General features: G+C 33.9%; 28 protein-coding genes across 28 annotated transcripts; 12 read left to right on the top strand and 16 right to left on the bottom strand.

Annotated features, from left to right (window-relative positions):
- Positions 1 to 6,607: 6,607 nt before the first annotated feature.
- Positions 6,608 to 7,677, top strand: TRIADDRAFT_59242 (uncharacterized protein; the record flags this gene model as incomplete). The annotated part of the gene is made up of 2 exons (XM_002115341.1): positions 6,608 to 7,024; positions 7,591 to 7,677. 2 exons carry the CDS (start codon positions 6,608 to 6,610, stop codon positions 7,675 to 7,677), a joined length of 504 nt encoding a protein of 167 aa, XP_002115377.1.
- An 8,120-nt stretch (positions 7,678 to 15,797) lies between these two features.
- On the bottom strand, positions 15,798 to 18,015 carry TRIADDRAFT_50676 (uncharacterized protein; the record flags this gene model as incomplete). The annotated part of the gene is made up of 5 exons (XM_002115215.1): positions 15,798 to 15,946; positions 16,226 to 16,491; positions 16,703 to 16,857; positions 17,287 to 17,455; positions 17,942 to 18,015. The coding sequence occupies 5 exons, from the start codon at positions 18,013 to 18,015 to the stop codon at positions 15,798 to 15,800; spliced, it is 813 nt and encodes a 270-aa protein (XP_002115251.1).
- Positions 18,016 to 18,656: 641 nt separating this feature from the next.
- On the top strand, positions 18,657 to 20,461 carry TRIADDRAFT_29056 (uncharacterized protein; the record flags this gene model as incomplete). Its single annotated transcript, XM_002115340.1, has 3 exons — positions 18,657 to 18,785; positions 19,968 to 20,083; positions 20,287 to 20,461. 3 exons carry the CDS (start codon positions 18,657 to 18,659, stop codon positions 20,459 to 20,461), a joined length of 420 nt encoding a protein of 139 aa, XP_002115376.1.
- Positions 20,462 to 22,347: 1,886 nt separating this feature from the next.
- Positions 22,348 to 24,251, bottom strand: TRIADDRAFT_50675 (uncharacterized protein; the record flags this gene model as incomplete). The annotated part of the gene is made up of 2 exons (XM_002115214.1): positions 22,348 to 23,285; positions 24,170 to 24,251. The coding sequence occupies 2 exons, from the start codon at positions 24,249 to 24,251 to the stop codon at positions 22,348 to 22,350; spliced, it is 1,020 nt and encodes a 339-aa protein (XP_002115250.1).
- Positions 24,252 to 25,921: 1,670 nt separating this feature from the next.
- On the top strand, positions 25,922 to 27,680 carry TRIADDRAFT_59237 (uncharacterized protein; the record flags this gene model as incomplete). Its single annotated transcript, XM_002115339.1, has 5 exons — positions 25,922 to 25,930; positions 26,054 to 26,145; positions 26,661 to 26,769; positions 26,953 to 27,006; positions 27,630 to 27,680. The coding sequence occupies 5 exons, from the start codon at positions 25,922 to 25,924 to the stop codon at positions 27,678 to 27,680; spliced, it is 315 nt and encodes a 104-aa protein (XP_002115375.1).
- A 388-nt stretch (positions 27,681 to 28,068) lies between these two features.
- Positions 28,069 to 30,541, bottom strand: TRIADDRAFT_59236 (uncharacterized protein; the record flags this gene model as incomplete). The annotated part of the gene is made up of 6 exons (XM_002115213.1): positions 28,069 to 28,804; positions 29,024 to 29,121; positions 29,353 to 29,487; positions 29,625 to 29,692; positions 30,069 to 30,144; positions 30,485 to 30,541. 6 exons carry the CDS (start codon positions 30,539 to 30,541, stop codon positions 28,069 to 28,071), a joined length of 1,170 nt encoding a protein of 389 aa, XP_002115249.1.
- Positions 30,542 to 32,156: 1,615 nt separating this feature from the next.
- TRIADDRAFT_59235 (uncharacterized protein) lies at positions 32,157 to 39,785 on the top strand (the record flags this gene model as incomplete). Its single annotated transcript, XM_002115338.1, has 32 exons — positions 32,157 to 32,166; positions 33,008 to 33,160; positions 33,828 to 33,950; positions 34,200 to 34,282; positions 34,393 to 34,465; positions 34,593 to 34,681; positions 34,833 to 34,936; positions 35,058 to 35,113; positions 35,284 to 35,384; positions 35,483 to 35,524; positions 35,629 to 35,714; positions 35,804 to 35,856; positions 35,959 to 36,027; positions 36,135 to 36,268; positions 36,702 to 36,764; positions 36,864 to 36,932; positions 37,020 to 37,097; positions 37,200 to 37,272; positions 37,348 to 37,412; positions 37,523 to 37,566; positions 37,636 to 37,722; positions 37,853 to 37,886; positions 37,932 to 38,003; positions 38,075 to 38,127; positions 38,313 to 38,358; positions 38,467 to 38,523; positions 38,594 to 38,644; positions 38,764 to 38,862; positions 38,950 to 39,042; positions 39,118 to 39,194; positions 39,361 to 39,535; positions 39,675 to 39,785. The coding sequence occupies 32 exons, from the start codon at positions 32,157 to 32,159 to the stop codon at positions 39,783 to 39,785; spliced, it is 2,523 nt and encodes an 840-aa protein (XP_002115374.1).
- A 16,654-nt stretch (positions 39,786 to 56,439) lies between these two features.
- Positions 56,440 to 56,913, bottom strand: TRIADDRAFT_29433 (uncharacterized protein; the record flags this gene model as incomplete). Its single annotated transcript, XM_002115212.1, has 1 exon — positions 56,440 to 56,913. A coding segment is annotated over one exon (474 nt), but the record flags the coding sequence as incomplete, so codon positions are not given.
- Positions 56,914 to 77,743: 20,830 nt separating this feature from the next.
- Positions 77,744 to 85,821, bottom strand: TRIADDRAFT_59233 (uncharacterized protein; the record flags this gene model as incomplete). The annotated part of the gene is made up of 23 exons (XM_002115211.1): positions 77,744 to 77,791; positions 77,931 to 78,029; positions 78,185 to 78,287; positions 78,444 to 78,541; positions 78,652 to 78,773; positions 79,876 to 79,973; positions 80,109 to 80,236; positions 80,489 to 80,661; positions 80,760 to 80,852; positions 81,246 to 81,343; positions 81,424 to 81,510; positions 81,653 to 81,737; positions 81,842 to 81,930; positions 82,025 to 82,128; positions 82,202 to 82,293; positions 82,397 to 82,500; positions 82,652 to 82,911; positions 83,014 to 83,084; positions 83,296 to 83,347; positions 83,760 to 83,873; positions 84,022 to 84,146; positions 84,481 to 84,622; positions 85,657 to 85,821. The coding sequence occupies 23 exons, from the start codon at positions 85,819 to 85,821 to the stop codon at positions 77,744 to 77,746; spliced, it is 2,550 nt and encodes an 849-aa protein (XP_002115247.1).
- A 520-nt stretch (positions 85,822 to 86,341) lies between these two features.
- TRIADDRAFT_59232 (uncharacterized protein) lies at positions 86,342 to 86,947 on the top strand (the record flags this gene model as incomplete). Its single annotated transcript, XM_002115337.1, has 2 exons — positions 86,342 to 86,681; positions 86,856 to 86,947. 2 exons carry the CDS (start codon positions 86,342 to 86,344, stop codon positions 86,945 to 86,947), a joined length of 432 nt encoding a protein of 143 aa, XP_002115373.1.
- Positions 86,948 to 89,470: 2,523 nt separating this feature from the next.
- Positions 89,471 to 92,354, top strand: TRIADDRAFT_50673 (uncharacterized protein; the record flags this gene model as incomplete). Its single annotated transcript, XM_002115336.1, has 15 exons — positions 89,471 to 89,505; positions 89,580 to 89,679; positions 89,756 to 89,869; positions 90,071 to 90,177; positions 90,253 to 90,360; positions 90,435 to 90,469; positions 90,584 to 90,678; positions 90,872 to 90,955; positions 91,061 to 91,165; positions 91,272 to 91,364; positions 91,499 to 91,547; positions 91,624 to 91,741; positions 91,812 to 91,911; positions 92,015 to 92,101; positions 92,289 to 92,354. 15 exons carry the CDS (start codon positions 89,471 to 89,473, stop codon positions 92,352 to 92,354), a joined length of 1,296 nt encoding a protein of 431 aa, XP_002115372.1.
- Positions 92,355 to 93,250: 896 nt separating this feature from the next.
- TRIADDRAFT_59230 (uncharacterized protein) lies at positions 93,251 to 93,917 on the bottom strand (the record flags this gene model as incomplete). The annotated part of the gene is made up of 2 exons (XM_002115210.1): positions 93,251 to 93,548; positions 93,811 to 93,917. 2 exons carry the CDS (start codon positions 93,915 to 93,917, stop codon positions 93,251 to 93,253), a joined length of 405 nt encoding a protein of 134 aa, XP_002115246.1.
- Positions 93,918 to 96,601: 2,684 nt separating this feature from the next.
- On the top strand, positions 96,602 to 98,231 carry TRIADDRAFT_59229 (uncharacterized protein; the record flags this gene model as incomplete). Its single annotated transcript, XM_002115335.1, has 2 exons — positions 96,602 to 96,708; positions 97,949 to 98,231. 2 exons carry the CDS (start codon positions 96,602 to 96,604, stop codon positions 98,229 to 98,231), a joined length of 390 nt encoding a protein of 129 aa, XP_002115371.1.
- A 1,702-nt stretch (positions 98,232 to 99,933) lies between these two features.
- Positions 99,934 to 103,359, bottom strand: TRIADDRAFT_38096 (uncharacterized protein; the record flags this gene model as incomplete). Its single annotated transcript, XM_002115209.1, has 8 exons — positions 99,934 to 100,021; positions 100,143 to 100,303; positions 100,388 to 100,443; positions 100,554 to 100,716; positions 100,781 to 101,006; positions 101,485 to 101,762; positions 102,462 to 102,526; positions 103,095 to 103,359. 8 exons carry the CDS (start codon positions 103,357 to 103,359, stop codon positions 99,934 to 99,936), a joined length of 1,302 nt encoding a protein of 433 aa, XP_002115245.1.
- Positions 103,360 to 108,092: 4,733 nt separating this feature from the next.
- Positions 108,093 to 114,356, top strand: TRIADDRAFT_64174 (expressed hypothetical protein; the record flags this gene model as incomplete). The annotated part of the gene is made up of 14 exons (XM_002115334.1): positions 108,093 to 108,313; positions 109,061 to 109,326; positions 110,098 to 110,382; positions 110,524 to 110,784; positions 110,888 to 111,108; positions 111,231 to 111,359; positions 111,478 to 111,746; positions 111,908 to 111,978; positions 112,098 to 112,147; positions 112,228 to 112,590; positions 112,686 to 112,826; positions 112,938 to 113,067; positions 113,680 to 113,956; positions 114,061 to 114,356. The coding sequence occupies 14 exons, from the start codon at positions 108,093 to 108,095 to the stop codon at positions 114,128 to 114,130; spliced, it is 2,754 nt and encodes a 917-aa protein (XP_002115370.1). The 3' UTR covers positions 114,131 to 114,356.
- Positions 114,357 to 114,416: 60 nt separating this feature from the next.
- On the bottom strand, positions 114,417 to 127,508 carry TRIADDRAFT_59226 (uncharacterized protein; the record flags this gene model as incomplete). Its single annotated transcript, XM_002115208.1, has 40 exons — positions 114,417 to 114,469; positions 114,662 to 115,303; positions 115,385 to 115,421; positions 115,544 to 115,663; positions 115,728 to 115,837; positions 115,923 to 115,986; positions 116,135 to 116,212; positions 116,307 to 116,379; positions 116,454 to 116,507; positions 116,603 to 116,739; positions 116,955 to 117,002; positions 117,082 to 117,207; positions 117,277 to 117,321; positions 117,392 to 117,530; positions 117,608 to 117,667; positions 117,882 to 118,012; positions 118,954 to 119,079; positions 119,166 to 119,249; positions 119,313 to 119,390; positions 119,462 to 119,572; positions 119,870 to 120,010; positions 120,098 to 120,212; positions 120,358 to 120,554; positions 120,634 to 120,748; positions 120,834 to 120,888; positions 120,963 to 121,165; positions 121,241 to 121,533; positions 121,634 to 121,705; positions 121,964 to 123,358; positions 123,454 to 123,552; positions 123,853 to 123,935; positions 124,012 to 124,128; positions 124,338 to 124,500; positions 124,583 to 124,732; positions 124,838 to 124,914; positions 125,023 to 125,185; positions 125,265 to 125,405; positions 125,473 to 125,699; positions 125,828 to 126,427; positions 127,286 to 127,508. The coding sequence occupies 40 exons, from the start codon at positions 127,506 to 127,508 to the stop codon at positions 114,417 to 114,419; spliced, it is 6,945 nt and encodes a 2,314-aa protein (XP_002115244.1).
- Positions 127,509 to 128,779: 1,271 nt separating this feature from the next.
- Positions 128,780 to 132,390, top strand: TRIADDRAFT_59225 (uncharacterized protein; the record flags this gene model as incomplete). Its single annotated transcript, XM_002115333.1, has 14 exons — positions 128,780 to 128,944; positions 129,380 to 129,506; positions 129,745 to 129,860; positions 130,076 to 130,299; positions 130,502 to 130,647; positions 130,764 to 130,861; positions 130,960 to 131,071; positions 131,149 to 131,209; positions 131,319 to 131,393; positions 131,522 to 131,595; positions 131,675 to 131,758; positions 131,858 to 131,994; positions 132,077 to 132,190; positions 132,265 to 132,390. The coding sequence occupies 14 exons, from the start codon at positions 128,780 to 128,782 to the stop codon at positions 132,388 to 132,390; spliced, it is 1,659 nt and encodes a 552-aa protein (XP_002115369.1).
- A 440-nt stretch (positions 132,391 to 132,830) lies between these two features.
- On the bottom strand, positions 132,831 to 134,688 carry TRIADDRAFT_59224 (uncharacterized protein; the record flags this gene model as incomplete). The annotated part of the gene is made up of 4 exons (XM_002115207.1): positions 132,831 to 132,857; positions 133,050 to 133,079; positions 133,255 to 133,348; positions 134,498 to 134,688. 4 exons carry the CDS (start codon positions 134,686 to 134,688, stop codon positions 132,831 to 132,833), a joined length of 342 nt encoding a protein of 113 aa, XP_002115243.1.
- Positions 134,689 to 136,136: 1,448 nt separating this feature from the next.
- TRIADDRAFT_59223 (uncharacterized protein) lies at positions 136,137 to 139,954 on the bottom strand (the record flags this gene model as incomplete). Its single annotated transcript, XM_002115206.1, has 7 exons — positions 136,137 to 136,166; positions 137,282 to 137,364; positions 137,504 to 137,544; positions 137,709 to 137,854; positions 138,261 to 138,516; positions 139,144 to 139,198; positions 139,681 to 139,954. 7 exons carry the CDS (start codon positions 139,952 to 139,954, stop codon positions 136,137 to 136,139), a joined length of 885 nt encoding a protein of 294 aa, XP_002115242.1.
- A 2,944-nt stretch (positions 139,955 to 142,898) lies between these two features.
- TRIADDRAFT_29316 (uncharacterized protein) lies at positions 142,899 to 146,456 on the bottom strand (the record flags this gene model as incomplete). The annotated part of the gene is made up of 9 exons (XM_002115205.1): positions 142,899 to 143,085; positions 143,185 to 143,277; positions 143,369 to 143,560; positions 143,647 to 143,735; positions 143,837 to 143,957; positions 144,067 to 144,118; positions 144,323 to 144,436; positions 144,818 to 144,956; positions 146,391 to 146,456. The coding sequence occupies 9 exons, from the start codon at positions 146,454 to 146,456 to the stop codon at positions 142,899 to 142,901; spliced, it is 1,053 nt and encodes a 350-aa protein (XP_002115241.1).
- A 1,845-nt stretch (positions 146,457 to 148,301) lies between these two features.
- TRIADDRAFT_59221 (uncharacterized protein) lies at positions 148,302 to 151,757 on the bottom strand (the record flags this gene model as incomplete). Its single annotated transcript, XM_002115204.1, has 2 exons — positions 148,302 to 149,515; positions 151,661 to 151,757. The coding sequence occupies 2 exons, from the start codon at positions 151,755 to 151,757 to the stop codon at positions 148,302 to 148,304; spliced, it is 1,311 nt and encodes a 436-aa protein (XP_002115240.1).
- A 2,728-nt stretch (positions 151,758 to 154,485) lies between these two features.
- TRIADDRAFT_50671 (uncharacterized protein) lies at positions 154,486 to 158,366 on the bottom strand (the record flags this gene model as incomplete). The annotated part of the gene is made up of 19 exons (XM_002115203.1): positions 154,486 to 154,590; positions 154,669 to 154,755; positions 154,827 to 154,934; positions 155,016 to 155,126; positions 155,237 to 155,299; positions 155,376 to 155,440; positions 155,526 to 155,596; positions 155,668 to 155,746; positions 155,813 to 155,882; positions 155,946 to 156,082; positions 156,174 to 156,261; positions 156,325 to 156,429; positions 156,532 to 156,600; positions 156,702 to 156,804; positions 156,881 to 156,983; positions 157,306 to 157,397; positions 157,511 to 157,619; positions 157,779 to 157,813; positions 158,296 to 158,366. The coding sequence occupies 19 exons, from the start codon at positions 158,364 to 158,366 to the stop codon at positions 154,486 to 154,488; spliced, it is 1,671 nt and encodes a 556-aa protein (XP_002115239.1).
- A 1,928-nt stretch (positions 158,367 to 160,294) lies between these two features.
- TRIADDRAFT_64173 (uncharacterized protein) lies at positions 160,295 to 164,395 on the top strand (the record flags this gene model as incomplete). Its single annotated transcript, XM_002115332.1, has 13 exons — positions 160,295 to 160,903; positions 161,049 to 161,214; positions 161,425 to 161,550; positions 161,823 to 161,892; positions 162,000 to 162,133; positions 162,474 to 162,560; positions 162,651 to 162,724; positions 162,825 to 162,891; positions 163,017 to 163,132; positions 163,301 to 163,446; positions 163,533 to 163,830; positions 163,980 to 164,100; positions 164,267 to 164,395. 13 exons carry the CDS (start codon positions 160,295 to 160,297, stop codon positions 164,314 to 164,316), a joined length of 2,064 nt encoding a protein of 687 aa, XP_002115368.1. The 3' UTR covers positions 164,317 to 164,395.
- Positions 164,396 to 165,396: 1,001 nt separating this feature from the next.
- On the bottom strand, positions 165,397 to 166,552 carry TRIADDRAFT_17368 (expressed hypothetical protein; the record flags this gene model as incomplete). Its single annotated transcript, XM_002115202.1, has 2 exons — positions 165,397 to 165,646; positions 166,479 to 166,552. Coding segments are annotated over 2 exons (324 nt in total), but the record flags the coding sequence as incomplete, so codon positions are not given.
- Positions 166,553 to 177,457: 10,905 nt separating this feature from the next.
- Positions 177,458 to 181,999, top strand: TRIADDRAFT_59216 (uncharacterized protein; the record flags this gene model as incomplete). The annotated part of the gene is made up of 9 exons (XM_002115331.1): positions 177,458 to 177,949; positions 179,208 to 179,306; positions 180,116 to 180,183; positions 180,671 to 180,743; positions 180,900 to 181,025; positions 181,201 to 181,391; positions 181,493 to 181,550; positions 181,629 to 181,738; positions 181,822 to 181,999. 9 exons carry the CDS (start codon positions 177,458 to 177,460, stop codon positions 181,997 to 181,999), a joined length of 1,395 nt encoding a protein of 464 aa, XP_002115367.1.
- Positions 182,000 to 182,632: 633 nt separating this feature from the next.
- TRIADDRAFT_59215 (uncharacterized protein) lies at positions 182,633 to 185,803 on the bottom strand (the record flags this gene model as incomplete). Its single annotated transcript, XM_002115201.1, has 7 exons — positions 182,633 to 183,321; positions 183,406 to 183,609; positions 183,897 to 183,957; positions 184,142 to 184,409; positions 184,615 to 184,817; positions 185,256 to 185,313; positions 185,757 to 185,803. The coding sequence occupies 7 exons, from the start codon at positions 185,801 to 185,803 to the stop codon at positions 182,633 to 182,635; spliced, it is 1,530 nt and encodes a 509-aa protein (XP_002115237.1).
- A 2,584-nt stretch (positions 185,804 to 188,387) lies between these two features.
- TRIADDRAFT_59214 (uncharacterized protein) lies at positions 188,388 to 194,302 on the top strand (the record flags this gene model as incomplete). The annotated part of the gene is made up of 10 exons (XM_002115330.1): positions 188,388 to 188,407; positions 189,010 to 189,040; positions 190,400 to 190,548; positions 192,238 to 192,329; positions 192,613 to 192,668; positions 192,829 to 192,903; positions 192,994 to 193,071; positions 193,153 to 193,248; positions 193,327 to 193,449; positions 194,180 to 194,302. 10 exons carry the CDS (start codon positions 188,388 to 188,390, stop codon positions 194,300 to 194,302), a joined length of 843 nt encoding a protein of 280 aa, XP_002115366.1.
- An 8,378-nt stretch (positions 194,303 to 202,680) lies between these two features.
- Positions 202,681 to 206,004, bottom strand: TRIADDRAFT_28979 (uncharacterized protein; the record flags this gene model as incomplete). Its single annotated transcript, XM_002115200.1, has 7 exons — positions 202,681 to 202,844; positions 203,080 to 203,161; positions 203,237 to 203,318; positions 203,476 to 203,589; positions 203,773 to 203,812; positions 204,214 to 204,348; positions 205,965 to 206,004. The coding sequence occupies 7 exons, from the start codon at positions 206,002 to 206,004 to the stop codon at positions 202,681 to 202,683; spliced, it is 657 nt and encodes a 218-aa protein (XP_002115236.1).
- Positions 206,005 to 212,491: the final 6,487 nt, after the last annotated feature.

Raw genomic sequence — 212,491 nt, 5'->3', positions numbered from 1 at the left:
TCGATCACGAACTGGTGTAGTATTCAATCAAGCAAGATAGGAAAAGTAAACGCTTGCAATCTTGCCAACCAACAACTTGGATTCAATGATAATTGAAGAGAACGATTGGATTTGCGTGAGGAAAATTGCTGCCTTTCTACTATACGGCGTTGTCGACTTTTAGCCCTAGTGGAAGACAACTCGATACGATCAAATTGCTTTTCCACGTCGTCTTCACCTTGATCGACCTTCTAACTTGGATGCAATACAGTAAGATAGAGGAAAAAACCAACACTACATCTACTCCACTAGCATGCCAATGGCCAACAACTACAGCACAGTTTGAGGATATAGCAGACGTCGCCAAGGGAAAAAAAAACACTGAATTGGCTGCCAACTTTTTATTTTCTGCAGCACCTTGATGGGGGCCAGCTTACAGTATGGCCGTTGACCAAGAATCTGTAGGCCAGTGGTTAGACTGGTTCGTCCACTTTGTAGCCAACCAGACCAATCTCCGCGTCCCTCTATGGTATTGTATGGAGAGCGGAGACCAGTATGCGCCACTGACAGTTCAGTCATTGTCTGAAGCGGTAACAAGACAGTCCAAACTCCACAGTCATACACTGTGGTTTACAGTGTAAAGTACTGTAGTCCACGGCAAAGGCTTTTTGCTTACCGCTCTTCTCCCGTACGGTTGTCAGTCCGTCCTCTATCGGAAAGAATGCAGTAGCTAGCAAAACGACAACGAAGGATGGCGTTTTAAAGCCAAATTGGACTCCAATCGGGCTCATTTTTAGGCTATCAGTGAGATGGCGTAGAGGAGATAAGTTCGAGTATACGCTGCAGAGTTTGATAGTAGAGAAACTGACCTCTACAAAAGATACAAGACCAATGATGATAGTAGACGGCCTATTTCCTAGTGATGGTCGCAAGACTGTTACTCTCTCGTCTCATCTTGCGGTATACGATATACGGTACACGTGTACGGCATGTCCAAGATATTTTAGCCGATAAATTTGAACATCCAAAAAAACAATCAATTTTGCAAAGTGGACAAATAATACATCAATCGATAGAGAAAGAGTTCAATCGTAAGATTCTGTAATTAAAATTGACATAAGACGTCTAACTTCTTCATCATTTATCTTCAATGACAAAACGTGATTCCTCAACTGGACGTCGACAACAGTACTTTTGATACTAACTTACTCTACTGATTAAATCATTGCAAAGCAAGAAGCATTCTTAAGCCGATTGATCAAATCACATTAACTCTACGCGGACAAGCTAAATCAAGGCAGGATACCATCCATTAGGACAGTCATCCAATCACTGCCTAATTTAATTCATGTCAGGCCATAGGTGCAAGCTATACTCGAGACTACAAGTCATCATTGGATGATCCCATTCATTTGGTAGAAATTGCTGAAACAGCATCGGCATCATCCATCACTTAATACTTGTATACGAGTATATTTCAAAAGTGGAGATTAATTCTATCGCAGGAGCAGTTTCCATAAAATAGTAAGCTAGTCGACCTGTAGCCAGCTCATTGGCACGATTAGCAAAAGTCAGTAATATTTTACCAGTTACAGACTGTCGTTGAAGGGGGACTTTTTGTTACTAGTCTAAACATCTAGTATACGAATCAATCTCCACTTCAACTACAGATCACTTTCCTAGTCGTGGGACGTTAACTTGAACTGCTATATAGTGTTTTACAGGCTAGATAGAATAGCTTGCTAAAGCCAATTCTAGGGAAAAATTTACGGCTAATTCAAAATTTTTTAAACTACCATCCTAGCAATGTCGTGTTGTCGTAAACAAATAGTATTGACTCGTGGTATTAGTATGAATGGTATCCAGAACTGGACTACAAGTTGTAAGATCAATATTATTCATATTAACTAAAGCCAAAGTTAAACAATTATAGCGACAATAAATCAACAATCGACTCTTGATTGTAGATATTGCACATTATTCCCCTTGATTGGTATGATGGACGTTGTTTATAATGCAAACAAATATAGCACTCTCGATACACAGATGTTGTTGTAAGATGAACAAGGTTGGAGCTGTCAATACGTTTCGTAAACTGTGCTAGTTTATATCCAGGAAGAAATCAAGTTGTACCAACATTCTTGATCATTCTATTGCAGATAGTCTATCCCATCCAGTTTACGGCAAAACCGGCCAAAAGTAGGGTTACTATATATGCTCGTAATAGCATATCTATATATGCTCGTAATAGCATATGAGTAACATGTCTACTGTCTAGCAATTATTACCGTGCAATATCAATAGCTCATGCATTACGAATACGCCATGCTTTGTAATATAGACCTGAGAAAGGTTAGTATAAGCAAAATATCTACTCAGAAGTCTTCATCTGGAAGCATTTCTATAATTAATCTATACATTGTGTATATATTATAGATATATTAGACTATTAAGTCAACCTTGACTCTTCTTCTCTCTTCATAAACTAGTCTAATATTATAAGCTACACTCGTGTGTCGTGTCATTAATTGAGTAAGCGAGAATATTACACTTTCCACGTTGATATACTGTACAAAAGATACAGCTTTATACAGTACAAAAAAGTGATGCGGTAATCATCAAAGTAACCGCTACAAGCTACCCGAACTATGCAAAAGTCTCCTGATAGATGATACTTTAAGCGAAGTTTGTCTGAGCTAAACAGTGTAGAGTAGAGACCCTAGTGTGCAATATCTAGTGCTGCTAATAACACTGAATTTAGTAATCCTAGCCGGGACGACTCCAAAACAATTCTTGTCTTCCTTGGCAAACTTTTGGAAAGCTCATAGAAAAATTGTATTTGGAGTCGTCGCTGATCATTGTAACATTTCACCTACTCTCATCGAAAGTGCCTTTGAACGAAGGGTTTTTCCAATTGTAGAGAATTTTTCAGATCAGATTTGATGTCAGAAATTAGCATGCCACAGAATGCACCAATATACACATTGCCTGCTTGAGACACCTTCATGTGTAAGCTGTTCTACATGCCGCTAAACTCAATACGAGCGTATGTATTCTTAATTAAGTAATTTTATCATTGCAGTATATGCTCAAGCAGAATACAACGTAGGCAATAACGAGAACTATGGATCTCACAGCAGAGCCAATCAATTAGCCATTGGCATCGATGTACTGATACGCGTAGAACATGGTATATCTTTCTTTCCCAATTGAATCCTATCTTGATCATTCTCTGGCAAGCGTAGTGTACAGTAGTTGAGGAATTTTTGTTACTATGCAGCACATAGTAGACTTAGTATTGTACAAATCGCACAACTTGATTTTACAAAGTTGCTAGAATTGAATAATTAAAGTCTCTTTAGAATGCACATGCTGACATGAATGTGGGGATAACATGCGACATTAATCCGATGGATAATTCATTCATTTCATTTTATTGTTGGTATGTGCGTACAATGTCGGTTCAATAACTACCTTCCTTCTTAATGTAACCATATGTAGAATAGATCATTATTCGACCGAAGGGAGTTGATAATTCAGATTAGGTCAGCGTTTACACTTACCAGCTTACCGCATACCTGAGTGGATCACAGTCATAGTATAAGCCGGATCATTTAGAGGGTTGCGGCAAATGCAATGCCACACAAGTACTTTATATACAGTTTGGGTGTGCTATTAACTGAACGGAGTTGAAGACTGCAAGTGCGTGCTTGCATACCTCTGAATTGAGAAACAACGATTATCCAACTACTGTAGTTTTAGAATATTCGTCACTTATGACGGTATGATTTAATAATAATATACGGTCTGTACACTGTACAGTAAATGTCCAACTAGTTAGGTAAATTTCGTGTCGTATATAATGGTTATCGTTGCTCAAACACTTGATCAATGATCGGCCTTTGGTCGATTACTGCTTACTATCTTACTTTATTCTTGTTATACACGTATGCGTGCAATGCCGGCCGAAACACTACTCTCCATATTATAAGCGTAGAATTGATTTGGAGATGCGTATTGCACGTGTGGAAAAGTAATCGATCGTAGAAAATTATTCTCAAATCCAGTAGTCCAGCTTAAAGTCTGTCAAAAGGAAAATAATTCATCCCCTCCCTGTATCGCGTCGGTAAGGCTGTTGAACGTATCTACAGTAATCCACTACTCCAGTATGATGTCTACGAAAGGAAAATAACCAATTACCCTATAGCGAACCTATGGTTGATTGGGCTGGGCTGTCAGTTGATATATCTCATTGTAGAATGTAGCACTGCAGAAGCAATCAAATGGTTCATTTTGCAAGCCGACATGAGTGCAATCGCTATTCCAATACAGTATCACGACAGAAATTTTGAAAGGCGAATCACTCGCTCAAGTCGTGTTTCGGCTTGACTTTTAAAGGGCACTGATACGAATTTCTGTGAACGAAAATAACCCATTATCCTATAGACTACTCTTACAGAGGCGCAGCGAGCCCTGGAAAATGCTTGAAAGATGTTCAGCTAGAGCGTTGCCTTAAATGATGTCTTTCAATTTTGAAAAGGTGAACTTTGGATTGGGCTCCAATTGCATGCAGATAGATTAGTACGACCTCGAGCCATTGACTCTTGCTATTTTAATTGCCTTATATCGCAGTATTGAATCGTTGTATTTCTTTCAAGTTTCGACTACAAACTATCAGTCGCTGCAACCCTTTTACAAGTCACGTCGTCATACCGGGCTGGGCTGTTAACGCACCTAATCCAGTACAGCATGTTTACCTTTCGTTTTAGAATTGCGATGTAAAAAATCGACTTGCTTTATTGCAATTCAAATGGCTTCATATGGTATGTGCTGGTAGATGAAGATTAAGTAAATATTAGTATGGCCATAATTGATATGAATAAACGACCTAACAGAACCAAAATTGATTTAAAGTACTCTAGTAGCACCAACTTTGTGAAACGAAAAGAACCGATTACCCCGGGCTGGGCTGTAGACGCTCCTAATCCCCTAGTTGCACCAAGTCTGTGAAACGAAAATAACCCATTACCGCTGGCGGAGCTGTTGACGCACCTAATCCAGCACTCGACAGTACTGTACTTACACCAAGTACTGTACACTGTACACTCAGTGTACAGTACAGTATGTGAAACGAAAAGAACCGATTATGCAGTTGACGCACCTAACCAGTACTCTACTGCAGTTGCACCAAGTCTGTGAAATGAAAATAACCGACTACCCTGGGCGCACCTAACCAGTACTCTACTGCACTTGCACCAAGTCTGTGAAATGAAAATAACCGACTACCCTGCAATTGGCGCACCTAACCTGTGCTCTACTGCAGTTGCACCTAGTCTGTGAAATGAAAATAACCGACTACCCTGGGCTGGGCAGTTGGCGCACCTAACCAGTACTCTACTGCAGTTGCACCAAGTCTGCTGTGAAATGAAAATAACCGAATACCCCGGGCTGGGCTGTTGACGCACCTAATTCAGTACTCTAGTAGGACCAAGTCTGTAAAACGAAAATAACCCTTAACCCCGGGCTGGGATGTTGATGTACCTAATCTGTGAAAGGAAAATACAGTAAGCGATTACCCCGGGCTGGGCTGTTAACCCACCTAATCCAGTACTCTACAGTGTACACTGTAGTTACACCAAATCTGTCAAGGAAAATAGGCCATTACCCCGGGCTGAGCTATTAACTATTAACCCATCTAATCCAGTACTCTAGTAGCACCAAGTCTGTAAAACGAAAATAAACAATTACCCTCAACCTGGATGTACGGTCGATAGGGGGGCTGTCGACATATCCACTACAATCGATTACTCCAGTATGAAGTCTGAGAAATCAATGGAACCCACCCCCTAGGGTAAGTACCGATGTACCGTCGATAGCGCTGCTGACGTCGTGGAGACACGACGTTAGCACTATTGTGACTGAAGCCAATCAGCAGTGGAGCACCTATTGAAGGGAAAACCTCTATTGTTGCACTCTCTCTCTCTCTCTCTCCGTCTGTCACGAATAGACGGCAAGACCACTGCAAGTGATGGTCCATCAACTCTATAGGCTTTCAACGACTACATCATACAGTATACAGTAAGCGCTAGAGCAGACGAGCATCCCCCCCCCCCCACCGGCTTTTTGCATTCATTTCTATGCCGTGGACTAGCTTCCCATTAATAGCTTAAAAGCATTCCTTTTTCTCGGAGAATCATGCTTTACATTAAATCAAGTTGGAAGGCGTTGCAAACTGTGTAAAATTCCGTTTTATCAGCATCAGCAATAACACCCACTACAGCAATCCTGAGTCAAGAGGAATGATGAAGAGCATAGCATCCATGGTAGGGTAGAAATAATACCATGTTATGGTGTGCAAGCTTTGATAGTAATCGTATGGATCGGTGTAGCATCACGCCTGGCGGCACCACCCCAATAGCCGCGCCTTGCGGGCCCGACTACAGTACTGTACTGTACACAAATGTTATTTATCCTGTACAGTACAGTACTGTAGAACCGGTACCACATGATCCCATCCCACCGCATTGATCAACTTAATTAACCTTAATGAACCGAGTCAATTAATTAAAGCAAGGAAACATCACTCGTTGTTGTTACTTTTGCATGACAAGAAGTTGTTGTAGACGAAATGGATACAGCTGAGAATTCATCGCAGGTGGATTTATTCCAAATTGCAATGAGTGATGATGATGGCAGCCAGCAGAAGAATGAGAAGAATGGCAGCCAACAGGAGAATGAGAATGATGGCAGCCAGCAGGAGAATGATAATAATGGCAGCCAACAGGAGAATGATGATATTACAAAATTATCAAGCCAAACCAATCTTGAACATCTCAAGATGGAAGAAAAAGAGGAGAAAACAGCCAACAATCAAACACTACAAAACGCCAATCAACAGGATCAATCGATCCATCCACCGACTGGTGACGATCATCACCATGATGCAAAAGAGTCTGCAGCCAAGCCTGAAAGTAATCATAACGAGGATAGTTCGCAAGCTAATATCAATCAAAACGGAAACGAGGAAAACTATATCAACGACACGGTATACATGATGATGACACATTGTCAGCATAAATAGTCATAGCACATCCTAGAAGATACCTTACCAGGAGAGTGTTGTTATTTCAACCCAACACTAATTCAGAGCGCCCTTTTTTAGCCTTCTTGCAATGGGCGAGAAAGATACTGTAGACGATCCCAACTACCGCCATTGACCGTCACTAGTAATATCGATATCATTTATCGTCATACAGCAAGGATAACTGACCAATCGATCCATTGAAATCGATCATTTATCTCTCTTTCTCCTTGCAAATGATAGAAATGATGTACCCTTAACAGTGGGGAAGAAATTTTTGTTACACTCTCTTTCCTACTGTATCCGCTCACTTTGGATCATCAGTTCAAGTAAAATACAAATTCGCAATCGACTACATTAGTCTTTACATGTAGCAATATCGTACGATAACGATTGATGTACAGTTAAATAAAACTTTTACTCCATTCATTCGTTATAAAAATAAATATCATCTTCTACTGACGATAAATTGATGGAATATTGACTTTAAAAATAACTTGACCGTGTCATCGTTTCTATCGTTCTTAAAGGATCTCTTATACGCTGCAATCATGGTCGAAGATGCTCGCCGTGGCAGAAAAGGCGCTGTAATGAAAAAGATGCAAGCTCTCAAGTAATAGCGACAACATAAAGGATGAGAATTCAATTTTTTTCCCCCTCTTATTATTATCATTATTATTATAACCTCCATATGCAGCAGTAGTAGTCTATAGAAAAAGTTATATTTCCATTTTTTCTGCCACATCAACGCTATGCCAAAGTGTCCACGTATTCTTACTTTCTACACCAAGTTTACAATAATCCTCCGACAAAAATTTCCCCCTTCTCCTACATCACTACCCTATTGACACCCATAATGATTTTGTAGCATTATTCTCTTACTGGCGATACCTACATGAGGACAATTTTAGTGAAGATTAATGTTAATCCTTATAGTTCCTTGGAAATTTAATGTCAATGCCACGGTGCCCAATTTCATTCTTACTAAACTACGGCGCATTTGTTACATCATTAATATGATTTCATTCCGCACATCACAACTACGAGGATCGTAGCTTTCGCCATCCTCACCTCCTTGCCCAGTGTGCAATATGTTCACTTTAGTTAAGAACATCAGGTGCTTAACGCCTTGACGCTAGTGACGGAGGAAGAGAATTTCTGAAATACATTTCAACTTTATTTAAGAACATCCTATACTGAACGCCTTGACACTAGTGATGGAGGAAGAGAATTTCTGAAATACAGTACATTTTAACTTTAATTAAGAACATCAAATACTGAATGCCTTAACACTAGCGATGGAGGAAGAGAATTTCTGAAATACATTTTAACTTTAGTTAAGAACATCAAATACTGAACGCCTTGACACTAGTGATGGAGGAAGAGAATTGCTGAAATACATTTTAACTTTATTTAAGAATATTAAATACTGAACGCCTTGACGCTAGTGATGGAGCAAAGAGAATTTCTGTTCCACAGTCATTGATCCATTTCTACATGTTACCACGCTACGGTGATCACCCTTGATCTAAAGTAGAATTCCTTTTAGTTGGTAGGAACTATTAATTGAAAACCCACGAATCCGATATTAAAGTGATCACTGCAGTCCGCCCATTTTCTATGATGGATATGGAACTTTGGCTAACTTAACTAAACTAAAGCGTAGATGTCGAACCGATTAACATAATCACACGGTCGATCGAGTTAGTTTTACACCTTCAAACTTTAATAGTCAACTTGATGATTGTTTACGAACATTATATAGAGCGGTCCAGTGGAAAACTGGATCATTACATAACCAGGTGCTACTCGTTATGTTTCCACTCTTAGTCGTTAACGTTAGCACGAGGAACTTTGATACACTCCTCCTAGTAAGCTTACTGAAAGTCTCTTTTATTTAGGATTTACTGCATTTAACACGTTAAGGTGCTGTACAACAGATTACTGTATTCTTGCATACATAACACTACTTTTAACTATCTTACCAGAAACGACGTTGGTTACTTTACTGCTGATAATGAGGTACTCAAATATCAATCCATTTAATCCTTGCTGTCTAAAGGATTGGAAGCTTATCCATAAATATTACTTTCATTTAGAATTCATGAATGCAGTATAATCGATTATTCCTCTATTCTTAAAATACAGTAGGCCATTTAACTATCGAGTCTTGATCACTAGAGAAATTAGGAACATTTTCATTATTCTACAATCCCTTATGTTTACTAGGATTCTTCGCTTGGATGCAATATATAATTTTAAAACGGTCAATCATCTAGACTTTTTCTATCCATCTCGATACTATCACTACAACCTATGACTACTGTACATGAAAATGACAGAATAGCCATATACTGTCATCTTTTCCTAGCTTTTACAACTGTTTAAGCGGTTTCATGTATCGGCCATCGGTTACCATAAAATACTCCACTTCAAAGAGAACTACAATTCATTCGATGCAATCAGCGGTATCAGCCGACATCTTTGGTTTTATAAACAAATTCATATTATTGTTCTACACTTTACACTAACATCATTGTCATGAATGAAATAGGATAGTGGGCTCTATTCTTACATCTTTTTTAGCCGTAACCGCAAACATTTTCATCTTTCTAGGCAATATCAATTGTATTTTCATCCACTTATGAGATTTTTGCTATATCTTACCATTACACTCAACTTTGCATTGGCACTGTTTGAAAGACCCGCCGTACCTGGTCTTGAGCTTCCTGTCTGGGTAAGATTAAATTATAACAAGTCATTTATAATGATAACTCTTACTGCCATTATTATGATAGCTAATGGATGTATTGCTTAAAATGAAATTCGCAACTAAATCTATTACTAATTAGGACGATACTGCTACGTATTATAGATCGTTTATTACGTAAGGGTTATCGTGCCTGATGATATTAAGAATAGTAATTACTTGATTATGCCAGTGTACAGGCTATCGTTACTTCAAAGTTATATGATTGTAAAGTAAACAGTTTAGCGAATGATTTGTTTAATCGATTATTTTACGCTTATTATATTTTACGATACGATATGTCGCATTTCTGATGGACTTGTACAGTATTTGGATACGAGTACTAAAAAATTTCAGTCAAAAAATACCGTATACGTAAATTAATTTGCATACAACATTGATGAATGCTAGATAGTTATTTTGTCAGAATTTTAAATGGCAAAGTTTTTCGTTAAATACAGGACACTGATCGATACTATATAATACTAAAAGTTTTTAAAGAATCTTGCTAATTGGGCAAGCTGTATCATGTTGCCACAATCAGTTATGCTACAGGATATCATCATCTCTTATTATGAGATTGCATTATTAGGTGCTATTCCTAGTAGTAGGGTAATTATCATGTAAATTAAGTGATAGCATATCGATTAAGGTGTTTTATTTTACCACAGGCGACAATGGTGATGGAACTATATTGCTTGGTATTCTTCTTGTTAAGACTATTGCATAATCGTCAATTCGTGCCTAGCGCAGAAAAATTTTGGAAGGATTCCAAGAGTATACTCATTATAGCCACTCTCTTGGTAATGATACGATTTACTTGATCAACAGAATACATTGCCATTAAGACAGTTTTGCACTAATTGAAAGTATAACCTACCCTAACTATTGTAGTTGAAGCCTAATTATAAAGTTAGTCTTTCCAAGAATTCATAAATCACTCTTCATTCACCCTTCTTTCATATAACTATGCCTATAAGGTTACTGTAATCGACATGATTGTCTATATTGCCATGACTGCCAGTGGAAATCAGCAACATGCGCTACGAGTATCGCGAATCCTTCGTCCAATGTTTATCGTTAATTTCGCAGAAAACCGTCAGGTTTGTTCTTGATCTTTCAGCTATGCCATGTTATAACAACTCTACTATAATTATTAATCGCTCTACAATTATAAGCAAGAATTGTTATCATTTTTAGATTCGTCGCGGCTTACGCAATATCCGACGCACTATACCAAAATCAGCTAGCGTTATTTTATTATTATTACTTTGTATTGCAATGTTTGCCTTGCTAGCCCTAAAATTATTCCAATCAAGGTTTGTTGACTTTGAATATACTATGATCATATCAGTCACGGTCTAATTCTTCAAACTTGCATATCAACAGAAATCTTTACAATCCAAATGGCACTCCTTACTTTACCAGGCTTGATGATAGCTTCTGGCGATTATATGTCCTATTAACAACAGCAAATGATCCAGATGTCATGTAATTACATTATCATAGTGTATCTGACAGGCGTTCAGAAATACAATTTGGAGATGACATAATCGTTACTATCGATCAAGAAAAGTATTCCTATTTTCTAATATATGTTACTTATGTTTAGGATGCCCGCGTACGATCTTGACAACTGGTTCGCTTTATTTTTCATCAGTTTCATGATTGTATGTTATTTCATACTAAATAACATCTTACTAGCGGTAGTTTATCAGAATTATCGATCTCAGCTACGGGTAAGTTTCTTAATAACTTTCTTTACATTCAATATTCTTACATAGATGATACCTAAAATGCACTATCTAATACCTTTAACTTAAAACGTATAACATGATAAATTCACACTTTTCCTCTTCAATTAAAAGACCTTTTTCTACTAAATTTACCTACTACCGTAGGAAGATATCGCCAAATCGGTATTTATTAGACGTAAATTGTTGAAAAATGCTTACAATGTACTCGGAGCATGGACTAATCATCACGATGTGTACGTAACACGCGAAGCATGGTGTCAGCTACTTCTCCGAATGAATAGCCTACATGGGTCTAAATTTCGTGGCGATACTCAAATTCATTTGCTGTGGGAAATATTAGACAAGGATGATAAAGGCTATATTGGTACCTAAATAATTAAGAATACTATTACAGTTAAATACTCTTTACTATCATTGCATAATTTTCAAATAAAAAGCTATGGAAATAAATCTTGCATAACATATGTAAACTATAATCTGTGCCATTTTAGGTTAATTAACCTCAGTTGCATAATACCTTGTTAAAGAACTGTAAATTATAAATACTTCTTATAATTATTACATAGGTTTAGACCACTTTTTACAAGTCGCCGAACTACTGAATGTAGAAATCTTGGAAGTTAAAGATCAAGTTCACTATCTACAACGACATTTTCCTCGATTTTACGGTTCCAAATATAGTGTTATACTTAGAAAGATTGTTCTCCACAAGTAAGTAGTGTTACCTTACCCTCGAAACTCTGATTAAAAATCAGTAAATCTTTATCAATTGGAAATGGCGGTTAACACCTTTCATATTTTTGATCCATTAGATTTTTTCGATATTTTTTCGATTTTTCTATTCTTGTTAATGCCGTTATGATCGGAATTGGTATCGATGCTGCCGAGATTTTCTTCCTAACCTTGTTTAACATCGAAATTATTCTAAAATTATACACACTTGGAGTTAAAGAATTTGCAAGAATATTTTGGAATTCGTATGTATCATAAATTGAATTTGTTAATATAAACCTTGAATCTTAACAAATGATAAATGTTCCTTACGAATGAACGTATATGCATATGCATAACCGTTTAACCAACTCTACATGATATATTTTATTCTGATGACGTTTAGATTCGATTTCTTGGTTATCGTGAGTGCAACTATAATGACTATTATCGAGTCAAGTCAAAATGGATGTAAGCTAGCTTTTGAAAGATTTATAGATTTAAGATTGCCTTATTTGACCTCTTATAAGCTAGAATTGACTACCAAATAAAACATTTGCTATATTTTGAGCGTCATGTTGACTATTACCAATCCGTATAGGGGCGCATACGAGGGCGTTGCTTGATTTTGTAATGGTGTTGCGAGTATTGCGAATAATTAAGCTAATCGGCGACATTAACAGGTAACTTCGGAATCATTTTTGATTCCTTAATCGTATAATATTTCAGTCGGCTGTATCCATAGAAAAATCACAAAAAAAAGTTACAAACTATTTCATTATATTCAATCAACACTATACAGATTTCAAGTAATTGTACGGACTGTATCGCAAATTTTACCGACCTTTGCAACCTATGGTGGAATATTATTAGTAAGGAACCTGTATCAATAACATCTTTAATTACTACGTTATAAACCTCTTCGCTACCTAATGCTATAGCAAACAACTTTACTGTTCCATAGCCTTATCTAGCAATTTACTGGTATTACTGTATCACTTGATAAAGTTGTATTGTACAGTACTGTACTAATTTATGGATGTATAAGTTTTTTGTACTGTGAAATGTGTACCATGAAAGTTTAGAATTTCTCAGTTTATTTCATTCAATCAACGTAGATATTTTACTACGTATACGCAATCCTTGGAATGGAGCTATTTTCTGGCTTAATACGTTATTATGGCTACCCAAATGGCAGCCAACCTTTCAACCAGACTCTATTATTTTGTGGTAACATCAAGTTGAAAGGTTCAGGGTTCTATGCCGATCGCTATTGCGGCAATAATTTCAACAATCTCCTCAAATCTTTTGTACTGCTGATTGAGTTAACAATTGTCAATCAATGGCATGATATCCTTTCTAAACATAAATAGACTTCATTTCCTATTACTCAGGCTCAATAATTTTAATATATAAACTTTAGCTAGAAATTAGTTTAATTCCTTAATTAATCATAATTCTGACATCCGGCTTTGTGCTTGTAACTAGCAAAGCTGCCAGATTATTCTTTATTTCGTTTCACATGATCATTATCTTAATCATTGTCAAGTAAGAACTGTGCTATAATAATAATTCATGTTTATACTGCAGACTAGGTTATAGTCAACTAGTTTAGCTCTATATTTGTCGCGGTTATAATATTCTTAATTAATAACATCATCATTTTATTCCTCCATTTGTAGTATCTTTGTGGCATTTGTGATTGACGCATTTATGATCGAGTTTAATCTAAACCGAGGAAAGTTTGAAAATGTGCTAGAAAATAAGATCGAAAATCTAGGATTAGGCGTTTTAAGGTAAAGTATGCAAAGCATTACATTATAATATAATTATCGATTTTAGTAGAACTATTGTTTGTGTCAAAAGATTGTATTCCAATTACTGATTAAAAATCTTTACTTTCGCGTATCGATGCTTTTACTATCATTAGTAATCCATTAAAAGAAGAAATTAGGCAGAAAAATGACGATGCCGCTGATAGCCCTGATCAACTTATTAATGAAACTGATGCAGAATTAAATAATACCAACACCAATGACGCAATAGTTAAAGAAGCCGCTGATAAAGCAAAGATTCGTCTACGAATTAAATTAAACAAAAGAAAAAACGTTGAAATAACACTGCAAAAAATGTTTGAAGGAGAATTGGAAGTGAACAGTAATGATTCTGTCTTCTCGCACAATTTGCAAGATGTTCAACCTGATGTAACATTTCGTAACATATAATTTACCAATCATGAATATAATATAATTGGTTTAGCTTCTACTTAATCTTATACCATTTCATTTCGAAATGGTCGATAATCTTCAAAATCAGATGAAATCCTGTCAATATGACAGTTACACGTTTACATATGTAAAATAATTGCAAAGGTTTTTATAGCATGTTACCATTTTATGCAAAATATTGTTAAAGTCATCTGATGAATATTTAGCACTTTTTTTATCAGTTTTACTACTTCTGCGTGTGTACTTAGTATACAGCGTTGTTTTCTTAATAGGTCTGGTATTCAGTGAGCTACTTTTTAGTATACTGTAGAATCTAAATTTTAATCGATACTATCTATAACGAAAATTACTCAAATTTATTCTCCTTGACTTCGTTTACGGTCAGTTTCACTTTGCATAATCATTGCAAACTTGGTAGTACCGATCTACTATCCTGTCTGTTACGGATTAAGGCTGAAAGACATTTTATGCTGCTCATTTTACGATATATTCTAACCATATAATTATAGATGTGCATTACAAAGTATAGAATTATTTTAGTATAAGCTACGGCAGCAAGGTCTTTGTTCTAAAATTTCTTATAAGTAAACCATACAAATAAATCATTCATTTTGATAAAAAAAACTCGCCTTAAAAATTCTGTACAGATATCTAGAAATGTTTCGTTATTTATTTCAGTGTTACATCTTACTCTTGTAAGGTTTCGTAATTATAGGATTTCAAGCAGACTCGTATGCCGAATCTAAATAATTAATTAAAATCATCTAACTCCTAAACAGAACGTCGTACAGTCTAAGTTCTAGACAATTTGACCCATCGTATAAAACTTTAATCGCTACTGTAGTTTCGCGATATAGTACGACAAAAAAAGTAAATATTAACATTATAATAATTTAAAATGCCTTCGCAACACTGATACGACGAAAGAAGTAAAATTAATATTTTAAAGTATTAAATTAAATTTAAAGTCGTACGTACATATTGCTACAAAAACCATTGACAGTGTTAAAACCAAATGTAATAATATATTGCTATATCATACGAAATCTTACTAGTAATTGATCAAAGCATCAAAGACGGATTGTAAAGCTCGGATCTGTTTAGTTTGTGATGTAACTTTTTTAATAGTTTCTGTATATCGATCTGTACCTTCCAATACAACAGATCGCCGTCTCGTATGATAGAAGATCACAACTTTAGTTGTCATGTAATAAATGATACAATATAGTCCAATAACCCCAGCAACATAGGGGTGACTTATTTTCCTACGCGGCAATCGCTATTAAGAAAGTTTACCGTCTCATTTGTTTTCTAAATTTTTCAAAGTGATAGTCATCAGTTGCAGTATTCTTCCAGTTGTGACGCCTTTTTTGAGTAGTCGCGCGATCATTAGTAGCAGTTTTCCGACTGATTACTTCTTCTTCTACATCAATATCTACATCTTGCGGTCTAACAACAGGCAAAAGTGCACCTTTGTCTGCCTTCCCGTCTGGTGCTTTCTTATTAGCAGATTTATCATCTTCCGTCTCATGTAAATCTATGCAAGCATAACATAAACTTTACTCACCAGCTCATAGCGGTTTCAATCGTGAAAAATATTCACGATTACTGTACAGTACAAGCTTTCATTATTATGCACTCAATGGCCAACGTTTTGTGTTAGATAATGAAAGTTAATTTTATTGCAATCATTAAAGTGAACTTAGTAACATCAACTTACAACGTGTATGCTGAACATAATTTACGGCTATGTTAATTGGTACCATGCTTGATATCTCATTTTTCTTTCTTCTTCGTTTCATCAACATTTCCAATTTAGCATTTTCTGTGGCCTCAATATTTCTTAACTTTGCATCTATGCCCAAATCAATTTCTGGTATTCCAGATAGCATCTGATTGGATAACATTTCTTCCGATTTCTTAGCCGAAGTTATACGTAAGTTTTCAGGTAATTCATACAAGCTATCCTCAAGAACTTTACCACTTCTAGTATTAGTAAAGCCGTTAATTGTGCAAACATGTACTATATATCATGATCTTCAAGTAAAACCTTTTTACTTAACATACGCGTATTGTTGAGCTACTATTAGGCTAAAAATAATTTAACATACATGCAATGAGATAGATAGGTAATATAAACCTGAACGGACAAGTATGTACGTATAGTAGAGCCTAGAATATGATACGATTTATTTACCTAGAATCCTCATCATCTTGAGATACAACTCCCTTCTTTTTCGCCAGCTCAACTTCAATATACTTCATCATGGCAGCATCTTCGTCGAAGGTATTCGTTTCAGCAGAGAAATTCTTACCAAGAGAAATTTTATCGCCCATTTCATCGACGCCACCCTAATATAATTAATTTATCACATCAAGATGTTAAGCACTAAGATTAGGAATAAAGGGAACCTTCAATAATTGCTATGATGTAGACTGTCTAATTCTATATCAGTTAAAAAGTTATTTGCTACGCTATCCTTTACATGGATACATTTACCATCTCATTAACTCTTATCAGTACTTTAAGCTGATACTGATAAATTACATATTAGTGTAAGCACGGTGATACTCAGTGATAACCATGCCTAGCTTAATACTGTATAAAATTATACGTATTATTGTATCCAAGATGTAGAAAGGTGTATACTGTAGCTGTAGTTATAAGAAATGTACCACTAATTATTCCATATATAATGATATATTATCTATTCATATAACCCTGTAGTAAGGTATCAGCCAGAGTGCCTAAAGTGATTATATTGTCGAATAACGTTATACCTTCTTCGCGTGATCCATATCAATTAATCCGCCAGTCTTGAGCTTAAATGGATCCTCATCTTCAGGTACTTCAACATCTGGAACGTTCCCTTTATCTAATTCGCTACTATCAATACCACGCGGTTTCGCGCGGAACTTTTGCAGTTCTTTGGCCCTCTTAATGACATCACTGAACAAGCGTCGAACAAATAAGCACATTTAGACATGACCTTCCATAAATGACTAGGCAATAGTTTATAGACTTGAGTGCTTGACACTAAGGTTACAATATAAGCCAGGAATAATTCGTAAAATCTGCCTGTAGGGTTACCTTAGTATTGCTATGTATAAGCTATGCATCAAGATAATTTTATCAACAGGTATTATAAATGTTAATGTGTACGCGTTCTATTGGATTTTGTCGGATAAAAATAAAGCATAAACTGATTCTATCATGTTATGGTTTACACGTTCACGTATTGTACCATACTGGTCATCAACTACGAGATCCAATGATATTACTACACGTACTCGCTCTACACCATGACAGTAGACTAATATAGTAAAACTAGGTGATGCACTAACATTACTTATAATTTAAAAGTAACTCAAGCGTGGCAAATATATATTTGCTGTCGTTTTGCATGACGTTTTACAACATTCCAATCTGCTTTACCTTATCGATTCATCGCCCACTTTCTCATCATCATCACTTGAATCTCTTCTCTTCCTATAGTTTCGCTTGGTCATGACTCTCTTCTTCAACTTGTTCAAACTAAGAAAATGAATAATTTTTCAAGCCGAAAATCAACCCCGATGAACAATGCAACAAACAAGCATGATTCCCGAAATCCTGCATCAGGAATTCAGGACTATGTTGCTGATTATAACAACGACTGTATTACTCTTGTAGCAACAGTACAGTATCAATACTTGCCGAATAAAAGACGATACTCTTAGCTACCACTGTATAGGCTTAAAATGATTTCATTACTCTAATGATTATTCATATTTCCTTTATTTTTATACACCTTTTACCTCGATCACGATAATTCAGAAGAATTCCTCGAAAGAAGTTGGACAGAATTGCATGCACAGCAAGCTTGAGGTTCTGCTTTAGTTCACAGTCCTGTCCGTACAGTCTATATGTACTGGCAGTACTGTAGAGATGTTGAGGCTACGGTACCGTTCAACACTATTCAAGTAGTCAAACCCAAGGTTTTTTCTTTGATCTCCGTGGTGTATAGAGTACAGAAGTACAGTACTTCCACACCGGGGTACGGTACACTGTAAACTGTACACTGTATCTTGGACATTGCTGTCTGTCTGTACCAGACAGATTCCAGGACTTGCATTGGCAAAACATGATGAAGATTATGGCGTCGAGATTTATGTTGCGGAAAGTTATACAAATAAAACCTGAAATTTTTCGCCAGATTAAACCTCTTTGTAGGCACTTAACCATCCAGGCGGACCCTAAAAATACTGAGGCTATCACTTTAAGTGATGGCTGCGTCAAAGTAAGTTAGTTAGGCAGTGTACTTCTTTAATTGCTGTAATGTTACTGGTGCTTTTGCAATTGACAAAAATAATTTTTGTAGGGCTAGATTGGTAATTAAACTGCTGCAATTGACAGTGTGTGGAGTAAAACCGCTGTTAGTATTGACGTTGAACGAAATTTGAATTGATACGAGTTATCTTGATCAATGATCTGTTACATAATGTTAAGAGATATTGAATAGATTGGATTATTTACCGTCTTATGCTAGCAGAGTTGCAGTCACGTCCGACTTTCGTGAATAAGTTATGTAGGTTAGGACATAGCCGCCGAACTTGCATATGCTCATGTAGTTTTACTTCGATATAAAATAAGTAAGCTTTCATAAATATATTCAGTAATTTACAATATTACTGCAATGAAACATATTCTAGATTCTATTGCCTATGGTAAAAGACCCAAGTCGGAACCCATCAGATAATCACTGTAAAAGAGTGCAGTAACCTGTTTATACACTTCCGTACAATGACTCATTTTTATAGAATAATGTGTAATAAAACTGTAAATAAAATTATCGAAGCCAAGTGTCTGCACAGCATTATAAATGAATTCTATCCATAGACTACTTGAGGTAGTATACGTATACACTTAAAACACCATACGCGTTATCGCCTGTATATAAACAGCTCTTTATATATGCTAACACTACGATATACAGCATAGCATTTTACGTGGCACTCATGTAGTAGAACTGTCAGAATCTTTGCTGTAGACGCGTACTTAGATTTGTATCCATTTCACAAGTTAATACCTAGAAATCTTTTACTTCAAGTACAATAATCACCAATATATATACGATAGAATGGGTGGCTTTAGATTGTAATTTAGGATGTCATATTACATCCGTATGATTATGGATAAAATATGTATCTACTTTATCCTTCGCATACTATAATACGAAATTCTAGCAACATTGACGGGTTTGAAATACTGTACAATTTTATGCTATTAGCCAATGGAACTTCCCCCTCTTTACATTTCTGATAGCCATAATCGACTTTTAAATCATTAAGAATTAACTATGCCTCTCCACGATAATTTTTCTCCTATTTACATTGTAAAAAAAAGTAAGCCTAAAGCTATCTAATATGTTGTACCGCTTAAATTAAAATTCTTAAATTGTCTGCAATTTTCCTAATTACAGCGACTTAAAGAAATCAGAGAAGAAAATGGACGCCTACGTGTAGTTGTTACAAATGGTGGATGTTCGGGATTTCAATACTTGTTCAATTTAGACAAGAACGTTAATGAAGACGACAGGTTAGAATATAATTCGGATAAACTACCTTTATTCCGCTTGTATTTAACTACCAAGACCATAGCACAGTATATAAATATGCAGTATTTGGGTATTATTAGCTGAACAATCCAGTATCTATTCATGCACCGGCTTAACCTTTACGAAAAGAACCTGAAATTTTTTCGAACGATTTCTTCTCATAATATTGATTTTTCAATCGTAGAATTTTTGAAAAAGATGGAGCTCAAGTAATTGTCGATCAAATGTCTTTAGATTTAATTAAAGGATCTATCATCGATTTCCGAGAAGAAATGATCAGATCGTCTTTCCACGTTGTTGGTAATCCAAGAGCCGAGATGGGGTGTTCTTGTGGAGTCTCTTTCTCAATTAAAGAATAAAGTTATGCATATTTGTTCCTTCAATGATTCAATCGCTGTCATATCGTACAAGATTCTCTACTGCTTGTAAGAGGATACGTCTTGAATTACTATAGTTACATACAATGCGCTAATACGTTATTTATCGTTAGTTTCAAAATTTCAAATATACTAATCTAATTTAGTTAAGTCTGCATAATAATTTAAAATAGTAACTAAAGTCTCGAATATTGTTAAACCGCCCATGAATGGAGTTGCCAAACTGTACAAATTGATTTCTCTGCACTTTATAATGTATTCACGTAACTATAGATTTATAAAGCAATCTTATGAAGCAATAGATTGTATCTATTGCAAGCCTAAATGGCTAAAAAATATTAATATGGGATTAATTTTGTTTCTATTGGTAACTTGCATATACAGTATGTGGTATAAATCAACGATAACCTGTTAAACCCAGCCGTGTTCGCTATTTTTCATAATGAGCTTTACGTATGTATTTTCGCATTGGTAGAGTTGCATGGGAAATTTTCACAGTATTTATTCATTAAAGATACAAATAAAATTGTATATAAATCTACGAATCTAGATGCTGATTGCAATGGATCTGATCTCTTGTATGTGTGATATCATATGAGTAAATATCAATTTAACTTTCTTGGCAACATTTACTCAAATCGGTACTGTCCTTAGTATGCGTGCATTATGCGATCTAATTTTAAGCCCTGCAAGTGGTAAACGCTCGTAATGCGAAACGGCAGCTAGCCCACTCCAAATATTAAGATTCAAGAAGGGTCTATTTACCCAACTTGAGTAACAATATAACTTTCAAATAATTTACTATTCCTCATTTTCTTAAAACTCTAAAAAATTTACGTTTTCGCCTAGAAATATGCGCCCAAGATATAACTTAGTTAATAATTCTTCCCTTCTTCAGGTAACACTTTATTAAATCTTGCATTATATAACTTTAGCAACAGATCTTAGATAAAATCACTGCCTTATACAATTTAATAAGCACACAAAGATGACACTTTCGGTACTCCCATACTGTACATTGATGGGAGGATTTGCCACCATAGATTTTTCATATTTGCTTCTGACCTTGCGAAGCATAGTAAACTACAAAGGTCAAAGCGTAGTTAAAAATCGTCCAAAAAAATTAACTGACGGCAAGCAAGTTAAAAATTTTCCACAACACCGCTAAAGAACACAGGCGTTGTACGCATATAGTTACATTTCACCGCATTTTAGATATTAGTAGTTTGTCAGAAGCAGCGAATTATCTAGTTGATTTCTAATTAGAGTTATCAAAAAAATACACTGTACACTATCACAAGATAAATATATGATACGCAATACGAAATTTGCTGAACACAACAACTTAAGCGTCGCGCTATAATAATTATAATTAATTAAACTTTGTCCCTTATCCGATAGTCCAATGTAATGTTGGAAGTAAGACTTTGTAACAATATCGAATAACTAACTAATCGATTTCTACTGAATACGACAGAGGGTAGTACAACTATAACAGTAATTAAGAACTAGCTAGGTCAATCTCAATTTTGAATAAAGTACTATTTATTTCAAAATAAATCAAGATAAAGCATGCTGATATATTTAGAATAAATAATTTTAATAACGCTTAGAAACCGTCTACAATATAGCTACAGTGCAATGCGATAGGTTACAATCTGACTTCTGACATTTGCCAACGGCGTTTAAAGCTGAATAATCTGAACAACCCTCATAGGATACTGAAACTAAAATAGAACTAGCATGTCAATTTCTACACTATGGAATATCTAAAAATGATCACTTGACCAATTTAGAACCCGGAGTAACTACTGTATGACTAATCATTCATTACTTCAATCAATATACTGTAAAGATATTTTAAAAAGTTAATTTCGCTTTTTCACGTCAGCGCTGTCGACTTGCTTGGATGCTGTTAATTTCTGTAATTTTTTGTCCCTGTTTTCCCTCTTAATACGTGCGTAAGGCCCAATAGTGGGATCCATAATGAAATCATAGATAACTTTAACCCACGAATTGTGATGTGGTAGATCATCATAAAATTCGGGAGCCATTTTACGCACTTCCGGCAATCGACTACCAGGAATATTGGGAAAGTCATGATGTTCGTTGTGATATCCAACATTCCAAGCTAGCATGTTCAAACTACCATAGTAAGAATACGTTTCATATCCAACATTAAACATGTAGTGTTCAGAGATAAAATGACCAGCCAATGGATGCATACCCAAGGCTAAAAGAGTCCCAATCACTAAGTAGGATATTGCTTTGGCACCAATAAAGTAATAAATAGCAAAATCGAAACTAGCTTGAACTATCAAATTGATGACTTCAAGTGGCTCAACCGATTTAGGACGCACAAGCACAGGACGGAAGGCATAAAATAATGGCTGTAGGAAAACCCAAATAACCTTCAAGCCAGTATTATAGAACATACGACCTTCTAAATCTGTCGGAATATCAGTATCAATCAACTCATCACCTTGAAATTTATGATGTTCTAAATGATACTTCTTAAAAGTGATGGATGCAGGTAAACCAATTGGAAGATTTACAATCATACCCAAGATACGATTCCATAGTGGTTTGGAATGGCCGAATGCTAAATTATGCGAAATTTCATGCATAGCCAGCGATAACGAATGGTTGATCGTTCCACCCCATACATAAGCAGCTAAGATCAGAGTAGGCCAAGAGCAAGTTTGTACGTAATAACACGATGCAATTTGTATGAGTACCATCATGACACTAATGAAGGCTATCCTGGTGTCATATCCCATCAGCCTTTTTATTTCAGGATGTTTGACTATTAGCAACAGAATCAATCAACAATAATTTTATGAGACTAAAAAAGTGAAAGTTAAAAACGAGTATACAGGCAATATTGAAAATAATGAGCGATTGTCAACAACAATCAGCTCAAGATACAATACGAGACTGTTGTACAGCAGATCTAAATGACTATTTTTAGGCTGCATGAGAATCATGCAAAGCGATCACCGAACGTTGAGTAGTATGGTAATAATGAACAGTGTAGTATAAGAAAAGTAGGCATAGTTTTTCAAGGTTTTTAGAGAGGATAGTCAATACTGGTTACCACTGTAGTCGAGCCTAATAAGAATGACTACCAAGATGATGATGATGATGATGATTATGTATTGATAGTGAAAACAGTAGCACGTTAATGCCATGTTTTACGGTTGCTTGGCTGAATAGCCGAATTAGGCAAGCATTGACGATGGCCCATTGACAATACTAGTGATTGACAATAACTCAGTCTTGCATGTTACACCAGGCAAATACGGTAAGTTATTATCAAAGATGGTAGACTACCTATGGTAATGTTAGAAATTATGCCTTTAGAAGCTATACTATCTGACGATTGTCATCATTATAATGAACATTTCGGTTCCATTTGACAAACTGCTATGCTGTGCAACCAGTTATGATTGTCACTGGATCACCGTTGGTCTTGACGATACACTGTCGAGGTCATCGTAATATTTGGCCAAAGTTATTCAACTATATACACAGTCAACAATCTAGCATGAATTTAACATCTACACAGTGCTGTCAAATGATGAAGAAGATTTCATGAAAAGTAGTAGACGTCTAGTACCAACGCCATTTTGACTGGAAGCTATACAACATCATCCAATCCAAGGTTGAATTACACTATGCAAAACTCACGCAAAATTTCTTTTCGTCTTATGGCATGCGGTTCTTCTTGATTAGACCACTCAAACTCTGTACGTGAACAAAAAGCTCCCATCGTTTTAATATCAATTGATTCAGTTTCAAGGTGATTAATTGAAGGAAGAAATGGAGAGTTGATGGAGTAATCACTGGATGGCTGCTAATGCCTTCTTGCAATGCCAGACAGCGTGTGATAGACTGAGTTGAAATGGTCGCCACTATACACGAACAGTACTGCAGTCTAGGCGATTTGCTATGACTACTGTCTACACTAGTCGCCACTAGAGTTTGTCAGGTCTCCCATCGACACCCTTCCATTCTGCAAAACAGGTGATCTTCAACGTCGATCACATGACGCGCTGGTGGATTGCTTATTGGCTAATCTGGTGACCTTTACAACGTGTGACACGATGCGCTTGTCCACTGAGTGTACAGTACAAGCGCAGTGTCATACTGTACTGTACTAGAGACCAGTATACTACAGTACAGTGTACAGTGCACAGTACAGTACAGTGTCATACTATATGGACTGTAGAGACCCTGAATAGAGAGTGTGACGCCATTGCCGTATCATGTCATGCGTCATCTGTCCACTGTTGGTGTAACGTCGATTATCTCCATGGTAACAGATTTGGGATACACCCATCCAGCTCCACTGGTACAGGAGAGTACTGTACTGTACTGTAGTCTCCCTGTCGGCTGTAATATACTGTACAGTACACAGTACACTGTACTGTATCACAGTGCACAGTACTGTATGTTTACAATTTTGGGCAAATTTTGCATCTTTACTACAATTTATTTGCCTAATAGCACTCTAAAAAGAACTGGCTCACATCGCACATTGTACAGTTCCTGCTCAATGTATACTCTCTTTGCTCAGTTGCTCACTCACTACCGACTACTGTGCGGTGTACAGTAGCTGTTCCCATGACTCGGTCCAGTTGACTCACTCATTCCTTGAAGTCGATGGGTGTTGGAGTGTGCGTACGAACATGTTAAACTGTACAGTACAGTACTGTACTGTACTGCTGTGCTTGAAGTTCATGTGACGTCAAGTTTCAAAATCTAACGTCACACGTTCCAGTGTACAGTACAGTACTATACACTGTACACTGTACTGTACTGTACGGTGCATAGTACTGTACTGTACTGTACTGTACTGTACTGTATGGGTGGAAAATCAAGGACAACCTAACTACAGTGCAAAGTATTCTGCACCACTGTACTGTACACTGTACTGTCAGGGACTTCTGAAAAGACTACGTAAATATAACTGTACAACTGTATTAGCATAGAAGCCCCTGGTACAGTACTGTACAGTATACTGTGTATAGTAGAAATATGTACGATACCGTGTACAGTATAGCCAACTGCATCAATTGCTGTAAACTCAACTGAGTCAACTCCAACTGTTGGTGTAGGAACTAGCCTACAGCCCCTTTGAAGCATAACCATTCAAAAACAAATCTTCTCCATTTTCGCCAGGCTCAAGCCTGCACGCCATTCTCCAATCACTAATTTACTGGCTATAGGTAGCATAAATTCCAACCATTACCTAGAAAAATGCTTACTCTCACAAATTCACACATCTTCCCAATAACTCACTGTATGGTATTCGTAATATGCTTATGGTTATGTCATCATTCCATGATGCAGACCAATCTCATCACAAAGCATGAATATTCATTGATGATATTTATACTTACTTTTTCCATCATAACTTCAATTGTCAATGGTGCAATGATGCGAAGCGTAAGTTCTTACCAGTATATTGACCATTCTGAAAGAGCAATGATATTGGGCAAATGTTCTTCCAATTGGATAAAATGATGTGCTTATCCACTTTTAATATATTTCGCTGCTTCATAATTGTAGATCAAATCTGTGGTGGGAGGTCTCGTGATCACTGCTTTTGCTATTCCACTCATGTATGCTGTGATTGTGCTATTTGGTGCTCAATTAACCGAGTTAGTAATCACAATTTTACAAATCCAATATTACCTAATCTATCTCTGTAGCTTAAAATATAGACCATTCAGCCCTATGCAATACCTTGTTGCATCAGTACTATACTTGAGCACTGCCGTAGTACCTACTGTACTAGTGCTACCTCCAGCACAAATTTTGACATTAGATGCATTGTGCTCTTCTAATGTTAATCGCTTTACTGTACTGTAGTATTCTACAATTTCTATTCGTAACTAATCATATCTACTATAGACTGGTGTTTGCACAGCAATGTCGTTATTCTACTATAATCACCTTATTTTGCTGGCATATTTCCACAGGGAAATCTATCAAACTTTCTGTTTAGCCTCTTTATTGTCCTCGTTATGCGTTTTAAATACTGCCTCCGTTCTTGGTACATCCTCAGATCTGTGGATACGAGTACTGATTCTGCATAGGTTCATAATTTTATCTCCATACCATTTTGTTCTACTTAATTGATGTTTTAATCCACCTTTTCAATTTTTTACCTTAGGCCATTATCAACAATTGAAGCAATGGTTATGTTCACAAGCTATGGTGGTATCCTTGGTGCATGGTTAGGAGCATTTACAATTCCTTTAGATTGGGATAGGCCATGGCAGGTGATTAAGTTAACAATAACTCTCATTCCACTGCTATAGCTAACTACAATATGAAAGTGCTGCATAGTAGTACAAATCAAATTTTATAAACTACATGTATCATTTGCTAGGACTGCTATAAGGATGCATATCTAATGCATATTATTTTCGTGTTTTTTTAAAACAAAATGATATCCAATCAAGGTATGGCCAATCCCTTGCAGTATCGGAACGATGATGGGATACGGTGCAGGCCTGGTTATATCTTTGCTGGAAAAGTTACTTGTAAATAGGTCGCACTCTTACGATAAAGACCACAAATTTGCATGATACGTTCTGACCGTCATTAGTATCCCAAAAACTTATGCCATCTTACTTTGACATATACAGATGTTGTATTGAATATAATTGAAATATTCAAAGTTAGAATAATGTACTATACTATACAGTATGTAAAGTGAGTATTTGCCTTAATTCATGGATTAATGCCTAGTATACCTTCATAGTCCATCATTAATGAATTCTATTAACATTCCAATCTTTTTGTCAACTTTGAAAAACTTGACATCTGACTACTTACGTATGTATAAACAATAATAGTTCAATACTGTAAATAATGTCTAAGCCCAAATCGACATATTACAAATCCACAACAATTATTACTATAATCAAATAAATTTTATTTTGATAAAATTACATGAGTAAATTTCTTATTTATCAAGCCATAATCTGGCGAAATATGGCCATGAAGATAAAATACCGTAAAACGGAGCAACTCAAGTCGATAGGAATCTTTTATAATTGCACTCTAATTGAATATAAACTATCAGGAAGCAATAAATACCGTATATCCAATTCAATTATTTTTATAAGTAATACAGTATATTATTGCAGCAAAAACTCAAGAAGCTCAAATTATGATTCGAACGTAACAATTAAACGTATCTCAGCAAGACAGATAAAAAAATTTCAAATTAGGTTTATATAAAATAAAGCATTCAGATCCTAGAGCAGCGACTAATATGATACACAAAATTTTCTTATTCTTCCCATATATTATAAGTGTAGATATCATTTGCAGAAAATCTGTACTGATCAGAATATAAATAAAGCTTACGTTAGCATATGATACGGTTATCCCATCGAAAGTATGAAATCGAACAACTTAAGCAATTCAAAAGCTTTGATCCACTTTTCAGCATAAAGCCCGTAGAACCATACATAGATATAAGAAATATTGCATTAGCTGATCATATACCAATATACGTATAATTGAAATGTAAGTCAGCTAACGAATCATCGCAATCTTAGCACCCGATATTATTTTCTGGACGATTCTTCAGAATCAAGCTCTACGTTAGATGATACATCAGTTACACTTGCTCGTTGCCTACGACGTAATACCAAATTATCGTTATCCTCTAGCACCGATTCTGACACTTGACTCTCAATGATATTATCATCACCATCTAGATCCCTTATCTGTCTTTCAGTGTCTTGTAGGTTATTATCATCATCATCATCATTCCTTTCCGTTGGAGTACTTTCATCTTGCTGAGTACTACTGCCAACAGTAGGCATACTTTGTATACGAGTGGGATCAGATTTTTCCTCATTATCAGCATCGGTTACTAAAGAATTATCATCTATATTATTCGTAGAGCTGATGCTTTCAATATCATTCTCTTCAAAGCGACGACTTGATCTTTGATGATCACCTGATCTAAGTACACTACGAACCTCGTTTGCAGATAAACTCACAAATCTAACTGCAGGAATTAAGCCAGTATTGCTAATATTAACTATAGCATTTGCGATATTCGTATGTAAGTCTGAGTTACTATCACAAAATACTGGTAAATACGATCGATCCAAATCAGTTAGCATTCGTTCTACGTTCGAAAGATTATTTTCGGAGATTGGAACGAAAATACGATCGCGTTGTACCACCTCGAAAATAGAATCCCAAAGTAAGAGAAGTAGTATGGAAATCATGATAAAGTTGCCCAATACTCCCAGTATACCAGCGGTTAGAGGCCAATTATACATAAAATACCTACATAGTTAAAAATTTAATGGTAATAAGTGCACGTCTACTACACCACGTAGCTATATGATACTACTAGCAAGACAGTTTACATGCAACCTTAATATCGACATTATCTCTACCGTATTTACTACATCATAATTATATTCATCTAAGCATAAAAAATACATCAATTTATCACAATATCTAATGTAGAAGTTAATTTTAAAATAGAGACATATCAAAAACCTTAAGCCGGAAAAGCGGGCATTAATAATCAATGAAGCCGAATATATCTCGATATTTAAAGCTTGCAATTCGACCTGAGCATAAGCTGCTGGACGGAGCTGTAAAGTATAGCAATGATGAATTCTTAGCGATAAAATAGCGTGCAAAATACGTCATTTAACTTTCGTATACACGCCACAACATACAAGAGAAATGCCTATATGTGCTGTACAGTATGAGTGGATACAGATTTGTAATGTTGTACCTCAATATTTACGTGATCAATACATAGAGGTTTATAGTTCAACACTAAGAGACAGCTTGATGTACTTTAATCATAACGAGCTTACCGTATCTTCTAAAAAGTTTTCAAATAGATCTACTTTTATAGTTTGCTTTTCTTCGGAGAATCCAGTAAGTAGAGGCATTGCAAAAAAGGTAGTCGAGAAAAAATGTAAAAGCCACGACTTATGGCGAAGTATAGCCTAAATTAATAACATAAGTTAATGAATTAAAGTGCTTTTAATGATATGCAAATTGGTATAGAACGATCTTTGTAATATCGTGAATGTTATCATACTGTATACTCCTTATTCGATATGACTATTATAATAGTAGTTACCGGACGCGAAGAGGTAGTAACTCTATAGTTTTCCTTGGAGGCAAACGTAAGTTTTACCATAAACACTCCTATCGCAAACAAACGCAAATGCTTAGTGAACATTTTGATATACGCACTTTAAAATTACTCAAGACTGAGCATACGCGTAAATTAGTTCAAACATGCTATCACATATTTAAATCTGACTATATCTTTATGTGTTGTCTATAGGAAAATATACTATGGAGTTGCTATTGTATTTCATTCAACCAGCAACTATATCTTGACTGTAATGACCACATAACATGATACTTTTGGATAGCCATTCATTTACGATTTTCATATTGCAATAGCAAAATTAAATGACAAAGATTACCCAAGTATGATAACTAAGCTAATGTGTAGCTATCGCCAATACTAACAGTAGTAATACAGTGAGTTAGTACATGTTAGAGAACAAAATACCTAAATCTTTATTGACAGGTGATTCTGGCATTTCCAAGATTAAACTAACTCGATATACCTGGCCACTCATAAGTTGCTAAATTTTAATAGAGACAGAATGCAGGTCAGTAATTACGATTGTTTAAGCGAAAAGTTTCCATTTCCATGCAATTAGTAAAGAATTTGGTCTCTTTATTCTACAGTAATAAACATGTTCATCATTAGCATATCGTTGTCCAAGCCTAACACTTCATTTCTATCGATTAACCTCTAATAATAATAATACTGAATACAGCGATGTTTTCAAGAACAACATCTAGGCGAGGAGCCACTCACTATAACACTTGTATCATTTACTGAACTTGGTTGGGAAAATTTCAAGTCAACAAATGTATTTGCTAGCATGACTTTTATGCGTTCAAGTGAGAAGCATTTACCTTTGGAAAGGTACGCAAAGAAACATTGGCAGTGGGGAATGAACAGGATGTATCCATATTTGTACAATCACGCCTACAGTATTCAAGAAAAGTTGATGACATGAACTTTGATCCAATTATCACATTGGCAATATCGATCATTTCTTTTTCTAGTGACAGTAGTTTTACGTGTCTTCATTTTAAAAAAACTGACCGAAATTGGAAATGAACAGGCCTAGTAAGGACCGCATCAGGTAGATAAAGGTATAGAAATGATATGTAAATCAGAATCGATAGCCATAAAATAGAGCTAGCAATAACCGACACTAGCAGTGATCGTTTCACTACAGTGAACAAAGTCTGTGATATTGAACTGGACGAGTCGTTGAGTGGCGAACGACTTTGCTCTGTTAACTGGGTTGCTGCTTCATTCATCCTTCATTAATGGCTATTCAATATCGTTTTTAAGTTATTCTGAAATGGTCTTTCTACGTGATAATAATAGTAAAGGAAAAGACAGCAGTTGGATTAGTTCCAAGCATAGAAGAATTGCTTCCACTGAAGAGATTGAGCCAATTTTACAGTTTGAAAGCACTGAAAAATGATTGCAACTTCCCTTTCACTGAAGGGACTAAATGGAGGTTGCAAGAGTGTGTTGGCTAGCAGCGATTGCTCTTCCTTTAGTACTGTACACTCAGTATGGTGTGTCCACTGTCCAGTCGTGGTTTTGGGTCTGTAACGTCTGTAATAATAGACTAGCGTAGTCATCAAGGCTTCAACTAGCTTCAACTGCATGTGTGTGACGTCTTCGGTCGCTGACCGTCCTCACTGTACTCACAACTCAGTAGTCACCACAGCTGTTATAGTGTATGCCTTAAGGTCTCTACTGTACACTCAGCATAGTGTATCCACTGTCCAGTCGTTGGTTTTGGGTCTGTTGATAGACAAGCATAGTCATCAAGGCTTCAACTGGCTTCAACTGCATGTGTGTGACGTCTTCGGTCGCTGACCGTCCTCACTGTACTCACAACTCAGTGGTCACCACAGCTGTTATAGTGTATGCCTTAAGGTCTCTACTGTACACTCAGTATAGAGTGTCTACTGTCCAGTCGTTGGTTTTGGGTCTGTAACGTCTGTAATGATAGACTAGCGTAGTCATCAAGGCTTCAACTAGCTTCAACTGCATGTGTGTGACGTCTTCGGTCGCTGACCGTCCTCACTGTACTCACAACTCAGTAGTCACCACAGCTGTTGTAGTGTATGCCTTAAGGTCAATAAAAACGTACACTCAGTATAGTGTGTCCACTGTCCAGCCATTCGTTTTGGGTCTGTTGATAGACTAGCGTAGTCATCAAGGCTTCAACTAGCTTCAACTGCATATGTGTGACGTCTTCGGTCGCTGACCGTCCTCACTCGCTCACTGTACTCACAACTCAGTAGTCACCAAAGCTGTTGTACTGTAGTGTATGCCGTACAGTAGAGACCCTTAACTACCGGACAGACTACGGTACAGGACCAGTTTTAAAAATTGGCGCTAAATACTAGACTGTATATGTCATACACCGGCGCGTGCAGCCTACATACAACTGACACCTCCAACGCATCAACTTGAGCGGACGTGTTTGGCACCTTTACCCTGACTGGATGAGCTAAGAATAAAAATGGAGGACGCAACTTTTGTGAAAAAAGAGCCATGAAAAAAGGTTAGTAGCATTAGCATTACTAATCCTTCCCTAGTATACTTAGCAATATAGTTGCTGCTATGACTGCTGAATAAGATTGGAAATTACATACTGTACAATATATATTGGACAACATCACTGTATTCGTCGATAGTCGCTTTCAACAACATTTTCAAGTCGGAAAATTCACTGGCAAAATTCACTGACGAAAACTTGATAACTCAGTGTTCTCGACTACATTTTAGTCATTGGAATCTTGCAATTGAACTGAAGTAAATTAATACTGCCGTTGCCAATGAGGAACATCCGTTCTTTAAAATTTCTATCCATAAATGATAGAATGGATCTCTTTCATCTTACTATCGATTGTAATAGATGATTCTAAATCTGTAAACAAATTGAAAATTTCTCTTGTCTTAGCGTTTAGTGTCACCTAGCTCTTGACAATATTGTTAATAGACTGCATAGAATGGTGCTACAATACCGAAATGAAACTTATTATTAAAATAGAGAGTACAAGGTTGTTGGTAAAATGGTCACTAGCAATTGGGGCTGCAATGCAATACTGTCTTGTTTTTATTAGCATGTAAAAGTTCAATTTCACCGATTCATTGTATTGCCCATAGAAAAATTTTAGGGTACATTGTACGCTTTAAGAATAACTTGGACTCGTTGAGTAAACAGCTTCTATCATAAGGTATGTATGCAATCTACATTAGGTTATTACTTTACTTCGTATTCCAGTCTTTGGCGTATTCTCTAATTGAGAGAATGAAAAGTAATCTTCAATGGTATTCAGATAAATTCAACAAGTAGATAACGAACAACCTTCTCCATACATGTATCTCACTGAAACTGACAGGAAATGTTGATTCACTGCTAGATCCTCTACCTCTCGTTTTGCCCATCATGAGCCAACAACCTGGAAAACGGAACGACAAAAGTAACACCAATAATAAAACTACTGCATATTGGAAAAAGAAACATTTCTATGACAAATTCAAAAACAACAAAGGTAACATCTTAATTTCACGTTTCATGATGTGTTACCGTCAGCCTGGATATTAGACATTGTTGATTACTAATCACCAATAGTAGTCGGTTAATAACTAAGTAAGGTTCAACGACTACACGAATTGATGTACTCTAATTATGAAAATGTCCAACATATTACATATTTAGACATTGATACTGTAGACGGGTAGGGTATCTCAAACTGATAGATGTGTACGGTAAATAGATAATCTATTGGAAGAGAAGTGTTCTCTATTTGACAACTCAACTCTGATTGTTTGGCTGCTTTATTGCCGTAAATAGATTACCTGTAGAGTAAATTTGTTGGAGAGCTACAGATAGGATCTTGGACTTCACCTCACTTCGAGCTCATTCTACTTGACTTTAGATTGTTGTTACTATTCAATTATGGCTCTACTATTCTAAAACCTTGTAATAAAAGTCTTTTTTTTTAATTCTATCTCTACTAAGACTATGAATTGTAAGAATTAGATTTGAAGACTACTGTAGACAGAATAGTTAGGATACTTTTATAACGAAATTTTTTATAAGCATTACCAAAGAATCAACAATTATTATATAATTAAGATTCCTATAAGATTGATCTTTAAATAAAGCAGCAAAAATAAAATGTATCTTATTGTTAAAATTATCAACTTCATCTTTAGCTGCAGGACATAAAAAAATTATCGATAAAAAGAAAAAAAATCCTGGTCATACACCACGTCTAACCCAGACCACACTAACGCCTAGCCCTTACGAGGGATGGAAGCTATATTTCGATGAGGAACGTAAGTACTATATTCTACCTGCACTCAACTCAATTTTGGACTCTCACTCAACAATACGTATTATAGCTACTCTTTAAAATTAATTTCGTAGTAAATACTGTAAGCTAAGAAATTATGGCTACAAATGTCGATAATTAGAATTTTCATAAATCTTACATACTGTGTACGCTAGAAGCCTAAATTAAGACTAACAGGTACTTGAGTATACCAGTTTCGACAAGTAAATTCATTATATCTTATATCTTCCAGTTTACTCACCCAGTTCTGACGCTGCGTATAAAGTTAAAGCCTTTATGAAATTTTTTACCAATTATTTATATGATGAAGATAAGGTTAGTAGGTAGTATAACCTTTAACCAATATAATGTTAACAGTAAATACGATTTTCTATACCTCAATCAAACATGGTAACATCTATTTCTTTTACATTGTACTCTGTTAGACACAACAACTCGATCTGATATTTAGTACTAAGAGCCTAGTAATCGACTTCGGCTACTTAAAAGAAAATGAAGGTATCTCGTACTTTATATTCTGTTAATATACTGTAGAGATTGCACGTTTGTGCCCATGTTACGTATATTTCATGTATTTGAAATAGCAAAATCACCTTAAGCGATTTCCATACTACCGATTTATTAGAGTTGCTGAGTGAGTGCCCATCCATAGCAGATGAAATTACGGAACAGCCCCATAAAATTATAAATTGTATGGGATTAGCTGCTTACGAAGTACGTAAATCCACCCTCAGATTTGTCTAGTTCTCTTGACTACATTATACTTTATTTTCTATATTGTTTTAAATGAATTAAGCCTTGTGCTGTTTACCATTTGACTTTGTCTTAACGTGACGCCTATATGAAATTGGCAATATACCCGTAGGTCTTGACTAGTATGGCTCGATATGGTACCGTGAACGATCATGACGTTGAAGAAGAAGATCTTTATCCATTTCGAAAGGAGTCGTTACCAAAAATATCTGTTAGGTACTGGTTTAGTGCGATAGCGTGGAATTTTATCAGCAACATGCTATTGCTTCAAACCTATCACAAGAATTTATATCTGTTGTATTATACTGAAAAATGGCTAATATCCTTACATGTTTAGAATCTCTAACTACGAACCGGTTATCCCGCTAAAGAGCTTGAAGGCTAATTACTATGGTAATTGTCTCCCGAGCATTCTCTTGAAGTTTAGTGCGCAGTTCCTGTTATCTTCATAGTTATTCCCCGTTTGCAATTTTATGATACTGCACTGTATAATATGCTATAAAGATAATATAAGAATATTCATGAAATCCTTACTCAGTAATACACTGTCTACGCAATTTAAGGTAAACTGGTTGCAGTCCATGGAACTGTTGTTCGTGTCAGCAACATTAAGCCCCTCGCAGTCCAAATGGCGTTTACATGTAATACTTGCGGTGACATGCAGGTTCAGAATTAATATCTTGCCTTTTATTTACACGTATTACTGGAACACGTAGTGTCAGTAAGTAAAATATATTGCATGTAAATTTTGTCATTAATTAGGTTATGAGATTCTTGGATGGCAACTACAAAGTTCCCAATAAGGTATCATCTTTCTTCTTTTATGTCTATTTAGTTGCCTAGATAATCCTTACAATCAATTGCAACCTATATCTTTTTTTAAATTCTCACTTTTTCTAATATTTCAGTGTGTATCATCTGAATGTAAAGGAAGATCCTTTAGTCCAGACGTTAGCTCCAAGCATACAGCAACGGTAGACTGGCAAACAATCAGGTAAAATTAAACGGGTAAAAAAGTAAAATTATAGCATAATAAAAGAAGTTTCGTTTCAGAGTTCAAGAAATAATATCTGATGACCGCAGAGAAAGTGGTCGTGTTCCAAGAACCGTAGAATGTGAACTTATCGGCAATATCGGTTTGTAAGATTACTAGTCCATTGTTGGCGATTATAGTAGCAGCTAAACTAATTTTTACATAATATTTATGTCAATTTACGAATTATTCATTCTATTACTAGTTAGTAGCTGCGTTCCAGGAGACCTAGTAAATGTTGTTGGAATAGTTAAAATCATAAGCAGCGATGAAGGTTTCGAAATTTACCCTAAATTTAATTTATCTTGCTATCCTATTTCTTAATCGACTATATACCATACTAAAGCAAAGCAAACATTTATTTTGCCTTCCTTCATCAAGGTCGCAACAAGAACAAAGATAAATGCATGTATCTCTTATATATCAATGTGAATCACCTAGAAAACTTTAGTAGTAAGAAAAAATCACTTCGCTCGCTTAACCCGATTAATGATAACGCTGCATTTTCAATGAAGGTAATTTATTAAGTAGTTGTGATCAGTATGAAGCCGACTATTATTAGAACATGCTACTTAAAAAGATGACTTATTATTTTGTCAACATAATTTATTAACCTTTATGTATTCTAGGAACTATTTGGTATAAGCGAAATTCATGGCGCTGAAAATCCTTTTCGATTAATAGTTGGGTAATGTACGAAATATTTTACATAGCTTACAGTAAGAATACGCACGTATAATAAGAAATTGGTAAAATGCGCGACTGACTAAAATTTAAATACGAATAGATCCATTTGTCCTTCAATATACGGCCATGAAGTAGGTTTTGGCGATTTTACGATTCTTGTTACAACGCTCAGTTCATGCATGAACCTGCTAGATTGAAAACTTACTTATCGACATATACGGTATCGCATTGGATTACGATTAATTCAAATCTCTACTTTAGATGGTTAAGGCTGGTCTTGCTTTGGCATTATTTGGAGGCAGACATAAATACCTGAGTGATTCAGTACGTTTACGTAATTATAAAGCAATTCTACGTCATAATGTATGATGATTATCTAGGCTAAATAGGGAATATAATAACTTAATATGTAATTAATTACAGAACAACATTCCAGTTCGTGGAGACCCACATATGCTAGTAATCGGTGATCCCGGCCTTGGCAAAAGCCAAGTTAGTACGATAAGCCTTGAAAACAAAGAAATTACAAGTTAAGAATACTTGAATTACAGTACACTCTTATTATATTTGCCATCTCAGATGCTGCAGGCTGTAGCAAATATAGCCCCGAGAGGCGTATACGTATGTGGAAACACTACCACGAAATCTGGTCTGACGGTAAGACCTCTAGCAATGATCGTCATCACTTGCATTAGCGTATACTGTATATTATTGCATTTTACAGTACGAAATTATAAAACGCATTAAATCTCTCTTTAGGTCACTCTTACGAAAGACGGCTCTACGGGCAACTACTCATTGGAAGCTGGGGCATTAGTTCTGGCTGATCAAGGTATTAGCAGGTTTTAACGAAATTTTTTGGTAACTTTTGCTATAAATTCTACTTGCTTTTAAACTTACCACTTAGGATGCTGCTGTATTGACGAATTTGATAAGATGTCCAATCAGCATCAAGCACTTTTAGAAGCAATGGTATGTATGGATTAATTAATATATTATTTTTATTCTTACAATGACAACTTTACGCAGTCTGCTGGTATTAAATATCTACTAAAACCTTTACACTGATTCTACTCCTACAGGAACAGCAAAGTATTAGTATAGCGAAGGCCGGAGTGACTTGCAGGTATATCGACTTTACTATATAATGCATTTCATGTAGCGCCATAAATCTATTTGAAATTTCCAACGCTAGTTTACCAGCAAGAACATCAGTTATCGCAGCAGCAAATCCTGTTGGAGGGCACTATGATTTATCTAAAACAGTTTCAGAAAATTTGAAGTATGTCCATACCACAATTTTTGCGTTAAATATTACAGATGCATTTATCCCTTATGATACTGTCGATTTTGTAGCTTTATTTGAAATGAAAGAAACCATATCTTAAGCATATATTCTCTATTTTATTTAGGTTAGGCAGCGCGCTGCTGTCTAGATTCGACCTGGTAAAAGTATACGTACTATTATCAGATGAAAAATACTTGCTCTAGATCATATTGTTAAAATTACAATTTTTATTCTCTAATGAGCAGGTTTTTATACTTCTCGATAAGCCCGATGCGGTAGGTTATTAATAACTTGAAGCTTGTAAAATACAGTAATTATCAATTTACTATCCCTTCAATATACTTAGGACATGGACAGCATGATATCTGAACATGTAATGTCTCTCCATTCTGGAATTGAGTAAGTTACCAGTCAAGCTATAATTTGTACAATTGATTTCATGACACAATGCCATTCCGTAGTTGTACGCATAATTTTCAGAACCTACAATCGCTTCTATCGCCATATAAGAAATGTGATAATCCCTCCGTTGTACTGTATTAAGTTCCTATCATATATCTAAACAAGGATATAACTTATTTCAGTTCCCATGGAAATGTATTGCAAGCTACTGTTCGACGTCTATCTCAGGTTTGGTCAATACTTGCAGTACTATGTCATTTGAAACCCCTTAGTGCTGTACCTTGCAATAGTGCTAGCTAACTACTTCATATCATACGGATTTGACGCAAATCATAGCGCGGTGACTCACAATCAGAACTGGAAGCAGAAGAATCACTAGTGCAAACGTTAAAGGTATGGTATATTATTATTACATTTGATTCCTGTCCTCAGCTAACTTCTCGATCCTACTATGTATTATTAGATAAGACGAGGCGAAAGTTTTGCAGCTATCCCTGCAACGCTACTTCGAAAGGTAAATACCTTTGAACTACGTCGTGCCAACCCCAAAACATTTTAAATCACGAAAAATTATCGTATACTATAGCTGAAGTCTGTAAATTAAGCTTTGCAGACCAATATCGTGCTAACTAGAATGCTTCGGTATGTATTATTTATTATCAAAAGTATGTTTCCTATACGCGACTGTATGTCCATCCCAAGCTATCGAAAGAAGCTGCAGATATCTTACAGGTATAAAATATCGAATACTGTACAAGCGCACTTGATAGAGCTATTGTAAAATTGTGCTGAAGTTACTCCACTGTGAATCATTTATAGGAATTTTATTTAAATCTTCGTCAACAAAGATATGGTTCAAACATCACACCAATCACAACTCGTCAATTAGAATCTCTTATTCGTCTGACCGAGGTAGATCATATTTCTGATAATTGCTATTAAAAGCATCATCTGTAACAGACATTAATAGCTTATTCTCCGCTGTAGGCTCGTGCTAGATTGGAGATGAGAGTTGAGGCTACTAAACAAGACGCACTTGATGTCATCGAAATTATGAAGAACAGGTAAGTATTAGCCAATCACACTGCCAAAATATTATTAAGTATAAACATAGGTGTAGAATCTTTCGTATTAAATGCTGATGTAACAATATTAGATGATGTGCGTAAACGATTTCTAAGGAAACAGGTGTCGCATAATTTTAAATATCTACACCAATTATTACCTTAGCATGCTTGACATATTCTCGGATGAATATGGTAGATTAGATTTTCAGCGTTCCCAAAATGGTTCGGGGATGAGTAGCAGATCTAGGGGCAAACGATTTATTGGAATACTTAATAATTTTGCCGGCCGTGAAGGCAAATCAATATTTTCCGTACAAGAAATGTCGAAAATAGCCAGGGTAAAATAAAAATTTAGATGAATGTAATTTTATATCAGTATTTATTATAAGCTGAGTAATTTCGAAATAACTTTGCTATTTTTAAATTGCCTTTGATATATCTTGTTAATATAATTTTTGCCTTCTTTATCTTTATTAGGATGCGTCTTTCGATACGGCAAACTTTGACGATTTAATCTATTCGTTAAACAATCAAGGTTATCTATTAAAAAAAGGCTATCGCGTTTACCAACTGCAAACTCTTAATTAGCTCTGCTTCATATCCGTATGAGCACTAGCAGTTCTATGTGCAAACCTAGTCGATAAATCTGAAACATGCAAATTTTTGTAAGCTAAACCCATCATAACTTTTGTAATTAATAAAGTACGTATTTATTCTGAAAGCCATGGGATTCTGAAACTGATTTAAGGCTCTACAGATGATTGCAATTCGCAAATAAACTATTATTTTGTATGCTAAAACTAGGACTTCTTCTATACTGATTTGCAGCGCAAGCAAGTTGCAATTTGCGGGTAATTTTAATCTTGTTCGATTCAAGCAGAGCAAAACTTCGGTTTCAGATCTGTCGATAAGATTCTGCCAGAAGACACTTTATTGTACTGATTATCTTTCGAAGCTCTTAAGGAAGATTTGCCTCACAGTTTTTTATGGCTTTAATATTATTAGCCATTGGTTTTTATATCTTTCCACTGTAATTAGAAAATCCATTTCCTATCCTATAATCCCAAAGAATCAACATATGGTACGCTTTAGTAAGATAGCTCCTTTCTACCTTTAGTATCTACAACTGTAGATTTTGATATTGTTTGGTGGTGCTTTTACAAATGCAAGTACTCAGCGGCTTAAAAGATTTTTAGCAAAATCATACACAATGATGTGGTAAAAGTCACAATTTTTAGTCAAACAATGATATCTCCATATACACCATACTTATACTGTAAGGAACAGGAAGCAACCATTTATTATCCTTAATAACTTTTTAACTACAGCTCAGCAAATTCCACGAAAGTTCTATCAATTATTGCAAAGGTTTGTCATGAAAATAAGGAATCCTAAGGATAATTAATTCATTTATAAATGAGTTATCGACACGAAATGCATGCGTTTGAATATCATCAGCATTCCCATGGGGGTTATTAGTGAACAATAGACTCATATATGTTCTATTCACAAACCTTCCATAGGCAAAATTAACCCGAAATTGCCCTTAAATTATCGACCTATCACCCATATATAATGTCGAAGCTATTATGTGAGATAAACCATTCCCAGGTAATCACAATGTTCTTTATTGACAAATTTATTCTCACGCATTGCAATTAAATACTTTATTTAGATATTAGCCATAACATTTTTTTAATTTTAGTATCGGCCGGTACCTGATATTAATTCGCACAAAACGATTATTGAGTATTACGACCGTATGAAAATAATCGCATAAATCTTAGTGCTAACGTACTCCAGGCACACGAGTACAGAAGGTGTATATATATATCAACTTGTATTATGAATAATCGAACTGACGTGATCTAGAGCCAAACCAAATTAACTAAATTCAATATTTACTCAATAATATGACATTCTGTGGATCATCAGCTGATTTTACCCATTTATAATCATTACTATATAATGTATGATAACTAAATGAAACAAGACTATTTATGACTATTTTCTACAGCTAAACAGTAAGTTTTCCTGTTAGTTGCTGACTTATCGCATGGTTGATTTTTATTATTTATTGCTAATTGTTTATATGAAAATGAGCGATCAAGAAATAATTATGAAGCTGTTTACAGAAGAGAAGCAGGTGGGCATCTTTTTAAACACCGCTATTGCGTACAGGAAGTATCAAAAAAGACATCGTTATATAAGCCGTTATAATTGAAGCACAATGATACTTTAAATAAATTTATTACCTAGTATCTGCTAGACCGATTTCCCAACTGTCTTGGTGGGTTGTTACAATTGTTATTATAGTAATGATACATGGATCAAGTTTGATGTTAACAGCAATTATATAAAAGTTTAATGAAAAGTTCATTGAATTAGCTGCAGAAGCATTTTGCAGCATCAATTTTGAATATTATGTAATGCAAACTGTAATTAATTGCTTCTTCAATTTGTCGGCTCATTCGTTTTTTATTTTCTTTATCGTGAAAGATATCGGTATACGCTAGAATACCACAAACGTTTCAAATTTATAATGATAAGGCGTAAAATTTGATTCTTTTTTTATTAGCTAGAATAATTTCATTGTTTGTATTCCCATACAACTTTAAAATGAAACACCAATTATATCGAAAGCACCTGCGCCACCGGGTATACGCACTAGAAACCAGAACAAACATTACCACTTATCTAGCAACATACCAATTGTTTCAATATCTAAATAGGATGTTCTTACAAGTTTAACTCCTCAAACGGAAGCTGGGGTAGTTCCGATACACAACAATGATAAATATTGAACAAGACAGACATTTTCAAATTTTTATATTCTATCTTTCGTAATTCTGGTAATCAAATATTCATTGTTTTATTTTAACTTTTAAATGAATACCGTTGTGATTTAGTGATTTACCTAAACACCTATTTATTTTGATTTCACCACATTAAATGATTCCTTCTATTCATGACAGTAACAGTGGAAATCAAAATTTAAACGAAGAATTTTTATGCGTTAAATTAAGCGCAATGATAGCAATGAAAGAGTTAAATAAATTTAACTTCCTACGTTATAAAACAGTAAAATGTGATACAAGATCCATCTACCGCAATCGTATCAGTAATTTGTAGCACAATTCAATGATGATAATCAAATAAGTTATGATAACAACATTTCAGAAATGTTACTATTTTTATTGTTTCACTTAACGAAACAGGTGCTTTGGTAGAATAAAGCAGAGGATGTATTGGCGGTATTATGAAATGAAAACATTATAAATGAGACTTAAAATAGATAAAACCATGTTTCTCATGAAAATAATGCGTGTGGTAAAAATAAGAAGATCAGATTATATCTATTGCAACAGCCGAGACAACTATTATTCCAAAAGTGGAAGGATGGAAAAATATTGCTAATCAAGTCCAATTATTCTTATTACTCTTTGATCCATTCATTCAATTGATCAATAAACTTTCATATCCTAACTGTAGCCTGTAGATCTATAAATAAATAAGCTACATCGTTGTCAAATTTATTTTTTGATCTATACCAATAAACCAGCTGTACTGTGACAGTAGAAATGTTGCATTCAGTAAAATTTAAGTGCTAAAAAAAATTTCTGATGGAACCATTAAATCAATTTAACATAGTGAGAAATATCCTATTAATTAATGCACTGTCTATTACACCGTAATACTCTTATTACAATAAAAATAATCACATTATTACATTGAGTGTACATATGACCTAAGATAGCATAAATTAGAAACAACTGCTCTAGTACATGACTACAAATGTTGCTATAGCCATGGTAGAGCAAAGTGTTTATCGAAAGATTTCTTAATGTACTAAACAATTATTAGCATCAAAGCTGACGATCAATTCCAAAAATTACTGAAATAAACTCTAATCATATTCTTTTGCATTTTCACGTAAAGAAGTTTACGAAGAAAAGTTGAATACTGCGAATGCCGTATGCGCTGATTGTAATATACATACTTAAGTGAGATACGAGTACTCGAATTTCTATCATTCTTCTTTGGCTAAAATTAATTATTTTTAATTTTATATTGAGATTGGTATTTTAATATTATAGCAGGCCTTTTCGCTTATTTAATAAAGGATTTATCATAATATGCAAATAAAACAGTCTTACATTCATTGAAATCCTTACCGGGTACTAAAGCATAGCTAGCCCATTCAAAAAAGATAACAGCATAATAAAAACAATTCATAATTAAGATAACAATGTGTATAATTATTATTCTAATTTACTTGCTATTAATGAAACTACCGCAAGATTTCGTAATCAATATCATATTCTTGCATAAGAATTTTTAATAACATTCCAAGAACATCATTAATTTAATTTCACCGGTAGTATTTTAATATCGAAAATTCAATTAACGAAAAGATTGTTGTATTATGATAAAGACCATTTCAAATTTAATTTTAACCTTCAACTATATTTATCATGTTCTAACTTTATTAATTCGTATTTATAAGGATATAATTAATGCAATCATTTAATTTGGGATATCACGTAGGGCTAGTCGTTAATTACCACATTGAACTCAATACAGTTTATTTATAATGCCCAGTTCTTACTTTATTCGTCGTGTACAATTATTTTAAAGTCTTGTTGAATTCATTCCTCTCGCGTGTAAATGATTAATAGATATTTAATAAATCTTCTTTCCTATTTCATCATAAGCTATGTAATAGCATAAAGAGTTTCACATTAACTTACTTTACAGTTGCTAACATTAACTATAAATCAAAGTTAAATCTCAAATTTAGAAGAATGCGATTCTGGAATTAAGTAATACAATATCTGAGTAATGGCATAACGTGCATTTAAACTAAAATTTATCCGATTATCATTCCCTGAATAATTAATTATCTTGATATATCACACATTATTATGCAAAATTAAAAATTTATTTGCTTTTTAAATCATTCAACTATCAATAAAGAAAGTTAGCTTTATTTAGCATATTTATACAATCTACTGTATGATCATGACATTAGTATATTATAACAAATCACATTAATCTGTGCTGCACACATAAACAAAAGATCAAATTCTAGTATGATACGATAACATATTTCTTTTTTAAACCAAATTTACTCATGCTATTAGATTTGATATCTTAATATCTTCATATTATCCCATGAATGATAATCAATATACCGATGCTATGTCATATAGCATGAAGGTATAATACAGACGGAATAAAATTATGCCTTAGAACTGGTAGTCTGACACTGTATCGAGCACATTATTCGTATCTAGTCGGAAAATATAATACTTCGTTGACTTACCTATGGATACTTAAACAGACATAGTCATCTTTCCATTAATTAAAATCTTATACTCCAATATTATCATGCAACATTCATCAAGCGATATTTGTTTCTTTTGACCGATGAGAAATGAATAAAATCCATTTTTTATAACATAATAAAGTTATTATGCGTTGCTTATGGAAGTAATGATAAAGGGAGAAAATACACTTTCCTTTCTATTTAATATTACTGTGAAATATTCTATTCAATTCTAAATTAAAACTAGAATTGTCATAATAATTTAATTTACAGACAGCTCAATGTAACTAATTATGGGATTTGATCTTTCTAGTAAATTTTAACATTATTGACACTACTAATATTCTGCACTAAAATTGACAGTTTCTATTGCAAATTATGTTTCTAACAACAAACAGTAATCATCGGACTTGGTCTGTCTAATGAATAATTGAGCCACTTCTGCATTCAATTTAAAACATAGATAATATCATGAAAAGAACGCAATTGTATAAGATTTCAATCTCCTGAAGATATGTAAATTTATTGCAAATAATTTACAACAATGATAAGATGAAAATATAAGAACAGTGCCGGTCATGGCTCTACCGGTTTACACTTTCGCTAGTACAAATTTATGAACAAAAAAGCATCCTCCTTGGTAAAGTATACCGAAATAGCAAGACATTATACATTACGAGTATTTAAAGAGTTAAGAGATATCACATATGACTACTTTCTATTCGAAGAGAAAGGAATCAATTATAAGTGTTGATGGATGGATATAGTTATAAAGTTAATTATTGATTGTCTAAACGCTTTCTATACGATTTTGATTTATACAAGGCGTATAAAAGCCCTAATATTTTATTTTAATAGGTAATCGATTTATAACCATCAAATAAATTGTACATTTCTAACGCTTGAATCGCCCTTATTTGTTATAAAAATAATTCCTGCTATATGGTTTACAAGAGTCATTTTCGCCTATCAATCAAGAATGTTAATCTCGAAATGAAAAATTTTGCTAATAAACAGATCTTCAAGGGTTAAATTACTTACGTATTTTTAATCAACTTTAATAGTTTTTTAACTCCAAATCCATTTTATCCAAGTCCCGTTATCTTATTTTACTTAAGCAATATAGCAAGCACTCTAATAGCTATAGATGAGGACTAGTAAAGTCACTACAGTACAATTTCGTATTTATCTCAGTAATAGTACAGCTAACAATTTTATTTTTAAAGCACACCCCAAGCTAAATTATTCATCACTCCTAGATTAAGAAAAATCAATCCACTATATATCAAGCAGAAACATGCAATATTTCAGTTTTGCTATCTCGTTTTATTCTCTATTAATTCCAAGAAATGAAGGAGGAGAATAATGATGTTAGAAATTCATTAAAAAAGTTTTGGAATGATTGTCTGATGGCACTATGCTACTTCAATTCCTTTAAAGTTACTGTAAGTGTCGTTCTGTTGCAACATGATCATTACATTTACGGTTAACACACCTTGGCCTCATTAATGCAGGTGGAGCTACATAAAATAAAGCATTAACGTTAAATAGATAAGGACATTTTTATCTGAAAATACAGTAGTCAATGTAATAGTATTCTTTTGAAATCATTATATCTATAACATGACAGGCAAAAAATAGACTGATACCAATTATAAGCCCTATAATTACGACCATAATCGTGATATTGAAATTGGTATACCGTTATGGGAATCGATATCATCAATCATGCATAACTGTTTGTGCATATGATGGCTATCATCTATAATTTATAAACATCTGCCCTCGAAGAATGCCATGGCTGGAATAATGCAACAAAATGAAACAATTATTGTCATAACCTGCTTACTCTCTTCGTTTCACGTCACTGGCCCGCTACCTCTAGCTCCAATAAATCGTAAATAATATTGATAAACAGGAGATAATTATCAAATAAACATCAACTCTGCTATAACAACCTCATTAAAAAAATGCAGAAATTGATAAAATATCGTATAGCAAACTTCATAGAAAAAAATGTTGATTTACGAAGTGATGATAAATTTATATAATTGATACAAATAATTCAGATGATGTAATTGATGCAGGATATTTATGAAATCTTCCATCATAATCCTCTTTACTTGATCGAATAGTTCTGTCGCGGAATGAAGTAGAAATAAAACGATACATTGTCTACAACGACTACATTAACAAAAAATTGAAATACACAATACAGGCATTCAATACGTTAGTTTAATTAAACTTTGCTGATTTTAAAGTTGTTTTGATTAAAATCCAATATGATAAATTGGCCGGATATCGCATTCAATCTTTTATTTTATTGAATTTATGAAATTAAAGCGAATGTCTTTTTACTTTGATTTAATTTTGTAACATTGATATTCAGTCGCTAAAATAATCTATAACAATAATTGTTAAATTTCTGCTCAAAACAATGCTGTCTATATTGAATCCGATAACAATTGGTTCTTCTTTTTCTACTCTGATGTATGATCAACGAAGTAAAAAGGGAAGAAATCACGGTTATGTTACTTTTTTGTTTAAAGTAAAAGTACGACCATCAAAGGAAGGAAAGGAGAAATCACTTTCAAAATAAAGGCATATATTCCTTCAAAATATATTTCTTGCTCTATTGCCGTATGGATACGGTACCGAAATGGATATTCTCAATCTTCACTCAGATAATACACATAGTTTGTATGCAAGCTTACTTTAATAAATTGTCCGCCTAAACAAATCCCTACAAGCAGAACAGAATTTCACGAAAGCTACTTCCGTAAAATATATCGATGATTTACAAACAATGCGCAGATTTTATGAAGTATTGAAGACAATATAAATGGATTTCTGTTTTGCTGATTGACAAATTGATAAATTGTCTATTTTCTTGTTCTAACATTTAAATTGATCCGTTAGTATCAACGATGCCTCTCAAAATGCAAATTATTCTTTAACTACAATATTATACGATTAGGTGGTGCTGGATGTTTTAAGATCAAAATTTTAGTTGCATTTTAATAATGTTTAAGCGCCAGAATAGCATCCTTTATAGTACAATGAGCATTTTAATATTGATAGTTAAGCCATGCAAAACACTGTGACCGACGTCATAAAAGAAATATTCAAATTTTATATAAGCTGAGTGACAGGCTTATCATAATGATCGCTGGCATTAAACATAGCAATAAACCAGCGTGAGAATTTTGCAATCTGATTTCTATCGTAGTTATCTAAATTTTAGAAGATCCTTAACCAGGTCTATATCAGTTAAAGCCTAAAAATTAAAAATTATCGTACTTTCGTGATCAGTAGCAGCAGGTAATTCCATATACTTACAGCCCTATTTTGTTAATCGACTAATACGAAATTTGTGTTGCAACGCTTCTTATTTTATCCATAAGTAACAATCTGTAATCACTTAATTAAAGCACTAGTAAATCATTTCTATTTTTCTCAACTAGCCAGGTGTACATGTATATTTCTCTGATTGACTAGAAATGCAAAAAATGTTATTTTATATTACTCAATTAACTAACAACTTTAGCCATAGCACTTCGGGAATCTACCATTATAAGGAATACCTACGTCTGATCTAGTTCCGCACTAGAACACATGCATACAGAATTAGATATTAAATTACCAGCCACGAGTGCATCCAGTTAATATATAGCTAATATGCAAGATACTTAGTATCTGCAATGAAATACTACAATGATTTCTAAGAACACTAAGATTTCATGATTGCATAAGTTAGAAACCATGCAAAGAGAATTTTTAATTTTATTTATGCATACAACTCGGTATATGTGAATAAGGGAAAGGCTATTCATTGGAAGCTTGTGTGGTAAATGATCTCAGTAAAGTAAGCATTGTACTTACGATGATAGATACTTTCGTCCATCAGTAAATAGTATTTATAGATGCTAGTAATGCTAGTAATAATAATTTACTTTAGTGTCGTTCAGAATTGTTTAAAATCCAACATAATGGACTAATTCCAAGATGTTGCAAAGGTAATTAGTGCAACCACGATCAATCAATAAATCAAAATGAAAAGCTTTGAAGCAGGTGTAGACAGAACCGATTAAAAATAAATAGACTTGGAATGACATAATTTCTATTGATACACGTATCTTTAAAACAAAAGATATAGGTATACCATTGCAAAACAAAGATAACCTTATAACATTTCTTTATTTTTTCAATACAAACTAATATTGAAATGGTTTAGTGTTGAGTGTAAATCTTGTTATTTTTACTAGATATGATGTTACCGTTAACTAAACGGTTGCTTTTACGTGGAGGGAAATATTGCTAGCTTTGTTAACAATATTTAGGATCTCGGTTAAAGCTTGGAAGACTAGGTTAATCCAATATTCTTGATATCCAACAACTATCATTACTGTGCTAAAAATATTATTTACTCTCTTTTAAATCTGTTAGCTCACGGTTAAAAGACGAAAAAAGTTGGATTTACTTGACTACCATACAAATTGAATAATGGAAATCGATGAAAAGGGAAGATAATTGCTACATTTAAGGTAAATTGACGATATAATCTGATTTGATTTATTGGGCTGTTATACAGATTGAATGATGGAAATTCATCAAGAGAAAAGATAATTGTTGAATTAAAAGTAAATTGACAATATAATCTAATTACAACAATAAAATCTTGTCAGTTAAAAGAAAACAATTTTTATTGACAGAGTAAAATAGTCTACATTTGAGAATTTTTACGGGAAAGATCAATTTTGAATGTTACGCCCACTTTAACCCTATCGAAAACCTTTTCTTACTTCATCAATCTCTTACAAATTGTATAGATTTGCTGTTGTTTTATTGGTTAAGATTTCGTCATTAATATGAAACATTAAGATTAGAAATGAAGATGATCTTGGATAAAAACATTAAAATAGCACGGTAATGCTTTATTAGCTTATATTTAGCTAGATTTGTTACAAATATTCAAAGATTCTTTTATGTAAACGTGCTTCAATTTTATTGTCCTGGTAAATGGTAATTCACTCTTAATATTTTATTTAACGACTTGAAAATCCGCAAAATATCCCAAGATAGAGAAGAGCATTCAATAATAATTTTCCATACTTGATATTGTTTGGCATCAATTATAATGATAGGCAATCAGTGGAATTATTCTAACAAAATATAGTCTAGTGTAAAGTGTAAAAATAAATTTAAATTACAGCATTGGCAGTATAAAGAATGATCAGAGATCAAAAAAGATTTATTAGTTTGGTATTTAGGCCATTCACTATCCAATGTAAAATAGTTTCTTCTCTGTCAGAGACTTATTCTAATGCATACGAAGAAGGGATATTTAGCATCAAAATAGCAACCGACATTGATACATTTACAAAAAGTATTGTAGTGTAGCCAATAGATCACGTTTGCAGGTTAGGCCATAGCATGATACAAGCATGCATTTGTACTACAGAGGTAGAGACGTCGATAGTCCTTGCAGAAGAAGTGATATTGCAATAAGGTGAAAGTTCAAGAAAAAATCAAGGTCCTATTATTTTCTTTTTCAGATATGTTATGACACAGAATGCGTAGTTTATCCTCTACTGAATAGATATTGCAATCGTTTTATTGATTATAGATATACTATAAGAAATAAAATGATATCACTATTACTAATACCGATATTCGTGCATGTCGTCTATGAATCCAAAGCAAGTTGTTTTCCATTGCTTCTGTCCAGGTGCATCCAATTTATAAATAAAAAAAGTAAAAAATAAGTCAATCTGTCACAGAAATATTATAAATGTTCTATTTTTATTATCATCTTGTCAAAGAGACAAGTCATGCACTTTGAACTGCTGCTAGAATATCCAATTCATTTTTTAAATATATAATAGCAAAATGTTCAGAAAAAATGATACCTATCAACTATAATAAAATGACGTGTCTAAATTGACATGGCCAACCCTAAATTCCCTGATGATCGTGCATTCAAGTGTACCGGACTAAGATAATTATCCCTATAACCATTCTAATACTATCTTGGATAGTCAATAACCTCCAACTTTCAACAAGCATCTTGCCCTTCATGATCTCAATGATGGATAATCTTCTGATCATCCATCATGAATGCCATGGCAACGCTATCTTCCCTCCATGGAGGCTACACGTGTGTTTGACTGCCCGTAGCTGTCACCACGCGTCTGATATGCCATCTCAACATTATTGACGCACGTCTCTCATCGATCGTGCGTTGATAGTATGAAGTTCATATCGGATTGTCACAGCGGATCTCAAACGCTCAATGATCATTGTTGATCAAGATACTGTCATTCAAGGATAGCGATAAAAATAATATTAAGATGCATACGTCCAATCATAAGCTTAATTTCGACGCGTCATACACTACTCCAATGAGTCCAATAGGGTCAGCCTTGGATAGCGATAAAAATAATCTTAAGATACATACGTCCAATCATAGGCTTAATTTCGACGCTTCATACACTGCTCCAATGAGTCCAATAGAGTCAACCTTGGATAGTGATAAAAATAATTTTAAGATGCATACGTCCAATCATAGGCTTAATTTCGACGCGTCATACACTGCTCCAATGAGTCCAATAGGGTCAACCTTGGACGTCACTCATCTCAGATTTGTAACCTACAAATGAGTTCGTTCAAAAAACATCTCGAACAATCTACAGCCTACAGGATTACTAACATTGACTAGATTGATGTTGAAATAAAGAAGTGTCATTCACCGATAGAGGACTTGAAGTGAAATATGAAAGCCTATTACAGCAATAGCAGTTCCATTGAAGCTCCAGTAGACGACAGCCGTTGATATCTGCAATTTACTGTGAATTTTTCTTCAAGAAAATATTATTACGAATTGAGCAATGAAAAATGAAATAACCTGAATAAAAATGAGATGTAATAATAATAATGATATAGAATATAGTTCTAAATTTCTTTATTCTAACTTTCACTTATTTCCTACCCAGTAAAATTCATTTTCCAGCAACAACAGTAAAGTGAATTGCTAATGCAAATTGCCACAATGTTGCCGATAGTATCATATTGATCCAAGATTGAGATAAGCAATATTCTACTTCTTGCATTGCTAGCATCTAAGCTGGAACTACATTTTATAGCAAAAGCAATGCTTTTAGCATTGAAATAGACTACGAGTATGTTATCCTTGAGAAACGACTTTTTGAAACGTGTAACACGTTGATATTGTAAACACCAGTGAAAAGATACACAAAAGTTGCGATATACACTGCTACATTGCCTGATTTGGCATGTCCAATAAAATATCGGGTAAGAGAAAAACAGTAAAGCGGAATGGCTAATGGGCCATTAAATCTGATGTATTTAAAGAATCGAATTTTAACAACGATCAAAATGTTCAATCAGAACATGGTAGCATAAAAGAAATGGACAGAACAAAATATAAAAAATTTAAAAAATAATTTACTCCTGGTCGTGCACATGAAAAGGCTTTGTGACTGTCTGATTGATACCTAATCAAAGTGATTTTTACTTTCATCAATCTTGGCCAGTGATGATTGTTGCCATAGTATAATACAAACATTAAGAAAGTGAAAATGAATAACTCTCGTAGCTAGTAAACTGCATCTGTCGATTCACAACTACAAATGTACTCGTATAATTCATTATTTCATGCATGATAAATACTGCCAAGCAGTTTTAATCATGAGCCCAATGAATATGCCAAGCATATCAATTTTCTATCAAAATCATATTATCAGTATTTAACTCTAAGTCAAGTCAGATCGAACAACTTGAACAGTTATGTTAGAAATTTCTGAAACACTGATCATATTATTCATTATCCATCTAACTCAATATTACTCTACAATAACATGGTTAATGGACATCTTTAAAGTGACTACCAATTACTTCTTTTACAGATATCAGTGACGATTTGTAAATAAAATATAGTTAAAATTCAATTGCAATGAGTCATTCTACAAGAATGGATAAAAGTAAAATCCAAACTCTTTAAAATTATAGAGTATAGGACTTTAACAAAATCTTACACAAAGCTATAATCATTGTCGGCTCTAATAGCAGTTACACATTCAATTAGGATAATTATCTATTATTTATAAAATATAATAGGTAAATAAAATAAATAAATGATCACAATCAATACTAGAAGTTATATTTTATTCATATTTCAATCTTCTGGCATACTAACAATTTATACTATTGATGTCATCATACGTTAATAAATCGCAGATAAGTCATTCTAGGCCAAATTAATTAGTAAAGCCGTTTAATTTGAATTTAAAATTGTGAATATTCAAATATATATGTATTAGAAGATACATAAATTACCAGTATAATTTCCCTTATTTACATGTATGCGATACTAGTTGATACTGAATATCCATCTAGGCGTATACATAGCATAAAGAATAGTATATGACATTACCATTAGCAAATAATTGAAGGATTAGAATAAAGCATTGAATTTTAGGCAATTGATTAACATGTGAAACTACCGCTATTGCCTTTTGTATTTACTTTGCCTTTCTTCAAGGATTTTATTTGCCTCCTTTTTTTCTCTAATTTAGTAAAGTCATATTTTGACATTTGCAATAATTAAAAAAAATTAAGGAAAACTAAGCTGAGCTTTTTTTATCATTATATTTCTTGATTGTTCCATTTTTCTGCCCTAGTACTCTTTATGAAGAATAACAGTAAATTAATAAAATTGCGGTAACGAATTTTTCGTAACAATCGTCATTACCGAATAAATAATAAATGTACAAGTAATAACCTATGTATGCTAAACGTGATTGTTTTCCTAGAAAAGTTGATCTAAATCGCATAAGAAATAGTTTTCATCTTAATGCTCAAAATTAATTTCCAAGAAATTTGACATTAAACCATTACCTTTGGATACGTCTATATATTAAAGTCTCGTAAATAATCAATTCTATTCTTAGATATCAAAAATCTCACAGAAAGTCGATGCTAGACATAATGTACATTAATCGCATATTTATCCGTACCGCATTAATAAATGCAAGTTTACACCATTGGGAAGTATAATCATAACTAATGAGCGTTACGAATAAAATATCGGATGATTAGCGTATATTAGTGACTTATTTGTTACTGATACGGATAGTATCTATAGTCTGTGGGATACGAAGATGATAACTGGATACTCTTTAATTTATTTTAACAAACTAAGGTAAACCTTGGAAGAATTATTGTTTGCTAGATGATACATTAGGCGAATGCAGAAGTTGCTTACTCGTACGTCGCTACCTAGCGCACAATAATTAAGTATAATAACAGCCGTAGGCGTCAGTAAATATTTAATTTATCTATCTAAATTTGTTTATTCAACTCTTGCACCCTTTCCCTTACCTATTTCACGCTCTAAGCAAATTAAATTAGACCGAGTCAAACCTATAACGTACGGCAAACCAACTATAAATTCACTCTAAACAACTACCGATTCAAAATTTAAGATTGAATTATCATCTTTTATTGTCTGCAATTTCCTTTAATACTATACAGAAAATTCAGAATTAGACATTGTGTTATATATATATATATATATATATGACAGATATTGATGTGATATGGATAGAGATGAAATAGAATTAAGTTGAGAATCTTCAAAGATTGAAAAGAGCTGTATAGTCAGCAAAATGAAGATTTCGTTCTATTACGGCCGGAATAGATTAAAAATTGACCTACGGCAGCTATAGTAAAAGTGTCTATTTCATAGGTATTTATAACTAGGCGTAATCGTAAATCAGTAGCGGGCATGAAGTAAAATATTTGAGATAGAAGCAGACATGATATAAGTGCATCTTGTTAATACAGATATTGTTAACAAGAAAAAATAATCATAACTTAGCGATTATAAAGAGGATATAATTCAGTAGATATCGATGTCAATTAAAAAGCAAACGATGTATAAATTAATCACATCGAGTGCTATGTAAAAACTTGCCTAAGATTTGAGGATATCCTATCTTGTGATATATTCAATATATTATTATTGCAAGTAATTATTACTGACTATAATGATATTTTACAGATCCTCTGTATTAATATAAAATCGTTGTAAAACAGAGGAACATTCATGAAATAAATCATGAGATATAATGAGAATAAGCATCAAAGTCATTTAAGGCCAATACTGGAAAATTTAGCCTCTCTGATATTAATCCAATATATCATCAACCAACACTAAAATTAAAACTACCACAATGATTGATTATTATGTCATACATCAAGCAATTAGCGTACTTGCATAATAAAAAAGAAGCAAAGTTCCAGATTTGAACAAGATAATATTTTAATATCAACATCTGCATATTCTCTTTAGTCAAATTACAGAATTACTTAGTTAAAGCCAATACAATTAGCTTGTAATTAATTTAATGCTGTTTGTGAAGTATCTAAGAAAACTTCAAATGATTAATCGAATTATAAGTGTACGAGAGGGATAAAAACTAGCACTAAATTATATCGGTCAGTATTACTCTAACCGAATTCTCTTGATAATAATAGTGAACACTACGAAGAAATGTAACTTCTATAATCAATACAGCTTTTTGAATAGTTTCATTCTGCGTCAAAACAGAGTTCTACAACGATTATAAAATTCATTCTTGGTAGAATCTAAAGCAATAGCGATGTAGCATATATTTCAAATGAAAACGATATTGGTATATGCATACGAAGTAGATCACATCAAAATGAATCATTTGAAAACTGAATTTGTATCTAATAAATCTGCCGTTACTTTTCCTATTATGTAGACTATAATATCTCACATTATAGGAGTAAATTTAATTTTAATTCCTTGTCTAGGATCATCTTTACAATTATTCAGTAAATTGAATTGCTTTAAATCTATGCCAGTATTGAATAATGACCATTGAGTAATGCTGGAATCAGTCGAAGTTCATTGAGATTTAAAGTAGTTTGGTAAAGTTAAACGTGTTATAAGTTTCTTACTTAAGAGCAATTATGACGACTGGACATTACTAGACAATAGGAATTCATGGTTGTCGATAGCCATCGGTTCAGGATTATTAAACACGACAGCTATTAAGCAGAATAAAATATAGGATTCTACTGTATTTTATTAACTCTTTACTGCACAAGTTAGAATAAAATGGGTTCTACGATTAGCTTAAAGTATGATATAACTAATGTCAATTTTTAATGCCTACCCATCTGAATGGGTTCAATACCTATACAAAATCAACAGGAAGCGCCTTAGTTATACCAGTTTTCGCTTCTTATGACATTTTCTTATTGTAGCATGTAGCTACGATCACTAAAACGATGATCATTTGTAGCAGCTAATATATCTTTCATAGGTAAGGACGATGGGTATGGATAAACTGGTGGAATTTGCAGGCTATATTTTGGCGGTGTGCCTGCCATTAATGATGGGCTTGCGCTTTGATTGTAAGCTAAACTGGAAGGTTTAACTACGGCAGACGAGCCAACAGAAATTAATCTGTCAACTGGTAACTCGTTATTTGATTTAGTTAAGTTGGGAGTTGCCATAACAGATGAATTAATCATGGGATGAGAGTAGTGAGAATAAACCGCTGGTGATTGGATTGACGGAACTGATGAAGGTGCCAGCAGAGCAGCTGCTGCAACACGATGATGATGTGCCGGATTAGGTGGATAGCCTGGGTATGGAGATGATGTAAGGTGTTGGTTAGGATGATGAGATGTTGGCGTATGTGTAGGATAAACTGCCGGACTACAAATACGTGATGAATAAGCGGAATGTAAACCAGGCCAATACGGAGATCGGGATAGAGTAGAAAGACCAGCAGCACCGTATTGCAAATAGTCAGCCATTGCAGATACTGGTGAATGAGCGAATGTTCTCATACGGCGACTAGATGATCGGCGTCGTAGTTTACCTGATGTACCACCGATATACATATCTTCACTTGAAGGATCTAACATCCAGTAGTTTCCTTTGCCAGGGTCATCGTAACTTCGTGGTACCTTAATGAAACATTTATTTAAGCTAAGGTTATGCCGAATGGAATTTTGCCAACCTTGCTTATTCTCACGATAGAAAGGAAAATTTTTCATGATGAATTCGTATATACCATTAAGGGTTAAACGTTTCTCGCTTGAATTGCGAATTGCCATCATAATTAAGGCATTATAGGAATAAGGCGGTTTCTCACCAAATTCGTTGCGGATAATTCCTTTAGTATTTTTGTTATTACTATTACTGTCGTTGTTTTGACTTGTACTACTAGCCGCATCATCTATTAATTTATCATCGGGATCGACATTGCTATCGTTTTCGGCGCTAACTTTGGTTTTATTGCCAACTTGTCGCTGGTGATTTTCCATCATTCTAATTCGGCTATCATGATTTGATATCTTATCACAAAGCGGATGCTCATCTTCAATAGTTTCATCATCATCTTCTTCAATTTCAATATTAAATCTTTTCTTTTTTACAAGTTGTGTCACCGGATCTGTTTGCTGTTGTTGCTGACGTCGTTGATCATTATGACGATTAGATAAAGTATTGATTGATGGGTTAGGATTATTTTCAACTACAATAACCATACTGGAAAATTTTTTTCACTCTTGCGTCTAGTGAAAAGCTACATAGATCAAGATATAAAGATAGAGAACGGTCCTTATTAATAAAAGTCGAAGATTGCGAAAGTGCAGTAAATACTGTAGTAAATAAGCTATCAGATATCATACATCTGTCACAATACACATGTCTATATTCAATGGGTCCAAGCCGATTAGCTTGTTCATAAAATATCCTATCGATACAGCAAAAGGTGAACACGAACAAGACAAAAGAAGATACGGTAAAAGAAATTTAAAAATAATAAAATGTGATAGTAATCCTATATAGTAAACAATGTACCATAACTTTAAATTGATTGAAAGTGAAAATTTTGCTATAGTATTTTTCTATACATGTGAAAGAGTTTGAATAACAAAATTTAAACCTAAAATTTCAATTAAATGTAAAGTGCAGTAGTCCTAGTACGGGTTTATGTTAGAGTCTATATTCCTCATACTTTTCACCTATCGATAACTAGTTCTTGATTGGAAATAATATGTAGCGCTTATTCTCATTAACATAATTAACATTGAATACGTAAACTAACAACAGACCGAAAGTATCACTTGCTATTAAATGGATCTTCCTTCTCCTTCACTACTGTATTGTTCAAATGATCAATCAATACAAATAGTATCGACTTTGTTATCTATAGTTAAATAGGATGAGCTAATAAGATAATAAATCAATGGAGTTTGAGCTAACGTTAAGCCGATATTCTTCAATTTTAATTGCTTCTCATCGTACTTTTAAAATTATGAAGTGGCAAGTAACAAGAATACAAGTATAGACCGTAATGCGATGGAATTTACGATTTCAATCCTATCATGAACTACAATACTATTTGCCAATGATATTTTGGGCCAACACTACTACAATGACTACACTACTTCATGACCGAACCTAAAATTAGGTTAAAATTAGTTATTATTCAACCCGCTAATATCAATATTAACGCAATATCAATAAAAAACAAGTCGATCGTGTTAAAATACTCATTATTATCATTGGCGCAATTACATCAATGATTTATTATAGAATTAAAAAATAGATAAATTAATTTTGATAGATAAAAGGAAAAAACTACCATAACGGCATAAATATAGATACGATAAGATAAACAATTTACGATATTCAAGTCACGCGTAAATGAAGTCATTTTTTACCTTGTGTTAATTTGAATACTTCGATGGGTTTGCGAGAAAGCAATCAATTTTTTATTTTTTTCCAAATCTTTTTCGTTTCTGTATATTATCGCCTCCAAAGCAGAAAGAGGTATTAAAGCGTCTAGTGGATAGTTACCGATCGGTAAATTTTACAGCACAACGATAAAGGTAATTTTCGTATTTAAAACAGTATGTGTAATGATCTAATTGATCGAAATAGAATGTTGTTAAATGTTTAATTACAGTTGACAAAATCGATATGTAGTACGATAGATAGCGAACCAATGCCAATAGGATCGTTAAAAAAAATTTTCAAATGAACAGAAATTAGGCAAAATTATGTATAATTAAAGTCAAAGAAGAAGTCAAGCTATGGCTAATATTGTTGTTGCAACGCTAGAAGAACTGTCCATAGAGAGCGAGCCCAAGAGTTGAAAGATTTAGAAATGATTCTGATCACAAGAAGTGATTGAGTAAATGAAAGAATTTGAACTGTACGTTGGAATTATATAACCATCTATCAAATTGACGTACAACATGTGCGTATTGATGCCAACAAAAAATAGAATTGGCTATTCAATTAACTTGCTTATATTTTTAAAAGTTGCATTATTCTATCTCCTGCCGATAACTACCACCCACACCTCCTGCTAACTGATTTCTATTCTTTCATTCTCTCACACGTATTTCAATAGAATTTAGAACCTGTCTTTTATACCTTTTCTTTTATTATCCTTTCATAGCTAAACTAAAAATTACGCTAAAGAGATAAGGACTAAGGGTTCAAAAAGCTAGGTGGGCATTAGAGAATTCTTTCAACTAATTTGATTCTACACTGTATTGTTTGCTTACTCTATCATTGATAATACTATAAACCACACTGTAGGCCAGGTGATTCACTTTGGTGTACCCTTCTTTTATTCTATTTAATTGTATTTGTCATTCTTTCTTAATTCGATTATTTTATTTTATCTCTATCTACGTTATATCATCGTGACAGGGATAATAAATCAAAGATAGAGTAGTGTACCACCAAAGAAAGACAAGGAGAAAACCTGTCGAGATTTTGGACGATTGTCTTAGAAATCAGACTACATTGAATTAAATTAGCAACAAGCAAATAGCACGACATAATATCTACCTAAATGGAATCAATTTCCATCTATTTCTAGATAGAAAACGACAATATAGTTAAAATCAACGTAAATAGTGTAGTACAACATTAGGCTATCAAAATAAAGATATTAACTTTATCAAATTAAGTTAGTCAAAGCAACGGTAAAGACAGAGAAGGAAGAAAAATATTGATTCAATTAATCGATTTTCAACAGCACATTTTATTCAATCCAATAAGTAAAGTTGTGTAACTCTCGAGTCAATAGCTAATAATAACAAATTATGATAGAGGACAATACGAGAATAGGGGATAAAAAAATAGATATTTGTTTATATGTATGCATATGCGTACATATAGACACATAGAATAAAAAGTATAGAGGAAATCAAAAATTATAAAGGAAATATGGCTGTCGTATTAGATGCATATCTTTACAAATAGATCAGCATAAAATCAGATACTTCTAATTTTATTTTTCTATCTGTTACTGTACACTCTTCATGGCTTTTCATTTTTTTCTCCTTTTTATGCTTAATAAACCGGTAGTATTTGTTGGAACTAACTTGATATACGAAAACAATCATCATGATGAGTCCAACAGAGAATAAAATAATCCTCATATAAGTACCTGAATTGCTATTATGCATGATGTCGTGTTGCCAATCAACCACCAACGGTGTTTTAATCTAAACAGCTGGATGTTGAGCCCTTGCTGCGATTATATTCTATACTTTATCAAACTACTACTTGGACTATTATTGTTACGGAAGAACATTTGTCTTTGATCATGACCTAATCATCTTAACTGATTTTAATGGACTATTGTTGGAGTTTATTAACGTAGTTATTTCCCAACTTCAATGACGTGTATGTAAAGACAAGACAAGATTTGATTTTAAAATATCATGCAGGGGTGATCGAATTGTATCAACAAGGCGATTGGCGATCGATAAAATTTCAATATGGACATCATTAATCTACTCATTATAACTGCGTCGGTTATCAATTTACTTCCCTCTTGGATTGTCATCAAAACATACAACAGTACTCATCTTGTTTATTCTCCCTATGATATGTAATGAAATCAAATCATTTAAAACTAATTTTAGAATTAGTCGGGTTGAAAATACAAAATTGTAAAATAGAAAGATGTCATAGGGATCTAATCGCTGACATTATTAATGGATGTTAATTTTAAGTGAAATCGACATTTTCTTACTCTATTGGAAGATTTATGGGATAAAGTTTATCTTATGCAATTAGATGACAAAATTAATACCTAAATTAAAAAAAAGAAGATAATGATATATTTAGAGAACTATAATTCAATGAAACAATCTCTGTTCGCGTCTTAATGTTTTATTTCTTAGTCATGCATCACGAACGGGTAACTACTTATGGATAAAGTAGATATTGATATAAGTTTATCTTATGATTTCCTTTATTTCTTGCACTCTGTACAGAATGACTAAGTGACTTTTACTCATTCATTTTCATGCCATCCTTTTTTTTCATTAAGGACAACCTCTATTCATTTGCACACTAACTGTATTTCTAATCTCGTATAAAGAATTTGATGGTAATAACACGAATATCATTGAAACGTTTTAAAATAAGAGAAGAAAATCAATACTTGTTTTCTTATGTTGCATATTTTTAGACACTTACCTCCTTGTCTTAGCTTCTCAATCAATGATAATAAAGTCTTTTTGTGTTTTTGTTGTTGTTGTTATTATTTATACCCTTCTTGACAATATACTAACACAGATGGAATTGATATGATGCACTGATCAGGTTGATTAATAAGTTAATGGTAATTATATAACAAAATTGATATAAAAACATACATTGATTCAAAAATCATGTTTCTTAAACTCTGACATCTATCAATACTAGTTAAATAACTTCATAAACGATCGCTATTTGAAGATATCAATGCTTTAATAAGTTCTCAAGATATTAAATAAATGTAGAGATGACCGAGAAGTAAATCACTCGCTTCTTAGCAATCAATAATTGCGATGATTATTAGCCTAATGGTCGAAAAGAATCTTACCACCAAAATCGTTGATATTTTTCTATTTAAAATATTTATGAATATATACCCCCAAATCAATGATAATAGTTTAGATGGATAATTAAGTTTTTATTGAAATAGCGTCTAGATAATGGAAATGATTAGTTATAAGGTAATCAAGATGATATTAAATATATTTTTATTTTTTAATGGGCGATTGATTGATTAATTGATTGATTGATAGATGTAGAAAATTTGAAATTTTATATCAGTTTGGTAAGACAAGCTAACAAATGATAGTATTACATGCCAAGGATGTCTATTAAAATGAAGAATGATGTTTTAAAATTGAGGATATTGTGACACGTAGTTCCCCTTTGAAGAAGGTTCTAAAAGGAATCAAGATTAGCCATCATACCTGTATCTTTTGATTAACTACGGATATTATAGTTTAATAAGTCATCACCATGGATATTTGATTGGATATCGAAGTATCTTGCATTTTTCTTAATTGCATACCGTAACAAGAAAGAGAATAAAGTGTTATTCAATCGCTATAGATAATTTAATATCTTCTCATTTTCTCTCATTCTTCTGCTGCTTTAATGTCTTTATTACTATATAAAACTGTTTAAGGTGTTCAAAAAGCTCTTTAGAAATCATCATGACGAAAGCTATCACCCTTTTAAATCCGCCGTTACCAATATTCTATTAATACTATTGCAAGATAAAATACTAACCTTAAGTAACTACTTGGTCGGCCCCCATCAACATGATATAGTGCTTTACAGTATATTAAATGATTTCATATTCAATTCAATTAAATAACTAGAGGCTATGTAGATTTTTGACTATCATTCAGACGTGATTGTTATTTTCTGTTTTTTATCTTACATCTCAATGATAATAAATAGGTTCAATTAAAACTCAGTTAAATCTATTTGAATTGAATTAATGATGATCAATGTCATCTTCAAACTAATCTCAGCTGAAGTATTCTTTAATCAATATCCTCTTCCTTCCTGTTCAACCTAAAATTAACTCATCACAAATACCTTCTATCGAGTTATAATAATCTTTCAATAATCAATTGTATTAACTACTTTTTTATCAATCGAAGATAAATTTAAAATGTAACTTTATCCTTCTTATTATCGTTATTGTTTGTTTAACTTTTCATTAATATCACATTAAGTTTCTTTAAATGAAGAAAGCATAAAAGAGTACAGCACGTAAAAAATTTGAGACAGAGAATAAAACGTTTACGTAGACGCTAATAAACGTAAAAGAAAATAGCACGTCTAGTTTACATTCTAAAGTACACAATTTTCTTTAATATTAAAATTTGTCATTATTTGATCAACCTGATCTTGATTTAGAATCAATACGAAAAACAATCCGTTAATTAATGGCAGAGGTATTATCTAAATGAACAGCATAGCAAAAAAAATGGTAATAAACTTTGTTTGATTTATATCCACAAACAATGACTATAATACTCGTCATCTGTTACATTTTGTTGACAGATAGATCAAGATGATGAAATTATAGGCTAATGAAGTCAAATTGGCTGTACATTGATCGCAGCCATTTGTTTCATATCAATTTTATGGAATCAACTTTCTTATTGAGGCTTGTATTCCTAGTAACAGCCCCATTATAATAGTTATATTAGAGGCATAACAAGGGTATATATTGACTTCTTGTTTGAAAATTAAGGAAGAAACATCTGTTTAGATAGATTACTTTCTGAATTCGACTAAACTGTTATTGTTACGGCAGTAATGAATAAGAAACTTCGACAAGTAGATTAACTTCATAATTGCTCTATACGATTTGAACAAATTATTCAAAATTGATCGGCTAAAATGTTAGTCATAATTAAAATTATTGCTCCTCCTCTATAATCTATCAAACTTTGAATACTAATATTGCATCAAATAAGAATCATTTACGGTAAGATTTAGACTAATAGAGTATATCTATATTTATACGATAGATGTTGAGGACAGCAAGTAGCCTCCAAAAAATTGAACGAATGATTCACTCGATGTTTAAAGTAGTACCTCCTCTAACTTCTCGTCATCATATTTTTTACATCACAAGCACGTATATAACTATACGTAAAATGATAACCAAAACAAATGTCATTAAAATTATTAGAAATACCCCTATGAGAGATAAAATGATAATTCAATAAGGAATGAAATAAATTGAGTTAATATATTGGCGAAAACATAACAGGAAGAGATCAAGTTAAAGAAAATTATTGGAAACGGATTATTATCCAAATGACAGTAACGAGTGACAACAATAGTGAACGATTGATCTGCATTAAGTTAATCAAGCCTTTAAATTAGCATAAGGTGATAATGCTATAATTCAAATCAGCGTAATCGTATTATATTGGATGAGTATACTTCAGTAATTTATTTCTGAGTCGGTTATAAAATTGAATAAGATTTTTTCTGTGTTTTTTTACTGCAATTGAATGTTGATGAATAGTTTGAAATAGTAAAAACAAGTGAATATATTTTTGACAGGTTATATCAGGGGTCCCCTGTAGTTTATTTTAACAAATGGTGTCAATTGAGCCCAATAGTGATGAAATCAATAGCTACACTATTAATTTGGATGATGTCATCTATTTCTTCATCTTATTTGTAATATTATTCTATATGCAATTTGGTCGTATTAATGGTAGAAGTTATTGTTTGATGTTGTAAAATACGCTTGACATTATTTTTATTAGATCAATGTAATTCATAAAATTTAGAGACAATGTCTGATTTCAATCTGCGAAGATGATGATATTGTCGACATTTGATATGGTACCTCTAGTCATTTATCCTTTACGACCTTGGGTAATGTTATATCAATCAATTAATTATCCAAGTCGATAATGTACTTGAAAAAGAAGAAAAATTAACTTCTAATAAGTCAACAATAGTCAAACACGTAAGGTGTAAATTTATATGGTCAACATTACCCAGAATGAGTTGAAATTTGGGGGAAATAACATTGAATTTAATCAGAATCGAGTCAATTCTCACTGAAGTAATTGTGTAACTAAAATATAAAAATGGAGAGACAACACGTTACTTTTAGTGGTTATTGGAGATCATAGATCAATGCACATTTTTTAGAAAATAACTTCTGTGATCTGCCAATGAATACAGTTCTTCATCGTCTAGTTAAATAAATTAGAAGAATCGTTCACAGCTAAACAATTATTGTAAGTAATTTCTCACAATCAAGTAGCTATTCTTACTTGCTATGCAGCAATATTCCTCAAATTCAATAGCAATAGAAAGAATGTTTTTATTTAAACACGTTCTACATTCAAGGCAACCAGCCGAGTTTTTGTCATTTATCATTGAGGAGATTTATAATTATGGGTAGTCTTATGTAGAGACAAAGATGGCTGAAAGAAAGATACAGAATCCCCCAAAAATAGAAATTGTGTCAAGTACAGCAGATGAAAATTTTCCAGTTGGTCAAATAATACATATTAATAAAATAATAACGTGACGTGATTGAATCTACCGGGCATTCATGCTATCGATGGGGGTGATTATCTAAATAACTTTATTCAGCATAACTTAAATTATCGATAGACAATTAAGGTAAAATATAAATCGCTATGATTAATTATTAGTAAATAACCTAGAAAAAATGATTGTGATGGCACTAACGTAAAACAATAACTGTTTAACTTCAAATTATTAAGATTTATTCGATGCGCCGATTTGACTCCATTTAACTCGATAAAAGGAAAATTTTTATATCATCTTTTGTTTAACTACACCATTACTTCTAATTTATCGATAAGATTATTTCTATTTGATTAATCCTAACCACCATTCTAAGATAAGATTATCATATATTGTTAATTCTGATCATATACAGTAGCAAAAGTGGTGGATGATTATTGAATTTTCTTTTTGGATCACTACGCATTCATTGTATCTGTATTACTGTAGCGGAATAAGTAACGATATAGTAGATCATTTCAATTGTTAATCCTATTATTATTATTTTAACTATAGGGTTATTCTAACCCTTGTTCTATCATAATGACCATCGGACACTATCAAAAAGTAATATAAACAGCTTAACATAGTACACAGCTCAAAATTGATCCTTTATATATTGTAAACTACGAGCTCGTATACTATATTATAGCGTTCTCTTATCTTCTTTAATCATGAATCAGACAAAAAGCTGTTTGCTTTACTTTTTATAGTAGAGATTGGTTAGATATACCATGCCTAGTAGTGCTTCTACTGTATTTCGAACAGTATTTTTGATATTTGTCAATTAATCTATGTATTTTTGCTATTTTAGCTTATAAAATCTCCGTTATTCTTTCATACGATACCTACATTAATTAATTAATTCTACGTAGTTTAATTTGTGTTATTACTGTAACCCGAAGGTTAAATTTGTAATTACTACTGCAGTATAAAACTTCAACGTATAATAGGCTATAAACGTAGATTGATAATTTTCCACGTAGGCGCTCTATTACTGTAAATCGATCACCGGTACGGTACGTACTACGTTATTGCAATTGCTTGTTATTTTTCCTAATTAAATAATAACATAACTTTTCTCTAATATTCTAAAAATTGCCAATAGTAAAAACCGTAATTCAAGTATATCTGAAAGCTACTTTTCATTTTTTTCTTAAAATATGTTAGTCTAAATAACAAGGAAGGAGTTTAATTTATGAGAGATCGATATAACCTACGCTTTGGTTCGAGTAAACATAGTGTTCAGTTAGGTGTAATTGTTAGGATTTTTGGTCATTAATTTGTTAGTGATAATTTATCTATCCGTTAACAAATATCAATCATATCACCGTCATCCCACTATCAAATTGTTCCTGTAATCTAATTAATTTACCTTAAGGTCGTAAACAGATAGAAGTCATGGTGAGCATATTGACAGGCTAAACCCATCCATTTAAGTCAATCATGGACGAGTTATTACTGTTATGAAATAGATTTCATCCATTTTATATCTTATTATCAACATCAAACATCGATTATTTTCTTTTGAAAGTATTTTTAGAATTTTTACCTCAGGGTAACATTCCTCTTTCCTATTGGGAATTATTACTTCCCTGTTGAGAGTGATTACGCGAGTGCAACTACAGCATTAAACAATCTAGTTGTGCCACATATTAGTCTTTGTGAATGAAGATCATTTCGGTTGTTCATAGAAACATGAATAGTAAAATAACATTAAGAAATAATTATACTTAGGAATTCTTATAGAGTTGAATCTAAAAATAAGTATAAAGAGATAGTGTTCCCCTTGTTACTTCGATTGTTATCTACTTGTTGCAATGCTATTAAAATCTATGTTCTCTACCTCGTTACACTATTTAACTAATCAATACATTTTAACTACTGTATTGGTCAGATGGATTCTTTTAGCCACTATAGCCGAGTGTAGTTTGACTTAAATCCATATAGCATGCACCACAAACTTTTAACCAACATCAGCTTGTATCGAAATTAACCAAAAGATGATCGTTGCATGATCGATGTAGCTATCTCGGTTGGTCATACAAATATAGAAGTCGTCATATTGATTTAGTCTGCTATAATATTTTCTTGTAGCTTTGTTTATTTGTGATTGTAGTTTCGGCAATAATTCTGCGTTCATGCATCCAATTCCTTTAATTTATGGGTTAAACTGCTGCACTGATGTTGTACTATAGCTAAAATATTTGATAGAATATAATTTGCTGATATATTGTACACGAGCTGTGAAATAGACTTTAATATTGCTACTAAAACGTATTATTAATATGCAGCCTGGCATCGATATGATATTGTCGAGTATTTGGAGAAAATTGATAAGATTAATTTCATAGTTTAAAAACTATAAGCTCACATATTTAGCCAACTTTTATATTAATTATCGCAACTCCTTTGAAAAGTAGCATGAATAACATCTAATCATTTTAATAGTTTAACAATAACAAATCAATCCCTAAATGGTTTACTACTTTTAGTAAACATAGGGTATGTTCTTTTGACGAGTATGAAATCGATAAGACTAATTAACTTATTGACCAAACTTTGACTAGCTATAGCAATCAATTAATTTATACCATTCAAATGACGAAATTATTTACCGTTGTAGTAGATAGGTGCCTCATTTATGGTTAATATTGATTGTTGTCGACATTATTTTCTAGCTAAACTAAATTATTTCACTGGCGGAATTTAATTGACTGTAGTCGTTGAAATTTTATGCAAATTATTAACGTAGTTTTAGAATTTCGTAACAGTTGTAGTACTATCCTGATTAAAAGTAAATTAGTTCACTGATACGATTATAACTACTCAGCGACACTAACAAAGATAAATTCTTGGTAATCATCGTCGTTAAAACTATGTTTATTAGCAGCTATTCTTTGTACTTTACAATCCGTTACATTATTTATCCTCTATTGGAATATTGTATGCGGAAAGGCAAGGAAATGTGCTTCCAGGTAGCTTCTCCGTGTACTTACTAGCTTTCATAAAATGTAGACAGCCTGAAAGTAAATTACAAAGCATTTGTCAGGGAGCTGTGATAATAAATTTAAAAGAAATACCTTTCACTTATTTCAAGTGCCTTCTGCATGTATTTCCAATCATGACCGATATTTTTTGGCTACTATTTGTTGCATAAATAACGGCGATATCAATCTCCTTCTCGTTATTTCATGAGGAATGATATCAATCATAATTCCTCATCCTTCCTATTCTTATGAGTCGAATTACCGCCAATCTACCATGTCTACGATGGTGTCATAGTTTAATATGGATATGGTAGCTGTAGTCACAATAATCAATTTCTACTGTAGCTGATGTTACTCTAGCCTGTGATGAGAATAAAATTCAATGAATTGCTCAGAGTCTTGAAATAGAATCGATCTGATAATAACCTACTAGACCTGATTGTATTTACTAGCGATCATCATTAGAATTAGAAATCAATCTTGTCGCATGTTGTTGAATATATCCAGATAATGCTGCTAGCAGCTATAAATAAATTTTTTTCTTTGTTGCAAGATGCATAGCTGCTATCACTTGAGTCGTCAAGAAAACATTTCACTGATGATGGTATAATAAATTCTATTTCTGATGACTTTGAACAAGTAGAATCATGCCACTATGTGCTATAATAGCTAGTAGTAGCTCAAAAGTAATACAAGAAGAATTTTTAATTTCCTGTTTATTTTACTTTAAGACATGAATTTACTCTTGTACCCTAAACTATCTGCGTCTATCTGTGCAGTGGCAATCTTCTACCATTAAAAATGGTGACAATGTTTGAACTGAACTTGCAAGCAAGATTAAGTGTGGGGTTCTACTCCGCATACATTGGAATAGAATGGATGGCAGATTAGCGTCCATTATGAAACGGTTTCTTGACCCTCTTTGTCTGTCGATATTGTGAATGGAATATTCTTCCTATTCTGTTAACAAAGCAGAAATAGGACCGATTTCAAATCTACCTATAGACTAAAGGAATCCCCCCTGTAAAATGCGTCCAAGTTTAGCAATTGAACATGAAATTATTTTGGACATTTTGATATTTTTTCCCCCTATCTTCCTCAACTGCGTTCGACATCTTTCGCTTGACGCTAGAATCGATTCAGTCATCAATAGCATCGATAGGGGTGAAACAACGAACAGGTCAATCGTATAGTGTATTGTTTGCAGGCCTCCTGGTGTCCCCGTTCACGTCAGTAGGTTGAAGGTTGGATCGTATTGTCATCTTGAAGGCATCCAAGAGTGTCCCGGCATGACGCATCAACTTCTAAAGCTCGACCGAAGCGATTGTTCGACTGACAGCAGTTTGGTACGACGTCCAGGATGATTGATCGCTCTTTTGACTCCCGCAAGCATTGCCCAGATGACCTTAATACAAAATGGCTGCAAGGGCCTGTTGATAAAATACGTTGTAACTTTACTCAGCAACATGGTTGTTCCTAAGGAATAATATTGTTGTGATTTCTTGAACCTTGACTGCATATTGACGACACTATTTGAAAATCATTATGGCAGATTGTAGTAGTGGTATTGAAATTTAGCAATCATCTCCAGATGACCTTAATACAAAATGGCAGCAAGGGCCTGTTGATAAAATATGTTGTAATACAAAATGGCTGAAAGGGCCTGTTGATAAAATACGTTGGAACTTTACTAAGCAACATGTTTGTTCCTAAGGAATAATATTGTTGTGATTTCTTGAACCTTGACTACATATTGACGACACTATTCTAGGATCATTTTGGGACATTGTAGTAGTTGTATTTAAATTTAGCAATCATCTAGTATGGATTAAGGATAAAAGGGAAGGGAAACCGCTAGAGGAAAAATGTACGACTCTCTATTACCATGCTAAAGAAGATGTCCAGTTCGATCTACAAACAGAATACGGCCATATAAATATAACCGAAAGCAAGGACTAGCTAAAAGAATTGTATTGTCCTATTGACTGAGTAGTCCTTAGTGCAAATAAAAATGGATGGATGCGAGCGATTTGGATCAATCTAGAACAGGATAGGTTATGTGGTGTTCATGGTGCAACAAAAGGTTATCTTACTATCACTACGGACAGATACTTTCAAGTTCAATAAAGTTTATTTCTAAAATAAATCAGTTACCAAGGGAAATCTGTAGTAGGCATAAGGGTCTAATCGGTTACGTAAATATATTTCTATCTCAACCAAATTACCAGTAATGGCTCCCTACGGGATACCGTTGACCGTAGTAAGGTTTTACTATACAACCTTTACTTCAATGCAATTTGAAATCATCACTATCTGTAAATATTAATTAAAAACCAATCTTTTTTTCAAAATAATCTACCGTTAGTTAATACGACAGCTTCATTTTATGCACCTTTTCTAAATGTCTTGATGGCATACGACTAACAATGACCATGACATCAGTGAAAAGAGCACAGAAACATACAATCCAATCCTAATATGATACTGTTCCTCCACAACTGAACTTAACTAGATGACTTGTTTTAGCCTAGCTTGAAAACAATTTGGATCGTCTGATTTGGACCATAATGCTAATTAATTTTTTTTTTCTTGTCTCATTTAATTTACTTCATATTGTTTAAGCTAATTAGAAATTAAAAGTTGGATACAACATTGGAAAATAGCACATCATGATGACTCATATCATGATGGTGCTTGCATACCAGTAACAGCAATTGCAAAATGGGAGTGATGATGATGCAAGAAATTACAACTTACGAGTATGTACAGTTTTACTGCAATTAACTTTGATACCGTGTCATCGAACAATAAACGACGACTGCTTTGCATCACTTTTTTTTTTCAATATTGACTAGTAAGAAAGAGAAATATGAACTTGGGCATATCCATTAAGTTAAGCCACCATTAATAGTTGAAGCATTATAATGATTATGTCCTAAATGTGATTTCACATTTTATTAGAGGTATTAGAATAACGACGTTGAATATTCTTTAATCTATCTCATAGGTTACCATAAAAACGATAATGGCGATTTTTTTAAGATCTTCGCATATAAAGTACAGTGCTATCGATCTCCTTATCGATTCTAGTTTTTTATTGTCGTAGAAGGGTGAAAAATTTCTCCACGATTTCTCCTATCTCTACGCAATACAAGCGTATATCATGCTGTAAGCAATAAAAAATATAAACAAAAATTGAACCTTTAACACCGGGCTATGAAATTTCTATTTAGTTTACTAAGACAACTCCGTAGGAGATGCTTGACCGGATAAACAACTTTTACTGATTCGAAGATAAATATCGTTCTACTCGTAAAAGGTTTTCTACTTCCGGGTACAGTAGCCTGTAGTGCAACTTTCAGAAGCTGTTTTGTAAGAGAATCTAGTCCGTAAATAGACTCCTTTAATCATTGTACGCCAAAGAAAGCGAAGAAGAGATTATTATAGTACTTTCGTAAAGGAAAAGATTTCAATACACATTGAATGTTTAAAAAACTACAATGTATTATTCAATTATACACCTACACATGTAATAGTCATTAAAATTATACGGTAGCTCACAGGTTTGAATAAAAATATAAATAAGTTGCTGCTAGTGTGAATATTCGTATCGAATGGATCATAATCCATTCGAAAGGATGCCAATCCTACAGTATATAACATCACGTTAATAACGTCTATAAATGAAAACGAATTGTTATAGTTTTAAAATGTGAATCAAATTGAAGAAATGTTCTAATAAATGAGTTGCATATGATATAGGCTATCAAGATCATATAAACTGACTAAAATTAGTAACAGAAAATGATTAATCTGATTAGAATATCAGTAATAACTCTAGCGAAAACAACCTGTAGCAAGATAAATAGCCTCTGTTGTGGCGAAGCAAGGCTAACTTTGTTTATAAAAAGAATTAAAATCGAATCATTAAATTACATTCAAAAATTATAATGATGCTCTTCTACTTAGAATTAATGGTAATTTCAGTGGGTAAGGTTGAAGAATGGTAGTGCAATTGGGTAATCCTTTTCTGCTTGCCTACATAATTTCTAAATTATTTGAAACGTTTTAAACGATTTGAAATATGTCGCTGGTACAATCGATCATTCTATAACTGTAAGAGGGTAGAAAAATCTTGAAGAATATTCTTAATTGCTACACTTAGCATTTTCCGTCTCGGCAACGACAATTACCATGCCTGTAAATTTACCTATGCTAACGCAAGGGCAATCTAGTAACGAGTCCGTCTTTAATTTTGTTATTTTCCGAACCTCATCAAGATACAATAGCTGACAAATTTGATCTTTGATAATAATCTGATATTAAAACAATAACTTTGTCTCTAATTTCATTACTTAACCTTATCATTAACAATATTGGTGAAATTATATAGTAAGGAGATTTTGGCTAATGCTTCAATGTGAACTTTGCGAGGTATGATGCTAACAACCACATTCTCGGCAAATTATCATCGGATCAATCATTTGCCTGATTTTAGCCCTTTCTGATTAATACCGGCAATAATGAACCGTAATTTTATCCATACGAGAAAAATGTCGTATAAAAAATAAGCATATTAATATTGCTAGACTGATATTTAAAATATCTTTTACTCAAGTGCCAACTATCCGGGAATACAATTGATGAACCCTTTTGGGGGGGGGGGTACACAATATATTAAACGCTTTTATTATTAAAATTCCGGCTTGCAAAGGATGACATTAAGGGTAAACAGTGGAGGTGCATCATTTTGGCTAAAGCTGCTAAAGTATAGAAGTACTGTAAAGCTTCCTCTTTTTCTTTGCTATATATTGAAGATAAATTGAGGTAAATCTTCGATCAAGCAAACGATTACACAATTTTCAAATTACGGCTAATTTATTTGACGACACTGCGTCGTATAGTTTCTCGTACAGCAATTGAACAATTTAAGCATCTCCGGCGAATTATGAATTATTAATATAGATTTTCTTTAACCTACTTTATCGACCTTAATCCTTTATAATATGTCTACGATATCATATATAGGACACGCATTATAATATAGTACACTGTTAAGATGCTAGTTAGTCAGTGCCGTACGGTGTACAACGCAGATGATCGAGGGTAAAAATTTTTAATTTCTCCTCTCCAACCAAGGTCTTACTTCAAAGAGCGGATTCAAAGTTCAAAACCAGGGTTTGCGTTTATCATAATACAAGCTAACGACAAACTGTCATAATAAAATACATCATCTTTATATCTTTCAATCTCAATAGGCTGAATGTTGCGATATGTCTAAATCAATTGATTTCATGCTACAGAAATCTGCCGAATGAAAGTTATTAATTGACAGTAAGGCTAAAACAAGATAAAATCCGCTTATTGATATGGAGATAACTTTGATAACAAACACCTCTATTGCAATATCTTTTTATTTCAATTGAAATGACTATGAGTAAGAAGCAATAATAAAAGTAATAATTTTAATAGTAAATATTGTACTGCAATTACGGTTGAATAGACAAGAGTAGATCATTATGGCTCTCCATGGCATACTTGCAGGTTATGATGGAATCAGACTAAAATTTTTTTATTATTATTAGATGACAACCATTGAGGGTAATTTAATTTTCTTCTTTCGTGTTTTGTTAATAACCGTGGCTATCATTTATACATAATTCAATTTCATTTAAGGCATTTAAACTATCAAGATACAGCAATATAGTATTGGTGATAAAATTATTCATGTTTTTATTTCAAATCTTCGATATCATTAAAATAACTATTTCGGCTAAAATATGAAACAAATGCATTCACTTGTCTATCTTCCCAGATATTAAAAAAACAATTTCGTGAGCTTAGGTTATTCTCAGAATACTTAGACAGGACTGTTATCGATAATATTTCAATTAACGTTAATAACGGAAATTTATCAGGTGTTTCATTACTTCTCTGAAACAGAAAATTATTATAGCTATTGTTGTATTGGATTAATTATTCTTTTTCATTTCCGTCGGTGTCTTGTTGATCTCTATGATATTGCAAATGATACCCTTCATTTGCATCAACAATTAACCTTTGATCTTTTCTTAATTCGCTCGACTAACTTTAAAGCTAAATTCCTGTAAATTTTACCTGATCACTAAGCAAATGAGAAGTATATATATATATATATATACTTTGAAGGAAATATCTTGTATTATGTGTGATAGGTAAAAGTAAACAAGTAGTGACTATTGGTTTTATTTTTCATTTTTGGTCAAAAATGAACGTGCAATTAGTATAATAAATTATTCTCATTTAAAATGATATGAAAACTATTTGCTACTGACTAATATAGAAGAGCCCAAAGTATTTCATATATGGATAGCTGTTATAAATTTTAAGGTATCTAATATCCATTAATTAATCTTTAATAGTCCAAATTAGATCTGATATGAAGTGCCTTTCATCTTTGCGTATCTTATATTCACAAAAAGAATAACATTAATATAAACGCTAAAAGTCGGTCAATTATCTGCGTCAAAGACATTATGCAATTCATTTATTCCCAATCTGTCTGTTTCGAAGTACCATAACTATGCTAGCGCAACTAACATAGTAGATAATAGGTTATAGTAATATTACGTGGGGACTTCATAATCTAGCATGTTTACTAATGAAAATTGACAATATTATGCTACAATATTGAATTATAATTAAATTACTTACCTAAATGATCATGACAGTTAACTAATCTCTGCAATCCCTATATTAAAATAAATACGTGGCATTAAGGTCATACCTATTAAATCTTTTTCCTTTAACTTACAAAATTCTGTAAAAGCTCAAATTTTCACAGTACTATTGCCCAATTAATTAAATAGTTCAAAGAGCACAATAATGAAATTGAAAAAGTTAACAGTATTAATAGTTGATAGTTAAATAAAAGATCCATTGATTTTTGTAATAAGGGTGCTTGTAGCATTTAAACATTCTAATATTAATCATTGTTAATTAATATTTAAATACAATGTAAATTCTGTCATAAATTTATTCGGTATAAAAAATTTCAAACGACAGTTTATGTAGTTTCATTTAATGAGTTATTAATTAAATAAATTTCCTTTTAAAAATCGTAGAAAAGACATAGTTATTGTCTAACGGTATATTTGACATTAGTAATTATTGGTGCGTTTCAATTAAATGAACAGATGCCAATTATGATCATGATGGTTTCTGTCTTTACATTTATAAGAAGCATACATCTATCAACTCATAGATAATATAAATCGATTACACTAATCATCTATTATTTTATTTCCTAGAAATATTAGTAATACAATTATTTTGTTATCATCAATCAAAGCAAAATATTCCTTTTGATATTTCTCAGTAATGATGATTGAGATGACATATGTTGTCTGTAAAATTGACAATTTATTTCTGTTTATCACTGCAATCATTTTCGTCCTAATTTATATTCCATTATATTTATCCTATATCCTAATGCTTTTTCATTTCAACATTATGGCCTGATATTGATAAATAAATTACACTGTTATCGATATGCATACCGTTAAAAATCCTGATAGTGATAATGTTTTCATAATGCAGTTAAGATTATGATTATATCTTTAATATAATTTACTCATTATGATCTAGCACTAATTTTTTCCCCTATTTACTCTAAAATTAAATGTGATGGGTTCAAATTTTGATTATATATCACCTACCAGTGTTATATAAATTATGTTCGTTGTAGTATGTAGTAATAAACAAGAATCATACTTTAATGAGTATTTGCCCGATAAAAAACTAACTTTAGAAACCTTTGCTCTTTAATCGACAAATTATTAGCTACAGTTGCCTTTATTTTAATCTCCTTTAATTTACGATTGCTATTGCTATTCAATGTAATATATCATACCACTGAAAAATATTATTTATTTTGGGATGACTAGATTTCATTTCTTTAACAATAATTTTTAATCTCAGATTCATATTGACGTCATTGTTGAATTTTACTGTTTTTATCTAGTTTAATGTGCTATTTCAATTCGAAAAATATCTATATATTTTCCATCATTGGACATATGGCCCTAAACAATTCCAATAAATGCATTGTACGTGCTTTGAGGTCACTTAAAATTGTCTTCATACTTCTTTTAATAACTTTTAATGATTAATTAAGACTTTTAAGATAACATTGTTTATATTCCAAGTGATATCTTTCGCTTAACTGTAGGTATAGCCAGTAAAATAAGTAATATCGAGATATGCAAGTTCATTAAATATATACGAATTGGATATGTATCGAAACATAAGCAATATATCTATCATATTCTTACCTTTTCTAGACGATAACTAAGCTGCATATCGATAGATTGAAATTATTTATCGATTTCTCCTAATAATAGATAGATTATCAATAGAAATTAAGACTGACTTCGTGACATTAATATGCGTATTATGTACGTAAATTTCCTTTCCTTTCGTTACTCCTGTAAAGTAGAGTAGAGTTTTTCAGATGCTTATGATAAAACGACAATATCAACAGACAAGGTACAAAAATAAGGAATGTAAAACAGAATACGATACTTGCTGTACTGTTGTATACGAGCACTAACGTCTAAAGTTATCTATAGTCAATCAATAATATTTGACCAAGGTATTCTAAGCTACGGGACTGTAACTCGATTTATTCGAATAAATACGCGTAAATAGCTATATTGTTTCAATCTCTAAAAAATAATTAATTTTGTGAAGCAGCAGTTGTATGCAACTATTTTAAAGTACGACATTGTGTCACTGGAGCTTATAGTTTACCAAGACAGTTTAAGTTTACTGGATCATCCATGGTATTACAGCATCCTAGCTACACACATAAATTCTATTGACTTTGATATACTATATTCAAGCTTCTTTTGATTTAATTAATATTTATCTCTTTTCATCTAAAATCTGCCAATATTTAAGAAGAAATTTAAAATCGAGGTTTACGATAGCTATGTAAATATCTTTATATCGTATATATTTATTATCATCATGAATATGCACTTAAATATCTATTTGATGCTTTCGATAAGAAATCACAATTTTATATTAAATCTCTATACCTGTAAAGAATAGTAGCAGCATTGTTAAGACAGCAGATAACAAAAATGGAGTTACTTACACTGATGAAGTAAATTTCTACAATTAAAGTCGCAATAACAAAGTACTTCAGAAGTAAAATAAGTGTCAATTTCAGTTTATTGATCCTGAACGAGTTTCTAAGTTTAAGAAATTGACGTTTGTAGCACTTTCATTGCATAAAATATAATTTGTACACCATTCTATCTGATATTGAGAACAACATTTGGTTCATAGCTGGTATAACTGTCCAGCAACTCGACAAAAGCAGTCAAAAAGTCAATTTTAATAACTAGAGTGATTGTATTTCTTACAAATATAGCGACTATAAAAGAATCTGTCCAGAATCGAGTATTTATTGCCGATAATAGGCTTCTATATAAATAGGTGCTTCAATTTCAATATCAGATAAGTTAAAAATTCTGTGATGTAGGTTGACTAGATGAAAATTTCACATAAAAGAATAGATCAAAGTTAATGCTAGTTATTGAAAATAAAAACTAATATGTAAAATTATTCATGGCATAAATTTCACGTAAGAGAAATTATTACGGTAAAATACTGAGGTAATGCAGTGAAAATTACTCATAAGACGCGTATTTATTAAAGAAAATCGAAATCGTCGGTATTTTGTTACATTTACATGCACATTTATATTTAAAAAATGCCAATATTACGGAATATAGAAGCGCAGTTGTCCATCCAGCGATGCAGTCACAAGCTAGTAAATGTAATGTTATACGAGATTAACGATCACTTCAGGTGAAATCTTAAGAGATCTGACTTATAGTGAGATTATCAACGAATTAGAGTTGACAATAAAGCTATTGCATAAACTATTTTTGGTTACTTAAATTTACCTGAGGTTGCCTAGGATTAAATGCTACATCAAATACCACATCGCGATGACCTGTTAAGCGGTCGGAATAAGTATTCGATCTTACGTCATATAAGTAGGCCTTGACATAAATAAAGAGTTTAAATGATATCAATAGATATGTATAGTATTGTAGAATGATTTATGATATAGTTAGATATACTACTCGTTGAGATTGCCGTAAGTAAAGCTAAAAATTATTGATATTATGACCGTTCAAATATGAGCATAACATACCGTCTTATCTTCTGAACCCGTGGCAATATACCTCATGCAAGGACTCATACAAACTCCTACTGGATGTGACCGATTAACATGACCATCGTAACGTCTGACACATCTACCGTATAAATTAACAGTGTCGATTAGGCAAAGTAAGATTTTTAGTTTGAATGTTAATACGAGTATGAATTCTATGCTTAAGTATAAACCTCCTAAAATACGACAATTGTTACTATCTCTGCTTAATAACGTAAAGTATTAGAAATTAACTCACTTAGAAGTTCTTAGGTCCCATAGCTTAATTCCATCTGTTACAGCTGATGTTAATACAAGATTATAAGCGCGACTAGGGTGGGCTACATAGGTAGATCCCTATAGTAATATAGTCCGTTGTACCAAAAAGAGAAAACTAACTTTATAATTGATACAACGTATGCAAATCTAACATCGCGGCATTGTACGACATTTTATCCATTATCAACCTTATTAATGGAAATTGTATGCATAGATCTTGCGTGGGCTTCAGGAATAACTTGAATACATTTAGAGACATTCATATCAAAAATTTCTAGACCTTTGCTTGAAGAACCACAAACGACAATATCTGTAAATAATAAAAATGCATCTTACCAATAGAAAAGGAAGCAAATTACTGAATATCTTTCTAATTTGCAGTTGTAATGCTACAGTTATATTTAATACTGTGATGAAGGTTAATTTTTTTAGAATTCTCCTTCAAGTTCTTGTATTTTAAATAGGTATTGCAGCATTAAAAGTAACTTAATTTGGTTTCATTACAGCAGATTTTATTCAGTATTTAGTATCTAGTAAACCGGACTACTTCATTCGGGTTAGAATTTAACAACATTCGGCAATATAATTTTGTTAAGAATTATGCAGTGTAAGACTGCAAGTTAAGCAATATATTTAGTTAGTATAGAATGCATGTTGCTATTCTGGTAAAACTATTGGCTAAATTTGATTGCAAAATACAGTAGAAGTTATGTTACATTATGATAGAAAACAGTGTGAAGTCGAACGTTTTAATCTGGGTGTTAATTTAAGATTGTTGGTCTGTCTTAGTAGACTTTTATAGTTATGTTCTGTATACCGTAAAAAGAAACAGTTTATAGTTGAATTACGATTATTAATTTAGTAATATTCGGGAATCTAGGGTAAAAATTGATCCTGTCATGTGTTTAATTGCCAGTTTTATTTAGAATACGTTAGAGTCTTATGTTAGTAGTCTGTTGCGATGAACTACTCTGCGTAGCATATATAAGTTGGTGATGTAATTCAGTAGTTTAATGAGATCAAGATAGTGAAGTGACAGATAAAGATTAGGATTTTCCTCAAATCGTAAGCAAATTTATTAAGTTGATAGTAAGGTTGATCAAGGGAGTAATTCTACCCTTTGTTAATCCTTTAAGTAATTTGATAAATCTGCTGTTACGAATTATAATAAATTGGAGTTTCCTCTAGATCTATTTCATGTTGAACTAAAAGAGTTGATAGTTTTTAATAATATTTTTCGTTCATTATTACTATACACTTATCGTACTTTATACTTTATAGCTGAACGTATGATATATAATTTGTAGCAAGTTTAGTATCTATAGTGAATTCAAATACTAAAAAATAAATATTATGCATGCGTGTATATATACAGTGATATCAATTTCTTACTAGGATATATTTAAACTTACAGGAATAAAATTCGTTCGCACAATCGAAAGTTGTAATAGATTGGGAAGAATCAATTTGTAGTTTGGTAACCAATTTGTAACGATTATTATTTTGATATCTTTGGTAAAATTACAAAAAAGATAGGTTATACAGATTATCTAAATGTTGCAGTAGCAAATGCTTCAAACAACGTGACATATTGCTTCAAGTTTGTTTGTATCCACACTATCCTTATACTGAATAACTGGCTAACCTTTTAACGTCGTCCAGTTTATCTATATCCAAGTGGTATTTATATAAATACAATGAGTTACCAGACGCCAACATAAAAAATTTATCCATATAGTAAAATGCCGCATGGGCGATATCCTTGGTGAATGGCTAATAAATCAAAAACATGTTAAGTTAAATATCGAACTATTCTTTCATTCTTCAATCGCATTTCGCATTGCTTAGAACGTAGAGTATTTCATATTGTGGCCCTGCAGTATGAACAGTATTGTAGCGGTTGAAACATCTAGGTATCCAGTGGATCGCGTCGGCTAACATAACAATCATGGTATATCGTTCTGTATGTATCCCAATTTCATTCATATACACTTATGATATAGATACAATATGATATGAATTTACCTTATTTTCGTGATTGCTAGCTTCCGCTTTAAAATTATGTGAGTCTTTGGAAATAATTAATACAGGCTCTTTTAACTCGTTATACCAAATTCTGGCTGTTTTATCCATAGAAGTCGAGAGCAAAAACTGCCCTGTTCGATTCCAATTTACGGAAGCAATAGGACGATCATGGCCTATGCATTGTAATATTAAAATGTCATGTAAGGAATTAGCCATATTCACTATATAATAAAAAGAATCCGCATCTGCGATGACAGAAATAACTATCTACCTGTAAAGGTAATATTTGACTTGTCTGGATGGTTACTTTTTAAAAGCTGTATAGATTTATCAGCTGATACACAAGCTAACTGTGAGCCATCACCTTTCCAAAAGGAATGATTACAATTGAAAGAAGGATATACAAAACTGTAGTGGAAGTGACATAACATCCTCATTGAAGCATTTTTACCAGCTATCGTAAAGTTGATTATCTAAAAACATCAGCAGTTACTGAATCTCTATATAGCTGCAGCTATTAATTGAATAATGTACTGCTTAAAATAACGCTATATTAAATTATAATATCAATTACTACTCCTATGAACATAATCGCATCCTCTATGCTTTAATTAATACTATCTTAAATGAATCCTCGATTAGCTACTTAGTATTTCAATATTTAATTGTACTTCCGTCTAATTCTACAAAAGCATGAACTAAACAAAGCGCTCTAGAAATTACTTCATAACAACTTTAAAGCGTATTACTTGCTAACCGGAAAATTTTAAACTGTTGATACCAGTTCCAGGTTGAGATAAATATAGTTTATGCTTTAAGGACGTAGTTGCCGGACAGTCGATCGGATAATCCTCCCTATATGATCCAAAAGCTGATTAAATTTACATCTAATACGTGCTAATGAATTTTATCAGGTAATAATTTTCTGTCACTACCTAACTATGGGACCATTTGCTTCCACCTTGTTCCTAGCTACTATAGTTTTCTTATGCATATCTGTCCGTGGCTGAAACATTTTATTGCTATAATAAAATCAATGGACAATTGAATAGCGCCATTTTACTGTTGTAGTAAAATATCATGTACATTAATACAGTCTTATTACTAATATACAAGACCACAGCACTATCGATGATATTAATTGCGCGGTAATGGTCAACCTACACTGAAGATGTCGCATATCCCGAGGATTTAATCTTAGCTTTAAAGGTGAGCGGCTTATCAACTAATCCTTTCCGTGTATTGCGACCTAATGTATAAGATAATACACACATGTAACCGTTAACATACTGTATCCAATCGTAACATGGTTCTAGCAGTTTTCAAAGTAGTGTACAGTTTTATTTCACTTACTGGGGGTAGGATTCGGTTTCTTCTTATTCGGTGGTTTTGGCTTTAATGTAAGTTCAGCTTTAAGTGGAGAATTTTTATCTAAAGGAGAACTTTTTATTTATCGTGTGATATTAGTTTTACCTTCATAATTCCTTTTTAGGAATTTTTATGTTACATGAGTTTAACAGATGAGATAACATTTACTTTGATATTATGCTGACTGTTCCGTCACTATCAGGAGATTCGCTTCTTTCCAGTTGTATTACGTGAACAACATTTTGAAGCAAACCACATAACAGACATCGGATCTACGATAAATTAAGGTAAGACTTTGTCTGATAATTCTACAATATTCTTAGCTATAATCTGTCGTAGCATTACCTGATTATCGTTTGGTATTGCTGAAAAAGTACAAGATCCAATAAGGCGTAAATCAGGAGGTATCTTTTCTCTTGATTCTTCAACTTGAGGGTCTAGGTATCATAAACAGTTTTCGATTTGTATCATCGTTTCAGGATTTTCATAAAATCAAGACACAGCAACTGATCCAAAGCAACATTAGAGTTATAACAGTACCAGCTAAATCAAAAACATTTCTAATGCATAGGGTACAGCCATCAATTACTACAATGGCTCCAGTAGTTGCTGCATATATAACTTCGGAATCTCTTATAACATGCCTAGTTGCAATATTATTATTAAACGAATGAGTTACAAAGAAATACGACATGTAAACTATTTAATTAATCGCGTACTCCATTTTTTTATTTAATATCGTTCGAAAATTTTAACTTAACATAAAAGGTCGAGCGTTATTATCTTCAAACTTACTCGATCACGGATGTATAAGATATTACAGACTTTGCGGCATTATCGTGTCTTTCACGTAATAGAGTTACCACGTTCTGCGAATTAATTACAGCTAACGCAATAACTCCCACTCCAGGGTCACCATATTCAGGCGAAGTATCAGCATTTTCTAAATTTTCAACGTCAGTTAGCTCTTTCCTTTTACGAAGTCGTTGCTCGAGATCTAGTACTTGTAAACAACGGCAGCTCCGATACGTAGAAGCAACATCATAAGCTCTTATCTAATACATCAATATGTGGTGAACATAAAATCATTAGCGCGATTGATAAATACCTCGTATTGAGGGTTGGCGATTCTATAAGCGCATATTAACTGATCCTACCTTTCCATCAGCATCACCAATAATAATTTGGTCTTTTAGCGGGTTTAAAGCCAGGGAAAGTAAAGGACATGCTATAATAATGTTCATTTTTCATGAACAAATTTATCAAGTGTATTAGCTCCATCAGTTGGTATTATTTGATGCATAATTTATATAAATAAGGAAATTGCAATGTTAGGGCTTCACAGCAATAATTTTACTAACATAATACATTTCATAATACGGTAGATATTCTTATAATGAAATACTCTTTATGAATAAACCTTTTATGAAATAACATACTTGATAATACACCCGAGTCATACAGCAAGGTTCTTTCATAAATATCCCATACCTAACATAAAAATGAGGATAAATAAAAGGTAATCACTTGTATGAGCTTGAATATATTTTAAAGATATCAGCAATGAACAGCGTTTATTGAAGTCTAATGATGTAATTCATGTATACTAATTATGGTGTATCTAATTGCGATCTCTCTCTCTCTCTATAACTAATTAAGACATTAACACTATCACCATATTAAGATAAAACACTGTAGACTATCACGTTACTATACTGTAGAGTAATATATGCTTGCTCATAACGTGCGTACTCAATGCTCAGCTTGAGAGTTGGATAGTACTCAGAAGCCAATTAAGTGCTTTACTGTTAGGTAAAGTAAATTTATTACCAAGTTGCGAGTTGGATCATCTTTCTTGCATGCACTGATAGACAATGATAGCGAAGAAAAATACCATACGTACTTTAAATGTTCTATCTTCCGATGATGACACCAATAAAAATTCACTGCAATAAGAGAAATCTGTAGCTGTAATCCTACCAGTGTGTCCTACTAGGATATCAATAGCATGATCTTCCTGTACCATGTGATATAAGTCAAAAATTGATACCTCTTTTGAATTGCGTTAAACAGGTAAGGATAGGATACATTGGTAACTACGTGTAATTTGTCAAATTACTTGTATTTAGGATTTTAAGGTAAAAGGAACACTCTTGTTAGCATACCTTTAAATTAATAAGGATAATATCATTAGAAATTCCTACGGCGACAATATCATTCTTTGAACTAATACACAGACATGACGGTTCATTAAAATCTGAATAAATAATGGTGCCTTGGCTTGTTGATTCTAAGTTATCAGCGTGAATAAAATAAATTAAAATTTAATATACACGTTATCATTTACAAAAGGTATACAATAGCAGATAAAACTAGAAATGATTTAATTGCAGTGTATATCAACATCTACATAGAAACTTAAAGAGAAAAAATAGCAATAGCAACTATAGTGAACATATTTAATTTTATATAACAAGGATATTAAAATGAATTATTTCATTCAGCAAATGTAATCATTTTTGATGCTACTACCCTATTTCATTATTCCTACTGCATCGTAGAATAAAATTACGGTAAGTAAGTAAATCATTGACGATAAAGTGACTAATTCACTATTTATTTACCAACATCCGCATCTGCAATAACTTGATTCATATCCCAAAGAATAATGTATCTGCTACATGCCGAACAAAGTAGCACTTCCACTGGATCGCGATTGAAGGCCAGTAATAAAATCGAGGAACTATGACCAGTTAACTCCTGTGGCTAAAATATATTTTGTGGGAATATGGGTATGAGAAGCGTCTAAGTGATGATATTGTTGTTTAAAATGACCGAGTTCATTAGGTAATTTACTGATAACTCCTAGCGAGTATAAAGATAATGCAGTGCAAAAGAGAAATAATCACGGATGAAACTGCAAATTGGGTTAAGTTAGGAATATAATAATACAGTACTGATACTATTTTGGAAGACACTGTTTGCCAATATGCACGATCACAATATTGATGATCCGTAAAGCATTAGCTAGGGTAAGTTATACGCGTATATGTACTAACGACAACATGAATGAGCGATCACATCTACATTGATTGATGATGCATCGACTAAGAAATAGTCGCAATGATGTTTTAATGTTGATTGCAGCGTTTTAGACCTTCATAGCTGATAGCTGCTGTTACGGAGTCATCTCACCGTAGATAAATTAGTGATGTGTTAATATTGCCGGTATTAATTCGATCTATAAATATCAATCCTCTGCCTGATTTATAGGCCTACTGAGATATCTGGATGAGCATCAATCGACGACTCTTGTATATCATGAATATATGCATATATACATAGATGTCTAAAATTGACTGTATCAATATTAATATACACGACTCTCCTAGATTACATGTCTAAATTAGCAATCTACTGTACTGTATTTTACACAAGTAATGTAGAGGAGTCGCATCTTGATGTTGATCTGCCTAGTCTCATGGCGGTACAGTGTCCATGAACATGATGCAGTAATAAGTTTGAACAGCAAGTACTACGACTACAGCGGCGAAATCATTTTTGAATCTACCGCCAATGCAATGACAAGATACAAGTCTGTTTATCTAGGCAAATGATACAAGCATCCAGTACTTCAACATCGATCATAATGATAGACTGTATGGACAACGATTGAAAAAAAGCTTCTTTGCAGCCTGACATGATGGAGTCATAGTGTATCAATAAATAAACAGTCTATTCCAGGTAGAAATGGTCTAAAGGGTAAATGGTTATGCAGACAAAGTCAGTCAGTCACTCACAACGGTATTACTTAAATCTTGGCTATCAACATTATCCAATTTCCAAATTCCAATCGTTTTTCGTGTCCAAGGTAAAGCAATAAAGCGTTGACTACAAGCTAAAGGAACATGGCGGCCAAGTTGACTGGCTGCCACTAAAGACGTTGTATATGAATGGAACGCCATGATTTGAGAAGGCTGCAACCGTTATCGCTATGGTTTCCAACAGAATCGTGTTACATCAGTGAGTGAGTGACAGGCGTCCGTCCAGTCAGTCCTTGAACTGGTTGGTAGTACTGTCGTGTAGTATAGTACAGTATGGCACGGCACGCTGGTCATATACTGTACACTGTGTACAGTATGGAAACCATGGACTGAAGTGATGTTGACTGACACTACCAGAGTGGATGTCGATGGGTGACGTTGGTGAGTGTTGCAGTTCTTCAACGAACGTGTCGAAATCATTGGGCTACCGTACTGTACTATTCTACGCCGGACCGTACCGTTCCGCACCATTCGAGACCGTTCTATGCCGGTCTATACCGCTCTATACCGTTCCATACCGGTCTGTCCCAAATACCACCAATGTTATGATGCTTTCGCTGCCAATCACAGCAGAAATACTCCTCAAACCATATCGAGCCCATCGATGAGTTGAAGACTGCCAGCTTGGCTATCGTAGTTCATGCATACGTTGAGGGGGAAAATGGCGACAAAATCCAAAGACCGTCCGACTTTAAAAGGCAAAAACATTTCTGCATTCAGTATTTATGCTAATAGAGATGATGATGGAAGTGGTGATGATGGCCATCGTTCCAATGGTAGTTCGTCATCGTTAAGCATCGGCGGTCAGAGACAGCAGAGGAAAAAAAAAATAATTTATGTGGATAACAGACAAACATGTGATGAACACCGTTACAGCGATAATTTTATCATTCCGCTGTTGAGCAAGTCAATCGAGCATGATAACATCAAGTCCAAGGGAAAGCATGCCAGTAAGAAAGGGACTTTGAAACACGATGGTAACACCAACAAGCGAATTGCAGGTAACCAACCAAGAGGATGTAGACTTGTGTGTTGTTCTCCACTTTGTTATTAATTCATTCATAAATAACTTTCAACCATACCGTACTTGCTTTCTTCTTTCTGCACTGCATTCTCCATGCCTCGGTACGGTCAACTTTTTCAACTTGGATGATAATAACTATCCTTTCCTTCAGCAATCCTTGGTGTTGCAGTCAATAACCTTTCTAGATCTGCCATTTTCCCTATCTGCTTTCGTATTGCAGCATTACACAATGTTCCTTATTGACTACATGCTAACCTCGATGCATAGGATACCAACTACAAATTAAAGCATAAAATATTTACCAGTACAATTTGATATACCACATTCTTTCTTGCAAGACGAGCCTGCAAAATCTCCTACTACCAGTGACTACAATGTTATAGTGTAGCATACATTTTCGTCCATGACAGATTGAGCTTTTCGTATCTATTATTGAAAAATACGCTTCTGTGGGCAGTTGTTAGATGAACATTGGCGTGCATGACTAAATTACTGCTGCTAACTTAGTTAGAAGCGATCCCCATACAGTTGCCCTTACGTGTATACAACTAACTACCATGGACTATTCCTTGTACAGTAAATGCCTTGCTCTGTGCAATGCTCAAGAAATGCACGTTGCAACATTGCAACCTTCTGCTTGGCCACATGTAACTCGTTGATCCGTAGATTAGCAACGTGCGAGCTGTACAGTATGTAAATTCCTACTACAACACCCAGAAGTCTCTCTATTATAGTGGTCTGTATGATGCCTATATGATATGGGATTGAGGTACGCCATGAATTCAATTAAATTAGATTAGTAATACTGCTGTTAAAATCGATTTCTTGTTTGTCATACTTATACTATCATGCTTGACTGGATAGTTGCCTTAATGGGATCACGCCTATTTAGATATCTTTGCAATGGCAGTACTGTATTAGTATTGTGCTCCACAGGAAGTTGACCATTTTAAACTAAAATTTGAGCAGAATTGGCTGTAAAACTTATTACTACCTTGTATTAGATAATTAGCATCACTACCGGTGCTGCACGTTTCTATTTTCTGACACCGTAACCTAAACAATTTGTATAACAATAATTCATATCTCAACATTTATATTTTCAGGTTTGATAACTTAATATGTTCTGGTTAATCTCCGAAATTAGACGATCCTAGGATTGACTAATACGCTAGTCAATTTTAGGATTGTCTGATGACTTAGGGATTGATTTTGCCTATGTGCCACATTTAGCTAGTTGTCGTTGCATTTCTTATTAACTGTAAACAATTTCTTAACATAATTACAATACAGTACAACAGTAATGGTACATACATATATAGATATATTATTACATGGCTACGTTGCAACGGTGTTGATCTTCAAGAAATTCGTTGCTCCTATGTTGTAATAAGATATTTTATGAATTCGATGTTAAGTAGAGCAAATACCAACTAATAAATACTGTACTAAAGTCTAAAGTGTTTCACGAGTTATCATGGTAAGGTAAAGTACGAGCTTGACTGCATCGCACAGTATCTATGGTACTTCTATACACTATACAAGTACAACTACTCTTATTCGAGGTCCAATCTTCAAACTGCGTATATAATATAATATTCCCAACAAACTGTATATCACTATTTTGATACATGTAGTTGCTGCAAATTAAACAGTCTCTTTCACAACAATCTTCATTCATATATTAATCGATTTCTTCAAGTTTTTAACTATCCCCATATGCAATATATATAGATAAGTGTCATAATCCAGACCATTTCTCCATCTGTAAAGACATACATTTGACAGGGGACATTAACGTTAAAGGCTTGTCAGTTTGTTTTACACTGTTGCAGCATCAAGTCTATTTTGTATCTGTACTGGATGAAGAGATGTTATATTAGGATTATGGTATTCCATATGTGTACAAAATCGACAGAATGATTCCGTTAGTATATTATCTGTCGTAGTTGCTATTTCATTGTACTATTCTTTACGCAGTTGCGCCCTCTGTCTTTTCTTGACATGCTTTACTACCGGCGTAAATATCAAAAGAGGTGAACTGGTTGTTAAAAATAAATTCTACTGCTTACTTAGATATCAACCTAACTTAATTATTCTGTTACAGCACAGTGTCTGTGATACATTGTTAAGGTTTACAACTAAGGGCTGTTACGTTGAAATCACGCTGATACTTACTTTGCTTACTGTAGAGTAATACTGATAGTAAAAATTTAAATTGCAGAAAATTCAGAGAATGAAAGTAATGAAGATTTAGTAAGTAATCTCGATGATGCCATGACATCTGCAGCTAGTAAGGCATCATGTAATGAAGAAAACTCGTATATCGTAAGCGACACCAGCGTAAAGGAAACGCATCTATCTCCACATTCGACCAGCTCAACTAACAGAAGCTATACTAAAAAAGTAAGTTGCAATCAAAACTGCAGTGATAGCGAGTATCGATTCATCACCATTTATTGAAATCTATAAGGTTAATTGCTTATAGCAATCATCAAATTAATCTATTTTTAATTACAGAGACAAACAGCCAAGCGTTCTACTAAAAATCTCAGAAAGAGAAAGTTAAAAATCCTTGCTAATGATAAGGCAAAACTAGAGAACGATTTGGATAAGACGGTAAAAATATCGGATAATGGTGAAAGTCAAATTAAGCTAAAGCGTCGAAAATTTGAAAAATTGGAAGAAGATTCTTTGATTAAACTTTTGAATGATGATCGAAAAATCGATGATAGTTTTGAAGTTGCCAAACAACTCTTTCAATGGATGATATTACCGATTCCTCTTGATACATTTTTCAAGTTAGGTTTTATTGATTTCTTCTCGGTAACTTACGTAAATCTATCTTTCTTATTGTTACTATATGATGTTACAGTTTATCTTGGGAGAGAAAACCAATCCTAGCTCAGCGACGGTCCTCAAGTTATAATAATGGTCTCTTCAGCAGTCATGATTTGGATAGAATAGTGAGAGAGGTTAGTGTAATTTCGCAAATGTTTTTAAATAATTTGCATTTAGATTAGTAATTTTTAGTGTATCGCATTTGAATAGAATTACATTGAATACTCTGTGAACTTGGATGTTACAACATATGAAAATGGGGTAAGAGAAACACATAATGCTGAAGGAAGAGTACTAGCTTCTGTAATGTGGGACTATTATCAGGTTTGTGAAATCATCTCAACTGTACTATACAACTTGTGTTTCATCTAATTGTCATATAGCTACAATAAATATAGTATATGGCTATACACATATATCCATTTAATATACGTAAGCGTATGTGTACATTTGCATCCATACATGTTATGCAATATTTGAATTCGTGCTTACTTAAGATACTTTTTCTGCCCATTTACATTTCAGAATGGATGTTCAATTCGAATGCTTAATCCGCAAACTTATTCAGAGTCATTATGGAAATTTTGTTCGTTACTACAGGAATATTTCGGAAGCTTTGTTGGCTGTAATATGTACGCCGGACCTGATGACTCTTTCAAACACGATAATTCATACATGTCTACTATTAATTCGTAATTTTATGCTAGGTACCTGACTCCACCTGGCACACAAGGGTTTGCACCCCATTTTGATGATATCGAAGCGTTCGTTTTGCAGTTAGAAGGAAAAAAAAAGTGGCGATTTTATAATCCAAGGTGACCAGTTGCTTAGCTTTCATTTCCTTATTTAATATAGCTTGTAACAATTATATGTGTATTCGTTCGATCAGAGATGACTCCGAGATTCTTCCTGAGTATTCTAGTGGTATGTTTGAGTTGATGTTATTAACAAATGAAGCAATCCTTGTCTTAAGCAAAATTACTGTATAAGCGTATCTCGGTAACGTCTCATTCTTTCGTGCTTTTATAATGATTTAAGGAAATTTCAATCAGAACGAGATTGGTAAACCATCATTTGAATTTGTGTTGGAACAAGGAGATTTTGCTTATTTTCCGCGGGGAACCATTCATCAAGTCAGTTTTTTTTATTTTTCCTTGATTAAATATTGTTCTTCATTCATGACTTATTCATCCTGCATTGAACTTTGGGGCAATATTCATGTGCCTAACATTAGCTATGGCCTGTATTAGTTACTTATCAAACCGTTATAAGTTACTCTACATTTAGATTTTTTTCTATGTTCTACATGTGCTATCGACTCTGCAGGCACAATCATTACCGGATTGCCACTCATTGCACATAACTGTATCAACGTGCCAGCTTCATTCGTTCGGAAAGTACTTCGAAAAGGTTCACTACAATTAGTACTATCGCTCTTTAAGGATACTAGATGCGCACTATATTATCTCTTTTTAGGCGATACTAATATATTTGGATTTGACTTTACTGGTCTAGCTTTTACCTATGGCAATACGTTCTGCGTTCAAGAATAACTTGGGGCTAAGGAAATCCTTACCTCCTGATTTCTTTGCTAACATCGGTGGAATTCATGCGGACTCCGTAAGTAAAGTGTAGGCTCCTAACTGGCTTTTGATAAATGTAAATATCAATAAAATTATTATTCTTATATGCGCTCCAATAAACCGTGCTCATAAAAAATTCATAGAAAAATGCCCGACGAAAACAGTTAACCACCGAAGTAAAGCAGTTTCTGAAAGATATCATCGATGACGCTCCTATTGATGAAGCGGCGGATCTAGTAAGTACTGCAAGAGTTACTAATTATAAATTAGAATGATTATTGATTGGAATGTCTTCTTAGTACAAGCCTAACATTATAATTATTGTGGCATCCTGTAAGAAACTATGATTCATCTGTTTATTCGACAATAGTTTGCTGCGGGCGTTATTCATGATTATCTACCACCATGTCACACTCAAGGTATTGTACGGTATCTTAGATATGCAAAAATGTAACACACGATTATTCACTTTACAAATGTGTTAATTTATTGCAGAAGAGAGAAATTGTATGATCTTCACAACCGGAGGTCGTTGGAATGGATCAGGTGTTGTGAGCTGTGTGACATTAAATGAAGATAACAGAATCAAATTAGTTCGCCGCGAAGTCGCTAGGTCAGTAGAATGGTTTATGTAAGGATTAAAATGAAAGTGATATGTGGTCTAATTGTTATGATTATACTAGACTTGTTAAAGGCGATTCTAATTATCAGCTGCATTTTTCTACGGAGAATTCTAAAGTATACCATGGATATCAACCACAATTTATTGAATTGCCTTGTGAAGTACGCAAGACTTTATTTTAATAATTACATTATCATTATCTATTGATATCAAGATAAAGCTCAACTTTTGAGTTTATCACTGAATTCATTATGTCGTATCTAGATGATCGATGCCGTGAAATATCTTTTTAACTCCTATCCGGATTACAAGAGAGTTGGAGATCTACCTGGTAGTGATAAGGATATCAAAGTAAGATTGTAGTGATAAATATTCAGAGTACGTAATTTTAATACGCTGTGAAGTATCCTGATTTTGAAACTGATCCCATTTCTGTTCATAATCTATGAAGTATACCATTAGCTGTAATGGTTAGCCTTATGAAGTTAAAAGTGCTGCATTTACTAATTAATGTCAAATATTTTTCAATTATTTTTAGGTAGATCTTGCGAATGTATTATATGAAAAGGGTATTATTATGACCCAATTTCCTATATCGCGCTAATCTTAACAGTTTACGCCAGTCAGTATATCATTAAAAATTCCGGCTTTATTTTGGCGTAATATACTTACATAAAAATTATAATTGGTCCGTAAATTAATAGTGATAGCTGTCGATATTGATGTCGCTGTTTTAACACGGTACCTTATCTGAATCTGTATCATGATCTTATGTGATAAAAGCTATTGTCAGAATGATGCTTAGGAGCTTAAACTAAAAGGAGGGCTCCGTAATAAAACTTTGTTGGAAAATAACTATAGTATAGTCAGATCTTTCATTGTTGAGCTTGATCAAGCAATCTAAATCTGTGTAGCAGCTATCTGCCGTAAATGATATTATAACACCTTTAGACTAAATTTCAGTATCGTGACGATCCCAGTTACAATTATTAGAATGAGTTCCATAGGGTAATATTCTTAGATCGATTACTAAAGTCGGTAATTCATCTTATCGTCTTTTCAGATTTATTATCGTACAGTACAGCAATGAATTGTAATTCTGCATGTTCATCAACGTAAAATATGTTGATTGCTATTGACAATTTGTAACTCCGATGACTTTTATGGAATATTGCTGAGGCATACGAGTATGCTTAATTATATTAAAGTGTTAATACTATACCGTATACAACTATCAGATAGCATGATCGACCAAAAACAGCACAGAGTCGGAAAAATAAGAATAGTTTATTCTCTCTACAGTCATAAGATTAGATCAATGAATAGTTATATACTGTAGATATATGTACAGTATATATTTAAACTAGAATTTCACTGAAGCGGTCACTACTTTGAGTGTCCTTTCAATTATCTGTAATGGGTAACAAAGATGTAATTAATTAAATATCGCCTTTACGACCAAGTCAGGATTGTCGTTGCATGAAGCTTATCCTGATTGTCCTAATTAGAAGATTGCTTGCCTTGAGAACGAAGAAATTCCGTGTAATCTAGATAACCATCACCATCTAAATCGTCTTCTTTTAAGACTTCGTCTACGGTATTGACAACATCACTATCATCGATTGCCTTATCGTTAGCTTTATTGTGATGAGATAAAGCTGCCATAATTTCCAATCCATCCAATTTGGAGTTATCATCATAATCGTGCAACTTAAAAAAGTGAAAGTTCATTTTTTCGGAGTCCATTTTCTCGTTGGTATCTATATCAATCTGATCCCGTAGATGTTCTTCGAGATGACTTTAGCATAAAGGATAATATAGTAAGTCTATTTAAGCTTCAAGATTATCAATTTGCTACTCAAGTTAATTAACAGGGAATGAATGAGAGTAGTTTTTATAACTATTGTTAAATTGATGAGATTCTCTAAGTAAAGAATATTACCACTCAGGGATGCTAGATAGACAATTTATTTTGAAATATGCATGACTGCTACAGTATAGAAATTGACTAGATATAGAAGTAGAGCATCTTGGTAATGCTGGCTTTTAATCTAACTTACTCGCGATCTTGAATGTTTGCTTTATCGTGAAAGGCATTATTATTTTGTTGTGCATCTACTGTTACAGTTAGCGCATAAAGCGTAAAAGCTACCAACAAAAACTTCATTATTTCATACAATTCAAAGAATTAGAACCAAGGACCTATTAGATAAACGTTAGTTTAATAAGACATTATTTATTAGACTGTTTGATATTATTTGAATAATTGATGAAGTAGGTATTGAACTGTACACAGTACACTGTAGAGTAAATCTACATTTATAAGTACAATATCCTCAATGTATGCAATATCATTTAGAGCCGTGAGACTGGAACGCCATCTACTGTATTATAGATTAACTTTCTAATCATTAATTTATAATCGTATTCCATGAGCTACAGTTACACATTGCAAGGAAATTGAAATTATACGCTGATATGGAAAATTAGTAATATTGCATATGAGTCAATAATGGATGGACCCTATTCGATACTATTTATACTATACAGTAACAAGATGAGTAGAACTGCTTGTACTGTTGATTACTGACTATGAATGAGTCCAAAAGATAATGGAATTACGAATAAAAATGGCTTATTTAATTCCGTGACTCAATATACAGTACTCGTCTAGTTCAATTGGTTCTAACTGTAACTTTAAACATTAAGATTGATATCCTCAAGGTATTCATTGTACTGTACGTTAATTTAATTAGAATTTCACAAGAATACTAACTCCAATATTGTTAAAGTGATTGACTTAACCAAGTTGAGTAGTTTACAGTAAATTAGACCCGACAGCGTTATTTCCTTGCGTTCATTGCCACGACCTTAGTACTGTATTCTGTATTCTGTGTTTTGTCACCAATGCGACAGGTGTTCAAAGTAGTAGCTACGCGTACAGTACCGCATAGTATTTCGACTCAAGTTTAATTCAATTTAAAATTCTATCGCATCCAACTGTAACAGTTGTATAAGATTGGTTCATTGGATTCAATCAGGTTCAATTAAAAATGAACTAAAGTTGAACTTTTTCAACCTTGGTTACTTTATGGTACTGTATAATAAATACGTACAGCATCGTACACGGCTCTATCTTGGATTATGATCTGTATATATACAGTATATAATATATATATATTAATTAATTAATTATTAGTGTATGGCAAACACATTGCATCTGCTGTTATTTATTTACATGTACGCGTTTACCCTATTGATGAGTATTATCAACCAATACGATGTAGTCTGTACAAGAGCAATTTTGGAGAGGATAATCTTGGATCAAATTGTGCTGCAACCAAGCAATCCAATGCCAGCCACTCTGATTGCCGTCCTGAAGGAGTTAAAGTGGATTAAGAAAGTTTTCTAATGCTTGCTGACAGGCAGAGCGATGCAGGCTAGTACAGTATTGTACAGTAGTACTGTATAGTACAGTACAGTACAGTACAGTACTGTAGTGTAGTTTATACTGTACTGTACACTACTGTAGCACACCAGTAATTTACAGTACTGTACTGTAGTTCATCTTCTATCATCAGCCAGCAAAGTCGAGTATGGCGTTGCATGACGTCACATTGACGTGGCATCCAATCATTGGCAACACCAGGAGGATTGGCTACAGTACAGTACTAAACTGTAGTGTACACTGTACTGTAAAACTACAGTATTGTACTGTACAGTACAGTACAGTACAGTAAATCTTACCCCTAAGATTTACTTTACTGTACTGTGTACTGGAGTAGTGTACAGGAGTTGCGTGTACTGGAGTCGCACTTTAGCACAAATAGTCTATCATGTCTGATATGGCGTTAAGTGGAGATGACTAGCAAAATGATTGACCCCCTTATTTTGACTAGACTGAACGGCCGTTCTCCGTCCCTCACTTTTGACAGTAGTAGCCCCTGACTGTACCAAGGACTATTATGGCCAAATTTGTCCCATTCCAATACAGGACTCTTGATGACAGTATGTACTGTACTGTTGCACTGTCATGGGCTACTCAATTGACCGGCGAATTTGGAATTCATAGAAATACAGTACAGTACTGTACAGTACTGTATGATTTGTCTTTGTTTCTACAGTACAGTACAGTACAGTACAATACTGTACTGTACTGTAGAAGTTACTTTTGCCTTTTACTATACTGCACTGTACAATCTTTACAATTGAAATGTCACCCCAATTTTCCATCTATTGGTACTGTAGCGGCCCACTCAGTACTGTACTCCAGTGCAAACCGGACTGGGGTGACACTTTCAATTGAACAGACTGTACATTAAGCCCAGCTGTAATAACCCCGACTACTCAAATACTCAGCGTAAATAGCTTCAACGATGATACATTACTCTAGGAGTCTGTACATGTACACTACAGTATTTACGGTACATTAGGCCCAGCCATAATAACCCCGATTACTCAGATACTCAGCGTAAATAGCTTCAACGACGATATATTATTATTCTAGGAGTCTGTACACTACAGTATTTATGGTCTTTGTCTCCAGACCGTACAGTGTAAAGCACTGTCTTATACAGTACAGTACTGTACTGGATAGTACTGTAGACGGGTACTACCGACAAAGGCAACATCATTCAAATTCAATACCAGACCGTACTGTCATTCAATCGCAACAATATAAAATCCTTTGACGCGTAGTTTGTCCATTTTTACTTTCACTCTTGAAAATTTGAACTTCGAATAGTTTACTAGTCATTTTAAATAGGACTAAAGTAGTAAGATAAGCTCATAGCTATCTTTTTTTTTTGGCCGGACTAAGGACTTGTGCTGGATTGACCACCAAGCGAAAGAATGAAGCTTTTCATCGTATCACTATTCCTGCTATTGTTATTGTCTTTCGTCACTTGCGCTGAAAGAATTAGCCCTTTGCGGGATACCAAACATATCAAAGATCGAAAGTAGGCTTGCTGACTGTCAATGTTACTTCATATTGATTTCCATCTTAATATGACTACTACAATAAAATGGACCGTGTAGCACTCTAATTTTTAAACTATTTTTAAAAGTATGCAGTAGACTAAGTGGACATAATGTTATCGTTATTTCTCTACCTTTCGTAAACAAAAGCGCTTTTTGTCCATAATTTACTCCTAACGGCTTTCATGATGTACTTATATACACCAAATTAAATACAAAACCCTTTCATAGGTACACGATTACACATTTCCTAAGACTCCTCATACTCGTATCATTGTATACAATGAAAGTCAAAGTCAGAGTTTCAATATCGAAAAGCGATCTAAATCATCAATTTTGTGATTATTTTATTTGTAGACAAGATAATGCATGTACGTGTGTAAATGAACCATACCAATCTCTCGCTTAAAATACTTGAGTCAATTGTCTCATAACATAACAATCTGAAATAACCATAACTGTTTTAATATGCTCCCTATTATTTCAATATACTATCGTACATGGCTACTTACTAGTTACTGTAATGTTGTTAAAGGTTTTAAAAGACGATAGGTTGTTCAAAAATAGTGACGATATTGCTACATAAACTGATTGTGGAAATGTTGCACAAAGACACGGACTAGATATTGTACATATAGCTATCTCCAAAGGTACCATAACTTGCCAATTAAAAATATAATACTGTACACGTACAGTCTATAGAGTATATACAACAGTACATATCAAAATTGAACGCACATAAGGCCTTGTGAATAAGAGTACTTAACAATGAACTTGATGGAATAGGTAATGTTGTTCAAGATTGAAGAAGACGAAACGCGCTTGAGACATATTAAGATCTTGCTTTGTTGACTAAGTACTGTACTCAGCACACTATAGGAGATACTGATATCTAGAATAGCTTTTTATCCACAATTTAACAACTGTACGGTACAGCCATATCGTCAGGCTCGACGATTAACTTACGGAATCCAACGTTACTGTACACGTACTGACTTTATGAAAATCCTGCAACCTTATTTATTTCGCCACCTTACACTACGAGCACAGTAGTAGTACAGTATGGTCATAGAACATCAAAATTGATAACATCGAAGCTGTCGTACTGTACACTACATGCTGACATTGTAGCTAATTTCTGTTAGATTCAATTAAACCTTTAGCCTGTAATGGCTAGTGTTATACGCGTGCTTATTATACTCTCTTTCATTAAATCGGTAGACATATCGAAGAACACTTAAAAGAACAAGTCAACGTTAAAGAAGAGAAGCTCGATGACGAAAATATGGTTATGCATTATTTCAAGTTACATGATACTGATAACAATGGTAAACTTGATGGCTTAGAAATTTTTAAAGCTATGTCGGATTACACAAATCATAACGATGAAAAATTTGACGACGCAAAATTTGCAGAATGGATAGATCGAGCCCTAGAAGATGATGATAGAAATGGAGATGGTTATATTGATTATGCGGAGTATATGTTGGCCTATAATTCATAAAGTAGCATATAATTAATTCCGTCGGCCTGATATTTTGCACATCATAATGGCTGTGCACAACATACAGGTGCTTCATATTGTTGAAGCAAAAACATGAGTATATTAACCTGCTACATCTAACTAGTTATATTGATTATACGCGTATTATAATAATTTATTATAGTACAGTACATCAGTTTTGCTGTAATGATATAAATAGACATCTGTAATAGTTTTTATTTATTTATATCCTTATTTGTTTTCACTCTGATTTCTTACTCTCGCAAGTGCAACAACCACTGTGCATTACTCACATGGTTGGATATTAAATATTATCTTATATGCCCGTACGAGTAAGATCTAGCTAAAAGATCTGAGATATAGATAACACGGTCATGTACTAGACTATACAATGTTACTATAAATATTCTCTTTAATATCGATCCTCTGATATTAAGATAATATAGGATGTATCTGATTATATAGACATGAATATAAGGATGAAAAATGGTAGTAAAATAAAATTTTCAATGTCTAGTCCTCTATATTCTGATGAAAATATATTCCAAAATTGCGAATAATCATGCTCATTTTGTTCACTTTAATCGAATGAAGCAAGCTATAATCAATAATTCAGTATACTGCGTTCCATTTTTGCTTAGAATAATAAAGTATTATTTATCGTTAGAAACGGAACTGTAGATTATATAGCTTAAAAATGAAACCCATGGTGGTATTTCGACTTGAAGTTGCTACTAATATAACTGCTCCTGTAAAATATTACAGTGCAAAGCGTTTGTGGGACTACTCGTAACAGATCCATCGAAATAGAACAGTATACTCGTATCTATATATAAATTGTTATTACAAATGATATTTCGTATGTATTTTCTTGCTACAACATTATAGAGCGATTATAGTATATACTGTAGAAGATAAGAATGATAGGATAGTAAACTGGTATACTGTAATAGATATTAGATATTTATAGGCCAATTCCGACAATGGCCACTTTGGCATAACATCGTTGCAGACCACAAGTTACGCGAATTTCAGTATAAACAGTGTACAGTATATTCGATACACAAAAATTTTGATGATATTTACTGTATTTTCCGTGGTTAGAAAATGGACAACTTGTTTTAGTACATGAATCACTACACTTGTAGTGACATTGGCATCCGTCTAAGACAAGCAATTACGAGTACTATAATTAATTGCCTTTCCAATAGATAAATTCTTCGTGGACATCTAGGAGCTCATGGCACTTTAGCTTTAATATGATTCGAGTAAATACCTCAAATTACCAACACTGTATATATAGACCGGAATTTATGAATAAAATAAAATAATATTCATATTTATTTTTTGTTAACATTTGATGCCAGATAGTATACAATAAAAGTAAATCCAATCAAAAATGATTGATATTCAAGCTATAATATTTCGTAATAGTGAGCAATAGTATCTTAAAAGTGTAATAACTTGAGGATTTTTCATAATAATCATTACAATACACAACACTTCTTAATTCTGATCCTCGAAAGGTAACAGCTTCTATTTTAAATTGGGTACATGGATCAATCTGCAGGACAATAATCTTTATAAAGGTATAGTACGAAGCTATATCTTAAGCAATAGATTTAAGTCTAGCAGCAAACATTTAATACGCTTAATTAGCTTGGAATACGTTACAACGTGAATAAAAGTTTCAAAGTAAGTGCTACCTGTGATAAACTATATTTCCTCCTTTAATAACGTATTTGATTAAAGACTCTTGATTTCCCATTTGATAAATCAGGTGCTCCCAACTATTAAATTTAAAGTAAAATTTATTGTTACTACATGTCGATTTCTTATACCGCACAACAACATAGGCGTAGTTCTGAAAAGGATTTCAATGTTGGCATATTATTGTGATAGCATATTTACCTCGCCGCATCAATTATCAGCATATCACCAAGTTTTCCGATTTCAAGCGATCCTTGTCGTTTCGATTTTCCTAGCGAAGCTGCGGCATTAATCGTTGCTGCAGCAAGCGCTTCTTCCATAGTCATCTTTAAAATGATACATGCCAGATGCATGACCAACGGCTAAAGATATGAGTATGTCAACAAATTTAACAACACCACATTATATATTGATAGTCAAAAATGGACTAATCAAAAATGACTTACCATGGACAAGCAATATGCATTTGGATTAAAATCGGACCCAAGTGCAACAGCAACACCTGAACATAATATAAGTACTACCTTACTACGGTACATGATATACTAACATAACTGACTACACTAATAATTAATTATATCAAATATACGCATAAAGTAGTTCGTGTGATACCGTTATCGATCATTTTTCGTGCAGGTGGCGGAGATAATTTTAAAATGTAGGCAGTCGTTGGAAGTAGTACTGCAACTGTCCCACTGCTAGCCATAGCTTTAATTCCTTCATCACTAACCATTTCTAAGTGGCTAATTGCCCTCGCACCTAGCTTAGCTCCCATCTGTAATAGTAAAGAACTAGGTTTAGGACTTAAGAACAAGTGTATTCTCAATATGCAATATTACCTCAGCAGATTGCAAAGGATGCAATTCTTCTCCATGAAAATTTAATGCTAGCCCTGTCTCTTTTCCAGCCTTTAATATTTTAGAGGTGCTTGGTACGTCGAATACTCCCTTTTCGCAGAACACATCGATATTATCAACTTGCAAGCTACCTTGATCTATAAGCTCTTTAATAGCAGGAATTTGATTATTTATGATATCATCAGTAGCTTCCTCCATCGTCAAATTCCTTTATTAAGGGTATTTACAAAAGGCAAATTTTTTAGTGAACTGTAATCAAATCATATGACAGAAACTTGAATTATACATTCATAACTACAATATACGTATAACAATTAATTCGTGATCACATTACATTTATTTGAAATCAAATAACTTTATATAATTGTAAACGCGTATTCTATGTTAGTATAGATATCAATTGTTTTGCTGCGTTTAACCTTTACTAAATAGCCCTAAGAGTTGAGATTACTGGAAAGAGCTTGGTAAAACGTATTTATTTATAAGTTACTAGACTGATATGACGATCGTTTCAATATCGGCTAATTCGTAAATCTAGAATAGGCCAATCGATAAACTACGTCATTCTTCAAATCCCGTAGTGATACTGTAATGTCACTTGTCAAGTATTAAGATATTGTACGCATTATAGAATGTGAGTAAAATTTAGGGCATAAGAAGTCTTAATGGGAAATATAACCGCTTACTCTGGCACTGAATGGGCTCCACAGTAAGTAGCTGAAATATCGATGGGAAAGTTATCAATCCCTCGTTTAATAACACGCAACATCTTTATTTCCGTGTCAACATCCAAGCCATATCCACTTTTAGCTTCGAATAATGTAGTTCCATTTTTCATCATATTAGAAGCCCGCTTTTGAAAAGAGTTGTACAGATCATCCTCTGAAGCTTGGCGTGTATGTCGAACAGTAAAATTGATTCCACCTCCACTAGCATGAACTTCCATGTAGCTAGCTCCTCTTAACTGTGAATGAACATGCAAGGAGATACCCCTTAAATTAGTATCATTTAGACATCAAAAGAGGACTTGATGCTATTCAATATAATAGTAGGTAAATTAATTCTTGTGATTGTAGCTCTAGATCATGAGTAGAACTAATTGTAGCACAAATTGATGACAATCTGGTGCGTAGCGATCATTATCTAGTACTGAATTCAATATAGCCGTGAAATACTTGATCGCTTATGTTAGACAATAGGACATGCAAGCTTATATCATATACACTTGAGTGAGTGAAATACTTTACATATTATTAACGTATATAAAATGATAAATAAAAAAATATAGTAGTTTTTGTACAAGTATCGAAATACGTATAGTACGCTAATGCACACGTGAGTACAGTATCTTGAACAGTAGTTCAAGCCCTATCATGAAGGAATAAATTATAAACGAATGTTACACTTCAAGGATGCATTAGTTGTTATGCTCTACTGCATTATGGCATACTGCAATTAATCTGATTGTTGGTAGTGATAAAGTGTAAATTCTGACATGTTGCTGTTTGATAGTTTCTGAGATCCAATTCTGTCCATTCAGTTTAATGCAGACACTCGTATTTACATATAAATCTTCGAAGATACGTATACATATCCGCATATTACATATGGATGATTTTTATCCAATAAGTGCATGGTCATATTACAATTTTAGTACACAGACCTTCATCTTAAATTCGTGGACACGATCACCAGCCCAGACTGGATGCGTATGGCCGTCTACCAAACCTACAAATACAAAAGTATCGGAAATAAAATACAGCTATTGCTGTTGTGATGAGTAATGAATTATTCTCTACATCATAAATGATTCAGGGACTACTTTATCCAAACTGCAGTACGAATATGTCTACTGCGAATAAAGATTATAGTATTCACGAATAGCGCTCTGTGTGTAAGTTAATTAAATACCAGTAGATCGGTAGCAAACATCATTATTCAACCTGCAAATGTACATTAATCACTACAGCACAACAGCTACTATTTTAAACTGTAGTGTACACACGGTATCATGATTGTGACAGGAGAATAAAGTAGTATGGACCTGTGACTCAATCATCAGTCTTGATCATTTATCATCATCGTATTAGATGTTGAGCTAGGACGCTGTAAACGTGGCGATTATATCTAAGCTTTCGTGTGTAGTCGATACAAGTTGTAGTAAACTACAGCAGATGATTACAGTACGTAGACAGTTGTACACTTCTCCTTGTGTTCTGTAGTTTGAAACCTTGGCAAAAGTATCACGAATAAAATATGTATCAATGTGCAACAGCAAGAGCGTCTACTTACAGACCTGGCAAGACGCACATATCCGTCGCATCAATAATGTTTGTAAAGTCTTTTGGCGAGAATTCTTTGTCAATTTCTTCATCAGGTCCAATAGCATCAATCGTTCCACAATTATCAACAACTATGGAATAGCCAGTTGAAGAAGATTGATCGCTCTTGGTTAATACAGCTAGTTGGTTCATTGCAGCACCTGGCAATGCTAGCTGTCCCTTATTGCATACCATAACAACTTGTTTAGCATGTCGAACAAGAAGGCGAAGTGTTGCCATTGTCAATGACACTTGTATGCTCGTATCATTCAAATCGTACTGCAGCTTCTACCAAATGCAAGATCTTCGAAGAAAAACGAAAATCCGAGCGATGTTTGATTGATACAAGGTTGCTGTTAATCTCGCAGTAGGCTACACTTGATTTTGCATCTCAGTTTGTTTTGAGTGGCTAACTTCAGTTTGCAGTAGCGTACTGTAGTTTCCTCCTAGTCGCTTACTGTAAAATACTATCCAGTAGAGTACCATAGACTAAGGTTTTGCATCCGTCACATGACAGTACAAAGTTACCTTGAGATGTTGGGAATCCATGACCACATGCTGGTTGTTATACTGTATAAACAGAGTATAGTATAGTATGTTATAACATACTATACATCTCAAAAACATGTTATCACCCTGTTACTGTTAATACTGTAATACTGTTATAGACAGATATCGGCTTGTATCTGAATAAAAATTGTCCATGAAGACTAGAGTTGGATCGCGGCTACAGCTTATACTGCGCTCTAAAAAAGGGATAAGATTAGTCAGGGGACTTGATCAGATATCGGCTTGTATCTGAATAAAAATTGTCCATGAAGACTAGAGTCGGATCGCGGCTACAGCTTATACAGTACTGTGCTCTAAAAAAGCGATAAGGGATAAGATTAGTCAGGGGACTTGATCAGATAGCGGCTTGTATCTGAACCAAAAGTTGTCCATGAAGACTAGAGTTGGATCGCGGCTACAGCTTATACCGTACTGTGCTCTAAAAAAGCGATAAGGGATAAGATTAGTCAGTGGACTTGATCAGATATCGACTTGTATCTGAATGAAAGCTGTCCATGAAGAATAGATTTGGATCACGGCTACAACTTGTACAGTGCACTCTAAAAGTGATAAGGGATAAGATTCGTCAGGGGACTTGATCAGATATCGGCTTGTATCTGAATGAAAATTGTCCATGAAGACTAGAGTTGGATCGCGGCTACAGCTTGTACAGTGCACTCTAAAAGTGATAAGGGATAAGATTCGTCAGGGGACTTGATCAGATATCGGCTTGTACTGTATCTGATTGAAAGCTGTCCATGAAGAATAGATTTGGATCACGGCTACAACTTGTACAGTGCACTCTAAAAGTGATAAGGGATAAGATTAGTCAGGGGACTTGATCAGATATCGGCTTGTATCTGAATGAAAATTGTCCATGAAGACTAGAGTTGGATCGCGGCTACAGCTTATACTGCGCTCTAAAAAAGGGATAAGATTAGTCAAGGGATTTGATCAGATGTCGGCTTGTATCTGAATGAAAGCTGTCCATGAAGAATAGATTTGGATCACGGCTACAGCTTGTACAGTGCACTCAAAAAGTGATCATGGATAAGATGAATAACGATACGATTCTCTTAATGTACACCGTCTGATTCATTTCAATTAGGGTAGAAAAAATAAAATTGTGTAAGTTAAATCAAGCCTAAATTAGGTCAATTCTGTAGTAGTGTAGCCTAATCACTCAGGAATGCCGATGTAGTTGTCATTTCTCTAGATAGTGTATACTTTTTACATAAAATTCGTTGAATGAGTTTTTACTATCTACAGTACAGTAATGACAATTTGACATACAGTACATTAGTAGAGTACACTACTGCATGCACAATAAAACGATTCTGACTGTGTACAGTAGACTATTTCCCCTTGGCCTACGGTACTGTACTGTACTCTACATGTTGAACTTCCTTTTCGAATTTCGATGTAAAAAATCCACTTCCTTCATTGCAATTAAAATGGCTTAAATATTATATGTGCTGGTAGATGAATACATGCTGGTATAAAATCGATACAGTTTTGATATTGATCATAGCATTTAAATAGAATTCTTATATTCTAAAGCCAATGTAAACATGCTGTACTGTATGCTGAACTTCGTTTGAATTCGAGTCAGGCTTCCTCAAGGTTCGCTGAATAGACAAAAGATGCAAGATTCAAGAACAATAGCAAACCACAGTCGGTAACGGAAATTGAAAAGAAATGCTTCCTTTTTTATACAGTATCCTTTTCTCCTGATATGTAGTAATATATATGATCTATCCTTCCATATTTATTTATTTATTTATTTATGATGTTGTACGGTATGTTAGTACAGTACCGTGTACAGTATAGTATCAAAACTCGTCTACTGTAGGTTATTGGGAGGCTGATACAAGAATATCTCCAAATATCCAATCGTACTGTACAGCTACACTTTATGTCAACACGCTACGGTGCATTGTACTGTGTATTGTAAATAGCACACACTTGTGTACTGTACAGTACAGTAAACTTGATGTCAACACTCTACGGTGCATTGTACTGTGTACTGTAAACAGTACACACTTGTGCAAGTCAATTTTGTTGAGTCATCCACCAAGATCGAGCTGAAAAGTAGCTTCAGTTGCAACGTCAACCTCATCCAGTGACAAACGTTATCTTGCTCGATATCGCTATCGTCAGCCAATCACTAACAGTGGATTACTGAGCTGTCGAGCTTTTCCATACTGTACTCCTATAGCGCTGGGGAAGAGAAACTGCAAACTGCAAACCTTGTATTAACGACGCTTTGAAGAAAGAAATTTGACCGCCATGGCAAAGAGGTACCTCAAACTAGCTTGTCGAGTATGGATAGATTTGATCATTGCATGAATCAATCGGTTAACCTTGAATCCACTGTTCATGGTATAATTCTGTACAATCATTTATTACTCTGCTATCACTTGCAATTATGATTCAATGTTGGATGTTGCTCTTATAACAGTTGTTTACGCCTAGAAATGACGCTACAGTCTTGAATGAGCTGATGATAGCCTGTTGAATCTTGTTGAAATGATCATCCAATGGAAGTCATTGCAGCATGCTGTTTTACCTTAATGGTGTATAAAGTCAAGAAATTACTTGACATTACTGTAACATAGGCATATGGACTGCAAGCGTTCAAATGAATTCTTGCAAATGTCTTAATCGACAGGATGATACAACATGTTTAGCAATCGAAGTACAAAGAGCCATTGCGTTACCCTTACTGAAATAATAGTCATTGACCAAGGCAGAAATGGAGACACAGACGCCTATACTGTTCGCGTCCATGACACAGCAATTTTGGAGTTGGTAATATTAGAACAACGTAATCCGTCAGCATAGCGATGCAAAGCCAAGTCAACTTTGAAGTATTATTGTAAAATAATATTCTAGAAGTATAATATTAGAAGAACATAATCCGTCAGCAAAGCGACGAGCGTTTGCAATATTACAACAACTTAATCAGTCAGTACTGTATAGCGACGGGAGTTTGTACTAGTATGTACAACAACTCAAGGCAAAATTAAATTCTCACTTTAAACATACAGTAGTGCATAATTGCAAAGTTTGATAGACAGGATTAGACTACAATCAAACCCATAAAATGAGGCTTTGAAGTCAACACGACCCCATTTAGATCGCCAGCTGGAAAACACTAAATACTGCATTAATGCAATGACCTGTATCAACAGAATCATGTATCATGCTGAAATAATATTTCCACTTTACAAACGTACAAAGAAATATACTCCAAACATGATTGTTCATGAGCTGATTTGAAATACAACTTGTTTTATACTCTCTCATCTACCATACGATTATTCTAAGGCTGTTCAATAGAACCGTTATACTGTAATACCCTTTTTACTACGTTGATTGACAAACCAAGTAAATACGCAGTGGTAGTAGCATACGCGTACACTGTACTCGTCGATCCACTCAGTTACTGACCCAGCTACTTGCATCATACCAAAATATCGTTGTCTATGTCGCCAGTGTATCGATCGCTTTTGCCAACGACTGCTAGTACTCGGTTAGTTGCAAGACAAACTTTCTTCACAGCTCGTACCCACTGATAGAATGAATGATGCTTTTCATTACCTTAAAATGATAATGATATTACCAAAACTAGCACGCAATCACGGACTACTGTACTAAATAGGATCTGCTTCCATGACAACAAATTACCATCTGGCAGGACTTGCTCTAGGAAATGTAGCTACGATCCTGCACACCACCTTTCTGAAACTATGAAATGTTGCATCAGTTTCAAACATGATGTAAATTTAGTCAAGGCATAGGTGATAAAATAAAGTATATACGCGAGTAGATGATAGGAGGCCAACTTTTAGTGCCATTTTTAGTAATTTCTCATTTATTGAATTGTCAAGCATAGGCGGAAATTCATCTCATCAATTGAGCTTCTGCAGTATTTTCGTTACCTTCACAGAATACTAACTAATTACTAGACAAAATAAATCAAGCGCCAAGTGCATCGATTTATTATTAATAAGATATTGCATGACGAGGACTGCTAATTGGACAACGATATTAATGGCCCTAATTGACGCCTGTTCACCGTTCGGTTGCGGCTCCAATTGATTTAGGGTTTCATATGTGAATCATCATAAAAAATAAAAACTTCTTTTCGCAAGTTCGTAAACTATCTGAGTTAACGCATGCATAGTCTGATACAGCATATAAATATTCAATCTTTCCAACAAATTCTGTACTACAGCTTTATAAGTAAACTTGTAAAATTTAGCAAAAGCAACGTGATGAACAATTTAACTAAGTAGTATCAATACTAAAATTTTTAGCGTTTACCCCTACTGCACGTATAAGGATCAACAACACCAGCAATTGTTATTTTATTAATACAGCACTTACTTGCATAAGATAGTGTAATTTGTCCATTAAGAATGACCCATTTCTTTCTTATTACACACATTTTGACTGACTTGCATATCAATTCTTATAGAGAGAAAATTCAGAAAGTACATATCTTGGAATCTGAAAATGCAGAGACTAAGAGGCTACATGAGGATGAAGCCAGAACTGCAAATTGGAAGCGATGGGGACCATACTTATCTGAGCGCCAATGGGCTACCGTGAGAGAAGATTACTCTGATGATGGCAATTGGTGAGACAGTAATACACCTATCTTTGATTAATTATATAGTACTGAAAACATCTTAGCGTATGCTGTATTTACTCTCATACACTACTTGTGTCTAATATATCTTACATCAGTTGGTTTCATTATTTACAATACAACTAAACTGTTATAACTTCCATGAAGTTATTGATAATGTGATACTATACTCTACAATGATTGTACAGTTATAACAAACCACTTGGCTGTGTTTATCTAACAGCTTAACTTGGATAATAATGTTTCGCCCACCAAGGTGCAACTCTTATTTCAATAATAACTACCATGAAGTTATTGAAATATCAATGTGATACTATACTGCACGATGATTGTACACTTATAACAAACCACTTGGTTGTGTTTATCTAACAGCTTAACTTTATAATAATGTTTCGCCCACCAAGGTGCAACTCTTATTCAATATTGATACTGTATGCCATGCGTTACAGCACGTATTATATCGCGACACTAGGTCACGCTAGACAAGGTTACACACATCAAAGCAGCCTTAAACGCACAATTCACTTTATTCTGGGTTGCCTTTCCATAAGTAAAGTCATACGCGTAACAAGTCGTGATCATACACATAACACTATGCTGCGCATAATTTGATAAGTGCAACCAACTGCGTAACACAGTAACTGCCATAGTCGACAACAACATTGACATTCATTCTATTGAAATATCTTTATGCAATCGATATTAATCACCTTTTAAAATTGATTTTATTTGAAGCTGGGAATATTTTCCACATGACCATGCAAGATCGCGTGCTTACCGGTGGGGGGAAGATGGCATATTAGGGATATGTGACAGGCAATGCAGACTATGCTTCTCGCTTGGATTATGGAACGAAAAAGATGCTATTTTGAAAGAGAGGTTATTTGGTTTAACAGGATCACAAGGCAACCATGGTGAAGACGTTAAGGAATTATACTATTACCTAGATTCGACACCAACCCATTCCTATATGAAAGGTTTATACAAGTATCCTCAATCAGGTATAAGTAAATACAGTACATTGTGGCAATTATTTGCGATCCAAATTACACTTTAGTATACTGTAGTTATGCAGCATTCTTCAGGGATTCTGCTGATATATTTTTTTTACTTCAATCTTGTACAATATGAGGAAAAATTTAGGCTTTGCATTATCGCTAGAACTTCTATGCCTCCATACCTTATTTTATAAATTCAACACATATGCGAGAATATACTGTACAGCTTAACGGGAATGTTAATTATAATCTGTGTACTGATGATGTAGGTTAGCATCAATAAGTAAAATGTTCAACCATGGTCGTAGCATCGACCATTAACTAAGAATCAAAGCTATTGCATATAAAAGCGTTATATAAATTGTATATACTGTATACGCACATGTCATGTATAAGTCGGCTACTTAGCGATATGATAGAACTATAGTGTATGGCGTATTAGCACAGTAGATCGATTTATAGTATAGGTTAATATATCACGCAACATAACAACCCTTTCGATAGGATTAACAAGAGACAATTACTCGCGTACCATAGACTTATGTAGTATACAATGGTATATCGTAGTTGGGCGATATATAGGTAAATCAATCGCATGAAATGAGCAGAGATCCTTATTGCGTGATATCCATAAAGCTACCAGATGCCCTCTTTTTGTTACACAAATAGTATAGCACAGAGAGTAATGCAATGAAAGTTTTCCCCAACATTTATCAGTATCATAAATATTAAACGATGATGTCAACTATTTTATATCTTCTCCGTCGTATCAAGAATATCCTTACGCCGAACTGGAAAGAGTTAATCGGGAATCGTCAATTATGGAACCAGAATACGAGTTAGAAGATACTAAAGTTTTTGACGATTCTGCCTATTGGGATGTCTTTGCCGAATATGCAAAAGCGTCACCCAACGATATCTTAATTCGTATAACAGTAGCAAACCGAGCTAAGAAAGCGAATCGTATCCATTTACTACCAACTCTATGGTATAGAAATACATGGATATGGGGTTGCAAACATGAAGGCTGCTCTGCAAAGCCAAAGATAAAAAAAATGGGTTAGATAAATACGTCAAAGATTATTCTAAGTTAAATTACTCATAATTATGCTACAGTATCATACTGAGTAGTTACGACACGTGTCAAATTAAAATGATACGCCTTTGATTGAATTTAGCCTTATTTCATGGTAATAACAGGTTCGAATCATGTTACTTGCAAGCATGAATCTTTGGAGGATTTTATTTTTACAGCCGATGAAAGCTCTAATGGGTGCTCCCCTACGATGCTGTTTACAGAAAACGAAACCAATACTAGAAGACTTTATAACGTAGATAATTATACACCTTATACTAAAGATGCCTTCCATCGATATATCATCAATAATGACAAAGATGCAGTTAGTCCTAAAGAAAGAGGCACAAAAATTGCTGCATATTATGTATTAGATGTTGCCGCAGGTTAATTTATTACATTAAATTATTATGAAACGTCAGATAGCGATAACAACTTTTTGTAGGCACTTTATTATTAAGATACTATTCGATTTTGTAAATAATTTAGAATCGGAAGTTACTGTATACTGCCGCTTGCATTCACAAAAAGAGAGCCCTGCAAAGCCATTTGGGCCTGAATTTGAGAAGATATTTACTCAAAGAATTCTAGAAGCTGATAGATTTTATAATGCAATACAGTTAAATCTCAATTATGAAAACAAACTAATATCTCGACAAGCCTTTGCTGGCTTACTCTGGAGTAAGCAATTTTATCACATTGTTATTGATGTAGGTCTGCTGTTATTAAACAATTTTTACATTCACAATAATATTCTTATTTTTTTAATTATTGATAATAGTTGCATGATCATCGTAATATATCCAGCGTAATACTTAAATTTGTGAAATAGGATTGGCTACATGGAGATACCGCCAATCCTCCCCCTCCTGCATCGCGATTACAAGGTCGTAACAATTCGTGGAAACATTTATTTAATCGTGATGTAATATCTATGCCAGATAAATGGGAATATCCATGGGTAAAGGATTATTAAATACTCTATAGTACGATTTTAAATTACTCTTTAACTTCTGCATGAAGTTAAAAATTTAACGTATTCGTTAATAATGAAAGTCTTCGATTTTTGTATATCTTAGTATGCTTCTTGGGATTTAGCTTTTCATATGGTACCACTCGCTAGAATTGACCCATGTTTTGCTAAAGATCAACTATTGCTCTTTTTACGTGAATGGTATATGGCTCCAAATGGTCAAATACCTGCATATGAATTTGCATTCGATGATGTCAATCCTCCAGTTCATGCCTGGGCAGTATGGCGGGTATTTAAGTTAGCTAGTAGCAGAAGTAATCGAGATCATCACTTTTTAGCTCGATGCTTTCAAAAGTTGGTCATCAATTTCACATGGTAATATTTATTTTGTCAGTAATCGCTATAAAATTTTCAATTAATCATGATCTTTAGTATATCAGTATACCAATGTAAACCTGCAATTCTTTCCTGACGAAGAAAGTAGCAATTAAATTCTGATCCTATGTAAATAAAAATAATTACATACGGTAATATAGGTGGGTTAATAGGAAAGATCCCAATGGTCAAAACATATTTTCTGGAGGATTTCTAGGTTTAGATAATATAGGTTAGTGATTACAGCAGTATTCCGCAAAGACGTCTTTTCTTTATCATCACGTAATTTTGATATACTGTAAAAAAATTATATCCTTACTGATTAGCTAATTAAATATATTAAAATTATAGGAATTTTTGATAGATCAAAACCTCTACCCACCGGAGGATATCTGGAACAAGTAATAATACTTTCGTATACTTCATAAAATTTTTCATACACCTATATATTCTAAGTAGCATGTATACGAAATTTTATCAGGCAGATGGAACTGCTTGGATGGCTTTTTATGCCGTCTGTATGCTGGATATTGCGTTAGAGCTAGCGCAAACTGATATCGCTTATGAAGATATGGCTTCGAAATTTTTTGAACATTTTGTTGCGATCGTGGATGCTATTAATACAATGGGAGGGTCAGGCCTTTGGGACGAAACTGATGGGTTTTATTACGATAGAATACGTTGTGAAAATGGTCAAAGTGTCCCCTTAAAGATTCGTTCGATGGTAGGATTAGTACCACTCTTTAGCTGTTTAATCCTCAACAGTGAGATGTTAAATAAACTACCAGGATTCTCAAAGCGCTTAGACTGGTTCTTAAAATATAGGCAAGATTTAGCGTCTCAGGTAACTGCCACAAAATTATCAATAATTATTATTGATTCGGAACAAACTGTCGCTACTCACTAATTTAGTAATGCTAAACCTGGCTTAAATTACAGATTGCTTACATGAATAGCGATTCGCATGAAGTTTATCGACTATTAGCTATTCCTTCTGAAAATAAACTGCGTAGGGTATTGCGCTACGTATTTGATGAAAATGAGTTTTTATCACCTTATGGTATTAGATCATTATCCAAAGTAAGCGACTGCCATTACATATGATTGACTCGTAGATGTCTTTAAAGCTGGATTGAACTTAGACATTAATTTATCAAATTTGATAGATATTCGACTTATTTTATTAATTAGATCCACGAAAAACACCCATTCGTCTTCAATTACTACGGCAATAGTAATTGTGTCAGGTATGTGCCAGGCGAATCCAACACTTACCTTTTCGGTGGCAATAGCAACTGGCGCGGTCCAATCTGGTTAAACAGTACGTATCAAAGTGTGATTATTGGACTTTGCCGTTCCTACAATTTATACAAAGTGCTTTTCTGTCGTGTAATACACATGACAAAATACTGTAGCTTGCAAATTGTTACAAGTATCTCCTATCCACAAATACGGGTAGCATTAGTATTGATCGTAGAATTGAGCCATAAAAAAATTTTTGAACGGATTTAATATACGCTATGTAAGGTAATTAATGAATCTAATTCGAACTACTTTAATTTGAACTTTGCTGTGCCATTGTATTTTACTCGTACGAATGAGTTAAATAGATCTACAGTAAACTGTCAATACGATCATTTGTAATTAGTATATTAGGCTGTTTCATGTATGTCTACATGAATGTGCATTTAAGATTTTAGTTATTAAGGCTTTATATTCTGATTGGTAAAGTACAGATTAAAATATAGCCAGTAAAAAGGTAAATGCTTGCACTTTTCGTAAAATTACAAGAAGCATATCATTACCATGGGAGCATATTTACTGATAATCTGAGAATATATGTTATTGCATAATGCACGAAAACATCAACTTTTGCTTTAAATGAATTCGTTGATATACTAGGTTAAAAACTGTATTATTGTATTTCTTACAGTGAATTTCCTGATAATGGAAACTCTTGAGCGATACGATCATTACTATGGTGATTCATTCACTATCGAATTTCCAACAAATTCTGGTAACAAGATGACATTAAGAGATGCCAGCTTTCAAATTGCTAAGCGCTTGTGCAAACTGTTCATAACTGATGAATTTGCCAAACGACCGTGTCATGGAGACAGTTCACTGTACCAACATGATCCAAATTTCAGGGATCTTGTGCTCTTTTATGAATATTTTCATGGAGACACAGGTCGAGGTTGTGGAGCAAGGTAATAAATAAGTCGAAACAATCAACAAATTTCACAGTTATTTATGTAACACTAATTGACCCTTTCTGAGTGATTAACAAAAAATTTTATTAATTTTTAATCAGTCATCAAACAGGTTGGACCGGAGTAATAGCCACATGCATTCTTAAATATTGTCAGGAAAGGTCAGGCTAGCCTATCCATAAACATTATGTGAGACTATTATCGCAGAGTACGATTTTACATGTAGAAACATTTTACTAGCCGCAAATACGGTTATTTTATTTGCGTTAAGATGCGTAAGAGTAGCCTCTAATGAGATTCTTATTTTCTTGCTATATTAAACAGCAGTATCGGTATAAAAAAGAAATAAATATAACAATATGGTGTCAAATGAAATAAAGTCGACAATAGAAATTTTACTAAATACTCGTATGTTTAAAACATTTATCGTGACACTGTACAATATCGACATTTACAATTATAGAAATTTTAAATGAGTTTCGGTGAATAGCAAAAAACTAGCATATGCTACTATACAAGTAGATAGAGGACACATTAGTTAGTGTTTAGAATGGCGTAAGCGCATGCTATGTGATGGCTGCTTAAGCTGTTTATTTTGAGATTCATCATCGTCGTCATCATCAACGTCAGCGTCGTCAATGTCATCGTCGTCATCATCTGAATCACCCGATCCCTCTTGTTCTTCATCTTCTGGCGGCTTACCTGCCGATAGTTCGCTACTCACAGGCAATGGCTCTCTTGATATTTGCTGTACAGTCGTTTGCTTATGTTGTGGCGAAGGCGTTTGTAATGGCTGCCGCTGCTGAGTTTGTTGAGACTGTGAAGACAATGGCGTTTTTGACTGAAGCTTTTGCAGCTGCAACTGCTGAATTTTGATTATCTGAGCGCTATTTTGAGAGCTTTGCACCTGTGATTGCTTCAATAACTGTTGCTGTTTTAACTGACTGTGATGTTGAGGTATATTCTGTTGAGAAATACGCATACTTGTAATCGGAAGCTGCCCAGCTTGTGATTGCGATCTTCCACCTTGTTGTGTAAATGCAGTTAATTGCTGCGATAATCCCGCTTTATGTTGCGCTTGAATTTTTTGAGCTTGTTTCACTGCGGCAGCTGCGGCAATTGCAGCTGACGATGGTTGCGTTTTCGGGGGCTGCCCTTGTTGGAGTTTTTGCTGTAGTATCGGTGTTTGTGGCCTTTTAGTCGGGGGATCTGGCAATGGCTGTGAAGTCATTTGCTTAGCTTGTAATTGTTGCTGCACGGTCGGAGACTGCATAGCTTTCTCTCGTAGGAGTCTTAACTGAGCTGGGGTATACTTCTGCATAAGTTGCGTTTGAGCAGCTGAACCTATGAGTCAGAGTAAAAGAACACAATTTAACAAGAAAACCACAAGACAGGCTTAATCTAATGATGGCTATAAACGTTAACCTCTGTTACTGCCAGGAACTTGTATTGATCTTCCAACCTATGATAAAATTTATGTGTCCATTAATTAATTAAGCGCTATTTAGGCATTGTCAGATGATTCAACAAGGGTGACTGCTAACAATAACAATTTATAAAACTATCGGTGCATTTAGTAGCTACCTGTTGTGATGTTGCCGCAATTGGGATAGTTGTCAAGACAGAGCGACCGGTAACAGTAGTTACAGTCGTAGTAACTTGCCCTTTTCCTATGACTTGATGAGATTGTTGAGCTGAGCTAGCCTAAATAGAAGATAAAATCAATCACACGCAGGTCAAATATCGAATTTAAATACTCTTTCCCTACAGTGGTTTTATGTTGTGTTGATGCAACCGTAGTTGAAGCAGGATGAGATTGCTGAATTATAGTTGTGTTTACTCTTCCTCCAGAACTAGCCGTAATATTCGCTGTAGTGGCTATAAAGTAAGCAATATTACGTAAATAAGATTTTTAAATTGAGTGATGTTGCGCTAAATCATTGTAATATGGTAAAAAATATACCTTTTACTTGGCTATTTAAAGTGGTTGTTGTTAGTGATATAGGCCTAATGGTAGCAGTCGAAGCCTGCAAAAATAACATCATTTATTATTTTGATACAATTTGGGCAATTAATTGCTGTACTTAAATTATAAGCTATCTTTGTTCATCTATCAACAATCTATGTTCACAAATTAATCCAATAGCGAGTGAGATTCGATGCATGTAAACATACAGTTGTAGCACCAAGATTTGAACTCCATGATGGTTGCTGCGAAGTTTGTTGTGAGTGTGATAATTGCTGCTGTTGAACCTACAAATAAAAATTATTTCAGTTTAGTGACCCTTGGTGTGTATATAAAGTTATAAACTGCTACTACGATAGTATAAAAACTATTTTAAGTTACCTTTTCTTTCGTAAGCCGTTCAACTCTTTTAGCTGCTAGTTGTATAGGCGTTATTGTGCTCGTGGTAGTAACACTACCAATTAATCAATGTAGAATGAGTTATAAGATATATATAGCCAACAATGAGTTAAAAATTGCGATACCAACCTTTTCTTTAATGATTCGATATGTTTAGAATTTTTATGATGCGAAATGACAAGCCTACCGTGATTAAAGTTTATTAAAACATTATTCATTAATCATTCAACGATTAAAATCTGTAAGCGAAATAAAACATGCTAAAATGCTTTACTTACATCTGTCGTAATGTTGGTTTCCTCTTATTACCAATTCGCTTTACCATATCAAAAACTCCATTATATCCACCAACTTGAGTCCGCCCCTTATCCTGAGATATCAATTGATGTGTCTGTAAGCCTTTATTCACTTTTACCTAGAATACCCAATTTTTTAATCATTAAATATCATTGCATCAAATAGAATTCAATAATCCAAAGAAATTAAGCAAGTAAAACCGTGCCATTCTTATCATTACTTTGATTTTATTTTTGGATTTTTTCGCTGGCTCAGCCGCAATCTAATTTCAATATGTTAAAGATTATGTCTACAATAAATAATTTTTCCATATGCAACTTGCTATATGCATACCTTGCCCTCTTCCCGTTGCTGAAGAGTGTTGAAGAAACGTTCACGGCACTGAATATAAAACAAATTCCGATGAAACAGAAATATACAACTAGAAATTCATAATTCTACATACATTATTTTATATTACCTGCCGCGGAGATCTGTAAATCTGACCAGATGAACTGACAACATTACTAATGAGATCCCAATTGATGTTATGGGCAGGATACGAAACAGTTAAACTGAGTGGAAGGTCTAGGATAGTACGTATCGCCTGCGTAGCAATTTAAAATTAATAAAGATGACTTTGAAGGTAATGGATACCAAAATGAATTACAATAACCTGCAGTAACGCCCAATCATCAGCAATAGCCCAATCGGGAAATGGCTAAAGCAAAAAAGCGAAATTTACCACACATTTAAAGTGGCAATATTGAGTAAAAAGATTTTTCTATTACCTTGGTTTCTGTCTGTCTTACATTCAGAGGTAATGGTGGTTTATTTAACTTTCCTTTAACTTTCCTACTCACGTATCGATTATCTCCACCAGTCACATATTTACGATCAAACAATGAACGCGGTGGGCGAATATAGTCTCTAATAAGTTGAAGAAGTTTACGTTTATAAATCTAAATCTTGATAAACTCGGTAGTAAGGAGTAAGCCTATACAAACCTTTGATCCTTCTTTCTCATCCTTGTATCTGCAATTGATACAATTAAACTTCTAACTCCACTAATTTACGACAATAGCATGTAATTATAAATACCGAATGTAATTACACTACCAACCGAAGAAAGATTGCTTTTTCTTAATACCGAATGCATCGAATTCATGTTTTCTAAAATGTTCGATATATACGAGTAAATATTTAATGTGTTGTGTATCACTTAAAAAAGCTAGTATCTCTGATAGTGCTGATCTGCATCAACCTGATAAATTCACTAACCTGGCATTATGCGGTGGTGGTTGATCAGATTCAGATAATGTAGAATTTTGATATCCTCTTAATCGCTCGTTTAGCGTGCTACCGTTATCATCAGCATCATCTGGTGGTGTTGGTGGCATCCATGTCAACAACTTCAAATGAAAGAATAATCCGTGTTAGCTTCTACATCATATATTACCCAATTAAAATCTTATGACATGCATACAGCCGGATACAGTAGTATCATTTGTACAAGCTGTCATGTACATTTCCATGTACAGTACTAAGTATCACGGATTTCGTCATTCATGGTATCGATCTTTTAACTCTATTGGGTGGTGCGGGCAAGCGTAGACGGTGCTGGTGAGGTACAACAATTTTAAATAAAACTGTTTAGACATACGCTAGCCCACCCACCCTTTTATTTAAACTGATTTATATTCTATTATTACATTACAACATTCAGTTAGAGACTCAATGTAAAACTACGCGTATGATATGTAAAGGCACACCAACACCACCAGTAAGCTTGACCCTTTACCCAAAGAGCATGAAACCAATACACAAGTGAATGATGAATCCAGACTTCATTAATATAAAATTTTTTTAATAAGTCAAGAAGCAACCTTATCAGGCTATAACGAGAACATCATTTTTACAAAGATGTCATTTGAAATTTCATATGTCGCTATTTCACAACAATTAAACGGACTAAGAAATGTAACTTGTAAGATCTTTTGAAGATTCTATATACAAAATGTTCATAAAGTAGCACTGCTGACTTCAACTTGATAAAAAATTTTTAAATTTCCTTAATAAGGAACTTGCCCAAGCAATTATTAGTAAAGATTTAAAAACATTGTATTGCGAATAAACTATGTACAGTTAATAATGAAACGTTTCCACCTGGAGTGTTAACGTATGGTTGTTTAGCGCTGTGAGATAATAAATATTTCTAATACCAATCTATTAGTTCAGGATTTTAGTGCTAATTATTTATAGATCTTTTCCTAGATAACTTTACTGACGATTTTTGCACGTTGTATACATGATCCGTGCTTACAACTCTTTTACGATTGGTACGGTTAATAACCTGATTATTGCTGAGCTCCGACGCGAAAATTAGATCATTTGCTTCTTCGCTTGAACTTCTATTAACATCCTGTAATGCTGCTTTATGTGTAATTTCCCATTCTTTCTTAGCAATGGCTACAGCTTGCTGCATAATGATGGTAGTAATAAACATATACATATGTATTTACACACCTTTGAAATATAAAAAGGAATTAGATTGCTGAAACTAACCTCAGCCGCTTGTATCCGCTGCTTCGTTTCCGCAGTCAACGATTTTTCAAGGAAGTTTACAGCGTACTTTTCAATAGGGTTGAGCTAGATGATTTTGATATTCTCAGCAATTACGTAAACTTAACGAGTGATAAATTAGGTACTTACTTGACTTTGTAACGTAACAAACTCTTCTTCTAATTTTAGCGTTTCTTCATCTTCAGAAACAGATCTCGTTGTTGCACCCTGATGCAAAGAATAGTTATAAATTATTCCACGTTCTCCGGCAGAATACTTTTTAGACATTATCAACTTACATCTGTATCCAATGGGACACTTTCATTAAATTCTGCAAGATCAGCCGCTTGCTCTACTCTAGCCTGTGTCGCAGCTTGAGCATCCACTTTATCCTCCGCTAGCAACAGAGCCTACGAAAAGGTTGTAAATTTTAGGTCGTATCATTGAAGTCACGTCATAATTTACTAAAATTATTGCGAACATAATAGTACTGTACATATACTGCACTATAGGTATATCCACGAAATAGAACTAAACACAAGTGTTTGTATGCTTAGCATTTGTATCCTATGGAAAATATCTTATTTCTGCCTGAAGCCAAAATCCGACAGTCAATTGACGTGGCTGTTAGGTTGGTAATACAGGCAAATACCGATAACGTCGGGAAACATTTAAAATACCGTAAAGATAAAAGAAGGTTTTGGTACCTGTTCGAATTCAGTTTGAGTGAAATGATTTTTTGATAACTCTTTAGAAACGGCTACTTCTTCTTCTATATCTTCAATAGTGGCCAAAGACTGTTTGTTTTGAGTTGGCTGATCTACGCTGAAAAGCTCTTGAATATGGTCCTATTTCGAGAAGGAATAAATGAAGCAAGGATGTAGAAAGGGGATTAATTAACAAATAAAACTGCAGCAAAGTATAATTTCGCCTACCTTCTTTAAGAAGGCAGTATTAAAATTGCCTTCCTCGATCGCAACACCTCCCAAGAGTCGTTTCTGGTTCGCTTTCTTTAATATATTCTCTTCGATAGTAAATTCGGATATCAGTCTAAGTAATTTTAAAATTATTTTCCTCAGAATCTTTTCACAATAAAGGTTCACATCGTATTACTTTTTATCATATATACCCGAAAGTATATATTTAAGTAACAGTTTCCAAAATTGTATAATGTTAATAGTAATATAATCTTTACCGATAGATATGAACATCACGTGTCTGCCCAATTCGATGGCACCGATCCTGTGCTTGCGCATCCATGGTCGGATTCCAGTCGCTATCATAAAATACCACTGTATCCGCACCGGTTAGATTAACACCTAATCCCCCACTCCGAGTGGATAACACGAAGCAGAAAACGCGCTTGTCATTGTTGAAACGCTCTGTCAGCATCTAAAGTAACAATAGATATCCAAGATTATTAAAATTGTTCATTAGGGAAATTTATACGGGATGTTTACGAAAATCTTACCTGGCGACGCTCTACAGGTGTTGCACCGTCCAGCCTTAAATATACATGACCGTGAAAATTCAGAAATTTTTCAAGAATATCTAGCATCTTCGTCATTTGAGTGAAAATTAAAACTCTAAAATATAAACATATAAGACAGAAATATATAAAATAAAATTACTTCCAGAATAAACAACATTATTAATTCTAATACTACATACCTATGCCCTTTCGCTTTTAAGTCGTGCAATAATATATCTAATGCCTGCAATTTTCCTATAATAAAATGTAAAAATATGAACAAAATCAGTCAACTAAAAATGGTTGTAATATAATTAAGGTAGACATACCACAATCGTATTGAATTAGCCTTCTGTCAGGAAAATTGAAACACTGACGGGTAGCTGATGTATGCAAATCCAAGCAAGGCTTTCTGAGATCCGATTTTAAAATTTCAATTCGTCGACTTTCTTTAGTCAAATAGGATGGCGCCGGATGGCTAGCATGTAATTCAATGGGTGGCACACACACAACTGGCGTGTACATCGTAAACCTATTTTTTTAATATAATACTGCAATCAGTAACCCAATATCGCATAAAGTTAGTGGCATGATATCGTAAATCGACCTGTTCATGGTTCCTTGAAGATGAGTCAACATTGTTTCCCGTACATTTAACGTAGCTATTAAAGTGTTAGTGTAATCCCAGAATAAAGAACCATCTATACTTTTCGGATGATTGGAATACGTACAATGAGTCCATTGCTTTGATTTACTATTATCATATTTCGTACATTCCCGCAACGTAGCTACTAATTCACTGCCTATAATTGGATGCATTCCACAAGAGCGAGCATTTATTCTAGCGATGCGATGTAACTTGTCTTTTCTCTGCTTATCGCGTTTGGCGCTTAATTCAGCCTATGCATTCATGAAAAATCAGTAATCAGTTAATCGGTTACCTTTCTACATGTCATTCAATTATAAAGTCAATAGCAACGATTAAATATGAATATCTTACATCTTTAAATATATCTTTCAGTAAGTTATAAGTGTTTTTATTAACCCCTTCATTGCTTTTACCGGCCACCGTCTAAGTATATAGAAAGAAATATATCATTTACGGAAAAAATTATCAGTAAATATCCCTACACCTATACTTCATGTTTATTGTAAGGAATTTCTTATTACAGATATTAATAATTAGATCAACGTCAACAACTAATGCATGATGATAACATAAGATTGACTGTGGGTATGTTTAACATCTCAATACGATACTTTAATGTCTTAAAAGAATAATGTAATAATACATTGAAATGTCTGCATATAATGTTAAAATGTGTATTACCACCTGAGAGTTGTCATGAGTTTCTGTATCTATCGCTGCATAACCAGGTGGTAAAAATTCCGGACTTATAGATAGCACTGGTGATACTAAACTCGGTGCCAGTGATTGCGGTCTAGGTAGTTCTTTAAAGGCTATCTCAGATTGAGTCATATAAATCTGATGCATTGGTATATGCTTTTTATCATATTTAATTTTATGTAATTTTTCTAAGAATTCGTTCTTCTTTACTGGCCTCAGGTACCCAAATTGAACGGGTTGCACATCTTCATCAAAGAGTTCATTTTCTATATTAATTTTAGGTGTTTGCAAATGATACCCTCGTGTTGTGGCTAAGCTATCAGTTGTAAAATCCAAATGTGTAAAACATAAACCTATACTCTGTAAATCTATTCGATCGAAGTACCCATATTCCAGTGCATTTACAACCAAAGACGCGGTTATGAAACAAATACCTTCCATTATTAACGGTGAAACTACCGGTCGTACTTCAAATAAATCTGGATGATTACATACCTTGCGTAACTGCATTAATACATTAATTACACTTAAAAATTGACCTGAAGCAAGTGTTTCCTTCGTTTTTGTTCGAGACATGTAATCATCATACAAAAATTTCTGCCTTCTCGATAACTTACACCTTACTACATGTTCATATTTCTTAGGTAACTGTTTTTCAACCTCTCGTTTCAATCGGCGTAATAAAAATGGTCTTAATACTTTATGTAATCGATTAATAATATCTTCATTATATTCCTGACTGCCTTCGATCATCCCTGTCAACGGATTCGAAAACCAATCTTTAAAATCCTTATGTGAGGAAAATACGTTCGGCATCAGAAAATGCATTAGTGACCATAATTCCATTAAATTATTCTGTAACGGCGTTCCAGTTAGTAATAATCGATTTCTACTATTAAAATTTAATAGCTTTTGCCATCGTTTAGATTTAAAATTTTTTATATTATGTGCTTCATCCAACACCAAATATTGCCATCTCATTCTTCTAAATGAGGAATGATCTTGCAAAACTAATTTATATGACGTAATGCAAACATGGAAGGCGTTTACTTTCGTCCATCCTTGACGTTTTTGCTTTCTTTCCTTTACGCTTCCATAGTAAGTCAATATTTTAAAGGCAGGGCACCATTTCTTCAGTTCCATTTCCCAATTTAACATTACACTGGTTGGTACTATGATTAAATGGGGACCCCAGCAAGATTGTTCACAAGCAAGATGAGCTAGTAAAGCGATAGTTTGAATAGTCTTTCCTAATCCCATTTCATCAGCTAATATTCCATTTAAGTGACTCTTATCCATAGCAACTAGCCAATCTAAACCAACATGCTGATATTCACGAAGTTGGTGTTTTAAAAGGAATGGAACTGGAGTTTTAACCTAAAATTCGTTAATAAGAATAGAATGAATACAAGATTCTAAATATGAGCGCAACGTCTTTTGATAGACATGAAATAGATTCTTCTGACACTAACTGTTGTTGTAGAGAGGGTGTAACCAGTAGGTTGAAAACTTTTGGCCTCTTCAGAAACCTCAGTTAGTTCCATTTTATAATCTCTTGAATCAGCTTTTTCCTGTAATTAAAGAATTAAATGATAAATTTTCTTTCTTGACCTAAAAGGTATTTTAATTATGCAATATAATATATCGATTATAATACGTTAGGCTGTACATAATACATGTATGAGAACAGTAAAACAATGTAACCTCAGACAGGTACCGATAATACATGATAGAAACATGTCATCGGTGTTTAATTAAGGTAGATACTTTTGGCCATTTCAAATTACCGAAGTAGATATATTACTACACAGCATTGGATTAATGGCCATAAAACGTGAATACTGCATTATTTACTCTTGTTAGTAACTAACCTGATCGGACGCTTCTTCATTCTCAATTAGAAATTTTGTACCTTCCAAACTAGAAGATTCATCACTTTCAAAAGCGGACTCATCTGCAATCATTTCATCAGGTTATGAGACAGTGCGTATAAAATAATAGTAGAAAGATATAATATAATAAAGTCATACCGCTACTACCATCATCGTCGTCATCTCTGCCAGCAGAAATGTCTGAAACATCAGATGAGGAAGTGCAAGGAGCTGTGCCGCCGTACATTTTTAACAGATCATCTAAAGACATTTCACCTAAGAATCAAAAATTTAAAGATACATTAGATAAAATATTTTATCATTTGTAAAAATAGCACATACTATTACAGAAATAAACGATAAACCCTGGTGAATTTTAATTAAAAAATTATGTCCTAATAATACAACGTGGCCAGACCACTACTATTCTGAGAAATCATACATATATATATATACTGTACATACTGGATATTGTCTAAACTTACAATCTTTCTTTAGTTCTTCAATTTCAGATTTATGATCAACGTTTCCTGATTCGTGATTTTCTTGCTCTTCCAATGTCATTTCATCATCGTCTTCTTCCTGATCAGAGGTAGCAAAATCGTCATCATTTTGACAATCCTCAGATTCGGGCTCGGCAAGTGAATTCTACGATTGAAATACTAAACGTTACAAAATAGTACATAAATGAACAGGGTAGAAAGATGTGTATAAGGTCGTTGATCGTTACATTATCAGTTTCATCTTCTGAATCCGAGTTTTCGGAGGTTTTTTTGTCATCCTGGAAGGCTTCCAAAGGCAAACTCTTAATTAGATCTTCTAACGGCAATTCGCTTTCCCTTTTTAACATTTCAATTTCATTTTCGTAGTCCTTACCACCCTAATCAGAAGTTGATATTTTAAACTCTGCAATAATTTCTTTTCTTCTATTTTTTTTTATAGCGTTTCCAATTCAGTAGTGTATAATATGATTGAAAGTTCTTACAGATTTCATCAGACGCTCTTCTTGTTCAATTGTTATCTCATCATCGCTTTCATGTACTGGCTTAAAATCCGCATCGTCTATACGATAATATATTGTTGTCATTGTCAACATTTACATCGAATATTATACAACCAAACTGCATCATCATAATACAGTATAATGTTTCATTGTTAGAGTATACATACCTTGATTTTTCACAATTTCACTTGTGTTTGGCTTACTACTGTATAAGCCTTTCATTAGCCAGGAAGAATATCTTTCTGTCTGGCCAACAATTAACTTTAAATGTAAGTCACGCGCCTTCTTCTTCTTAACTTCGATCTTACATCGAATTTTGTACTGAACCAACTATGTATCCAATTTTAATGTTATGTTAATACCAAAGTACAAGCATTGCCATTATTCAATACAATACTAGAAATGCTACCTTGTCGATTTGAGACCAAAACTGCTTCACTTCCTTTGCAAGTGTTGTGGCTATACGTCTAAGACGTTGTTGCTCTTCTTTCTTAGCGCGTTGCTTCTTCATTTCCTTATCTTGATGAAACTTTAACACACCTCGACATATCTAGATATTAAAAAAAACCAATCAAGTAACTTTGGTAGAATGATTACAAACACAATTGGATGGCTACCTTTCGAAGCATGTTTAATTTCCATTTTTTCTCTTGGATAAAGTCATTTGAAAGCCATAACATTTCCTCCATTAAATAATTATGGTGGCATTTGTTGACCGGCAATAGACTAGCCCTTGGTAAGCGATTAGCTGACCATAAACCTTGCTTTTTTAGTTCATCAATTCGATGTAGTATATCTACTTCCTTTTTAGCTTTCATAGCAATGTCGTCGGAACGCTGTGCTACTGAAGTAAAATCATTGCAGACGAAAATGGAATATTAGCGATTCTACTTTATTTCAACGGAAATTGAAAGTGTACTTTATTATTTCTAGCATGTTGATATCTAGTTGATTCCTCTTTCTTTACCCTACCTAAATCACTGGTTTCGGAAGGTGATAATTCAGACTTGAATTTGGTCTCCGATGGGAGAGATTTAGGTAACGGCGACGTCAAACCGTTGGCACTGTCACGCCTTTCAGCTATTTGATTATTATTACTAGGTTGATCTAAATCCTGTAATTTGTTGTCATCTCCGTCAGTAGGAGTCGTACTGATAGAATTGCTGCTTTGGGATTCGATACTGATTGGAGTGTAGGTTACAGTAACAGTATTGGTGGTAGGTGAAAGCATTGATGATGTTGTACTAGCAAATTCATTGGCTTTTAAAAAAGCCGCTAACTGTTCATTAGGTCGTCTTTTCCAAGCAAGATAATCCATCATATTTCCCCCACCCTGTAAGAAGAACAATTCCTGCAACCGACTATTGAAGACAGCTTTAATTTTCTCCATTTCAGATTTTCGAAATTCAAGGATCAATTGTCTCAATTGCATTGTATCTTGAGGCATGTTCGCAGTCGACTTATCACTTGTGGTGGATGGCATTAGCTGGCTGATTTCAGTGGTTATTTCATTTTTAGCTGGCTCTTTGAAATCAGTTGGCCGGTTGTCTTTATTTGACGCATTGCTCTCACCTATTGATTGTATCATAGTTATTTCGATTAATCATTGATTTTAGTCTTGCTTTGTTAGACTAGGATATTTATAAATGGATGGCTTGTAGAATTTATAGTATACAGTACAGTCCTACATGTAGAATGCTATATTCTTTATCAATGCTGTTGTGTCTATTGATTATTATTTTGATGCAGCACTGCCTGGTAAGTATGGTGATCCAATATACACACGTTGCTTAGTGATCGTTTCAACCGATCAATACAGTACAGTTAGGACGTCATTTCAAGGAAGCAAAAAATCGTTTTTTGCTTGGAAATACGACGACGAAAGTCGTTGTAGCAAATTGATTTCGATAGCTGACTTAAGTGGATGTGCGTCCACCTCCATGCTAATAAGACTTCCTTGTCGACTTGAATGCCGCCGCTATTAGCAGAGTTACGGATGGTCACCGAGTTGGATGGACTACCAGACAGAAGTACTCTGCTACCTGCTGTAGACTGTACCGTTAAAAAATACCCATGTGGCAATGTCGGCCACTGCACTATACTGTATAGTACTGTTACGATTGCCCCATTGCAAGCACACTAGCGTAGCACTGTGAGCGATTTCTGGACGTCTGTCTGTACTGTAACGAATGGCTTCCACTGCAATATCATACCCTAAACAGGACTGCATGCACTATAGTGGTTGTAGTATACAAACACAGTCCCATACTGTGTATTGCCTTTACCGCAAGAGAGTTGCAACAGAAAAAAAAGACTAAAAATGATTTGACCAAAGTTGGAACTGCATCTACTTGTCAGAACGATTTGCTACTACCAATATGAAGGAATTGAAAGAGAGAAAAATTGACCAAGACTATTGAATACATTTACCTGTTTTAACCGCATGAACTTGGCTGTCTTGTTGCTGATCTACTTTAGACGAGCGTTGAGCAAAATTGAACTGTAAAGCGCGCGCATTGCCATCTCCACGATCACTACAGTCGATGGATGCGCTAATAGCAACTTTGATATCGCTTTGTAAGCCAGTTGGAGAGTCATTTTTTTTCTTTTTTCTCTCGCTTTCAATGAGAGAAGTATCATTACTTCTCTTCATTTTGTACTGGTATTCTTTTTCAGGTCGAATTTGGATCATAAAACATGCTCTAAAATGGTCTGTCTCTTTTTTTTTTTTTTTTCTTGTTCAGTTTTTGCAGTTTTCGTTCCGTGCGTGGAGATTGCACGCCAACGCCACACTTTCCTCTATGGTACAGTATGGTCGGGTTGCAGGCGATTGCAACACTACATCGACGGTGGAGTCACACCGCGGTACCACGTACTCCAGTGTGCTCTACCCAAGGGTAGTGTTGAGACTACAGTTGCGGCTCCAGTTAAAACCCACACTTCCACCAAAAGAGAATCCTAGTCTGGCTTGCATCCACTTCCTACCTGGCCTACAGTCTTCCACGTCGTACAGTAATAACTGATCCAACTTCAGACAGGGAGTTTTGACGTTTTTGGCTCAGCTTTTATAGTGTCAAAGAATCTTTTGTCTATCTACGGTACAGTACAGTAGCGACGGTACGATCGTACTGTACCACGATGCACGTGCGCGCGTGGTTCACTCAACTTCACCACACTACGGTACACCACCGGCTGAAATACTGTACTGGCGGGATCCCCCCAGAGTGGTTTCTAGTGTATCGTGCTAGCTTGGTACAACGTACAGTACCAAGCTCTACAGTATATAGTACTGTACTCTTCCATTTGAGTCAAAGGTCGCCTTTTCGGAGTCCATGGTACAGCGCTCTAGATCTATGTGGTACCGTACCGGATCTGGATTGGACGATCTCTAAAACTCGCTTGATTGTCTATAGTCCAATCCGTCCGTCTTTCTATTGACGGTGGAGGACACGTGCACTCTACAGTGCTGTACTGTAAAAGTTACACGTGTAACTAGGAACTGTACTGTACAGTACTATACAGTACAGTGTACAGTACTGTATCTTTGAATTCAGACCTGGGTCCGGATCGGACCAGACCGGACCAGACCTCGACTGTGCTGTACCCTGAGGCTCTGGCTGTACTGTACCTACAGTAGACCGGAGTGTGCTGTACTGTGCAAAAACTTTGAATAGGCCAACTACAAACTCTGTATAGGAGAAGGGTGACATCATTTTTTCTTCAGACTGTACTGTACTGTACAATACTGTACCGTTCTGTACGGTACTGTGCAAACAGAACAGCTCAGAGCTAGAGATGTTCTGCAGACTCCAAAATCGCATCATAACATTGGTAGCCCTTGTCTTCTTCAACCCAATTTGAGCTATCATTCCTTTAAAATTGTATCATCATCTACAACAACAATAAACGATAGAGCAGGACATAATGGTCAAAAGAAATCAACGTTGCAAAGAAACAGCTAGCAACACGGTTAAGAAAAAGCGCACTAGCAAATTGAACCAGATCGAAGATATTCAACTCAAAACCGAGCAAATATTCTCCGATCAGGAGAAGATCAACTTGCTGGTTGATATCTTAGATTATTGCCAGGTGAATTGGTATATCATCCACTGAACTGAATGTAGTCAATCCTTCAATGTAGAGTTAATTTACTACAATTTGCATCGTTAACTTAACCATAGCAAACTGTAATAAGTGTTAATAGGATCAAGAAAATAGCAAGGATGAGTCCTCAGCTGTAATGGGACTTACAGTAGCCATCGTGCATTACCATCAGCAGAAGTACAGTACATCGTATATCAACTTGGATTATAGATTCATTCTACCATAGTTACAAATCATTTAAAATGTCTAGCCAATACAATTCATTGATGCACAACCTTAGTAATAGAGAAGACAAGTATACAGTAATTCTAGATTCTGTAAATAATGAACTCATACTCGGCACTCGAGTTAATATTTGTACACTGCTTGTAGATAAGATTTAAAGGACTGAACATATCGTTTTCATCTTCTTTGCTACAGTCGACTGACCATCGTACTATCGAAGCTGCTGTCCGCGCTCTGGCTAAATTATTTTCTCACTTTGTGGCTAACGGCGACTGTATCAACTCTGAAAATCGTAGCGACGATTCAGAAAACAAGGATGACAGTAAGTATATCATAAATAAAATTGGTATACTTACACGTATTAAACCTTCATCCTTGAAAATTAATCAAATATTCGCTCTTATAACATTGTGAGTAATACTGACACGTATACCGAAGCAAAATGGAGAATCATTCACATCATAAAATCAATCATCACAATTACAAATAAAGATACTGTATTGTAGATCAAATCTGCCATAGGTACTGCAATAGTATTCATTCTTTGATTTCTCTACTAGAGGAAATGATCAACCGAAACTGTTCAAAGATATACTATAACTGGATGCACAAACAATATCTGACATGCCAGCGGTACTTTATTGCTTTGATGCAAGATGCCGACAGCAATATCCAGGTACTTTCGTAAGGCTAGAAAGTTTATAGGATACAGTATTCCATCAAAATTTCGACGGTAGTAGTCATCGAAAATTTACAGTAGGAGAGATTGCCTCTATACTGGTACTCAAACAAGTGAAGCAAAAATGAAAATTCCAATCGATTTACAAATATACTGCTACATAATGCTATCGTTTTAATCAACAAATTTTCTTTCATATTCCTATCATATAGGAACTTGTACTAAACTTCTTGATGACCTTCGTATCCGATGAGTTTAAAGCGAAGCAATCACTTAACCAAGTTAACCACGTATTCGAATTTCCAAACATGCTTTTCTATCGCATTTTAGAGGCTGTAATCTTGAGCGATAAAACAGATGACAAGAGCCTAATTAAAAAATTGAGCTCCTTTTTTAAGTATAGCGATATTACTTATTATACATTAAAAAATATCGGGTGAGTACATTCTATTTTAGAAATATGATGTAATCTACTTCATTAAATTGAGTTCATTTGTAACTATGAGCTACATAATTTGCGAAGAAGTTACCTTAAATTAGTAATCAGAAAAAATATTCAATCTGTGCACGGTGTGGCAACGATATATAGTAATTTATATTCCGAAATGCTAAGTATAATCCTATCTGCACGATTGCAGAACGCTGGCCGCCTTAAAGCTCGATGACGCAAGCAAACCTATTAATGAAACTTTTGTGGAAAATGTATTTTATCTACTCCGTTCAATTAAACTTTACAACTATGACGAAGAGATCTCATCATTTTATTTGGCTACAAGTAACCTTGGTAAGTAGATATAAACTACGTCGACCTATGTGTCTCATTTCACATGACTTTTATTTCCGATTAACTTAGCATCAAATAGACTTTTATATTGACATATGTATCCTGTAATTATACAGAAAATTCAACAAATGATGATTATTACGGTAAATTGAAAGAACTGAAAGAATATAAAAAGGTCTTTAGTAAGGCATGGCTAAATTTTCTTCGTCTCAAGGTATAGTTTAGAAAATCGCTATAAGAGGCATAGTCTGCTTTAGTAATTGCGGATGATTGTTAGGATGTAAAATCTATTTCATTATCTTTACATATTAGTTACCCATGAAAGTCTACAAGAAAGCACTTGCCGTTTTGCATACTGACGTTATTCCAAACATGCTAAACCCCAAATTATTAATAGATTTTTTAACCGATTCTTATAATATAGGTTAGTATTACAGGATTGAATATCTTGTCATATTGATAAATCTATGATAGATTCTGATATATCATTTATTCATTTAGGTGGAACTATTAGCCTGTTGGCTTTAAATGGCTTGTTTATTTTAATTCACCAACATAATCTGTACGTTTCAGTTCATCATGTGTAATGTTAGCTATACTGCTGCTATCATTCTACTACTATTCTGAAATGAATCTAATCAGCTCACTCTATCTTATCTTTTATATCCTAGAGATTATCCTGATTTTTATGCCAAGCTTTATGCCCTAGTGGAAGCCAGCGCATTTGTTGCAAAGTCTAGTGGGAGGTTTTTCTATCTACTAGACCTCTTTTTGACATCAACGTAATGATGGTTTAATAAATTAATTTCTAAGTTTCAAGACTTATATTTAATTTAATGTTTATGGTAAAATAATTGCTCTATATTTTTTATAGTCATCTTCCAGCTTATGTAGTGGCGGCATTTGCTAAAAAGCTGAGCAGAATCGCACTGACTCTTAACCCTGCAAGTAATTGTTTAGTATTCAGAGCTGTAATGTATTAAACATTATGACAAATTACGATTTCGATTTTTTACCTCTCTTGCAGGTGCTATGGTTGCTATAGCCTTCATATGTAATCTGATAAAGCGTCACGATAGCATCAAAATCTTGATTCATCAAAGCTTAAATGGTAAGTATAGAAGAGCAGTTACGATATGCGTAACTCACTAGGATTAATAACTTGCTGTCAGTTCAAAGCTGTATCCGTGCTATTTTATTGTTTAATAAGGAAAACGAAAAGTTTCCATAATTAACATTCTGGTCAAAATTAACCCATCAGAACAGGTTCCAGGTGACCCCTATTTGTTCTATGAGGAAGATCCCGCAAAGTGTAAAGCAATAGAGAGCTCACTATGGGAGCTACAGGTTCATTTTGTGCCTTAAAATCTCCCCGTCTGATCTTAGGATCATAAGTGTCATTAACGTAAAGATATGATTATTAAATTAGGCTCTTATGGACCACTATTATCCTGGTGTTACAAGTTTAACCGAAATATTTAAAAAACCCATCACTCAAACAGAAATTGACATTAGCGAATACACAGACCAAACTCTTAAAATGGTAGAGTAATTTATAACTTATAATCAATTCTTAACAAAAGCATTCGAAATGAGTTATCCATTTAAAACGCCCAGCTTCTAGATAAAGAATTACATTCTGAAATTCCCAAAAATCCGGCCCTGGAATTTAAATCACCTTCTGGAATCATTCCTTCTGGTAGTGAAATTTGGAAATTTTGGTCAAATAGCCAGAAAAAATAAAGTCTTAGAATTGAAGTGCTACATTAGAGCTTGATTACTCATATTATACAGACTATGACTGTTTTATGGCGATTGAAAAATTTGATATTTTATTCTCTAGAATCAAATATTTTGTACGCGACTGTTTATAACATGTTATCATCTTGATATATATTGAAAGTCTGAAATAAATTCAGTTTCAATTTTTACTGTATATTCAAACATTGCATGTACAGTACTACCAAATCTAACTTTCTCTCAATCTGTTACAACATTACAAAGACCATAAAATAAAAATTTGATTAAGTTAAATCTAATACATATAACATGCTTTATAATTTAGAGTGTAATGTACATAGATGCAGTATTTATATTTACATATATTTACATAAGACATTTGGCTAATCTTGATCTTTCTGCAATAATTGATATGGTAGAACTCCTACAAAAACTTTTATCAATTATATTTTGGTAGTATAGATCAAAACCTGCAATAATTAATCATAGTTATCAGTTACTTCACTTTACACATGTAGTGACTTAATGTAAAGAAGAATCCAATTTGAGAATTTGCTGCTCTAGTGATTTTGAGTTATTTCTTGAATTAACTGATCCATGGGCTGCTTAGAATTTGTATCAATTGAATAATATGTATACAGTAATTAGATCGTTCATTTTACCTGTAACCGTACTCTATTAAATGGAATCATCTACAATATTTTTAGACATGAATCACTATACTTGAAACATTACTTTACCTAGCATGACCAATTGATCATATATATCTACATTTAATTACAACAGCAGCAGGGCTCTCTTCTAATCTATACCACATATTGACAATCTATCGCTGGGAGCATTCTTTAGTACGGTTGACGAACTTACCAAAATAGAAATAGTTTTATCTTCCTCCACATCTTGAATAGCGTCATCAGTATCATCAGGATCAACTAAGTACCACTTTGGAAATGATTCTAACCTAATAAAACAATTTCCAGAAAATATGCACAAATTAAAAAAGGATTGATGTAAATTACTAATTAATAAGGCCATCGGAGTAATAACCGTTAGTTCAGGTATACAGTAGTAGAATCCGTCAGTTAATAAACCATTAATATAGACCCTTAATACCTACAATGATTATATCATTTCCAGTACTATTTCAGTATTGCATCTACTCGCACAGCACTTAAGAAATTGTGACGTGAAATACTACGTAGTGAGTAATCGGCTTATGGTTTACGGAGAGGCATCGTACTGACTGTTCTCCCTTCTAATAGCATGCAAATATTGATTACACTATAATTCATAAGTTTACCCAATTAGTTGTGTGTTCTCACATCTACATCAGACATGCTTGCGCATAAATCGTACATACTATTGATAGGGACTTCTAAGAAAATTTTCTCTTAGAAGTTCCTGCCATGGATGCCATCTACTTCATCTGAAGAAAAACGCTATACGAGTACTCGTGTACACATTATTTTATCCAAGAAATACAATACGTCGATGAAAATAACACTGTTCTGATCGATGAAATCTTTATCTACCTCCACTAACACATTTAAACGCTATCGTAAGAACTAGTGGCAACAAATCATAAAAGATCATTGATATACATGTCTATGCAAACAGTATGTCATGTAATAGTATAATCGTCAGCACAGTAAAAGATGCACTATTCAAGTCTTGATGAATGACTGCTGTAGACGAATTCATTTTAGTAAGCAGGCAAAGTTCATGATCTCAACCAAAATGATTCCTTTCTCAAGTTTTGAGCTAAATAGCTTATACTTCATAGACTGCTATCGTGAATGTTACCTTTACTCTCAAGAGATTTAAGCACCGATTGAAGTATTTATCAGCGAACAGAATACATAAAATAAAAATAGAATACAGTAATTAACCGGTACAAAATGAAGAGCGTTTCCATTTCTAAGAATAGTATAGTATCATCTAGAAAGCTTCCCTCAATACCGGTAGCAAACTGTAATTCCATGCGATATTAGTAATCCTATCTACTACACCTATTGATTGAGTAGTTTATAAATTCTGAATATTTGTATTTGATAATGCATGTATTGGATAATTAATAAATATCGACCTTGAAACATCCACCAACACTTACGAATGATCATGGCAAGGGTTTTCATTCGACGATGCATGTGATAATCGATGCCTACTGCTAAAGTCGGACAGGAAATTTTGTATCGTGAATTTTCTCAATTGTAATTCTTTACTGTTTTTACTTTCTACTCGATTGGATTGAACAGTTATATTAGGGTCTATAATTTCCGAAGCATCCAGAAAAGAGGCCATAGTCTAAATTCGATTTGATCGTCACTGAGCTCCAGCTTTTACGAGCTGCTGCAAGCTCCGGACCTACAGCAATATTGTACGCTACCAATAGTGTGCAATGCACGCAGTAGATTTCATACTGTACCCTAGTACCAATGTTAATACATGTACAGTAAGTGACAATTTACCGTTGGCTGTAGCTTAGAGGCTGCCGCCAACCCCACCTAACAGCAAATTATTATGGAGTCTTAAAGTTGATAGAATGCCAATTTTGCCATATATCCTGATTCATATGCCAGATGATTGGCTTAGAAATACTTTTAATATCCAGTATTGATACTAGTATTATCTGGAAAATGAATTCTCGCCATAAATCTTGATGGATAATTGCGATAATTGAACTCAGAAATATCCTAAAATCCTTCCTGTTTGCACATGCATAGCAGCAGAGAGGAAGGGAATTTTATCATTCGCCTTAATGAACATTGGAGTTAACTGGGATTTAGAATTACCAAGATGAATCCCTAATATTTATACGAGTATTCGAAAATTTTGTTGCACGCCTTGATTAGTGTGATCATATACAGTAGTTGAGCTTGGAATGCTGCAGCATCAATTTTCAACGTTGACACTATCCTCATTTCACTTTCTTCATTCCTTTACGATTAAACTCTCGAATCTTTATAATAAGATTCTGTATATACGCTTATACAGTACAGTAAGTTGTTACACTTTACTGCAATCTAGGAGCCCATAACTTTTAAAATAATTAGTCAATAACTTCCAGTGCACTCATTTGCCTGATCCCCTAATCCCTTACTCTATGATTTCAATCATTGATTATGTTGATTCTGCAATCGCAGTAAACTGACACCGGATAGCTAAAGCCCTCAATGAATAGAAATACCTAGGTGAAAAGTTCAGAATTGTTCCTCTGATAAAATCTAGACAATCTATAGATTAATTACTAGTATTTTACTAAGCTATTAGTGTAAGCATTCATAATCTTTAAACTCGGGATGATCTACTTTGTAGTATACGATGATCGAATAGGCTCTCATTTATTTACTCACTCCATAATTTAGATTACTGAATATGAAGCTTACATTTACTGGGCTATTGGTGTAAGATTCACAATTTTTAAACTTGTGGATATTCTGTTTTATTGTTTATAGCAATCGAATAGACTCTTATTCATTTACTCACTCGATAATTTAGACTGCCAAATATGAACGTTACGTTTACTGGGTAGGATTCATAATCTTTTAACTCACGGATATTCTACTTTGTAGTTATGGTTATCGAATAGCCTTACATTCATTTACTCACTCGATGATTTACATTACTATATATGAACGTTATAACTTATACACTGGAATAGAATGCTATTTATTGGCAACTAATGAATGTACAGTCATGGCTAATTTTATTCAGCATTTCACAACTAAAGTAAAAGTATAGGTAATCAATTAAGCAAATCCGATTTCTATCTGCCATACCTTGATAATTTTAAAAGAAAATAGCTATAAATTTCCATAATTAGCACTCGTGCAATCATTTATATGACTTGCTGCCTTCTACAATTCAGAACAGGCAATCTATAGAACTTGATCAGATATAGAATTAGCTATCATCGCATAAAGTTTATATGTTTCTCAAGCTAAAGGATTCATCACAAGATAAATCATAATATCTGTTCTATTTATTTCCAGATACTAACTCGTATCTTGAAAAATATGGTAAAACAAAGTATTTTCAACATATTCAAAATCCGTATATATCGTTGCTTGATACATGAATTTTTATAGGCTAGTTACACTAAAATATCACATGATATATCCATTGCTTAACCTAATCCTACTTTTCTTCAGTGTAACAAATCAATAAACTACATAGATCATTCTTTATATCTTATACTAAACAAATTTGGATAGCATTCTTCATTATAAACACATTTATCAAAGGCTGCAGCTCGGAAAAAAATATATTAGATAATAGACCTATAAAAAAGTTCAGAAGAAATCAGGTATAGTCGCATCTAAATTAATAAAAGTAATGCCCAAATAGTGGATCACTACTTTTCAATACTAACTCTTGACAACATTTAAGTACAGATCAGAACCAAAATTACAATAAAAAAATAATTAATTTTTTTTATACTTGGAATTATAAGACATAAGTATCCTTCAACGTCAAGAGTATATTTCTATAATATATATCCAAAAATGATAATTATTTTACAAAAATATTTTATAGTAAAGGCAAAATCTTAATTTGTATTCCTTTCTATTTCGAGATGTATTCGTATAATTGATATTGACCAGTAAAATTAAAAAGGTTGCCGCAAGGATCATTCAATTCACTATAATAGAATCCAGATCATTGAGTCTTTATATCATTACTATTTCGATTTTTTGGAGTTAAACGATATTAATTCCAATAGCTAGAGTATTTATGTCTTGTATACTTTAAATAAAATGGTAATTTCACACTTTGATATGACACAGTATTATACCATACAATGAAAAAAAGGGCAAAAATACTTGATACTATAAATATTCGCAATCGACCTCTAAGATTTTCTTTTCAGTTTTTTTATACGTTCTAATCGCACTGTTTCCTGCTGTAAAGTAGTTAGTTCCGCCAATCTTTGCTGAAAATTGACGCTACCTCCTTCCATAGCGTTGGAATACATATCTAATTATCACGATATACAGTCAATATAAGCAATAAAATTCATTAGATTCATAGTTTAAATCAGCCATGTTCATACTGTTTTGAAAGAACAGATTTTGCTGCCTAGATTCCTGTTACAATATTGCAAATGAATCATTACCTTCATATGATTTATGCGATGATTTCGCCTTGCTAGGTACTCTAATATTTGAAAAATATTAATGAGATGTTAACTTTATACTGAAATGAAAGATTGCTAACTTAAATTTAAAATTGATTTTCGTGAATATCGTAGTTCAAATTACGTCGTTTATGCCCTTTATTTCGATTCATAAATGAATAATACGTGATAGAAAAATTCTAACCTGCCAGGTAAGCTAATTCGTGATGTTGATCGTTTAGTGTTAGCTGTTACTGCAACACCAGTGGCTACAATATCGCGAGACTCACGACACGGCTGAGTAGAAGATTGAATAACTTTACTTGCCGAAGAACGCCTTACATCATCCACCTTCAGTAAATATAAATATTATCATTTTCAGTCATCTATTTTCTTATCCCATCACTTAATCTACTACTTACATTTTCAAGTTTGGTATAGATTAATATTACATGCCCTACACTATATGCTATCATTTAATCTCTTAATAATGTATTAAAATTGACTTCTACGATCAGAAAAAGCTTAATTTATGATCATGGAGAAACAACTTTCGAAGTAAAATAACTAGCTATGACTTTATGAGCGTACTTACTATCGTTTAGAACAGTTTCATGACAGTGCTTTATCGTAGCCTTAAATCAAGCCATTACTGAATTAAGAGAAAACTAAAACGACATCTGTAACTACTATTGTTACTGCTTCGTTCTCATGACAACTAGGTTATCGTATCCCCTTTACTTGATTTGATTTTTACCTTTCTCAATGGTGGCATAAATGTCATATTGCTATGATAATTAGCGGAACTTCTACCATGAAAGCTATTGAAACGATCTAGTCTTTGTTTAAAGCTTGGTGTATGTGCCCGGTTGTCGACATGAAATAGAAAATGTTTACCAGTATATAGCGTCTCATCTGTAATCCCAGGTTGAAGAGTAGAATTTGAGCGCCCAAAGATAGACGGATATAAATCCATTTCATTCGAAGTAGGGCCAAGATGAAATGCATCAGGGCTATTAAGAAAGGATATGAGATGTCTAAGCGTAATTTTATTCATTTTTTACAGCTTACTTTTGAAGACTCTACGAACTTGAAGTTACGTTATGTTTTTTAATACTTTATAACATGACAACAGCGTTGAAACAGCTTTTTATAGAAGACTAAACAGTTAGACTCCACATGACTTCGACTGGACTCAAGACTACAGCCGACATAGAGAGTATAAACTAAAAGACTTACAAATAGACGTAGGCTATATAATTATTATAGTTCTGACCCTATAGATTAGCACCATAATTATATGATAGTAAAAACAACGTACAATAAATCCAAATGAAACAATTATGTCAAGTAAGAAAGATATCAGCAGGTTAAATTGAAAGAGACAGAATGAAAATGAACGCTACTACTTAATCATAAAATATACAATAAATTTTTATTAATCTACTTCAAAAGAAAAGAAAGCTACAGAACTATTTCTCTATTTTTAATTGTACACCGCCTGATTACATATCATAATGGATTCTAAGCTTCAAATAAGTCGTACGTCAGGGTAATTATGATGTATTCCTGTCGTTAACCTCGACCTTTTAACTTATTAATCATTTATAAGACGCTTCTGAAATATAATTTAAACTTACCTACTACTCTGATCTGTTGCTCTGTGAGCGGTTTGTGGTTCGTCGTCAATTGGTCCTAGTAACAGTAACACAGCAAGCATATAAATAGAACACATATACCACCGCTGTGCCTTTCATTCTTGAAAAGCCTATTGACTCTATCTTATATAATATATATAATTTTATAAAGGTCCATTATATCAAAATGGTTATTGTTGTTGTCACATAAAAGAAGTACCCCCAAAAATTAATTTGCTAACATTATTATTTCAGAGACGTTAGTTATACTCTTACGTACAAAGTAAATTCTGGTAATAAAATTTACATTATTTATTCTCTCTAGTTGATATATCGTAAATGTAGATGCTATATACCCGTGTATTAGCTAACTATAAGGCGGAAAAACTTAATGACTCTTCATGAATATTTTATCGTTTTATTCTAAGTACTTGATATTATTCTAAAGTTAAATTCAGCTTATTTAAGTTTAGAGCTATCCTCTAATATCATGCTATAAATCAACTTATTACAAATATGACCTAGGTAATATGATCTTACTTAAAATCGATTTTCGCCTTTGCTCGGTAGTTTTATCGGAAATATTTTGCTTTACTTGGTTAGCTATAATCTTTTCACCTTTCTGTAATTGCTCTTGCAAAAATGAGCGATTAAAGCTTGCTTCAAACGTAAACAAGTCACTAGAAACGAGTAGCTGATCTTTTCCCATACATTGAAAATTTTTCAATCCTGAATCAAGCCAAACTGGGAAGCAAGGCCGATGAGACAATGTTGGATTGGCAAATTCAGGTTTACCATTATTAGTGGATACCATGTTGTATTACGCCGTATCAGATTTTACCATCACGTTTGAATATTATAAGAAACGATAAAGTATTATTTTCTAGAGCAAGGTATAAAAACAAAGCTCCCATTAATGTTCATAATGGATGATTGGGAAGATAAGGCAACAAAAAATTTGAAAGTATCTTTATAATCTTAGGCTATAAGCATAGGATATTTATAGATTTTCAGGCGATAGTCTGGTTAATTATCGTCAGTTGCTATCATTAATTATCATCTACTTTTTCCTCTATCGGCAATGTAATTAAATCCATGAACAATCCCATTGTTTTTTGGCCACTATATTGCCATATAAATTAAACAGTATATCGTTTTAAAACTACCGTAATTAACAGCTACTATCAAAGTTTCTGTTGATTGTGCCTGAAGAAATCTGCCAGATCAATTTCTTTAAGGAAGATACATTAGGGGGAAATATGTAAATAGAGCCATCTATTTTTGGATAGCGATACCATCAACTAAATCTTTTTAGATATACGACGATAAAATTAAATTATAGAACAGAAAAGCTGTAAAATTAATTGAGAGTAATTAGTGCTTAAAATTATAATGCTAGTGAATTATGTAGAAAGAAATTTGACCTATATATAGAGTATACGCATAAACTATTTTAGTGACGGTAGCTAATCATTGGAGCGTTAGCCACTCTTACTACCTAAGGAAATTATCTAGTCTTCAACCTTCTTAACTTCTTAAATATCTTTTATTTTACAGATACATAATTTTATTAATTTATGTCAATAATACCTACCTTCATCTATCAACTATGATACAGACAACACTCTTCGTTAGTGGCTGCAGTTGTACACATGATAGTTTACATACTAAAGTGTTTCTTTTTCATCGTATATTTGAAAACAATTTTTTGTAACTCCTTTCTCTCCTAGATACTATTTCCCACTCGCTTTCTCCAAGGATAAAACATGACTTCGAAACGATTAGCATCTATTGTTGCTAAGCAACAAATCGATATCATCATATTATAATAAAGCGACGGGGTCAATAACATTATATCGGTATTAAATCGTGTTATTGTCATGAAATTCATATTCAATACTGCATCTCTGGTTTAATAAATGACAAATGTATCCAATATTGTACTATTGTGCATACACATGTTGAAGCCATCAAAGACAAATGATAATAATAAAAAAGGCGTGTTGTGATCAGTTCTAGTAAATAAAGTTTGCTATGTAGTTAGACATTGCTATAAACGGTTTGCGAACACTAGTATTTCAGCTATGAGATTAGCTAGAATAATAACTGTATGATTATTTTAAATTTTCTCGTTCTAGCGTTAATTAGTTCTACAGTCATGAAATTACATGTTCTAATAATGCATGACATGGGTGTTAAGATACGGTGATCGTAGGCTATCTGTAATCTCGATGAATTATACGGTATGAGCTTATAGATATCTGTTAGCCTAACAGATCTTTGTTGCATGAATAATACGTACAGTAAAGTAAGATAATTTTATCCGATACTGTATATATTGATAACCATCTGTAAATCTGACTTATGTTGTCGTGTAGCTCGTAGACTAATTAGGCCTACGACCGGTTTTAAACTGTCAGATGTTTTATTTATCAGTTTTAAGGTGCCATGTTGCTGTAAAAGTAACGATTCGATATTGCCATTAAGCTATGGCTTTAACTTATAGACGTTTTATATTGTTATATTGCGAATTTTACTATATTTGCATGATATATCCAACTATTTCAGTTCTTTACCATCCTTTTTGCGGGTGTTATATGCAAGTGTATAGTATTAAACAGTTTCGACGAAAGCTGCTAAGAAATGTAAATTTCTTAACTAGAGATTGTGCATCATTTACCTTATTCAACATTCCAAAACATGAAAACGTTTGTAATATGTCAAATACTCATGCAATACTTTCCGTCCGATGGTAATATTTAATCAAAATTATAGAGTAAAGATCGATAGAAAATCCTCATTCTAAGAGTCTAAGAGTCTAAAAGCACTTAGAATAATTTAATTTACCATAAGTATAAAAGTCCTTGAATTGTTCATTACAAAAATTCAGCGCAAACTAAAGTCTGACAATATAACCTCAATTTACTTTATTTCAATGATCATTTTGATTTAAGAGTTAAATATAATGTAATTGCATCCGTTACAGTCGCAATTATTCATAATATCTTCTAAAATTTAAAGTTATTATTGATACAGAAAATAATTTCGTAATCATACTTTTGTATAACGTTTTAGGTTTATAAAATGCGTAGTGATATGATATCTTCAACTTAGTTACAGTACAAGTAAGGCTATGATAACGAAATATACAGTACACAAAAATATAACGATATCATACAGCACAAATTGAGCTAAAAGAAGTCATTTTTCATAGCGTAATAATTTGTACGCTTACTTTTATTAGAATTATTAGATTCTTTTCTCTTATGATTACTCTTAGCATTATTTTTTCGTAGCTTCTTTTGTATTTTCTTGCGAATCTGATCGCGACTTAAACCGCTATTATCTTGCGCAGGATTATTTTTCTCTAAAATCATGTCAGGCTCTGATTCTTCCGTATTGTTTCCATCTTCATGAGTCTGAACACTTGTTGGTATTTCACATTCGGCTGAGTTTAGCGATTGATCTTCACCTATTTTGGTTAATAATTATAATTTAATTTTAAAATATACTGTATAAATTTGCTGGAGCATAAATATAATTCTATCATCAGTTAGGGCATCATACTGTACTAACAACTGTAGGGATAACAGAAAGTAGACCGTAAATAATGGAAATACGTGTTATGGTAATTTAAATATACATACTAATTTTGCTACGTTCGTTGATATTTTCGTTAACGTCACCGAGGTCAGATTTATCCAGTTCATCGGAACTAGAATCCTCTTCATCATGACTGCGCGATGCATTAGTATCATTTAAATCAATTCCTTCCATCTACCAAAGAAAGACGCAATATAACAACATAGTATAAGGATGCGGTTGGTTATACTAGTAAATAGAATTATTAGGTATAGAAAAATTGTTACCAGCTCATTGAAGTTGTCTTCTAATTCCTTTGTAAATCCACTAGCATTAATTTCTTGGTCAAGGCTACGTTCTTTCCTGATCAATCGATTTTAGAACATAAATAGTAACATACCTTGTTAAAATAAAGGAACTAGAGCAGATTTTTAGATATACTGCACTTGTTACTAGGCAAACCTTATATCTGAAAATTTAGGATACAATTCACTCTCAAATTTGAATCGTCTCAAAAAAAATGTTCGAATACATTCAATATCTCTTTCAAAATACCTTGTAAATACAATGAATGAATGCATTTGTATGATCATTAGTAAAGGGTGAGATATTCCTAATCTTGTGAAGCAAAAATATTTGAACTTACCATTTGGCGTTTTCATGATGAATTGAAATCATTTGTGGAAAATCAATGACAATGGGATGATCATCTTCATCCAATATAATATTGAATTCATTGAAGTCGCAGTGAATTAATCCGAAACTTCCAAGCAAGACTATTAGATTCATCAATTCATCATATAATTTGGCCGGATCAGCTACGGAATGACAATGACATCTGCAATTACAAAAACTGAAAGTTAATATCGAAGTTCGATCGGCATTTAATTAAAATTTTAGTCAGGTTACTACAAAGCTACTTACAGAGGGTGACCATTAACAAGATCCATGACAACGCAGTGTCTGTTATAGTCAATCGGTGTCGGCACAGGATAGCCAACATCATATAAAGCCTGTGCAGGCAGGAAAACAAGGCAGACATTTAAAGATATCAAGTTTTCAAGGTGATGCAAGTGATTTTAGACAGAAAATAAAGATAAATTTAAGGTGCTACCTTCATAAAGGCATATTCTTTTGTTGCAGATAATCGCGATAGATATATCCATGAAGCACTACGACGTTTTCCTAAATAGTCTCTCTTCTCTTTTAACTTTCGGAAGCATATACGACCTAGTCTAATGTATTAAAGTATTTATAATAATTAATAAATTTCATCGCTATAATAAAGGTAAATGATAACTAAAGTTCACTTGATTAAGAGTTAATAACAACTTTTGTGCTAACCTGTGTATTTTTAAAGCGTATTCTTTTTCTTCGCCAACTACAATGAATACATCTACGAAGGATCATATTAGATATTTTATCTCTTATATGTAGCTAAAATTTAGGAAAAGCAAATTATGACCAGTGAACTGTAAAAGCTACTAATTGGCTAGGACTGCAAAAGCTAACACAGAACACTCTATCCTCATTTATGTGTATTTCTATTTCCATATCATAGCATATTATAAGTTTATTCTTCAGTTTGCATTATACGTACCAGATTCCTTGCCTACTCCAATTTGTTTACCGAAGGAACTGATCGTATCTCGTGATGCTAAGGCTTTCAATGCAAGGTAATCATAACCGGTAAAGGTTAGTCGATAACCAGAACCTGAGTAGACAAGATGACCAATGATGGTTAAGAAGCAGCTGTAGATGTAACCGAGGCCGCCAGTAATACCTATTTAAGCTATACTAAAATTGTCTATCATATAGTATTATTTACACAATAATTAGACGTAAGGGATTGCATAATAATTTATATTACTACTGGATATACACTTATTATACAGTATGGCTGTATATACAAAATGGCTATCACTGTCCGTCAATAAGCCCTAAGCAAAATGGGTCATTATCAAATTCTAGGGCAGCCTAGTATTACAATGATTTCAATTCATCTCTAATGCTATTAATATAATCTACACGTAGAAAGGAGAGTAGTGGATTGGTAGAGATAAAACTGTTCAGACTATAGTATCCATAAACTTACTTTTGCCATGTTCAAACCGCAAAAGTCTATGTTTTTCCAGTTGACGCAAAACCTTATGGCACCCGCCATGTTTCAAGTCAGCAATAGAAGTAATTAGGTTTATTGGAACGATTTCATGATTCTTCATGCCCATTTCAACCTAATTCAATTTACAAATAACAACATACCTAAGTTTTACCACATTGTCACCAGGAGGAATTACATATCAATCATAACTGCTTGAAATCATCGAGCAAGATTCTTAAATTCATGTGATTTAATGGTTTACAATTGTAGTTATTGAATATGACATGTCTAATTTCAATATACAGTAGATTCGTATCTATAAAAGCATAACAATGATGAATAGATATTCTATCGATCCGTAGATGTTGACTACAAGATTCAAGTTATTGCACTGTACAAGTTATCCTAGATGTGGATGATGATTCCACTCTGACTTTGGTGGTGCTGTCCATCTCAATATTGTGTAGATTACGAGTTCGGCCACCGTAGTAGATCGTATCTACAATAGCGTAACAATGACGAAATGGATATTCTATCGATCGGCCATCGCTAGATATTGATGACGATAAGATTCAATTTACAAATTTACCCTTGATCTGGGTCGTGAACTACTCTGACTTGTAGCTACTGTCAATCTCACTATTCTGTACATTATTAATGACGAAATAGACATTCTATAGGTCGCTGGATGTTGATGACGACAAGATTCAATTGATAAGTTTATTCTTGATCTGCTATCAATCTCAATATTCTGTCCATTAATGACGAAATAGACATTCTATGGATCAGCTATCGCTGGATGTTGATGATTACAAGATACAATTTACAAGTTTACCCTTGATCTGGATGATAATCTACTGTGAATTACTACTGCTGTCAATCTCACTATTCTGTACATGAATGACGAAATAGACATTTTATCGATCGGCTATCGCTGGATGTTGATGACGACAAGATACAAGTTACAAATTTATGCTTAATCTGGGTTGTGATTCTACTTTGACTAGCAGCTGCTGTCAATTTCACTATTCTGTATATTAATAATGACGAAATACAACATTCTATCGATCGGCTATCGCTGGATTGTTGATGACTACAAGATTCAATTTACAAGTTTATCCTTGATCTAGGTCGTGATCTACTGTGAATTACTACTGCTGTCAATCTCACTATGTACATGAATGACGGAATAGACGTTCTATCGATCGGCTATCGCTGGATGTTGATGACGACAAGATTCAAGTTACAAATTTATGCTTAATCTGGGTTGTGATTCTACTTTGACTAGCAGCTGCTATCAATCTCACTATTTTGCACATGAATGACGAAATACAATATTCTATCGATCGGCTATCGCTGGATTGTTGATGACTACAAGATTCAATTTACAAGTTTATCCTTGATCTAGGTCGTGATCTACTGTGATTTACTACTGCTGTCAATCTCACTATTCTGTAGATGAATGACGAAATAGACATTCTATCGATCGGATGTTGACGAAGACAAGATTCATTCAAGTTCGAAGTTTCTCCTTTAATATCTAAGTGGTGATTCTACTCAGACTTACTGCTGTTAAAACGCGGAAATCTTCTTGCGTTAGATAACGCAACAGGCTTACATTTAATTTTCCCATACTCAGTACAAATTAGAGAATCTTTTCGATCGGTATTAACGGCGACAGTAGCTTGAAACTTTGCAAATTCTCTTGTATAAGTATCCAAATGTCAAGAATCTTCTCCAAGGTTGCAACCCGGACTGCTCAAGAACTCATGCCTGATGCCGGACACACATTTGGATCGCCAACTTAGTATAGGCACTATACACTATACAGAACAGTAGTTTGTGCTTATACTGTCCACTGTATCCAGTCTCCACTTGTCGACACCCATAGCACAGCAATGGAACAGCGGTGTGTCCATCTATCTATCTATACCGTTACCGTACTCCTGGACCGTACCGTACTGAATGAGGTCCGATCCGTCGGCAAGGAGACGGGACTACTAGTCCTAGTAGTAATGTCCTAAAATAGGACTAAAAGTAAAAGTCGAAAGGAAAACGCAAAGGTAAGCCAAAGGGCTATTTCATGGATAATTATTTGGACATACACATGCAGTCTTCATTATTACATGTTTGTTACTTTTAAGAGCGGGCAAACACAGACATTACAAACTGATATCCAATTCTTGAATTTTAGCAATTTTGCTAAATGATATTGCAGACGTATTTTGCCAATTAAGGCAAACGCATTTCTTACCACAAATGGATTGGTGGAAAAGGTATATCCAATTCTTGAATTTTAGCAATTTTGCTAAATGATATTACATACGTATTTTGCCAATTAAGGCAAGCGCATTCCTTGCCACAAATGGATCGGTGGAAAAGGAAATAATCCTATCACAGTGTAGAGCTTTTCTATATAATGTGAAAGGGATGCATGGAAATAGTTCAAATTTTGCTTTAGTTAAACACTGCAATTGATATGGCGGTTATGTTCTAGCATGTTATGACTACTTGTGATGACAATCGTCCAAGTGGATCCATGGCTAGATTTTGCTGTTAAAAATGGGGGCAATAAAAGTTTTACATGGCATAGGTTATTGCAAGCTAGACGAGTATTGATTGCGGCTTAGAAATAGCCAGCATCTTATTAACATGCATTTAGCTAAAGATATTTTTCCTATCCAATAAAAAATTCTCCGAATAAATCTCCATTATATGGCTACTATATGAAGCTTACAATATTTAAAAATAAATAAATACTCAAGCTTTTGCATATAAAATTGTTTATTGAAGAGAATGCTTTAAAAATGTCGACAGTAACAAGTTGTACAGCGTATAGAAGTTAAAACAAGAAAGAGAGTGAGTTCAATACAAGAGTTAATAACTTCATCTTGATAGCATTTTTAATACAGCAGAATCGATTAAGTTTGATCAATAATGACAGAATAGTCATACATCTGTCAAGTAAATTATCAAATCGATTCTTAATAATACCGAAATGGCTGTCTAACAGACATCATTTTGATAAATTCATGTAGTATTGAATAAGAATTGGGAAATCAAGATAACCTACAGCAACATCGTTTTGATATAGAATGCTGAGAAAATTGCTTATTGGTGATTGCAATGATTTACAATTGTAGAGAACTTTGGGGAATCTACATGAATCATTCAACATAGGATAAATTTCTTGTTATGAAATACCAGTTATTGTTATAAACAGATACGGTCAAAAAAATGAAATCGGATAATCGCCGAGATGATAAGTTACAAGTATATCGCTGCTGTAGGATCAACTTTCTCAATATTCTTGTTCAATTACCGTAAAAACATATCGACCTTATTATAAGATATGTGAGCAGTTATTTTTGAGAATAATATCGTCTTATTCCGTATAGTAGATCTACAACTTAGCAAATGAGATCTATTTTTATTGGTGAATTGATCAATGCAGTATTTCCATCATTTAATTTGGATCCTAACGCATTGAATTCGGTTGATTTTCAGACTGATGCTTCATATCATTATTTATAGTATCGTTACTGATATTTAGCTTAGAAAAATCTAATGTTAAATTAACTTTATTGGCTGGCTTGTAATTAAGATCAATAGGATAAATACATAAAGTCGATTTATTGACTATCCTAGGTGATGAACTGATTGATCTTGCCATTGATTTACTGCTATAATTGCCTTTAGAATAATGATTTTGACTTGCAAGATTACTCTGGGATATTTTCGGTAAGCTAGACAAAGAGGATGATAGTGCAATTTCACTGCTAGACTGAGAGGGTCGCATTTTTTTTAGCCATTTGATAGCGTTACCTTTGATCGGAATTACTACATTTTCTTGGCTACGAACAATATTCATTCGGTAGTGATCGTCATTTTCCTTGCCAATAACGTAAAATAAAGCTTTGTTAGTAGCTTTATTTTTATCATGATGCCTTCGAATTTTATGCGCCGAGAATCCTTCATTAACCTTGTGATCGTTGTAATTTTTGCCTCTAGGTAGTAATTGCTTTTGATGGTAGTTTAATTGACAGTTGGACGGTGATTCTGTGGAAGGGATGATAATACGACTATGGCTAAATCCTTGATAGCGATGGCCAGAGCGCTGACCACCATAACGATTGCTGACTACTTTAGTTTTCCAATGAAACAGTCGTTGCTGTCCCATATTGGCTAGCTGGCAAGCGTCGATATCATTATTATTATTTAATAACATCTTCCGAAAATGATCACTCGACTGCGCTTGTATGACGTTATCATCCCCATTGCTATTACTGGTATTAACTCCTTTTCCATTAATGCTAAAAAGGTATTGAGACATTGGCTTGGATCGATTTTTAGTCACGTTATGCGGTTCATGTTCAATTTTATCCAGGTAATCTTGAATTGAACGTTCAGTATTACTAATGTATTCCGTTACTGCGTCTTCAATGGAACGTTCTAATTCTTGTCCATCCTGAATCGACTGTGAGCTGTCATCGTCTTTTACCCCTATGCTACCATCGAAAGCCTCATTACATTCATTTAAATAGGATGTAAGATTAGCTATCTCATCCATGTGATCACTTTCGCCATCACCATTGCTCAATTGGCTGATATGGGCACTTGTATTCTCTTGGTAGGATAATGACTTTGTTAGCTTTCGTTTGGTGACATTAGCAGTGCCTTTAGTAAGCGCAGCTATACAAAGAAAAGAATATTCCTTCTATTACTGTTTAATAATCTGGCAATCATTGTCTAAAGGTTCATTTCCACTAATTTTGAATGCCTAGAAGATATTATAGAAAATGATTGTACTGTGCAGGTATTTTTTAACCTAAAATTTGCTTGTAGCTATATATTATGAGTTCATATCAATTGTAGAATCTCTTTTTGTCTTACTAGCAATGCAATAAACGACCTAATAAAAATATCTAAGTGGTATAAGACTAACATTGTATATCTACATTATTACTTTTTAAATTAATTCTGTCATATGGAAATTCTTAATATGATAGTACGATGCCGCTAATACATACGTAGTTACAGACATCTCTAGAAGGATTTACTTTTTTACAGGATAGGCGAATTTCATACGCTATCTTAAATTTTAAGTATTACTAATCGATAATGATAATCGAATAGGTAAGTATACCATTTCAGATTGATTTCATTTTTACGAGATAGACGAATTTTATGAATTTTCTTCAATTCAAATACTCTTAGCTAAGTATCTACCATGCTATTGCATAGTGATTTCATTTTTAAACAACAGCTATTTCACTAGTTATCTTTAGGTTAAATCTTAGGAGTCAATGGGGGTCCATGCTATTTCAGAGTGATCTAATTTTTGATAGTTTATCTTAAGTTTAATTATTGCTAGCTTACAGCCTGCTAATGTATAACACAATTTTTGTAATTGAGGATAGAATTAGTTAACTGTCTGCCAAGGCTATTTCAGAATGATCTAGCTTTGGCAATAAACAGAATTTTCCATACATTGTATTAAATTTGTGCATTTTGCATTTTCAGAATGATTTCGTTTATGGAACACCGATATTTCTAATAGCTGATACGAAGACACATTATTCCGAACAGTCTAGCATACGAAATGGAGATTTGACCGAGTAGCCCTTGCCATAAGTGCAAGCAAAATGTAACCATTTCAATATTTATTTTATTCACATTAATCCATTCATCTGGCTATGATGGTAGACGGTTATTTATAATTAATACCCATATTATTTCTGTTCTCCCATCCTTTGCATACATGCTAATTTATTGTAAAGTGATCATAATGATGGATTAAATATGTACGATCTAGATGATTGATTCCATAGAATATTGATGTAAACATTTTGTTTCTCATAGTGTTAAATTTGCTATATTTCTGCGTAAGTAACTCAATACCAATTTGAAGTAAACATCTTCATGTAAGTTATAAGTTCATAGGTGGAACTCGATGATACGAGGGAGAATGAATTCTGATGAATAAAATATTTTACTAGTGGTATCTAATGCAGTAGTAGTTAATCTCGATTGGATAAAACCTAAATGAACCATTTATCTTGACTGTCCCTCAATATCAATCATTTCCTACTATAAGATATAGGTTACAATGAAGTAAATGATGATACCGCAAAGCATTACTAATTGATTTACTATCATAAAATGGAAAAAGTCCAAAAATACATAGAGTGGGATTCAACTTAGTTGATAAATTGCAACTTATCAAGGATAATTGCTATTTCTCCAGGAAACATTCATTGATGAAGTTGACAATAATTGAATCATGATTATAACTATAGACTGATAATAAAATTGACTCGCTTAAATGGGTTACCCCTTAAAAGGGGTAAAGTATAATTAGTTTTGTATTCAGATGAGTTTTAATCAAAGCTTTTATAACAGTAATACCACTCGAGTGGATCATGCAGCTTATGATCCTAATGATGCAAAAATATACGAAGAATAATCATCCCCAATTAAGATTAGAAATAGCATTAAAGAAGAAATTCGAAAATTCCGTATACTACCTCCTAATTTAAAGCAGGCCATTTTGTATGCGATGTTAGCATTATTAAAAGAAATTGTAAAACTTTGATATCATCCCAATTGTTAATTAACCATGACAACAAGGTATTAAACTTTTTTGATTCTTAAAGTGTTGATAAAAATGTAAATATATTGTTGATGCCAATCCAAAATAGAAAATCGATACTATACTACATTAATTGTGAGTAGAGATCACTTTTACTGGCGTAAGTAGGTTCGATCTAATATTTTAAGACACAACCTTCTAACATAAAGTAAAAATTTGCTATCAATGATTTTTTAAAAATTTACCTTTCTTTCCTTTGATTGCTAAACGATGAAGAGCGAGTTGGCCAGCGTTGACATTACTTTGAGCAACCATATCGATCGCGTCGTTATCACTTAACATAATGGCAATATCATTTACGTTTAGCTTTCGATAAAATGATTAAGGCCACTTAAACTTCGGATAGGTTAATTTTCACAACACCCTAATAAGTTGATAGAGGATGTATTGATTAAAGATACGAGATTATGCTAATACATATTGAGAGGGAGATATCCTAGATAATATTATTCCAGTATAATACAGGGTCGATGGTGAAAAGAAAGAGACGTAGCCGTTATCTTATAAAATCTTAAAATAGACATAGGATGATATAATATTTGTAGTACGTGTATACAGCTCATTAGGAAAGATCCGAGAAGAATCGAGTATTTATAGATATAAATTCTACTACTTGTCTTTACCTTGATGAATTACTATAATTATTTACTGCCAGTAGCTAGGAATTGAAGACGCTTGAAACAGGTAAAAAATATACTTTCGTGTTATAATTATTACAGCTAACAAAGATACTCTTATCAGATTAAAATACTAAAGAATATTAATTTATACCGTGAGGACTAAAGGTATTCTGATGTGTGAACGCCGAATGATTGTATTTGGTAGTCTTTGGTCGATAGTATTTGCAGTTATTATCATATTACTGTACATAGCAGGAACAAGATGTTTTCAAGTGTTTCACTAATTATCTATAAATAGTGAACTATCGGAGTTTTGTAAGAAAGTTCATGAATCGAGACTTTATTCAATCTTGAAGATCGTGAATGATAAATGACTTCTTACCTATTAGACTGAAGATTGGCAAATTTTGTTGACGTACTCGTATATAGTATTAATTAATAGATAGTAATATACCAAAGGATAAGAAATTTCTCTCAAAGTGTCAGGATCTTATTCCTGATAATGAAAGGATAAGAGCCCAAGTCTTTCCGCTTAAAAATATCTTACGATCTTGACGCCCTTTATGTATCGATAGTGCTCTATACTGCGATGAAAAAGAATAATAATTAGTTTTAAAACTCTAGGTATATATATAGTAGTGGCCGTTACTAGATAATAGAGGGTCTGTCGTGTAATTAATTATTAAGCAAGTTGATAATTACAATTAGCACAATTAGTCTGTGTGACATGAAATAAGGAATCGCATATCTTACGTTTTTGTAATGATATCATCATCTAATCTAACCTTTCAGTTCTTATTCTGTACTAATATCAGATCTCAGACAACAAAACTCTCATTTTACATTATTATCATTAAGTACAAAGGCTGGATAGTTGTTGTTCTTCTTAACTTTTGCTTAGACAATAGCTTAACAAAATACTTTTATTGCCAACAATACTTCGCACATCTTGACTGATCAAAAAAGTAAACAATAGTTCCCATAGTAACTCTGAATTAGACAACTGACAGACTGTGAAAGTAGAGAGATGTCAATGCCTTTCCTTTTCTATACCGGCATCTAATGAATATTATAGTGATAGAGTTGTAATTGTTAATAGAAATTAGGAGATTTGCTGCGATCCATCTCCCTTCTTCGTCCCCCTCCTCCCTTTTCTTCTTTTTCGACAGTCCTGTATTTCTCAAATTGTATCATTGGTGATAATTAATTTCATAATCGGAAGTCGTTAATGTACAGCATATACATAAATGTATTGGAATCAAAATGTCACCATTACTTTTTGGGTAAATTTTGGATCTATCTTTGAAGCCACAATATTTCATTATTAAACAACGCCTTATGTAAACATATGAACAATCGTATATTTTGTTTTAATACAAACATGATGTGGAGAGGAGAGAGGGTCGAAGAACTTAGATAATTTTTAAAGTACTTTTATTATTTGCAACAGTACATGGCTGTATTTCCATTTCATGTACCGGTAAAGATATCAATCAAGTAGTGATTCTTTTTGAAAATCATATATGAAGTAGTTGTAGCAGGCAAAATAGTAAATTAGAATTTAACGCAATTACCATTTTTAGGTTCATTAACAATACTTTACTGTGAAATAATCGTTGGATAACCTTATTGAACCTATTAGGAAATAATTGATCATCGTTATATTGCACAAGAATAACGAAGTACACTTTAATTACTGGTAATAGAGGATAGCTTACAAGGACGTCATCTATAATTGTTTAATGCTTAATCTTTAATATGAAAAGTATATATTGAGATTAAAATGAACTGCTCATCGTTGAGGAATTGATAGTCTCAAATCATGAGTACATTCTGATCTCTGATTGGAGATAAGGTATAATAGAACATTTAAGCTTCATAGTAAAGTAATTGTTACTAACAAATATTTAGCATAAAGTGTACAGCCTATACTCGCATACGCGGTCAAGCACTGGGGATGTTGCAATTTCAAACTTTCAGGAAATGAAGCTTAAATTTTGAATTTAATATGATTGTTATATTTTATTCAAGTTATTATATAAGTTAATTATACATAAGCATAATTAAAAGTATAAATGCCACTATCTAAAAGGCTGATAATAAACATGTTCATTTCAAGACAAATTATTAAGGATAATCAAGAACATTATGCTTAGTATAAAAGACTACTAGTTTATCCAAATATCTTATACAAGCGTCCAGAGTAGACAGACAGCTTAAGTGCGATCGAACTTGTTCATATCAATTAAAGCTGGCTAATAATAGCAATAAGACTTTTACGTTTGCCTTACGCAGTACTTATTCGTAATACAATGAATTAATTTATCTGCTTGTTCTTTCACTACTTTCAGGTATTAAGATGTGTCTCATAAAATTTACATGTCGTCGCACTAAACCATTTGCATGCGACGAATACCTTCAAGCAGACGTCGTGACTGTTGCACATAGTCCATTGGTGTCAAGTTTACACAACTGCATTTGAGTCTATTTTCATCCTAATAATACCAACCGATATTATTCGTATAAGAAAGTGCAGTGTCTGATATTTCATACCAATAATATTCATTACTTACATTGAAAGATTCCATTTTAGCTCTAACTTTGAGAATGTAAGACTGAAATAAAGCTTCATTTATGGTATGTTCATATTTACTTTCGTCCTAAATTAAATTTGATAACAATTATTATTATTTCTACAGTAAAAATATAATCCGTCTGCATGATAGCTTACATTTTCTTTCCACGCGCCTAACTGCTGAGCTGTACATTTCAACATAGCTTCTCCAGTCTCTTGAAAAAATGTAAGCCAATTACTGCCAGTAGAATCTACTATAGAAGCCTAAAAATGTGATTTTAGGGGTTTAAATCTTCAAACTTTTGAATAGGGAACTAAAAAATTACTGTCATTAGCAAAACTTACAGATATCATTAGTCGATACTTGAAATCTGGGAATGTTTGATTGCATTTCTCGCAACGGTAGCTTCCTCCTTGATCAATGACTTTCTTATTGCAATCTTCTTTAGGACAAGCCTATAATAATGTTAGCGTTACAGGCATCAAGAAATATTTAATATCGTCGTAGCATATTAGAAATTGCTCTTCTATAGTTGGTACACTATGCGAAAGTTCAGAGTCTTTACCTTGTACATCAAATTTTCCTTGCGAATGTAGATAATTGTGGCTTTGAGGTTAAAGTAATCCGCCTATAAACAAAATACACCGGCCAGGAACATTATTTCAAGACAGTAGCAATTTGATGTAAACGTTAATTAGGTATACCTTTTCTTGCTGTCCCAAATTTTCGCCATGGATGTCGCTAATATTTTTCCAATTGCCACTGAAGCCTTTAATAAACAAGTAACTAAATTAAAGATCCCAAAGATTTTTACGAATTTATCTAGACATATCTTCATATTTTAAAAATTTTACCAGGGGATCCAATATCTCCGCGTTTTGTTGATATCGAAACTAATTCTTGATCTTTACCTTGCACATCAAACCTGGTAAATTTTTTTGATTATAAAGTTATTGCAAGAAAATAGTGACAAAATGATATTTTAGTTGATCGTACCAGCCACGTAGTATATGCGCTTCAGGTATATCAGGATTAGTCATAAGTTGGCTTGAACCCACAACACTTAATGACCGACCTATCAGAATTTCAGTTTTATTTTTAGCTTACATAACTATTCTTTTCATACGCAAGTTTGACTAACCTCCAAATTCAGTCACTCTCGCGCCTCTAACTGCAACGACAGGAAATTGTGAACCATCAAATTCTTCTGCCTAAGATAGAATTTTTACATATTAGCCTTAGCTGGTGGAATAGTTTCGATTCTAGAAACTTACATTGGTGCCCCAGAGTGTCAGTCGTACGACTTTGCCGGAATCATCAACCAATTCGATATCTCTCTTATTGACTTGTCTATTAGATTTCGTATTAATCGTAACAACGTCATCAGCACTTTTTACAACGCCAACGACATCTGTTGATGATTAAGGAAATATTTTACTTAAAAATTGATCGATAATTATAATTTGTTTACATTACCAAAATATATATCAAATTTGGATTACCTATCATTCTTTCAGCTGGTTGATTCTCGATGTCGCCAATACGTACGAAGTTAAAGCTAACTTTCGGTAATGATGCTATATCATCACACTTAAGAATGAAGTAATTATTAATACGTTAAATTGGAAATTTTATCAAGGAAAGTTTTCTTACAGGTTCAACAGCGGTTTCGTTAGTAAATGTCATTTCGTAATCATTCTTGATGGAGGTAAAGTTTTTATTTGCAGTCTTGATACTGCATCTACTTATGTAATATACCTACGAGAGCGCAGGTAGTTAAAACGTGTAGTATGACAGATAATATTATTAATACATGGTGTAGGGTATTTAGTTAAGTTTCACGTTTAATGAAGGACTAACCTTGTTAACTTCTAAGACATCATAAAATTTTTCGACTTGATCACGAAAGGCAGTTGCTCTAATTTCTCCCTATCATAAGATCAAGAGTTATCAGGGTAGGAATGGAGCCAAGAAGTTATTAATCATTCTAAATTGTTATAACAGTACTTTAATTGAGAATAAGTACTGACCGATTCATCAATTAAATCGACACTAAATAGTTTTCCTTCGCCTCGTGAATTGCTCCATTTTCTAATTTCACTTTTACTCGTTACACGAGTTCGAATCGTCCATCTTTTATAATACAATTTTAACATTTCAGGGTTATTACAAGGGACTTTCGTCGTCCAAATTATGATGCATTTTTAACCTGTTTTGATAAGGAGTGAGGCTACTGATTGGAAAAACAATGCGATTTTCGGATTTGTCAACCAAATTCTGTTGGGGATGGATGGTGGGACGGGGATTTGTCACTTGGTTCCTTATGTAATGAAGATTATGTGTAGATATTAAGGTTGACGGTAAGATTAGGTCAAGGTAATGAAGAAATTAGCATAATTCTTACATAGATCTATTGGTGGGAGCATAACTTGGTTTCTGCTGTTGTATCTCTTGCTGCGGTTGGTAATTGTTTGATTTTGAGGGGGCTAAACGAGATTGAAAAATTTTAAATTAGATAAACATAGTATCAACGACTGGTAATCAATTTATTACAGTATTAACCAATAGTATGATAGGATAAGGATCAATGACGATATGATAATAAGTCAAATAGGTTAATAGTATAATACTGACCAGATTGGTCATTATACGGTTTGGGCTGACCAATTATATCCGTTTCACTTCCACAAGTAAGAACTGTTAAATCTAAGATTACCAGTACTTTCCTACAGTGGTAAAACAGCAATATTATTAATTATAGGTAAGCCAATCAACTGGCAGAATACTTGATTTTCTATGTTATTAGTGATATTAACGTTGTTATTTACTTATTACTAACCTTGTTTCTTGTACAATATTACAAGTGTAGTTATTGAGCTTAATAATAGCTTTAGCATCCAATTCACCACTAGTAACTCTTTGATTTAGTTGAGTTGCCAACATGACGGCTAGATAATGTGATGCAAATACCGAATAATAATGATTCAAACTTGCTTCACTTAGATTTCAATAGTGTTATTCTACACTGGGTTTTAATAATTTGACATAACTTATTATAGTATATACAATTGAAAATCATTTTACTGTACATAAGTTTCAGTACTTACATGAATAAGCATGGATGCCATCGGAGAGAACAATTCTACAACACGAAATTCATTCCACAATTTAGTTAACTATCAGGTAGAATTACGTACAACTAAGTTTGAGCTAGAAGCCGAATGAACTAGTGAAATAGGCAGATACATTCGATAGTATTATGTTAAGTATATCTACGGTAAGTGACGACATCTATTGCGTAACCCAATGTAGTTTCATTATACGATAGCCAATTCAGTATTTAGCAAACCTGTAACGTTCGACAGAAAGCTTTTCATTTTGGATCTTTCTTACAGCCTAAGATCAATAAGATTTATACATCAATATACTGCAAAAGGATTGTCTGTAGGATCTCCAAGATGTATAACTGATGAACGGTGGAAATTATTACTAGACATTACGCGGATACAGAAGTAGAAGTGCATCCGCCCATGATAGTATGAATTAGTTTTATTTGCATGTATCGCAATACCGTGTATTTTTCTGATATATATTTTGAGTACGTCCGATGAATTAGATACTTACAGCCACTTGAAAAATCGGTGTTGGTGGGTTTTCACCGTTGCAAATAGCCTAATTTGTAAGAAGATCATCATTAGGCTTGGAAACTGGTAGTCGAGTAGTTTGTTACCAGTATTGTTATGTTTCGCTTTTGGAAAAGTAAAAGCTGTTATGAGTCTGAACATTTAAGTATAAATAGGAAGGGATGTACTGAACGAAAGAGAAAACTACCATCAACAAGCAATTGTATTGAATAAAATTGCATATCAACTACTTTCTATACTGTAGAAGAGATTGACAACTGTTGGTTGACGTAAAGGATATCCCATATGTAGCCAAGTGTGATAGTCAATTATTCAACTAGGTGAAGAAAATCATCCAGAAAGAGATGAAAGTGGTCACTTAAGCCTACAGTACAGTGTATACTAGACAACTATGATCGGATGATTGTTCTGACACGCGAAATAGTTGTAAAGAGAGGTACTGTAGGAGGTCGCATACAATCTTCATTTAATGAAAGTGTTTTTTGCAAACTTGTTCTATGCAGTAGTGAGTTGAATACGATTATTCTGTATTTAGGACTCTATACAGAATGGATAATCTACGGTAGATAAGATGTTATTTCATTGGATTGCAAACCTCCTAGGATTATTACAACATCAGTAAGGCATTTTAGCAGTAGATAGTTACCTGAATTGCTCCTGCAGATAACGCCATTACTCCACACACAACTAAAATGCATACATAGAAATAGTTGAAAAGGTGTGAGAAAGATTGTCAGGTAGCAACAAGTTGATCGATCGCTATCCTATCATTAAGAAAGGACAAATATAAAATAAAGTCATCCTTACCAACTCTTATTAGAACACTAACTCGTGTAGAATTGGAGAAAATTTTTCAGTTTTGTCGGACAACTTAGTCTTGGTCGGCTTGGCGACGAAGTGAAAGTCGGTGTAGCTTCAATCTTGGTGGATGAAGTAATTGGTACGACAGCAGTGGGACTACTGAAGCTTGAATGATATGACACGCAATGCTCGGTACGTTCTTATTTAGGACTGAGTCTATTTTGACTTTGACTTATTTTTTCGCGCCAGAAAATGCGCTTGCGTAATGTGTGACGTACATGAAGGACGATCGCGTTCTTGTTCCGGCATGCCCCAGACTACACCACGACTCCACCAGCTAGACCGTCAGGTCGCTTTCAGTAGCGATTACAGTAGTTATTATGGGTAGTTTTTTTATTTTTACAGGGTGATATGTTTTGGACATGGACCCCCTTTTCCCTTCCATTTATCGTTTACTTTTTACTGTACATACGACTGGATATATTTAAGTTTTAAAACTACGGAAGTACCAATAAGTAAATGCAGTAAATCTACCCTATGATTTTATTTCAGGCTTGTTTTGTACTGTACACTGTACACTGTACAGTACAGTACCCTTCCGATTTTCGAAGACCTTGAACTTCGACATACAGTACTGTACTGCATTCAATACGATAGCTATGCATCGGCTTTGCTTTGTTGTACCGTACCGTACTGGTATCGTGCCCTGTAGAAGTACCGTACAGTGTACAGTACTTCTACGTGTACAGTACAGTACTGTACTATTTGGTCGTAGCGAACAGTACGGCACGGCACGGTACAGCACGGCTGCAGCTAACGTGAACTACAGTGTACAGTACTTCTACGTGTACAGTACAGTACTGTACTATTTGGTCGTAGCGAACAGTACGGTACGGCACGGTACGGCACGGTACGGTACGGTACAGTACGGCTGCAGCTAACGTGAACTGCTGTAATGTTCTGGTACTGGTAATGTACTGAAACGACACTCGTATGGTAATGTACAGTGCACAGTATGACATTGTACAACATGTTTATAACATAGTAGTGTCGTTACTATCATCTCAGATATTGCCATAGTAAAGCCTCTACAGCGACAGCGCTACCACTAGATTGATTGAAGCAACTCTGCAAGCCAGCCAGCTAGCCATCAAATAGTGGTCGCCAATACCTTCAAGATGGAAGATCAACAACATGCAGAGGATATTGCCACGCATGGTCCATCGAATGCCCAAGAGGATACCAGCCAGAAAGAAAAATTTGCTTCCCCTTTGCCAATAAGCAATAAAACTGCAAAATCAAATGAACCATCTACTGCGTCGAATGAAACCGCAGTTGCATCTACTTGCAATGATTCCACTTCCCACCATGTTAGCAAAGAAAATAATAAATCGTCTCTAACCAGGGATAAAATCATCAAAAATATCCCTTATGACGAACCAATTTGGAGTGGAATAGCTGATAAAAATTATACTTTAGAGGTGTTAAAGAATGGATGTATTGTGGATATTTGGAAGTTAAATGATAAAGCTTATTATATATTTGGTCGTTCACCTGTATGCGACTTTGTTCTGGATCATCCTTCTGTTTCTCGATGTCATGCAGTCTTACAATTTCACAAATATAATCATGATGACGCTGGTAAAGTTGGTTTTTACATGTACGATTTGGCTAGCACACATGGATCACAAATAAATAAATCACCTGTCGAACCACGTCGTTATTATCGTTTGAGAGTGGGTCATATGATAAAATTTGGTAGTAGTTCTAGAGTTTATATTCTACAGGTATGATCCAATATATGGATTAATTATAATTGTCATGAGTAGATACTATTCGTTACTGAAAGATCAACTGAACGCTACGATGCCTTTCTAGCCTAATTAATGTATTTAACATGAGGGTATTGCTGTGCTGTACGATCACATTCAGGGCCCTAGCGATGATCAAGAGGAAGAAATTTATGTTTCTGATAGTAGGAAAGCGGTAAAACAAATAATGAATGCAGAAGAGGTCGAAGAATGGAAACACAAACAGGAGAAAGACCGAAAGGGAGATTCAAGAAAAGAGGACAAGAACGATGTTACATGGGGTATTGGTAAGCTCAACCATACAATTAGTAGGATGCATTTATAATCTTTGGTTGTACTTTGTTGTTATTATGACTATCGACTGATTACGTACGGTACATTATTTGTGCTTTTATGTTATCTTGTCTAAAACTCTAAATGCTCGACAAGTGATACAGACTGCAGAGTATTCTATTCTCTTTTAGCTGAATAGAAATCTTTCAAACTTTATTCCGTAGATTTTGGTGTTGAAGAGGAAGACGCAGATATTGATATCATCGAAAAGGCTCGTACAAGTCATGATGATGATAGTTATTTTGTTAAGGATCCTAAAAAGGCATTAAGGCATTTCTTCGAAACAGCAGGTTTGATCGTAATGTCGTAGCATTTGGCCTCATTGCAATTGACTCTGCAAAATTAAATGTATATTTTATATATATATATATATACACAAAAAATGCAGTCGTAGATAAAATGTGCTAATTATTTGAAATTATAAGTCAGCGTTAAGCAACTTAAGCGATAAATTTACTCTGCTATATTGTCTTTTTAGTCAATATTCTTTACCTTACTGCAAACAATTAAAATCTCTATGCTAATATCCGACTTCTGATCTTATATACTATTTCTTCTACAGGTGTTACAATGGAGTATGAAGTTTGTGAGAGTGGAACTCCACGTAATCGAACTTATCAAGCTAGAATCAAGTATGAGCTAAATTCATATAAAATTGTAACATTCCTCAAATCTAGATATATTCACGGTAACGTTACAAGAATATTTTATTCAATTTTATTAAAATTTCGATATTCAGATTGCCTGTAGAAACTAGCGAAGGTAACTGCATATATGGTGAAGGAACAGCAGAAAAGAAGAAGGATGCAGTGGTGGCTTGTGCGTTGGATGGTTGTCGAATCCTAGAAGCCTATGGAATGCTGCGATCATCTGGTAACTTTTAAATATTTCATGTCAGCAGATGACTTACTAAAGTACAGAATTATTACTTGACTATATCATGAGTTGATATCTACTACTTATATACAGCATTTAAGACAGTATTAGTATTTCTTGAATTGATAGAATAATTATTATAGTAGATTTATTACCGTAACTTGACGGACTACAATATAGAATATCTGATGGTACCGTCTAGAATTAGTATACTTTATCAAATTGCACACATCATTGCCTTACGTGATGAAACGTTTAAAATGTAAAACTTAAATTATAAGCAGTTTAAAAATTTTTCCTGGAGTATTATTACAAGAAGATTATTTTCATTTTACAGTTTCTATAAAAAGAAAACGAAAAAACTGGGAAGACAATGATTACTATGACAGTGATGAAGATAACTTTCTTGATAGGACAGGAGATTGTTAGTTTAAGTTCAGTAAAGCTTCACTTCCTTCGTGTTAATGGATATCAAATAGTTTATATTGTTATCCTTGTAATTATTGTAATACAGTGGAAAATAAGAGGATAGCAAGAATGAGACGAGCTGGAAAAATTACTGAGGAAGCAGAAACATTTCAATCATTGGTTTGTATAAAACATTTTTACAAATGCACTCTACATTAAAGTTAAAGAGATAATTTCACTGTTGTTTTCGATCGCCTTGTTGTAATGTTCCTGGGAATAGAGTCTAAAACTAAAGGAGATACAAGATGAAATGAATAGGCTGCGATCTAAACTAAACTCTGCTAAAGGTTGCTATTTAATCACCAATCGTTAATTGACAGAATAGCGGATTTTAAGATAACTTTTACATCTTTAGTACATGCCTAGTCATATGGATGTTAGTATAAGTTATTAAATTTAATTTTTTGAATAGGCCAGCAACAAACTTCCGAAGCTGATTCTTTAGATGCCTTCATGAATAACGTTTCAAATACCTTGGATGCAAGGGCAATTACGTCAATTAGACTTCACTTGTCCGATCTTAGAAAGGTACAGTACGCCTATAGCAATATTTTAATGTTTAGATGCATTTATCTATGTACTGTTGTATTACGAATTTGAAAAACTTTAAATTATCCTCTAACTTATCATGCCCTAATGATGCTGAAATCTTGGATTTAAAAATTAATTCATATTTATGCATTATAATTATTATAGAAAGAAGAAAAACTAATCAAATTAGTAGAGATTGCGCGCCCCGCGGAACTACCAGAGTACCTACAACTAAAGAAAACTACTGATTCAAAAGGATTACCTGCATCTCCAAATCGAAAGCCTGACGGCACTGACGAAGCAGACAAGGGGTATTATGAACATGCCATATATGTAGATTTTTAGCGGATGGATTTGTTAACTCAAAAATACTACTACTTTATTGTACGATATTAAGCACGCCTGTGGATCTGAAATCTAAAGTCAATGAAAAGCCATCCGTGAAAGTGTCTTCCGTTGCTCAGAATGTTAGTTTAAAAGCAAAGGGTGTTCAATTCCTTGGTGCACACCCGTCCAAGATGACTGGTCCGAAAGTGAGGGATGACGATGATGATGATATTGTAGAGTTTGATAGTGAAAGTGATAGCGAGGAACCAAAAAAAGGTGCAACTAGTATGGAGACAAATAAAACAGTGGATGATGCAAGACAATATTCCGTGAGACTTCCTGATCGTGAACTCTCACTTAAAGAGGTGGTAAAGAAAAAATTGAATTAATTAGCCATCTATATACATCTTAGCTATAAACTTGATAATCGCGGACAATAGACAGTAATAACCTATAAAATTAAAAAAGTATTACATAACAACTGATTCATCTGATCTATTGTTATTTGGCCATATAGGAGATAACCACAATTAATCAAGAATTAGATGATAGCTCGAATAATAGTCGAAATGCTGGTCCGTCACAACCATCTCAGAGGAATGATGATGATGAATGTATTGATTGGCTACCTCCAGAAGGTTTGTTAATTTAACGTATTTGTGTGGCACAGTATTTAAGAACGCAATAGTATACTTACTGAATCATATTTAGATCTTCTATAATGGTTTGGTGATGTGATCACCTTTTTCTTACTGTAGGTACCTGGTTTATATAATTTTATTTGTTTCTGCTTTATAATGATAGATCAATTTGGCGACGGAAAGACTAGTCTAAACACAAAATTGGGCTACTAATCGATAATGTGTATGGATATCTAGATACCAAGGCGGGATTATGTTAGAGTTGTTGCGTAAAACTAAATTTTTATAAGGATTACGAAGGATTTCAGAAATACCTTACGCTGCCTAAAGTACGCGTACTGTATAATACCAATTCAACTTTAGGTATTTGCTAGTTTAGTAAATACGTATACTACTTGTAGCATAGAAAATTTTAGCGAATATGTGTATATTTGACTCATAGAGCAGTTACTGGGTTGTATTAAATGTCTGTAATGTATATTTCTTGTTCATATCATATGTAATAATGATTTTGCTTCGCAATGTTTTAGAATTTGACGGTATCTAGAGTATAGTAATGATAATTGTCGCTGTGGGCGATCTTACCATCAACGATTTCGCTATTTATTAATCGACTATACTCTTCATCTTATTCGGATGTCTTAATGAATAAAGAAACTCTGGTTACGCAGTTTGTTGCTTCAATTTAAGAAAGTTATGACTTTGTTAAGTTGTTGGATTTGTTTTGTAAAAGTAGTATAATTTACAATATAGTAACTTTTACTAGTGAAAGCGAAAGCTTCTTTAGATGTAGGGCATGGCTATGTATTCGATAGATACAGCGAATTCAACGATTATAAGTTGATAATTATCGTGCATGTATTGCTTGAAGAATAAGAATTGATGATTGTGCATTATCCACTGAATTAAATTTTTGCTGGCCCACAATACAGTACAATAATCATAATACAAATATGTATAGTGAACTAATTTGGGGGAACTTGGAAATTGCTTAGTATACGAAGTACAAGAGAAATTGTGGATCTAGTCAATCTAAGATTTGCAAGTGATAATGGTTTACAGTTATTACTGCTCGATTACCTATTTCATATGACTGCTTTCGCGCAATGTCTTGTCGATAGTATAGCGATAAGTTTGGCATAGAATGCGGGTAAATCAATTTTTAATCTTGATTTTTGATAGTGACCGTATCAGTTTACAGTTAATTTAATAAATTTGAAGTTATTACATGGTACATAAGAGCAATAGATTTTTATTTCATATTTAAGCTTTTTCATTTGTCCCTTCATCGTTATCAAGAAGCGCCGAGCGAACGCCAATTTCATTTAATTTGTCGATTAGATCTCCCTCACGGTGCATTTGTAATAAAATATCGCATCCACCAACAAATTCTCCTTTCATGTATACCTGTGGAATAGTTGGCCAATCTGAGTAAGTTTTAATTCCTTGTCTGATGTGTTGATCGTCTAAAACGTTGTGGAATGTATAGTTATCAACTCCATGCATTCGTAGGATTTGTACCACGGCGTTGCTGAAACCACACCTGTAGCAATATTAAAGAGTTCAAAGGAGACGAAATTTATAGTATATTGTATTGGTAAGCAGTCGATACAATTTATAACGATGATTATGAACAATACTGTACTATCAGGCAGGGACTACTCAAATTTTCGTTAATATGCAGTCTCTGGTACTATCATAGTAGCGTAATTTGGAAATGTAAAGGGCTTTTTAAGAACGCGTCAGCACTGAAGATATTGTTGTAACCCTAGTCATACAGTATTATACGATAATAACGTCGATTATAAGCACTAATTCCACTACAATTAGCTGTAGTTGATTGAAGTGTTATTAAGCGCACTATTATGACTGTGCCTTTGAACACGATTAATGGCTTTATTTCATTGACTAATTATTAGAGAAGGCTCTGCTTCGTACTACCCTCGGAAGACATGGTGCTCTATGTAAAATGACATTTAAAATATTATATTAATATTAATACGACAAAAGGTTGCTAGAGTTGCCAAGTGTACAAAGCTGTGAATGACATAAAATTCGAGACTGCAAAGGCCGTATGCACCGATTAGTGTTGGGAAGACTAGTACTGATGGACTAATAAAGTAGTGTAAGTTAATAATTCGCGTAGAATTCTACAGTCATTGAAATGAGGGCTTCTGTCGGTGGAAAGTACTCCATTGCATCAATCTAGTACTGCATTGTACTTTTGGTGTTTGATCATTTCCGCTAGCTAGCTAGCTACAGTAGTCCATCTGATTTGTATCATTACCTAGTCATCTTCTCATAAAGAATTTCGACTTCACAGTAGAACTCGATTGATTACAGGCTAAGCAATCATGAAACTTGTCCTGACTTACATGGGTTGTTCTGGTACACCTTTCATAAATACCACAATTTTATCGCTGTGGACTAATTCATCAAAGTATTTTTTGTCATCTTGCATCATTTTCTCCGACATATATCTGATCGAACCCAATAGACATGGTCTAAAACCATTGCTGGTATTCCGATAGCTTGCAATTCGACCAACGCGAGCCAAAGAATTGATTAAAGCCATGACGAAAGGGATAGCTGATTTTTAGTCCTGTAGTTGTTATGGTGATGGAGCTGTTGGAGCAGCTTGTTAAAATTAGGATAGAGAAGCCTTTTGACACAGTAGAGGGAGGAGAGAAGTAATGGCGAATGCCAATTTGCTGACAGTGGGTAAGTTCCGCTAATAGTGACTTGATTTTTGCTGGTTCTATTTACTGTACACCGTGAACAGAGTGTGGGCTTGCAAAAATGATGTCCTGACTACAGTCATGGACTGTAAACGGTGTGCAATACTTGCAGTACAGTACAGTACTGTACAGTACAGCCTACAGTATAGGATTGTACAATGTACAGTACAGGCTACAGTACTGTACACTGTACAGTACTGTACTGTACTCTCAGAGGTCGTGGCGGTCTGGTCTGGTCCGGATCCTTTCTGTACCGTTCCATAGCAAACTGCCTTTCATTACTTTTTGACAGTACTGTACTGTACTGTAGTACAGTAAATAAATAAATAATTTATTTTCTTAATTGATATCCGGCATATGCCCTAATAGCCAGAGATGTGCTGATATGGGTTTTTCAAGGTATTTTGGTGATACTGACTTTGATTATATAATTATAAGGTATCCGTTGCACTGATACTGCTATTGATAAAGATAGGTTTAATATCATGCACTGAATGAAAACTGCTGTACAGACCAGATGGGATTCAAAATAGTGTCGACCGGCTGGCATCCATGTCCTGAATGAAAGAAGTCTACAGTACAGTAACTGTTGAGGAGTTGGAATTGGGAGTGACACTTGACTCCAATGCAATACTTACTGTATAGGGTATAGTATGGATTGACGGAATCGTCATGGTATCATACTGTACTGTACAGTACAGTACAGGGGTATAATACTGTACACGAATGTACTGTACACTGTACAATACACGAATACAATCAATTACAATACTGTATACTGTACCAGTACTATATGATAATTAATGAGCCAGTAATAATAATAATAATAATAATAATAATCAAGAATTAAAGACATACAGTACAGTGTACAGTATTTATGTGGGTCATACAGTACAGTAAACAGTACTGCAAACGTTCGACGCTGCAAACGTTCGACGCTCCAACACGTTCGACGCTCCAACACGTACTCCATTCGACTGAAGTGGCCTAATCTTGCAGCAAAGTCAACCGTCATGTGGGCAAGTTGAGGAAAGCATGTCGGAGAAAGAATCGATTATTGTGCAGGGAGCTGAAAATATCGTTGAAGCAATCAACTGTAATAGAACAGATATTGTTAGAGCATTGCTAAGGCAAGCTAAATCAAGTAAGTAATATCCTCTTGCAGTCATAGCTTGATGAAGGCAAAGTGATGATTAGACGCAGTTATTATGCTTGTCTATTGATTAACCGACTAATTCACTTGTCAGCCCGTTGTCACCATCTGTGACTAGGATGGATAGTAGTTGTACAACTGACGTCAGTGAGTTGGCAGGTCAATGGACTACTGCAAAGAGAAATACTTCTGTGTGCTATGGTGTATTTTCTACCTTTGAAATCAGTCTTATTCTTGCTTCAAAAAGTCTAATTCTACCTTTAGTCTCTTGATTGCAATCAAGACTATCTTCCCAAGGTCTTGAAGCATGCTGTACTGTTGCACTCATTTCAATCGATACAATCAATGAAATCATAGAAGACCCACTGCAACTTAGTAGTAGTCTTCTCTATCCCTAATAGAGGGCGCCTTTTCTGCGCTAGACATTCTACCTTTGAAATCAGCCTACCCTTCAGTGAAATAAACACTAATATCTTCCTCAGGTCGTGAAATCGACTCTACTCTTGCGCTAAGTTGAATATCAAATCAACTTAATTCAATTGATTAATTATGAATAGAATTGTGGAAAAACCAACACTGCAAGGATTACAAGTACTTCTATCTGCTATGGCTACCATTGAAATGAGTCTACCCTTTCGTCAAATAATGATAATATCTTCTTCAGATTCTTGAACCATATTCTACTGTTGCACTAAGTTCAATTTGAATGGAAATAGGAAAGAGCCAGTGTTGCTTTCGCTTACCATGCTGCTCCATGATAGCCTACAAATTCACCTACCAATACAGACGAATGGCTTACTGTACTACCATTGCTATATCATAATTCATTTCTTATTGCCTATTCAACGCTACTACAGTAAGATGGTATGAACTGTAATAGTGGATTGTGGCCTTGAATGAATTCTATGGAAGAATAAGATTGGTGCAATGTAATCAATCCACATGACTAGAAGGAGAAGAGCTAGATGGTTGCATTCAGTGATAACTCTTCTACTTCAAATTTAGACGAAAGTCTGAAATCTGTTGCACCTTGTGCTGTCGTTAAAATGCGCTATACTGTATACAGTGTTATAGTATTAGTCTTGACTTTTGTTTTGTTGATTATTCCTGTCCATTCAACGACTAGACTATTAGACTACCATAGTAGGAGTCAGTAAGGACGTTATGTTTTTTTTCCGTGTTCATTTAACCCATAGTAAGCGAACGTAGCAGCTGGCTGACCTAGTTCTTCCAGTCATCTTCATAGTCTGAAACTCGATTCTATTCTCCAACGTATTCAGTTATCGCCCAAATAGCTTTCCCCTTTACCTTTTGAATAGGACAGTAGTCATTGGCGATTTTCATTGTCCTTTTTGAATACATACATTAAAACACAGTATGGTCATATCCATATGGTGATAGGTAATGGAGTTGGAATCATGGATCAATGTTAATGAAATAATATCGATATTATCTTATTTTCCAAATTGTCAAGTTGAAGAAAAAGAAGGCGATGTTCATATTGTAAAAGAAATACTAAATTATGGCTATAAAAATCAGGAAACCAGCTTGATTCTAGCAACAAAGGTATTCATTCTTATTGTGTACGGGATATGAATAACTACTATGTAACTGGAGTCACTAATGTTAGGCTTATTCTTATTCTATTTGTTTACATTTACTATAAGAATTTTTTTATATATAATAAATACACATAAAGGATTCTGGATTGCAGTGATTTCAGTGGATTATATCTGTACAGCCTACGCTATATTACCGTGTACCATAGTAACTTAGAAAATTGACTGTATATGCGTACGTACAATACTTTAGTTTAGCCAGGATATAGTCCAAGACTTTTTTATTTCACCTTATAAGTAATAATAATACTGTACATTTAATTTTAAATGATACCACAAATGGACTAATGTGCCGTATTAAAGTCCTCAACTGAAAACTTGGACGACAACTTAATCGAACCAATTCAATAGTTGGGCATGTGTATTGATATTTATTTTTTTTATTATGATGACAACAGCTTGACCGCATCGATTGTGTTCGAGCTTTATTGTCTGCCGGGGCTAATCCGTGTATTAGTAACGATGAAGGAAAGACGGCTTATCAACTCTGCAATGGTGATAGTATGAAACAAGTTTACATCACCGAATTTTTCCAAGCTACTGCTCAATCCAAGTACAGAATATTAAAGAATTATATATTATACAAAATTAGAATGACTGTGCATTAATTAATGAATTCAGCAATTAAATTAAATTAAATTACAATCATAGAAGATTGTATAGTACTAGGAAAGGGATACTACATCCTAACCATCAATGATATGGAACGTACAGTAAATTGAAACGACTACTATTTATTTTGTGTTAACCGTTAATTCCATATCCAAAATATTTACATTACAATGGTGTATGAATTAGCCTTTTCATCGATAGATCTTAACGTGCTACGCGATACGCATTGAATGCTCTAATTCCTATACTACCCTGCAGTATTGTGCGCATTCAACAACTGCTAGATTGTGGTATTCCTGTCAATTCAAGCGATGGTGTTGTAACCAATTGTAGACCGATTCATTGGGCAGCTAGCTTTGCCAATAAAGAAACCGTTGCAACTTTGCTTGGTAAGCTACAATTTATTCTGTTCTATATTAATTATTTTACACAGGATATATTGATCTTCTTTATTGTACTGTAAAATGTAGACATATTTGAGAATCCTTTAACGGCGATAATTAATATAATGTTTTCGAATTGATTTGCTAGAAAATGGAGCAGATATCAATGTACAAGATCAAGATGGTTCCACACCATTACATGATGCTATCAAAAGAAATTCTACTGAAATCATTGGTGTCTTACTGAAGTATGGAGCAAGGACAGATATTAAAGCTACATCAGGGTAATTTAAATTGTTAAATACAGTATATACTCATGCTATTGATTGAGTGTTTATTTTTGAGAAACTTTCAATAATACGCGATGCTGTCATCATTAATACACGTATCATCGATATATTTGATACGATGGTGTCAGTTGTTTCATGGAAAACAAGTAAATGGCTTGCCTTTCACACATAATTTAATTATAGTATTTTTTATATTGAATTATTAGTTCTTATGAGGGTAAAACTGCTGCAATCCTATTGGAAGAGAATAATGAACTGCAGAATAAATTACTAGAATCTACAGCTGGTGATAGTCCGACACCAGACGATGAATTAGATCGTAAAACGGAATCATCGGTATGTGTTACGCCAACTGCAGTCGCATCACGTGAGCATTATGCTGGCGAAAAGCTTCAACAAGAAACTACGCTCCGCTTTTCTAATAGCTCAACTAACGATCTTTCCATTTCTGATGTTTGTAACGGTGCCAGCTTATCAATTGCTAACAATATGACTGCTTCTAGTAGCGACGCTAATAGCGATACGATTCACTACCAAGCATCAGCTTCTGCTAAACTTTCTGAACAAATACCTCATACTAATGACGTTGATTCCATCAATGAAAATATTTCTCAGTTTAGTACGGAGATATCCTTAAATGATGTAGGATTGGATCCGCGGCTAGATATCTTATGGCCGCCTCCACAACAAATTAGTCAGCTACCTGGTCTACCTTACATAATTAAGAAAGAATTGCGAATAAAAATTTCCAGAAGCGATCAAGGTGCAGAGATTTAGATGTATCTTATGATTTTATTTATATATTTTATTAACATTTTTATATCTCGCTATAGCCCTTATTCAAAGGATATACGATATTTGGCGTAATCAACGACACAGATTTGAATCATTGGGTTATACGTTGCAGTTATCCTTATACTCAGGTACTATAGTTTTTTGATTGCTTGTCATTATGGCAATCGTCTACTCAGGTTTACTCTCCGGATTAGCAATTTTTTTAATTAAATAAAACTTATATCAAATCTTTTCATATTAGAGTACGATCATGATCATGCAGACATGCATAATGTCATCACATGTGTAGTCAATGATTCATTGGTTGATATGCCTCAGCGATATCGAATCTCAATTAGGAGGAATAAAGTAAAAATTGCATAATTTATGATTATATTCCAACAGTATAATTATACGGTATGATACTGTACTGCAGCTATTGCATCACAAGTGATAATCTGGAATCTTGTTCTATCTTAGCTTTTGATCATGTCATCTGATCTTTCTGGAATGTGGTATGCTGTGAGTACGTTTTTCCAGTTATTACAGTTATTTCCTGATAGAGCACTTCCACAATTGCAGGTATTTTGTTAAGATTGATATCAGTATTCGTGTATCTTAATACTATTGACAAGTGCTAATATTACAACGAATTTAATATTTTGTCCTATTACTAGATTAATGACTGGCCAGATATTCTCAACAGAGCCGTCATAGTCGATGTTGCCCATGGTGTTACTCCCAAAATGGTTAGCTTTTCCTTTATGTTGCACAATTGTTACTGTAATAAGGCATGGTGAAGATAATTACCTCACTAAAAGTTTACTGTATTAGCTTCTTGGATTTCTCTAAGTTATTCCATTGCGATAATTTTGTTTTATTTCTTTATTGTTACGGTATTACATTGTAGGAATCCCTACTGGAGCTTGTGGATCTACTTTCATTTCTAAAATATAATCAAGTTTGTTAAAAATTTTTATGTTTCGTTATCGCATCTTGTATTATTATAGAAAAACGGGTTCACAGTTGTCTTTACTTAGAGAGATATATATATTTTACTCTAGCTCCAGCTGTATTTGCCAGCTGCTTCTGTATTGCAAGCCGATGATTTACACGCAATTCCTTACAGTTCATAGTAGGTTTGAAATAATAATTATTTAGTAAATTAACGGTATCAATGTCTATTTTACACATTGCATTATTCTATTACAATTGGCATTATCATTTTAGATGCAAAACTTAATATATATTCATACATCAAACATAGTTTGAAATAGGACTTTAAAAAGCATTTTTATTTCTCCTGTGTAGTGAACTGTTTCGTTTTGATCAGTATTGTCAGTCAAGATATATATCTCTTATACCTCATTTTGATCTGCATCTTTCGCAAGAGTAAGTATCTATCTCATGCTCTTATCTTCGCTTACATAGCTAAAATTAATTCATCTCTTTTTAAGTTCTTGAAAACATATGTTATGGTTATTTCAATAGATCGGACATTTTGGGATCAAATCGTTCTGATTCTATAGCCAATTCTATGGAACATGTCTTACAGTATTGTGCTAGCTATATCACTTCTTTTTGCAGTAGTAGGTAAATACATAGATATGAGATTTTATTTGATCAAGGTTTAAGCATTGCATTAATTATTTTCTTATACGCTTGATGACTAGGTACGTGCACATTAGCATCTCTGATAAAGCATCCAGTTACGATCACGTAAGTATCTACAGGCTATAAAATAAGCAGAATAACAGAATTTCTTATGATTATCGGAGGGAGTAAGTTTAATGAATTGACCGACGTTTTAAAGGATAATATTAGCACCTACTTGGTAGAACAATTTTCGATCTGGTGCGGAAGGAATGGGAGGATAATGAAATATTGGTTAGGTCCTATGATACATGAAGATGTAAATGTAGTTTGGTCGCTTCCTCCAGAAACTGTAGCCGTTATGAGTCTTGATGAAGTAAGTAAGGTGTTGATAATCAGAAGTAAATAGCATCACTGCTTTCGAAATTTCGATCCTGTTTTTGGCTGAAGGTCTTCTAAGTTGTATGAGAATGACCTTTTGCCATCAAACAGTACAATAAAACTCGAGGGTACCGAGGTATTCCTATAGAGATATTAGGTAATATGCTTAGGTTCTCGAGATAACTTCTAGATAATGTTTGCATGTCTCGACATAAAAGATTGACGAGTATGTTTGCATATTGCAATTACCCGTATAATTTCAGTAAATATGCGTAGTTAACACGATCCGTAGCTATTTGTAGTCTGGCAGAATGTCTCTACATATTGTTTGTGTATGCGATGATACCGAAACATAACAATGTTACAGTACTCACGTCTTGTAATCGCTTAACTGATAGCTATAGTTAGTAACTGTACAAATTAAATGCCTGTAACGATTTCTTAAAATTTTTGAAAAAATTAACCTGATCTTAGGAACCTATGCATGTGTAGTATGTTGTTTATCTTGCTGTTATTTGTATTTGAACTTTAAGGATCTTTTTTAATGTAACATTGATATTATCTTAGAACTATCGCTACCATGAGAGCCACTGTACAGCACTAGCAAAAGCTGGGTATAACTTATATATACATGTACATTTTCAGTAAAGTATCGATAATCAATTTTGAATACGGTATTGGTGGTATTTTTCAGGTTAAGCTATTATGTCTCTTGCAAAACGTGTGCCCAGCAAAGGTTTGTAATCGAGCTTAATTATGTAGCAATTGTAACCTTTATACTACTCCTAACAATTTGAGTAAAGTCGCAAAACTGATCGCGCGTATAGCAATGACATTTGCAAGCATTGGATTTATTATACAATCTTTCTGAATTAATCTTTTAATGCTCTGCTGGCAGTACTTTTGGGCGCCCACTGCATGCCATTAAAAATATCTACAAGTCCGCGAGAACGGCGTTCAGTGCGAAAGCAGATGGAATTATTATTTCTGATTTTTGGGCTGCAGATGATCTTAGAACAACATTCGCAAGTCATATTTCCTTTGTTTGTGGTGCAGCGTTTTGCTGGAATACATCTACAAAGGAGGTTGTTAACGGGCGATTTATCCAATTTTGTTTTTACATATTTAAATAAGACAAATACTTGCGATAATTTTTATTTATTGTATGATCTATCGTTGTAGAAAATATTTCTTATAGCTGTACACTTTTTTCTTGGTTTAGGAGTTTACGTTAACTTATCTACCGCGGTTATTTGAGCTGTTAATCATGCCTATGCTGTCATTGGAAGTTTGTAAATGTTTAATCGACCTAGCGCTTATTGAGGAAACCTATTTTATACCATCGCGCAATCAAGCAGAGAAACGTAGTAATTCAGTTACCATGGATAAATCTTTCGATCTAAACAAGTCTGCAACTGAACATATTGTTGATTCAGATGAAAATTGCCGAGAGTTGTTGAACTTAGTGAATGAGCAAGTGCCATGCTGTAGCCAAAGCTCGCTTTTATGTAGAATTCTAACTGATAAACAAGATTTACGAATTGGTGATATTACTTCAAGTTCTCTCCAGGTATTTCATCTTACTTCTGTAAATATACCGTATTAAATATCATTGTCAACGCGTCCTTAAATTGTAAATCATTGTGTTGCATGTTATAATTTGGGGCTATCTATTCCAGCAAATGTTTAAATGCATGAAAGTATTGCAAAAGGAAATGTGTTCAATTCCTAAGATTGATCCAAGTCATGGAATTATTCAAGATATCTCCATATATGTAGAACTCTACATGTTTTCGTTAAGGTATTGTATATATTAGCCGTTGAAATATTCATAGTTAGGTATAATCTGATATCTTTTGATTGAATTTTCAGGCTAGCCAGTGCCGTTAATCATCATAATAAGTCTCAGCCTATGGCATTGTTTTCGTTTAGTTGTTTAACAAGTACTGTTAAGACTGATCTAGCGAATAGGTACGGTAATCATGTTGACATTTTGTCTTTTGATTAGTTATTAATTATATTAATCTAATTTGCCTAATACGATATAAATTTATCGATATTTTCTAATTTCAAGGCTTCTACTACTGATTGAACCTTATCAGAAGGCTTGGTTATCCCGGAATTTGTTTGGAGGTTTATCGGAGACTATTGGCATTTTACATTCTACGCTTAGTGAACTAATTAAAGTTGATCAAAAATAGCTTGATACCATGCTACGATAATAACAGATAGATTTGGTAATTTATGACCAATGTACATTTCGTGTATTTATGATAAACAAATATTGTACTTCACATGTATAATGTATTATAAATTGCTATTCGTAATGTTTATGATCTGATATTAGTGTTTACGTATAGCACACTCAAAAGATAAAATTATATAATAATCTGAATATTATAATGTCAAAGCTTTGAAGGGATACAATACGTGATGAATGCTAACTTTATTTGGAGCAAGAAGATTGCGTATGTTCACTACTACGTCATTATATTTCATATTATTTAATATTAGGTCCTTTCAGTCTTAAATATTTGCGTAAGTTATAATTATGCGTAATGCAAAACGATATACAGCTTTCCATAGCCTAGAGCTGGAAAGTTAATTTAAAATTTTGTGCCTAATTCTGGAAAGAGTTAATATATGCAGAAAGGTTAAAAATTGAAAATTCTTGATATCTTCTTTATCTAGATATATAGTTTACTGTTTAAGTGCTTCAAATTCGTAATATAATATATTCTGGCTATAACAGAGATTATAAACTGATTATATTATTTATAAGAACTTTGGATGCAATGAAGGACAACCATAAAAAATTAAAAATACGTTTTAGTAGCTTATCTTGATTTTTCTATTAATTGTTACAAACTGTACATCATCAATGCAGTTTGTAGGTTGCTAAGGCTTAAATAACTGCGCTTAGTAATAAATACGTGTATGAACAATATACAGTAAGATATAAAAATTTTTCCAAAGAGGTTATTAGAACTAGCCGGTGCTTAAGTATATTGCAGTACTGTCTTGTTAGCATCGAAATATAATGCTTCTGAGTGATCATGCAAACTATAAAAATGATCTCTAAATTGGGTAATTATGCTGTCGCTTTAAGTTTTCTTCTAGTTAATGTACATCACTTCTAGTCATCATCAGCACAGCACAACCTGTACGGCATTACAGTACCATTAGCAAATAGTAGTCTCCGATTTTGTAGCATTTCTGATTAATTCTAGCTATCGAGAATTGCGCGGATGATTCGATTTTTAAGTATAAGCTGATGCTACAGAAGAAAATATAAAATTGCAAAAGATATTCTTGCCTCTTTCTTCTGTATCTCGTAATACTTGGGGAAAGAGTTAAAGGCAAAAATAAACAGGCAGAGCATTGCACCTACAGACTCAACTTTATCAGTACTTACGTCATTTCTATACTGTAGTGACTATCATGAAAGCAGTTTTCAAGCACAGTATAGCTATGCAGTAGAATGACGAAAGTGACCTAGTGTTGTTTACCGCTATTGGCGCTAGTCTAAATGTATGGAATAGCTGTGCTGTCCTACAAATTATTTTATTTAGTTTATTTATTTTGGATGCATAGGAAGAACTTTATTAGGTGTTTGATTAGCCTCTTCGTTTCTTGTATCCAATATAAGCTAACATCCTTTCTAATTCTCTTCTATACACCTTGATATTCAAGCAGTCATTGGGTGTTGGAAATACGACGCCAACTTTCACGCCAATCGCCTTGTTTCCATCTTGTGACTAGCTATAGTTATGATCTATTTTAGAGTGGTGTAGAATCAAGACGTAATAAAATGGCATGTAATTTCGAGGAAGGACAAGGAAATGAAGGAGATGGATTACCCAAGGATACAGTTCATGAAGGATTAATATCGGCGTTAGTATCTGATTTAGGTGTGGATAGCTTCATTGAGGTAATACTCTTATCGACATGGGATAACGTTGTTGGACCCAAACTATGTCATGTATGGTATAGTGATCAGGAGAGATGTAAAATTGGTGAAAAATGCATCCTTCATGTCGCCAGTTTAACTGGTCGTGATTTATTTCATGATGGTAGTGAAGGGGAAGGCATCGTCAGCTATAAATTATTACTCTTACCGCAGCATGATGTTGTTGTTAATTGCTATAAATTTTATGGATGTTTAAAAGATGGCAGAACTACATTATATGCATTTTCTATCTTAATGCCTACCCGATATTTAAATGACTATATGCCTTTGTATCAAATCTGTGAAACCAGAATTGTGGAGTTTACCGCTAAATTTCGACTCTTCCAATTCAAGGTAAGAGAAATTGACTCGTAGGTCAAGATGTTAATTGATCATAATCGTTCAATTCTATCAAGTCTGAGAATGAAGAATTGTTTATAAGAAAATTTTATTGCTTACAAAGACTTATTTCTTGGTAATAAGCGCGATTTGCAAACATACGACTACAAATTACGTTGTTCTCATAGATTAATAATAAATTTCTTAGTAATAGATCGATAAACAGTACTGTATTAATTTGATGTAGTTTATAGGCACAGCGACTCGTTTTTTATTTGCAATCAATTTCTTTCCAGTGTTCAATATTACTAGTGTGCAGTATTTGATCAATTTTAATGCAGTTTGCCAAGGTGCACAATTACGATTTCATTTCATTTTATTATGCTTCGTATATGTTTTACAAGCAACTTCTCAGCCATGAATCGATTTACTTGATCACCTTTAATGCAGCTTGTAGATACAGTGCACAGTTACGATTATGTTACAAATAGTTCTTAGTCAATATATAGCGAATGATATTGCAATTTATGAATTCACCATTTCGCACTATATTTAGTCTTGTAATACTGTGAATTTCTCTGTAGGCTTGCGTACGATTATGTGATGCATCATAATTCAAGTTGTAGATGGTTCTGAGTTATATTACCCTGAATTTCTCGGCGAATTTGAGTAATAAATGATGTAGTTTGTAGATAAAGTTACGAGTTTCGTTGATTTTTCGGTAAAAAGTGTTACATCGACTGCGATGCAAGTTATTGATACACGATAACGAGTTACGTTTAATATGGATCGATCGGAAAGTTCACTTAAGCAATTTGGTGTCGTATAAATTCGCGATATGCTGTGATACAGCTATAGCTAGTAGCCATACAGAATTATAGACTTGCATTAAAACGAATTGAAAACTGATTTAAGCAAATTCAAGTTACTACGTGCAATAAGTTATGATACAATTGCTGTTAATATATAGTCGTAAATTACGTTTCAATAGATGAAAAATTAAAATTCACAGCACCATTTTCATGTGGTAAGGTATAGGCGAGTAGGATACAGCTTATACTGTAGATACACAGTCACGAATTATGCTAAATTTGAGTTAAGAGTTCGATTTTAGATGATATAATGCACAACAGCAAGTAGCTGGCTGCAAGTAAAGAGTTGCTTGAAGTAGCGATGATCATTTAATTGTAGACATGCAGACTTTTTATGCTTATAAGAATTGTGGCCTTATACATCATTAATATATTTTTAAATTTGTTTTAAAATTATATAGAATTATCAAACTGCAATTGAAAAGATCTTTAATGATTTAAAGGCATTCTTAATACATATTACTGCAATAGTTCGCGGGAAACTATCCGGTACACTCGAGGTAAATAGTATACTTATCTGACTAATTAGAGATTGTGTAAACTATTAAAAAAATTGACCAATCTTTGGCTATCCCGCAAGGGTATGAAATAGAACTATGTATTGAAACTATATATATAGCAGCCCAATGTTTTTAAGTGCTCATTGAGACGTAGTTATACTTTTACTTTGAGAATCTAGGTATGCGATCTACTAGAAGCCCATAATTTCCGAATTCATTAAAAACTAGCCGTCTACAGGAATACGTTCTTGATCTATTAATAAATGAAATAGTAGAATAGATATGACTGTACAGTAAATATTTTGTCCTGATCGATCGTTGCGGAATCGCATATTGTAAAGTTCAGTAAAAGTCAACAGTCTCAATAAGGTTGCTAAAGCTTTAGCATGCTGAGCTAAAGCAGTCTAATGGTGGTGATCAATCTACTAATTTTAATTCCGAAAGCATGAGTTATTCTTCTCTTAACATGATGGCTTAAGTGTAGCAGGCTAAAAAATCATATTAATCTATGAATTATCATTCAGATTCATTAGCGATTCTATCATATGGATGAATGTGTACTGATATTAATCATGGGCTAGAATTTATACGTTTGTAAATCCCAAGAATGACTCCATGTTTTTTTTTCGCCATTTATGAGCATTCTATATTTTGTAAAGAAATTTCTATAACGATTTCCTGAAATCTGTGCAAAATTTAGTAGCAGTACAAAATTATAGTGCAATATTTATTAATATTTACTATCAAGAGTAATATCATTTTTTGATTATAGTTTATACATTTAAGCTAATAAAAATTTATGCTTTTAGATTGCTGATACGTGGTTATTTAGCATATTTAAAAATACTACGAAAGAAGAAATCGCTCTTTTAGAAAAGTAGGTTGTAATTTCTTTAGTAGATACCTTGGAAATATTTTTACGAATTTCTAATCAGAATTTATAAAGTACGATCTTATGTAAATGAGTTCATTTTATGTAACTGATTGTTAGTAGAGTACTTCATCGTATTACGATGGGTTCTACCAAGCGAACAGAGCTAAATGGGTATTACTAGTTTAGATTAATATATATCAGCTAAATTTGGTGATTTAGAGTAGTAAGGAACTAAAGAAATTCTATATAGCGTGATTAGGTACCGAACATTGATTTTGATTTACGTTTAAATCGATATCTGAGAATCTAGTTGTAGATAATTTTAATTGTATACAGATTCATATTTGTTAGTCAATGTTTTCAAGCTAAGATCAAAGTTATTTTAATAATGTAATAATAATTTCATATTCTAAACTGAATCAACAAAGAATGATAGCCGTTAGTATTTCTTGAAAAATATTAACTGTGCTTAATATTGGATTCATTACAGGGCAATAACATCGCATTTGCAAACTTGCCGTTGTAGCATAGTCATTGGCAGCGATATGAAGCAAATCAATAAAGTAATATACTAAACGATCAATGATGAGTATTCTATCCTTTGTCTCTTTAAAAGCGGAATATTTTCCTAGCTACAGTTACTTCCTCAATATCAATATAATATTGTACTACTATTAAGTGGAGTGATCTGAAATTTTGTTATTTTTGGATTGATTTAGATGGTAAGAACGTTAGCAATGTTTAATAGTGAAAAGGAACTTCAAAGTTCTCGGATTAATCTGGAAGATGACGAGCGTATCAATCAATCTTATCTACCAGACTTGTATCTGCAAGGGTTATTAATGGTAATGTAGTATTTATTGCAACTTAAAGTAGATCGATTTTCCTTTCGGTGATAAAATTATAGTATGTACTGATAAATAAAAATACTTTATTTAGAAATTGAAATAGTCTATTTAGCACTTATTTCTTTATGATAGATTGGAGACTTGATTATATTGTTTATAATAATGTTGCTAGGAATTAGAATCCTTACCTATAAGTGACATCGTTCGTAGCCATCGTCCAACTACCATTATTAGTCTCCATAACTGGGAAGTATACCGTACTGCTTTACCTGATCAACATGCCTCCATTCTACAAGAAATATTAAAAATTGATTTAGCTACACTATGGATCAATAACAATAAAGTGACTGTTTCTTTATCGCCGTAAGTTTTTTCAATTTTACCAAGTTGATTCCATTCATAAATGCAAATTTAATGACATTATGAGAAAGAGCAGATTTCAATGCTTATTTTTATTACTGCAGCCAAATGCTAACTCTTGTCGAAGAGGGTGCATTGTTAATAGAAGAATTTCTTGAAGAGGTTAAATGATGTTTATTTCAGTTATACAAAAGGTGGCATAAGCTCTTAACTGACTAATAAAGACATCGTTTGTTATAGATGAAGGAACTGCCTTGCATTACACAGATAAGAGCTGAATATATCGAACATTTCAAGCAAAAAGTAGATACTAAAACTTATGCTTTAATAGAATTTATCGAATCGGAAAGGTCAGTTGAATCTTGCATATTGGATCGTAAGCTGATGGAATGAATATTGATCCATTCACTAATCTTGTCTGTGTGACTTTTAGAAAGCAGAATAACGCATTAAGCATTGACGACATCAAAACCTATTTATCCATAAGAAATGATAATGATCTGATTGTAATCTTGGCCACATCGGAATATTATAAACCTGGATTATGTTCGTGGCTAATTGGGCAACCATCTCTTACAGGATACTTACCGAGTGGAGGAGGCAATCTTTAAATTAAATACTCGCTATCCTAAAACAGTTAATGTGTATCTGCTATAGTGTATGTGATACAGGAAGGGTATGAAAATAAGATTTTGGATAGAAGTCCTATCATATAGACATATACGAACATATATATATATATATATTACTAAACGGTAGTTAACGTTTTTGGATACAGGAATTTTTATTTTTGTAAATTCAACACAATAATAAAATTTAACTGAGTATGCTACCGTCTATTCGATTTAAGTAGCATGCTTAATATTCTTTTATAAAATTTAACGCTTATCAATAATTATAATTATATGCTACTAACTGTAAATATCATTCTTAAGATATTTGATAATGATACATTGTAATTATTAATACTATTATCTTAAAGGAGATAACCTATTTTTCTTGGTTGGATTACAGAAGTTCTTATAAGCGATGTAATAACCTGTACATCTTAAGCCATCACATTTGACAGACAACATATATGATAAAAATAATGATGTCGTAAACTTACCGTTTTGGCAAATAAAGTTACAATAATCGCCTTGAGGGTATTTTCGTAATATATTTTTTAGTGTGTTTCATACAGTTTAGTTATTATTTTTTATTATTACAATACGCGTATATCGCGTTTCATGCCAGTGCACGTACTACTTTAAATAAAAGTAAGTGGCGCCTCCAGAAACTTTCCTTTCAGGGTTTAACTTACGAATAATTTCGGCTATGAAATTAATTGATCTTTTGTCTTTGGAATCTTTAAAGTATTTCTTAAATTTCTTGATCAATTCGGATGTAGTCATCGGTTTTCTCTTTAAATAGCGTGCAACAGCTTCTGGTGTCACATAGTCTTTTATTTCGCTAGCGATACTGCTGCTGTCCTCTCGATTCCCTACTTCAGTTTTAACCCTTTTAGCAGGCTTTGACGGTTGATTTTCTGAGGAACGCTTATTTTTCTCTTTAGCTACTCGAGTTGGAAAGTCCGCCCGATCTGCTAAATTCACTAGGGCATTATTTTTAGCTTTGGCTACTATTGCAGCGGTCTTTTTAGCTTTAGTAGACTTATTAACTGATTCTTCTTCGGAACTACTGGAAGATTCCTCAGAACTTATTTTCTTCTTGTCTTTGTTTTGTACCCACACCGTTGATTTTGATAACTCTTCGTCTGCGTCAAAATCTTCCGGTATATCAGAATCTGAATTATCATTATCGCTGCGATTTAGTAGTTTCTTCATTTCGAGTCCACTCTTGGTTAGATCTTCGTCGTTTTCATCAGAAGAGTAAACAGAATTTTCAGAACCTCCAATTTCGTCTGGTATACCATCATTCTCTTGAGGTTTATCTGTTGTGGGTAGAAATTAGTCTTATTCTCTATTTGATAGGCTATCTCTTATTGTATAGTAGGAATAAATGCTATCGAATGTACCTTCTTTGTGCTGTATTTCTTCATTGGATGACACAGTATCACTCATATAATCAACTTCGAAGCCTTCTGATTCTGCATCATCTGAAACCTCACTTTCTGCATCATCTTCATCGCCACGAACTTTGATCTTTCCGTATTTACTCTTATGTTTCTTAGCTTCAAGGGCGTCTTGTTTACGCTTTCTCGCTTTCGCTTTACTTTCATCTTGATGAAAAGAGTGTTGCGAGTTTCATAATTTAGAATTGGGTTTCAAATGAGTATGATGACTGTTTCATATAATTATTGGACATGTTACACTGAGTTTCCCTCATTCATTTATCTATTTATTTCCCTTTATTTAAAATAATAATTACCGTAATAACTGTAATAAGAGCGTTAAAATAATACTGTCTAGTAATAGCTTGACTTTGAATGAAAAATAAATAGAGAAGATTTGATGTGAAAGTAATGTTATTTCATGTTGATTATGGGCCGGAGATTTCAATTTTTACCTTCACTTTCGTAGTCAGATGACGAGCTAGACTTTTCATTCGTTTTTCTTTCTACTAGACGCTAAATTAAAGTTACAGTATAGCAAGATCAGATTATTTGGTGAAGATACAAATACTAATTATACCGTTATAAGTGGATTAATCGATATAGAGTAATGATGTAAAAGTGTGAATGAACATGTTGACTACTGTAAAAGATACGTGTATGAGTATAGTATTTAACTTCATAAGAGCAAAATTCTCACCAAACGAACTCCACTAGATGGACTTTCCTTGTCATTTTCACTCTGTTTTATACGCTTGGAAGTCATAAAATTAAAATGATCGTAGATCACTTCTTTTCTTTGCATCTGTTCTTCTGCTTCATCAATATTGAGTGTATAATGTTTAGGTATGGAGTAAAATTTAATAAAGCTGGTTACCGGTGCCACCTGAAAGGCACCATTTGATGATTGAGTCATCAGATAGTAATCCGAGTTTGTTTGAATGTCTCCTTCTTGAGAACCTTTAAATCTGTTGAAGTGAACTGACGACTTAATTATATGATATAATAAATGGTGAGTATTATACTACGAAGTCATAATGGTCATTTAACTGATTAGTGCAATAGTATGCATGTCCTGTATAGACATAATTGGATTCATTGTACGTATGCGTATGCTATCAGAGTATTGAGATTGAAAGTTTTGCCCACAAACAAATTTGTATGTACGCCTACTTTTTAGCGTTATCACCGTCTCCAACATCGAGGAACCAAGGTAATTTGTTTATATTTTGCTCTCCAGATCGACTGCGTCTTTTACGTTTAAGTTCTTCGCGTTGATGATAGCGATATGCGCTACCTTCACCAAATTCTGGCACCTCTTCGGTGTCTGGGTGGCTAGATCGAATTTGTTGTCGGTACAATGTGACATCACCTTCCTAAAGATATTGATATTGACGATATCATATGCTTTAATCAGCTGAATTAGGATACACTTCAGGTTATCTGATTGGCCACTAATAGTTGATTTAGGATGGATTTTTATTCTTTGCATACAAATAGGCAAAGAAATCACTGGTAGGTTGTTTCAAGTTGAAGTCCTATGTATAATTACTTGACGTATACCTGTATTGTTGCTTAGTACTCGATACTGTAAATTATGACGAGATCATGATCTACTGTATTGTCATTTTTAATTCATAGTTGATGATATACAGTAGCAAGTCACGGTGTCAATGATAAGTTGGCTATCATCCATTTTACTAGTAAGTAGGTCAGGTCAAGAAGAGCTTTTAGGATACAGTATGTCATCCATGAATTATATAGAACAGCTTTAAAAGATGAACATCCATTCTTAAACTAGAACTGATACTAACCTTCCATGATGGTTTTGGGTGGCCAAATTGCATGATAAGGTGCTCTTGATCAACCAGTCTACGTTTGCAACATAACCCAAAAAGAAAAGACATTACTGACCTACAGCTGGACTTTGCAAAGGGTTATTCATTCTAAAATCCTACATGATGGCAAAAGCATTCCTACAGTATAATTTGTCAATGTATATCCAACAAGTTTTGTGGCACATTCAATACTGATTGAAACGACTAAGTTTGAGCGTTAGCTGTATAGAGCATGTCCAATTGGTTGCATTTACTGTGTGTTTTATGGATTACTGGAAATGATTAGCTCATGCTGTTTGATGTTTTGATGTCATTAGCAGACAGCAGTGCAGTATGTATGATTCTGGATTCTTCAACGTTCCTCACACTACCATTGTAGCAGAATTGAACAGTCTATGGCTATAACATCTCCAACTTGGTGAACAACAACAACAGTCGTATTCTACCTTGCAATTCAGTCTATTGCATTAGCTTTACCTCTTTAAGTGTAAGGGGAAAACATTGCTTTGAAGTTTCTTTTCCATGTCGACAAACTTGTAGGCAGAGATGGCTTGTCGGTTACTTAGGCGACGTGGATTAATCTGAATCAGTTTATCCCTGGACAGTACACTACAGTACAGTACACTGACTACAGTCTAGGATCTAGTCGGTTACTCAGGCGACGTCAATCAGGTTATCCTGGACAGTACAGTACACCAAGTACAGTCTTGGAGCAAGCAGAATGGACTGTGTCCTGTAGAGTACAGTACTGTACACTGTAGTGGACGTTGACTGCTACTAAACTGTGACAGCAATGGAGCTGCACGAATAGACTTGTGCTTACATTTTCCATAGCGTAAAGCGAAGTGATGGAGTAGATTACTACAAGAAAAGCGAGAGTTATTATAACAAAAATAGACTTGTGCTCTCATTTCCAAAGCGTACAGCGAAGTGATGGAGTAGACTACTACAAGAAAAGCGAGAGTTATTATAACAATAATAGACTTGTGTTTGAGCTCTCATTTCCAAAGCGTAAAGCGAAGTGATGGAGTAGACTACTACAAGAAAAGCGAGAGTTATTATAACAATAATAGACTTGCGTTTGAGCTCTCATTTCCAAAGCGTAAAGCGAAGTGATGGAGTAGACTACTACAAGAAAAGCGAGAGTTATTATAACAAAAATAGACTTGTGCTCTCATTTCCAAAGCGTACAGCGAAGTGATGGAGTAGACTACTACAAGAAAGCGAGAGTTATTATAACAATAATAGACTTGTGTTTGAGCTCTCATTTCCAAAGTGTAAAGCGAAGTGATGGAGTAGACTACTAAGAAAAGCGAGAGTTATTATAACAAAAATAGACTTGTGCTCTCATTTCCAAAGCGTACAGCGAAGTGATGGAGTACGCTACTACAAGAAAAGCGAGAGTTATTATAGTAAGTACTGCATGTCTGCATATGACTTGTGTTGCGCTCTCATTTCCAAAGCGTAAAGCGAAGTGATGGAGTAGACTACTACAAGAAAAGCGAGTGTTATTTTAGTAGTCGATGACGGTGTCTTATCTGCTGTCGAAGGTATAGTATGTACTGCATATGTTGTTATATACGCGTATATACCATTGACCATGGATGGATACAGGTGGACCTTGTAAAAACAAGTCCCTGCAATACAGGATGACATCCTATGCATTTTGCTCAATTGTATGATAGAATAAGGTAGTTTTTGTTTTCCAACATTGAAAGATATACAGTACGAGTGCAACGTGTTTGCGGTGCAATTCATGTTGAAAACGGGACAGTACTAGTACTTCAGACTGTGAAGTGATTTACTGTGGGGCCAAATCGGGGCCGGATTATCCTTGTTGTCCAAAATCAGATGCAAAGTCAAAATGGAAATTCTTTTGGGAGGGAATGTTGAATTTTTGAAAGGGATATTTTGCACAGTACAGTGCTCTATTGTACAGTGGATGTACTGTACTTTAGAGTACTGTACACGGTACAGTACCGTACACTGCGTACAGTATACAGACTGACTGACTTCAGACTGGTCTTCCAGTGGGAAAAAAATGTGTACATTATTACGGCATTTCTTTTTTGAACAAGACTTTTTACAGGACTGTACAGTACTGTACAGTCCTTGTTTACTGAGTAGTTATTTATTTACTGTACTGGCGGAGCAGGGCCTTCCTTTGTACTTTTTGTATCGTCCATGTGGTATAGGATATCTGACTGAAGGTTTTTTTAACTGCAGGATTGATCGTTCCTACCAGGCTCATGGGATTGAGATTGCACAATGTGTACAGTAGAGTACAGTGTAGGCCATTTTCATTCATTATACAGTACTGTACAAACCGAACCTCTGACAGGCCTAGGAATATCCTCGTCTATAGATTTGACTAGAAAAGTAAGTGATTGCAAAGTGACTGAATGCGAAACAAAGAGACTACAGTACTGTACAGTACAACTCACTCCGACTCAGTCACTCAAGACAAAACTTCATTGTACAGTACAGTACCGTACTGTACTGTACAATTCTTTTCACTGTAGTGAAGTACAGTACAGTGAAAAGGATTGTGATCAAATTGACACTGCCCAACCCAATTCTCGCCCATACAGTACTGTACTGTACATATTGTACAGTACTGTACAGTCCATTGGAGACTGGCAATACTGTAGTGGCGCGCAATCTCAGTAGCCACTGCAAGAACTTTTCTACTGTACTGAAGACCACAGTAGAGTGTACAGTGTACAGTACAATGTACACGTCTACAAATTGCTGGCTTTGAACCGTAACTACGCTACAGTATTTGCATTGTGCAACCAGGTGCAACGATGATGCAACCAACTTTGCCTATCAACCCTGATGAATAGTTGGTTGTTTCAGCACAAAAGCAAATGGTCCACCGGTACAGTACTGTCCACTGTCAAGACACTGCAATTACAGTACACAGTATTGTACACTCATCACTGTACTGTACACTGTACACTACAATACACTACTGTACATTAAAGAGTGGCGGGTCGTACAGTAAATCACTCTGCAGTAAATCGCTGCTGTAAATTGCCAATTCTTTCTAGACTCCATACCACTGATTGACGGCGCACACAATTTTTAGCCTGCAACGAGATCAACATGGTCATGTTAAGGGAGTTGTAAGTATTAGCCTTACTGTATACAATCAATGATAGAACGCCAAGGATAAAATACTAACCTATTGGCTAGAAAAGTATAAAACCATGTCAAGTAGGAACATATTTATTGCCACTTTAACTCGGTTCAATGTACCCTCGTGTTGTTCTCAATCATACACACTGTACAGTATACAATACGCTATCTTACCATCCTATGCAGACACTACAGTACAGTATAAGACTGTAGTACATGCAGTTGTTTTCAAGAAGGATGATTCCAATCGGAGGGCGTACTGTAGTAAATAGTAGACCAGCATTGACTGAAAATTTTCCAAGTTTCTACCATTCATCACCTATCTATTTTGATGATAAATGACCCATTAATTACAATCGATCAACAAAGATAAGTGATTCAATTTGTAATGGAGTAGTGGTGATGATAGGATTGGACATGGTGATAGTCTAGTGCTTCCTCAACTGTTGCACCTTGATTATCGATGATAATTACAATGATTAAATCATTGATATTTGTCCGGTCATTCTTTTATATTGTATTGTCCAATTTCTTGTCGCGTTCTGATATGGACTAACATCAATCTCTTTTAATTATTGTCTTTTTCTAGTCGAATTATTCTGCCTGTATCGGTAGAAGAGGTAAGCTGCTTTCTCTTTCAGTCCTATACTATTATATTATTGCAGTCCAAAAATGAATGCAGGTGTGGTACTTCTACACTCTTGGCTAACTGTAGCGGATGGCACTGAACTGCCTGAAGGATGCACTCTCTGAGCCAAGTCTTTGAGGCTTGATATCACCAATAGTAGACGCAACTTTGAAATACATCTCATTTACGCCAACTACTCTAGCATGATTCGTCAGTAAAACTAAAGTAACTACATAGTGATGGCACGAGTAGCGCTTTGCACAAGCACAAGCGCGACGACCCATCAATACGCGTGTACAAGGTACATTTATTGCTTCTTCCACGCACACACACGTCTTTACTCGACGCTTAGGTCCTATCAAGAGTCAACTGATTTATACAAGCATGATTCAACGTTCAAGATGACAGACATTCATATACAGTACAGTGGATTGATCAATATCATTCGCTTGAGTTTGACTACTCAAATTGAAAGTCTTAATACAGGACGAGAATCATTGTCACTTGTGCCCATACACACAAAATAGACACGCCTAGAACAAAAATAGTTGCAATTGTAAAATGAAATAACTTCAGAATTGGTACCTAACGTCTGATTGTAGTATAGTATTGATCATCGCGCTGGTGAAATTAGTTATCTCTTCATGGCGCAATTTTTGCCCTATTTCCTGACTTTTATACCTTGGAAATGGGACTATTCAAAAAGTACACTTGTCTTGAATCTTACATCTCTCGCTCGACGTTATCAATTCGACAATTTTTACTATCACTGCGATAATTAGAATCAATGATTTCACTTGACTGTATTGCGTAAGCGTCTACCAATGACTTCAGGCTGGTAATACTTACTCTATCTACATTTTATTTATTGATTGGATTGCACTATTTTTCATAGCTTTGATATCATTAGACTTACAGTAATGCAAGTGCTTTTATTTCATATACTAATGATGTATCTATATAGATACATCAGTAGTATGTCCGTCAGTTTGTACTGCTTTATAGTTATTAATTAGATATGTAGGTAATAAAGAGGTGCAGTCTTGACGTTGATTGTATTCTTTTCCCTTAATTATTGCATAGAATAAGTACAGTAGTATCGCGCTGTTGATGATTATTGCAATATTCTATTTGAGAGCAATGCGCATAATACTGTATTGAATCGGCCACACTATCATTGGTACTAGTACTACACACTTGCGGAGGTTAGCAATGTCATTATGCTGAACTACGGTATATTGGTTGCCAAAGCACGATCGAAATTTTACAAGCTACTATTTTGTAAGCTGTAAATAAAAGGTACAGACTTTCAGTGCGCTAAAGATGCTTCGACTTTGTTGATATAATATAGTACCAAGTCGGTCAACTATACGCTGTTGCAATGATGAGTAAGAACGAAACTGGAGGTGGTGAAGGCGTTGAGATTTTGGTCAATGAACCATTCGAGAATGATGAGCTAGGAAAGGGCCAATATACGCATAAAATATATCATCTTGCTAAGTAAGTAACTTGAACCATTGTAACGCTATCCAATTTTGTAGTCTCTTTTAATCATATTATTTTACTATGCATAATAACCGAAGTACTTCAAACACCATAATAATAAATTCCCATTACAAGTGCTTGACTTTACTCTATTACTACAGTATAGTAGCATTATTTCCAAAGCAGATTACAGACTTAGCACAATTTACAGCCTATCCAGCCATAGAAGTAGAAAGAAAGAAAAACTTTTTACCTCTACAGTACATTACAGTACTCCACAGTCTACAGTCCGTATCTACTGTACACTGTAGTACAGTATTGTATATAGTTATTGAAGCTTGTATGGTTAGGAGTTGACCATATCAATAGACTACATACGTCCGTAGCCAGTGTTTGGTCGTGTTATGGTACAGTGTCTGTCTTTCGACTCATTAAATGGCCGCTTAGTTCATTTTCTTCAATATTTCAACTACCGCTATATACGAATAGAATATCCTATTGCTAATTGACTATATAGTACAGCTATGTTAAAATGATTGTACTGTATAGTTTGTCGTGTTAATAAGGACCAAGTTAATTAATTACTTCATTATAAAAATGATAAAATATTGAGTGCTGGTATAGCCAAGAAAGTTGTAATCGACTTGTCCATATCATATAGAGTGTTGCCGTTTATATTTTGCAGAGTTTCATCTAAACTCAGAATTAGCAATCGTAGCTTAACGCTAGTTGTCTTCTTTTTTAGTAAATAATACAACTTAAAAATAATGGCATAATTATTGTTTATTAGCATGCTTGTCTTCCTACGACATGTCTTCTATACATCAATTGAAAAATTGAATGGTTTATTTTGTGATCCTTACTGTTTACCCTTTGTATCGTTACATGCATTTATATTACTGTAGAACGATCTACTTTATATTGTGCGTAGTTATGCAGATTATACAATGTAGATAAACGAAAACGGACAATGATTACTAGATTTGCTCTACATGGAGGATTGTAGGCTACACATAATCTCTTAATAATTAGTTGCAAACCGTCGTCTACTTTAATTTACCCAGCAGTTACTCGAAACAGTCTCTGATACACGCTGTAAATTGTTAATTCAATTATTCTTTGGTAGTTATACAATATTTGTCAGAACTAAGTTAACCAATACCGTACAAGTAGTATACTATAGTTACGTATATAGATTGCCTATGATACGCGTATAGTGCAAATAAGATTCTATATTACTGGTTCTATATTGCAAGAGCATATTCAGATTACGATAAATCTGTTATTAAGCAATAGCAACGCCAACACTCGATAGCATACAAATTGTAGAACCAACAGTTTTAGCTTTCTTACAAACTGTTTGGTGGGATAAGTATGCAAAAACATATTGAGTTTTCCAGTAAACTGATAACTATCATGGTTGTGATTATAATTATCGGTGTGGTAGAACTCAAGACACTATCTACAATGAAGCATTATACACTGTACTCTAATTGAATATTAAAAATTTTGTAAAGCGTTGATTAAATCACAAGTTTGCGCTTATACCTACGTATAAATTTGCAAAACATTGTCTATGGTACTTTATAACATTGGATAGTGAAGTATTATGGTTAAATGAAAAAGTATAAGTGTTGGCATCATCTCGGAAATTTGACTACTAATTTTGGTTACTTTGCGATATATTCTTTCCATCTACTTTAGAAAAGTACCTAGATTTATTCAAATGTTAGCTCCTCGAGGCTCTATGGAGATGCATGAGAAAGCCTGGAATGCTTATCCTTACTGTAGAACAAGTATGTTGTATATTTCTAATAGATTATATCAAGTTTATCGATCTTTCTGTAGATAATTCTAATATGGTAATAATTTTACCTCAAATTTCGAAAATTCTTATGGCTGCGAAACGGAAAATATTGTTGTCATTTAGTCATAACGGTACGCTGTAATGGATTCTTTTTCTTATTTACTATTATATGTACTTTCCTTTATTCACAAATATAGTAATTGAAATTTTAATTAAATGGATCTTACTTTTTTGTTAACGGTACAATTAGAATCCGGAATACATGAAAAAAGGTTTCGTTTTAAAAATTGAAACTTGGCATAAGCCTGATAAAGGCGAAATAGCTAATGTGTGTGTCGAGATACAACTTATGTATTCGTAAATATACAGTTTATAAACGTAGTTGTAAATCTTCCTTTTAAGATAATGTTGATACTTAATCTTTAAGGCGAGTTACTTATCGCTTAGGTAATAACATCTTAGTAATGATTTCTACTCGTACTCGTTAGGTCCATAACTTACCCCCTGATCTACTTGCTAAACGTGACGTTGTTCATATTGACATTGGAAATGATCCTGTCTCGGTATAGATTACGCTATATTATATGGATGTATTAATAATGGCATAGATTAGTAAGTGTAACTACTATTTCTTAAAATGGCATTATTTACAGAATTATAATCCAAATGAAGACCCTTCGAAGTTTAAATCTACTAAAACTGGTAGGGGCCTATTAACTGGTGATTGGCAGGTATTTCTGATATAGAATGGATATTGCATTCGCGTATTACAAAGGCAACGATTCATGGTGTTATTTTTTGTTCTGTAATAGAAAAATATTAACCCATATATGTGTGCCTATAAGCTTGTGACTATTGAGTTTGTATGGTGGGGATTGCAGACTCGTGTCGAAAGCTTTACCTTAAAGGTTAGTTTTTTAAAGTGTTGTCCTGAAAGATGGTACAGTAAGATTTTAATATTTTGCTTGATTGTACTTGTGCTTTAGGCTGAAAGGCGACTTTTCCTTAACTTTAACCGCCAGTTATTCTGCACACTTGATGAATGGTATGGCATGACTATGGAGGATATAAGAGAATTAGAAAGTAAAATAAAAGATGAACTGAATGAGGTACGTGCTAATTTCTGCTATTAAATACTTTATGGCATTCAATTAGGAAAATAGGAAACTTTAATAAGATACTCTACCTTAATTTTGTACTAATCAGCGACGGCATAAGGACGGTCTTCGTGGAACTGTTGAAAAATAAATGATACAGATTGTTAGAGTACTTGAGCTTTAATCTTGGTAATCATTGGCTATCTGGAGAATTTAATACTAACACTGATACAGCAACTTCGGTGGCTTCTATGTTGGGGGATTTGATACCCTAGACTATTCTTGTCTATTCGTTCTCAATTGTTGTACCTTATGAGCCAACTGCGGTATTAATTGCATATTGCAATCAGTAATTTAGTTTATAAAGCATATCCTTAGTTGAAGCCTGGTCTATATTGTCATATTAATTGTTATTAGTATTGTCGATTGGTTTGTTCCTCATCTAGAAATAGCTATTTCAATTCGTAAATTACTTAGAGCTCCTTATTTAGCTCCAACTTATCAAATGTCTATAGTATCCTAACCTATTTCACAGAATATAAATTGTCAATTATTAAGAAAATGTATTGTAAAATGCTGCCATTTGTTATTATTATTAGTTAGCTAACTGAGAATACACTCTTGATAGCAAAGATAGTGAGATTTTAATTACCAGAAATTGAAAGTGCTGATGGGTGCCGACACTTGTAAATTGACTATGATAATTATAATCATTGTATTTTTTAATGTACTTTCAATGAAGCCCTATTTTGAATTTTATTACGTTATCAGTCAAAAAGTAGCCAGACCTAGCGGGGTCGTAGGGCTCTATCTACACTTCAAGAACTGCTTCAGATCTGGAGGAAAGGCTTATAATACGCCTTAGATATACATTAAGAGATTTGATGTGCTATCATTCAATCCATTATAATGAAATGTATCACAGCAGGTTATGATCTGAACCATTGAATGTATGATGTAGTAACTGACGTAATCACTGGCTTGCAATAAACCATATTCGGATGTTCGAAAGGGAAAGCGAATTGTCTATTAGTATGTCATTGGCTGGAAAGATTTAATTCAAAACTGTTGAACCACTTCCCCAAATTGTTTAATTCCATTTGGGTAGAAGCAACTTCGAAATGGACCATTAACAGGCGACTTCCCCAACCTTGTCAAGTTTGTGACTGTATCTAGACTTTAGATTGCATGGATGTTTGATGCGTTTTTGCCTACTAGTGTCTTTCAACTATTTGCATGCGTGAAACTCATTTTGTTAGGATCTTCGTTGAATTTTGTCATGTCCTTCGGTAAAAGATTACAGTACTGCTAGCAACATTTCTATTCCTATCAGATATGTTCGTAAAAGTATGAATGAAAGTTGATTGCTCTCTCTACAACCATTTCTATCCATCCAATTGACTCAAAGATTAGTAAATGTGTCTATACGTTAATTTAAGATCCTAAACGTAGTCAAGTAGTGAAAAATTGGTTTGATATCAGTCAGTGCTGTTATTTGGAGGAAAAACGGCCATTTTGTACTGCAGTGCAGGGTGTCTGATGAAAAATCGACGACGATTGAAGTTCTATGAAAACACAATTTCAACACCAAATTAGGTAAGTTTGGGATCAAGTTTGGGATCAAGTTTGGCATCAAGTTTGGCATCAAGTTTGGCATCAAGTTTGGCATCCTTTGCAGTGCTATACTATACGTTATAGAGTTCTATGAAAACACAATTTCAACACCAAATTAGATAAGTTTGGCATCCTTTTTACAGTACTGCACTATACGTTATAGAGTTCTATGAAAACATAATTTCAACACCAAATTCGACAAGTTTGGCATCAAGTTTAGTATCCAGTTTGGCATCAAGTTTAGTATCAAGTTTGGCATCCTTTGCAGTACTCTACTGTACGTTCAGTCTCTATTGCATTGTGGTACTCTACAGTACACAGTACTGTAGAGTACACTACTGCCCTGTGCCGGATGTACTGTAGGCCGCAAGTGCATGATACACTGGCCGACTCTGCCAGTGCATAACGTAAGCAGGAGCAGGCGTGTGGTTGTAATCCCTTGCCAAGTTGGATCTATCGTATTTGTAGGCCAATTTTGGCCAGACGCTATGCAGTTGTGGTGGTGAAAAATCCGATCCGAATCCGAACCGAGATTAAGCCAAAGCAAATTACAACTTTTTGGGGAGGTAGGACTACTGATGTTCTGCAAATTGTTTTGGATTAACCGATTGATAATTTGATATACAGTAAGAAAGAGATTCAGAAATAGTAGCAAGTGTCAATTGGCGTGAAAATCGTGCTGATACAGCAGAGAAACGCCGTGAAAATCTTGAAAATCGAGTGTCGGATAGATGATTGAATCGAGTCGACCAAATTAGCCTGTCGTACATACGATGATTCTGTACTGTAGAATCAACACAAATTGTCGACAACTGAGAATGCTGATAGACTTAACCATTGGCTTATTTTATCTTGATATGAAACAAAGTTATTTACATACGATGATACTGTACTGTAGAATCAACACAAATTGTCGACAACTGAGAATGCTGTTAAGCAGTCATTAGATATGCCATCGAGGATAGGCAAAGACAAGATGAAATAATTATTGTTTATATTATGCGAGCGCTTCGTGTACTTTCCAGGGAGTAATGTTGCTACTGGAAAATATTTCATGATGTTGATAGGAAATGGCGAAATTCCAATTTACTCTACTACTGAGTAAAGGTGCTCCAAGTACAGAAATAAGCCGATTCGGTCTAGCAAGATAAAAGGGAATGATAGACTTAACAATTGGTACATTTTATCTTGATATGAAACAAAGTTATTTTACTGTGGCTTACTCTAAATAGCCTGTCGTACATACGATGATACTGTACTGTAGCATCAACACAAATTGTCGACAACTGAGAATGCTGATAGACTTAACCATTGGCTTATTTTATCTTGATATGAAACAAAGTTATTTACATACGATGATACTGTACTGTAGAATCAACACAAATTGTCGACAACTGAGAATGCTGTTAAGCAGTCATTAGATATGCCATCGAGGATAGGCAAAGACAAGATGAAATAATTATTGTTTATATTATGCGAGCGCTTCGTGTACTTTCCAGGGAGTAATGTTGCTACTGGAAAATATTTCATAATGTCGATAGGAAATGGCGAAATTCCAATTTACTCTACTACTGAATAAAGGTGCTCCAAATACAGAAATAAGCCGATTCGGTCTAGTAAGATACAAGAAAATGATAGACTTAACAATTTGCACATTTTATCTTGATATGAAACAAAGTTATTTTACTGTGACTTACTCTACGGTCGCAATGATAGACTGGAGAATTCATTAAAGCATTTGATCTTGACAGGAATTGAATTCACTGCTCTCTACTCTACTCTACAGTACTCTTAGTGTACATATACAGTACGCTTATATTAAAATTGATAAAAATTGATCTTCTATTTTAATAATTTTCCCTAAATTGAATAATTATCATTAGCATTATTATTATTGTAATGATACAACACAATACAGTAGTTCGTTGGATGAATGAGTTCGTAATTATTTAGTAACTGATCAAGAGTCTGGATATAATCCTAACGCGGCATAAAAGTCTTCATCTTGTTCAATGTACATGTAAGGATTACAAATTCAATCATGAAGAATATGAAAATGTTTTATTCTGTGGTGAGATTAAAAAATTCTTGCTCTACGATACCCTTCCTATTCGATAAGCTGCAGTATAGTTATTGATTAGTCATGATTATTTTAAATAAATGATGGTTGATTTGATAAATTAATGATGAACTGATGGGCGAATCTCTGTACATACTCATTGTTATACTGAGAACTTCAATTTTGCAGCTATGGAAGACTTTTATATTCCACTACAATTACAATAAACTAGTAGGTAGATTATCCCACTTGTAATACTTCGTGTATAGGTGCTGTTTGGCCCTCAAAATACCATTATTATTATTATTGGACTTGAGACTATTATACGAAGATGATGCATGTAGTATTGCAAGATTTCTCAATATGTTACATTAAGGAGCTCATTCGTCACGATGCTTGTTGTTTGAGCACAAATTACAGTATTACCGATCAAGTACATATACCAAAGACTAATATGCAGTATTATACTACTAACGTTTCGTATTTGCATATAGCTATGGATAGTGTGCAATAATTTCTGTCCACTTTCAAGTGCTACATGAATGCAGTCTTTTGCTATAACACTGAGTTATGCTGGCGTTATAGACTACAAATGATACGTGTATTATTCTAGTTACAGCTGTACATCCTATTCGTAAATACAAGTGTATATTTGTGCACATCATGAGTAATCGCTTTTATTTGACAAATCGAGATAAGCAATTTCAACGTATACCTAAATACTGCAATTGGTACTGCAAAACTTGCATTACTGTATTCGGAAATTTGTATGTCTAAACTGACTACGAATTATAGATGTTATCGTATCAAGTAAATAATTATATTTTATGATATGTTATAGCATATAAATACAAATCTGATCTGTTCTGACTATGTATACTAACTACTGTATTACTTTTTATTTATCCTGATTAATTATCTTATAATAATACCGCTGTATGCTATGAAGATTCCAACAATATAATCAACAATTTTGCTATAATAATTACGATGGCAGAGGAGAGCAATTCACCAATACTAGTTGATCAGTGTAAGTGATATGGTTTTAATTTAAATTACCTATGGTATATATGTGTAAGCTACAACGTTAAGCAAATACTGAGCGTTATTTTGCAGCTAATTTACTAATTCCTATTTAATTCATTTATTAAATACCAAGGCACTTATTAGTATGGAAGTAATAAGTAATTTTAATTTCGGATAAGCTTATTGCCAGTATGTTGGATCTGCAATATTATTATTTATTTATTACTGTATGCACTACTATTATATCAATTCTAAGTAAATTATAATAATGCTTCTCACGTAATTATAACATCGTCTATAACACGCAATTCCGTTTCAATCCTTACTATATGGCTAGTTCACATGTAACAAAGTAGCATCATCGATCATTATGAAAGTTTCATAGGATTCGAGAAATTATAATAAATTAAGTCTTACTTTCGGGTATCAATCACTACCAAATATTAGGTCAAAATTCGTCTTTTGATATCAAGAAACGTAGACGATCTAGTAGAACACCACTAGATAAGCAAGCACTATTAAAGGCTTTAGAGGATGGTTCAGCAATATATATACGTCAAGAAGGCTACAGATCGAAAGTATGGTCCGGGGTTTGCCGTATTTCTGTTGGCGACACAATAGTTGATAATTATGTGGTGTGCCAGGGTTGCGAGAAACTCTTAGCATACGGACAAGGTACAACATCTAACCTACAAAAACATATAGAGATATGCGATACTGACAACAGCAGGCCTACGAAAGGAAGTCCGTCGACTAAAGATCCCAAAAGAAGAAAGACAATAAGTAATTAGTCTATATTTTATACATCGCGGTCATGAAATGTTAAAATTAATAAACTTGTTTACATTTTTATTTTAGTATCGAAATCTCCGCTTATGAAAATGCAAATATCCAAGAAAAGTAAACCTTTAGCAGGTGACATCAAAGTTCCCTCTTCAATTTTTACATCGAAATCAGACATTCGTAAAAATCTTCTTTATGCAAGTATGAACGTAAGTATACATTCGTGGATAAATCTTTAAAGTCTTTTCACTTCTGTTTTAACAGCACTTTATCTATTTTTGTGTTGTATACGACAGCTTTTTCTAACAGATTCAATCCCTTTTTCAACTATTCATGGTGAAGGTTTCATACGCTTTTCTCAAGGTACGAACTAATATTGTTAGCGTAGTACGCACTGTAATAATTGATAATACATTTCATTTTGTAGTAGTAGATATATTTATGGCACGTCAAATGTTAACATCTCTCTACATTGACTTATCTTATCTACTTAATCATCTATTATAGCTTTAGTTAATGAAGCTGCAGGACATGGCAAGTTTGATGTATCATGTTACTTACCGCATGAACGTCACATTAATGCAGCTCTCTCAGAATTACATACTACATTGATATCTCAAATCAAGGTGCTCTCTGCTGAGTCCAAATCAAATACAGTTTCCATTGAAAAGTGGACTGGAAGTGGTGATAAAGTTTTTCTTTGCATAATGCTACATATGGTCAACAAATCTTTTAATGTTCGCACTGTCAATCTACACTCATTTTTGGTCCAGGTATTTCTACAATATACTGTAGATACCTTGTGTATAGCGTACTACTGTTCTTTCAATGATAAAATAATAACAGTATCTGGTTTCCAAATTGATCTTTAATTTAAGGATAATTCACCGCAACATATTTTAAATGAGATCAACGCAACATTGGAAAGTTTTAAACTGTCAACGGCAAATGGACTTTACATGATCACAAGCGATTCCAGTTTAATCGTAATGATGCTTTAAATTTTATACTATACTGATGTAATCGTAGGTGATTAATGTTACTAACGTTTACTATATTTTTCACTTTCATACTATTATTTCTTACTTATAGCCTGAAACATCACGTATAGAAGGCTTAAATAGCTATTTTCATGTTATCAAGTTAATGATAAGTAATACCATCAAAAATATTACGGCTTTGGAAGAGATCGTAAATCAGTGCACAGCTGTCATTAATTTGCTAAAAGTGGATGAGCGGCAATTAAATATTTATGTAATATTTAACGTATAAGTTGCTTATACAGATGAATGTATTGCGTTAGTACTCCAGTAGTATACAAAATAGCTGACATATATTATTATTTTCTTGCTTTAGAGAAAGCTAAGACAATATAACCCTTCCGATCCTAGTACATTGTCGGTAATGCTGCTATCAATTATTGACACTTTTGAAGAAGTGATTCAAGCCGCTAAAGAGCTCACCAGTAATCAAACAGACGACGTTCAATTAGTATGCTTATTCCATACAAATAGAACTAAAGAAGAATTGAAGGTATATAATCAGATCTCAGAACTTAATGCATTTATAAATTTGGTAGTCAATTTTTTTATGCATTTTTGAAAAATGTAGGAAGTTGTCGATATGTTTAGTCCATTGATGGAGGCAATTGAGTTAGTTAAAGATGAGAGGTGTTCAACATTACATTACGTTTGGCCAATATATTTATCTCTGATGGAAAGTTATGATGTGCAGTCTAATCCAGATAGTAACCTACAAGCAGCCATTCGCAAAGAGTTAATGGTACAACTACAGCGACACTTTATTATTCAAAATTTGCATAAAGTTGCTGCTTTTTTGAATCCTTTAACAAAAGATACTCCATGGCTAGATAAATTGAAGAGGGATACTTTACACGATAATGTCTTGGATATGATGCGGCAAATTGATAATCCGAAGACTTCCGATATCAGGTCTTCGCAAGAACAAGAAGGCATTAGTGGTGACAACATTGAGGCGAATAAACCGCTTGTCAAGCAGCAAACACAAAGTAGTATGTCAGGTCTTAATTTAGCTAAATACTTTTTTGGCCAGAATTTAAAACAAGTTAAGGGAGTTAAAGAAGAATTGCTTGAATATATTGAAACACCTAAGCCAGTAGTGGCTAATGACTTGCAGTATGATATAATGAAATACTGGAGTTCGTGTACAAGCTGCCCTACTCTTCGAAAGGTGGCTAGAAATATTTTTAGTATTCCTGCAAGTTCCATCTCTTGCGAAAGATTTTTTGATAAATTCGACAAATTTTCCGACAATTTAAATCACGATGATAAATACGATAAAGAGCTATGCAAGCGACTGTTTATCTCTTACAACTACGGTATTGCGCGACAGGAGACAATGTCCTACTCCTCCTAGAAGAGAATTGCGAACAAGTTGCGTTAATGCACTATGATCAACATTTTGCAAAGTTTCGTTATTTTTGTGCGCTGGACTTCCATTTTGATTAATCTAGTCACTTTAAATCAAATATTTTAGGTAGTTATCGTTTGGCGCCATTAAATTTGTAAATTATAGCCATTGGTAGTACAATAAAGTCAAACTGTAATAAATAGCTACTGTGAATTTATCTGTAAAGGACAATATTATACTCACACATCGATTTACTCTCACAAGTAGAGCCGATGTCCAGTCATGTTCACAAAGTGTGCATTATTGCTGCTCCTTGTATCGTTGCTGGTTTAGTTTAGGACTGACTTTAATTGTATCATTGGTGCTACTTAAACTGGTGTTAATGAAAACATTACACTTAAGTGAAAATACTTGGGATTCGTAATAATAGCTTTGTATGATTTTAGTGTTTCCTTAGTAGCCCTGAGTATCATGTCTGATGCTACTGTATCATAGTATCATTTCATAGATACAAACACTCGGAACACCCCCCGGCCGCATTTTAATAATTATAATATAATTTCTATTGACAACATGCAATCCAGGCCTACTGTATAATTTCTGGTATACGGCAACAACCGACTATCGCAGTATGTGGTGTAAGCGGAAATTCTATGCACTTGGAGAGTACAACGATTCGGATTAGAGCATGTTCATACTGGTTTATTCCGATTCACGTTCCCTTATGGTTAAGAAAGCGACATGACTAATCAATCGGTTATAATATTATTTTTTTCTGTCTACTGTATTTCCTAAGATCAATACGCGTATTGATCAGAAAATTTAAAATTTTGGAACTTGTACCGTGAAGCCTCAAAATACTAAACTCCAATAATTGATCATAAAAAATACATTTGATGACTAAGTCCTGAAATGAATATTTATTACTCAATTTATAACATTATATATGTTACAGAACACCTTTAGAGATAATTAAATAATTAGTTCTTACTCTTAATACAAGACAGTGATAAGACTAAGGAATCTTAACTTAACAGAGAAAAGTTCGATTGCGTCATTAAAAAAAGGTACATCACTCTTTGTGTTTGTGCCAACCATTTAGACTTAAATACTATTTGGCTCGTTATAGCTCGACAAAATGCCCATTATTTATTATCCATTTACAATCATTATAAGAAGAAAGGGTCTAGATCTAATAACGTTACCGCAGGCACGTAATAAAACTTTGGATTTTAAATTAAGTTAAGAAAGATTAATTTATATCTGTAGTCTTTAAGATCAAATAATAGATCTAGCTATAAAATTTTCATAAATTGCGTTTATGTCTAAAATATCTTGCTAAACAACATATTTTACACCGCTTTCAACAATTACTGCTTTTTAGGTGTTTCCCTTTCCGCTAAATCGGCATTAGCAATATTCTGGGATGCAGTGATGAGATGGACAATACTAATTAATTGCTTTAAAATACACACTGGAAGGGAGATCCAAGCAATGAGTTTCCATAACCCGATTGAAGTGCTGCCATAGTTGACTAAAAATTAAAATGGATCAACATCATACGTACATAAGATTATCGAATATATTTTCTATACTAAGAAATTCTTTAAGCTCCTTTAATTACATTCGTATTGCGAAATAAAAATAAACTAAAAGATTACAGACATGAGCAGGTATACGAAATACACATTTCAAAATATTCGTATAATGCCACTGGTGTGGAATGAAAGCTTATAATTAAGTATTTTATGGTCTTGGGTGACTTTTACCTGCGGGCCCTTCTTCAAAGTGGAGTAGATACAACATCGCGAAGAAAAACTCGTTTCCAGCACACATAAAGAATAAAACAGGCTATTGAAAAAAAATTAGATTAGAATCAATGTATTCAAATATTAAAGTGCTTTAAATACACAGAAATTTACTTACTCTGGATGTATAATATAATCTCAACAAAGGATTTCCAGATAAATCGATATGTTTATGACTGCTACTGCCTTTAAGGAAGGAACTGTAAGTAGAGAACATATTACAGTTAGTAGTGTTTAATAATATGTATGCAGCAGTGTGGGATCAATTAAATAATTATAATAGGAGGTTCATTTAGTAAGAATTCGATCGTTGTCCCTCCTACAGAACTACATTGGATATTGCATTACGTATGTTACCTGTACATATGAAACCAATGACTGGTAATATCAAGGGCAATCAAGAATTGAAACATCAAGTAATAGTCTTCGTAAAATTTTGCCAATACCACCATTAAGCAAACAGTGCAACATCTGACAAAGAAAATAACTTGTCATAAGAAATATCTACTATATCTTTATTGGCCCATTGAGAGATACGTGTATATGAGTAAGCAATACAGTGATAATTATCATCCTTTACATAGGGTAGTTTCTATGTAGTAATCCTATTCGTTCTATATAATAGCATACTGTATACTGTGTAGTAGGGCGTACCTATCTGTCAGCATATCAAGTACAGCGCCAAATTTGGTACCTGTAATGTACAAACGTGAAGAATGATCACAACTTTTAAGTAATCCGATTAACTAATATGCCACAGCATAGCACATTATTAATACTTAACAATGATACAAGCCTAATTCGTGCGACATTAAGTGTAAAGATTGAAATGCATACTACGGTCGATAATTCATCTGTGGGCAATGTTTCATTAGAACGCAATGGCGATAATAAATAGATTGTTACTATTGGGAGTAAGGTACAAGCTCATAGAAAAGGAGTGATATAAAGTAGATACGATTTCGATCAAGGTTAAACTATATATGAATAAGCTACAAAATTAAGTATTGTCACAAACAGACTCTTGTAGGCGTAGAGAGAAAATGTAAAATTAATTGTTGTAAAAATTTTCATTTTATCGTCTGTTCATCTTACATTGATTCAGATATCGTGCTGCATAACCGTCAAATGCATCCAATAATTGACTGAGAATATATAGTCCACCACATAGTAGATGGTTTGTAGGCATGTAGTAGAATGCCGCACAAGCTAGTATAACCCTTGCGTACCCTAGAATAGCGACCAAGAAAGAATAAAATTAATCTATACCACAATTAAATTTTATATTGAATAAGTTGCATAGTAAATTGAATTCGTTATGCATAGTACGTGTGTACATGAGGATTATCTCTTTGACAATAAACTTCAACATGGTCTAAAAATCATCAAGTAAAGTAATGGGTTTAAAATATAAGCGAATTAGAATTTCAAAGGCAAGAGTTGATGATTGGAAACTACATCTATTTATTCATGATAAGACTTTATATTGTTGACAGATACAACCTTATGCGGAAGCAGAATTGCTATCAATGCTGTTTATTGCGCGTACTGCAACGATGTCCTACTTTGCTACGACGAGTACAAGTTGTCATGAGTTGAAAATTGGTTTGATGCTTCTTATATGATCAAGAAGATGAATACGATAATTATAATTAATAAATTGATGGTCTAGCATAGAACAACATTCGACTAAAGGGTACAGTACGTGCTGTACAGTATAATTAGGGAAATTTTTAACAAAGGATGGATTTGTTAGAGGAGTTTTGACTCTAAGACAATAAAGCCTTCAGTTGTATGCGAATGTAGTGTTGTCAATTTAAAGAGTATCATCAATGATGAATCTTTGACGGACTCATCTTTTGATAACTAGCGATCGTAACAAGCATGATCATGTAACCTTGCTTATAGCAATGTTAATTTAGCCATCCTAAAGCTCTTAGTATCTGTATGGATAGCCAGAGATTGATATGAAGCCTTCAATTGCAATAGGAAACTGTCCGCCAGTAATATAGATCGCTTACTTAATCAGATGTTACTTAAGCATTGATTATAATCTATCTGTTCCCTAGCAATATGATAAGACCAGGAAGTACTTGCGTCATTTCCATCGGGAAACAATTTCTATTCTCGTATAATTAATAGACAACCGAGATGCAATATGAGTCGTCTACAGTACAAGACATGGGTCTCCATGAATGAAACGATGATGATTTAGTATCAGTGCAATCATACCCATCTCCAGCTATGATATAGCTGGCTCTAGTCTGTAGTACGACTTTTACTTGTTCAAATATCTACCATTGTAACATTTGCTCATTTTTTAGTATGTGTAATTTGCTAGTATCGTAATAACTTGTATGCCGACACTTTACTGTCCAATTCCAGCCAAGTCAAATCCAAGACGAAGTCGTTCTCCCCTTTCAATAAATAATCTCATTATCATTATGATCGCAGCGCTTTGCAATATCAGTCTAGTGATAGGCATTTAGAGGTCATGTTAAAAATTTCATTATAATGATTGGAATGAAAATAAGATCATCAAAGGCGATGATTATTAATCTCCAAATTTCAATTTACATCACGCTGAATTGCAATTAATTATAATGTGAGTTAATACTACGATAAGTTGATGCGCACCAGACTACGTGCAGTACTGTGCTGGAAGTAACACACTATACAGTCACTTCCATCAATAAACTATCTGATAGCGGAGTCTACCCAGTACTTTAATCTGGTGATATAAGAGTTTTCTAGTCACGGTCAAACTATGGTGAGCCTATAATACACATCAAAATACAGGTAAAAGGTCTCAATGTGTCTAATTTTGGGAAGAGATGCTGACTTACCGATTAAATTGGGCAGAAATAGAAATATATTTTCTCCCATAGCGATCTTCGGCGGACACACAGGCTCAGGGACTGCAACCTTGGGATCCACTCCAGCGCTTTTATTACAGTACTGTACTGTAGTCTACAGTACGTGGTACTGTACTTTGTTGTGTACAGTGTACAGTGTACAGTACAAACCGTCTCATACTGTAAGACTTGGGTCAAACTACTGTACTGTACTGTCCCATCCATTTTCTCTATACTAAGAGCTGTTGAAATTGGTTCTAATGGGAACCTTCCTTGACATCGATTGAGCTTCAACAATACTAAAACTATCGTACTGTAAGTTAGCTCAATGCAATCATCTGTACTACTGTACACTGTACAGTATGCAAACCAACCTGGCAGGGAATTTGCCTATCCATTTTCTCTATACTAAGAGCTATTGAAATTGGTTCTAATGGGAACCTTCCTTGACGGCGATTGAGCTTCAACAATACTAAAACTATCGTAAGTTAGCTCAATGCAATCATCTGTACTACAGTATGCAAACCAACCTAGCAGGGAATTTGCCTATCCATTTTCTCTATACTAAGAGCTATTGAAATTGGTTCTAATGGGAACCTTCCTTGACGGCGATTGAGCTTCAAGAATACTAAAACTATCGTCAGTTAGCTCAATGCAATCATTTGTACTACAGTATGCAAACCAACCTGGCAGGGAATTTGCCTATCCATTTTCTCTATACTATGAGCTATTGAAATTGGTTCCAGTGGGAACCTTCCTTGACGGCGATTGAGCTTCAAGCCTTCAACAATACTAAAACTATCGTCAGTTAGCTCAATGCAACCATCTGTACTACAGTATGCAAACCAACCTAGCAGGGAATTTGCCTATCCATTTTCTCTATACTATGAGCTATTGAAATTGGTTCCAATGGGAACCTTCCTTGACGGCGATTGAGCTTCAACAATACTAAAACTATCGTCAGTTAGCTCAATGCAATCATCTGTACTACAGACTAAAGTATGCAAACCAACCTAGCAGGGAATTTGCCTATCCATTTTCTCTATACTAAGAGCTATTGAAATTGGTTCCAATGGGAACCTTACTTGACAGCGATTGAGCTACAACAATACTAAAACTATCGCAAGTTAGCTCAATGCAATCATCTGTACTACAGTATGCAAAGCAACCTGGCAGGGAATTTGGAGCAGGATACAGTACAGTATAGCATACGATTACCGATGGTCAGTGCAGTTGAAATGACCAGCAAAAACAGTCGGCCTACACATGTAGACATTTTCTGCAGCTTTCGGAGGTGTCGTGTCCTTTTCTCTTCTTTCCAGTAGTCCCTGATACTGTACTGTACGTCACCAGGATTTCGCGTACTGCGCAGTACGTACAGTATAGCCAGCCGCCGCTTTTGAAACAGTTTTAACGGAGCGTTTGAATAGCGTCTCAGTAAAAGAAAATCTGGGTAGTGTAAGATCATAGTAGAGTACGATACTGTACAGTACTGTAAGCGACACATAACTGTCCAGTACAGCACTGCCATCACGCAGCCGCATTCCTGTGTCTCCGTAAAAGAAAAATCGGAGTACTACAGTAGCAGATCACAGTACATTTACTGTAGGCCTTCCCCATACTGTACACTGTACACTGTACTCTCATGACACAGCCGCATTCCTAGATGAAAACAGCGCTGATTGGGTTTTTATTGTTCATTCCAATAGTGAACTACTGTAGAATACTACAAGACTGTGGTAACGCCCAGGATAATCATGTAATTTTATTCACTGGATCGCGACTTTATGAGTCTCATTTGTAACTCATGGTGACAGCAGATCCAGTATGATCCAAGTTGCAAGGAGAGTAATTTTCTTTTTTAACGTGCAAACCAATATACTACGACAGTCATTTCAACTGTAAACAGTTGAGGGTGGTTGTAGCGGCTGTCAAACACAACCATTTTCTACCCAATGAGGAAATCATTTGCGAGGCTAAATGAGGAATACAATCCAAGTATACAGTAATATGTCATCGAGTATCCTATACTGTACACAGTTGATTATGGATGAAATTCCTGGCAACATCTCCCTTGCCGTTGGATAGCGTACCTAACAGCGTTACACGCCTGACTGCAATGGACAAGCGGCCGCAATTGAACAGTAATGGCCGCCGGTGTATTGCAATGACTCAAAAGAAGGCTAAATGTAATACACTTTGGTATGCATCCATCCTTTCAATGGACGTTAAGTACTGTAGCAATAACAATATAATGACTATTATGACGGATACAATAGCATGACGAAAAACCGTTTAAATGTATCAATAAACGGGTAAATAGAATAATCCCCGTAAGCGTCACCTGGTCACCTAAACTTTGCATACCGAGGACACGCGTTATTGATATTTAGATATTATACCAAGTGTATCAAAGCTTTATAAACCGACTAGCTAGTTATCAACTTAATTATCCCCCTACGTAAATAACAGTAATAAGAGTTCATACGTTTTGGACAGATCCATTTTGCTGTATCGATCATTTTAAAAAGAAATACTCCACCTGATAATCACCTCGATTCGATCCTAATCGAGAACAAGCGGTAAGTCGGACTACTACACTAATCTTATCTATTCTAATTGTATTCATCAGCATAACGACGAAATAATGCACAACATCATCTTTATTTCCTAACATACACAGTAGTAAAATGGGATACCAATGTGAATAGCGTGGCACAAATCTTTGTATATCACAACTGTCTACACACAGTACAAAAATCAGTCATTGCTACGCCAAGAGGATGAGAATCCAACGTGATAGAGTGCTAATCTGATACCATGGATACTACCCCACAGTTTGATAAAGCACGTTTTAGCCGGACGCGTACAATCGTACAAGGGATGTTTTTCCGATTTTTTTTTTCCTCCCATTTTAACGGTAAAATAGAGAAGATTCTCTGCCTATTTCAGCATCGTAGCCATAATAGCGTAACTCGATGCACAAGTAACAACAATAATATATGCTTATTATGTGTGCTCTTGCATACGGGACTTACAGTCGTAGAGGGTGTAGCAACTTAGCCGTCTGCTACATTACAAAGGAGTAATTCTGCGTTCCTTTTTGTATTATTCAAAAGTTGGTCCAGAAACTGCATACAATATTCTACGCTTTCGGGAACATAGAAAGCGAAATATACCGCTAAATTGGAGGGGGAAAAAGTTCCCATCGTCAATACATCCATTCAGGCTTACTCGGATGGTAATATTCCTTCCTTCATAACTCAGCGTACATCGACATGATCATGCTAGCCTGCATTACGCTACAGTACTGCTACATTTAAATCAAGCATCTACTGCAGTCAAGGATGTTATTCGAGACCTTCAGGGGGGCCTTCTGCTTACGTCATTGGTAAACTCCAGTTTCTTCTTCGCCTATTTTATCGATATTCATAAACTAGAAACATTCTCATGTAATCATCCACCACAGTGGCATCCTTGTGTACGTGTGCTGTTCAAGGCAGTCATCCTATGCACTTAACTTTGTACTCGTTTTCATCAGGAGCTCTACTTTTATCATGGAATGTGCAATGTTCGTTCGTCCTTCTCTTCAGGCAATAATACTGTAAAACTTAATCAATCACGACTGATGATAATCGGTAGTATAACAATACTTTCGTGATACTTGTTGCAACAGTGATCATACAATTCAATTTTTTTATCCCTTAACCATTATATCATACTGACTTGCGTTTTGCCTGCCTAAATAAATTTATTGTCTCGTCAAGAGTGTGAAATAGGCCGTTAAAGATCTATTTGATTTGATAAAATTTTAAATAGATTTTGATTGTGATATGGACGCCTACATTTTCGATCATACTATGTCAACGAGCGCAAGCATAGTACGCCTACTTCTGTATCATAACTGTATTATACCCATCGTTTTAAGTGATTGTACAATTAATTAATCACTTATTATTTACCAGTTGATCTTATTTCCGTTATGGAGTAGAAACGCTGCAGTTCTAACCATGACTTGTCTAAAGATAGTTGAGTATCTTGAGCTTGGCGTCCATTTCTATATTCATTATTGATTCTGATTGGGCGATTGCGGTAATACACCGCTGTTGCTTCAAAAATCCGCGCATCCATGTCCAACGGTAGAAATCCGTGAAAGTGACATTATGTTATAGCAATGAGATTTCATCAATGTCCTAAATTAATATCATCTCAATTTACTATAATGATAGCTACAAGAATGCTTTTCAAATAGATATACTCGTATACTGTACTTTATCGCCTGTGCGAATATGCAGCTTATAGAATCGCAAGCTTGTACTATATCACTGAATAATAATTATAATTATAATCGAACTTTTTTCTCCTTTCTATTATTAATACAGTACTATACTGTACATTGTACAAGCACAAAGGTACCAGTCGCTGTGAATATAGGCAGTCGTTAGTTAGCCTATGTAGATTCTCCAATAGCGTAATTCAATATCGTTCGTAAATCAAGCTATACTCGTAGAACTAAAAGAAAGTGCGGATATCCTACCGTCGCTTGGAGAAATTTTTCTTCAAAACTGCTCCAATATTCCCGTGGTACTGCATTTAGGCTGGATAGATCTACAACTGCCAACAGAGCGTGACCACATTAAGGCTGCTATACTCAACACGATTGAGTAGTAAGACTTTTTAGGCAGACATTTCCAGAACCTACTGTACGTAGAGATTTTTGACTGAGATTAGAGTGAAAAGTAAATTGGATAATCATACGTATATTGTGTTATGATGATGATTATAGTTATGACGCCCGTTAGCTTATTTAGTTTAATAGAAACTTTGAGCATCAAGTATCAAGTTTGCCCACAACTGGCAAGAATCACTTCGCCACTGTAGTAATAACAAAAGAGCCAATAAAAACAGTACGCCTATTACATTATTATTTCAACGTGAAAAGACGTTAATTATAATCTCCCGACAACGAAATATTTGGTACACAAGAGTAAATAAATTCTCGACTCTCTATCCAACTCTTCTACGTCAAATTTTACACCATGATATCATCCAAATTGAATTTTTCCGGATATTAATATTTGCACCCAGACTATCCGATCGTTGATTGAATTTTTTTCTTTTATAGTTGTTATTATTAATAATACAGTATGCTAGATGCTGACACAGTAACTACTGTACTTGAATAGTAGGCCAGTTTGGACTTTATAGGTAAATTGTTTTCGTTCAATAATTCATTGTTGTGCATTTTGTATCAACTAATATTCTCCATTCTGAATTTCGCTAGTTTTCTGAGTAGTTCTTGGTATAGTATGCGAGTACTATTGCGCGTAAAAGGCATCACAACGTTAATACCAATTCTTCCGTAGCTCGTACATTCGTTATACCACATTGATCAGAGTTATCCGTTGAATACCGTAGGACTTGCAAAAAGTGATACTTTATCAAGATGTAGACAAATTAATAAGGCTCCCATTCTGCTATATACACCAGGGACTACTACATGCTATCCACTACAACCGTTTTGAAATATTTTTACAAGCTAATAGTACGTTGCTTGATGTGCTAGACAAAGTATATATATAAGTAAGGTTCTTATTCCGCTATACGCGTATACACGTATCAGGGACTACTCAATACTGTCCATTATAGCGGTTTTGAAATATTTTTAAGAGCTAATAGTCGTATATTGCTTGATATTCTATACAAGTGAAATTGCAAAATCCTAGAAAAAAGCATGAAAATTGAATAAAACTTCAAGGCTCAATATGGCTTACATTAATTTCACTACGTTAATAATAATGTTAATTATTGACCGACTGTACTACGAGCTTTACAAATGGGAATATACAGTACAACAATTTAATTTGTGTATATTGCAAATTCTTGATTTTTGACTAATGTTGCTTTTTCTTGTATGATTCCTCTATCAATCAATCTTCATTTGGAACAGATATCTTAAAATCGCGACGCTGAATTCAAATGGCTATCAAGATAAATTTCCTAACTTTCCAACAGAAAATTTTCGTCGTTGGTTGAAGGTGAACCACGGTAACTGCCGAAACAATGTCATTTCCAGGAGATAGTTATAATTCAGGCAACAGTGAAATTGCTTCCTTTTGGCACGCCACCGAATGTATTCAGTCATCATTTCTGGATAGTAGTTATGGAAATTCTTTACCGGGTATGGCTAGGCAGTTAGTTCAGGTTAGAGACATAAGTGAGCGTCTATGTGCGTCTATCGCACATAGCTTATTTTGTATCGAAATAACTTATCCAAAACTAGTATTCATAAATATACGAGTTATGTCTTTGTACTATGAGAGAAGCTCAAAGAACGATAAAGTATAGTTATGATCGTTTCTTGTATTTGAAGAATTATGCATTGACGACTGACAAGCTATAGTCGGATAGGCTATTACAAGGCCAGGATTTTATTACATATTAGATTATTGTATTAAATTCGTACTAATATAGCCAACATCATGTCATACAGTCATAAGCTGCATGGACAGTCGATT

This window comes from Trichoplax adhaerens, genomic scaffold (assembly GCF_000150275.1).
Source record: "Trichoplax adhaerens TRIADscaffold_10 genomic scaffold, whole genome shotgun sequence".
Taxonomy (NCBI): Eukaryota; Metazoa; Placozoa; class Uniplacotomia; order Trichoplacea; family Trichoplacidae; genus Trichoplax; species Trichoplax adhaerens.
Note: the sequence above shows the minus strand (reverse complement) of the source record. Positions and strands in the feature narration are given on the sequence as shown.